This window comes from Tiliqua scincoides, chromosome 1 (assembly GCF_035046505.1).
Source record: "Tiliqua scincoides isolate rTilSci1 chromosome 1, rTilSci1.hap2, whole genome shotgun sequence".
Taxonomy (NCBI): Eukaryota; Metazoa; Chordata; class Lepidosauria; order Squamata; family Scincidae; genus Tiliqua; species Tiliqua scincoides.
The window spans coordinates 298877879-299121671 of NC_089821.1; the positions used below are offsets into that span (position 1 = coordinate 298877879).

Consider the following 243793-nt stretch of genomic DNA (forward strand, 5'->3'; position numbering starts at 1 on the left):
AGGTTTGGGTATTGGTGATCACACACCCATCCGAAGGGTGCAGCCAAGCCTCAGTGTATGGAGTCTATCAAAATGAAATTGGGGGAGTGCAGTTGGGGAAAGGACTCTGTCTCTGTGGTAAGGCACATGTGGATGGTTTCAGGTTCAATCTCTGCAAGAGTAGAGAAGAATTCCTATCCATACCAAAACTGGTGTTGACAGTACCGTACTGACCCAGGTGGACCAATGGTCCGATTGAGGTTATCCATACTTTGATTCTTGCAAATATGATGAGCTGACTGATCCTTTTGGTGAATGTTGCTAGTCCAAGTCAGCACTGATGCCATCACACCCTATACTACCTGGTACCTCTTTGGTAAGACTTTCCCTCTACTGTATTGGTTCCCCAACTATGGGTGGTTCGCGACCTGATTTTTGGTGGGTGCCTAAAAGGGTAGTGGAAAGATCAGATCACTAATTGCCTCAAGCCATGAGGCTGTTCAAAAATTAGATTCTGTGGCTGCTAATTACCCTGCAAAGAGCTCGGCTCCTACAGTTTGCAAGATAGCTGCTTGCCTTGCAAAGAGCTCAGCTTCTGCAGTTTGCAAGCATGTGTACATACATGGATAAATACACGGAGACAAATGTTTGAGGGTCTTTTTTCTGGTTATTATTATTATTTATGAATATTTGTTTCTAGAGCTCCTTTTAAAAAAAAAAATCTGGTAAACCTAGGTGGGTCCTGCTAGAGTGTTGTTTTAGAAAGTGGGTCCTGGTGCTAAAAAGTTTGGGAACCGCTGTTCTACTGTACTTCCTATCAGGGAAGCAGTGGCTTGGCTGTGTCCTTACAGTAAGCACCCTGGGGGCCTGATTTAAACATTAGACAAACATAAAGAAATTATCCATGCACACCTGGAGTCTTGTTTAAACCAAAGTGCCTTCCCTCTGCAATTTTAGCACTCCAAATATCTTAAGCCTGTGGTGGGCTGATGTTGCAGACTGAGAGGCAGCTGAAACAAAATATTGGGTCCATGGTATGTGTAACATCTTCCCAGTCCACATGTTGAAATCAAACCAGGGAATGAAACACATATGTAAGTGTAACTGCTTTAAATAGTAAAATCTTTATACTAGTCTGTAATTCCTCCTTGTAGAACTATATGCTCCAGTAAGTGCAGATAAATGCAGCCTCTACTAGTTTATTTGACTAATTGGCTTCAATGGATAACTCAAAGTTTCATTTTTAATTCTTGGGGCTGCAAATCAAGGGCACACATTTTTATTTATAAGACTTTTCTTGGTTCTGGAGTGTTAGTTTAATTGGGTACGAAACAGAAAACAGTCAGATTGCCTTTCTGTGTTGCAATGAGTGCTAGCTTTCATGTATTTAATTTTATCTCTCACATATTTCCTTAAATATGTTCACAAAGTTGTGTTTATATTATGATTTTTTTTCCTAGGGTTTGATCTGTTTGTTTTAAATTTTATTAGTTACAAATCAGATCTTTAATCCATTGAAGATTCTAAAATCTGTTGCCAGCCCTAACTGAGGCTGCAGTCCTAAATGCACACTTTCCTAGGAGCAAGTCTCATTGAACACAATTGGACTTACATCTGAGTAGACATGCATAGGCTTGTGCTGTGAGCCTACTCAATACAATGCAATCATGGGATTAAAATGTTGGATGACTGTCACAGTGTGCCCTGTGTTTTGCTTTTGAACCTAATACGTATTTACATTTTAAAAAGGAAGGGGGCGTACCATGCTAGCCCACAGCTGGAGACAGGGAAGGCTTTGCAGCCCTAAGTTAATTCTAATTGAAGAATGTTTAATCAAAAACATCAAGTGCAGATAGACCACTCATAGAAAAAGGCTTTATCTGCATCCTGTAAACTAAATCTGAAGTCTCTTTTTTTTTCTCCCCTCTTGTTAATTGTTGTTAATGATCTCATAAGGAGATGGGGAGGGGGGAGGCCACAGAAAGCTGATTGCCATACCTTTTAGCAGAAAAATTATTCTTGTCTGAGTTAATGGTAAATAAAGACCAATAGAAAAGCATTATCTGGGAGGTATAAACACTCAACTTCAAAATCCAAAGTAATTAACTTTATGGTTTATCCAGTGTCAGCACGCCTGGAACCAAAACATCTTGGAATTTTCTTACTGTAGTGAAGTCCCAGAAGACCAGCTGAGTTCTGTGTAAATTTATATTTGCCCTTTCTGTCCTGTTCTTACTTAACTATACCTTCTAGAAATGCAGAAATTCCTGCATTTTCATCTTTATTAATCTGGCAATTTTCTTTTGACAGTTGCATGGTCAATGTTACAATAGGAGCTTAGATCCTGAAATGAAGGTCACCACTATCCTGGAGTTGGGAACCCCCTTGGAGATGATTCAGCTTCTGCAGACCCCCTGGGAAGAGAGATTTAAAGTAAGAAAACAAAACCACTCTGTTCCTTTTATCGGTTGCATTTAGACCTCAGGCTGAGCCCAGTGCAAAGATCCCATGATGGCTGCTGGGGCAAATGGGATTTTCTTGTTGGTGTTTTCTGTTTGCTTATGGCAAGGCTCTTAAACAAAATCGTTTTGGTTTCTTTGAGATTGCACTTTAAAAAAAAAAGGATCCCCCTCACTGCTAGCAGTTAAAAGTCAGAAATGATGTGAAAGAGGGAAGAGCTGTTTGATCTTTAACAAACAAATGACCTGTACCAAATGTAATTGTAGAATCAGCATATGTCCTTCATCCAGAGTACAAATATTCATAGGGAATTTACTCCCATGCGATAATAGATTGGGTTCAGGATAATAGAAACAGAGCAATTCTTAGAGGTTCAGACCCCAGTTGCATGCATGCTTACCTGGGAGTAAGCCCTACAGAATTCTGTGGTATTTAATTCTCTTAATTACTTACTCCTAATTAAGTAAACCTGCTTAGGAGCAGTAATACAGCGGTGCTCGCTGTGCATGGGGAATGAGGTCCCAGGTGCGACTGGCACTTTTAGTTCTGGAGCACTGCGGAACTTCATGACCCCAGATGGGATAAGTCTGCATTGCGCCCGGATTTCAATTGAAGACACGACTGGCTGGAATGTCCCAGCCAATCTCCGTCCCCCAGTCTGGGGACATGAAGTCTCGCAGCACTCCAGAACTAAAAGTTCCAGTCACGGGAGGGGAAGGAGTCGGCTGAAACCCAGATTTGGTCCCCAGGACGGGGTTCGACCAGCCCTGCTGCTGTAAGAGAACTAAAGATTATATGTTTTAAGTCACACCTGTGGCAATGAGCACAATCTTCTTCTGCGTAAACCTCATGGAAATGAATGGTTGCAACACAGGAGTAATGTGATAAAGCAGACTTGTAACTAGCATAGTCGTGTCTAGACTGTTGGATTTGGAAGTGAGAAATTCAGGTTCCGCTTCTTCCTTAGCTATGAATGTCCTTGGGCCACTCAGCATCTCTTTCCACCCTACCCCACAGGATTCTTTCGAGAACAAGATGGGAGATTCCCATGCATGATGTTTTGAGTTTCATCAGAAAGAAGGGCAGGATGCAAATAAATAAAATGAAGGGCAAAATCATTGGGTGTTTCCGCAGGGAGCTGTTTAGGAGGAAGTTGCTCATTTAGTGCTAACAGTGAGTAACGGGAAGTGTTACTATCCACCAAGGCTACAATCCTGTACATACTTTCCGGGAAATAGTCCACATCGAATGCCATGAGAGCAACTTCTGAGTAGACATGCATAAGATTGTGCTGGTAAGATAAGATCAGTCAGGTGCAACCAGAGCAGTGTTTCTCAACCAGTGGTACTTGAGGTGGTGTCTGGTGGTACACATGGGACCCCAGGCCCCTGCTGCCTAGCAGCAAGACCAACAATGCAACATGACAAGCAGTAGTAGGAGGCTCGACTCAGACGGCAGAGCTCCAGCATGCATGTTTTTGCAAGCTCAAAAAACCCTCCCCTCTGCTCTGAGCCTCACACTGGTGTGGGTTGCGTTGCATCTGGCCTCCCAATCCAAAATTAACTGGCAGTGACATCAGCAGTTACTTCCAGTGTTACGACCATGCAAAGTGGTAGAGTGGGGGACAAACGTTGAACTAGAGCAGGGGTGCCCAAACCCAGGCCCTGGGGCCACTTGCAGCCCTCAAGGACTCCCAATGCGGCCCTCAGAGAGCCCCCAGTCTCCAATGAGCCTCTGGCCCTCTGGAGATTTGCTGGAGCCCACACTGGCCCCACGCAACTGCTCTCAGCGTGAGGGCGACTGCTTGACCTCTTGTGTGAGCAGTGGGTTGAGGGCTCCCTTCGCTGCTTGCTGTTTCACATCTGTGATTCAGTAGTGGCAGCAAAGGAAAGGCCAGCCTTGCTTTGTGTAAGGCCTTTTATAGGCCTTGAACTATTGCAAGACATTCATTCATTCATTCATTCATTCATTCATTCATTCATATAAGTTCATCTCCAAACAACACAGTCCTGGAACGTGCTGGAATCCCTAGCATGTATTCACTGCTGAAACAGAGACGCCTGCGTTGGCTTGGTCATGTCGTGAGAATGGATGATGGCCGGATCCCAAAGGATCTCCTCTATGGAGAACTCGTGCAAGGAAAGCGCCCTACAGGTAGACCACAGCTGCGATACAAGGACATCTGCAAGAGGGATCTGAAGGCCTTAGGAGTGGACCTCAACAAGTGGGAAACCCTGGCCTCTGAGCGGCCCGCTTGGAGGCAGGCTGTGCAGCATGGCCTTTCCCAGTTTGAAGAGACACTTTGCCAACAGTCTGAGGCTAAGAGGCAAAGAAGGAAGGCCCATAGCCAGGGAGACAGACCAGGGACAGACTGCACTTGCTCCCGGTGTGGAAGGGATTGTCACTCCCGGATTGGCCTTTTCAGCCACACTAGACGCTGTGCCAGAACCACCTTTCAGAGCGCAATACCATAGTCTTTCGAGACTGAAGGTTGCCAATACAAAATAAGTTCATCTTTAATATATACATTTATGTAAGCGTATGTAGATTTATTCAAATTTTAAATGTAAATTAATTCTCCCCCCCCAGCCCCCGACACAGTGTCAAAAGATGATGTGGCCCTCCTGCCAAAAACTTTGGACACCCCTGAACTAGAGCAACTACCACCCTGAGGGCTGAATTGATAGGAAGTGTCAGGGTACACTCCCTCTTTTCCTGTAAACAAATCTCCCCCTCTTTTTTACCCTGGTTGTTGTGCATGTGATGGGAATTGGGGGTAGGGTGATTAAGATAATTACTGGGCTGGGACACCTTCCTTATGAGGAAAGGTTACAGCATTTGTGCCTCTTCAGCCTAGAAAAGAGGAGCCTGAGGTGTGACATGATTGAGACATACAAAATTATGCACAGGAAGGACAGAGTGGATAGAGAGATGCTCTTTATACTCTCCCATAACACCAGAACCAGTGGACGTCCACTAAAATTGAGTGTTGGGAGAGTTAGGACAGACAAAAGAAAATATTTCTTCACTCAGCATGTGGTTGGTCTGTCAAACTCCTTGCCACAGGATGTGGTGATGGCATCTGGCCTGGATGCCTTTAAGAGGGGATTGGACAAGTTTCTGGAGGAAAAATCCATTAAGGGTTACAAACCATGATGTGTATGTGCAACTTCCTGATTTTACGAATGGCCTATGTCAGATGCAAGGGAGGTCCCCAGGATGCAGGTCTCTTGTAATCTGGTGTGCTCTCTGGAGCATTTGGTGGGCTGCTGTGAGGTACAGGAAGCTGGACTAGATGGGCCTATGGCCTGATGTTCTTATGTTCTTAATAATAATAATTATATTGAAAGACTGACTGTGGTCCTATAATATAATTGAAAAAGACGGGGCACTGCAAACAAACAGTCATAATTGTTCTCCAGTGTTCTTATGTTCTCAGTCACTCTATACTCCTCTGTTTCAGATTTGCCTGGATCTGATACAACTGCTCCACTACTTGGCTCATTCTCCACTGGGTTCCATTGCCCTTCTGGATTTCCAGCCCAGGCAGTTTGTTTTGGTGGATGGGGTTCTGAAAGTCACAGACCTGGATGATGCAAGCATCGAAGAATTGCCATGCCAGGTGGATGATGACTGCAAGCTGGAATTCCCCACTAAAAGCTTTTCCCTCAAGTGTACTGCATATGGGAAGTGTGAAGGCATAAACGAGAAGATGAATCTCTTCAATGCATACCGGTGTGTTAGAAAGCAAGCATACAAATCATAGCATATTGTGATTAAAGTCATATCCAGATCATATCCAGATATAGGAAATTTCCCTTCTAGAATTTGCTGTCCATGCAACTGTTTTATGTTGCTTCCTAGTCAAACTGGATCTGGGTGAAGGAGGTGCAGAAGATCTCCTGGCCGAGCTGGGAACCATCAAGTGCAATGGTGTCAAGAATGGCAAGGCCCATCTTGGTCAGAAATGGGAAGCTGTAGAGGCCACAGGGCATCCTCTCAGTTAGAGCTGGGGAGAGCACCTGAAAGTCAGAAGCTTAACCTCACTGTTCTTTTGATTCAAGCCATTTGAGGAGCAGTATAGATCAGAGAAGTTATTTTCAGAGTCGGGTGTTGGGTGGAAGTCAGTAGGGTGGAGAGTGGGTTGAGGTAGGGGCCATACACGAGGGTCTGCAGGCTACAGTTTGCCTCTCTGGGAAGCAATGGAGGAAGGGCTGAGTTCTTCCTGGCAGGGCCTATTTTTGCCTCTGGACTGATGGAGTGTCTTGACATAGCATATTCAGAGGACCCTTCTGGGGGAAAACTGACAACCGTGTTGGTTTTTGTGCTATCCCCTTTGTCCACAAGGCATAGTGAAAAACATCTTGTAACTGTCAACTCTTGCTACTGTCAAAACCATCAAATGCTAAGGCCCCACCCCCAAACTCTTTGAGAATTCTATACCCTTGAAATTCTTAAACATCCTCCAGTTTTCACTGTCTGCTGTTGGTGGGGGAATCTATTGGATATTTTAGGAATCATTTAATAGTATACCTGATTTTAACAATATTTGCCTTTTAAGCTATACTAGTTCAGAACACCATTAACACAGGTCTTACAATATTCTAGGTATTTTTTCACATATCTCTTGCCCCACACTGCACCCCTTGCTTTGCAACCCTTTCTGAAGGATATTCTGAATGCCACAGGTATGTGCTAACATAAAATTTTAAAAGTTTATTTCAACAAAAGCTGCTTTTGATGAGCTGCTCTTTTTCCTTAAACTGCTTTCTCCCTCTGTAAATGTAGGTGAATTACGATATGGAGTAAATGAAACCCTGAAAGCTTTTCAGAAAGTTTTGCATTTATACAAGTCTGGACTTTATCTGCAGAAAAAGCCTTCTCATTTAAAAGGTACAGGTTTCACATGTGCTCCTATAACCATTTGTATTATATTAACTTCCTGCAATGATTTGATCTCAGCAAGGTACTCATTGCATTTCAAAGCATACAGTATGCTCAGGGAACCTAAATCAGACTCAGTTCAAAGTTAGTGGTGCTTTTTGTCCTGCTGAAATGAATGCAAGAAACTAACCATGGTTAACTGAACTCCCAATAATTTAATGGGACTTCAGCACAGTTAACTTTTTCTGCATTGAGGCCAGTGATGGCAATTAGTGATGAGTCTGGTTTGTATTAATTGATGGCTTGATCTCTCAGATCACTGCATATTTAAGTTTGAAAGTCAGGATGATTTATTATAAACCAGTTGTGTTGTATTTTTGTTAAAGTGGGAGTGGTATAGCTCCTGAGACTTTGTAGCTGGTCAAGGATAGTAATGGAATCCTTACTGTATATACATACAAATGAAGTAAAATTCCAGACCTGCCAGATTAGAAGGATAAACGTTTTTTAGACTTCTAGGCTAAATGCCAGATTTAGGATAAAAGTTTTCTGTGAAGAGAATAACGAAGTATTATAGTCTTTTAGGATACATCCAAAGTGTCCCAGCCAGTGTTCCCTCTGAGTTTTTGCACCGCTTGTGCAGACCCCTTCCATATTCATGGCAGGGCCTCTGGAGTGCTAGCAATGTTGTCATCACCCAGGAAGCCTAGTCTGAGTACACAGCACTCAGATGAGATCTGTACAGCTGCTCCAGCACCATTTAAGACATGACCAGGACTGGCCCCAGGACTGGCAGCCTAACACAGAGTGCTTGCACAGGGCCCTCTGCCCTTCCTGCAGGGCCCCCAACTTACCATGCAGCTATGGTGACTTCAGCTGCAGCCAGCCAAGCACCAAAGATGGCATGCACAAAGCGTGGCACCCAGAAACAGTTGGTGGTGGCATGATGACATCACCACCAACTGCTTCTGGGAGGCCCACCTTGAGCCATTTGGAGGTGAGGGCAGGTGGGAGATCTGAAACGGCATTTGGAGCAGTGGCAGCTCAGGGCACCTCTGAAACACGGGGGGCCCGATTCTGCCGAATTGGCCAAATTGCCCAAAGGCCGACCCTGGACATGACAAAACACTTGTGAGGGAAGGGGAAAGAGAAAGATCAGATGCGCAATCCCAGGCAGGGAGGCATTGATCCATTTTTAGATGAGGTGGCAAATAGGAAGCACAATCAACTTATTGTTTTCTTACTTATAGCCACACCTAAAACAGATTTTACGAGATTTTGCAACACTCGTAGTTGCAAACAGGTCAATGTTTGTCTCTTACCCCCAGAATATGTTGCCTTAAACGTGTTTCATATGGATTCAGAAGACTATAAATGCTGGCTGTCTTACAGCAATTTGGGATGTATGCTCTCTGTTCACAATGCAGAGGAAGCTGCTGCTATTTGCAATTCTCATCCGCACTGTCAACGTTTTATTGTCACTCCAAAGAAGACCTGGACAGGTGAGAGCAAATGACTGAATTCTGGTAACAGACTGCAACTCTGGTTGAGAACAGCTTTGCTTCTCTAGAATAGAGTCTGACAACCTGTGTTAGGTGACTCGCATCTTATACATACTCTCCTGGAAGTAATTGAACTCAGTGGAGCTTATTTCAGAGTAGGCATGTATAGGCTTGTGCTGACAGTTACTTAAAAAGCCAATGAGTTTCCTTTTAACACGTTTTTAGCTTCCTATCGTGTTCCACTCATCATTTTTGCAGCCGCCCAAATTAAGCTCATCTCCTGATGGTGAGTTAATATGGTTTAAAAGAAGCTGGTGCAATTGCTGCTTCCTTTTTTTCTCTCTTCTGAAATCTTTTGGTGTTCATCCTTGAAAGGTGAGACAGGGTAGGAATTTCAATCGGATAACTATTGCGCTTAACGGATGGAGTGGTTCAGTTATTAAGCCATGGGTTTGGCATTTTGTTAGTTGAACAAGCAGAGAAAAACCTCAGAATTGTTGAGCCTTTCTCATCCTCTGATCTTGATTTTTAGCAAACCATAGTTTGCCTGTTTGGACAAGCTGTGGTTGGCTGCAAAAGAGACTGAGAGTAGGGAACTACAGAGCAAGGAGGATCTCACTTTTCTTCTGGACTTCCTGTCAAGTGATTTGATCTCTTTTGTTTGCTGTACCAAATATTTTTTGTGCAGCTCTCTTCAGCATCATTTAAACAGCTTCTGCATCCTGCAACCCAAAAACAGCTTCAGTTTGTGCTGTATATGGTAACTGATGTGGTATGCATAGGTTTGTCTAAAGCAGGGGTGTCCAAAGTTTTTGGCAGGAGGGCCACATCAGCTCTCTGACACTGTGTTGGGGGCCAGGGAAAAAAAGAATTAATTTACATTCCAAATTGGAATAAATTTACATAAATGAATATTTTTGAGATGGAACTTATATGAATGAATGAAGGTCTTGCAATAACTCAAGGCCTATAAAAGGCCTTGCACAAAGCAAGGCTGGCCTTTCCTTTGCTGCCGCTACTGCATCACAGACGTGAAACAGCAAGCAGTAGAGGTAACCCTCATCCCGCAGCTCACGTGAGAGGTCAAACAGTCGCCCTCACACTGAGATCAGTTGCTTCAGGCCAGAGCAGGCTCCAACAAATCTTCAGAGGGCCAGAGGCTCGTTGGAGACTGGGGGCTCCCTGAGGGCAGCATTGAGAGGCCTCGAGGGCCACAAGTGGCCCCAGGGCTCTGGTTTGGGCACCCCTGGTCTAAAGCAATGTTTCTCAACTAGTGGTACAGGTACCACCAGTAGTACTGGAGGTGGTGTCTGGTGGAACTCACGGGACCCCTCTCACCCAACACTGAGACCAAGAACATGACTCAACAAACAGAGGTAGGAGGCTCCAAAGAATGCTTTTTCACACTCGAAAAAGCCCTCCTGTCCACCCTGAGCCTCTTACTGGTGTGTATTGTGTTACATCTGGCCTCTCAACCCAGAAGTAACTGGCAATGGTGTCATCACCAGTTACTTCCAGTACTAGTCGTTTGAGTTATTAGCCCTAGTGTTAATAATGAGAGGGTGCAGATTAATGCTAACCATCTACTGCTGTTAAAAATAATTTGCTGTGCATCTAATCTTCAAGCTGAACTAATGTCTTTTTTCCTTCTCCTAAATATATATATTCATACCAAGATTTTTTTAAAAATTGCAATCTCGCATGAAAATGCCACAGCAATCATTTTGCTAGCACAGAAAAATAATTTGATGTTAGAAAAGCAATAAATAACAATAACAGTATTTATATACCGCTTTTCAACTAAATGTTCACAAAGCGGTTTACAGAGAAAAATCAAATAACTAAATGGCTCCCTGTCCCAAAAGGGCTCACAATCTAAAAAGATGCAAAAAGAATACTAGCAGACAGCCACTAGAACAGACAGTGCTGGGGTGAGGTGGGCCAGTTACTCTCCCCATGCTAAAAAAAAAAAAGCAGATTTGATTTATGTATTGAATTTGTAGTTAGGTGCTATCGCTTGATTAAAGAAATGTTAGTTGATTCATCATATGAATCTACTAATTTGCGTATATTTGCATATAAAAACAATATTTCCAACAACATACTTGTTTTGAAATTATGCATCCTTGTTGCCGTAAGGCAAGTTTAGAGGTGTTCCCTCTTCTCTTACATAAAGGAGAAAATGCCTTTTTCAAGATTTTGAGTACTATCTGCTGTTTTAATTAATTTGGAAACAGATTTTTAAAAATAAGAATACTGATGATTAAAAACCCAGTTGATCCCATTCATCCAATTGATTAGTCAACCAAAGAGGCAATCCTATGCATGGTTACCTGGATATAGATCCCACTGAACACAACAGGACTTACTTCTGAATAAACATTCATGGGATTGCTCTATACAAGTGTACCCTGGTGTCTGCAGGGGTTCCATTCTGGAAGCCCCCATGGTTAAGCAAAACCACAGATGCCAGAGAATATCCCCCACGCTTCGGAGGCGAGGGGAGCAGAGTTCTTCTGAGCTCAGCAGAGAGTGTGCATGTCCACCCTTGACCTCTTGTGGGCTCAGAATGAAGCTTAGAGCAAAACAAAAAAAGCAACTTCCGACTTTTTTGAATAATCAGAAGCCACGTTTTTAATGTCTTAAAAAGCATTAGGAGGCCCAGGGAAGCCCTGGGGGGGGGGGGGGAAGCACAGATCAGGTCAGTGAATAAGAAAATCTGCTGATACAGGAACTGCAGATATGGCCCCCCCCTGTACATATTGCAGCCTTGATTATATACATATACTTGTAAACTGTTGTTCTTATATATGATCATATTGGTTTCTCTGTGAATGTGAGCAAAATAGACTATTAAGTTGAGTGGTGGAGCACATGGAAGGCTGGTTTTAATGGCAACCTATAGTGGCTATAACTTGCTTTAGCCCTTATTATCAGTGCCACAACAGAGAAACTTGACTTTGTGCACAAGATGTTCTGTCATAAGAGCCTTCCAGAAAATGACATTTTCCAGGTCTCCTTTAATTGCAGCCTGTCTTGCAAAGATAGTCTTAGCTACTCTTACTAATCTTCTTTCTCCCCTCCCTGCCCCAATTGCCTTTTCCTCCAGGGCGTCCACTTGCTTTGTTTCAAAGCAACTTGACAGACTTAATTCTAGGTGGCAACATGGTGGCTTACGTTAAAGGATCAGCAGCCCAGAGGGAAAGCCTCTAACAGGAGCCATCAGAGAAGGAATTGCCACCAGGCTAAACTTCACCCATCAATGAGATGACACACTTTCCTTCTGCTTCAGGATGTTTTTCGGTGCCAGTATCATCCAAGTCAAACTATGCAATTTCCTGGATCAAAGCAAACTTTTACCATGTAAAATACCACCCCTCCCAGAATACCCTGCCAAATTGTTCATCTGTTCCTAGGCTCTGTGGTTTCTCAGCAATGTGCACTGTTTGGTTTCAAAGAACTGTAAGAATCTGATAATGGATTGACACCTGCTGCATCAAGAAATGAACTCTCCAGCCAAGGAATGGAAGTAACTATGAGGGCACACAGTTGTGGGAGCTCTAGAGAGTTGCCCCAGCCCAGCTAGGCTTCAACATGTACTTCTTCAACTGGTTGAAGAGCTATGCACGCAAACCAATACTGCATACACAATTCCTATTCCACTTTTACTTCTGTGGCTGCTTTGATCAGGTAATCAGAAATTGGTTTAAAACAGCTCTTCAGGAAAGGGAGAGCATGAAGATAGACTGAGCTTCCCTGCTTCCTCTTATCTCCTCCCCTTGAAAAAATGTAGCTGACTGGCTCTGTGACCAGTTTTCTGACTGGAGCTACAGGCAGTACAGTACAGTCTTGGCTTTTTATGTGTAGCTGGATCAAGACTTGTCTTTGCATGTTGGAAAAGAACTGGGTTGAGACTGTGTAACCCTACCAGAATAGAGTTTGCAGATAGAAACAGTTCACTATGAAAACCCAGGATACAATCTAGCCAGATTCCCAACACAGTTGAACCAGAGTGGATCCCAGGACATAGTCTGAAGGCGCATGATGCATATAAAAACATAAGAATAGGCCCACTGGATCAGGCCAAAGATCCCCTGCATCTGGCATTCTCGGGTATCCTACCTTTATAAACAGGAGGTTGCACGTACCCATCACAGCTTGTAACCTGTGATGAACTTTTCCTCCAGAAATTTGTCCAGTCCCCTTTTAAAGGCATCCAGGCCAGATGCCATCACCACATCCTGTGGCAGAGTTCTACAGATTGATTACACACTGGGTAAAGAAATATTTTCTTTTGTCTGTCCTACGCTTCAGCTGTGCTGAAGGTAAGCAGGCCTAGGTCTGATCGGTTCCTGGATGGAAGCCAGCCTGGGAAAGACCATATATACACATCCTTGAGTTCCATGAAAAAAGGCAGAGTTAATGAGGAAATAGTTAAGCCCTTTTAAAGCCTCATGTATTTCAGTGGATATGCTAAGGCATGTTTTTAACAGCCCAATTCTATGCAGGCATACTCAAAAGTAAGTCCCGCCATGTTGAGTGGGTCTACTCCCAAGAAAGTTTGCATAGAGTTGTAGCCTATATCTCTCCCACTGAAATCACGGGGAGTTAACAGTGCTTGAATTTAGCTGGATGGTGCCCATACCTCCCAATCTTTTTTGATTGCTGGAAAATATAAGAACATAAGAAGAGCCCAGCTGGATCAGGCCATAGGCCCATTTAGTCCAGCTTCCTGTATCTCACAGCGGCCCACCAAATGCCCCAGGGAGCACACTAGATAACAAGAGACCTCATCCTGGTGCCCTCCCTTGCATCTGGCATTCTGACATATCCCATTTCTAAAATCAGGAGGTTGCACATACACATCATGGTTTGTAACCTGTAATGGATTTTTTCGTCCAGAAACTTGTCCAATCCCCTTTTACAGGCATCTAGGCCAGATGCCATCACCACATCCTGTGGCAAGGAGTTCCACAGACTGACCACATGCTGAGATCAGGCACAACTTCTTCCTTTCTCAATAGAAATATAAGTTGGTCTCATTGCATTCATTGGGACTTACTCCCAAGTAAATATATAGGATCACAGTCCTAATGTGAATATGGACAAACCTGCTATAGAGAAGGCTGTTGGGACTTGCTGACTTTCAGCTTTCCAGGTTCTATGATTTATGCTACACCTGCAAAAATAACCTCAGGAAAAACAGAGCTGCAACTGCATGCTAATTTGCTTGAGAATAAATCCTATTGAGCACAGTGAGGCATCTGAGAAAAATAGGTTTAGAATAGAGCTGTGGGTAATGGGGGTGCCCATGCAAATGATTCAGGAACCAAGAACATGGAAGAGAGACTGACAGCCCAATCCTATCCTGCACTGGAACAGGCAGGCCAGCTGACCTGCACTGTATCGAGCGCAGGGTTGGGGGTGGCAGTGGTGCAACCTTGGGCAAGGGGAATCGACTCCCCCTGGGTGACACAGCAGTGGCCCAAATGGGGCTACTTGGATCTGCACCACCTAAAGAGGTGGCGCAGATCCAAGCAGCCTGGTACAAGGCTGGGCCGCCTCAGAGGGGTTTAGGATCCAGAGTGCCAAATTCTGGCTCCACCCTCCCAGGCCCAGTCAGACCTTGGGTCTGCCTGCCACCCACCCTCCTCTGCCCTTCACAACACTTCCTCCCTGTCCTCCCCAGGCCCCTGCATTGGTGGCCTGCCGGCAGTGCAAACTCACCCTCCACCGGCACTGCTGGGGGTGCATTTGGCCTCCAGAGGCCAGCACAAGTCTCCTGTGCTGGCCTCCTGACTCACCCAGTGGCACAGAAGTGTCTTTTTGCAACACCAGGAGGCCAGCGCAGAGGATTTCTGCCAGTCTAGGGTGCACTTTGGATTGCGCCCTGAGTTAAGCCTGCCTCTTTGGAAACATTAGTGATGCATCTCTTGAGAAATCTTGACTGGTGGCCTCTTTATTTTGCGGCTGCTGGGAAGATCAATAGTGCTGTTGTACAAGATAATATCTATTGTATGAAGAATCTTTAGGATGATAATATACTTTAGAGGTAGATCATATCACCTCAAGGATCCTGTAGATATTTTCAAAACCTGATCATTGCCATGCAGGCTGTAAAAGAGGGGATACCAATTTAGTGACATTAGGATCATCAACCCTCCAGGATTGACCCAGAGTCTCCAAGAATCAAAACCAACTTCCCAGGTGATTTCTAAAGATCCTAAAGATTTTAACAGGACTTCCACCATTGCGTCGTATTGGGGGAGGGGGGGAAGCGAGAACCTCCAGCAATATCTTCAGTCAAAGTTGGCAACCCTATGTCCTATTGACTTCTGGATTTGACAAATGGCTTTTTGAAAGTCTTGTATCAACCTTGGGGTTTTTTTAGTGTTACTTTCAATGAAAGAGATTCTGCTGAGCAAAATGTTCAAACTATTTATATGTGAAACCTTGTTCAAATAAACATTGTTCCACTCTGAAAATGGATTGTAGTTTTTTTAAATGTTATCTCATACAGTAAACTTAAAACTACTATAAACTATTAGCCAAAAGATCTATCTTTCTGCTTAGGCACTAACTTGCTGCGAAGTTGTGAACATTCCAATGCCTTATGAAGATGTTGGAGCTAATTTATGCATTTCCTTCTTGATCTAGGGGTTTTATGTGTTCTGGAGATGTTTCAACTCTGGTGGCTTCAGAGCAGAAATCATTACAGCTCCATATCCTTGGGTTGGGGAGAGGCTATGAACTCTAGTGAGTAGAGGGAAGGATGTGGGAGGGCAGATCCCCTAGTGATAAGCAGACAGTTGGAAAGCTGACTAGGTGGGCAAAGATGATGGGAGTGCCAATGTGCACTGTCTCGGGACGTCAGTTCCTCCTAATTATTCTGTTTACAAAATGAAACTCAAACCAGTAAACTGGAGTTCTGTAACCCCCCATAGCATGGTTTGCCCCCTCTGCAATTCCAGCTGCCGAAGAATATATAAGGCTTTTACCCCCTGCAATGGACTGTAAACATCGACAATATTTGTGTGTTTTGAAGAAGACAGGATGCCTTCTACCATAAAAGATAGATGAACTGCAATCTGAAGGCCACAACCCTCTCTACGCTTACCTGATAGTAAGCCCTATTGGACACAATGTAACTTGCTTCTGAGTAGCCAGGCCTAGAATTGGGCTAATAGTGGAGCCTGGAGAGTTCAAGAGGCTAGATAATATTTCCCAATTTAGCTTCTATTGACACTACCGGATGTGCTACCTAAAATTATTCTCCAGCTTAGCTAATATTAAGAACTACAGCACCCCGTTTCTTTTCTGTTCTCTGCCTCACAAGGAACTGGTTTGTTCTGCAAGTGCTAAAGACAAGTCTGAATACATAAATAATATTTACCAAAAGTGGGGAACTACCATGGTTGTTTGTACCAGTAGCCCCTACTGCAACCTGTAAAACAGTGGTTTCCAACCTTTAGGAGCCCACAGACCAATGAGGCAAAAATTGGAATTGTCATGGACCTCACATGGCTGTGGAGAGTCTGGTTTTCACCCTCTCTGGTGGTCCGTCTCCCAAATGGACTGTTTGACACCAATGGTTGTGGCTGTGGACAGTTCATTCGCTGCCCTCTTGGGTGGTGCATGGGAGATTGCTTGCACAAGGAGACACTGGAAGTGATTAAAGGTAACTTTTTTTCCTGAGGCCTCACATATCACTCCTCAGGATCTCACAGATCACCTATGGTCCATGGACCACAGGTTCGGAATCAGTACTGTAAAACAATCTTCTGCATCCAATGAAACAGTCCAATGAACTGAGGCCAATGAAACAGATAGATTCTGGTGGGGAAAACAGCCAAAAGGGACTGATAGAAGCACCCTTCCCTTTACTGCTCTTCCTGTGTGCATGTGTGTTTTTAAATGGGATGATTTGCTAGTGCTGCTGTTTGATTTCTAATTTGATTTTAAGACTACCCAGTGGGAGCCCTTGGCTGAGGTGAAATTTGAGTCCCTTCCAATTCACACTAGTGCTGCATTGTCCTGTTAGCATGAGGACAGTGGTTTCATCTATCATGTGGAAAGGTTTTAAGTTGGCATCCTGTAGGGTAGTAGAGGTTACCTGTAGGTAGCTGTGAGGCTTTCAACAATGCCTTGTTTGGGCAGAGGACTTCAGAGATTTGTCCCTGTGCTGACTAATGCAAATAGCCCTATCTTCCCTGAGGAGACTGTATTAACAGGCAGCCACACAATTATCCCTTGCCATTGTCATGCAGTGGGTGTTGTTAGAGAATAGTCAGTTAATGAATATGTCTTATTTAGCACCACAGTGTGGCCCTAATGACAGACCATTCCTTATAATGGTGACCTTCCACTGGGTTTTGTGATGGAATCTTTTTTCCTTAATGCAGCAAAAGATTCTTCTTTCAGTGTGATGGCCTTCTCAGAAGGGAGAAAAGACCCCAACAAGGTTCTCCACTGTTTTCTGCTTTTGCCCCTTTGAGGAGTGGTTTCAGGCTGTCTGTGCCTCCAGTTTTGTCAGAGATAACAAGTTAGCTGCCTCCCCACCCCCACCCGAGAGATAAAAAGAAGCACAAAATACTCCCAAAACAAGGAAGGAGACAAGATGGGAGGTCGGTTTCTTATCAGTCAAACTGAAGGGATGAAGCCCAGCACTGGATACAACCTGAAGTTAACATTTAGGAGATTACAGATCCCGCCAATCTCAGTGACTTTACCTGCATGTGAGCATATCTTGTGGACATGAGCTGAAACAGCTTTTTAGTCTTCCGCTATAATTCTATACATACTTTCTTGAGCCCCATTGAAAACAGTGGGATTTACTTCTGAGTAGACATGAACAGGCTTGAACTGATAGAAGCTTAAAAATTGAACAGCATTTAACTGGTACAGGGTGACCCCAAAAAAACAGAACCCACAAATCTTTGAATAAAACTGTCAGTTTCAATTTTTCATCTTTTTTCTTTCAGGGTATACAAGTCAACTTTGTGCATGAAATACTGGAACAATAATCTTCCCCAATATGTCTTGGTTTGAGTCCAGTAAGTTTCTTGAAATTTACTGGACCTTTGTAGGATTTAATAAAATTTTTATGGGTTCTGTTTTTTGGGGGTCACCCTGTATTTTAGACAGCTATGTCTATGGGTAGTATTTTTTCCCTGATGTTTTCTTGTTTGTGTCCCAAAGAATGTTATCTTATTCATAAAAATGTCTTGTTTTGTCATTATTACCTGTGAGCAAGAATCTGCACCACTATGGAATCATATTCCTGTTCCCAACTGTGGAACAGTTATGGGCCACTGGGATTAAGGCCACTAGGCCTTGCAAAGTGTGAGCAGAGGTCTCCTATATTCTCATTGACTCATTCACTTTAAAAGGACTCCTTCTCTAGCTAGCATCCCAAAGTCATGCTAGGTTGGGGGAAGACACCCCAAAGGACCACAGCAACTCAGCAGGTTATTAAAGCCCAACATGTTTTGAATTAAAGATACTTTCTTCAAAGGTATGGTTGCCATATCCCAGTTCCTCAAATTTGAGCAATTTGTATACTGTATTATGCAATTTCTTTCTATAATTTCCCCCCAATATAAGTGAATTTAACACTAATGGTATCTGAAAACTCTCAGGCTTAAGCCTAAAATAAGCCTGCACTCTGTTGAGAAACTACATCTTATTATTAATTATTATTATTATTATTACCCCGCCTTTCTCCCCGAAGGGACTCAAGGTGGCTATATAAAGATATATATATCTTTATAACACTTATCAGCAATGTTTTGTGCAGTGCAAACTTTCAGTGACCCCAAAGAAATAGCTTTTGAATTAAAAAGACAGTAATCTATTTTATAACAAGACTCTGGAACGTATCACATGCTCCAGTATCGTAAACCTTCCTTGTGAACCAAAGCTCCATGCTGCAAAATTTCTCAAATCTGGTGCCCAGTGAGGTCTAGTGAAGTTTATGGATATTCCCACCTTCTGCCAGGTATACTCTGAAACTTTTGGAACACTAGAACACCAGAGGCTGGGGCATCAAGAAAGAAAGAGAAAAAGAAAGTGGGTGGCCTCTGTGGCCACTCTGGGACCCTGACTAGTGTACTGGGTGGCAGTGTGGAGGGGTGACAGCAATAAATGATATCCTTCCTGCTACAACTCTTAACTACAGTATACAGGTAGTGATGGTGGTGAAGGAGGGCTGTTGTTTGTGTACTGCCTGTACTTGGCGGGGCAGGGGACAGTTGGCATGACATGTGCTTCCCAAAGCATGGGTAAGTCACCAAGGCCCCTTTCAAATTTGGAGCTGCTACCAATCAGGAAATCTCAAGTTCAAATACATCATACATCAGCCAGTCTCTAACTGCATGATGTGGCAGACAAGACACTATTTTTAGACTGAAGTCCCCTCCACCTGCCCTTCTTGCATCTTTAATATGAAGATAATAGTACTGACCTACTTTAAAGGGATATTGTAAAGGTTACTGGCTATACAATGTTTCAAATACTCTATGGTTACAATCCTATCCTCACTTACCTGGAAGTAAGTCCCATTGACTGTAATAGGACTTACTTCTGAGTAGACAGAGTGGACTTCTGATACGTTTGGGCCGTAAAGTACTATATAAATGTGAATTTGATAGATTTCATGATTTCATGTGATCTCATGTCACATGATTCAGCAACCCTGCTGAAGTCAAGCATATCTGGGTGGGTTTATTCAGTGTTTGAATGGGAAACTCCTGAGGACCAGTTCCTTGAGTTCCTCAAAGTAAGGCAGGATGCACATGAACTATTTTTTTTCTCAGAGCCAGGAACTGCCCTTAGTCTATCCACAAGGGACCAACTTTTATATGGTCTTTCATATAACCATCTTGCAAAGCTTTCTATCCATTTTTCTCCTTCTTGAGCTCCACCCTCCCCCTTCAACTCACCACTCTAGCCCACCACTTTTCTCTTTTCTCCACTCTGTTCTCCTCCTCTTTGGTAAAGTATGAGATGAGCTATACAAAGGGGCAAAGGCAGTAGCCCCTGTTAATCCACCACTGAAGCAACAGCCTCAGGGACAAGCTTGCCTTGTTTCTCCTTATCTCTGCCTGTCTCTCACCTGTCGTCCTCTACTTTTCTGCCTCTTTTCCCCCAGTCTCTTTTTCCTCTTAAGACAAATCCTTCAAAAAGATAACATGTATGGTAGTAGTGCCACTTGTGTGATGTGTTGCAACTTAGGTTAGAATGTGACCCAGTTGTGGATCCAAAGCCACCAGGTGAAAATTAACAGCGCAGAGAACATGGTCAGTCTATGTGCCACAAAAACAGAAATTAGTGGCAGAGGCTTTATCTTTCAGATAACTGATTTGCTGCATCTAAACTGCCAAAATCACTGCAGTTCATTTATCTCTGTGATTTCAACAATCAGATTTCAACCCTCTCTACCTTTGGAGATGCATCTAGCATGGAAAGGGTATTTGGAAACCCACAGGAGAACAGCTGTAATGGAAACCATGTGTGCTGGCAGAACAGTGTTTCTTTGCAAAATGTTTATCACGTCCTTTGGAAAGATACTGCAAATGAGACAAGCCCTTTGTGAAGAAAGTGATGGGTTAGAGATGTGGGAGGCAAAACATACTTTTAAAATCATTTTTTAAAATTAATCCCAGATTTCAAGCAACTGAGATAAAGCAACACTAAGAGACAGAATAATGTGTACTGTACTTCAAAACCCACAGAACCCATTTCCAAAAAGGAACAGATGGAAAATGACTCACTGCAAAGGATAGTGTGTGGTAGAATTAATAAAGCAGTTTGGGAGAGAGGGGGGAATCTGTAGTGTTGTTGTATTTACAGTCCTAGTCAGCAACTAGTAGTGGGGGAGGGATGGAGGGTCAAGTTCCCCATTACCCAAAGTAGGCTGTTGGCAAAACCCACGGACACACATGTAACTTTGTTGCACAAGTCACAACATTGCTCTGGAATTTGCTCTGGTAGGTAATGGAAGAAGGTGGCTTGATGGTGTTATGGGTACTGGCCAATCAGTACCAACCAGTCAGCACAATCTGCAGCTTTTGGGGGTGTTCTGAAGACCCACAGCACTCTGAGGACTCTGTATCAGGAATTTGGGAGTGGCTGCCTTCTTTGGGTGATAGAAAAGAAGATTTGAATGACAGGAATGTTATTTATGATGATGTTATCCTGCACACTTCCTCAAAGGAGCTCAGAACTCCTTACTTAGTGTGTGTTCCTTTTATTCTTAGGACTTTAAGAGTTTACATAAAGAGATGGTCATGGGTCCAGGATCACCCAGTGCCATTGTGGCTGGGTACAGATTTGAAGCTGGGTCTTTCTAGTCTAAGAAGCCAATCCTATCCAATTTTACAGCACTGATGCAGCTATGCCAATAGGGCATGCACTGCATTCTGTGCATTGCAGCTCCTTCAGCACAGGAAAGTTGGATAGGATTGGACCCAACAATCTGAAAACTAAATCTAAATCTAAAACTAAATTCAACAATCTAAAAACTTGCCACTTTAGCTCTCCAGTAGCAACGTGAGGCAGAGCAACTGCTTTGGCATGAGATAAGATTTCGGAGGGCCATCAAGGAATATGATACGAGGTCTTAAATGGAGAGGAATATAGAGTGGAAGGACAGTGCTCAGGCATGCAAGAGACTGAATGGGGGGGGGTAGCTGAAGATTGTATTGTGAAGGAATTTTGAGAGACAAAAGACAGAAAGATGAAATATTGAAGCAGCATGTCTCAACCAGTGGTACTCATACCACTGGTGGGACTAGAGGTGGTGTCTGGTGGTATGTGCCACCACCTGGCAGCAAGACTAACAACACAATGCAACAAGCAGCAGTAGGAGGCTCATCTTGGTGGTCAGAGCTCTGATGTGTGCTTCAAAAGGCTCTTCTGTCCACCTTGAGCCCCTTACCAGTCGTGTCTGGCTTCCCTGTCTGGTAGTATTTTGCAGTAACATCATCAGCAGATACCTCTGGTGATACTTCGAAAGGTAGACCATGTGAAGTGGTATGGTGGGACGGTGACAGACAAACATTGAGAAACTCTGGGTTAGATAGTTTAATGTCTTTCTAGAAGCTAAACATTTGGCTTCTCCATTGGTTTCTTCCTGTATTGGCTTCTTCCTTTTTCAAAACTAGTCAACTGGGAGCGTGTGCCAACCTGTGGGTGTGGCCCCTTCACTTTTGATGGGTGGTGAATTTGTGTTGCCAACTCATTCGAGTTTGATGTTGCTGGCAGAAAGAATTATTGCTGTGTTGATTCAAGGGAATAGAATACACTTTCAAGTTTACAAGGCTAGTTCCTTGGGAAGAACAACAATCTGAAATATACCAGTTGAACAAAAGTATCTAATATATTAAATAAGCAGCTTGTTGTGAGTGATTATGCTCTTACGTAATTACTATTCCTTTCTTTTTAAACCAGTGCCAACTTATCTTTGATGTTATTTCTGGTTTCTGCTAAGGCTTCAGCTTGTGATGCTATTTCATTTGCATTGCTAATTACTGTAACAGGTGTGGGAGACCCATAAGCATCTTGTTAAATCACCCAAACTGTCATCACTTGGAGAGAATTTCTGCTTGACATTATTCCCAGGTAGACTGACCAGAACTTTGGGAATCCCTTGGGGTATTTCAGAACACAGATAATGGAATTAAGCAGTGGACAGAAATGGGGAAGACAGATTGAGCGTTTTAAACAAAGACATAAGGGCTGCAACCCTATACACATTTTCCTGGGAATAGGACCCATTGAACACCATGGGACTTACTTTTGAGTAGACATGCATAGGATTGTTCTGTAAGGAATCCCCATGAAAAATACATTAGATTAGCATTGCCGAACTCCTCAAAATGTAATACTGTCTCTGAAAAAAAAAGAAAGCAAATCATGTCAAACTGGCCAGTATAAAACTGCCATAGCTACAGTGCAATTCCACCCAGGTTTACTCAGAAGTAAGTCCTATTATGTTCCCTGGGATTTGTCCAAGAAAAGTGTATACTGTATAGAATTGTAGCCCTAGTTCATTATAGCTAGGTTCAAAGACTCATACTTAACCTTGGAATGCCTGAATTTTTGTACATTTTCCAAAATTATTTCCCACCTTTCCACTAAAATAAATGTTCCAACGAGGCCTACATCAAAATATAAAGATGATTCAGATCAAATCAGAATGTTCAAACCACCAAACAAAAACCCAGAAAGCAGTAAGTAGTTCCTTGCATAATAAAAGGTCTTGATAAAAAGAATGAGTTCGCCTTTCACCTAAAATATGTTAATGAAGCTGTCTGGTTAGCCTCCCTTGAGTTTGCATTGAACAAAAGAGGGGCCACAGCAAAGTTAGCCCTGGCCTATCCCAATAGAAAGATGGAACAGGTAAATTCACAAGTGCCTGAAACAGATTATTTTGCTCTTCTTTTGTACCTGAAGGAGACTCTGCATGATAGTCTATTCACATTTGATGCAACTTTTACTGCTCCCAGTTCCATCCGATATAATTCTGGTACCCCTTGTAGTTTCACAGCATGCAAACAGAACAGTAACAAAGTTAACACTAGAAGTAAGTGCCACAAATCTTAAGAAGTTTCTCCCCACACCTCATTCTATTAATTCTATTCACCCTTCGGGTCTGCATTTGATGTTGCATTTACTAGCTATCTTTACTGAATCTTATCTTTGCTGAAAGATGCTAGCCCACTCATCTTCACCTTTTCAGGCTTCACCTTGAACTGTAACCTGGGCATCCCCCCATTAAGTATTTCTCATATTCCACCTCTCTTTCTCCATTGCTTTAAAAATGATCTAAAGAAAAAGAAAATGGTGGTGGTACCAGTGGTGTGACCACCTTAGATAATCATGACCCAATAGTTCACTTGCTCTAGTCCAGTTGCTCCAACCTAGTAGACCAGCCATTTTCAACCACTGTGCCGTGGCACATCGGTGTGCCGAGAGTGGTCCACAGGTGTGCCACAGGAATTTGGGGGAAGGTCATTTATTAATAGGGCCAATGGGAGATGTGAGCCCCCACTGGCAACATGCTGTGCCTTGTCAATTGTCAAAAATCTGCTGTTGTGCCTTGATCATTTTAGTGCCTTGTCAGTGTGCCATGAGATGGAAAAAGGTTGAAAATCACTGCAGTAGACCCTTGCTCTAGCCCAGTGGTTCCCAAGCTGGGGTACCGCAGAGGTACATGAGAGGATGTTTACGGGTAAGCAAAACAATTGAATAATGGAAAAGGTACATATGTCAAAAGTGTAAGACAAGATACAAGTTAAAAGTTATGAAATTAATTCAGTGTTATGAGTGGTGGAGTAAGTTTTCATAGGGTGCAATCCTAATCAACTTTCCAGCACTGAGGTAAGGGCAATGCAGCTCCTAGGGAAGGGAACAAACATTCCCTTACCTTGAGGTGGCCTCTGTGACTGCCACCCAACTGCAGGATGCAGCTCATGCCCAATTGGTACAGCTGGAATGTTGGTTAGGATTTAGGCCTAGTTATTTAATCTTGAGAAAAGTCTATGTTCCCTCACTTTGGTATTTTGCCAAATAGTAGGGAGTCCCTCCCTAAACAGTGTGCTGCGAACATGGCACTGCAGTGCGCCTGCTCTCGCTCTCCTCTGCTTCGTGGAACATTTGAGTGCCATAACGCCACTACTGGTTGATATAAAAGCAGACACCTCAGTCAGTCATAAGAACATAAGAACAGCCCCACTGGATCAGGCCATAGGCCCATCTAGTCCAGCTTCCTGTATCTCACAGCGGCCCACCAAATGCCCCAGGGAGCACACCAGATAACAAGAGACCTCATCCTGGTGCCCTCCCTTGCATCTGGCATTCTGACATAACCCATTTCTAAAATCAGGAGGTTGCGCATACACATCATGGCTTGTACCCCATAATGGATTTTTCCTCCAGAAACTTGTCCAATCCCCTTTTAAAGGCATCCAGGCTAGACGCCAGCACCACATCCTGTGGCAAGGAGTTCCACAGACCGACCACACGCTGAATAAAGAAATATTTTCTTTTGTCTGTCCTAACCCGCCCAACACTCAATTTTAGTGGATGTCCCCTGGTTCTGGTATTATGTGAGAGTGTAAAGAGCATCTCTCTATCCACTCTGTCCATTCTCTGCATAATTTTGTATGTCTCAATCATGTCCCCCCTCAAGCGTCTCTTTTCTAGGCTGAAGAGGCCCAAACGCCGTAGCCTTTCCTCATAAGGAAGGTGCCCCAGCCCCGTAATCATCTTAGTCGCTCTCTTTTGCACCTTTTCCATTTCCACTATGTCTTTTCTAAGATGTGGCGACCAGAACTGGACACAGTACTCCAGGTGTGGCCTTACCATAGATTTGTACAACGGCATTATAATACTAGCCGTTTTGTTCTCAATACCCTTCCTAATGATCCCAAGCATAGAATTGGCCTTCTTCACTGCCGCCGCACATTGGGTCGACACTTTCATCGACCTGTCCACCACCACCCCAAGATCTCTCTCCTGATCTGTCACAGACAGCTCAGAACCCATCAGCCTATATCTAAAGTTTTGATTTTTTGCCCCAATGTGCATGACTTTACACTTACTGACATTGAAGCGCATCTGCCATTTTGCTGCCCATTCTGCCAGTCTGGAGAGATCTTTCACAATCACTTCTGGTCTTCACCACTCGGAAAAGTTTGGTGTCGTCTGCAAACTTAGTCACCTCACTGCTCAACCCTGTCTCCAGGTCATTTATGAAGAGGTTGAAAAGCACCGGTCCCAGGACAGATCCTTGGGGCACACCGCTTTTCACCTCTCTCCATTGTGAAAATTGCCCATTGACACCCACTCTCTGCTTCCTGGCCTCCAACCAGTTCTCAATCCACGAGAGGACCTGTCCTCTAATTCCCTGACTGTGGAGTTTTTTCAGTAGCCTGTGGTGAGGGACCGTGTCAAATGCCTTCTGAAAGTCCAGATATATAATGTCCACGGGTTCTCCCGCATCCACATGCCTGTTGACCTTTTCAAAGAATTCTATAAGGTTCGTGAGGCAAGACTTACCCTTACAGAAGCCATGCTGACTCTCCCTCAGCAAGGCCTGTTCGTCTATGTGTTTTGAGATCCTATCTTTGATGAGGCATTCCACCATCTTACCCGGTATGGATGTTAGGCTGACCGGCCTATAGTTTCCCGGGTCCCCCCTCTTTCCCTTTTTAAAAATAGGCATGACATTTGCTATCCTCCAATCTTCTGGCACCATGGTCATTTTGAGGGACAAGTTGCATACCTTAGTCAAGAGATCTGCAACTTCATTCTTCAATTCCTTAATAACTCTTGGGTGGATGCCATCAGGGCCCGGTGACTTATTGATCTTTAATTTATCAATGAGGTCTGAAACATCTTCTCTTTTAACTTCTATCTGACTTAACTCCTTGGTCAGGAGGGGCCGTTTGGGCAGCGGTATCTGCCCGAGGTCTTCTGCTGTGAAGACAGATGCAAAGAACTCATTTAATTTCTCTGCCATCTCTAAGTCTCCTTTTATCTCCCCTTTCCCTCTCTCACCATCCAGAGGGCCAACCGCTTCTCTGGCAGGTTTCCTGCTTCTAACATATTTGAAGAAGCTTTTATTATTCCCCTTAATGTTGCTGGCCATGCATTCCTCATAGTCTCGCTTGGCCTCCAGTATCACCTTCTTACATTTCTTTTGCCACAGTTTATGTTCCTTTTTATTCTCTTCATTAGGGCAAGACTTCCATTTATGGAAGGAAGCTTCCTTGCCCTTCACAGCCTCTCTAACTTGGCTGGTTAGCCATGCGGGCACCCTCCTGGATTTAGTGGAACCCTTCTTTCTTTGCGGTATACACCTCTGCTGGGCCTCTATTACTGTTGTTTTAAGCAGCCTCCATGCACTCTGGAGAGATTGGACTCTTTTTACCCTCCCTTTCAACCTCCTTCTAACCAGCCTCCTCATTTGAGGGAAGTCCGCCCGTCGGAAGTCAAGGGTTATTGTTAGAGATTTGCCTGGTATTCTTCCCCCCACGTGCACGTCAAAACGGATCGCAGCATGATCACTGTTCCCCAATGGTTCAGTAACGTTTACATCTCTAACCAGGTCCTGCGTACCGCATAATATTAAATCCAGAGTCACCTGTCCTCTGGTGGACTCCATGACTAGCTGATCTAAGCCACAGTCATTTAGCATGTCAAATCCGGTTTCCTTATCGTGACCAGAACACAAATTGACCCAGTCAATATGAGGATAATTGAAGTCCCCCATGATTACAACCCTGTCCCTCCTTGTCACCTCCCTGATCTGTTTCCTCATTTCAAGGTCCCCATCAGATTTCTGATCTGGAGGACGATAGCACACCCCCAGTATTACATCGCTGCACAAGCCTGGTAATTTAACCCACACAGATTCTACGGTGGAGTCGGACCCACCTGCAATCTCTACTTTGCTGGATTCTATCCCTTCCTTAACATAAAGGGCCACCCCACCTCCAACACGCCCCTGCCTGTCCCTCCTGTAGAGTTTATAGCCCGGGATTGCGGTATCCCACTGATTCTCCGCATTCCACCAGGTTTCCGTTATGCCCACTATGTCAATATTTTCCCTTGTCACCAGACATTCCAGTTCTCCCACCTTTGCTCGTAGACTTCGGGCATTCGCATAAAAGCATTTGTACACGGAATGCCCCAGGATGCGCTGCTTATTCGCTCCTTTGTCCCCGCATTCTCTCATTGTGCCAAACCGTCTATCACATCCCATCACCCTACCTTTCCCAATTCTTCTCCTACTCTGCCTTTGTCTTCTTGTTCTCTAACCTCCCCATCCTCATCCCATAGGGATGAGGAGTCCTGAACCGGATGCCCCTCGGCTCCTGTCGGCCTTCCCCCAGGGATCAGTTTAAAAGCTGCTCTGCCACCTTTTTAATGTTATGCGCCAGCAGTCTGGTTCCATTCTGGTTCAAGTGGAGCCCATCCCTCTTGTACAGGCCCCGCTTGTCCCAAAAAGTTCCCCAGTGCCTAACGAATCTAAACCTCTCCTCCCTACACCACCATCTCATCCACGCATTGAGACCCCTGATCTCCGCCTGCCTAGCTGGCCCTGCGCGTGGAACAGGTAGCACTTCAGAGAACACTACCTTTGAGGTCCTGGCTTTCAGCTTCCTGCCTAAAGCCTAAATTTGGCCTCCAGGACCTCCCAGCTACACTTGCCCACGTCGTTGGTGCCGACATGCACCACAGCCGCTACCTCTCCCCCAGCACTGTCTACTAGCCTGTCTAGACGAGAAGTGATGTCCGCAACCTTCGCACCAGGCAGGCAAGTCACCATGCGGTCCTCACATCCGTCGCAAACCCCCCTCTCTATGTTTCTAATAATCAAATCCCCCACTACAAGAAGCCCCCGACCCCCCTCCCGCCGAGGAGTATTCCGAGTGCGCTCGGATATGGGCCCATCCCCTGGAAAAGGGGTCCCCCCTAGGGGATTGTTTCCCTCCTCTCCAGGATGACATCCTCCAGTCCCAAGACTTCCCACCTGGGCAGCTGAGGAGCTGCACGCCTGAGGTTGGGACGAAGCCTGATCGTCCCCGGAAGCCTCCCCACAGTCCTCCTCTGCCTGCCTGCGCTTCTCCAGGTCGGCCACCAAGGGTTCAAGGGAGCGGACGTGTTCCCTGAGACCCTGGAGCTCCTTGCACCGAGGACGCACCCATGACTTATGCCCCAGAGGCATATAATCATACAAGTGGCACTAGATGCAGAACACTGGATAACCCCCACCCTGCTGCTGGCTGTCTGACTACATAGCTTTTTTGTTGTTGTTGTTGTTTTATTTAGGGTCCTTTTATAAACCCTACACTGGATAGCAGCCCTCTTCTCAAGGGAAGAGGAAGGGCAGTGTATGGGGCCTTGGCCTCCTCGCCCTGCTGCTGAACTCGCCCAGATGCTAAACTCTCGTGACTTACCTGGCACTTAGTTCCCAAGGCACTGGGTTCCCAGAGGCCACACGAGTCTGCAGAGAGCCTCAGGCAATGGCCGGTCTAGCTTTATACTCCTGGCTGGCTCCTCCTCCCTCCTTCCTTCCTGATTGAAAGGGGGCTGGCCTTCCCAGGTGAGTTTACAAAAGCTCAGGAAGGCAAATGGCTGCTGATGGGCATAACCTACTCTGCAGGCTCCTGAATGGACTGCTTGGATTAGCCTTATGGGGCTCTTAATGGGTTGGGAATTGGCCCTTCCTAGGTTCTTTCCCTCCTAGTTCTGTTCTCTTAGGCTGGACTGTTTTTGTAACCTCAAGCTAGTTTTTATTTGGGTTTGTTTAATTATTTATTGCTCTCTAGATCCTGTGTCCTGTGTCCCAATTTACTGACCTGTTTAGGTTATGTTCTAACTTAGATTAAGTTTAACCTGGGTTAAGTATAGGTTTAATTTAAACAAGTAGAAAAACCTGCTTTCCACTTATCCTCCTCCCTCCCTTCGATTAGGTGCTACCTTAGGTGCAGCTAACTTTCAACTTTGATTTAAATGCCTGACCCTTGGGCTCTTACTCATGAGTAGGACTCTGCTCTTACTCATGAGTAGAACTCTGCTCTTACTCACGAGTAGACCTATGTACCTCCCTTAGGTGCTAACTTTCAATTTTGATTTAAGGTTGATTTAAAGGTAAGGTTAAGGTTAGAAGACAGGGAGTTAGAAAGACAAAGTGTTAGAATGAGTACATTTTCTTCCTCCTCCTCCCCAAGTCCTGTGTCACAAGTCACTCAGTCCTGTGAGCAGTGTTCAATCAGTGAGTTCTTCTGGGTCTTCTCTACATAGGGTAGTTTTTTGGCATCATTTTAAGTTATCTTTAAAATTGTGCTAACATTAAACGTACAGTTTATGGAAATGGGCTGCCAAGTGGTACACAAGTGAAAAAAGGTAGGGAACCTTGGCCAGCTGCACATGCCCAATCTCGTCTGATCTTGGAAGCTAAGCAGGGTCAGGCCTGGTTAGTACTTGGATGGGAGACCGCCTGGAAATACTGGGTGGTGTAGGCTTATACCATAGTCTTTCGAGACTGAAGGTTGCCAACCATTGGCCAGCAATTGCTATTTGGAAGGACAGACATTGTTATTCTGAGCTGGTGAATAACATCCACATTCCCTTTAATAATATCTTTGGGATGTTCTATTCCAGCACTGTCACCTCTTTCTACAGAAGCACCATTTTGGGGAGGGGATGCAGCAGTTCCCCTCCCCTGTGTTTGTACATCCACGCAAGATCTTCAAATCATCCATCTTTGGCAGCCTGCCTTGTGACAAAATTTGACTATTGGGCTACATGAGAAACTCTAGTATTCCTGAAGTCACAATGCAACAACGCACCAAAAGGGAAGCAACACTCGCTCTTGTTCCTCTTTGAAGATCAGAGAGAAAGTTTAGGAGCAGCCTGCAGAACTAGATTTATAGAGTTCAAAGTAACTAGTTATTAAAATGTGATTAAAGATTTCTATCCCTTTAAATGCATAAATATGCAGATGAAAGGGGCCACGTGATTTGGCAGGTGGCCAGCCATGCTCCAGGCCCCCTACCCTAATTATACATTGCCAGATCTGCTGCTTTTATAGTGGTGAGAGTGATTTAAGATGTGGGGTCAACATCTTTCAAGGGCTTTCTGTTGTTTTACAACAGCTTGTCTGCTTGGCTGGGCTTAGCTGTGTATCTGCCTGTACAAGCCAGGGAGGAAGGTATTTTTGGCAGCTTGACTTATTTTTCAGCCATGCGGCTTGTGCTCATTATGAGCGAGGTTTCTTTTTAATTCCTGCAAGATGCCCTCCAGCAAACCCTTTTCAAGGAAAAGCTCGTCCTCTTCCTAGAACAGACTGGACCGATGCTGGGAAATGCATGCCTCCAAATGGATTTAATATTCTGTGTTCCTTATTTCCCATGAGCTGATACGTCCCACATATGTATGGCATATAATGCGGGAGCTGACATAGTGCCAGTACAACTTCTTATACAACTCCATCATATGGAAAGCCCATTGATACTTGATGCAGATGTAAAAAACAAATTTCTGTTTCTTTCTTAACAATGGTTAAGATATCAGAAGATTCTCCCCAGGTGTATCCTTGGTCCTGCAGGGCACTCACCTGCAATTTCCCCTCTTCTATTTTCAGCACTGACTTTGGTAACAAACTTTGAACTCTGTACCATATTAAAAATGTCAGGTTCCCTGCAGTAACTGCAGAAGGAAGAGAAAGAAAATCTTTTCTGCTTCAAAGATCAGAGGAAAAGACTGGAAGCAGTTTACAGAACAAGATTTTTGGAAGGGTTTGGGGGGGCTTTTGTTTTTTCCCAAGGTCTTCAATGCAAACTGAAGTTCATTTGAAAATCAGGAAATCATTGTTAGAAGAGGGTTTCAAACTTGGGTTTGAAGCTAACTGCTGGCGGCATTAAACTTGGTGCAGAGGAACCAGGACCCATAATTAGCACTGAAAAGAGAAGTTGAATTGGGGGGGGGGGGGGGGGAGAGAGAGAGAGAGAGAGAGAGAGAGAGAAGGCTTGCACAATTCTGAGGGTTACTTTCAACCTCCAGGGGATGTCATGCCTGCACCAAAGCTCAATCAGAAATTCTCCTAATAGAAGCTCATCTTCCACTTGTGCCTATGAGGCTGGTGGAATTGGGAGCAAAATGAAGAACGTGCTATATATTCAGCAGATGTGGAATTCGAAACGTGAGAGTATTCATTCAGATACTATATTTGGGAGCAGAGCTCCATGACACTCTTATGGTCCAGTAGTACCTTGTGCCATGAGTGGAAAACAGCTTGCTTAGCCCTTTTTGACCCCCCCCCTTCTGTGGACCTCCCCAGTTCCACCAAGTAGAGTCCCTGTTATGGCCACCTTCACAAAAGCAACCTTCCAGCTTGGGAACTTTCTTGCTTGTGATCCAGCGACTGTACCATTACTGACAAAATCAAGATTGGATATTGGGCAGGCATAGGGTGGGGACATCTGAAAACTCACAAAACCAAGATAAACAAAAAGTAGTAGTATTTATTGGAGAGTCTGAAAAACAAAGTTGCAGTAACTTCAATACACACAAAAAAAAACAGCTTTAAAAAAGTTTTGAAAAACCAGAATCGCATGTGGCAGTAAAAAATAAACAGGGAAAATCTTTATCCCTCTAATAATTATAACATTCTTTGTTCCCTATTGTGGCCAGTTTCCAAATTATTAAAACATTTTTGATCTTGCAGCCCAGTTTCTTATACAATGTTCCAGCCAACAACTGACCACATACGCTACAGTAGTCACACCAAACTCACTAAGGAAGCTTCTTTATCTCTTTTTTTGCCAGTTCAACTGGTGACCCAGCCTCTCATGCACTTTCCATTTGTGCTTTCACCAGCTAGCTGCCTTCTTTCTTGCCTTCCAGCCTTGCAAGGCATTCTGGGGCACTATCCAGTCCAGACAAGGATGAATGCATATAATAGCAGGATTCTTCTGTAAATGAAACTTGAATTCTGCATACAATACTATTAGCTGCTGTTGAAATATTTTCCTCCCCCATATCAAAGCCTAAGTGTGTGAAGAAGCTCAAAGTTTTCGCAGTCCAATGTTCCGTGTCATGGACAGTTTACTTCGATCAGTACTAGAATGCTGTCTTCTGACCTGTGTTTTTTGACCATGATATATATATTTTTTTTTTAAATTGCAGCTTACTAAATAATAGCCCTATAATCTCAGGCATATCCAATTTCAGATTTTGGAATGATCTGGAAGTACCTTCACTAGCTGGGGGATGCTCCAAGTCTTCATTTTGAGGGATAAATATACAAACATTCCCTTTTCAGACTTTTACAGATTGTATCCAATAATGTGGATACCAAATTTCTGCTTTCTAAGATTTCTAAATAATGGCTTGCCTAGGGCCGTCTAATGAGTTTATGGCCAAGGAAAGATTTGAGCTAGAGTCCTTATTGTCCACAGCAAAGGACCAGCCCTGCTGGATTATAGGAAAGGTCAGGGATGTGCAAGTCAGGCATGGCTTGGCTCGAGTCGAGTCACAAGTCTCTTGTCCCTCATGACTTGACTCAAAAACGAATCATAATGGGCACTTTCTGAGTCACCCTGATGATTTTCACAACTTGAACTCGAGTCATGAATCTTTTTGATACACATGTCAGGTACAGAAAAAAAACAGAGCTGCTGCCGGAGTGTGTGCATGACGGAGTTCTCTTTAAACGGGAGTTCACAGGAGCCATGTGATTGGAAAGTGAACCTCCCCCCTTCCCCCCACCTTTTTCCCTGGGCTTCTCCAGCTAATTCTATGGCAAGAACCCTCTTGGCTCCTCCTCCTGCCCTCCCTCATCTAAAGAAACAAATAAGACCATACATCCTTTGTCCAATGATCATCGGTTCCTTCCTTCCTATCAGGAACAGGCAAGAGAGCCCGCTCCCACCTTCCCCCTCTTGCCTGATACAAAAGCAAACATTAACCCTTCCCTGCTGCCTGGCTGGAACTTCTCTGCTGCTTGCAGAGTCTGAATGATGGCTCCGCAAGGTCTTTCACGCTGTAAAAAAAGTAAGCAAGCATCCTGACACAGAAACATTCCAGTCTGCATGCATGGGGACCAAGTGCTGAGCCAGTGGCCTCCAACTCAAGTCAATTCCCAAGTCATCGCAGCCGACTCCGGGCTCTATGAGTCAGCAAAAAATGCTGATTGTTGCGACTCGAACTCAAGTCATCTGACTCGAGTTCCCATCCCTGCTGAAGGTCCATCTAATCCAACATCCTGTTTCCTATAGTGGTCCACTGGATGCCTTTGGAGAGCTCATGAACTGTAAAGGAAAGATCCCTCCCTTATTGCTGATACCAGCATCTAGCATTTAGTATCATACTGCCTCAGAACCTGGAGATAACAATCATGCATAGTTACTACTTCTTGATTAGGAAAAAATAAATCACAGTAGCTTGACATTCATCAGGAACACCCCACCAGGATGGTAATTAATACCAGGACCTCCCTTCCCTGGCATACTCACAGTTGGTTGCTCAGGAGTTTTACTTTGATTTGGATTGTGTTCCCCTCCCCCCCAGCAGTGTCACACTTCTCTGTGCAATGAGGAACCCATTTCATGTAGCATCAGATGCATGTATTTTATTTGTTTATTATGTTTCTAGGCTGCCCTTCCTCTGGGTACACAGAGTTGTCAGACACTCTCCCATCCAGGCACTACCAGAACCAGACCTGATTAGTTTAAACAAGCCCTTCAAGCATGCCCTGCATCTTCGACCAATGTCCTGTACTTTTATAGCCACTTGAGCAAGTTTCCATTGCCACATCTTCAACAGTTTACAAGGCTGCAGTCCTGCTGCACTGCTGTTAAACTAGTATTTCCTGGACCCAATGTTTAAAATGTAGATGGCAGAGACACCTGTCTTTATACATATAAACATGCATCTGGGAATGCTGAACAAGGTAGGGTCACCCAATTATGTACAAAGGTGTTTAAAGAGCATACAGGCATGCATGTCATCCACACTGTACCCATTTGCTACAGGGAACACTGGTGGAACACAGATTTACACATCAGCAAACATGAGGTGTGGTTTGCAAACAGCCAACTACTGGATTACATACCTTTCCCCAGTAGTCTGGAAAAGGGAAAAGGTGTACCAGAAGGAGGAGCAGGACATTTCATGGTTGCAGCCTTCAACATGCAAGGAGAGACCAGTTTGCTAAGTACTAAGCAACCTGGGCCCGTGTAAAGCATAGAGTTATTCTTAGTTGGGGTGTGGAGAATGGTGCTTGATTTGTTCAATGCAAGTGACAAAGGTTTGGAATTTCTCTCTGAGACAACATATTTTCTTGGAAATACATTTGAATGAGGGTGTTTTCTCCTTAGAAGTGGCTGGACTTCTGTGCTCTACTGGACTTTTAGGGAAACAAATTGTTCCAACTTGGTGTGAGTTTGAGACATACAAAATTATGCTTGAGACATACAAAATTTAAGAATAGAAGTAGAAGAATAGAATAGAAATAGAAATAGGCTCTCTAGGAAGGCCAGATGCAAGGGAGGGCACTACGCTGGTCTCTTGTTGTGTTTTGTGTTCCCTGAGGCCACTGTGATATATACATAGGAAGGTGGACTAGATGGGCTTTTGGCCTGATCCAGTGGGGCTCTTCTTATGTTCTTATGAGTTAGTGGGAAAGAGTCTCTGGTTCGGATTCCATATTCAAATAAATTTCAGAGCACTGCTTTCTGAGAGAGCTAGCAAGAAGAGTAAACTCAGTCCTCTTAAGCCCCCTAACCCAGTCTCTCTTTCTAACCAGGACTGGCCCAACACCAATTGTAAACCTATAATCTTTTTTTTTGGCTAGAAAGTTATTTGCTAGAAACAAAAGAGTACTGTTTTTGATGTAGATATGATTGATGTTCATGATAAAAGTTGGCACATTCATTCTTATACATATAAATAGATGGGTTTTCCCCTATGAGATATTTCACATTTGAATTTAAGTATTTTCGTTTTTCCACTGTTGTAATTTTAAATGATTTTTTTGAAGTGGCAATGTCAAATAGATTCCAATTTACATCTTTATTTTCAATTATCGTTATGCAATTGCTGTGGTAGAATGTTGCAGTGGAGGTAGTGAGGCTTATCAGTCCAAGGAGATGAATTAATCATGAAAACCAGACAGCCTCAAAAAAACTGTAAATTGGTCATTTTCTGAGTGACAGAAAGCTGGATGGATAGCCTTCCTGTTCAGCATCACTATTGACAATTACTCTGCAGGCTGCTGTCAGATACTCACATTCATTTTCCACCACCCATTATTTACAGAGCATTCCTAGGCAGTAGCCAATCAATGCTATTTTCAATTAAGATAATTGAGCACTGAGTTGCATCAGTTCCCTCTGAAGACACACAATGCTGCAACAGCACTCCTGTTGCAACAAAACAGTTCTGGGAAAATATGGAATGATCTAGAAAAAAAAAATCAAACTGCCTTGTCAAAGGGTGACATTGTACCATGTTATACATGAAATGGTGTGCAAATGAGGCACACGTATTTACTAACAAGTGAGACCTGCAATAAAATCAGCCTTGCAAGAGGAGTGCTGTTGTTGAGGCATCCCACTAGTTTGGAAGATGAGCTATGTTGTAGTGGTCAAGCTTTGTACGGGGTTAGAGAGCGGCTGGATGTGGGTTGGAGGGGGTTGGGCGTGGGGTTTGAAGTGGTGGGCAAAAGCACAGCAGGGGAGGCCCTGAGGATGTGGGAAAGAAAAAAATGTAAACGTTTATCCCTTTCTGAGACTTCCAACTCACCCATGAGACCCAAACAATGCTATAAAGCTCCTATTATTGAGACAGAAGCAGTCCTTTTACAGGCTGAGGTTGTTCTTGTCACATCTTGTTGCCAATCCCTCTTGTTACCTCTTACAAGTAAACATCTAGTAGGGTTGCAACATGCAGTTGATCAATCATACTCTGCATATGTTTTAAACAGACAGTTGATGGGTGAGTATGGGTAGGACTGCAGCCTTTGGGATGTTTGGGAGATTTTTTTAAAAAACAAATCTGCAACTGCTTGGGAGGGAGGCTTCTTCTTTACTTTAAATACATTTTAAAACTTATTGTAAACTTTTAATTTACTTACTTAATTGATTTGATTTGCTAAAAGTGCTAAAACTTTTCCTGCCTGATGATGTCACTTCCAGCCATGACATCACTTCCAGATTAATGACATCCCTTCCGGTGGGTCCTGACAGATTGTCAGTCTAAAAAGTGGGTCCCGATGCGAAAAAGTTGGAGAACCACTGCTTTAGCATGTAACAGCATGATCCCAGGTATGTTTACTCAGAAATAAGTCCCACTGCGTTCAATGATGCAAGTTCCCAGAATTGCAGCCCAAGTGAAGAAAATTAAAAAGTGGCTACATACTGTAAATAAAGGAAGTTGGGGGAGCCAGATGTTTCCAGGGAGGGGGGTTCTGTTTGGCCTCCTGTTGAGGCCAAGGCACCCATAACCATGTGTTTGTAAGCTACTTTTTCCTTTGCAAATCACTTTGAGAACTTTTTGATGAAAAGTGGTATACTATAAATATTTTATATAAATAAATAGGTGGCCCCAGAATGGACCATCCAAAACCAGTCTTCTTTGAGAAGTGAGCAATATTATTATGTGCAACTGAGAGCACAAACCTATGCATGTCTTCTCAAAAGTAAGTCGCACTGAGTTCAATGGAACTTACTCCCAAGTACTGTATGCGTGTAAAGGATTGCAGCCTTAGTCCTACTTATTTATGTTTCATTTAGGTCTGCTAGTTTTCACATGCATGGAAACCGCTTCCCAAGGTTCGATTCCAAATACCTGAACTGTGTGTTCATGTATAACCATACGGGGAGAGCTGCGGCGCTGATCGCATGTCATCTTTCCACTCAGCACTCTCGATTCCAGCAGGACAATGATCACATAATAAAAACTCGTGCAATTGGCTGCTCCCATCTGGTTGCTCTGGTTGCCCAAACTTTTAGAGCTGTGCAAGACAGAAAGGCAAGTGGCCCTTGCATAGTTTTGAATGCATGTGTGAGGGGGCCCGAGTGACAATGAAACTGCTGGATTGTAAACAGTCTACGTGGGATCAGAGTAGTAGAGAGAGCATACATGTGTCCCTTCTAAAAGTAATGTGGGAAAAGGGGGCGAGGCCTGAGGTGGCTGTCGTGTTTTTCTGAGCTCCTGGAAAGCTCTTGGAAAGCACACTATTTCTTGCCAAAATCGCGGGTCTGATGAGATCAGTGGACAGAAGAGGCCTTGATCCTACAGATGGTGTACGGTTTCAGAGAAGAAGGGTCCAGCCAGGGACTGTTTTTTCTCCAAGGGAACCCAGCCATCAATGTTGGTGACGGTGAGGATTCAATGTTGACATTAAGCCAAAGGCTCCAAGCAGGGAAGGAAGTTGAAAGAAGCAAGTGAGTGTTGTTGTGTGTGTCTGGCATTAATTGACTAATTGACTGCCTGATTAAGCTTTTGCCCAAAGAGAAGGAGGGGCAGGCTTTCCCCCTCCTGGGAGAAGAGGAAGGAGGGAGAGGCTTTCTCTGATTTGTTTGTTGATGTGAGAAGAAGCTTTGGAGGAGATCTGCCGAGCTTGTTATGGAAATATGAGTGCATAACTCTAACTTTATAAATCTAAAATTTGTTGGATTACAAATTAACCATCTTGGAAAACAATTATTGTTGTGGAGTGTTCAGTTTCGTTTTCCTGTGGAGAGCTGGTGGAGTGCCTGTGGAGAGCACAACTGGAGACCTGCTTTCTTTTTGTTTTGCAAAAGTGCTTGATGGTTTACATTCCTTTGATTATCTCCTGGAAAGGAATGTGGTTGACTTAGAAACATATATAAATAACAGAAATAAGATATAAACAACAGAAATAAGAACATTAGGGACATCTAGTGGACTAAAAAAGGACAAGAACAGGACTTGACAAGTGAAGTAAGAAGAAGCTATAAGAAGGAAGAAAAAGGATGACAGGAAAAGGAGCAAAAGTTAGGAGCTCTCCTGCCCCGGGGTCCAGCTTGGGAAAACTAACACAAGAGGAAAGTGAAAGAATGGAAGCAGACAATACAAGACAATATAGAGAAATTAGTGGCGATGGGACAGCAACAAACAAATCAATATCTGCGGGTTCACGCTAGTTTGGGTACATTAACTACACAACTAGATGATCTTAGTGTGCCACTCAAAGATGTTATATCTGAATCACATGAGAAAAAGCAAAGGATTGTGGAAAAAGTACTGGAAATGGGAAAGCAACAAGCAAATCGATATTTACAAATCCAGATTAGCCTGGAAATCTTAACTCAACAGACAAATGAGTCTAATAAGCAACAAACAGGAGAGAATCAACAAAAGAGCAAAGAAATGGAAGATAAATCCAAAACACTGGAGACAGGAAAAAACAACAAATTGGAAGAGACAGTGTTAATGGAGATAGCTTGGAAGATAAAGACTCAAAAGTCACCAGACCAGAAAGGAGAAGAAATACTTTGACTAATTGATGCAGATTGGCTTGATCAAGTGAAGGAAGAAGAAATACTTCAACCAACTGACACAGATTGGAATGATCAAGTGAAGGAGATGATTCATCAAGATGTTGATTTATCAAGAAGAGCAAGTACATTAAATCGTGATCTGTTAAGAGGAATTCATGTGAAATTTATTAGAAAAAAAAGATGGAGAGTTAAAGTATAGAGAAGAGAAGAGATTTGGCAGACCAGTGGATATTTAGGTTAGAGACAAGGGAATAGATAAAAAGAAAGACAGCAATGTGCTAATTTTGTATGTTAGAAATTAAAGCTTATTAGATGTCATTGAGAATTTATATAAGTTTTATAGGTGATATGTAATATGTATAAAAGTTTTAGCTAGCTTGATATTAATAGATGTTAGAATTTTAGAGGATAATTTTAATGAGTTAGAATGAATTTTAGGTGATATTGTTTTGGATGTTTACGTATATGTTTATGTATTTAGTCATGAGGATATATTAATTTTGGATGTTATAGATAGAGAAATGATATATGTAATTATTAGGATATTAAAAGTTGTTAGAATTTAGTATGTTAGATATTGGATTATGATATTAATTGTTGTGAGGAATTTATAAGCTAGATACTGGAAAGGCACGAAGATCCCAATGAAAGATGAATTAATAGAGAAAATAATGACTGTGGCTGAAATGGACAGATTTTTAGATCAACAGTGAAACCAATATAATGAAATTATATATATTATTATAAAATAATATAATGAGTAATGAAAATTATTTTATGGTTGGTTGAAAGTAAAGTTGTAGAAGTATAAGAGGGTATTTAGATGAATGTATTATATATATGATATATATGATATGATATGATAGATAAATGATAAATGATATTAAGAGGCTAACGCAGAAGAGGAATTGGATTAGGAAATATGTAATGATTTATTAGTTATAGTGAGGTATGATGTCTTGCACCCTTTAATACTGTGTTTATATATTGTATGTTTTGTATTATGTGTTATGTGTGTTTGCTATTTTTGTTTTTGGAAAAAATTAAAAATTTTTTTTAAAAAAGTAATGTGGGAAGTAGCCCCACAGTTCTCTAAGGGCACAGTCCTAACCCCTTATGTCAGCACTGACATAAGGGCAATACAGCTCTGAGGTAAGGGAACAAACACGAGGAGGCCTCCGTGAGTGACACCCAACTGCAGGATGCAGCACATGTCCCACTGGCACCGCTATGCCAGTGCTGGAAAGCACTGACATAAGAGATTAGGATTGTGCCCTAAGAGTCCTTTCCAAGTCAGTTTTTGCCCTTCCTAAGAAAAGCAGCCATTTCCTCTACTGCCACCTGGTGCATTTAAATGGAACTTCCCCAGCGGAAGGAAAAAAAGGCTTTGTATGAGGCTGGCTGCTACATTCATATTACAGTGATGCCTTGCAAGACGAATACCTCGCGCAATGAAAAACTCACAAGACGAAAGCGTTTTGCGATTTTTTTGGTAACTCGCAAGACCGAATTTTTCTATGGCCGTGCTTCGCAAGACGAATTTTTTTGCATTTTTTTTTTGGTTTGTTTTAAATCGCACAACCTTTAATATCCAGGATGCATTGAAGTTTTGTGCTTGAAATTTTTGAAATCCTCTGTACAGTATGTATGCCTTTAAAGAGCACTTAATAAACACTTTGTAAACCAAATTTGACTTTGTTCTGACTTTTTTGCCCATAGGAACGCATTAATTAAATTTCAATGCATTCCTATGGGAAACCGCGCTTCGCAAGACGAAATTTTCACAATACGAAACGACTGGTGGAACGAATTAATTTCGTCTTGCGAGGCATCACTGTATTACATTAAGATGAAAACATTTGGCACAGTCCGTGCCGCGTTCCATGATCTGTTCCTTTTTAGTGCTTCATTTCCGGGTATTCACACAGGAGAATTTGTTCCTCATTAGAGAGGTACAACTTTCCCACATTTCATCTCAGCTGAAGGTCTTTGTCTTGCACACTCTTCCTTTTCCTGGCTGTCTCTCTGTTCTTTCTCCTCTTTTATTATTGAAACCCTTAAAAAAAAAAATTAAATGGTCATTTTGTTCTCATTCAGCTATGCACCCACTCATTCATCCAATGGCGTAGCTGACGATCCTGCTGCCCAGAGCAGAGCTGAAGATGTTGCCCTGGAAGTTATGTCATATCCGGAAGTGACATCACTCCCGGGTTTTGATTTCAGACCCACTTTTTTAAAAAGTGAAAAATAAAATTCTGCCACGTCCCCCAAGCTGCCTCCCCCCAGCATCAGCTCCCTCCTACTCACCTCCATTCCCTCTGAGGTCTTACACTGGGCTGCTCCTGCAGCCCTGTCAGGCTCATGGGGGGGGGAGAAGCAGTTGCCACCACTGGCACGCGCCCCACCAGCTAGGCACATTGGGCCACAGGGGGTAATGGACTATATTGAGGAGAGCCCTGTGCATGTGAGGGGAGGTGGGGCAACCCCCACCCCACTGTCCGCTGGCTGGTTCACATTGATTGTGGGGGAAGGAGAACTCAGGGCAGGCAGGGGGGAGGAAGTTGCGCCTGACTGAGGCTCCAATCCTATCTGCACTTACCTGGGAGTAGACATGCCTGAGCTGGGCTGGGGTCTCAGGCTTCTGTCCCAGCCCCACTTTCCTGGGAGTAAGCCCCTTTGACTATAATAGGACTTACTTCTGAGTAGACGTGCCTGAGCTGGGCTGGGCTCTCAGGCTCCTGTCCCAGCCCCACTTTCCTGGGAGTATGTCCCATTGGCTATAATGGGACTTACTTCTGAGTAGACCAGCACAGGCTTGGGCTCTGAGTTGCAATCCTCTCCACACCTTCTGGGAGTAAGCCCCATTGGTTACACTGGGACTTACCTCTGAGTAGATGTGCCAAGGATTGGCTCTGATTGGGTGAGTGAAAGGAAGGCTTTCCTGCTGCAGTTGGGGGAGGAGGACCTGGGTCTTGGGGCGGGCAGGCAGGTGGGAGGAAGTTGTGCCTGACTGACTGAGGCTCCAATCCTGTCCACACTTTCCTGGGAGTAAGTCCCATTGGACACAATGGGACTTACTTCTAAGTAGACATGCAAGTGCATAGGATTGTACTCTGAGGCCGTGCAGGAGGTGGTGGTGGTGGTGGAGGTGGAGGAGCCTGCGGTGGCTGTGATGTCCCTCATCCTCCCTCCCTCCCGCTGCTGGCTCTGGTGGGATAGGGGTAAAACAAAGCCTTCAGCACCTGCAGCTGTTGGCTCTCAGCAGAGTGAGGGAGGAGGAGGAGGCCCCTTCGCTGCCCTGCCACCTCCTCGTCCTGCACTTCCTCTCCCCACATTGAAGTGCTCCACGAAAGCCTCCCAAAGCCCTGCTCAGGCACAGCAGAGCTGCAAACTTTCTCCGCTCATTGCCTACTGCCAGCTCCTCAACCCCTGTCTAGGCTCCACCAGCAACAGACACGCGGCACATCTCCACGCCTCCTTTTTGCCCAAACGAAGACGAGGGCTCCTAGTGGGGCTGCAGCAGCCCAAGACAAATTGCATGCAGGCGGAGTTGCCCCGATGTTGCCCCCAGCCCCTGATGTTGCCCCTCTCAGCAGCTGTAGCTGCATTTGCTGCCCCCTGCACTTATATAGCGACGCTACTGCATTCATCTCTTTCAGCTAAAGCTAAACCTATTTCACAATCCCCAGCAGGCATTTATACAGTAGGATGCAGGTGAATGCCTGTTTAGCACCTATCCCCCTCCATATCTGCAATGCCCCCCTGTGCTCTATTCAGGCACAGTGAATTAATTGTGTTCTGTCTCCTTCCTTAAATACAGCCAGCCTCTGGACTCTCCCTCCTTCTCAACAGGAGAAAACCTGCATAGTCCTATGTTAGGAGCCCTTCCTGGAAGCTGTACATACCCTTGTAAAAAAACTTTAGTGACACCTTTGTGAAGCCTGAATTCAATTGTCAAGTTTCAATGGACAACACACCCACCAAGACCTTGTGCAGTGGTGCAATAACAAGAGGATAGTGTAGGAGCTGGAGAGGCTGCAATTTAATTCTCCCACGGTTATCTAATCACCAATCAATGTAAGATCCAACCCTAAGTGATTAATGGGTTGTTTTATTATTCGCGTCTGTGTTGACTCATTCAGTGTCTTGGAGAAAGTCCCTCCAGAATTACTCATTGGCAAACTTCTGCCAATGGGATGTTTCTCAGTGGTGGGGCAGCTGTTTAGGCCTTTCCCTTTAAGAGAGATATAGTGATACTATGCCAACTGCATGTTTGATGCCAAGGGCCCTCCCCCACCCCAAGGCACCATCAGATTATTTCTTTCACCCTGCAGATTGATCAAAGAGTTTCTGCAATTCATATGAAGTTGTCCTATGTTGTTGAGTCAACCACACTGGTCTATCTACCCCAGTGATGGCGCACCATGCAGTAGTGGAGTCAGGGGGCAGAGCTGTAAGTGTCACGTGGCTCCAAAACTCGCCATGTAAGCTGCCCCTCCAACTCACTCTCAGTGCCTGTCCAGGGGCGAAAGCAACATGGAGGAGACACTGCTATGTTGCTTTCACTCTTTGGAATGGCCTCAAGAACAAGAGGGAAGGGCAGCTGATTCAGGACTTGGGGGTTTTACCCTAAAATGAAAATACTCAAACAGGCGAGTCAAGCCTTGTTTTTCTGTGTGCTTGCGACTCTCAGCGTGCTTTCTTGCTTGTTCTTATTTATTTATTTATTTATTTATTTATTTATTTATTTATTTATTTATTTATTGTTGGAGTTGGTGCAACTCTGTCTGCTGTCCAGAGGGGGCAGGATGCTGTCCAGAAGGGGTCAAGCTATGGCCCAGTGACTCTGACCTTTCTACCTGTTCTCTCTGTGATCCTGGTGGGGTGTGGCCCTAACCCTTTATCCTTCCCTTCTCCTCTGATCACTTCCTCTTGTCCTCTGACCACCAATGTGTTAAGATGGTGCAAACCAGGGCTCTGATGCCCAGGCCATCTTGAGCACAAGGCATGCAGGGCAAGGCAGCTCCAGGTCCTTGCTATTTCTAAGTAATAGCTGACCCTCTGATCCTAATCAGATGCTGTAAATATACACTCAATGGAACTGTAAGTAAATAACTTCTTTTTTTGCAACTTTAACAAGCCATTGTGCCTCTGTCTTTTTATTGAATAGCAGTCAGCCGGGTGAGGGAGGTTTCCTGGGGTAATACCCAAAGGGGGGGTCTGCTGCTTAAGCTACTCTGCTTCCCCCCAAAGAGGAAACTATTTTTACTTTCCTCCAACATTTATCACATTTTTATACTGCCCTTCCTCCAAAGAGCTCAGGCCGCTGTTCACAACTGCTCCCTCCTTTTGTCCTCACAACAACCCTGTGAGGTAGGTGAGGCTTAGAGAAAGTGACTGGCCCAAGGTCACCCAGGAAGCTTCATGGCTGAGGGGGGATTCAAACCTGCATCTTCCAGGTCTAAGTCCACCTCCCAAACCATTACCCCACTCTGGCTTGCCCACCACTTCCACAGTTTGACTCACTTTTCAAAAAGACTCGGACTCAGGTCAAAATCACTCAAAAAATGGCTCTGACTAAGTCAAGACAGCAGTCGTTATGACTTGTGGGCAACTCAGGTCAAAGGGAACAGAGACTCAGGACTTGACTTGAGTCTTGGGACTTGATTTTAGACTCTGCACTGTGGCTCCAGCACATCCCTTTTGTCTTCCTTTGCCCCATCCCATCCCACCATAATTTTATTGCCTTCCCAGTTCCCTCCCCCCCATGTGAAAATTTAGATGTATGCTGACGGAATAAATGAACAAACGATCGAACAACAGCGATAACCTATTTGGAAGTTTTGGAAAGGAAAGTTGGAGAGCTAAACAAAATAAATTCAAATGAAATGTATCCTTTTTTGGAGCATCTTGTGTTATAAAATATTCATGTTTTTGCTGCCGCATATGCAAATGTTTGCCTGGAGGGAACACTGGAGCCCCTTCAATACCGAATGTCACAAGTGGCATTTAAGTAAATGTGGCATTAAAAGATGGGTTTTAATCAACTGTTGTCTGCTTTGATGATGCTTTCCCTTGTATGCAGTTTTAGATTATTTTTTTATTGTAAAGCACTGTGGGTACATGATATCCAAGAATGTCAAATATAAATGATAGAATAATAATACTAATATAATGCATAAATATAATAATAAATATAAACCCCCTAAATCTTTTTTATTTCTTTTTTCTGATGCAATTTTGTTTCATAGCCTTTCATGATGTTCTGTATACCTGCACTTGGAGGGGGGAAATGACTTGTGTATCCTGAAGCATGATCTTTAATTATTCATATCATTTTGCTATCCTGCAGTGCTGGAAATGTTCAGCGTGAGGCAAATGAAGGCAAGGTCTCTCTAGGAACATTCATTTCATTGTAGGACAGTGTAATTATTCTTGCCATCAAAGAACGCAAGACTAATAAGAAGCTTGGGGATGTTTCATCTCTCCTCCATTCCAGGGCTTCAAAGGCAACTTTTAAAAAGCATAATTAAGCAGCTTGAGTGCTAAACCCGCCTTTGGTTTTTTTTTTTTTTTTCCCCCCTAGCTAATTTCTTCCTAATAGGAAGACATAAAGTGGACAATAATCTCCCAGCAGCCATACACAGTTTCTCGTAATGAGCCAATACAAGAGAACTTCTGTCTCCCCTTAAACAGCTTTCAAACTTTTTATTTACCTTATGGCAAAGCAATTACCTTGTGGTTAACGATGCATTCTCTTTAATTATGGCTGCTGTGCAAACGACAGCTTGATGGGGGACTGATTATGGCCAATGGAGAGTTCAGTCTGGGTTCACCCTGAGAGGTGCCGTTCTAAACAAGTGAGCTGAGATGAAAACTTGCACAAATAAAAATTGGACAAATATTAAATTCTCAAAATATTTGAAAGTAACAAGCAACTATTGTGTTTCACAGTTGCTTTTGCAAGTACACAGAGGGCACCAGTGTAGGAAAACACTATGTGACAATAAAAGTACCTTTCATGTGTGGTATGTCTTGAGTAGCCATAGCCAGCTTGCTAGAAGTTGGTCCACTGGTTCATCTATCTTGGTATTCTTAACTCTGCACTGATTGTTGCAGCTCTCCAGGGCTTCAGACAGTCATCTTTCCCAGCCACCCCACCTGGGGATGCCACACACAGAGTTGGGGATTGAGCTGGAGACCCTTCCCCTAATAGAGGGCATCTCTTCCCCCTAAGGAGGAAATTCTGCTCATTGAAGAGGACATTGAGGACTCTTCCTCCTCTGACATTAGACTGCTCACAGATGTAACTGCTTGCATGAGCAGATTATTGCCTAGGACAGCTGGTTCAAATAGCATTTCAGGATCCAAAGTTTTGGGGTGGCCTTGGTAGGTAGACCTTGGATCTGCCTCCTCATCTGCCTCTTCCCTGCCCCTAGTTCCTCCCTCCCCCTCCCCACCTACCCCTACCCTCACCACTGACTTACCAGGCCCGGTGGGCAATGGTGAAGTCCAGCAATGGTGGTTCACAGCCTTTTGCAGAATTGGCAGACAATTTACAACAGAGGAAGTGATTTTTGCTGTTGTAACCCTCTCTCCCCAACAGCTCAATCCTGAACAGGACTGGGCTATGAGTTACCTTGATTTTAGACCAGCCACATCCACATTGGATGGATTAATTTTTTTGCTGTTGATACAAAGCATGGCCTCTTTGTAGCTCAACCCACATTATGAGTCTGTGCTGCTAAGAGTTTAAGAAATGCAATGCACAAAACTAGTCCTCAGTATTAAATCAATATCAATCAACATTATCCCCAAGGCTCCCTGAGCATTCTTCTGAGCTCCCTGTAGCTGCTCCTTTTCCAAGGGGGTTCTCAAACCAATGGCACAACTAGAGGGAGTGCAAAGCACTAAGTTTTGCAGGGAGTCTCATTGCAGCCTACAACCTCCCCTTTGGAGCCATTGGGGGGGAGCAAACCTGGGGTGCACACCTCTGTTTTGCTCCCACTGCCTGGAATGGCTCCGAGGAGGAGGGGCACCCTGTGGTGAGGCTCACCGCAAAACTTAGTGCCTTATACCCTCTCTAGCTATGCCACTGTCTCAAACCGGCATGCATAGGATTCTCAAGTGACTTCCAGTCTTGGTCATCACAAAGCCCTGACTTGCTCAGGGATGGAACTGATCCAGCATCTTCCGTTCATTCTGGGGCTGAACAGCTGCACACTAATGCAACATTGACCCCACCCAATGCTGTTCCTTGCCAGCAACCCTTTATTAGCACCTCGGTTGTAATAAAACACTTGCCAGGTGCTTCTTAGCTGAGATTGTACTGGGAAGATGGGAACTGTCAGAAGAACACTAATCAAAACCTAAACATTTGAACCAATTATGGTTGACGTCATTTTCTGTCCGCATTGAAATTATTAAATTCTCAGTCAAGAGTTTCTGTACTTAATGATTTCATCAATCAAGTCAGAAAAACCGAATGAGGAACTAACGCTCCTCATCCTACCTTCAGGGCAGGAACTTCTTGGAATGCTTTCTGAATGGAAAAAGCCCTCTCTGACTGCAAGCCATTTTCACAGGTGTAGATAGGTAGGGGAACTAAAGCCTTTTAAAAGTTAATGTGGAGCTCAAGCAAAGCCTTGCTTTCTCCATGAGGAATACAGAATATCCCCCATGCAGGCAGAATTTGAGAGATGGCCTGTGTAAAAAAAATCAAATGAAATTAAGGACAGATTTGCATCTGGTAGCAGATGGTTCCTGCCATTTTTTTTAAATGGGAACACCATTACTACATCGCAATTAACTGAAAGTTATTTAGGACCTTGCTGCAATGATGTAATTCTTTATAACTCCTGCAGAAATGGTTAAGGTGGCTCCAGAGTTCTTATGGTTATCTAAGATACTGTCAGCCCCATCCTAATGGTGCCCTGCGCTGCCTATTGGAACGAGAGTTCTGGCAGCACAAGGTCTTTTATAGCAGTCACAAAAGGCGACAAACCATTTCAAGCAGCAGGGTAGTGAGCAGCAGTTGTGGACCCCCCCCCCTTTATATGGGGCAAATGCCCTGGGCATGAGGCTATAGGACCCCATCTCTGAGGCTCCTGACAGGGTTGGAAACAGCTTCTGGTTTCCTGGAAGCATAGTTTATAGCATATAGTTCTCTATGGAGAACTCATGCAAGGAAAGCGCCCTACAGGTAGACCACAGCTACATACAAGGACATCTGCAAGTAAGGCCTTCACTTAGGAGTGGACCTCAACAAGTGGGAAACCCTGGCCTCTGAGCGGTCTGCTTGGAGGCAGGCTGTGCAGCATGGCCTTTCCCAGTTTGAAGAGACACTTGGCCAACAGTCTGAGGCAAAGAGGCAAAGAAGGAAGGCCCGTGGTCAGGGAGACAGACCAGGGACAGACTGCACTTGCTCCCAGTGTGGAAGGGATTGGCACTCCCGAATCGGCCTTTTCAGCCACACTAGACGCTGTTCCAGAACCGCCTTTCAGAGCGTGATACCAGAGTCTTTCGAGACTGAAGGTTGCCAACCACATAGTTTATAGCATGAGAGACTCAGAGAGACTTCCCCAATGCAGCTGTGGATTGCACAAGGTTCCGTGAGCCTCAGGTGAGGGGGAAGGATTTGCACGCAGGGGCGGCGAGTGTTCGCAGGGGGTACCATCACAGACATTTGTCCCGGGGTGCAGGGCTGGGGTGGACTGCCACTGGTGAGAAGCTGCAGTGATGTGCCAGCATTCTGTTCACTGCCCTTGCTGCCATTAAGTCAACATGGATACAGGAGGGTACAGGGGTGGGCAGGGACAGGTAGCAAGGAGGAGGAATGGGGTAGAGATTGGGGCAGGGAGGGGGTTTATCAAGACCAGGAAGGGGACAGTATTGGTGACACCAATATCATACTTCTCTTCCTGGCCTAGATTTGCCTTCCTCACTTGGACTTGTGCCAGTTTTATAGGGAACAAATGTTCTTTTACCAGGAGGAGATCTTGGGGATGGCCCCCAGTGTATTGGAATCGAGGAAGATCTGGCAAGGAGGTAGATGTGGTATCAGCAGTGGCCCCTTTAAGGGTAAGGCCTGGGCATCCAGCAGAGAGTGTGCTGCACAGCTGCAGCCACTGGAAGGCAATGGGGCCCTCAAGCATACAAGCACCTGATGAAGGGAGAGTTTGGTGTGGGTAGCAGAAGGAGGACAACTTGAGGATTAATGGACTGAAGAACTGATGGCTAATGGACTGCTGGAGGACTGATGTGTGAATGGACTTTGGAAGCTGCTGGAGCAGAAACTACTGGAGACACTAAGACTGGTGTTTGGTTGCTGTGCCCAGGACCTGCTGAGGACCAAGGGGCTGCTGTAGTGGCGGAAGGCTGCTGGCAGGAAGGAGGACCTCTGTAGGTTAAACAGGTGAGCTACTCTGGTGGTGGGGTCCAGCAGTACAGCAGGGCAGAACCAGGGTCATTTTTTGAAGAAAGAAGGGGAGCTAATTAGCTAAAAGTGGGCATAAATTCTCCAGGCAGAGCTTGGACTGGAATCTGGCAGAACACCCTGGAAGGATGCAGCATGCAGTATGGTGGCATGGCTGCATCAGTGGGGGATTTAAGGTCCAATCCTATTGTGAGCTCCAGCACCTGCACACCATGACACTCAGGAAGGATTCAGCACTGGGTCTCTTCTAGTCCAAGAGAGGGAGAGGAGGAGTCTGGAGCTTGGTCTGTACTTAAGGGGGCAGTCCACAGTCAATTTACTGTGCTGGAATAGAATAAACTGAAGTTGAAGAAGGTTTAGGGAGAGATATGACTGTCTGGGGAGAGAAGGCCTTTCTTGCATGTAGCATTAGGATCTTTTGAACTGCAGGCTGCCCTGATCCTAGGGAACAGTGTGGCATTTCTGTGAAATACATTCCTATCTGTGGCCAGTGAAACCTGACTGCTTCTCCCCCTCCCGGAACATCAGTTCTTCATGCTGTATCACAAAACTGCTTTTGAAGATCCCTGCTTCAAATGGGTTTTCAAATGCGGTTTGCCATGCAACAGGGGTGGGCTTGGGGGGGGGATTCTTATAATAATAATAATAATAATAATAATAAATAGAAGTACCATCCTCACTGGGCACTGAGACTTATTCACACACTTCTCTGAACAGTGGTATATATCTGCAAATAATGAATGGGGATAAATCAGTTGAGTTTCCTTATGATTAAGTACATGTCTTTGTCACTTTCCTTACACAAGAGACTCATTATCCTGGTTAGATATTTTTGTTCTGTAGTCAGAACTAGGCCAGCCATTTTTGATCAAGCTGCCTGTGGATATAACTGAAGAAGCAGAGGAATTCTCCAAGCCTTGGCCTCAGTTGGCACTCTGAAGCTTCAGGGCTTCCAAACATCACTGTAATATACATGAGAGTCTTAAAGCTTGGTACTTCAGAGACAGAGAAGGCAAACCTGCAGCAAGTCAAATAAAAGCTAGATTGTGATACTGCTTCAGTCATGTCTTTCAGTGAAATTGGATGGATGAAGAAAAGAGAACAGGGGGTAGATCGGTTTATTTCCAAGTTGCATAATTAGTTCATTCCCATAGCAGGACTAAAAATGCAATTGATGTTCATAAGGGTTAGATAAATTAATTGTGGTGCTGTTACCATGCGCTGGGATGCTCAGGAGAAACGAAATCTTAAGACTCACTGAGGGTGATTCAAAAGTGTTGCATGTACAGGCAGAAGCGTAGCATTAGAACATAAGAACAGCTCCACTGGATCAGGCCATAGGCCCATCTAGTCCAGCTTCCTGTATCTCACAGCGGCCCACCAAATGCCCCAGGGAGCACACCAGATAACAAGAGACCTCATCCTGGTGCCCTCCCTTGCATCTGGCCTTCTGACATGGCCCATTTCTAAAATCAGGAAGTTGCACATACACATACACATACACATCATGGCTTGTACCCCATAATGGATTTTTCCTCCAGAAACTTGTCCAATCCCTTTTTAAAGGCGTCCAGGCCAGATGCCGTCACCACATCCTGTGGCAAGGAGTTCCACAGACCAACCACACGCTGTGTAAAGAAATATTTTGTCTGTTCTGACTCTCTGGGGGCTACACAGAAGTGTAGTGGGGGGTAGTGCGGTAAGTAAGTGGGGGGGCAGATGCTGCAACACACTAAGTGGCCCTTCCCCCTTGCTGTCAGAGCCATTCTGGGCAGCAACCTCAAATGGCTCTGAAGGTGAGGGGGAGGGGCCACTTACATGGCATGTTATGGCTCCTGCTGTACTTACTGCACCAATCCCCCCTCTGGCTACACTTCTGAACATTTTTTGTAAAACCGAAATGCTATCCATATGCACGAGGATAAGAATGGAAGTTTTCTGCTGCATTTGATCAGAGATTAATCAAATGCAGTAGCCGGTTTCCTGCACTTAGCCAACCAGTTGCTTGAGAGAATCCCACAAGTAGGATAAAAATAGAATATCCCTTCCGTCCAGTACCCTGCTCCCAACACAGCTATTATAACTAACAGCCAGCAATAGCTGCCCCTTCTGTGACTATAGTGCATGCCAGCATTTCTCAGTTTGTCCTTTGCTGTACCACTTCACATCATCCACCTATTGGAGGTACCACCCAATGTAATTGGTGATGATGTCATTACCAGTTACATCCAGATGGGGAGCCCAGATGCAACATGACAAATGCTGGTAAGAGGCTCAGGGCGAGTGGGAAGGCTTTTCCAAGCATGCAAAAAGTGCATGCTGGAGCTCTGCTTGTCACATTGTGTTGCTGGTCTCACTGGTGGGCAGCAAGGGTCTCGGGGTCCCTTAAGTACCACTTGAGTCCCTTGAGTACTACTGGACACCATCTCAAGTACCACCAGTGGTATGACTACCACCGGCTGAGAAACACTGCTGTATTCTAATCCTTTTAAAGCCACTTGGGCTTGTGGCCATGATCACATCCTGTGGCAGAAAAAAGCACCTTCCCTGTCTGTCCCAAGTCTCCTGTGGTTCAATTTTAGTACGTGGTCCTGAATTCTAGTACTATGAGAAGGGGAGAAAAAGTCTGTGGGATGCCGTTGCCCACCCACGTGCAAATTCACCCCCCCTCCGCCACTTACCTGGAGCGCATGGTGCCTTGTGCGACTCCAGAATGGCCCCCATTTTAACTGGGCTCTCCCAGTGTGATAATTGGGTTCTCTCATATCTTGAAAATATGAACAAGACTTGCACATTTTCTCTTCTGTTGTTTGCAACTAATGAATTTCTATATGAGAACAAAGTGCTTTTTTCTGGCCATCACCTGCTTAATGATGTCATTCCCAGCCCTTAGTAGGTACCATGAATGTTAACTTTGGTCCTCTGTATGAAATGAGTTTGACACCCCTGCTTTAAACTGTGCTTCTGGTTTTCCAAGCCCGTTGGGAGCCTCAGAAAGGCTTCCACGGGTCCTAATGGAGGCTCTGCACCTGGGACATTTGCCCCATCAAATGAATGGAAGGTCTGCCACTGAGCTCAATATTTACTGCATTTCTCTGTTCATAGAAAAGAACAGGGAAATCCCTTGGCATGCTGTGTGTAGGGATGCATGCAGTTTGAAACCATATCTCATCTCCTTTGAACTGCAAAAGCCCCCTCCCCCCCACAGAGTTTATGCAACTATTCATTAATTAATATAGCTCATTGTATCTCAGGGGCTACAGATTGTCAACCAAGAGGTGAGGTGCAGTGAATTGCATCAGCAGCAGATTTTGAAGGTTTCAAAGGGACTGCAGATTCAGGGTGTGCTTCACCCTGAATCTGGTGCTGTTTTGGTCCAGCCTGTTGCTGACACAAGCTGCAGTGAAATGCTTCCCACTCCCCTGAACAAGAAGGTCACAGACTGCCTTCCTCTTTTTACCCTTTCCTTAAATCTGGAAAGGAACAGGGCCTTCTCAGCTTTGGCACCACTTCTATGGAACTCACTGCTAGAACATTTAAAACTGGCCACTTCAACAGAGGGATTCTGGCAAGCCTAAAAACATTTTTATTTCTACTAGCTTTGAAGGTGGATAAGGAGGATAATCTTGTTTGTTTTTATTTGCCTGTTGTATCTGAATGTTGGCTGCCTTTTAACTTGCTGTGTATCACTTTTTATTTATTACCACCTTTGTGTTTTTAGAACTGCCATATCATTTGCTTTGCTGGCTTTTACATTATGAGCTAGATTTTAAATTTAAATGTTTTTCTTTTATTGGAATTTTATTCTGTATTTTTTTACCCTTTTGGCTCTGGATGCTTCCTTGGGCTTCTGGAGATGTGGAATATAAATGTCTTAAGTCAGGGGTGCTCACACTTTTTTTGGCTCGAGAGCTACTTTGAAACCCAGCAAGGCCCGGAGATCTACCAGAGTTTTTTTACAATGTGCGTGCCATCATAACATATAACATTTATGTGTACAATGTATGTTGGTGTACCTTGCATAACCGCATGAGCCAATATTGCACAACATAATTAACTATAAACATTTTTTGTAATTACTTGAGTTTACTTTGATGACTTGCACTGAAGTGAATCAGCCAAGGATGCATAGTCGGACAGTAGCTGCTGACAGCCAGCCTCAAGCACACTTCCAAATGTTCATCAGTCCTGGTACTTGGACTTGATGATCTTCATGTAGGAAAAGGCTGACTCACATAAATAAGTGGAGCCCTTCCTGCCTCAGGTGCTCTTATATCCCTGAGGGCCCTATTGCCTTCAAGTGGCTGCAGATGTGCAGCACACTCTGCTGGATGCCCAGGCCTTACCCTTAAAGGGGCCACTGCTGACACCACATCTACCTCCTCACCAGATCTTCCTCGATTCCAATACAAGTGGGGGCAGGGGGAGCAGATCTCCATGCATACCAGTGCAAAAGCAGGGGAAAGGTGTGGGGGAGGGAAGATCTCTGTATAGACATCACAGCAAGACCAGTACAAAACCCCTTGCACACAGAACCAACAGGTGGAAGTTGGGGGGGGGGGGGCAGATCTCCATGCATACCAGTGCAAAAGCAGGGGAAAGGTGTGGGGAAGGGAAGATCTCTGTATAGACATCACAGCAAGACCAGTCCAAAACCCCTTGCACACAGAACCAACAGATGGAAGTTTGGGGGGGGGTAGATCTCCATACATACCAGTGCAAAAACAGGGGAAAGGTAAGTCAGCCCCAGTAGAGTCAATGGGGCTCACTCCCAGGGATGCGTGGACGGGAGAGAAGCCTGCCAGCGGCTCCTCTCCCAGGGAGGAGCCTGCCAGGTGCTCACTCCCTGGGCTCCCTCCCTAGGCTCACACCCTAGGCTCCCTGGACTCACTCCCTGGGCTCCCTCCCTAGGCTCACACCCTAGGCTCCCTGGACTCACTCTCTGGGCTCACTCTCCTGCCAGGGGCTCACTCCTAGGGATGCGTGGATGGGAGAGAAGCATGCGATCGACTCATTTCGCCTCGAGATCGACTGGTAGCTTGCGATCGACATATTGGGCACCCCTGAAATAAATAAATCTGGAAGTACAGAACTTCCAGCTTTATTTACAGGGACAGCACCCAATCCACAAACTGGGGGCGGGGGGCGGTTCACCCTTAGAGCATACTGTAAGGCCAACATTCCTGTTCTTTCAAATGCCAGGTAGACCTGGGCTCCTCTGCGGGGAATCTCAAGGTGAAGGCAGTGGTGTAGCTAGAGGGGGTGCAAAGCACTAAGTTTTGCAGGGAGCCTGATCACAGCATGCAAACAGCCCCTTCCCCCCCTTCGGTGCCATTTGGGGGGGAATGCATATGCCTCTGTTTTGCTCCCCCCACCTGGAATGGCTCTGAAGGGGGGGGAAGGTGCCACTTGCATGCTGTGGTGAGGCTCCATGCAAAACTTAGTGCATTGACCTCCTTAGTTATGCCACTGGGCAAAGGCCCAGTGTAATTCAAATGCCAGGTAGACCTTTTGAGATTTTGAGGCACAGGCCAGCTCTATTCACTGTTTCAAATTCTGGGTAGATCTGGTCTCCCCTGGGTGGATCTCATGGTATATGACACAGAAAGAAGAGCAAGTATGTGATTCTATTGTTCTTGCTCAGCTGTCTTGGAACAATAAACTCTTGGCAGTTCCCGCATATTCCAACAGAGGGCACTAACATATATGCATCTGATACTTAACCCAAACGTTGGATGTTTAAATCATAACCGGCAAGAAAAGGGTAGGGGAAATGATAGTTGCAAAGAATTTACAACGTTAAAGATTTACCTTACAGTTCTCCTGATGGTTTAAGGATTGATGAATGCTTCAGTTAGGGAAGAATATGCTCCCAATGCCTCTGTTTTCTGGTGCCTATCCCAAGTAACACACCATTGCTATTTTGCTCCTGTTATTCCTATTGGGAATATGCCTTTGAAATTTGTTCTTAAGCTCTGTTGAACAAGATACTGTGCTTCAGAGGCTAGTGCAGAGGCTGATGCAGAACAAATGAAGAGAACATACACCACAAAGGGAAAGGTGCTTTGATTGTGAGTCCTTGCTGTGGGCATGGGGTGGATATCACAAATCTACAAGAGTTCCATTGTCTTCTATGAAATGTCAAAAAGTTTCTGAGTGCATTAGCAAAACCACTTGGCATGCATTCATTGCCACATATCACCTTTTAATTACCCTCTCCTTTTCAAAACTGAAGATTTTGCCAGCCTTCCAGTTGATGTGTGCACATACAATGGGAACCATAATGTGTGTTAGTGATTGCCACACTAAGTGGAACCCTTCTTAACCATGGGTTAGCATAGGGGTGTCCAAACTTTTTGGCAGGAGGGCCACATCATCTCTCTGACACTGTGTCAGGGCAGGGGAAAAAAAGAATTAATTTACAGTTCAAATTTACATAAATGAATATATTAGAGATGGAACTTATATGAATGAATGAAGGTCTTGCAATAGCTCAGGGCGTATAAAAGGCCTCGCACAAAGTAAGGCCTCGCCTTTCCTTTGCTGCCGCTGCTGCATCACAGATGTGAAACAGCAAGCAGTGGAGGGAGCCCTCATCAAACAGCTGACATGAGAGGTTGAACAGTTGGCCATCATGCTAAGAGCAGTTGCATCAGGCCAGCATGGGCTCCAGCAAGTCTCCAGAGGGCCAGAAGCTCATTGGAGACAGGGGGCTCCCTGAGGGCCGGATTGGGAGTCCTCGAAGGCTGCAAGTGGCCCCAGGGCCGGGGTTTGGGCACCCCTTAGCATTACACATTTATTTATTAGATTTGTATTCCGCCTTTCTCCCCGAAGGGCACCCAAGTCATACTGCTAACTGTGCTTCAGGTTCACCAGCTTTTCTCTTGACCACAGTTTACAACCCTGGTTGAGTGGAGAGCAATGGCTAGTGTTAACCACAGTGGACAGGAACACACATCAAATGCTCAGCAATTAGAGTAGACTGTACTAAAGTGGGAAAAGCAGGTTGAGCGGTTTCGTTTCCAAGAGAAGAGGAAGGAGGGTAGAGTGCATGTGCTCCCCTTATAAATCCTATCCAGCCCAGCACCCAGGGCTCCAGCAGCACTGGAAGAAGGGAGTGTTTGCGCTCTTTCCCTTGGTAATGCTGCCATGGCACCAATAGGTCTCCTTGGCTCTGCACCTACCTTTAAGAGTCAAGGAGGCCCATGCCGAGCTGCCCAACCCAGGACAGAAGACAGGATATGGTAGCAAAGGCTGCCACTGTATCCACTTCCTTCCTATGCCCAATCCACCCGCCCTCTGCCCAGTTCCATCCTCCCTCTGCCCCAAATTGCCCCTGGCTGCTCCTGTGGCATCCTCTTTCAATTCTGAGGCCCAGCACCAACTGGCGTGGGCCCAGCACTGGCAGCCCCACCTTGCCAGGTGCCACAGATGTGCCTTACAGCATGTTTGCAACACCTGGAGCAAGCAGCACAGTTGTACCACCAGCACCAGGCCTGATAGGATCAAGTTTGTGATGACAGAATGTACTACTGTCACATGTATGATTAGGTTGGCACTTGCATTCTTTAATGTGTATTCATTTGATTTTGACATGTATTTTGTGTGTGCATAATTTTAAAACATGATTGGCCATGAATGAGTTTCTTGAAGTTTGTTTCATTTTAGGCATTCCTTTCTGTGGTTTAGAATAGTGTTCTGCCAGATTCCCACTCCAAGCCTCACTTAGGCAGCAAAATGGCAGATGCGCTTCAATGTCAGTAGGTGTAAAGTCATGCACATTGGGGTAAAAAATCAAAACTTCACATATAGGCTAATAGGTTCTGAGCTGTCTGTGACAGATCAGGAGAGAGATCTTGGGGTGGTGGTGGACAGGTTGATGAAAGTGTCGACTCAATGTGCAGCGGCAATAAAGAAGGCCAATTCTGTGCTTGGGATCATTAGAAAAGGTATTGAGAACAAAACGGCTAATATTATAATGCCGTTGTACAAATTATGGTAAGGCCACACTTGGAGTATTGTGTCCAGTTCTGGTCGCCGCATCTCAAAAAAGACATAGTGGAAATGGAAAAGGTGCAAAAGAGAGCAACTAAGATGATTACTGGGCTGGGGCACCTTCCTTACGAGGAAAGGCTACGGCGTTTGGGCCTCTTCAGCCTAGAAAAGAGACACCTGAGGGGGGACATGATTGAGACATACAAAATTATGCAGGGGATGGACAGAGTGGATAGAGTGATGCTCTTTACACTCTCACATAACACCAGAACCAGGGGACATCCACTAAAATTGAGTGTTGGGAGAGTTAGAGCAGACAAGAGAAAATATTTCTTTACTCAGCATGTGGTTGGTCTGTGGAACTCCTTGCCACAGGATGTGGTGCTGGCGTCTAGCCTGGATGCCTTTAAAAGGGGATTGGACAAGTTTCTGGAGGAAAAATCCATTATGGGGTACAAGCCATGATGTGTATGCGCAACCTCCTGATTTTAGAAATGGGTTATGTCAGAATGCCAGATGCAAGGGAGGGCACCAGGATGAGGTCTCTTGTTATCTGGTGTGCTCCCTGGGGCATTTGGTGGGCCACTGTGAGATACAGGAAGCTGGACTAGATGGGCCTGTGGTCTGATCCAGTGGGGCTGTTCTTATGTTCTTAGGGAACTTATGCCCATTCTAAGCTAATTAGCTCCCCTTTAGTTCCCCAAGAATGGCCCCAGTTCTCTACAGCAGCACCACTAGATTCCACCACCAGGGTAGCTTGCCTGTTTAAACTGCAGGGACCCAGTTCCTAAGGCAGCAGTATAGCAGCACACCTCAGCTCTCCAGCTCTCCACAGCCTGTTCCAGTAGTCCTTTAATCAAAAAGTCAGTCAGAGTATCCAAGTCACAGTCCAAGGTCAGATTCCAAAGTCACTAAGCCAAGTCAGTCTCCTCTCCAACCTGCACTCCTTCTACAACCCACACCCCCTTCCTGCCTCAGGTGCTCCTTATATCCCTGAGGGCCCTATTGCCTTCAAGTGGCTGCAGCTGTGCAGCAAACTCTGCTGGATGCCCAGGCCTTACCCTTAAAGGGCCCACTGCTGACACCACATCTACCTCCTCGCCAGCTCTTCCGCGATTCCAATACAAATAGATGATAAATATTCTTAAAAATTACCTTTCTATTGTGATTGTGAAATATTCCTTGATTTCCTGAATACTGATATGGAGCTGATACTGGGGCCATTCTTAGGGAACTAAAAGGGAGCTAATACAACTGAATACAACTATTGCTATTGCTTTCCAGCGCTTCTGAAGAAGACCAAAATGTGTTGGGTATCTGGATTTATTCATCACATCTTCTTGAAGCTTTGCTTCCTCTTGTTTCAAAACCAGTGATACAGCTACATCAGATGTATCACTTGACATAAATTTGTCCTGGTTGCATAGGTGTCATTTTCATGGCGCACGTCCTGTTTCTGCTACATAAAGCCTCTTAGCAGCACCTGTGTTTCAGCTTCTCACAACCGCATCTGCATCACTTACAATAATTTGAAAGATGTTTATTAGTCTCTTTTGTTATGTTAATATCAGGTGAAAGTCCATGCAAATAATTGCAGACCCATTTAGCAGATTTGCATTGAGCCAAGCAGTCATCCAGTTTAATCTTTCAAAGGAAAAAAAAATTTAATTAACGCAACAAGAAAGGCAATTTGAATGAGATGTTTTCAATCTTTGTTCCCAAGGATAATCAGCAACTCATTATCTTCAATTACACTGCCACTGTTATTTTTTTCCTCCTTTATTTTTTCCTCCAGTGATATAAGCTCATGAAGCAAGGTGGAGCACCCTTATAACAGCCCAATCCTATTCTGACACTGTGTCAATGGTGCATGGACTTTGGCTTGATTTCTGCCATATCCTAACTCTGTCCTGGCAATGTCAACAGCATATTGGTGCAACAAGGGCCGTATGCCAAGCCTGTCCTGGAAAAGCATCAGCCCTCCCAGCACTGGTGTACCTAGAAGGTTACACACAGGGCAAAAGCCCCAGGAACTGACCCTCCAGGGGCGGCTCTCCGAGCCTGGCTCCCCTGCTGGAGGAGGAGCACACAGGAGTGCTATGGAGAGGCAGCAAGAAGCTGGCTCTCCGTCAGCACCTCAGCACCGACTGAGCAATCGCCCTCCCCTCCTCCTTTATAGGAGGATGGGAGACGGGCGCCCTAGAGAGGCAGCGTGTCAGGATATGCGACTCCTGTTGCGCTGACTCTCTAGGGTGCCCATCTCGTATCCTCTGGAGCAGGGGGGAGTGCATCCTAGAGAAGCAGTGTGACAGGAGATGCAACTCCTGTCGTGATGATACTCTAGTGCAGGGGTGTCCAAAGCTTTTGGCAGGAGGGCCACATTGTCTCTCTGACACTGTGAGACTATGCAGTCAGACAGCCAGCAGCAAGGTGGGGGCTATCCAGTGTTCTGCATCGAGTGCCACATGTATGATTATATGCCTCTGGGGCATAAGTCATGGGTGTGTCCTCGGTGCAAGGAGCTCCAGGCTCTCAGGGAACGCGTCCGCTCCCTTGAAGCCTTGGTGGCCGACCTGGAGAAGCGCAGGCAGCCAGAGGAGGACTGTGGGGAGACTTCCGGGGACGATCAGGCTTCGTCTCAACCTCAGGTGTGCAGCTCCTCGGCTGCCCGGGTGGGAAGTCTTGGGACTGGAGGACGTCATCCTGGAGAGGAGGGAAACAATCCCCTAGGGGGGACCCCTTCTCCAGGGGATGGGCCCGTATCCGAGCGCACTCGGGGTACTCCTCAGCGGGAGGGGGGTCGGGGGCTTCTTGTAGTGGGGGATTTGATTATTAGAAACATAGAGAGGGGGGTTTGCGACGGATGTGAGGACCGCATGGTGACTTGCCTGCCTGGTGCGAAGGTTGCGGACATCACTTCTCGTCTAGACAGGCTAGTAGACAGTGCTGGGGGAGAGGTAGCGGCTGTGGTGCATGTCGGCACCAACGACGTGGGCAAGTGTAGCTGGGAGGTCCTGGAGGCCAAATTTAGGCTTTAGGCAGGAAGCTGAAAGCCAGGACCTCAAAGGTAGCGTTCTCTGAAGTGCTACCTGTTCCACGCGCAGGGCCAGCTAGGCAGGCAGAGATCAGGGGTCTCAATGCGTGGATGAGACGGTGATGTAGGGAGGAGGGGTTTAGATTCGTTAGGCACCGGGGAACGTTTTGGGACAAGCGGGGCCTGTACAAGAGGGACTGGCTCCATTTGAACCAGAATGGAACCAGACTGCTGGCGCATAACATTAAAAAGGTGGCAGAACAGCTTTTAAACTGATCCCTGGGGGAAGGCCGACAGGAGCCGAGGGGCATCCGGTTCGGGACTCCTCATCCCTATGGGATGAGGATGGGGAGGTTAGAGAACAACAAGACAAAGGCAGAGTAGGAGAAGAAACTGGGAAAGTTAGGGTGATGGGATGTGATAGACGGTTTGGCACAATGAGAGGATGCGGGGACAAAGGAGCAAATAAGCAGCCCATCCTGGGGCATTCCTTGTATAAATGCTTTTATGCGAATGCCCGAAGTCTATGAGCAAAGGTGGGAGAACTGGAATGTCTGGTGACAAGGGAAAATATTGACATAGTGGGCATAACGGAAACCTGGTGGAATGCGGAGAATCAGTGGGATACCGCAATCCCGGGCTATAAACTCTACAGGAGGGACAGGCAGGGGTGTGTTGGAGGTGGGGTGGCCCTTTATGTTAAGGAAGTGATAGAATCCAGCAAAGTAGAGATTGAAGGTGGGTCCGACTCCACCGTAGAATCTCTGTGGGTTAAATTACCAGGCTTGTGCAGCGTTGTAATACTGGGGGCGTGCTATCGTCCTCCAGACCAGAAATCTGATGGGGACCTTGAAATGAGGAAACAGATCAGGGAGGTGACAAGGAGGGACAGGGTTGTAATCATGCGGGACTTCAATTATCCTCATATTGACTGGGTCAATTTGTGTTCTGGTCACGATAAGGAAACCGGATTTCTTGACGTGCTAAATGACTGTGGCTTAGATCAGTTAGTCACGGAGCCCACCAGAGGACAGGTGACTCTGGATTTAATATTGTGCGGTACGCAGGACCTGGTTAGAGATGTAAACGTTACTGAGCCATTGGGGAACAGTGATCATGCTGCGATCCGTTTTGACGTGCACGTTGGGGGAAGAATACCAGGCAAATCTCTAACAAAAACCCTTGACTTCCGACGGGCAGACTTCCCTCAAATGAGGAGGCTGGTTAGAAGGAGGTTGAAAGGGAGGGTAAAAAGAGTCCAATCTCTCCAGAGTGCATGCAGGCTGCTTAAAACAACAGTAATAGAGGCCAGCAGAGGTGTATACCGCAAAGAAAGAAGGGTTCCACTAAATCCAGGAGGGTGCCTGCATGGCTAACCAGCCAAGTTAGAGAGGCTGTGAAGGGCAAGGAAGCTTCCTTCCGTAAATGGAAGTCTTGCCCTAATGAGGAGAATAAAAAGGAACATAAACTGTGGCAAAAGAAATGTAAGAAGGTGATACTGGAGGCCAAGCAAGACTATGAGGAACGCATGGCCAGCAACATTAAGGGGAATAATAAAAGCTTCTTCAAATATGTTAGAAGCAGGAAACCCGCCAGAGAAGCGGTTGGCCCTCTGGATGGTGAGGGAGGGAAAGGGGAGATAAAAGGAGACTTAGAGATGGCAGAGAAATTAAATGAGTTCTTTGCATCTGTCTTCACGGCAGACGACCTCGGGCAGATACCGCTGCCCGAACGGCCCCTCCTAACCGAGGAGTTAAGTCAGATAGAGGTTAAAAGAGAAGATGTTTCAGACCTCATTGATAAATTAAAGATCAATAATGTCACCGGGCCCTGATGGCATCCACACAAGGGTTATTAAGGAATTGAAGAATGAAGTTGCAGATCTCTTGACTAAGGTATGCAACTTGTCCCTCAAAACGGCCACGGTGCCAGAAGATTGGAGGATAGCAAATGTCACGCCTATTTTTAAAAAGGGAAAGAGGGGGGACCCGGGAAACTATAGGCCGGTCAGCCTAACATCCATACCGGGTAAGATGGTGGAATGCCTCATCAAAGATAGGATCTCAAAACACATAGACGAACAGGCCTTGCTGAGGGAGAATCAGCATGGCTTCTGTAAGGGTAAGTCTTGCCTCACGAACCTTATAGAATTCTTTGAAAAGGTCAACAGGCATGTGGATGCGGGAGAACCCGTGGACATTATATATCTGGACTTTCAGAAGGCGTTTGACATGGTCCCTCACCAAAGGCTACTGAAAAAACTCCACAGTCAGGGAATTAGAGGACAGGTCCTCTCCTGGATTGAGAACTGGTTGGAGGCCAGGAAGCAGAGAGTGGGTGTCAATGGGCAATTTTCACAATGGAGAGAGGTGAAAAGCGGTGTGCCCCAAGGATCTGTCCTGGGACCGGTGCTTTTCAACCTCTTCATAAATGACCTGGAGACAGGGTTGAGCAGTGAAGTGGCTAAGTTTGCAGACGACACCAAACTTTTCCGAGTGGTGAAGACCAGAAGTGATTGTGAGGAGCTCCAGAAGGATCTCTCCAGACTGGCAGAATGGGCAGCAAAATGGCAGATGCGCTTCAATGTCAGTAAGTGTAAAGTCATGCACATTGGGGCAAAAAATCAAAACTTTAGATATAGACTGATGGGTTCTGAGCTGTCTGTGACAGATCAGGAGAGAGATCTTGGGGTGGTGGTGGACAGGTCGATGAAAGTGTCGACCCAATGTGCGGCGGCAGTGAAGAAGGCCAATTCTATGCTTGGGATCATTAGGAAGAGTATTGAGAACAAAACAGCTAGTATTATAATGCCGTTGTACAAATCGATGGTAAGGCCACACCTGGAGTACTGTGTCCAGTTCTGGTCGCCGCATCTCAAAAAAGACATAGTGGAAATGGAAAAGGTACAAAAGAGAGCGACTAAAATGATTACGGGGCTGGGGCACCTTCCTTATGAGGAAAGGCTACGGCGTTTGGGCCTCTTCAGCCTAGAAAAGAGACGCTTGAGGGGGGACATGATTGAGACATACAAAATTATGCAGGGAATGGACAGAGTGGATAGGGAGATGCTCTTTACACTCTCACATAATACCAGAACCAGGGGACATCCACTAAAATTGAGTGTTGGGCGGGTTAGGACAGACAAAAGAAAATATTTCTTTACTCAGCGTGTGGTCGGTCTGTGGAACTCCTTGCCACAGAATGTGGTGCTGGCGTCTAGCCTAGATGCCTTTAAAAGGGGATTGGACGAGTTTCTGGAGGAAAAATCCATTATGAGGTACAAGCCATGATGTGTATGCGCAACCTCCTGATTTTAGAAATGGCCGCTTGTAAGTGGCATGGTGGTCTCCATTGCTGTGGTCTAGGGCTGCTTCCAGTGGTCCCAAACCGCTTCAGTGGAGACCTCCATGCCGCTTACAAGCCGTCAGGGCCTTGGCGGCCTCTTCCATTCGCCCTTCTTTTCAAATGGGGAATGGAGGAGGTAGCTACAAGGAAGTAATTGCTGTGACGATGAGGAGATCTGGCCTAGAGGGTAGAGCCTCCATCTGCCTGAAGATAACATCCACAAGGTCGCCAGTTTGAGGCCACTGGTACCGTGCGACCTTGAAGCAGCTGACAAGCTGAAGCCGACCTATTCCATCTGCTCTGAGCGTGGGAGGATGGAGGCCAGAATGTGAAGCCTGAATGTAGTGGTTCTTGAAAGAAAGAACCTTCTTTGAAATTGTAAAAATCCCTATTTAATAAGGGATTTAAATAAAGCCTGCCTAAGTAAACCGCCTTGAATAAAGTCTTGAATAAAGACCAAGAAAGGCGGTATATAAATACCTGTTGTTGTTGTTGTTGTTATTAATTACTTCCGGTTTAGGTGCAGGGGGATGAAGAAGAGGGGGGGTCGAAAACAGGGTGTGGGGGCGGAAAACGGGGGGTTGTCCTGGGCGCTGGGACCCCCAGGAACGCCACTGCCTCCCAGTAACACCCCCCAGCATCCATGGAAATATTGACACAGTCCTTTAGTCACAGAACAGCATCCTGATGTCCACCTGTTATTGCTGTGCTTTCAGCACATCTCTGCTGTGACCTTAGCCCCTCATTGGAATCATGTCCATGTGTCATTGGTGTGATGTCCAAGGAGCCAATCAACACATCTAATCATCACTAAAGCTGGCAGCCAGAAAATTCCACCAGGGTGAACTGAGCTGTGGGTGGGGTAGGTGCATGGCCAATGAGCAGCCAATACTATGGGGACGTGGCCCTCCCAACCACTATGAATAAGCAACACAGCAACAGGTACCACCCCCTGTTTCAGGGAGATACCCCAAGGACACACACACAAGCACACACAATGCCAGGATGCCACAGCACCCCCACTTCCTACAAGGGTTACAGTGGCATCAGCAGCAAACAGGCAAAAGCAAAGAACCACTAGGAACTTCTACACCCTGAGGCACTGTTTCTTAGACTGAGTTGGGACCCACTAGGTGGGTTGTGAGCCCATTTCAGGTGGGTCCCCATTCATTTCAATATTTTATTTTTAGTATATTAGACTTGATGCCAACATGGTATGTGACTATTTGGGGAGCTGTACTTTTTTTTTTAACAGGCTACAATGTATATGCTTTTAACAATGATAGTCAATGGAGCTTACTCCTGGGTAAGTGTGGATAGGATTGTAGCCAAGGATTGTTAAAAATTTTTTCCTGCTTGATGATGTCACTTCTGGCTATGACATCACTTCCAGGTTAGTGACATCACTTCCGGTGGGTCCCAGACAGATTGTCATTCTAAAAAGTGGGTCCTGGGCTAAAAGGTTTGAGAACCACTGCCCTGTGGTCATGTCCCTCCTCTCTCTCTCTCTCTCTCTCTGTCACTCTGTTTTCTCTAGCCTAAGCTACCTCACAAAATTGTTGTGAGATAAAAAGGGGAAGAGTTGTATACACTGCCCTGAAATCCTTGTAGGCAGGTCAGTATAAGAAATGTGAGTTATCTTTAAATACTCCCCTGCTGTCCCCATCCCATCTGTAAATAAGGCAGGAGGGGGTGGGAGGGACTGCAGGCAGAGCTTGGAGGTTTACCAGTATGACCCAATCCTTTGTAGCTCTACTCAGAAGTAGTTCCATTTACACCCATTATTCAGTGAGGCTTCCTCCTTCCAAGTAACAACAGAGCCCAAAGGAGCCATGCAGGTGGAAAGTGTGATAGCTACAAACCATCTCTTCCACCCCTTCCCCACCCCATTGCTCCCCTCCCTGGTTCTCCAGCCAATTCTAAGGCAAGAACCCCCTTGGGCTCCTCCTCCTGACCCCTCATCCAAAGAAAAAATTCAGACTGCCCATCCTTCATCCAATGATCATTGGTTCCTTCAGAGACAGACAAGAGAACCTGCTCCTGCCTCCCCCCTGCTCAGTGCAAAAGCAAAACATTAACCCTTCCCTGCCTCCTGGCTGGAACTCCCTGCTGCTCACCTGGTCTGAATGATGTCCCATCAAGGTCTTACAAAAAAAGTAAGCAAACACAACCAGACACAGACAGACTTGAGTCTGCATACTTGGGGAATGAGTGCCGAGTCGGTGGACTCAGACTCGAGTCAGTGCCCAAGTCATCAACACAGGTGACTCGAGTCAGCAAAAAACATGTGTTTTTGCAACTCAGACTTGAGTCACCTGACTCAAGGTCCTATCCCTGCAATTTGGCCAAATTCGTCAAATTGCTGCAAGGTTGGCCCTGGCTTCATACATTTGCAGGCTTTTCTTTGCCACTGGGCAAAGTGCCTTGTAAAAGTTAACCCGGAGATTCTTGCAAGACTCCCGAGGACACACAGAGACTGCTTTGGAGGGCTGCAAATGACTTGTAGGCAGCACCTTCCCATCCTAGGTGTGTTTGCAGAGTGAAGTGCTGCTTTATAGAAGGACAAATTGATGGAAGGAAATGGTAACAATAGGAAGGAAATGGCAGTCTCCACAAAAGAAGAGCAGCAATGTGTATGCTTTTATTAACAGGATGCCCTGCCACTGAAGCCCTCTTATTGTTTGCTTTCCTTCTTAACCAGACATCCTTCATTCTACATTAACCCTGCGTGGAAATGTGATTGACTCATTACCCATTACTGATGCTGGAGAACAACCCTGGTTTTTCACTCTAGCAGGGATTCCTTGCTGCATGGATTCTACAGTACTAAGGCTACAGTCCTATGCACACTTACCTGGGAGTAAGTCCCACTGAACTCAGTGAATAGGCTTCTGCTCTAAGTCATGGCATCCTTCAGAATGTTGATGCTGACTTACTTTCCCTTTGCACTCTTGTGCAAATAAAAACAACTTTGCTTAGATTTTTCTCTTGCTAAAACACCAGTGTTTCTAGTTCCGACCTAGGCAGAAAGCAAAAGCCATGGCATGCTAACTGCCATCTTTCTGGTTGGGGTAGCAAGGTAATCCTTTGCTTGCTCCTGATTCCCACTGATCCCCTAGATTTAACAAAGGCAGAGACAGGCCCTTTGCAAAATGAGAAATAATGAGATTCACTGGTGCCAGTGGAAGAATGCAGCATAATTAGGAGTTACAGTGGGTCTCCTGGAAGCATCAGGGCCCAATCCTATCCAACTTTCCAGCACCGGTGCGACTGCAATGCAGCCCCAAGGTAGGGGAACAAATGTTCCCCTACCTTGAGGAGGCCTGTGTGACGGCCTACCCACCATAGGATGCAGTGCACAACCCATTGGCACAGCTGCACCAGCATTGGAAAATTGGATATCTTTAAAAAGGGAAAGAGGGGGGACCCGGGAAACTATAGGCCGGTCAGCCTAACATCCATACCGGGTAAGATGGTGGAATGCCTCATCAAAGATAGGATCTCAAAACACATAGACGAACAGGCCTTGCTGAGGGAGAATCAGCATGGCTTCTGTAAGGGTAAGTCTTGCCTCACGAACCTTATAGAATTCTTTGAAAAGGTCAACAGGCATGTGGATGTGGGAGAACCCGTGGACATTATATATCTGGACTTTCAGAAGGCGTTCGACACAGTCCCTCACCAAAGGCTACTGAAAAAACTCCACAGTCAGGGAATTAGAGGACAGGTCCTCTCATGGATTGAGAACTGGTTGGAGGCCAGGAAGCAGAGAGTGGGTGTCAATGGGCAATTTTCACAATGGAGAGAGGTGAAAAGCGGTGTGCCCCAAGGATCTGTCCTGGGACCGGTGCTTTTCAACCTCTTCATAAATGACCTGGAGACAGGGTTGAGCAGTGAGGTGGCTAAGTTTGCAGACGACACCAAACTTTTTCGAGTGGTGAAGACCAGAAGTGATTGTGAAAGATCTCTCCAGACTGGCAGAATGGGCAGCAAAATGGCAGATGCGCTTCAATGTCAGTAAGTGTAAAGTCATGCACATTGGGGCAAAAAATCAAAACTTTAGATATAGACTGATGGGTTCTGCGCTGTCTGTGACAGATCAGGAGAGAGATCTTAGGGTGACGGTGGACAGGTCGATGAAAGTGTCGACCCAATGTGTGGCAGCAGTGAAGAAGGCCAGTTCTATGCTTGGGATCATTAGGAAGGGTATTGAGAATAAAACAGCTAATATTATAATGCCGTTGTACAAATCGATGGTAAGGCCACACCTGGAGTATTGTGTCCAGTTCTGGTCGCCGCATCTCAAAAAAGACATAGTGGAAATGGAAAAGGTGCAAAAGAGAGCGACTAAGATGATTACTAGGCTGGGGCACCTTCCTTATGAGGAAAGGCTACGGCGTTTGGGCCTCTTCGGCCTAGAAAAGAGACGCCTGAGGGGGGACATGATTGAGACATACAAAATTATGCAGGGGATGGACAGAGTGGATAGAGAGATGCTCTTTGCACTCTCACATAACACCAGAACCAGGGGACATCTGCTAAAATTGAGTGTTGGGAGGGTTAGGACAGACAAAAGAAAATATTTCTTTACTCAGCATGTGGTTGGTCTGTGGAACTCCTTGCCACAGGATGTGGTGCTGGTGTCTAGCCTAGATGCCTTTAAAAGGGGATTGGACAAGTTTCTGGAGGAAAAATCCATTACAGAGTACAAGCCATGATGTGTATGCGCAACCTCCTGATTTTAGAAATGGGTTATGTCAGAATGCCAGATGCAAGGGAGGGCACCAGGATGAGGTCTCTTGTTATCTGGTGTGCTCCCTGGGGCATTTGGTGGGCCGCTGTGAGATACAGGAAGCTGGACTAGATGGGCCTATGGCCTGATCCAGTGGTGCTATTCTTATGTTCTTATGATAGGATTGGACCCTACACCTGTTGTTGAGAGAGGGGTAGCTGCTTCACAACAGCTTGGGCACAGGGCCTGGATTAATAATGCTTTTTTGACCTTTTCCATTGTAGGGTTGCTGCTGTTACAGTCAGTGTAATCATACTGAATGCACACCAACAGGACCCAGTAGAAAGCACTCTGAACCTCAGTTCATTGCACTAAGACAGGGGTGTCCAAAGTTTTTGGCAGGAGGGCCACATAAGCTCTCTGACACTGTGTCGGGGGCTTGGGAAAAAAAGAATTAATTTACATTTAAAATTTGAATAAATTTACATAAATGAATATATTAAAGATGAACTTATATGAATGAATGAAGGTCTTGCAATAGCTCAAGGCCTATAAAAGGCCTTGCACAAAGCAAGGCTGGCTTTCCGTTGCTGCTGCTACTGCATCACAGACATGAAACAGCAAGCATTGGATGGAGCTCTCATCCCACAGCTCACACAAGAGGTCAAACAGTCTCCCTAACGCTGAGAGCAGTTGCATCGGGCCAGTGTGGGCTCCAACAAATCTCCAGAGGGCTAGAGGCTCATTGGAGACTGGGGGCTGCCTAAGGGCCGCATTGAGAGGCTTCAAGGGCCGCAAGTGGCTCCAGGGCCGGGGTTTGGGCACCCCTGCACTAAGAGACACATTTGCTCAGTTACTGCAGCAGCCATAACGCATGGAATTGGAAAGCAGCAGAGGTGAATTGGGCTCATATCCATGCTCCTTAAAAGACAGAATTTTGTTTGAAAATATTTATTATTCAGTCTGGGCAGAATCACAGTTTGATTGCTCAAAGAGATATGTCCTGAATGTGAAAGGGGGATGCAACATTGTTGCCCCAAAGGGTCAAGGGCATCTTGGTGTCCCCGGCAATGGGAACTGCAATTCGCACCAAGCTTATGCACCCGAGCTCCAACTCCTTACAACATTGTCCACCCAGCAAGCCACCAAGCGTACCAACCTCTCTGTGTCTGCCTGCGCATCTCTGCTCCAAGGCTCTGGCAGAAGGAGAAGAATCTCCAAGTTATCAGGTATTTTACCCAAACCTTTCAATGGTTCCTCAGGGTAGCCCGATTCCCTCTGCTCAGCCAATAAGCATGTGCTCCAGCAATTTACTTTAAAAGTGTATTAAAGCTTTTCCACTATAGTAAGTAAGAGGAAATTGCTCCACCTTGCATGCTGGGGCTGGGGGAGGATGGGACAACAACTTCAAACATTGAGTGAGATACATACATTTTAAAGGCCAAAGAAAACAACAAACTACTTATTACATGACTACATTCTCAGAGTCCTGCCATGCAGGGTTGGTGTTCAAATGGAGAGTGTATCCTACTGCACCCCAGGATGAACCACACAAAATGCTCACTTCTCCAACTTATATATAGCTAATGCCCTTTTTGGTCCAGTCCATTGAACAGCCTTAATTCTGTCAAGTCGTGATCTGCTCCTCTGTTGCAACCCTACATAGAATCTACTCCTCAGGTATCTAGCAAAGCTCCAAATTGACAGCACCTGGCCTCTTTTACTTTTATTGCAATTGTTGTTATTGTCATTTTGCTTAGTTATGAACATGCGGAAAAACATATGTTTTCTTTCGGTGGGTCATAAAGACTAACGGCCATCTTGCTGAATAAAATTGCTTTAAAAAATGACAACAATATGCAGTTTTGCTAACATTTAGGGACTTATATTGTCCTGTTTGGTACCACTGAGAATTATTCTAATTCAGTGGGTAACAGCAGCCTTCACTGTTAGGAATTATGCTTGGCAATAATCCACTTCAAGGACAGAAGTGTGATATTGCTGCCCGTTAACACATGTTTTAATTTCTCCTGTTCAAGCCCATAATTCCTGGATGCTGCATCTCATTTTTGGTACTGCACTGAAATCCTCAACCAAAGTCCTCTGCAATTAGCCTCTGAAGCACTTATAGTCCATATCCAAAGCAGTGGCTTAGGGCTGCTGAAAGCATGGCCTTGCCTTTTTATAATTCCTCTAGGGAATCTTTTGCTCTTGAGCTCTTCATCAGTTAACCTTACAGATTCAAGCTGTCTGGTTATTGATTCTTGTTCTGGCCTCCACCTCTCTGTCCACTCAAGGCTGATATACAGAATTTTTGGCAAGGGTCAGTGAAAAACCTTGCAGAACCCATTCACTTTTGAATCTACCCTGCTGCTAAACATTTGACTGATGTAGTCTTGTGTTTTCTAGGAACCTACCAGGGCTGCCAATGTTGTTACTGTGTCCTGTGCCTTAACAACAGCTTGATCTGCTGACATCCACAGGTGAGGTTAATCTATATCCACAGGTTCATCTACATGCCATGCACAACTTCACCAGCTCCTGAAGGTGTAGGAATAGGCCGGCCAAACTAGTATTTTTCTCATCAGCCGGTTAGCCAACTGCCAATTCTTGTGGGTCTGCAGGACTCTCATGTGTGCCTCATGCCCCCTCCCAAGTCCAGCTATTGAGGAGGGAATTGCATATGCAAGTGACCCACCACAGAACCTTCATATCTTCTTAAACAGAGTGCATTTCAGTGGGCTACAGATAATCAAGAAGCAGGAAATTGAATGAAGCATATGGATATGGTTCAAAAGTATCCTTCTACATATCTGAGTTGGACGGCCAGTCAACATGACCATTTGGCTCGTGGTTCTTTGTTATTTTTTTTCTGAAAATAGCTAAGGCAGTGGTTCCCAAACTGTAAGCTGTGGCTCCCCAGAGAGCCATGGAAACCAGCCAGGGGAGCTGTGGAATCCTTACAAAAAAAGCCTCACCACCCTATACAGTGTGTGTAAAGGATTGTGGCCCTAATGGGAAGCCAGGACCAATGACCCAGTAGGTCAAGGGAGTCACCAGCCCAAAAAAATTGGGAGCCACTGAGCTAAGGGTTTTCAAACATCAAGCTAATGAACAAACCAGTAGGTCAAATATGAAAGGGTAGCATCCCATCTTCCCAGAGGAAGATAGCAACAGCTGAAGCACTAGACAGGATGCTACTCAGAAATATAGAACTGTTGGGATCAAGGAGATACTTACTGAAACACGGCTTTGTGGTATAGAAAGGTGTATAAAATGTCTATGCAAGAAGATCCTTCCAAAAATTACTGTATTTTGCATCACAATCAGCTACTTCTTCTTTCCCAGCTCCAGCCATGATTCTGGGGAGCAAACATGGAAGAAGGCAGGCAGGAAAGAACAAAAACAAAAACAGCCAGCTATGAGTTGCTGCAGTTGTTTGGAGAATATATGGCATGCTAATTTGGCAAACTCTTGCTAATTGGTATGAATGAGTATGGTGGGACAGGTCCATATTCCTTTTGTGGAAGTCATATAGACAGCTGTTTCCTACTTGGCATGCAGATGAGTTTCACTGAATTCAAATATGGGAATTACAGCTGAAATTGCAAACAAAGAAACAATCCAGCTTCTGCTAGAAACCCAGCTCACCTTTTGAAGGACTGCTTTTGTTGATGCTTCGTTTCAGCGGACAATGTCTCCACATCTCTCAGCTGATCCACTTCCAAGCATTAGATCTTATTTTCTAGGCAGTTCATCAACTCACTGTTTGCATGAAATATTTTGTGATCCAGCCATATCATTGGCAAGATAAACTGTTCCTCAGGGTGGCTGAAATTTCTCTTGTTTCTTTCTTTGAATTGGCAAAGTTAAATCCTCTTCTACTGTATTGTTGTCATCTATTAAAAAAAAAAAAAAGATAATCTTCCCTTAAGCAGAGAACATCAGAGGAATGGAGGCAGGGTAGTTCCCTGTCTTATTCTTAAGCTATGAGCTTGGTTCTGAAAAGCAAAACTAATGTGTGCTTCCCATCCACCTCCCTCCCAGCAAGCCTAATGCCCTGATTTTGCAGTAAAAAAAAACTGCAGTCACTTTTCCATTTTGTATCCAGTAGCATATTTGTTATACTTTAGCTCCAAAATAAAGTGAGGGCATGATCCCCTAAGCATTGCCCCTGAGCAACCTACATGGAGCCCTATTCAGCTGGTCGTTTTATTTTCATTTTTACAGTCTGCCTGGCTTTTAGCTGGGTTACAGAATTTGTTGTGTATACTTTTTGGACTGCTAACCACCTCAACTGTGACAGGAGTTTTCATTAGTTTCACTTACATTAGCTTTCGTTAGTTTTCATTTTCATTAAGTTTTTGTTACGTGTCAGCCCAATCCTCCTCTTTCCCCCCCACTGCCAATCCAGTAACACCAAAATGGCTACTGCAGCATCCAATGGTGGGAGGGGGGGCAGTTGAGGAGGTCTTCTCTGGGTAAGGTAATATTTATTCCCTTACCTGGGGGTAAACCTCCACAGCACTGAGGGGTCTACTCCAGACCCATGTTAACGAATTCTCTGGCGCAGGTCCATGTAGTCCTGTGCTGCAGGATTAGGTCAGGAAAGGGGACTAGGATTTGGCAGCTGCTGAGGCCAACACCATACCCTCACCCTTCCCGGAGCCTATCTGTCCCTCCCCCCTCCCCATTGCTGCCCTGTTCTGCCCTCCCCTGCCCCATTCCACCCCACCTCCCTCAACACCCCATCTTCCTCAGCAGGTCTGGAGCAATCCTCCAGTGGGCCCAGGAAGGCTCCAGCCTTCCCACTGGTGTGCTGGCAGTGCTCAGGCCTACGTGCCACCAGAGTGTATTTTATGGCAGAATGCTAGTTCTGTCAGTGCTAAGAACCCATAGGACTGGGCCGAAAAATCCATATCTCAACTAATAGGCTGGTCCACAACCTCCTAGTGCTGCCCCATCACCTGCTGATGTGCCAGCCTCTGCTCCTCTGATAAGGAAGAGGGAGATGGAGTGAAAGAGTCAGAGTGGAGGAAATGATTGTGGTGGGCTAGGGCTTCTCTAACTTTCTAGCCCACCTCTCTTTCACACTGTCCCTGCCATGCTGCCCACCTTTCTTCTCTAGGAAGTGGAAGAAGGATAAAGAGCAGCAGTGGAGGGTAGTGCGTGTACAGAGGTGAGCTCTCCCCATCAAGCTGCTGCCTGAGGAGACCCCTTCAGTCAACCTCATGGATAGGCTGACTCTGCAAACTAAGGGCATAAGAAGAAGCCTTCTGGATCAAAGGTGCATCCAATCCAGCATCTTTATTCTCACAATGGTCTTTCTCAAGGAAACTCCCAAGCAGTGCATGAAGGCAAATACTACACAGGGAAGGAAGAAAAGAGGGTGTGACAAGGGAGACCAGTTCTCAAGTGGGCCCAGGCCTGGTTTGCCTTACAGCCTAGTTTGTACATCCTGAGTGTCAGCCACCAACTAGCTTGTACCTCTGGTTTTCCACCCCAATACAAAAGAATCTAAGCCCTGTGAAGTCCACCTAGTCCACTATTGCCTTACTCTGACTGGCAGTGGTTCTCCAGGGTCTCAAGGAGACGCCTTGCTCATCACCTGTGAAGTCCACCTAGTCCACTATTGCCTTACTCTGACTAGCAGTGGTTCTCCAGGGTTTCAAGGAGACATCTTGCAGCCCAATCCTATCCAACTTTCCAGCACTGGTGCAACCACAATGCAGCCCCGGGGTAAGGGAACAAATGTTCCCAAACCTTAAGTAGGCCCCTGTGACTGCACCCCCAACACAGGAAGCAGTGCTTACCCCATAGGCACAGCAGCACCGGCACTGGAACATTGAATAGGATTGGGCTGTTGCTCATCACCTACAATCTGGTCCTTTTAACTCAAGATAATAGGGACTTAGGGCCATCTGCATGCAAGGAATGTGCAATCCCACCAAGCTATGACCCCTATGTCTCTGACATGTGAGCATGAAAGAACTTCCATGTTGACCAGTGTCAAGGAAGTGTATACTTTGCAGGTCAGCAGAACTATTGGCTGCACCAATTCTTAATAAAGTGCCCAGGCATGGTATGAACTACTTTTTTCCCTTTATAGCTCTGCTTATAAACTCATGTAAATGGGTAATTTCAAGCAGTTCCCACCTCTCCTTTCCCCTCTTCATTTCCTTTTTTTATTTACTATCTGGTTTGGGATGTCTAGCAGCTAACTTCTTATCACTTAGCCTGGGGAAGAAGAAGAAGGGGAGGAAAGCAACCAAATTTGCATAAAATCAGAAAGGAAAAATATATTTCATTTATACAGTGGCTTTTCTGATTAGGTGCGATAGCGACTCCTGTCAAACTGGACTGTTGAGCACTCTCGTGAATCAAATAGAAAATTACACACTTAATAATCAGGCCCAACTTGATTAACAAAGGCAATCAGTCTGGGTGCCCTCTGTTGCAGAAGATAAATGAAGGCTGAATGAGAACAATTCAGCTGTACTATTAGGTCAGTGATGGTTGCATTCTGGAGCTAATCTCACCCCAGCATTCTAATCAGAGCCCAGAAAATGGTCGGTTCCATCCAAGAAAAATCTTGCATCAGCCTTGTGTTAACATAATTAGTTTGTTCAGCTCTGTATCTTTAGGCGAAGGACAGGGAGTGGATTCCTTATTTCCTTTAGTTATGATACTTCTGGGGGGCTCACCATGGAATCTTTGAACAGCCAGAGCAGCAGCAGCAAGCCCCCTCCCCCGTCACATCTAAGGCCTAGAAAGTGAACATGTTACATTATCATATTCCAGAGAGCTTTAATCAATCACAGTTGCCCTGCAAAAAAAAAAAAACCCCAACCATATTATGTATGAATTTTCTCTCATTGTCAACCCCCTTTGACGACTGCTGTGAGACAAAAAAGCAAGACCTAATTTTTTAAAAATAAATTAGTAATTTTGCTTTTACATCCCCTGTGTTATCATTGTTTGTTGGGAGAGATGTTTAGGGAGGAAATGCCAGGTAAAAATGTCTCAGCTAGGTTCTAAAAGAGACAAATCCACGACTATTTTTTTAAGATAACCTTGTCAAGTCTTTTAAAGACAGCCCCTTAAATAGCAAGAAACAGCTGTTAGTTCCCCCTTGATCAATTCATCTATTCTAAAGCTTTTAACACCGGCCACTGTCAGAGCTACGGGAAATGTGACATGGCAGCTCTGTGATCCTCCAAAATTCTTTGTTTTCCAAATGCAGCCTTCGGTGGAAGCACTTCAGGATCTTAGGGCACAATCCTATTCTGTGCTGGAACAGGCAAGCTAAGAGGCTTGCACTGTATCCAGCGCAGGATTCTTTCCACAAGCGGCTCAGCCAGAGGCAAGGAGAAACATTTCCCCTTACCTCTGGGTAAGGGCCGCTGGTGCCTATGGGTCTCCTCGGACTTGCGCTATCTCTTGAGGTGGCGCAAGTCCGAGGAGAGTGGAATGGCTTGAAGCTGCTCCCTGGGAACGGGAGTTGGGATCTGGCATACCTGCTGGATCCCAGCCCCACCTCCCGCTCCCTACCCGCCCTCCCCTGCGGCTGCCCACCACCTACCCTCAAGGGACTTGATCAAGGGCAGGATTGTGCCCGCAAGGGGTGTTACAGCACAATCCTATGCATGTATATACAGAAGTAAGTTCCATTGTGCTCAACAGGACTTACTTCCAGGAAAGTGTGCATAGGATTGCAGCCTGAACCCCCCACACTGCTAATTTCCAGATTCACATCAACCTGTGAACTTGCTGTTAACCACAGGGGTATGTATGTTTTCCCCTCCACAACTAGGACACCAATGCCTGGCGTTTATTCAATGTGTCTAATAGCAGCATTGAGTTGGGAGGAATTTGGGTAAGGGCTGTAGCATGGGGGAAAGGTATAGATGCACCTATCCAGCACTATGGCCATGCTCCAAACCACAGCCTCCTGGAGCCTCCTTGCTGCCAGCCTGGGCTGTTTCCTAAACAAATAAACCCAAAAAAGGAGAAGGGGGCTGGCCTGGCATCAAACCACGCCAATCTGAGGCCCACTCCCTTCACTCTCAGGTCAGTGTGGTCCAGAACTGTGTCAATCTGTGGCCCACCCCCTTCTCCCCTCCTTTTTTAAAGGGGGAGAAGGAGTGGACCTCAGACCGGCACAGAATATTGCTTTTTTGAGAGAGAGAAAAAAACAGCGTCCAAATGCTTGCCATGGGAGGGGCACTGCGGGGGGGGGGAGGAGTGGATGGTGGCACAGCACCCCCCCCCAAGCATATCACCTTAGGGGATTTGCCTCCTTGACCCCTCCTGGTCACCAGTGACCTCCTCCTAATGCTGCTTTGATCATGTAAGTATGTCCCAGACACGGTGTGTCTGGTTTGGCCCTTAGAGTCAAGAATTGCTGAGTTGATCGGACTAGCTTCTTACAGCCCAAGCCTATGCATGTCTACTCAGAAGTAATTCCCATTTTAGTCAATGTTTAGCACTTACTCCCAAGTAAGTGTGCATAGGATTGCAGCCTTATTTCCTTAAGGTCTGCATATACCACCAGTGACAGGCAGTTAACAAAGTCCTGTAAACATCTGAGGTGAAGAGAACAGCTTCACCCTAATAGTAAAGCCCCAATATGTTATGTAACCAGATGCTGATTTGCCTTAGTCAGCTGTTACAGCAGCCATGATAAACCTCAGGAACCTACATATCCACAAGAAAGGCTTAACAACTGGAGTGTATTGGGTGTACCAGTGCAGCTAGCACTTGGCTCTATTAGAACAAAGGACCAGACGGAAAACCCAGCATCTCACTGGCTTTTGCTCACATCTATGCATTGATCAGATCTATCCACCTGACCATGGCTGAAGGGAGGTCCCAGGGACTGGGCTAAGCTTCCTGCCACTAGCAAGCCAGTATGAAAATGGAGAATCTTGATCCCCTTGAACCCCATAAAAGGAGAGGCCTGAGCAACAGGCCAGTGATCTGATTCTGGAGCAGGCAGATGCCATGGTCATGAATAAAGCTGAAGGCCATGTTCAGGCACAGGCATACCATGATCCAAGGGTCAGAGGAAGAAAGTATAGTTGCAGCCAGGTTAGATTCAAGTACTGAGTAATCAGTCTCTGTTAAGGGAAAAGCTCAGATCAGGAGGAGCCAAGTCCAAAGCCAAGAGCAGCAGAGACCCAGTTGTGTCTCTACGATACCTGATTTCCCTTGGCTGGCTAGAGTAGTTTCCCTCCTAGGCACTATTGTTATGTAGTAGCAGGGTGCAGGTCAAGCAGGGCTCTCCCTGCAAGCTGCCACTATGGCACCAAGAGTAAGTCTCCTGAGCCTTGCTGATAGAGCTGCTGGTCCAAGACACCAGGTGGCTAACAGTGTGCCACCCTTTGTTCACTGAAGGAAGGACAGGATTCAAATGTCATACCATAAGTATGTGCAGGCTAGCTTGGGAAAGCCCACTGAAATTGAGTGTTGGGAGAGTCAGAACAGATAAAATAAAATATTTATTTACCCAGTGTGTGATTAGGCTGTGGAACTCCTTGCCACATGATATGGTGATACGGTCTGGCCTTTAAGAGGGGATTGGACAAATTTCTGGAGGAAAAGCCCATCACGGGTTACAAGTCATGATGGGTATGTGCAAGCTCCTGATTTTAGAAGTAGGCTACCTCAGAATGCCAGGTGCAAGGGAGGGCACCAGGATGCAGGTCTCTTGTTGTCTTGTGGGCTCCCAGAGGCATCTGCTGGGTTACTGTGAGCTACAGGAAGCTGGACTAGATGGCCCTTTGGCCTGATCAGCAGGGATCTCGTTAAGGTATCAGCCCCAGGCCTGCTGGTAATTTGCAGGCTGGATAGAACCAGGCCCTGATGTCTTGGGCTGACTGAGCATAGCATCATGGGAGTGGCTGATGCAACACCAAGGCAGCAGGGACTGTCACCTGGTATATCACCCCACAGTGACTCAGCACATCAGCAGAAAATGGCTCGCTCTGATTGGTTGAAGTGAGTATATACTCCAGCCAGGGCAAGCTCCTGCGTGGGAGATGCAGAGTGGATTTTGTGCCGAAGGCTACGTCAGTGTGTTTTGTGACTCGTGTGCTACTGGACTGTTTGCTTATCAAGTCTGCCTTGATCTGTATATACTGTACATAGTAAAGGACATTTGGTGGAGGACATCTGCCTTGTGTCGTCTTCATTCCCGGGAGTAATGCGGTCTGGCCTTGGGAAATAGTCATGCTGAGCATTGGGCTGCTAGCTCACTGCAACAGATCTTCTTATGCACTGTGAGAGGCAACATTCTCCCCTTTTTTATTTAAAAGAGTCAATAAATATTCTTAATAATAAAGATAGTATGATAAGGAGACCCTCTTTCCCAGCAGGTGTGCTTGTGTTTGCCTCCATACTGCAGTGATAGCAGAGAAGTAACACACTGCCCCAACACCCAGGGCAGTGATGCCACTTCCAAGTTCTTCCCAAAGGAGGGGGTGCTTGCTATGGCTTTATGCACCCCATGCCTTCCCCTGTGGTGGCTCCCCTTGAAGGGTGGTTGCCACAGGAGAAGGAACGGGGAGCTCATAAGAACATAAGAACATAAGAACAGCCCCACTGGATCAGGCCATAGGCCCATCTACTCTAGCTTCCTGTATCTCACAGCGGCCCACCAAATGCCCCGGGGAGCACACCAGATAACAAGAGACCTCATCCTGGTGCCCTCCCCTACATCTGGCATTCTGACTTAACCCATTCCTAAAATGGATTAAGCCACAAATGAGCTCAAAGCCACCAGCACCTCCTCTGTAACTGGAGAGGAGCCTGGGGGCTGTCATGTGCCCAGGACACGAGCCCCTCAGGCACCGATCTAGTTATAGCTCTGAGTGGCAGTTTTCTAGCATCTGCTGAGGGAAAATGGGTGCGCAGAAAGATTTGAATGCAAAGCAAGGAAAGGCTTTGCTTCCCTTCCCATTGCCACAATAACAAGTCCCAGACAGAGCATGACCAAGATGGGTTTTTAATATATATGCATCAGTGACAAGAAAAAATAGGTTCTGGCCCTTTGGTAAATTAATCTGCTGGAAAGCAACTTTTATTCCAGAAAGTTTCTCCCTATCTGCTCCAGGCATCTCAAGCCAAAAACAGCTTCATCTCTCTCAACTGCAGAGACGCCAGCCACATGGTCTTGTTACATAACCATGAGTGCCCTGGAAAGAAGCCCCTGTGACCAGCTTCCCATCGTAATTATTTCAGTGGGCATCTGAGTACAGATTCCCAGCGCACTTCTTAAAAGCATTTTCATAAATATTCCATGGCCTTTCCCAGCCTGTAATGTGCCAGGGTGACATTAAGAGAGGAAGCTGTTTAAAGGGGAGGGATGTCAACAAATTTATCCACCAATAGCGGGCTCTTTTGGCACAAAAGCACATTCTTATCTTTACATCCCATAATGAGAAGGCAGAGCCAGAATTTGTTGCTGGAACTCCCTGGGTGGGTAGATGTACAGCTGAAGAAGAACCAGGAACGACTGTTCATGTTTTGCTCATATTCCTCCTGCTTTCCCTAACAGAGGAAGGAGTTCTGTATAATTTTTCTTTCCTGTGGTTTTCCGACGCAGCGTCAAAGGAAACTTCTTTTTGAATGATGTCAGACTGCGAGGGAATGACTGTGGGTAAGTGCCAGGTTTATATTTACCACACTGTCCTGAAGTGTAGTTCATGTTCTCAAATTGCAAAGCAATGCGCTAGAAACCCGCATAGTTTCAAAACAAATGCTCAGTCCTGTCACTTGGGGCAGAGTGAGAAATGGTCATCATTTCAGCAGAATTTTCCCCCCCCCGAAGCAGTTCAGTTCTTGTCATATTCATGCATAGCCATTGTTAGACATAAACTATTGGGGCTACATGTCTCTATTTTTTCTATGTATTTAAAGCAATAATGTATGTATCTGATGGGTTTTTGAAAAAATCTAACCTGACCTATTTTGAGGGTTTGAAACAAGACTGATAATAATAAGATGTAAAAAAAAAAAAAAGGATGTAAAATGAAAGGTATGATGAAATGGCTGAAGTTTACAATGTGACTAATTCTTTAGAAATGGTCGTACCCAAATTTGTCCATCAGAGCACTTAGGGAAGAGTGTCTTGGAATGGGACCAGAATTGAGCCATATCCTGTAATCTGCTCGCCTAATTTCTTAACTACATAAGGGCTGACAAAAAAGGTGGAAGATATTAATGAACACATTGTGCAGAACTAGGCAGGTTTAAGTTCCACTGTGTTCGGTGGGGCTTACACCCAGGGAAGTTTGCATAAGATTGCAGTGGCAGAGAGGCTGCTGAAGGGCAGAAGTACTAGCAGTGCAATCCTATGCATGTTTACTCAGGAGTAAGTCCCATTTTGTCCAATGGAGCTTACTCCCAGGTAAGTGTGCACAGGATTGCACTGTTGGTGTACTTCAGTTTGAAAACAAGCTTCTAGCGTAGAATACCAGTAAGCAAATTCCTGTGCTACAGAAAAGGATTTGCAGCTTCAAAACAGCTGAAGAGGTTTGGCATTACATGTCCTTCTGAACCCCTTGCTGAATGCATAGCACTGCATCTGCAGCAGAAAAGGAATTCTCTTGGACGAATCCAGTCCAATTCGATATCAAGCTATTTATTTCAAAACATTACTAGAACAGCTCATTTAAAAGTACTGAATGTCTGACAGTACTAATGATTGTCCTTTCTCATACAGAAGAGTTACAGAGTAATTGTAACACTTTTGCTTCATGGGCATACAATGGGACTGTTTGCCTGGATGGTGCAGTGGTTCTGGAGACCTGGAAGAACCAGGTTCAAATTCCGCCATGAAGCTTTCTGGGTGACCTTGGGTCAGTCACTCTCTCTCAGCCTTCCCTACCTCACAGGGTTGCTGTGAGGACAAAAGGAAAGGAGGAACTATATATACTACCTGAACTCTGGATATGAATAGCAACAACAGCAACAACCAGCCCAGTATAGGCTGTACTGAAGTAGAATAACAATCATCATCATCATCATCCCAGTAAAGATTGACATTCTTGGTGCAATTCCAGTACATCCTGAAGAGCACCTTAATAGTATCGGGGCCACAGAATGTTACTCCAGAACTGAAACTCATTAGGCAGGGCTGAGAAACTTGCTGACTTGCTCTCAGCCATTGAATTTGCTTAATGACTCAGTGGGGATTTCAGTAATGGTCTTCCCAACAATCTGTCCGCTATACTAGGCTCCATCTCTTTTGTCGTCCAAGCCCTGGCTAAAGATTTCTGTATCTTTTGGAAAGCCATATCCAGGAGCAGAATAAGGGCGCAATCCTAACCCCTTATGTCAGTGCTTTCCAGCATTGACATAAGGGCAATGCAGCTCCGAGGTAAGGGAACAAACATTCCTTTACTTTGAGGAGGCCTCTGTGAGTAACACCCAAGTGCAGGAAGCTGCACATGTCCCATTGGCTGGAAAGCACTGACATAAGGGGTTAGGATTACGCCCTAAATTAATACACCAGCAGAAGTAAAAACTCTAGACACGTGCATAAGTTCACAGATGTGTAGAATTCATATGCAGAATTCACAGTGCCTATTTCCCCTTCACTGTTTCATATAATCCTCTGCAGCTGAGCAAATAGTTGAAGAAGATGCATTTCAGTGAGTTCTTACAGACATTGGCGTGGTAGTTTCAAAAACTGCAACATGTGTTTAACTCAGAGTTTTGCTATGTTTTTAATTTTGCTGAGTACTCTTATTTGTGGGACTAAACTGGAAATTTCTGCAAATATTATGTGCTCTGTGCTTTGCCATGATATTCATCTCTCTGCAAATACCGTGAGTGGCCTAGATTATAAAGAGCTGTCTCTTTTTGCAAATTAATGAATTTACACAATGTGTTCTGAGATCAGAATTAGCATTAATGGGAGAAGAAAACACCTGGTTCTATATTCTGTTTGTCAGCAATCCTTTGAGTTAGAAAGGAAGAAGAAAATAGAGACTGGAGGTATTTTTGCTTACCATATCAAAAATATGCTGTGTAACCAGAGCAGATTGCCTTGCCAGCAGAATTGATCTCAGTTTAGAAGTTGGAACCGTGTTTGCTTGTTAAGCATAGTGAGTGATATCAGGGAAGTGGAAGGGGACAGGAAGGTAGAATTCATATGATAGAGACAATGTGTCAAGTACCTCTGATACGATACCTCTTATTTTTAACATATTAGACTTAGATGTTACCACGGTGTGTTCCTGCATTTGAAGAAATATTACTGATCTGTTCTTTTAACAGGCATGATAGTCAATGGGGCTTACTTCTGGGTAAGTGTGGATAGGATTGCAACCTTTTGGATGTTTGGGGAATTTTTTTAAACAGATGAACAACTGCTTGGGAGGTTTAGGAGGGTTCTTCTTTATTTTAAATAAATTTTTAAACTTATGCTTATGGTAAACATTAAAGCCATTTCTGCCCAACACTGCATATACGCGACAAGGATCAAATGTGTACACCTGTGGGCTGGGCACTTGATTGATTTGCTCATATGGGGATGTTAAAATTTTCATGCTTAATGATATTACTTCCAGCCATGACATCACTTCCAGGTTAATGAAATCACTTCTGATGGGTCCCGACAGATTGTCTTTCTAAAAAGTGGGTCCTGGTGCAAAATAGTTTGAGAACCCCTAATTTACAATAATGGTCTATAGCAATAATGGTCTATAGCATATGGGGTCAAACCCCAGCCCTGGGGCCACATGCGGCCCTCGAGGCCTCTCAATGTGGCCCTCAGGAAGCCCCTAGTCTCCAATGAGCCTCTGGCCCTCCAGAGATTTGTTGGAGCCCGCACTGGCCCCACGCAACTGCTCACAGTGTGAGGGCGACTGTTTGACCTCTCACATGAGCTGTGGGATGAGGGCTCCCTCCACTTCTTGCTGTTTCACGTTTGTGATGCAGTAGCAGCAGCAAAGGAAAGGGCCAGCCTTGCTTTGTGCAAGGCCTTTTATAGGCCTTGAGCTATTGCAAGACCTTCATTCATTCATATAAGTTCGTCTTTAATATATTTATTTATGTAAACTTATGCAAATTATTCAAATTTTAAATGTAAATTAATTCTTTTTTTCCCCGGCCCCCGACACAGTGTCAGAGAGCTTATGTGGCCCTCCTGCCAAAAACTTTGGACACCCCTGGTCTATAGCACCCTCATAATAGTTGTGCAAGACTCCCTTTTAAAAATATGTGTCATACAGGATTATACAGCTTCCTTTTGAAGGGAGAGAACAGACTCAGTTTGCTTAACCATTCATGCACATCATTTTGGCCTGCGCAGATGTAAACATTAACTAGGGTTTAGAGATCAGGAGCTGACCATAGATTTGCATGAACCTTCCTATTCTTGTGTGCAAATGACCTAATTTCACTATTCACTCTCTGTGTTCATTGTTTACACCAATCTGGATTGAAATTAATGTGGGGGTGCTCCTCCACTCCCTCTGAGATCTCTGATGAAACCTGGGCTTCAAGGGGAGTAAAGGAGCATCCCTAGTTTCATTTTGACCTTTTTGGATTGGTGAACTACTCAGACCACCAATCCAGGATGAATATTTGAGGGAGAATTTAGATGTGTGAGAGGCAGAGGTAGGGGTGCAAATGATCCCACAGTCTGATGCTGATCCTTTAACCCTGCTTAACTATTGTGTTTGTCCTGGACCTTTATCTCTCCTTACTTGATTAATGAGCATTTGATGATTCTCAGTCAAATGTGTGAACTGCCTTTACTGAAAAGAACTGTGTTTCAGAGGACATTGGGTGACTCAAAAGCTGATTAGGTGATTAATCAGCTCTGGTTCATTCTTATACAAGTGAATAATCAGTCTTCAATCAACAACTGGTGAAGCTGAGTAGTCCCATTTCCAACTATGACTAGTGTCCATCTCCAAGATCTTGCCAAAGCCCTTGTCTTTCTCTCTGAACAACTTACCATAGTCCTTCAGCACCTTCCCTACATACCACCACGGATTCCATGCCACAAATATTTTTCCTTCCATCCAGAATTGAAGAAATAAAGTAAATGAATGTGATTTCCATGTACTGTTGTATCAAATACAAAAAAATATGCCTGTTCAGAACGTTGTAGCCACGTTGGACGTGCAACCTGGATAAGATCAAAGGCTGTACCTTATATTCAAAGTCCTGCTGTCCTTTTTTTCCTGACTCTGTATTGTGACAATGCATTTATATTCTCTATCTTTGCCTTTTACTACATTTGAACTTTTCTGAAAAGTAATCCATCTGAAACCTTGCCTAATTTTGCTAATAATATTCTTAACATGTCACTTCCCTTTCATAGGTGCACCCCCCCCCCCGCTAGGTGTTTAAGTTATAATGGATAGTTTCTTTTCTGATGAGGTGTTGTGATATTGGTCTGTTAGAAGAGTTCAGAATCAGATTATGGGATCTACCATCACCTTGATAGATCAGTTGGCATTTTCTCTGGAATTGCCATTCTTTGTTCACCATTTTTTAAAGGAAAGTTGAAATGGTGTCATTGTTGGCCCATTGCATCCCATTGTTTTCAGTACTGTCCTTCCATTTTTTTTTTCTTGTTTTTTTGTTCAGACTTAATTTGTGGCAGTTCTTTAATAAAATACATCTGCAACACCATCCTGTCCATTGTGACAGGCAACATGCTATTAAGGTTCGTAGAGTTCCTGTAATAAAAGACTTCCTGACCATAAGAACATAAGAAGAGCCCTGCTGGATCAGGCCAAAGGCCCATCTAGTCCAGATTCCTTTATCTCACAGTGGCCCACCAAATGCCCCAGGGAGCACACAGGACAACAGACACAACCTGCGTCCTGGTGCCCTTCCCTGCATCTGGCAATCAGAGGCAGCCTGCTTCTAAAACCAAGAGCTTGCGCATATGACTTGTAACCCATAATGAACTTTTCCTCCAGAAATTTGTCCAATCCCCTCTAAAAGGCATATTTGCAGGTTCAGCCTATTTGCAGGTTCAACCTATTTGCAGGTTCAGCCTACTTTATTGCTATATTCTGAGCATGGCTGGAGGTTTGTTAATTTTAGCCTCTTAGGGCCCAATCCTATCCAGCTTTCCAGTGCTGGTGCAGCTGCAATGTATGCCTCCAAGACTGTCCCCCTATTGCAGGATGCCGCACATGCTGTGTTGGCACGGCTGTACCAGCACTCGAAAATTGGATAGGAGTTGGCCCTTAGTTACCTCTTGACTAGGTTTTTTTTTAAAGCTCTCTGTTGTCAGTTTCTATTTCCATGAGATGAAGGCTTTAATTGATTTCTTGCTATTTCTCTTTTCTTGTTTAAAAAATAACAAAGTATTTGCTATTAATAAAAAAGAAAAATAGTGAGTGGCAATAAATAATTTAGGCCACAATCTTACCTACCAATGGTATCCTACCGTTATTGATGATGCAGCTGTACTGATTTCCCCTGGAGGCTGGGGATAAGAATAGGCCCTCAGTTTGGCTGTACTTGTTTAGAGGCGACTAAACAGCCACCGGGTAGATGGGACTCGTTAGCCTGGGAAGGCAGCTCATCTGAAAGAAGGAAAACTCTGATCCCAAACCTCCACTGCCTTGTGGCTACATCCAGTTATGGAAAAGGCTTCAGGGGTCAACCTCGAGGCAAAATCTGGAGCCGGAGTCCCTGAGGCAGTTCATGGCTGAACACAGTCATGTTCTGTCAACTCCTGCGACGCCGCTAGAACCAACCGTATTGGCCTCTGCCTTTCCATTGGACCATTTCAGCGACATGGAGAGGGGGGATTTGCTGCATGGGTAACAGTCTATCCTCCATATCTACCTTACCCAGGCTTCGCGCACTGGAGAGGACACTGTTCCGGAACCACTATTCAGAGCGCAATACCATAGTCTTCTGAGACTGAAGGATGCCAACAACTGTACTGATGAAGTGCGCATTACATCCAATAGGGGTGGGGTGGAGTAAGTCTCAGGATAGAAAAGGGGTGGGACAGGTTGGAAAAAAGGGGAGAGAATCCTAGCAAATGCTGGTGCCTCCCACCATAGGATGCGCAAGCCATTGGTGCAGCTGCATTGTTAGGGGAGTTTAGTTAATCTTAGACTGTGAATGTCATGTCATTCTGCAGACCTGCTCAGTGCCACTGATCCTGCCCCGTCTCACAGAGCTTACCAGCTCCAGCACGTCGAGGCCTGCACTGGTGTCAGTGGGACAATGCAGGTCTTCTTATTGGGGCAGCTATCTTTGCGCTGTTGCAACATGCTTTACAGCACATTTGCAAAAGTGTGCGCCGGCAGAGCAGCTGCTCCACTGGCATAAGGTGAATATAGGATCAAACTGTTAATCTGTCTTGCAGAATGTAGCAATGTTAGGTTGCACAATTAGGGGGTTTGTGTGTGCTGGAGCTTTTGAGTGGACTTCTCGGGGTCCTGAACAATTTGGATCGACACTGCTTTGCACTGTAACTTTCAACATTTTTGTAACAAACTTCCTAAGAGTTTAGTTACAGCAAACAACCACTATAATTTTTCTACCATTTACAGCCTACACAAGAATGCAGCATGAACAGCTGCATAATTGTCCTTGTCAGTTGTGGTAGGAGGGGGATGAAGGCAGGCTAGAAGAATTACTCTTGTCTGTGACCTCCTCTTGATTATCAGTAGCTAGACACGAATTGACTAATATTCCTTTTCTGCCAGAAACTTTAATTATACACAGCGTCTTAGATCTTAGCAGGAAACTTCACTGGTTGGAAACACTGACACCTTCCTTCATTTGAATAGGAAATTAAATATGATGGAGATAAGAGAACAAGAGCATAAAAGGAGATTTGGAGAAGTATACCCTGGGATGCAAAAAAAATGCACCGCCAGAAGAGTACGCATTAGGAGAAAAAAATGATACTAAGGGCGCAATCCTAACCAGGTCTACTTTGTTCAATGTATTTTGTTCAGGCCTATTTTGTTCAATGGGACTTACTCTCAGGAAAGTGTGGTTAGGACTGCAGCCTAAATATACTACAAAGCACATGTACATACATTAAAAATATACAAATTATAATTAGGTTATTATTCATATAAATGTACTAAATCACTGCACAAATACTAAATTGTAATGTACACTGTACCATAAAACATAACATTGAGCCATATAATGTCAAAGGCACTTTGAACTAATGCCAGTTATGTAAAATCCCTGTTAACTTATCCGGACCTGGTGGAGTCAGATCCTAATGGCCATGATGAACGTACCTTACCCTACCCCATCCAAAGTTGAAATATCTCATTTGGAGGAGGCAGAAGCAGTGGCTACAGGGTCTCTGTTGTCTCCCTTAATCCAGTGGCATAACTAAGGGCAGCAGGGGGTACATTGCCCTACGTACCAGGCCTTGAGGGGATGTCAAGGAAACTCAACACTAGTGGCCAAAATTATGGGAATCTTGGCATCTGTGAGTAATACCATCATGTTATATATAAATCAATAGGTAATTTAATGCAGAATGCAATGAAACAAGCTGCTTTGAATTATCTGTATTCTATCAAAAGTTATATCCAAATAACCGGAAAAGGAAAACACAACTGCCTTATGTAAGAAAAAGTGGATTTTCATATCTCTAGTGACTGCTGGTGTTCTTCTGCATCATTTTAGATTGTGAACCCTGTTGGGACAGGGAGCCATTTAGTTATTTGATTTTGCTTGTAAACTGCTTTGTGAAGTTTTTTTGTGTGTTGAAAAGCACTATGTAATTATTCTTAATAATAATAACCAGAGCTAATACTAGGGCTCCTATTCAGTTATGTGAGTGTCATCAAGTTGGCTACTGGTTTTTTGTTAGTTTCTGATTTGTTGGGAGACCTGTGTTTCTTTTGCTTCCCCCTCCTGCTTTTTGAGACAAAAAAAGGCAAAAAGAAAAGCTGTTGCCACTCCAAGCAGCACACAACCATGCACACTGTAACCCGAAAGTAATTGGTGTTGATGTCATCACATCACCACAGTTACTTCTAGATTTTGTTGTATGGGGGAGTGTAAAAAATTTTTGTGGCCCCAGGTGCCAGATGCCTTCGCTACAGCACTGCCTGGATCTCTGGGTCCTGCTGGACTGACAGGCTGCAGTATATCTTCTAGCCATTATTAGGGGGTGCTGCCAAGCAGCCAGGAACAAGCCAGTGTTGCCTTCTCTCTGTAGGCTTCCTCCACGCTGCAGAGAATAAGGTGCAGCCTTGATTCTGCAGCCAGGGTCCTCTGTCGGAGCCCACTGACCCCCTTTCAGAGCCCACAGGCACAGACAGCATGTAGAATTCAAGGATGGTGACAGCCACATGATAACTTCAAATATAACTTTGATTCCTCCAAACAAAGGTCAAGGAGTTTTCACTTCCAATGACTCTCTGCCTCCAAGGACTCTGCAAAATTCATCAGCCCCCAGACTCAATCAACATTCAAATATAGATGCTACCTGAGATCCTTTGAACTCGAGTTGCTAGGACTGAATGTAGTATCCTTGGTATATGCTTTACAGCAAGGGTACCCAAACCCCGGCCCAGGGGCTGTTTGTGGCCCTTGGGGACCCCCAGTTTGGCCTGCAGAAAACTTTCAGTCTCCAACAAGCCTCTGGGTCTCCAAAGACTTGCTGGAGCCAATGCTGGAACTGCTCTTAGCGTGAGGGTGACTGTTCAGCCTCTTGTGTGAGCTGTGGGCCAAGAGCTCTCTCCACTGCTTGCTGCTTCATGTCTGTGAAGCAGCAGTGGCAGCTAAGGAAAGGCTGGCCTTGGTTTGTGCAAGACCTTTTATAGACCTTGAGCTATTTCAAGATCTTCATTCATTCATAAAAGTTCCACCTCTAATAGAGTCATTTATGTAAATTTATGTAAATTTATTCAAATTTGAAATGTAAATTAATTCTTTTTTCCCACCCCCCCACCCCCCAGGGTCAGAGAGATGATGTGGCCCTACTGCCAAAAAGTTTGGACACCCCTGTTTTACAGGATCTCTCCTAGCCATCATGAAGGGGCTTCTGCTGTACAAGCCTTAAAGATAACAGGAATATAACAAGTTTTCAAAACTGCAATCAATACACAGCCCTTCACTTTACAGGCAGCCAAGTTAAAGAAAGCAGGCTGGATGCAACATGATCCCAATAGTAGAAAACAGCCAGTGTGCAGACATGCTGTAGCAGTCTGAATAAATGGCAAGCAAAGGGAAATATTGTGTTGCTGGAGTAAGTCAAGCAGCAAGGCTCACTGCCACCAAGGAATGAGACACTGTGGCAAGGTCAGTCTGAAACAGACATGCATGTCATAAGAACAGCACTGCTGGATCAGGCCATAGGCCCATCTAGTCTAGCTTCCTGTATCTCACAGTGGCCCACCAAATGTTCCATGTCGCTTACCCCCATTTAGCCCCAAGTCAGTGATTTCAGTAATGACATGAATTACATGTGCATGGGGTTCTTGGGAAGGGGGAATGCTTTTTTTTGCTGCAGCTTCTGTGATTTTATTGTTGTATTCAATTTTATTGCTTTTATTGTAGTTATTGTTAAGAGTATTTTATATATCAAAGTTCACAAGGCAGTTTACGGAGAAAATCAAATAACTAAATGGCCTGTGTCCCAAAAGAGCTCACAATCAAAAATCTAAAAAGATGTAGAAGTACACCAGCAAACAGCCACTAGAAAAGACACTGTGCTGGGGTGAAAAGGGACAATTGCTCTTCCCCTGCTAAATATAAGAGGGCACCACTGGAAAAAGTGCCTCTTTGCCCAGAAGCAGGGATTTTACTGCACATATGTTTGTTTAATTCGTATGCTATCCTCATAGTCTAGTGGTTCCCAAACATTTTAGCACCGGGACCCACTTTTTAAAAATGACATTCCATCAGGACCCACCTAAGGTTTACCAGACTTTTAAAAAAGGAGATCTAGAAAGATATATTTTGTTTGTTTGTTTGTTTGTTTGTTTGTTTATAATAACCAGAAAAAAGACCCTCAGACATTTATCTCCATATAAACTGCAGGAGCTGAGCTTCTTGCAGGGTAATTAGCAGCAACAGAATCTGATTTTTGAACAGCCTCAGGGCTTTAGGCAATTAGTTATCTGAGCTTTCCATCACCTTTTGGAGACCCACCAAAAATCAGGTTGCGATCCACCAGTGGGTCCTGGTGGATCACTGTGATAGGGCCACTCACAAATCCAAAATAAATACATAAATGAATATTTTGGGAGGACATTCATAGTGTCATCCCAAAACTCTAAGCATGCTGATGCAGGTGGGTGAAATGTTTTGCTAGAAATCTAATCGGGTTGGTGTTTTTTTTTTTAGAATTTTGCTGTTCTCCACTCCAGACCATTTTCACAACTGTTTGGTTCAGATGTGATCAAGATGCAGGCTAGTGGTTCCCTTGTAAGCTGAGATAGGGAGGGAGTACAGAAGGCAGTTTCCTTCCCTATGACTCAGCTTGGTGCCGGAATTCAAAAGCTTCCAGCTTCTGTAGGCGCCTTGTGACCCAGAAGGTGGTCATTTCAACATTCACATGCTTTCATACCAAGAGCTAGTGCTGTGAAAGAAATGTGGACTCATTTCTCTCTCTGAAGTCCAGATAACTATGTGTAAAGAGCATTAAAAAAATTCCTGATGTTCCTCCTCCAAGACACCTGTGACACTAGTCAGAAGAAATATCAGTCTCTTTGGGAGATGGGAGCTGCCTTAGCTTTCTTCCTCAGTAGCAATTATATTGACATTCTTGCGCTACCCATTAGCTGTAAGTACATAGATGTTCCCTCATCCCTACATGTAGATAAAAGCAAAACACATCAATTATTTAAGTGCTTCCCCTAGTGTGTATTATTTTTCTTTTGTAAAGCACTGCCATTCAGACCCTACAGGGCCGAGCTGCCTTTCATGTACTCCATTAGAAATGTGCGCAATGTAATGGTTCTGATTCTTATTCCAGTAACTTTGACAGGATAAACCTGTGAAGCTTCAGCAAAGGGCCTTAAATGTGTTTTATCCCCTGTTTTTTCCCCCCATCAGGAAGCTTTTGAATATTATGCTGCTTAATATTGGTGAACAGCACCAGTTTTGATTAATTCGTATGTTGATGCTGATTATATTGCTGGAGAGGGCACTGGAGTTCAGCTATTGCCACTGCTATCTGTAGGCCCTTTCTCATTCATTTAGGGAAATGCACTTGGAAATTGAATGCAGAATAGTTTCTTTTCTAGTTCTGGTGCAGGTGGGACGTGTAACACTGGTATGTCTTTGAAACTTTTGATTTAAAGATATGACACAGTAGCGCATTAACCACCATTATAACAATGCATAACAATGCATTTGCAAAGACAATGCAAGAAAAATGCTTTTTCTTGAATGCCTAACCACTAGGCTGTCCTACCAGTTACAGATTTTTATCTGTATTTTTAAATTACAGATTTTGCATTGTCTCTTAATCAAATAAGGGCCCAATCCTGTGCTTGGCGGCACGGAACACTGTTGCAAATGTGCTGTAAGGCATGTTTGCAAGCCTCACTGCCAGGCTCCCGCCGGTGCTAGCCCAGTGCCAGCTGGTGCTGGGCTAGCGCAGGCCAGTCGCCCAGCTTCCGCAGTTCGGCGGTCTCCCAGACCGCAGAGATGCGGAATGGAAGGCGGGGCCAGGGGCGGGGAGGAGGCGTTCTGGGAAGGGATTGGGCTGCCCTTCATTGATTAAATAGGAATAGACTTGAAGCCATTTCATTTTCCTTCTCCCCTGTTACCCTTCTCGTTAGCCTTTTCTCTCTGTCTCTCTTTTTTTTTTTATAAATGAGCAATTCATTTTTCAATGATTGGCCAAGATAGCCTTTCCTGCCTGCCAAGCACAATACTAGAGATGCACCAGCTCCAGCCGTCGTGCTATGCAGAGGTGTTTCGAGGGTATAGCAAATAGGGCATGTGCCTTGGCTGCCACTTGAAGGGGGGGACCGCCGAGCTTCCCAGCTGACTCTTGGCTTTTGCCAAGCTGCTGCAAACCTCCAAACACAGCACTGTGCCCCGGGGCCTGCAGTGGCTCAGCAGAAACCGAAAGTCGGCCAGGAAGCTGCTGGAGAAGGAATGAGGTGAGATAGCCGTATTGCAAAGCAGCTGCTGCAGTTGTGACATCATGTCACAACATCGCATGAGGCCGAGATGTCATTGCCCCGGGTGGTACTCTCTCTGGGTACACCTCTGGCATTATGCCCTTGCCCACCACAACCAACAGAAGCCTCTTGAGCTCCTTCTGAGTGGTCCTGCATTGGAGAAGATGGCATTCCATTGTCACACCAGTGGGGATGCTCAGCAGCCCTGAGAGGTGGACAGAGACAAAGGAGGGCACCTCGTACATGGAGTGAAGCTGAGGCTTTAAAACTCCAGCTGCCACTAGTGATGAGGAAGGAGGGGCCTTAGGCTGAGGATTGACATCCGGCCTCTTGACAAGAGCGAAGGCAGGATGATGATGGTCTTCCCTTTGAATAGGAAGAAGAGCCAACTCCCTCCACAACTCCTCCTGCAGGATGTGGAGAGAGCTCTGAAGCACCATTGTGAGACTGCTGGCTCCTCCCTCAGAAGCTTGCCACTATCCCCCCTCCCACAGGGAATCTTGGGCTTACTGATGGGTCAGGCACCAGGGGGCCCCAATGAACACAGCAGATGGAGCACATTACAATGTTGATACCCCATTTGGTATCTGATAGGGATAACATAAACATAAGAACATAAGAACAGTCTTGCTGGATCAGGCCATAGGCCCATCTAGTCCAGCTTCCTGTATCTCACAGCGGCCCACCAAATGCCCCAGGGAGCACACCAGATAACAAGAGACCTCATCCTGGTGCCCTCCCTTGCATCTGGCATTCTGACATAACCCATTTCTAAAATCAGGAGGTTGCGCATACGCATCATGGCTTGTATCCCGTAATGGATTTTTCCTCCAGAAACTTGTCCAATCCCCTTTTAAAGGCGTCTAGGCTAGACGCCAGCACCACATCCTGTGGCAAGGAGTTCCACAGACCGACCACACGCTGAGTAAAGAAATATTTTCTTTTGTCTGTCCTAACCCGCCCAACACTCAATTTTAGTGGATGTCCCCTGGTTCTGGTGTTATGTGAGAGTGTAAAGAGCATCTCTTTACACTCTAAAGAGAGTGTAAAGAGAGTGTAAAGAGTGTGGATTCCGAGCCAACAGGTCCACCACTGATATGGTATTCTCCCTTAGACAACTGCAGGAGAAATGCAGGGAACAACGACAGCCACTATTTATAGCCTTCATAGATCTCACAAAGGCTTTCGACCTGGTCAGCAGATACGGCCTCTTCAAGATTCTCCCCAAGATTGGATGTCCACCCAGGCTCCTCAGCATCATCAGATCTTTCCACAAGGACATGAAGGGCACTGTTGTCTTCGATGGCTCCACATCAGACCCTTTTGACATCCGAAGCGGAGTGAAGCAGGGCTGTGTTCTTGCACCAACCTTGTTTGGGATTTTCTTCGCTGTCCTGCTGAAGCAGGCCTTTGGAACTGCAACAGAAGGCATCTATCTCCGGACCAGATCAGACGGAAAGCTCTTCAACCTCTCCAGACTGAGAGCAAAATCCAAAGTCCAGCTGAAATGTCTGCGTGACTTCCTCTTTGCCGACGATGCAGCTGTCACTACCCACTCTGCCAAAGATCTCCAGCAGCTCATGGATCGTTTTAGCAAGGCCTGCCAAGATTTTGGACTGACAATCAGCCTGAAGAAAACACAGGTCATGGTTCAGGATGTGGACTCACCTCCCTGCATTACAATCTCTGAGCATGAACTGGAGGTTGTCCATGACTTTGTGTACCTTGGCTCAACGATCTCCGACACTCATTCTCTCGATACCGAGCTAAACAAGCGCATCGGTAAAGCAGCTACCACGTTTTCCAGACTCACAAAGAGAGTCTGGTCCAACAAGAAGCTGATGGAACATACCAAGATCCAGGTCTACAGAGCTTGCGTCCTGAGTACACTTCTGTACTGCAGCGAGTCATGGACTCTTCCCTCACAACAGGAGAGGAAACTGAGCGCTTTCCACATGCGCTGCCTCCGACGCATCCTCGGCATCACCTGGCAGGACAAAGTTCCAAACAACACAGTCCTGGAACGTGCTGGAATCCCTAGCATGTATTCACTGCTGAAACAGAGACGCCTGCGTTGGCTTGGTCATGTCGTGAGAATGGATGATGGCCGGATCCCAAAGGATCTCCTCTATGGAGAACTCGTGCAAGGAAAGCGCCCTACAGGTAGACCACAGCTACGATACAAGGACATCTGCAAGAGGGATCTGAAGGCCTTAGGGATGGACCTCAACAAGTGGGAAACCCTGGCCTCTGAGCGGCCCGCTTGGAAGCAGGCTGTGCAGCATGGCCTTTCCCAGTTTGAAGAGACACTTTGCCAACAGTCTGAGGCAAAGAGGCAAAGAAGGAAGGCCCATAGTCAGGGAGACAGACCAGGGACAGACTGCACTTGCTCCCGGTGTGGAAGGGATTGTCACTCCCGGATTGGCCTTTTCAGCCACACTAGACGCTGTGCCAGAACCACCTTTCAGAGCGCGATACCATAGTCTTTCGAGACTGAAGGTTGCCAATACAAAGAGCATCTCCCTATCCACTTTACATTTAATGTGTATGAAAGGATAGGAGAAACTGATTTTCCACTTTTAAAATTTACCATCTGAGACCTAGGAGCAAGAGCAAATCTCCTACAATATCCCAGGAATGCTAGTATTTATTCAGAGCAGCTTTACAAGCGTCCCTTTTCTAAAGAGGATGTTTCTACTCATAAGTCAATTTCTCAGTTCACTGGATATTAAACCATCTCTGAAAAAGGAAAAAAAAAAGCACACACCTGACAATCACGAAGATGCTAGTCTTATTAATGTCTGAGGTTCAAAACAAGGCTACAGGGTCTGTAACTTGCAACTGCTTAATTGCCCAGTAAACGCGAGTGTTACAGATTATTTATCAGCTGGGATAAATGACAGCTGCACAGAACAGCCTGTCCAAAGTGCCATGTATTCTGCAGCACAGCCTAGTGTGTCTGGATGTCTCAGGCTGGAAATCCAGTCACCGGGGTCAGGAGAGGACATGGACAACCCAGGCTTAGGTTTCTGATGACCCAACTCATGCAAAGCCTTAGACAGATACAGTGAATGCAACGTACCTGTGAACAGCTGAGTAAAAGAAAAGGAATATTTATTTATAAGATTACAGAATTCTCAGCACTGTCACTAAGCTACACTTTCTAGGATTCTTTTGGGGTAGGCATGCTAGCGAAGCTGTATAAAATTAATATGTGTTTGTAGTGCAGTTTGTCATCACGATAAAGATTTTTAAAATTACTAACCTCCACCCATTGCTCATCAGTAGATTTATCTTTTCTTTTTCTTTTTTAAGAGTTAAATGATTTTGCAAATCCATGTTAAAATTACGGGTGACGGGTTTTGCTTTTGCTTTTTTGATTTGGTTTGGAAATCACTTCTCTCCCTTGCCATGCCTTCACAAATTCTGTAAATCAAAGACAGCCTAAAGCTGCCTTTTACTTTGTCTGGAATGTAGAGTGACAGGCCACCCTCTAAGCAGGAACCCTCTGGATGATGATGAAAAGCAGGTATGAATCCCCATACAAAGGAATGTGTGTGTAGCAATATTATCCAAATGGGTTTGCAACAATGTGAGAGTGGTCCTGCCAAGACACAGGGAGGAGAGCTTGTCAGAAACACACCCTTGCTGTGCACAAAGAGTTTTCAATGGAACCCCTGTGGTCTAGGAATGTTGCGAGCCACAAGAAGATCACAATGAGTTCCTTTTGATAGTATGTAGCCTACATCTGCTGCAAGAAGCCTTTAGAGTTGTTTTTTTTTTAAAGTCTTCCCCAACACACAAGTAAAACAGCTCTATGGTACAGACTGACTGAAGATTTTCAAACCCTGACTGTTCACAGAGATTAAACTGCAGGAGTTTCTTATCTTTCCTCTGTCACAGATCTTATGATAGGAAAAAAGGTGGTTTTGAATAACATGGATATCGGATATCTGCTTGATCAACTGAAGAAATTGTCCTGTCTTGAGAAAGGAAAGGGGATACAGGTTGATATGCAAATCTCTTCCAGAATGTTGTCACATACTTTCATAGAGACATATTAGCAGATACTGGATTAGGTGCTATGGTAGGAAAAAAGCATCTGTGCTAGTCTATTGGAACAAAATCCAGAAGATAAGTAAAATAATGCCTTTCTTAAAACCAACCAATATACACAGGCCCAAATCCTAGCCAACTTTCCCACACTGACACAGCTGTCCAATGGGGCATGAGCTGCATCCAGCAGTTGGGTGGCAGTCACGTTTTTTAACCCTTACCTCAGAGCTGCATTGCCCTTACCTTGGTGCTGGAAAGTTGGTTAGGGTTGTGCCCACAATTATATTTTTATGCCAACTTTTGCCCTCCAAGGTGGCTCTTAATATTTGCCCTTCCAACTCTGTTAAAACTTCACCAGCCCACTGAAATTTGCTAATTAAACAAACAGCAAAGGGCAAGATTTCAGATTGGACCAAAAGCTACTGGGACAAAGATCTGAGTAACTGAGAAATTTTATTGTTTCTTGGGAGCTGAAATTGCAAATTTGGGAATTTTTCATCATGCCCATCTTTGGCTCTCTTCTTCCCAGTGGTGTAGCTACTAGGGGGGGCATGATAAATACTGCAGGTGCTGCAGCGCACCGTATAAGCACCTCATTTGCTGTCAGAGCCATTGTGGGCAGTGATGGCAGTGCACAGGATTACAGCGGCATATTGCAATCACTGCCCAGAATGGCTCTGACTATGAGTGGAGAGACTGTTACATGGTGTATTGTGGCACCTGCAGAACTCACTGCACCACCCCCTGTAGCTACGCCACTGCTTCTTCCCACCCCGTTATGTTGTGCTTAACATCTAGTCTCAAGGAGAATTCTGGAGAATGTAAAAGCTTGCTCACCACTCTTGTTATCTTTTAGTTGGTCCTAATGAATAATTATCCTTACACCCCCCAACAACGAAGACATGAGACAGAAGTTTGAGATTAAACTTGGGCCACTTTATTAAAAACAATACAAGGACATCTGCAAGAGGGATCTGAAGGCCTTAGGAGTAGACCTCAACAGGTGGGAAACCCTGGCCTCTGGGCGTCCTGCTTGGAGGCAGGCTGTGCAGCATGGCCTTTCCCAGTTTGAAGAGACACTTGACCAACAGTCTGAGGCTAAGAGGCAAAGAAGGAAGGCCCATAGCCAGGGAGACAGACCAGGGACAGACTGCACTTGCTCCCAGTGTGGAAGGGATTGTCACTCCTGAATCGGCCTTTTCAGCCACACTAGACGCTGTTCCAGAACTACCATTCAGAGCGCGATACCATAGTCTTTCGAGACTGAAGGTTGCCTACTACTACTACTTTATTAAAAACAATAACACTGGCAAAGCTGCAGCAGGGCCTAACTCAAACCCCCCAAGCCATGTGGGTTCTAATGTGGGGGAAATGGACTCCACCGTCTGCCTCCCTCTTGGCTATCCCCAGGCTTGCCACCGCCTAAAAGCCCTGGCACTACCTTGCCCACGTCTAGCTTTTCATTGCTGACCCATGCAAACCATGCAGCTTTCTGGGGCAAAACGCCACAGGGTGGACCTTGTGACATTGATCTCCTCAGCTGGCCAAGGGCTTGACAGTTCACCTCCCTGAGCTGGGCAAGCAAAGTGTAAGCAAATCTGACTCACCCCTTGACCCTGCTGCCTGAGGGTGGACGCCAAGGTTTACACTGCCTCCCAACTCGCACCTGCCTAAAGTGACTGAACCTACCAGCCCTAGTTAACCCGCCCTGCTGGCCACATCCTGGGGTAGGCAAAGAAACCACCAGCCGCACAGCCAATTCTCTCTGCCAGCAAAAAATTCCTAACGAGTCCCCAAAAGGGGAGCCAACTAGTCTCAGGATGTAGACAGGGAGGATGCGAGGGTCGAAGCCATGAGGAGCGACTGAGAGTCCCCTCAGTCAGCTCCTTGACCCTTACCCAGCGACAGCCCGGCAGTCAATCAGCTACCTGAAATATCCCACCTCTGCTCCATGACTTAGGTGGGGGGCAGGGCAATTGACTGTGGCATGGTAACCATGCCACAGGCTTTATTTTAATTATTTTATCTTAACAGTTATCTTAGCTTTTAGATTTTTTTTTCTAATGGACCAACACAGTAGCCGCAGCTTATTTATTTAAAATATTTGTTTACCAACTTTCCATCCCACTAAAGGGATAATCAAGGTGGTTCATACAATTAAGAAATGTGTAAATGTGTAAGATGTGTCCATGCTGAAAAGAGTATACATACATATTTTATTCAGGTTTGTGGCCATCAAATTCTCATCGGTCTGACATCTCAAGCCTAAGCATGCCTACTCAGAAGTAAGCACCATTGAATTCAATGGAACTTACTTCCAGGTAAGTGTGTATAGGACTGCAACCTGAATCTGAACAAGGTCATTCTCCTGTGGGTTGGTTTTTTGTTTTAAGGGTGTTTGCTTTTTTTTTCTTTTGAAAGATTTTTTTAGGTTGAAAACCTCAGCAGTATCTGTCATAGGCAGTGGCTGGATAAAATGAATAGAGGCCAGATCAGCGCAAATATCAAATTCAAAAGTTCCCAAAGTAAGCTCTTTTGGCTATAAATAACAGGACAGCAAATGCATGTGTGTTGATGCAACTTTAATACTTAAGTTAGGAAAGAATCTTTGGGAGTGCTCAGCAATATAAGGGCCTGACCACATGTCCCATTAAATGTGTAGCTTGGCTCTTCATATTTGATTCCTTTTGCTTTTGAGTTAAATAGCAGATGAGGAATTAAATAGCAGGTGATGGCCCACAGGAGGGGGTGTTTAACGCTTTCCCTCCTCACTACAGTCTGAATGAAAATCATACTCCTAGAGCTGCTGTTAGCCCCAGGAGATAAGCTTCCATCAGTGCCAATTAAACTTGGGAATTTCTATTCTGCCCTTCAGTCTCAGAAGACTATGGTATCGTGCTCTGAATGGTGGTTCTGGAACAGCATCTAGTGTGGCTGAAAAGGCCAATTCGGGAGTGACAATCCCTTCCACACCGGGAGCAAGTGCAGTCTGTCCCTGGTGTGTTTCCCTGGCTATGGGCCTTCCTTCTTTGCCTCTTTGCCTCAGTCTGTTGGCCAAGTGTCTCTTCAAACTGGGAAAGGCCATGCTGCACAGCCTGCCTCCAAGCGGGCCGCTCAGAGGCCAAGGTTTCCCACTTGTTGAGGTCCATCCCTAAGGCCTTCAGATCCCTCTTGCAGATGTCCTTGTATCGCAGCTGTGGTCTACCTGGAGGGCGCTTTCCTTGCACGAGTTCTCCATAGAGGAGATCCTTTGGGATCCGGCCATCATCCATTCTCACGACATGACCCAGCCAACGCAGGCGTCTCTGTTTCAGCAGTGCATACATGCTAGGGATTCCAGCTCATTCCAGGACTGTGTTGTTTGGAATTTTGTCCTGCCAGGTGATGCCAAGGATGAACCGGAGGCGGCGCATGTGGAAAGCGTTCAGTTTCCTCTCCTGTTGTGAGTGAAGAGTCCATGACTCGCTGCAGTACAGAAGTGCAGAAGATATGTCAGAGGCAGTGCATGTGGCATATTACTCTGCCATATTACAAGATATGATGACAGGGAGGCAGGCATACACCCAATGGATCATGCTTCTTATGGTCTCTTGAGGTACTAGAAGGAAAGACTAAGAATGCCACAATAAGCTGTCCTGGCTCTTATGTCCTAGTGCGTCCATTCTCTAGAGCAGCGATTTTCAACCAGTGTGCCATGAATGGTCTGCAGGGGTGCCTTGGGAGTTTGGAGAAAAGTCATTTATTAGTAGGGCCAGTGGGGATATGAGCCCCCCACCAGCAGCGTGGTGGGCCTTGTCAATTGTAAAAAAACAAAAACACCCAAAAGCTTTTAGTGTGCCTTGACCATTTTAGCACCTTGTCAGCATGCTGTGAGATGAAAAAAAGTTGAAAATCCCTGCTCTAGAGTAATGAATTAGGTAAATAATTGCAACTAGTCTCCATAACTTTTTATCAGGTAGGCCACTTATTCCCATTTTGCAGATGGATTGTGCCTTGCCCAGTTGCAGTACGCACAAGGGTACATCATCAGATACAGGAACAAAGAACAACCAAAGAAGTGACAACAACTTAATTTACATGGTGGTGATAATGTCAATCTCCATGGAGGTCTCTAATGACTTGTGCAAATCAGCGACCCGATTGGCCAACAAGTACCATTAGAGGTATGTAATATGTGGTGCTCCCTCCTTGGGTCTAGTGATAGCGGACAATGAAAAAATCTTAATGTTTCCTAATGTAGTACAATTTATGAATGAAGAATAGATGCAGTGGTGAATATTGGAAGCCTAGTAGTAATTTTGCTGATTGTGGCAGCCAGATTGTGATGCTGAAGTATGCATGCGGAGTGAGCATAAAAATAGCTTTCAGCTTTGAATGAACACCAGGAGAAAAGATTTCCATCCATTATAGTCTTTCCCGACTATTAACTCAGCTACTAAAGGAGCTAATGTTTCTCAAACAGTATATTATAAACTTATAATCCCATCAAGAGATCGGGTGACAATGCACCATCCCACACTAGTAAAGTGAAAGTAGGTTCTTTATTTCACTTGTACTTCCCAAGGGGACTATAAGAGCCCTCTAATTATGCTCATTTAAGGTATATTATTTAATGTTTTGGGGAGGAGAACTCTCATTAGGTTTGATTTCCAAGCTCTCTCAAATGTAGGTTCAAAAGTCCACCTGGAACTGTATAATTTAGAATAGAGTCTGTGGGAAAAGGAGAAAGTGGAAAAAAAACAAAACCAGTGTATAATCTGCACACATTTGGATCAGCTTGCCTTGAGAGAGAGGAAGAGAACGAAAGTAATGGAACAGATTTTTATCTCCGGTATGTTTGTATATTCAGTGAGTCACCCTGCAAAGCATCTGCTTCTCTGTTGCCCCCACTTACTTTACTGTAGAAGTCACTACAGATGTGGCCTTCTGATCCCATTTGTTTCAATTAATGAAGACATATCTCTCCATCCAAAAATGCTGGCAGCCAGAGTTTCAAACTCAAAATGCAAACTGAGGCGGAGGTTTGAAAAGGGTTCAGTCTCCATGGAGGTTGTCCATACGATACTCCGCCCTCTCCCATGGGTTCAGTTTCTATGTAACAGTTTAGGAACATAGGAGACTGCCATATACCGTGTTAGACCCTTTGGTAATCTAGCTGAGTATTGCTGGCACTGACTGGCAGCCGTTCTCCAGGCAGGAATTTTTCTCTGCCCCTCCTTGAAGTGCCAAGGTTTGAATCTGGAATGTTCAGCACACAAACCGTGTGCTTTTCCACTGTTATGACCCCCGCCTTAAGTCAAATTATTATTATTATGTATTTATCTATTATTGTTTATCAATTAGATGTTTTTGTTGGCATGGGATGCGGCTCAGTATAAAGCTCCTGTTTTACATCCAGAATGGACGCAAGCAATTTGGTAAGCAAAGGGACTTGCAAACTGGCCACAATGGGCTACTGAGATATATATGTATCTCCCTGGGGAGCTGCAGAAACCGGCCAGGGGAGCCGCAGAATCCTTGTGAAAAACCCACTACTGTATGCAATGTACAGGATTGTAGCCCTAGTGGGGAGTCACAGCCAAATGGTCTGGTAGCCAGCAACTGAAAAATTTTGGGAACCACTGGTGTAGTGGCTGGAGAGTTAACCTTAGACCTGGAAGATCCAACTTCAAATCCCTGCTTAGCTATGAAGCTTCCTAGGTGATTGTGGACCAGTCACTATCTCCTAGCCTAACCTACCTCACAGGGTTGTTGTGAGGACAAAAGGAGGGGAGGAACCACGCACACTGCCCAGAGCTTTATTTTTTATGTGAAAAGTAAAAATGAAAACACTGCATGTCATATCAATGTAAAACTGATTGCAGAGTGGTTTGGTCCGTGTAGCTTTCCAAGGAACTGTGGGAGTCATCCTATTGCCAGGCTGCTGAAAATACACAGGTTGAGATCATCTCGTAGAATGCCTGGGATTAAAGCATTTAATTAAAACAGTTGAGGTCTGACATAGAGATGTGCCCTAAAATGGCTTTAACAGAGGGTGCTAAATGGCTCACAAGCATCAATCATGAAAATTCTTACTGGGTTTTATAAGGATTTCTATTGTGCTGTGATTTTATTCAGGAAAGTCATTTGGATAAGTTCTCTTCTTATAGCCTGACAGTGTCCTTGTAATCCCCTCATTATAAGCCTGTTACAAGCTTCTGAGTATTACCAGACTGATTACAATTAACAAATTGTAGTGGATCTAAGACATTCATCTTGTTCTTCTTTTCTGCCCCTCTGAAAGGCACCTGCTGTGCCTCTTCCAGAACAGGTGTGGGCTTCAGAGAAGGGAAGGAAGTGGTAGTTGTCATGTGTTGTCTCCTTAAGAGACAAGCATAGAAAGCCTTTGGATGAAACAGGCCCTATGAAAGGATGGGGGGGGGGAGCAGTGTTTGAATGTTGTTGCAGAAGCTTGTATAAGTGGTCGAAACTATGGGACCTCCTCAGGGGTCTGAACAGTCCTACCTCTCAGCTTAGAGCAGTGGTTCTCAAACTTTTAGCACTGGGATTCACTTTTTAGAATGAGAATCTGTCAGGACCCACTAGAAGTGATGTCATGTCTGGAAGTGACATCATCAAGCAGGAAAATTTTTAACAGTCCTAGGCTGTAGTCTTACCCACACTTACCCAGGAGTAAATCCCATTTACTATCATTGTTAAAAGATATCCATAGTAGCCTGTTAAAAGTACAGATTTGCCACATTTCCCCAAATGCAGTCATATACAATGGTAGCATCAAGTCTAATATATAAAAAACAAAATATTGAAATGAATGGGGACCAACCTGAAATTGTCTCATGACCCACCTAGTGGGTCCCAACCCACAGTTTGAGAAACACTGGGTTAGAGAATATTCAGATAAGTTGTTTAATTTCTTTTTACTGATCTAAGTTTTATCCACTGGATTCCTCCAGTGAGTTGTAAGTAGTAAACGGGAATTACTCAATCTGGTTGTTCTTTGTGTGTTCACTGCTCCGAATAGTATTGTGACTTTGTATGTCAATATTTTTGTTGAAGAATGGTTTATAAATAAATAACTCATTAATTTTTTAAAATGTCATTTAGAAATCCTTAGTGTCTTTTCTGCCATGCCGTGGCCTAATCAGGCCAATTAGTTCTTAACAAGTACAAGAAGTTGTTTTGAATGGGCTTTGTGGAAAAAATGACACCACAGGGTTGATTCACAGAGCTGTTTTTCCCCACTGTAAGATTGACTAGCGTGCTCAGGGCCAATGATGGCGGAGGGGAAGAAGCTTGCGATTCTCTGTTTCTTTTTCTCTTCTTTCTCAAACTTATTTATTTTATTTATTTTTCACATTTTTATACCGCCCTTCCTCCAAAGTTTACACAGCTGCTCCTCCCCTCTTTCTTGTCCTCACAACAACCCTGTGAGGTAGGTGAGGCTGAGAGAAAGTGACTGGCCCAAGGTCACCCAGGAAGCTTTGTGGCTGAGGGGGGATTTGAACCTGGATCATCCAGGTCTAAGTCCACCTCCCAAACCACTACACCACCCTGGCTCTCCTCTTAGCAGCATTCTGTGCAAGGGCTTCTCCGCAATCTTTTCTTCCCTTGGCCAGGCATTCGGTTCCTATTTATCATGTTTACAATAAGATTAGAACCAACCTTGGGCAAGAGCTGCCGGCAGGGAGGGTTACTTAGCCGCCATCCGAGCCCAAGCAATTGACAGCAACCAATACAATACAGGTGAGCCCCGGTATCTACAAATCCAGTGTCCACTGTTTCAATTATCCGCAGATGCCAGGGACACTGGAACCCAGAGGTATAGCTAAGGGGGTGCAGGGTTAGCAGTTGCACCAGGCACCAAGCTTTAGGGGGGCAACAAGCTGAGCTTGACAGTAGTGAGCAAAATTGTAAAAATCTTGGTATGTATGAATAACAGCATCATGTTATATATCATTGGAAAGGTAATTTAATGCAGAGTGCAATGAAACAAACTGCACTGGAATATCTGTATTCTATCAAAAGTTATGGCCAATTAACCAGAAAATGAAAACACAACTCGCTTGTGGAACAAAAAGTGGATTTTCTTAACTCCAATCTGACCTATAAGACTGATTGTTCTGAGTGCCAATGAGATGTTATTATGATACAGCATGGAACCAATAACTTTTTATTTATTTCCTAAATTAAATTTGATTTTATCATGCAGGGGGGTTACAAAATCTTCTTTGACCCCGGGTAGCTGATAGATGCCTTAGCTATGCATCTGACTGGGGGAAGGCAGCAGAGCAAGTGGGTGGTGAGCTGCTGGGGGGAGGAGGTGGGTTCCTCCCAATTTTCACTTTTTAAAAAGCCCGGGTGTGATGTCACGTTCAGCTGTGACATCACTTCCGGGGCAACATTTTGAACTTGGCATTGGGCTACACAATCATTAGCTATGCCACTGCTGGAACCCACTCCAAACATGTTCAGAAAGTTGTTTTTTTTTTAAAGTTCCCAGTAACTTGCCCTTCTAGCAGTGCTTTCACTGTGTTTGCAGGGCATGAGGCAGCCTCTTTGGCTTCTTCCAGCCTCCTCCAGGTCATCAGGAGGCCCTTGTCTCTGTCCAGCTTTGGCCCAGAATGCATTTAACTTTTTGAACATATTTTAAGTGAGTCCCCTATTTGTGTGGTTTCTGGTATCAATGGAGGGTGGGTGGGTCCAGAAGAGAAGGAGGTCACTGGTAGATTTACTCCATTCCCCAGTCTCAACTTTGATACTCTAACCCAGCTTTTCCTCAAACGTTTTAGAACCAGGACCCACATTTTAGAATAACAATCTGTCAGGACACACTGGAAGTGATGTCATTAACCTGGAAGTGACATCATCAAGCAGGGAAATTTTCAACACCCCCGTCAAATTAAATTAAGTAAATTAAAAGTTTACAATAAATACAAGCTTAAAAATGTATTTTAAATAAAGAAGAACATTCCTAACCCCCCCCCCCCAAGCAGTTGCTGATCTGTTTAAAAAACATTCCCAAAACATCCCAAAGGCTGCAATTCTATTCACCCTTACCCAGGAGTAAGCCCCATTGACTATCATTGCTAAAAGTATACATAGTAGCCTGTTAAAAGTACGGGTCTGTAATATTTCCCCAAATGCAGTTACATATCATGCTAGCATCAAGTCTAATAGAGTAAAAATAAAATATATATTGAAATGAATGGAGACCCACCTGAAATTGGCTCATGACCTACTTAGTGGGTCATGACCCACAATTTGAGAAACACTGCTCTAACCACTATACTGCACGTTGGCTCTCTTACTCTTTAGCAGAAATAAAAGAGGGAATTAAACTGCAGGATGGCTGCTCTGCTTGGCCAGAGCAATACCCCTCCTTTTAGTGTTCCCTTTTGTTCTTTGTGAGCATGACTACAATAGGGATTGTAAAAGTGATATCCCAGCACTGATGTACTTTGTTGATGCCACCGGTTTTTGCATAGGGGTGCCGGGATACATCATTACTGTGAGCAGGTATGTACTATGAAATAAAAGATTCCTTTGTGAAATTTCCGTCAGCATTGCTGAACATGATATGGCTCATTCAAATAACCACGCTTAGCCAGCCCTACTATTATAGGTTGTAGGGGATTAATCATTCGCCTTAACAGAAAGAGAAGACAGAGGGAACAAAGCTCCTTTTCTTAAAGCTTTTTATCCACATGGAATGTTCTGACTCACATCACGTCACGAGGAACTGATTGCTTAGGAAAACCAACCTACTGTCTTTCTCACTGCTACCACCACCCCATGTTCTCATGTTCAAGCTGTAGAACATGCAAAGCATGACTCATTCTAGCTGACTTCATTTCAGGCCAAATCATACTGGCTTAGTCAGTGCTAACTGTGCAAAGTAGGTCCTCGCTAACAGATTGTAGATATTACTCTGATCTTCAGAATTACCAGTAGAAATCCTCCAACAAGGATTTGCAGGACTTGCTGGAATGTTTGCTGCAGAAGCTGCTTGGTCTTTTTTTTTTTTTTTTAATCTTGTGTTTTAGCCAAGTTTTCAGGTGATATTTTTTTACCCACCTTGATGGCTTAGCATCAAGGGCATCCACACCTGCTACCCTAAACACAGCCCCCTTCCCAGGGTCCCTTGCCTTCCCTTCTTTTTTTTTTCTTTTGTGAGCCCTTTTCAGACAGAGCTGTCCCCAAACAGCAAAGATCCCTATCCCTGATAAATAGTATTGTTACCTTTCCTTCTGTGTGGAGAATCATGCACTCACTCAGAATCTGTACCCCCCCCCCGCAACAAACCCCAGAAGGAGAGCACAGTTGATAAAACAAAACAAAATGCAAAACAAAACAGAACAAATGCTCCACAAAACTCTTATTCTTTAAATGTACCTGAAGGTGTTAAGTTTTCTTTAAGCCACTTCTGTCCAATGTTGCATATACACAATAGGGACCAAATGTGTACACCTGTGGGCAGGGCAAAAGTGGGTTAAGTGTAAATGGAAGCAAAGACATAGCCTGAAATATTCAAATTTCCATGAAACTTTTGATCAGACTAGATCAGTAGTTCCCAAGCTGTGAGCCATGGTTCCCTGGGGAGCCTCCGAAATCAAGCAGAAGAGCCACGGAATCCTTGTGACAAAACCTGCTGTCCTATACAGTGTATAGCAGTGTTGCTCAAACTGTGGGTCGGGACCCATTAGGTGGGTTGCAAGCCAATTTCAGGTGGGCCCCCATTCATTTTAATATTTTATTTTTAATATATTAGACTTGTTGCTACCCTGGTAAGTGACTGCATTTGGGGAAATGTCACAGATCTGTACATTTAACAGGCTACTATGTAGATGCTTTTAACGAGGATAGTCAATGGAACTTACTCCTGGGTAAGTGTGGTTAGGATTGTAGCCTAGGATTGTTAAAAATTTTCCTGCTTGATGATATCACTTCTGGTCATGACATCACTTCCAGTGGGTCCTGACAGATTCTCATTGTAAAAGGTGGGTACCAGTGCTAAAGGAGTAAGAACCACTGATGTAGAGGATTGTAGCCCTAATGGAGAGCCACAGCCAATGGCCCAGTAGGTCAAGGGAACCTCCAGTAAAAAAGTTTGGGAACCATTGCACTAAATAATTTTAGAAATGAGTTATGTCAGAATGCCAATGCAAGGGAGGGCACCAGGATGCAGGTCTCTTGTTATCTGGTGTGCTCCCTGGGGCATTTGGTGGGCCGCTGTGAGATACAGGAAGCTGGACTAGATGGGCCTATGGCCTGATCCAGTGGGGCTGTTCTCATGTTCTTATGTGCTTAAATTATTCATAACTTTCTGAAATATAATTATATGTATTCTACCTGTCCTCCAGTGTTCATATGAGCATGTTCCAGTGAGCATCCCATGTGAACTTGAACCTGGGTGCCTCCTGTTCTGTTGTGGACCTCTAACCACTACTCCATACTGTCCTTGAACCTTGTGAACAAATCTCTCTGGGAAATCAACTTCTGCTCATGTGATCACATCTGAGCATGTTCTAGTTTTCCTAAAGCTTCTCTCAGAATGCATTCAGCTGCATTTGGCTGAACCCAAAAAGATGATATCATTCCACTTACATTGTAAACACTACTGACAGCTCCTCACGCTGGACAGAATGCAGCTTCCTCTAGTCATAGAGGGCAATGACTAAGGTCTGACTCATCCATTACAACTGGTAAAATGTGTGTGTGTGTGTGTATTTAAGAGCTCACATTAACACTCCATAGAAAATAATTCTAATCCTCTGCAGCTGCTTTTAAGAAAAAATAGAATATCGAGGGAATGTCTCAGAAACTGATCTTTGAATCACGACTTGCCTGGTTTGGATTTTACCTCTGCCATGAACTGACTAGATGGCCTTAGGCAAGTCACTTTCTCTCAGTCTCAGCTCTTCCATATGCAATACATTGACAATAATACTTACACACATTACAGGGTTGTTGTAAGGTGTAACAAGAAGATAATACATGTACTTTGCACACTGAATGTGCTGAATGTGGGCAGGAGGTCTGGTCTAGAGGGTAGAGCCTCCGTCTGCCTGAAGATAACATCCACAAGGTCGCCAGTTCGAGGCCACCGGCACCATGCGACCTTGGAGCAGCTGACAAGCTGAAGCCAAGCAATTCCATCTGCTCTGAGCGTGGAGGATGGAGGCCAGAATGTGAAGCCAGATCGGAATGAAACACCTTGAATGTAGTCGTTCTTGAAAGAAAGAACCTTCTTTGAAATTGTAAAAATCCCTATTTAATAAGGATTTAATAAAGCCTGCCTATGTAAACCACCTTGAATAAAGTCTTGAATAAAGACCAAGAAAGGCGGTATATAAATACCTGTTGTTGTTGTTGTTGTTGTTGTTGTTGTTGTTATTATTATTATACAAAACCTAATTTAGCTTTTAGTGCCTAGCTATGTAACCAGTACTGTTCATTACCATGGTCAAAGTAAATGGTGTTTGAAATTAGCCTCCCTAAGGTTGTGTGAATTGGCTATCACTTGGGCAAACAGGATAACTTTTTATGCATTCAGAGCATTAGATACCACTTCCTCTTACTTCTATGAGCCACCTGGATGATCTAGAGTTGCAGTTTTTTTTTGGGGGGGGGGGGGGAGGGACGGAATGAAGAACCTTGCCTTCCTCATTTGGTTTTGTGTATCCAGTCATCTAAAAATATATGCAAAGTCAAAACTGCTGTTACCTAAAATTACGGCCAAGCTAAAAATAAAATCTATGTGGGATAACCCAGTCAGGCTGTACTAAAATGAGCCAGGATTCAGTCTTCAGGTGGATCTTGTTGAATACAGGACAGAGCCCAACTATGGTTCAGGAGCATCAAAAGCTTGCCACCGAAAGTTCTTTTTAGTAGAACCTTCTGCCCCCTTATTCCATTTTGCAAATGTTTGGCAGAGGTCTGCTTTTTTAAACACCAGGATGTAATCCTTGTTCCCATTTGAAACAAAGTCCAAGGCTACAGTTCAGTGCACCGTTACTTAATAACAACACCCATGGAAAGCAATGGGGTCTACCTCTGAGTAAATAGGGTTGCAACTATGTGTAGCTACACTTGCTCATGCTCATTCCTTATTGCTTCTCTGTCCACTGTGAATTAAATTGCACACTCCCAGTTAGGTGTTATATGTTGTATGTTATATGTAGAGCCTCTGGCTTAACTCACCAGGCACTTTAAAAAAGATTTATGGTATGTTGTTTACAGTGCACTCATTCTGACATAAAACTGTTATGAAGGCCAGAATTAAAAAAGTTAATGAATAAAAATGTATCTTATGATCTTTTACTATATTTTTAATAAGTTAGAGACTGTACAGTTCTTAGGTAACAATTAGCAGTAGGTTATTTTTTAAGATCAGGCCTCTGGTAAAATCAGACAAAACTATAAGACCCCCGACTTATCTGAGGGTCATAGAAAATTCCATGATTTTGGCTCAAAATCTGCCCTTGACTTGTGAGATCGGCTTATACTTGGGTATCTGCTGTGGATCTGAGCATGGGAATGGTTGTTGCTGTATCACAGTGGTTCTCAAACGTTTTAGAGGCTCTAGAGCAGATGTTTTCAACCACTCTGCCATGGCACATTGGCATGCTGTGAGTGGCCCACAGCTGTGCCACAAGAAATTGGGGAAAGGTCATTTATTATTAGGGCCAATGGGGGATTTAAGCAGCCCACTGGCAGCATGATGTGCCTTGTCAATTGTCAAAAACCTGATGGTGTGACTTGGCAATTTTAGTGTCAGTGTACCATGAGATGAAAAAGGTTGAAAATCACTGCCCTAGAGGCTGCTGTCTGATTTATAAATGCCAAGGGGTATGGCTATAATGGTGATTCGGCAGCAGTGCTCCCCTGCCCCGGAGCAGCTTGTTTAACTCTTGATGCACATAGCCTAATCTGCCATGTCAGTTTCACAAATCAACAAAAATTGGGTTACAACCCACTGGTAGGTCCTGGACCCACAGTTTGGGAGCTGCCGTTTTACAGTATTCAACTAAACAAATATTTCAAATGTTAGCCTGTATTAATTTATTATAATTATTTTTATTATTTATTAACTTTTTTCCACCAATGAACTAAATCCAATATTGACCAGGGACAATCCTTATTTTCCGTGATACTGTTGGTATGTCACTTGTTCCTAGTTTTGCTTTGGGCGATGCCCCACTGAAATTTTGTTTGTTCGTGTTATTATAGGTATCATTCTGCAGGTTTAACCTGTCTCAAATAGTTGAAATCTACAAGCGAGTGTATAGGTGCAAATACATCTTGTGTCTAGTGCACATGCAATGCTCATGCCTGAATGTGAAAGCCTTGGGTGATGCCTGCCATATCTCATGAAACAGTGGTTGGCAACCTTCAGTTCTGAAAGACTATGGTATAAGCCTACAGCACCCGGTATTCCCAGGCGGTCTCCCATCCAAGTACTAACCAGGCCTGACCCTGCTTAGCTTCCAAGATCAGACAAGATCAGGCATCTGCAGGGTAACAGTGGGTGAGGTTTATTTTGAACTGTTCAGTAATTCAGATCTTAGGACAATTATGTTTTCTTGCATGACTTTAACCTAGAGATCAAACCACACTCTCAAACCACCCTTCTAAAGCAATGAAGGACAGTCTCCTGAAGATTTTAAAAAACACAGTAGAGAATAGACAGAGTGGTGCGTAATGGGGTGGGGGCGAGATAGGGTTCAGGAAGTAACTCTTGGTATGAGAGTGGGGTATTACATACATGCCTCTATTTCTACTGCTGTAGTGGTGGAGTGTCAACATGAAGCCACTTACATGATGATGTTTTATTGGTTGGTTGATAAAGCAAAACTGTGTTTCTGGTTGGCATCTTGGCACTTTTCAGAGTTTTTGTAGGTAGAACAACCAACTTAATGCCCTTCAATTTGCAAACTGGTTCACTGCAGGACTGATGGTGTGAATACAAGTACTCTCCCTTTCCAGTGACCTTGGCATCCTAAGCAGCTTCTTACGACATCACCTTAATGCTGTGGCTTAAAAGAGGCTCAATTAATTTAGAGCATGTGTGTGTGAGTGTGTGTTTTCAGCCCACTACCAGTGCTACCTTTACATACACATACAGAAGAGAAAGAAGCCAGCCGTCTCTCATGCACAGTTCTTTGAATCCTGGGCATTGCCCACCTCCAGATTCCACAGCCCTGGGCACAAATATGAAATCTATTCCTGAAGAGCCAGTCCAGGTGGATCATGTTGGAGCTCTTGAATTCTGTGCAGGTCTCTTTTTGTTCCTGTTAATTTTGCTGTAGTCCATATGCTCATAGGTGTCTCATTGATTCTGTACTAATTTAACTGTGATGCATTTAACTCATATTCTCTGATGATAGGAGTATTTGATAGAAGTATTTGAGATTGACCGATTATGAGATGGTTTCCATTTGCATGTTTGGATGTAGGGTGAATGAGAGAGAGGGTCTGTTCCCGTGGAATATTATGCATTGATACAATGCATTTGAGAATTGTTTCCATGTATAACAATCTGCATGAAAACGTATTGCCGGAACAGGGCACCCATGGAACTTGTTCAAGGACAATCCTGTGAACTGGAATGGTCTAGGAATCCAGCCATAGCTCATAGGACCGTCCTTGAGCAAATGGCATGGATGAAATTTGATTAAAAATGGTATTACATGCATGCATCCAAGGAAATCTCTCCAAAGTCCACCCCGACTGCAAACCATTACATCAGAAATGGTACGCAGAGGAAGGCTGAAAGGGAGAGAGCCAGAAAGGGGGTGAGAAAGTATTTAATAACAATTGTTTAATCCTGGCCATTATATCATGGCCTGACAGCCATTTCTCTTAAAGTATTATTATTTCAGAAGAAGGAATCTTTTTTTAGCTTGAACTGAAGGCGAGAAGTAGGTTTTCTGCTTCTTTGGTATAATTAGAAAAGCTGGACAGGTGGCTATGGAAAAAAAAAGGGTTGTAAATCCAAGCCAAGCTGTAATGCCATTAATGGCTTAATTCTATTTAATAAGAAGGGCTTGTTTCAGCGATTTGCAGGATTGTAAACAGCTGCTCCTTTAAACAATCATGAGAAAAAACAAAGCAGCAGTTGTGGTCTCTTTTTTTTTTAATGTGTCATTTCTATTTAGTGTGTAGAGAAAGAAGTGTGTGTGTGTCTGTGTGTGTGTATTTTAGCAGCTAGTTAAGGACATCTAATCTAGAGTCTTGAAAGGCCATAAAGGCCGAGTTTCATGCTGTGACTAATTTGTGCAAATTAAATAACTTCATTTTGCTTTCCTATAAACTGATGTTTGGAAATGTAAAGCTTGACTGCAAGTTCTATATATATAGAAGCAGATTTAAACAGAGCAGCAAGCACACCACATTTGTTACCACCTTGCTGTTGATATTTGGGAAATATTAGACTTTAATTTTCAGATAGGATCCTTTTCTTTCATCTCCTACTTGAGGGCTTCCTAGAGGCAACTGGTGGGTAACAAGATGCTGTATTAGATGGGCTTGTGGCCTGATCCAGCTGGGCTCTTTTGTAAATCCTCAGATCAGACTCAAACATGGAAATCTCTTATGAATTGAGATCAATTAATACCACCCAAGGGACAGAGTAGGTAACAGTTCTTTATCTCATTCACTTTCACAACAACCCTGTGACGTATGCCTATTCTGTAAGAGAGAATCATTGCCTGAACACAGTTAGCTTTGTCACTAAGTCCATGTTGTAGCTGGGTATTTGAACCAGGTGTTTCTGGTCCTCTGCCCAAAATTTAGATCAGTGGACCAAAATGCGACTTCATTCTCTTCATGTTGAATACATCTTCTTTAATTTTAATTTAGGCTGCAATCCTATACACTCTTTCCTGGGAGTAAGCCACAGAGAGAAAGAAATTAGATATCAGTAACTGGAAACCCCTGGGCCAAGTCTGACACTGCTTGCACCCTAAGTTGCCAATTTCTAGGCAAAACAACTCTGGAGAGAGGGAGGCTTGTAGTTACAGAAATTGCTAACACACTTTGGAGTGTGAACTTCCAGTTGCTGGCTCTCCCAGATTGCTGACTCCCAGTTTAGAGATATTGCATTATATTCTGAAGATAATGGAGCTGGGACGGGTTAGTGAGTGGGGCCTGCAGAGATGTCACTAGGGTTTGCATCACCCAGTGCAAGAGCTCATTGTGTGACCCACATGATGGACCTCCTCCCATATCAGACTGTAAAGAATAAATTACAATGTCATACGCACAACCTAAATGGAGTGGCATCATTAGGGTTGCTGTCATCTCCATTAACTTTATTTATTTGTACCAATAACAGTACAGCTCACCCAACAAATTGGTAACCAATAAAAGACCCGTGGCCAACTTGATGACACTCATGCAACCGAATAAGAGTTCTAGTATTAGCTCTGTGTCGAGGAGGGAGTAGCTCCTTATTCGGTTGTCCAGCGGAATGCAGCTTCAAGGACACAGCCCGCAACGTAGAGAGTACACAGACACGAGGAAATCCATCACCATTTCAGTCTGTATTTACAAATGTACAACAATAGCAACAGCATAGCAAAGCAGAGAGGAGAGGAGACAGCAATTTCGCAACACACATGACCACCAACGACCCACAAATGAGGGCTTTCACAGTCTCTTATAAAGCTCTGTGCACTAACCAGGATGTGTGGTGCCTCCTCCTCCTACCACACCCTGTCTCATGATGCATGACTCATCAGCTAGCTCACTTTACACCTGAGACCTGGTGACTCAGCACTTCACATACATTAGGCCCTATCTGATTCAGGCCTGCAGATTTCACCTGGGTTACGTTCTAACCCTGACACTCTGATACATGGAAATGAGAGCTGACTCATACTAACACCTCATTGGTTCCCTGCTGTGTCATAAAAGTACATCATTGGCTCTCAGTACTATCAGTCTCATTGGTCAGTTTGAGTTAAGAAAATTCACCTTTTATTACATTAAGCAGTTCTGTTTTCCATTTCTGGTTATTTGGCCATAACATTTGATAGAATACAGATATTTTAACGAGGCTTGTTTCATTGCATTCTACCTTAAAATACACATTGAATAACACACACACACACACACACACACACACACACACACACACACACACACACACATATATATATATATATATATATATATATATATATATATATATATATATATATATATATATATATATATATATATATATATATATATAGTATTATTTGAAAATACCAAGATTTTTACAATTTTGGTACTAGTGGTGTCACCGCCTCTGAATGGGTCACTCGGTGCAGTCCACTCCCCTAGCAATGCCACTGGGGCCTGGGGAAAAAAGGAGATGGAGCATCCCAGAAAACACTATGGGAGCAAGAGGAGATGGGAGATGGAGCAGCCCAAGATTAAGGACACAATCCTAACCCCTTATGTCAGTGCTTTAAAACACAGGCATAGTGGTGCCAATGGGACGTGTGCTGCATCCTGCAGTTGGATGGCACTCACAGAGGCTTCCTCAAAGCAAGGGAATGTTTGCTCCCTTACCTCAGAGCTGCACTGCCCTTATGTCAGTGCTGGAAAACACTGACATAAGGGGTTGGTATTGTGCCCTAAATCTAATGGGAGGCCATGTGAAAAGAAGAGATAGGTTGGAGGAACCACACTACAGCAAACCCTTGAACTTATATAGAATATAAGTAATAGAATGTGACTGGAATGTGGTAAGCATGGCAAGCAATATGTGGGGCTGACTGTGATCAGCAACAAATGTTTAATTAGGGCAATTTTTTCTAACAAATAAAGGCTGAAGAGTCTGCAGGATTCATTCTGCCCATGGAACACGCACCACTAGGCTCCTTTCACCCTCTCTTCCAGTGAACAAAGTGAACAGCCATACTGGTTTTGGCAAAGTTACCACCACTTTATGTAATCTAGCAGCTCACTCACTCCCATTTCCAGTGTCTTGGCTTGCAACATATATAAAGTGTATCTACTTTATATTTGTAAGATGCTTTCTCCTACACGAGAAGCAGGATATACATTTAGGAAATAAATATAAGATACATAAGAGAAGAAGTCTGGCAGAGGATCTGTTGCTGTTTACATTGGAGAGGAGGAAGTTTAAGAGATCTTTGTAGGCCTCCTGGCTCAGGGAAAAGCAAATCACATTAATGCAGTGATTCCCAAACTTTTTAGCACCGGGACCCACTTTTTAAAACAACACTGTACCAGGACCCACCTAGCTTTACAAGACTAAAAAAAGGTCTCACTTTACTAGTGGCTCAAGCCTCTGTTTTTATTATTTTTACTATGGTGGGAGGGGTCTGCCTTCTGGAGCATTTGTTGAGCTCCAGGTTCATCCAATCATGACCATTCTGGTGTTCTTGCATTCCCCTTTGCCTGGTCTTTGATAGGAACCAAGGCACTAGTAAACACACATGTGTGGATCATTTTCACTTTCCATAGGGCTTAATACATTTCCTTGTCAGCTTGGAGCGGCAACCTCCTTGAGTATTTTTGGGGGCCTGCATTCATTAGATCGGGACCATTCGGGTGACATTGCGTTTCACTTTCCATAGGGCTCAATACATTTTCCTTATCAGCTAATCAGCTTGTATGTTTTCAGGACCCGCCAGCAATCAGGTCGACACCTACTGGTGGGTCGCAACCCACAGTTTGGGAAACACTGCATTAATGGATAGAAGAATCTTTGGGGTGCGGGAAGCCCCAGCAGATCAAATTAAGTCTCCTGTTGCTGATTCCTAATGCAAACTCCAGAACTACAGGTGTGTCCTAAGTATCTATTGATTTGGTATCCACTGATTTGACGTACCACTGATACTGAGGTCCACCTTTAAATGCTTTTTAACAAGGAAAAAAGCACCAAAACCCAATTTCCTACCTTCACGCTAATAAATAATGATAATTTCAATCCATTAGATTCCATTTATCTCTCCATCTAGTGGCTGAATGCAGTGTAGTGTCTATACCAATGTGTTCTGGGGTGACAATGGAGGAGCAAGAAACCTGGAAGTGGGTCATTAAAGCTATTTTTCATCTGATTTGGTGTCCACTGATCTTTTTTATCCACTAGGGGTTCTGGAACAGAACCCAGTGGATAACGAGGCATGATCTGTATTTTGCAGGCAGATTTATCCATGGTTATGCTGATTGGAAAGGTGAGATCAGTGAAACTTTTCTTCTGTTTACACCATGAACTAAACATGTACAAGACTAGAATCCTGCAAAAAATTCCATAGGATCCTATGAGAGTGACTCGGATACTGCTGATTCAAATCTATAAATTGGCTGAGGTTTCTTATACTGTAATTCATTTCTCAGTGACTCCTGTATAAGTGTGGAGTCCCAAACCAAAGGAGTTCTGCTGTGTTTATTGACTTTGGCTGTGTTGCAAATCGCTTCACCAATGACCTTTGAGTATAAATTTGGACCTGCGTGAGAGGATTACATCTTCCAAATATCCAGTCATGCTTTGCATCAAAAAGTATCACTTGGGTGGCCCTTTATAATAAAGTAGTCTGGCTCATTCTTGCCACTGGCTGGTGAATTAGTTGTGGTTTTGGAAAGAACAACAGTCAGTGACAAAAGTATCCACTTTAAAATCAGTCTGCAAAGACAGTGACTATTTTACTGCAGATTAAATATTTTATTGGCAGTTCATAGCCAAGTACATGTTCGGACTCTGTAGCACTAGTGGGGGTGGGGGAGATGAATATGGCCCACTGAATTGTCATTCCATAAGTGCAATATTTTATGGCTAGCATTTGAATCTAAATTTCAGTAGTGACCATTTGTTCACAGAAGACTATTGGCTAGTGTCTCATCCATCCACTCAGAAAAATGAAACAGTACAGTCTCCCTAGGACTGTGCCTTTTCAAACTTCAGTGGGAGAATCACGTGTCTGATTAGTCCCCGATGAAAACAAAAGTGAAGAAGGTTTGTTCTTACCATATAGAAGTGTTTGTGGAAACTCAGTGCTCATTTCTTGATGGCACATTTAGGTTCGGGCTAATCTGCAGTCAGATCTTGCAACATTGGATATGCTGTCATAAGCTTGAGGTTTGATAGCTACGATGATTTCACTGTGGGACTGGCCTTAAAGACTATTGCTTGGTAAATTAGTGTAGAGTTTGAACTCTATAACGCTATTCCCTGATTATCTAATTTTCTATGTATTTTTAGACCTCCTTCACACATCCAGTGATTTATGGGGAGGGGAAGCAGGATCATAACCATACAAAGTTGCTCCCTGAAGCATTTGGTGGGCCACTGTGAGATACACGAAGCTGGACGAGATGGGCCTTTGGCCTGATCCAGCGGGGCTCTTCTTATGTTCTTAAAGTTGCCCTGTACTGAGTCCGTCCATTGGTCCAGCTAAGGGCCCAATCCTATGCTTCCCTAGTGCCCAGGACTATAGCAGCACTGAAATGACTATCGTTGTAACTTATGGGGCCAGGGAAGTGGCAAGAGTTCTCCTCAGGGTAAGGAAACAAAATGTTCCCTTACGTCATGTCGAGCAACAGAGGCTCCAATGGGTCTCCTTGGATCTATGCCCGCTATTGAGCAGACACAGAACCGAGGAGAACCATTTCGGGTTTTTTGGCTCAGGAAAGAGCATTGGATTTGATGGCAGAGTCTGCTGCCATCTCTACCCTCTTTCTGGGCCCAGTCTACCCCATGGCCTGCCCTCCCTCTGCCCTGTTCCGCTCCCTCCTCATTTTCCCCCACCCCTAAAAGCTTCTCCAGCTGCCAGCAGGAAACTTACCACTGAGCACTCCGGCAATGCATCATTCTGCTGCTGAAACCCAGCCGAGACTGGCACTGGCCTCGGCGCTGGCCCAGCATCCTTACTGCTGGAGTGCCTTACCACACATTTTGTGACACCTGGAGCCAGCTGTAAGTCTGGAGCTTGCCAGAGTAGCCCAATAGGATCGGACTGCCCATCAGTTTTATCCACACTGTCTAGCAGCAGCTCTCCTGGGTTCAGGCAGTCCTATCCGGAATGGAATTGAGCCTATCTGGGCTCTTTTGCAAGCAAAGCATATGCTGGGTCACTGAGCAATAGATAGCCCTGCATCTCCTGACCTCAACTTCCGTGTGGTTAGTGGAAGGTCTGGAAGGGGCCCCCTCACACACAGATGTCTGAAAAACAGATGTAGAAATATACATTTAATGTTTTCTTTTCATTTATCAGCTCTGGTCCTTTATTTTTCCTGGAAAGATGTGATTTATGAACTGTAAACATAAACTGAGGATACAATGATTTTGATCCACCCCCCTTTAAGGCCTGACTAGATGATATGAGGTCTGCTTGTATTGCTGCTGCAAAACCATGTCGCCCCCATGTGTGTCCTCAGTGGTGTCTAGAAAAAGCAATATATGCCATGATATTGTCGTATTCAGTGTTTCCCCACCCCCTGTAGGAAGCAGCCAAGGACTTGGAGTGGGGCCATGGAAAATGATGACATCCCATCATATGTTTCTTTTACAAGGCACTGCTGTGGAGACACTGGCAGGAGCCATGGGTTACCAGTAGCCATAACATCCACCGTAACATCCAGCTGGGTCTTTAGATCAGTGTGAAATTGGCACAGGGGATCTGAGTTACACATGAAAATAAAAATAGTCACTGATTACAACTTTGCATTGTTCTGTATTTACTGAGGCGAGAGGAAAAAGTTGGAAATGTTTTAATAACATGCAATGTGTCCAAAACCAGTCTGTAATGGCATTTTCCAGAAAATCATGATTCTCAAAGGGCTTTAGCTCTGTTTTTCAACATATGGCCACGGCTAATTTTTAATAGCAGTCACAACTGTAAGGAGATCCTTAGCAAGCGGCTCAGACGGGGGGGGAATGCAAATCTACACTCATCTCAATGCTATAATAATCTCTCATGTTTTGCCATCCATAGTTCTCCATGTAAGCCCAGGACAGTGCTGTCTGTGGACTTCTTTGCCAAGCATAATTTATGAATATTCATAAATCTCTCACCTCATGTATTATTCACAACACATTCAAATATTTTAAGAAGTAGGCCATTCACGCTGCCAACGTGAAATGCAGAAGGAGGGTAGCAGATCTGGAAAATCAGCTTTTCAGAAGGGAGTTTATCTAAATCTGCCCCCCTTCAGTGCAGCAAACGCCTACATAGCATTACCTAGTTTTGTTTCTGATTTCTTGGATGCATTCTCCCAGTACATACAGCTTTTTTTTTCAGACACTGTTCTTTGGCTCCTTCAGCATCAGTTGCTATGTGTTTCTACAACAAACCATAATTGCAAAGGATGAGATAAGTTACGTGTGTGTGGCTGCTGCCATTGGTTGTAACGTAACTGTGAACCTGAACTACCTTATGTTAATTGGTACCTTTGGGCCTAGAGCATTAGCTCCAGGTACAAGGAGCCCCCACTAGCAAGGATGCACTTGAACCTGACTGCTGCTGCAATCCAGTTTCCGATAGCAATGCAAAACCTGACAGGGAACCAATTTTTCTTTGCAGTCAAAAATGTTCACGGGCGAAACAGCCATGGGCTGACCCTGAATTGCACCAGAACTTTATTTTCCATGAATATGGTAATTCAGATTAATGAAAATGAGTGTTCTTGGGACAATTACATTCTCCAGCTAATTGACTCCAGAAGATTGCCTGGGAAAAAAAAGTAATGAGAAATGACAAGCTGTTTTGCATTTTTTTCATTGTGAGATTATCCAGATCCTAAAACAGTTTGGGGGCATTTGTAGAAATATGATTCATTGGGTGTTGCAATCAAAGTGAGGTATCTCTTTTAAATGAGGGAACCCTCATTTTGAAAAATGAAGTTCTAATAAATATTAACATTTGTTTTGAGGAGGTAGAGGGTGGTGTAGAGGTGGCCTGAATTATCTGAAGGTTTTTTCTGAGGTACAACTACTTCTCTGAATGTATTATACCAGTTGTTGTTGTTGTTCAGTCGTTAAGTCGTGTCTGCCCCCATGAACCACAGCGCACCAGGCCCCCCCTCCCCCGTCTACCACTAACTTCCGGAGTTTGTCCAAATTCATGTTCATTGCCTCCATGACACTGTCTAACCATCTCATCCTCTGCCGTCCCCTTCTCCATTCGCCTTCAATTTTCCCCAGCATCAGGATCTTTTCTAAAGAATCTTTTCTCATGAGATGACCAAAGTATTTCAGCTTCAGCATTTTCAGTGTCTGTCCTTCCAATGAACAGTCAGGGTTGATTTCCTGTAGGACTGACTGATTTGATTTCCTTGCAGTCCAGGGGACTCTCTGAAGTCTTCTCCAACACCATAATTCGAATTATGGTATTATAGCAGACAAGGTGTCAAACCACTGATGACAAATATAAGGTCTGTGGGCTGGATATGGTTCATGGAAGCTCTTTATCTGGCCCAAGTGATAATTGGGCTCTCCCATCATTGCCCTTTCAGTGGCACTGCTTCTCCTGAGGATCTGGGAAGGAGAGACAGAAGGATGCCTCAGAAGGCAAGGAATGTTATGGGGAAAGGGCAAACCAAGAGACATTCCAAGGTGGTGGATGATCCCAGTCAGCATGTGGACTGCCTTTTCAGCAGTGTCCCTTATGCCAAGGTGTCAATTCGCAAAGCACCTCTCAGCTGCTGAGCTGCAAAGCAATGTCTTGGCAGAAGTAGTGTGGCTGAAAGAGCAGCTCACATGATTATTGGACTCTCCCATATCTTGAAAATATGACAATGGGAGTTACTTCTGAGTGAACATGCAGAGGCTACCACTCTAAGATACCTGTTACATTTCTCTAAAGCATTTTTAAATTCCATTTTTCAATTTTTATATACCTGATACTATTTTATACTATTGTGACACTTTGCAATTGGAAAATTTGCAACCAATTGCAGTCTAGGATAAAAAAACAAACTATATCGTGAAATGAAGTATATAATATGTTTCAGAGTAGGAATAAATGGCAGAAGAAACTATGAAAGAATTCAAAGTTGATTTTTTAAAAAGTTGTATAGTATTAGTAGGGCATGGCCATGGTGGGGTGTCACAACTCCTTCACATCAAAACATAGCACTACACAACTACCCAAGATTCAGTGTCCTCAATACCGCAAACACAGGCCAAATTAACAGCTAACTAAGAGCAGGATCCTATCAATGTCTCCTCAGAAATAAGTTACTTGTGTCTAGTGGGGGTTATTCACAGGAAGTAAGTTCCATTGACTATAATGGGAGTTTCTGAATAGATATTACACTCTCACTCTCCCTTTTCCACTCTTGCATAACACCAGAACCAGGGGACATCTACTAAAATTGAGTGTTGGGAGAGTTAGGACAGACAAAAGAAAATATTTCTTTATTCAGCTTGTGGTTGGTCTGTGGAACTCCTTGCCACAGAATGTGGTGACGGATCTGGCCTAGATGCCTTTAAAAGGGGATTGGACAAGTTTCTGGAGGAAAAATCCACTACGGGCTACAAGCCATGATGTGTATGTGCAACCTCCTGATTTTAGAAATGGGCCATGTCAGAATGCCAGATGCAAGGAAGGGCACCAGGATGCAGGTCTCTTGTTATCTGGTGTGCTCCCTGGGGCATTTGGTGGGCCGCTGTGAGATACAGGAAGCTGGACTAGATGGGCCTATGGCCTGATCCAGTGGAGCTGTTCTTATGTTCTTATATGCACAGAGTTGAGCTTTTGGTAGGCCACAGAATTGGTCCCAGGAAACTGAGGTTATAGCAACATGTATCGATGAGAAAGTATCTCTATCATTCTTTTCTTTTGAATTATTTTAAAATTTCCTATAGCTCAGTACGGGTCAGTATTCCAGTATCAAATGACTAGCTGGTTGTGTTTGAGATAAATTTTAAATGTTTGAGATAAATTTTAAATGTTTGAGATAAATTTTAAATGCTTGAAACCTGAAGACATATGTGTTTTATGTTCTGCTGGATGGTGTCCAGCATGTCCGAAATCAATTTTTTTGACACTGAGTGATTTGTCTGCATTATTTAGTTAAGAATGAATGTTTAGTTTTAATATTTAACCTGAATTCATTTGTGTCCTGAGTAAGGGATTGAAAGGAAGATACTGAACGAAACCAACTGGAATGAGTCAAAAGTTGAGGCTTGTTTAATCGACGTGCTGTCCAAATGCCAGTGGACGTTTTTACGTGTGCGCCAAATTGGCATCAATCATTTATGAGTTAGCTGGGCAAAATATTTTAAAAGATTAATGAAGATACCAGTTTGCAGTAGAGTTTCATGTTGCTAGGCAACAGCCCTGACGGCTGGTCAGTTCTCAAGCAAAAGAATACTGTATAATCATGTTGATGCCAAAGGGCTGTGTTGTACCTTCTGCCACCAAGCCCCCTTGGGAGAGGGAATCAGAGACTTCAGAAGGTTTCCCTTAGTGACTTTTATATAAAAGGCCTCTCCAGGGAGAAAGGAACTTAGGCTAATATACATATCAGTGAAGAGACGGGGTAGAAAGCTCCCAGATTCAACGCAGAGTATGTGAGCAAATGAAAGTTCCCCCATTCCATTAATTTCTGGTGTATGAGGACCGACTAGAAAAAACATAAGAATTGTTTTGATTAGAGAGGGGGATTAAATAAGGGAATAAGCACTAAAAACAGGTGTGCCCTCGTATCCACGGGGGTTCTGTTCTGGACCCCCTCGCAGATACCTGCAACTGTGGATACAAGGGACCCACTTCAAACACATTAAGGAAGTTTAAAACAAAGCCCCCAGTAACTTGCCCAATCGCTCCACAGCAATTTCGCTGCATTTTCAGAGCTCCAGGCAGTCTCTTTGGCTTCTTCCACCCTCTTCTGGGTAATGCCAAGGCCCCTGTCTCAGCCCAGGCTCACACCAGAACGCATCGTGATTCTTCTGTTGTAGATCATGTACTTTACATGTAGAAGGTCCCAGATTCAATCTCTAGGAAGGATAGAGAAAAATTCCTCTGTTCCTAATGAACATTACTTCCAGAAAAGTTTATCAGTACCCATTTTATTTTCATCTTGGTATTTTGCCATTAAGCTCTTTTTCAGTTTTGTTACCTATCTGTACAGTCACAAAATGAATGTCTTTTCATGTTTAGTGTTTATACCCTGCCTTTCTCCTTCAAGGCACACTGAAAACAGCTTATTACAGAATACAAAGATAATAATTAAATAAGCTAAAATACTTATTTTGTGAGGATGGTGAGGGAGGGAAAGGGGAGATAAAAGGAGACTTAGAGATGGCAGAGAAATTAAATGAGTTCTTTGCATCTGTCTTCACGGCAAAAGACCTCGGGCAGATACCGCTGCCCGAACGGCCCCTCCTAACCGAGGAGTTAAGTCAGATAGAGGTTAAAAGAGAAGATGTTTCAGACCTCATTGATAAATTAAAGATCAATAAGTCACCGGGCCCTGATGGCATCCACCCAAGGGTTATTAAGGAATTGAAGAATGAAGTTGCAGATCTCTTGACTAAGGTATGCAACTTGTCCCTCAAAACGGCCACGGTGCCAGAAGATTGGAGGATAGCAAATGTCACGCCTATTTTTAAAAAGGGAAAGAGGGGGGACCCGGGAAACTATAGGCCGGTCAGCCTAACATCCATACCGGGTAAGATGGTGGAATGCCTCATCAAAGATAGGATCTCAAAACACATAGACGAACAGGCCTTGCTGAGGGAGAGTCAGCATGGCTTCTGTAAGGGTAAGTCTTGCCTCACAAACCTTATAGAATTCTTTGAAAAGGTCAACAGGCATGTGGATGCGGGAGAACCCGTGGACATTATATATCTGGACTTTCAGAAGGCGTTTGACACGGTCCCTCACCAAAGGCTACTGAAAAAACTCCACAGTCAGGGAATTAGAGGACAGGTCCTCTCGTGGATTGAGAACTGGTTGGAGGCCAGGAAGCAGAGAGTGGGTGTCAATGGGCAATTTTCACAATGGAGAGAGGTGAAAAGCGGTGTGCCCCAAGGATCTGTCCTGGGACCGGTGCTTTTCAACCTCTTCATAAATGACCTGGAGACAGGGTTGAGCAGTGAAGTGGCAAAGTTTGCAGACGACACCAAACTTTTCCGAGTGGTAAAGACCAGAAGTGATTGTGAGGAGCTCCAGAAGGATCTCTCCAGACTGGCAGAATGGGCAGCAAAATGGCAGATGCGCTTCAATGTCAGTAAGTGTAAAGTCATGCACATTGGGGCAAAAAATCAAAACTTTAGATATAGGCTGATGGGTTCTGAGCTGTCTGTGACAGATCAGGAGAGAGATCTTGGGGTGGTGGTGGACAGGTCGATGAAAGTGTCGACCCAATGTGCGGCGGCAGTGAAGAAGGCCAATTCTATGCTTGGGATCATTAGGAAGGGTATTGAGAACAAAACGGCTAGTATCATAATGCCGTTGTACAAATCTATGGTAAGGCCACACCTGGAGTATTGTGTCCAGTTCTGGTCGCCGCATCTCAAAAAAGACATAGTGGAAATGGAAAAGGTGCAAAAGAGAGCGACTAAGATGATTACGGGGCTGGGGCACCTTCCTTATGAGGAAAGGCTACGGCGTTTGGGCCTCTTCAGCCTAGAAAAGAGACGCTTGAGGGGGGACATGATTGAGACATACAAAATTATGCAGGGGATGGATAGAGTGGATAGGGAGATGCTCTTTACACTCTCACATAATACCAGAACCAGGGGACATCCACTAAAATTGAGTGTTGGGCGGGTTAGGACAGACAAAAGAAAATATTTCTTTACTCAGCGTGTGGTCGGTCTGTGGAACTCCTTGCCACAGGATGTGGTGCTGGCGTCTAGCCTAGACGCCTTTAAAAGGGGATTGGACGAGTTTCTGGAGGAAAAATCCATTATGGGGTACAAGCCATGATGTGTATGCGCAACCTCCTGATTTTAGGAATGGGTTAAGTCAGAATGCCAGATGTAGGGGAGAGCACCAGGATGAGGTCTCTTGTTATCTGGTGTGCTCCCTGGGGCATTTGGTGGGCCGCTGTGAGATACAGGAAGCTGGACTAGATGGGCCTATGGCCTGATCCAGTGGGGCTGTTCTTATGTTCTTATGTTATGTACTATACTTAAAAATAATAATTTCAAATAGCAGCAATGTAAGAGCACCAAAAAGCAGATAAAACACATCACCTGAGTCTAGAAACACACTGGTGAGCAGGATTGTGTTTGTCGGTTCTTGAGAACACCTTGTCTCCATGGTTGTACAAAACTGTGTTTTATGCTGAAAACCACAGAAAACACCATGTTTCCAAATGTAAATTTTATATCCTGTTTACATAGCAAAATGGAGATGGATTTTTTGTGTTCTAGAATGTTTGTTGTCTTTAGGTCCTTATGTGACTTGGGGTGCAGTTCTAATCATGTCTAGTCCACTCAGAAATAAACCCCACTGAATTTAATGGGACTTACTCCTAGGTAACTGTGTATAGCACTGCAGCCCAATTTTCCCAACTAACAAATATGACAAAATATGAATTATTTGAAGACAGAGCTATATTGCATCTGAGTCTTAGAAAACCTGTGGGCAGCTATAAAATTTTATTACATCCTCTGTTTTTCTTCCGGAACTCGCGGGGCCGTCTCTCTGTGGCAAAGCACATTTTTTGCATACAGACAGGCCCAGGTTCAGACTCTAGCATTTCCACTTAAAAAAAAAAAAAATCTCCAATCCCAAATCCCTGCTTGAGATTGTTTACAGTCAATGCTAGTCAAAGGAGGCAGTGCTAATCTAAATTGACCAAAGGGCTGGCTCTGAATAAGATCGTTTCATGTGGGGATAAGTCACAGCTGAGTTTTTGAGACCCCTTTCATTGCCCCTTTCATTTCAGAAGAAGTGAGCTAGTGCATGTTTGTTTAAAAAGTGTATTATTTGCCCAAAGAGAAGTAGAACTTTGAACACTCTCTGTTTTTTTCTGAGTCATAGTCCCATAATTCCTAAACAGCACAATATTTTTCCATTGCCATAGTGACTGCTTGGTAAAAAGACAAAGCTGAGTTGGGACATGGTTACAGTGAATGTAGCTCACCCAAAGCCTAGAACTAGGCTCATATCATTTATATCAAGCTATGAATCCTATCCATGTTGCTTGTTACTACTTCTGCAACTTTCCTTAATGAGACTAATGGCCCAATCTTATTGCTAATCCTATTGCTGTGCCAATGACACACAGATGCTGGCTGTATCCTAAGCCCATCCAGGCAGTGCTACGCTGGCACAGTCCTGTGCAGTTACACTGACAGTGTCCATGGAAACCTCTGAACAGTCAGTCATTCATGGAGCAGTGTCCTGATGTTGCTGCATCCTTGGTGTGATGTCTGTACATTATTGGTGCAATGGTCCAGAGCCAACCAACTGCATCCACCCAGCCCCAGAGCAGTGCCAGCAGGGTGAACCAAAAAGGTGATGAGGCAGGCACAGGGCCAATGAGCAGCCATCAGTGGATGGGGAGGGGGCACAAAACAGGAATAAGCAACACAGCAGCCATCACCACTGCCAACCATGGAGAGCCCACAACATCTACTCCACAAAGATGCTCTTTAACGCTCAGCCACAGCAATAAACTGGCAAGGAGCATCTCATCCAGAATTTAACACCTTGCTTCATAGTAAACAGGCACACCTGGCTGAGAGGCTGCAGCAGATGGACTGATCAGAGGGAGCATTGCCAATCATTGGGCTAACATGTGACACAGGGCACCTATTGCAGTAGCCCATCATCCAGACACACACACACACAATGTTTAATCATTGACACTTGCCAGATTGGCTGTCAACAAGCTGCCCTTCCTTACAACTGTCCCCCAGCAACTCTTAGCCATATACCATGGCAACAGAGAACACGGGGCTCATGACCACAAAGGAGCACTTCCCTTGTAGCCCAAGAGCTCATGGGTGCTGCAGGACCCTGAGAACAGAGAGGGCCCTGATGCATCCCCCACAGAGTCTCACCCTAGGCATAGCTGAGATGAGAAACAACTAGGGTGGGAAAAAGAGGTCCCTATCTGTTAACAATGAGAAAACAAGTGTGGCCAAGTCAGAGTTTTTATTGAAGAGTATCAGTGATAGAGCAGAATCCGAAAGAGAAACACACAAGTGGGGTTGCCAACCATCTCCTTCCAGGAGGGCTGCTGTGCCATTGCCAGTTTGTTTATTTAACTCTTGACTGCTGCACACCAGTCCCCATTAGGACTGGAGCTTACCATTCCGCCTCCACACTGCGTGACTGCCATGTGGGTCTGGGCACAAGGATGCTCTGGGCAGTTGCATCTGTTGCCCGGCATCCCAGAAGGCTGTGCAACAGATGCAACTGCTCAGGATGTCCCTGTGCCCAAATCTACATGGCAGTCATGCGGCACAGAGGCAGAACGGTAAGCTCCACTTACGGAGCAGAGGTCTTTCCCCAAAACTCAGATCCGACCCCTGGCCAGGGTTTGGAAAGCCCTGATTTAAATGATTTATATCCTGCTTTTCCCTCTGAATAAATGGAGCACATTCCTCTGAATAAAGGCAGCGCTCAAATTATCCTGAACACAGTCACGCTCTGGCAACTCCTGCGACGCCGCTGGAACCAACCGTATTGGTTTCTGCCTTTCCATTGGATCATTCCAGCGACGTGGAGAGGGGGGATTCGCTGCTTGGGTAACAGCCTATCCTCCATACCTTCTTTTACCCAGGCTTCGCGCACTGGAGAGGACACTCCAACTTCGCCATACGGCGTCGGCACAACACGGGAAGCAGCAGTTACCGGTTATAAGTGTTCGCTCGATTGGCGTAGGGCGTGACGCCAGGGGCTGCTTCCGACGGTGGGAGAGATCATTGCAAGGGATTGTCACTCCCGAATTGGCCTTTTCAGCCACACTAGACGCTGTTCCAGAACCACCTTTCAGAGCGCGATACCATAGTCTTTCGAGACTGAAGGTTGCCAACTACTACCAGGTACAACTGAGTTTTGACTGCACAGTTGGTTTACTATCTACCATGGAGTTTGAAAAGCCACAGGGGTCTATCACTAATCACTGTAGGCAGACAGGCTATACGTGTTCCGTGGGGTTTGCATGGTGTCTTCACCTTTGGAACAGCTGCCAGTGTGGAGCAATGAGGAACACAGAGTGGATAACAAGGACTTGACAACACTATCAGTCGTTCCTTTCCTCTGGATTGAAATGTGTTAAATGGGAGAGAATTGTGCCACCAGAATGCACATGCATCGGTACCCTATTGGGGATGAGTACATTGTGACTTGGAACATTACCTTTGCCTCTCCTGGGGAAGGAGCTTTAGTGGAACTCTGTGGAACATGAGTTCCACCTTATGTGGCAAAGAGTCATCAGTAGAGTTGCCTTTTCTTGAAAACCTTCCCAATCATGACATTGGTCAAGGATTTTATCACTGCTTTCCAAAGTTAGAGTGTTGCTGGGTCAGTAATACCATAAGCCCATGCAGGTCTACTCAGGAGTAGTGTTCAGTGGGGTTTACTCCCAGGAAAGTGTTATAGAATTGCAGCTGAACAGGACTGCAGCTATTATAGGATTGCAGCCAATCCTCATCAGATTTCCAGCACCAATGCAGCTGTGCCAATAGAGTGTGTGCTGCATTCTGTGGTGGTGGTGAGCAGTCACAGAGACCTCCTCGATGCAATGTGGCTGCATTGGTGCTGGAAAGTTGATTAGGACTGGCCTGTAAGTCACCAACACTTTCAAGCTGGAGACTCTGACATCAGGAGCCAGGCATCTTCTTTCTGTGCCACTCTTGCCAGAGGAGGGAGCTGGGTGCTTCAATGCCACCCACTGCAGCTGGCCAATGGATGGTACCACAGTTACCAGCTCAGCAGGGTGTCAGTTGATACAAGGCACTAATAGGGCTGCACATGGACTAAAAACCTGCTGTCTCTCCTCCTCAGTCTGAGCAGCTTATCATTCGGGCACAGCCTGAGCCGCTCTCAAAGCTTCCACCTGCTCTGACATGATGTATTGTGCACTTTATATTGCTGTAAGTCATGTGGAGTAACAGGTTTGCCTAGAAAAGTGATGAATATGTTTAATAAATCACTATTCGTAAAGTAGCTTTTTGGATTCTGGCCTTGATCTTTGGCTTTATCTACTTAAGAAAGGAAGGGAGAATAGAGGGGGGGGGAATAGTTTTCATGTTAGCTTCTTATTAAGTTTGCATTTAGTCTTTTGCTATAGCGGCTGATTTACATGTTCTTCCCTGTTCCTGCCATTTCTATTACTAGGACTTCAATGCATAATCTTCCTTCCTTGTGTTTATCTAGTTTGCTTGCCAATTTGTATTTATAATGCTTGTACACCATTCATACCCGTTTTGAAATCAATTTCTGGGAATCACAGGGGTTCTTACCAACACCTGTTTGCAAATGATTATTGTACTTCATGAAACATTAATGAGCAGGATATATTTTCAGTAAACTTCCTAATTTGTTGTGGCAGCATCTAGGCGAAAGTAGCTACACTTGTCTGGCTGCTCAGCTCCACCTAATAGTATCATTTTCTACAAGGTCACACACTGTGACAATTGCAAATTGTGAGTCACATTGGTCCTTTGTAATCATAAGACTTTACTTTATTTCGCATGCTTGGATGGCGGCCAAGTGAAATGTAAAGCAGCACAACTGTGAAAAATGCCATTCGCTGGAGGCTTCTGATGGATGACCTCTGATGCCCAGTGGTTGGGGAGAAGGATGGGAAGCAAATTGGTATCATCTCCTTGGCTCAAAAAAGGGTTGACGCTTATTAAGCTGGTGTTGTATGCTTCTGTTCTGTATGCTTCTGTTCTGTTCTGATGCATTGTTTGTTTTTTTTGTTAAATGCATTAGGAATAAGCAAACAAGAGAGAGACAAGAAAACTTTATTGGCATATTTAAAATACAAACAGTGTAAAACAGAAGACTGGATGGAGGGATGCATGAATCAGACAGTCCACCTCCAGCCGTGACCAACCAGACCTTACTACATAGGCTAAATCATGTGAATAAGCAAACAAAATGCACTGTTCTGTATTGAGATAACACATTAAGAAATGTGGGATGCTGTAGAGGGTGTCAGGGCAAAGCTGAATAGCTGAGATTGAAATAATTGTGTACTTCCAACTTGCCTTCACATCAGGTTGACATTGGCAATTTGATTTACACCTGCATGTGGTAACTGCTAACATGCCAGAACATTATAGTAACCTTGTGTACATATAACATGGGAAGAACCAGGGTGAGCGTAAAGCCTTTCATCTGCTTATTAAAGTTTTGGTGGAGCAATTATTTGTTTCTGGACTTGCTAAAACTCTGGCTTGTGGAATTCACTCCAGGACATGTGCTGAGAAATCTAACACAAACATGTGGAAAGAGGTCTAGTGCCTCTCTCCTCCACATCTCAGGCAGGGGTTTTAGGGTACAGGGATAGAAGAAAAGAGAACAGGGGGATTAGTAGAAATATAAGCGGAAAGGGTGTGTGCTGTTTGAGCCATGGCTGGAGGGCTGCTTTCTGTAGCCTGCACTGAGGGCTACAGGGAAGGCCTGAGCCTAGAGGCAGGCTGTGATATCACCAGGGATGGGAACTCGAGTCAGGTGACTCAGCATAAGCCGCAAAAAAAAATGTTTTTGCTGACTCATGCAGACTCGAGTCACCTGCATCAAAGATTTAGGCATTGAGTCTGTCTGGGTGTGTTTGCTTACTTTTTTTACAATGTGAAAGACCTTGTGGAGCCATCATTCAGACATGTCAAAGAGCAGGAAAGTTCCAGCCAGGACAACTTGGAAAGTCCGCCTGTTAGGTCTCGTTTTCGTGTCAAGTCACGGGGGTGGAGACTCATGACTCGACTCGTCAAGTCATGCTGGACTTGCCCATCCCTGGAAACCACGTTATCCACTTGTGGTGGTGGAGCTGGTCTTTTATACCAGACAAACTCCCTTTATCAATGCCCCAAGCCTCCAGTAGGAACTAACAGGAAAACCTTCATAGATTGGTTATGGGGATTGAAACTGAAGCTGATCTCAGGCCTCCCATAAAATATTCTAAAAATAGAACCAAATCACAAACAGAGAGAGCATTTATTGTTAATAATATTTATATACTGCTTTGCAACAAACGTTGTTCTCAAAGTGGTTTACTTAGCAAAATAAATCAATAAATGGTTCCCTATCCCCAAAGGATTCACAGTCTAAAAAGAGGTGCAGAAGAGGGACCAGCAACAGCCACTAGAGAAGGTGCCATGGTGGAGTGAAGAGGGACAGTTGCTCTCCCCTGATAAATATAAGTGGACACCACTTTAAAAGGTGCCTCTTTACCCAGTTAGCAGGCAATTACAGCAAGAGAAGGGCAGAAAGATTTATGCACAGAGTGAGTGTCACAGACAAATATGTCTTCATTTTGAGTGTGTATGAGAGGGAGGAGGAAGATAGAAGGGAATTTGTGGGTCAGAGGTAAGGCTGCATCTATAACCATTCAATTCCTGCAAGGCTTCATGGGGAAAATTTTTAAATTTCAAAATTGGTATGCCTGCAATTTGCTGTAGTTTTCAGTTTGTGTCTTGTCATTTCCCTTCCAGGTTTCCACTGCAAATATGCATTTGGGCCTGTTAATTAAAACAGCGTGCAAAACTAATCTTGGTGTAATTGCAGAATTTTCTGTGCTGTGCTTTGACTGCACGTTGCAGTCATGCACATTGGAAGCTCCTAAGGATGAAAAAAGAGGAAAACTGGAAACTACAGCAGACTGACTGTGCTGCATCCTAAACTAAGATTGGAAATAAAATAGATGGAGCAATGGTGGACCTTTAATGCATTGGTAATGCACCTACCTACCATAAGGTCTGATGGGGCAAAAGCCCCATGCGCGAGTACCAGGACCCCATGGAAGCCTCTCTGAGACTCCCGATGGGGGCGGAAACTGTGCTTCCGGTTTTCCGGAAGCACATTTAAAGTGTCGGGGAACCTCACAGAAGTTTTTCCGACACGTTTCTGGGTTGCATGAGGCTCCATGAGCCTCAGGTGAGGGGGGGAAATTTCTACACAGGGGGGCAGCGGTAGCCCGCGTGGGGCGCCATCATGGACCTCTGCCCTGGGTGCGGGGGTGGGGAGCTCTGCTGCTACTCAGAGGTAAGGAAACAAACATTCCCTTACTTTAAGGAGGCCTCCATGGGTGCCACCCAACTGCAGGATGCAGCACACATCCCATTGGCACCGCTATGCCAGTACTGGAAAGTGGGTTAGAATTTGGGCCTAAATGTGATAACCAATACTCTGAATAATTCCATGAAAGGGTCCAGTAGCCAGCAATGTTGTTACATTAGGGAATTAATTACATGCTCCCCAAACCTGGCTTCAGTCAAATCTCAAGCAATAGCATTTTGTGCTTGCAGAAGTTTCTGAACAGTCTCCAAGGCAGCCTCACACAGAATGCATTATAGTAATCTCATCTAGATAAAACTCAAGCATGCACCAGGTCTGCACTCTTTCGAACCGGCACAGTTGGTGCACCTGCCTAAGATGGGTAAAAATGTTCCTGACCCCAACTGCAAAGGTCTGGGCCTAAGGGTTCACCTCCTAAACTGTGGACCTGATCATTCAAAGGGAGAACCAGGAGAGAAATTTGAATTGGGAGGGGGCTAATTTCATTAGCATCTGGGATGTTTGTAATTCTCTTGAATTATAGCACTACGAAAGGGAAGCCATGTATTTCATACAGAAGCTGAAGAAGAAATTATTGTACCAAAGAAGAAATATGTGCCCTTCAATTTTTTTTTAAAGCTTACAACTGGTGGACAACTTCACAGTCCCTATTGCTGAAGCAAACTACAACTCAATGCACAAGCACCTTCTTGGCAGCAACAACCCTGTGAGACAAACAGCAAATGAAGCTCTCCTTTGCATGGGCATGTTGCGTTTTTTGGTGTTTTTTTTGGACCTCGGCCAAAGCATGATGAAAGTCCAAACCTTACTACGTATTAACCATCCTGATTGTGTGAACAAAAGAGTGACTGAAGTACATGAAAGGGTTAACTCAAACACATTAATTCATCTTGCAAATGCATCTTAATGTGTGGAGGGCTGATTCTAATCCTTGTTTATAATTGCAAAAGGGGTAACAGGGAGGAAGATGGCATGCTTTATGGAATAATTAATTGTGATACATAAATCCTCAACATGGTGGACTTCCACAGCTATTCCAGCACAAGATCATACAACATGGCATTATACCACATGCAGGCATCTTGTTCCAATTTTTGTAAGCAGATGCAAGCAGCATAAACAGGTTTCAGATACCAGTAGGGAGAGGAAACTCAGTGAAAGTCTGTGGTACGAGTTACTGAAATAATATGAAATGTTGTTTCATGTTTTCCACTTCTTCAAATTCTAGTTAGTTTCAGAGGAATCTCCATTACAGTATATTGGATTTTTTCTTAGAAGTAATGGAGTCTTTTGGTGTTTTGGGGATATACTGATTAACAGACCTACAAGGTTAACATGTGAGGGCAGGCACTCTCTCAGACACTATTGCAATGTAAAACATCAGTTCTCCCCCATGGCTAATAGTATGCTCTTGGAGTTGGGCCCTCCTGCCCCAGTTGCAAAAATTCCAACTTCTATGTCCTTTGCTAGGTGTACCCAACTGCAGATGTAGAATGGGAGAACATCAGTAGCAGACCTCACCAGCCTCACATCCTGGGGCAGAGGTCCACAATGGCGTCCCCTGTGGGATGCCGCTGTTCCCCCACATGCAAATTCCGCCCCCCCCCCACAGTGGAGCGCAGAGTGCCTCTTGTGACTCCAGAACACATCTGGGAAGCTTCCCGATGCTTTAAACTGTGGTTCTGGCAAACTGGAAGCACAGTTTCCAACCCTGTTGGGAGCCTCAGAGAGGCTACCGCAGGGTCCTAAAGGTGCGTGAGGCTCTGCACCTAGGGCATGTGCTCAATCAGGTGAATGGGAAGTCTGCCACTGGAAAACATTGGTCTCATCTTCCACCCTGCAGTAGCTGTGACCTGCATTCATAGAAAGTACTGTCTCAAGCTTTATTCTTCCACCAGAGCTACCAAAGCTATCTCAGTTTCACAGCTGGGCTAGAAGCTAAACTGAAAAGGGTCAAGACAATCACTTTCCTCCAGGAATCCCTGGAATTGGGCCACCACCACATGCTTGAGTGCTTCCTGGCCCAAGAACAGCATACTGGAGACTAGCCCAGGAGTTATTCAACATGATGGGAACATGGGAAGGCTTCTTCAACGAGGGGCAAACAACTGCCAGCTTGAGGCAAGATGGAACCATGCCCTTTTTGAAGCATTTATCACCCTCCCTGGCCACTTGGCTGGTCCTCCTCTGGCAGCTTTTATCAGCCAGGAAGGGCAAGAGCCAACCCAAACCCAAACACACACACACACACACACACACACACACACACACAGAAGACCTTATGCTTCAAAGAATCCAGATTGCATCAGTAGGCAATACAAGCTGACAAACAACTGTAAACACAGGATCAGGGTGCCAAAGTTACCTCATTAAGACTTGTCAGAGCAGAGTCCAAGTCATGGCAGTTGCAAGTGATTTAATCTACAATATACTGAGTAAATTGGTCACAGAAGGCCACCAAGGTGTTCTCTATCACCTTCTGCAGGCCATGATGCAATGGGCCACACTCCAGGCAGAACAGCTGCACTGGACAGCTTTCTGCAGATGTAGTGATGGCAGAGAAGCAAGCCTTTTTTGCTGCCATCATCACCATAAGCACAAAAATAAGCTCTCGCCCACATTCAGCCACATTTGGCATGATTCTTTCTCCACTGTTACTCTCAGGCTGCAATCCTATCCACACTTACCTAGGAGTAAGTCCTACCAACTATAATGGGACTTACTTCTGAGTAGACATGCAAAGGATTGGGCTCCTCCACTACCAGATCTCCTCTGCTACTAGATCACTGTCTTTGTCATACCCTAGCTGTTTTATTTCCTGCAATTCCACATAAGACCTTGGAGCCATCTAGTTGTGTGATTCGAAAGAGGAGTGATTATGTTGATCTTAATCCTGTCTGTTTCCCTGTTCCACAGATCAGGGAAGGCCTCAGCAGAATTACCAGCCCTACTGGCAGGAAACTTCCCCCGTTGCCATCAGGAAACCATTTAGAGATCCATGAGCTTCTGAAGGCACACAATTCTAATAGTCCCCATTCCTGCAAAGGTTAGGAGCTGCAACAAGCCTGAACCCTATCAGGTAGTGATCTGACCATGATAAGGAAGTGATGTTAATATCTTCCAGTACCAGATCATTATTCACCTGCCCGAAGAAAATGCAAGGTTCAGAGTATGCCCTGCTCTGTTTCTAAGCTGAAGAACTAGTGTTTGTCTGTAGACAGTTTCTGTGGTCATATGGCTGGTATGACTAGACTCCCAAGCACATGGAATGCCATTACCTTTCCACTGAGGTGGTACCTATTTATCTGTTCACATTCTTTACATGCTTTCGAACTGCTAGGTTGGCAGGAGCCGGGACAAGCAATGGGAGCTCATCCCATTGCGCAGATTCGAACTGCCAACCTTGCAGTCAATAGGGTCATCAGCTCAGCGGTTTAACCCAGTGTAAATATCAGTTGAGACAGGCCCAGAGTGGCAAATACACAAGAAAAGCAACTTAAAAATGTAGACAGCCATAACTCATAAGGAAGAAAGTTCATTGAGAATTTGCATCTCAGTTAAAATTACAATCTCAATTATATTTATCTGAATGATAATAGATCTACTGCCAAGATGGAAGTTGCCACACTGGTACCTGCGGGAAAGCTGTCTTGCAAGCAAGAAGTGGTACAGTTAGTGATACAAAGACAAGTTCCTGCAGACACCAAAGGTTCAATTACCTTGTTGTGTTTTCTAACCAAGACAATAGCAGTGATGCATCTTGTGGTACATGAGTAACATCATCCATTTTTTCTTGTGGTGGAGACATTCCTTACTCCAGTGATAGTGTTGTGAGTTGCCTCCATGGTTACTTCTGCCTGTGGAAGAAGTCTCAGATGAACTCCTAATGTCTTGAATTTTGTTGAGAACAGTTAAAAAAAACAGCTAATACATTAGTAGTCCTCACTAATTTTATACAGAATTAATGATCAGTGGTTCCATGGGAACTTCAGAAATCATAGTAGTTAGTAGTTGGCAACCTTCAGTCTCAAAAGACTATGGTATCGCGCTCTGAAAGGTGGTTCTGGAACAGCGTCTAGTGTGGCTGAAAAGGCCGATTCGGGAGTGACAATCCCTTCCACACTGGGAGCAAGTGCAATCTGTCCCTGGCCTGTCTCCCTGGCTATGGGCCTTCCTTCTTTGCCTCTTAGCCTCAGACTGTTGGCCAAGTGTCTCTTCAAACTGCGAAAGGCCATGTTGCACAGCCTGCCTCCAAGCGGGCCGCTCAGAGGCCAGGGTTTCCCACTTGTTGAAGTCCACTCCTAAGGCCTTCAGATCCCTCTTGCAGATGTCCTTGTATTGCAGCTGTGGTCTACTTGTAGGGCACTTTCCTTGCATGAGTTCTCCATAGAGGAGATCCTTTGGGATCCGGCCATCATCCATTCTCACGACATGACCGAGCCAATGCAGGCGTCTCTATTTCAGTAGAGCATACATGCTAGGGATTCCAGCACGTTCCAGGACTGTGTTGTTTGGAACTTTGGAACAGAAATCATAGGTACTGTATATTGTGACAGAAGCTTGCATGAACTGGTGCTCACTTTGACAAATGTATGTAGTGGACTTCTAAGTAGGTGAGTATTGTAGGAACATGAATAAAGAAAGAAGGGCAAGATGTCACTGAGAGATCCTGGTCTGATCTCTAATAGAAGGTGGCTGGAATAGAACCTCCCCAATGTTCTCAGGAAGTCACAGATGAGATAAGGTGTTTCCAAAAGCATTTAGGACTAAGGCCACTTAGGACATAGAAGGTCATCACCAGCACCTGGAACTATGGCCAAACTAGTCAGTAGACCATATAATGTCAGATAAATATTTCCTGGCATTTAGCAATACTGCTGACCCCATACTGATTCTTGTTTGATGGTTTATTATGAGTGTGGATTTTTGTTCTGTTCTCTTGTTGTTGTTTTTAATGTTTTGATTCATCCAGCTTGAGTACCTTATGGTTTCAAGGCAGGGCAAAATGACATCAGTCGGTCAAATCAAGCAATGGATGGTGATGGGTGAAGGTCTCAGCCACATATATAGTCTGTAGACCCCTCATTTGAATAGTACAGTAAAGGATTTTCTAACAGCAACAACAACATATGGCAAGCAAAAAGAAAATGCTTTTGGTTTCCTAGCTGATGGTCATAGATCATTACTAATTCTAGTCCTTTGTAAGTAAACAGAATTCAAAGCTCTGCATTTCCAAGGGCAAACAATGCTATATATTGAATTCCCCATGTCACACAACCTGATACATGCTGCCAGTTTAGACCATCACAATATGAACAGATCAGATAAAAAGATTGACTTGGTCTTCAATACAAATGATAGCCTGCTCTCACAGGGTGGTTAATTTACAGCCAACATGTATTCATGTTGTATTATTTATGGTACTGATTGCTAATTTAACCAAATGTGCAGCTGCTCCCTAGAGATGGCCCTATTTGCCTTAATTGCATTGTGTCGTGATGAGAAAAATTATTTTGCAATAATTCAGGGAGAGGAAACATTATATGCATCAGCTAGTATAAGCTTTAATATTGAGCTGGTGAGTCCTGCTTGTCAGGTTAATCACTGGGCAGAAGACATGTCATTCTCATATTAAAGAGTGTCATCTATTTCAGGGTTTATCCACATAAATGTTTTCATAAGGTTATGGCCACAGCCATACAGTTACAATGGTCTTAAGAAATCCAAGCACACAACCAAGTTAGCCATATGGCAAAGGTAATTTCATTAATGGGTCAACCACAGTCACATAAGTTAATAATGTGATATATTTGGTGAGTAGCGAACAAAATGAGAGGAGGAGAAAGCTGCTTAGGAATAAGACAATCTACAATATCTGCTTTTAATACAGATATTTAGAAATATAATCAGAATGAATGCGAATGTTAAAATATGACTTTTAAATCTAACGTAGGGTGGTGATTTCTAGATTAGAGGGAGGAAACTTTTCTTTATAAAAATGTTAGGCTGATGTTCTATTAAAATCCTAAAAGTGGGAGCAGTAGTTAAAAACAAAACAATTAAAAAGACAACCAAATAAATCAGTCTGCAATAAAATTTATGTTCCCCATATTTATTTATTGATTTAAACAATTTCTATACCACTTTTCTAATCTTCAAAGTGATGTGCAACAATAAAATATGCAGAAGATAAAAACCATCAGAATTTAAAAAACATTAAAATAAAACCATTCGAACAGTTAAAATGACCACAATACAAGGGCAGATTAAAACGTAACATAGCTGTATTGGCAACCTTCAGTCTCGAAAGACTATGGTATCGCGCTCTGAAAGGTGGTTCTGGCACAGTGTGGCTGAAAAGGCCAATCCGGGAGTGACAATCCCTTCCACACCGGGAGCAAGTGCAGTCTGTCCCTGGTCTGTCTCCCTGGCTATGGGCCTTCCTTCTTTGCCTCTTAGCCTCAGACTGTTGGCAAAGTGTCTCTTCAAACTGGGAAAGGCCATGCTGCACAGCCTGCCTCCAAGCGGGCCGCTCAGAGGCCAGGGTTTCCCACTTGTTGAGGTCCATCCCTAAGGCCTTCAGATCCCTCTTGCAGATGTCCTTGTATCGCAGCTGTGGTCTACCTGTAGGGCGCTTTCCTTGCACGAGTTCTCCATAGAGGAGATCCTTTGGGATCCGGCCATCATCCATTCTCACGACATGACCAAGCCAACGCAGGCATCTCTGTTTCAGCAGTGAATACATGCTAGGGATTCCAGCACGTTCCAGGACTGTGTTGTTTGGAACTTTGTCCTGCCAGGTGATGCCGAGTATGCGTCGGAGGCAGCGCATGTGGAACGCGCTCAGTTTCCTCTCCTGTTGTGAGCGAAGAGTCCATGACTCGCTGCAGTACAGAAGTGTACTCAGGACGCAAGCTCTGTAGACCTGGATCTTGGTATGTTCCGTCAGCTTCTTGTTGGACCAGACTCTCTTTGTGAGTCTGGAAAACGTGGTAGCTGCTTTACCGATGCGCTTGTTTAGCTCGGTATCGAGAGAATGAGTGTCGGAGATCGTTGAGCCAAGGTACACAAAGTCATGGACAACCTCCAGTTCATGCTCAGAGATTGTAATGCAGGGAGGTGAGTCCACATCCTGAACCATGACCTGTGTTTTCTTCAGGCTGATTGTCAGTCCAAAATCTTGGCAGGCCTTGCTAAAACGATCCATGAGCTGCTGGAGATCTTTGGCAGAGTGGGTAGTGACAGCTGCATCGTCGGCAAAGAGGAAGTCACGCAGACATTTCAGCTGGACTTTGGATTTTGCTCTCAGTCTGGAGAGGTTGAAGAGCTTTCCGTCTGATCTGGTCCGGAGATAGATGCCTTCTGTTGCAGTTCCAAAGGCCTGCTTCAGCAGGACAGCGAAGAAAATCCCAAACAAGGTTGGTGCAAGAACACAGCCCTGCTTCACTCCGCTTCGGATGTCAAAAGGGTCTGATGTGGAGCCATCGAAGACAACAGTGCCCTTCATGTCCTTGTGGAAAGATCTGATGATGCTGAGGAGCCTGGGTGGACATCCAATCTTGGGGAGAATCTTGAAGAGGCCGTCTCTGCTGACCAGGTCGAAAGCCTTTGTGAGATCTATGAAGGCTATAAAGAGTGGCTGTTGTTGTTCCCTGCATTTCTCCTGCAGTTGTCTAAGGGAGAATACCATATCAGTGGTGGACCTGTTGGCTCGGAATCCACACTGCGATTCTGGATAGACGCTCTCTGCAAGTACCTGGAGCCTCTTTAGTACAACTCGGGCAAACAGCTTTCCTACAACGCTAAGGAGAGAGATGCCGCGGTAGTTGTTGCAGTCACCCCTGTCACCTTTGTTCTTGTACAGCGTGATGATGTTTGCATCCCTCATGTCTTGAGGTACTCCACCTTCTCTCCAGCAGAGACAGAGGATTTCATGCAGCTCAGTGACGATGATCTCTTTGCAGCATTTTAGGACTTCAGCAGGGATGCTGTCTTTTCCAGGTGCCTTGCCAAAGGCAAGGGAGTCCAGGGCCACGTGAAGTTCTTCTAGGGTTGGTTCACTGTCAAGCTCTTCCAGCACAGGCAGGCACTCAATGTTGTTCAGTGCTTCTTCATGTAACATAACATAAAAGCAGCAACGGGTCCCTAAAAGGTCCCTAGAAAGTTCCTCCCTCTTGAAAAGCCAGGCGAAACAGATAGGCCTTTAAATTCCAATGGAAGTCATCTAACAAGTCCTCAAGTCTTCTGCCACTTGATTCCAGAGACGTGGAGCCACAACAGAGAAGGCCCTGCATTTTGCCACCATCCCCTTGGCTTCAGCTGGCAGTGATATCCTAAAGAAGGGCCCTCTCTGATGATAGTAGGGAACATGCCAAATCATATGGGGGAATGCAGTCCTTAAGATATCCCGGTCCTATGCCATAAAAGTCTTTAAAGATAATCACCAATATCTTGTACTGAACCTGGAAAGAATGGGCAGCCTTAAAAGATCCATTATATTCTTATTTGACAAATCTTAATTGGGCACTAAACATATACTGGATTATCCCAGGTGAGTCACCCTTGTGGTGCCAACACAAGGAGAGACCTTCCATGAGTGGCTGCAGAACTGTAATCAATGATGCTGAGAGCAAGACAACCTTGCCTGATTTCAGGAAATAGATAGGAACATTTTGTTTTCAAATGACAGCGTTAGTGGCTTTAAGCTAGCTTGCCACCCAAGTGCATGCAATATACTAGATACACTAAAAAATACTATTTGTGATTCCCTTAGGTCCTCCCTTGTTTGTTTTTACAGTGTGTGTTGGATTTTATCAGATTAGTGACAGAGTTGTCAGGTATGTAGCTATATTGCTAAATATGTTTGCATCTCATTTGTTTCAGTGTCACTGTGGAAATAAGGAAAGATAGGAATCTTACTAGTACAATGCGTCACCTTGAAAACACTGAATAAACTGAACAGCCCATCTGAGGAAAGACTGGTTTTTAGAGGTGTGATTGGGAAAACCAACCCTAATCCAAAGCATTTTTATTCAGAGACAAGTCCCACAGAGTTCAAGAACATCTGGATAACATTTCATTCTATGCAGGTCTACTCAGAAGTAAGCCCCATTGGGTTAAATAGAACTGACTCCCAGGAAAGTATGTATAGGATTTCAGCACTAGTCAGCAGCTGTAAGTAAGTTTGAACTCTTTGAGACTTAGGGCACAAACCTAACCCACTTTCCAGCACTGACATAAGGGCAATGCAGCTCCAAGTTAAGGGAACAAACATTCCCTTCCTTTGAGGAGGCCTCCATGACTGGGTCCCGTTAGGGAGAAGGGCGGGATAAAAATAAAGTTTTATTATTATTATTATTATGACTGCCCCCCAACTGCAAGATGCAGTGCACACCCCACTGCAACAGCTATGCCAGTACTGGAAAGTTGGTTAGGATTGTGCCCTTAGGATCTAGATGTGTGTTTAACCCTTGGTTCTCAAACCTTTTAGCACCAGGGCTCACATCTTAGAATGACAATCTGTCGAGACCCATCGGAAGTGATGTCATTAACCTTGAAGTGATGTCATTGCCGGAAGTGACATCATCAAACAGGAAAGTTTTTAATACCTCCATATGACAAAATCAAATCAATTAAGTAAGTAAATTAAAAGTTTACAATAAGTTTAAAAATGTATTTAAAATAAAGAACCCTCCTAACCCTTCCAAGCAGTTGCTGATCTGTTTTAAAAAATTCCCCAAACATCTCAAAGACTGCAATCCTATCCACGCTTACCCAGAAGTAAACCCCGTTGACTATCATTGTTAAAAGCATATACATAGTAGCCTGTCAAAAGTACAGATCTGTGACATTTCCCCAAAAACAGTCACATACCATGGTAGCATCTAGTCTAATAGATTAAAAATAAAATACACATTGAAATGAATGGGGACTCACCTGAAATTGGCTCACAAACCACCTTGTGGGTCCTGACCCACAGTTTGAGAAACACTGATTTAGACCATATTGGGAGAGTGTCTTAAATAGGAAGTAGGGGCATTCCGTGTGCTTAGGTGTCTAGTCATGCTGACCACATGATCACAGAAACTCTCTACAGACAAACACCAGCTATTTGGCTTAGAAATGGAGATGATTACTACCCCTAGAGCTGGACACGACGAGGCTTAATGCCAGGGAGAACGTTTTTAGGAAGTAAGAGAGCCAAGACATTGGAAGAAACAGTGGTGGTTAAGGGAGACTTCAGTGGTTTTCGTCTGGTATGGTTTGGAGCTTCATCATACCTGCACAGACTATTTTTAAACCAAGAAAAGGGGGAAAAAAGCTAATGGAAGCTTCTCATTCCATTTAAAAATAGCATGAAGGGATACAATTGACCCTTAAGCCATTTCTGCCCAATGTTGCATATACACAACAGGGACCAAATGTGTACACCAGTGGGCCAGGCAAGAATGGGTTAAAATGGGTTTTTTGCAGGGAAAAACTACAAACACCTTCCTTCTGCCACTGCAGTTTACCCCTTCGCCACATACACTTGCTGTTTAAAACTAGCCCTTGCATCTGACTAGTTGAGTAATTATCCGCTCAATCCTCTGTGCCTTTCAGGACATTGTGACTGCACTCCTATACACGTTTTCCTTGGAGTAAGTCTCATTGAGCATGGTGGTGCTTACTTCTGAGTAGACATGCATAGGCTTGTGCTGTAAATCTCCCACTACGCTGTCGCAAACATCCCGGTGATGGCACAAAAATTGTGCCACAAAGTGGTGGCAGCTCTGCACTCCTGCCACTGCACTGACTCTGGTAAGTCAGCAGTTGGGGCATGTCAGGGACAGGGAGGGTGAGGGTAGGAGGAATTTTGGGGTGGAAAGGTTGTGGATCCTGATGGCAGTGACTTGAACTAGGTTCCAGTTCTCTCTTTCCTAGTCCATTCTGCCTCTTTTCTATTCTCAGACGCTTGCCAGTTCCACAGCTGGGTCTAGGGAGACCCACTGACAGCCAGAAGGCCTACAGTAAAGTAAGTAAATTAAAAAAAGAATTTTTTTTTTTTTACTTACATCCATTTTGCCTTCTGGTTGCCCCCCATAAGCATGCATCACAGCCTCTGTTGGTGAAGCTGCAAGCTATGGACTGATGCGGAATAGGTTAGGACTGTAAGACTGCAATCCTAGGCACACTTATCTGGGAGTAAGTACCCTTGAACTCAATGGGACTTACTTCTCAGTAAGATTGTGCTGTTAGCTCAACTCTGATTCGGCAATGGTTAAATGCATAGGATCTAGCTAAGCCTGTTTAGCAGCAACATAGGCTTGGAAGTTCCTCACACTGAAGATGACATTCCCATATTCATCCAACTTGAAAGTCTAATCTGAGCCTTAACTTGTTTGAGCTATAAATTTCAAAGTATTTCCTACAGCATCATTCCATGTGAATCCCTATGTCTTTCCCCACTGGGCAAATAGCTTCAGAAATGATTTAAAGTGGGGAAATTCAACCCCTCCTTCCCAGCCCAAAGGCTCTGATTCCACACTCTGCCAACTGTTTTTATTGTTTAGTCTTGAATAAGACACCTTTTCATGATATTTCAGTCTGACTTCCATCCAGCCTAGATATGGGACTGAGACCAATTTAGTGCTGTCAGAAATTCATTTTCTAGAGGTCAACAGGGGTTTCCCCCCTGTTGATCTCTCTAAGGGCGCAATCCTAACCGGCGGTTATGCCAGTATAGGTGGCCCTGGAGAGTTGCAAACGTGCCATAAAGCGGGGCAGGGCCTGCGGGCGTGGGCGCGCGGGGAGCCGGGGCGGGACTGGGACCCGGCAGTTATGCCAGATCCCAACCCCCGTCCCCGGGGTGAGCGGAGCGGCTCTGCTCTCCTCGGACTTGTGCCATTTCCGGAGGTGGCACAGGTCTGAGGAGACCCATAGAGGTGCGCAGCCCTTACCCACATGACTGAGCCGCTGCTCGCTGCAATCCCGTGTTGGATGCAGCGCAAGCCTCCTGGCTTGCCTGCTCCAGCACGGGTTAGGATTGCGCCCTAAGTCTCTCAGTGATTTTTAACACCTTTGATTATAATATCATGCTGCAACATTTCCCAGGGATTTACTCTGGAATGGGTCTGCTCTATTTTACTTCAGTGGGTGCAAAGAACACCCTGTGGGATGTTTCCTAAGGAAGTCTAAGGAATTCCATGCAGTCAGTTCATTCACCAATGTTGTTTGAATATGTATTTGTACATATACCAGCAGTAACTATGTAACTTGAAAGTAGTGCCATCAATATGCTGATAAGATCCAATGCCTTATTTCAGTGGCCAGAAGCAATGAGCCAGGGTCGAGAGCAGTGGATCCCAAACTTTTTAGTACCGGGACTCCTTTTTTCAGTATGACAACCTGTTGAGACTCCCTAACACTTAGGGTCAGAGGTGATGTCATTAAGCAGGAAATGACATCATTGTGCTGGCAGGGCTGGAAGTGATGACATTAAAGCAGGAAGTGATGTCTTTGTGCTGGCAGGGCTGGATGTGATGGCATTAAAGCAAGAAGTGAAGTCATTGTTTTTAATAAATTACACTTTCAAAAGAATCATATTTTTAAAGTTGTACTCATAAACAACCCCACTCATAAACAGTTCTATTTGTAGAAATGGATGACTGGAAAATGGTTGCCTTTCAATATGGTGTCAGATTTTATTTAAAGAGGTTTGCAAGATGGCAGCGCCCAGATTTTCAAGCTTTCCAGGATGATGGCACCCAGCTCTCTGCAATCCCTTCAAAATCGGCTTGTGACCCCCTTGGGGGTTGCAACCCTCAAGTTGGGAACCAGTGGTCTAGAGACCGATCAGTGGATGTAAAGTTATCATACAGAAGGGTGGTCCAGAGAAAGTGGAACATATGATTGTGGGGAGGCTAAATTCTGTGGAAGAAAGAATTTCTTTGTTGTCAATTGTTTGTTGTCAATTGTAGTCAATAGCAGAGGTGTAACCTTACCAAAGCTTTTGTGTAGCCTGGTTTTAGACCAGTCTACTATTGCTTCTTGAAACAAGCTTGCAATTGTAGCAAATGTAGACATCTCTCTATTCCATTTGATATGCCAGCTGCATCTTCTCCTCTTCTTATGCATGCTTTTGTAACCTCTAAGAGTGTGCAAGGTAATACACGTCATAGTGTTGCCCTTGAAGACTGTCTAGAAACTCCAGCCAGTTCAAAATGACATGGCACACCTCCTGATTTATGGAGGTATGATTTTATCAGCTGTTTCATGTGGAGGAAGAGCTGAGATGAAATCCTCTCAGTGCAGAAACATGACCCATCCAGACTGCCTTTACTTTTTTACAACAGATTTTGATGCTGTTAGTTATGAGAGATATGATGAAGATGTTTACTGCATGCACTTTCAAGTATTTCAGCATTTTTAAAGATGTAATTTGCACTTACAAACATCTTACGTTGGATATAGTGCTCTTGAACTAAAATTACATATTTGTCACAATTTCACATTACAATGCCTATAGGGGGTTCCACAAATACAAAATTACCATGCTTTTGATGTGGAAATGCTAAAGTGCATCTTTTGATATGCAGTACATAATGGTTTTGATAATCAGTCATCTTGCAACAAGGTTAGGGATAATGAGGGAAAATGGGAAGCTATACATTCACTATCCAAATGCTCTTAATACTGAATTATGAAGGGGATAGCGGGAGCAAAATCCCTTTGCCTTAAAATCAGTATCAATTATGCACTTGTATTAAACCATGGAGACAATTCTTAATCATTCAGCTACATTTGCATTCCAATACTTTTGCACTCAAGATAGTCAACGTTTTAAGCTACAATACATCAGCTTCTCAGTAGATCTGAGAAGTTTCAATATGGCCATAAGGCTTTTGCATAAGGAGCAAACATGTTTTTGGCTTTGGGATATACCTTAGCTGCAAGGCAGAGTTTCTAAAAAAAAAAAGTGTTATCTCTCGGAGATAATACCTTCACATTTTATATTGTTCTAAGCTATATGTTTCCACTCGGATGGATTCTGATTTTTCAGATTAATTCATATAGATTTGTCCAGATCTATCAACTTTTACTGAACAATGTTAACTGAACAATGGTTTACTGGTTTACTGAACAATGGGGTTATTTAAAGGTGTTTTAGTGGTACTTTCCTAGTTCTGAGAGATCCATTACAGAAGCTTTCAGATCTATTATTCTGCCGTGCACACTTGCAAGCATATAATTTCTTTTTCATTTTGTGCTTCAGTAGTCTAACAAGATTGTAAATGCATCAAGCAATCCATGCAATGAAATTATGAAATTGTTTCCCCTTTTCCTAACCTTTAGTCCCAGAATAATAGCATCATGGACCAGCATTCAGAGGCTTAAACCTAAATCATGCTGTCCTGAACTATGGGAGTACTTTATGCAACACAGCCGATAAGTCTGATTGAAGTTTCCTTTGCACGAAATTTCCAAGGTAATTGGTTAATTTTCTTTTTCAAATGGTTCTCATTCAATAGTACAGCCTTGACTTGAAAGTGACTACTTAATTTTCTAAAGTAGGAATCGCCAACTGGCAGCCCACATACCAGTCCCAGTCCCCTGAGACAATTCCAGTCTCTGTTGATCCTACCATATCTGAATCATGTTGGAGAAAATGGTTCATAAGGAAAAAGGAAACATTTTCAAGTGGTAAAGATCTCATTTAACATTACATCTCTTTTTAATTTTGATTTAACATCTGTGTAACAGTACACATGACAATATGCATAACATCTGTGTGACAATATAACCATAATAATTCATCTTTAAAACCTTACAGAGCAGGCTGATTCTGCCATGCCGTTGCATCAGCAGCTATGCTGGCTGCCCATTCCATTCTGAGCCCAATTCAAGGGGTTGGTGATGGACCTTTAAAGCCATGCATGGCATAGGACCAAGATACCACAAGGAGCGCCTTCTCCCATATAATCTTGCACATCCCTACAATCATCAGATAGGACCTACTTAAGATACCACTGCAATTTGAAACCAATGGTGGCAAGATACAGGGCCTTCTCTGCTGTGGCACTATGTTTTTTGAACCAGCTTCCAGTGAACTTGAGGACAGCCCACCCTCTATATAGCTTTTTCGTGGGGTTTAAAAACATTTTTATTTCACTTGGCTCTCAAGGATGGAGGAGCCTCTTAGGGATGTCTCTTTAATTTAACACCTGTAGGTCTTGATTGCTGTTTTATACTAGTTTAATTATATGTATTGCTGTTTTTGCACCTTTTAATCTCCCCCAGTATCAGTTTGTTTTAGCTGGTTTTATTTAATGTTCTTCTAATTTGTTTTAGTTAATATTTTTATTAATTATGTGGTTTTGCAATTTTATTGTTGTACACTGCTTTGAGCATTGAAAAAAGTGGTATAAAAATCTTTTAAATACATTTATTAAACTCTATATCCTGACTTTCAGGAGCTCAGAGTGGTATACATCAGATGACCAAATGGTCTCCTATCTGGATACTAACCAGATCCAGATTTGCTCAGCTATGGCAGGATACCTGCATTACCTGTATTCAGATAATCCAGAGTCCACATGAGCATCATCATTGTGAAACACTCATTGCTGCACCATACTGATTTTATTATGTTCCCAAACACTTGTGCGACGTCTGTGCAGCAAAACTCTAGGTCTGCCTTTTGAACTAGTTATGGAGCATGGAGCAGCTCCTGAGAATACATCTGTTGCCCCCCCCCTTTTCTAATGGGTGTCTAATTCGCCCATACTGAGATAGAGCAAAGCTGTGCCATATTTCCTCTTCTGCTTCTTCAAGTTATTATTGTGGAAGGCATTGTCATCTTATTAACAAACTTCTGCTATCTCTTGAGATTTTATTGTGGGTTATCTTGCTAAGAGGGCATCACTTACCCAAAAGGTAATGTTTTAGACGTAATGATTCATTAACCTCATACTTGTAGTAGGCTCTCCATTGGCACATACAGAAATTGTTTTGGCATCAAAATCAGACATGATAATGAGATTTGCATGGATTTATACAGAAAGTGTTTGACATCTTAATGAAGTATAGATTACACTTGCACTGACGTCTCACTGAGAGTGCTGTAATTATATTAAATCTTGCTGTATTTAGGAAATTAAGAACATAAGAACAGCCCCACTGGATCAGGCCATAGGCCCATCTAGTCCAGCTTCCTGTATCTCACAGCGGCCCACCAAATGCCCCAGGGAGCACACCAGATAACAAGAGACCTGCATCCTGGTGCCCTCCCTTGCATCTGGCATTCTGACATAGCCCATTTCTAAAATCAGGAGGTTGCACATTCACATCATGGCGTGTAACCAATAATGGATTTTTCCTCCAGAAACTTGTCCAATCCCTTTTAAAGGCATCCAGGCCACATGCCGTCACCACATCCTGTGGCAAGGAGTTCCAAAGTCCGACCACACGCCGAGTAAAGAAATACTTTCTTTTGTCTGTCCTAACTCTCCTAACACTCAATTTTAGTGGCTGTCCCCTGGTTCTGGTGTTATGCGAGAGTGTAAAGAGCATCTCTCTATCCACTTTATCCTTCCCATGCATAATTTTGTATGTCTCAGTCGTGTCCCCCCTCAGGCGTCTCTTTTCTAGGCTGAAGAGGCCCAAACGCCATAGCCTTTCCTCATAAGGAAGGTGCCCCAGCCCAGTAATCATCTTAGTCGCTCTCTTTTGCACCTTTTCCATTTCCACTATGTTCTTTTTGAGATGTGGCGACCAGAACTGGACACAATACTCCAGGTGTGGCTTTACCATCTATTTGTACAACAGCATTATAATATTATCCTACTTAACCATTTTGAAAGCGATAGAAAATTATCACTCTGATCCAGTTCTACTTATGTTTTTAGAGATGCTTTTATGTGTCTAGTTGCACCAGAATGTGAATGGAAATGCACACTCAGATATCCCTCCCACTGAAACCATTGTAGTACAGTATAGAGATGGCTTTTCAATTCAGATGCCCATCCAATCAGCACCCCTGTTTCTTAATCCAGCAGGTGTATAGTACCTACTTCACACATGGATCTCCTTTCCTGGATGGAAGCATATGGATTTTTAAAAGGGATGCCTTACAAAGAACTCAGTTATTAAGGTTTTGTGTACATGGTGAAATCCTGCCAAAATTAAACACTTCTAAATTCCATTAATTGAAACAGGAAAATTAAACATATATTTAAATATTTTCAGCTAAAACTAATGAGATAGACATATGCTCAATCCTCCCAGTTCAATCAATGGGACTAAAATTACTTAACTTGCACTGGATCATGCTCATGGTCTCTAATGCTTAGGTATGACCATAGATGGATTGATGGACATGGTTGTCTGTTGAAAATAGCGATTTAAAGCGTAAACCACTAACAGAAATCCTCTACCTGCTTACGGATGTAACATCTCTTTGAGGCCAATGAGACTACTTAAAAATTGCAGATCTGCTGTAGTGTGAGATGGAGCCTTCATCCAACGCATTCCAGCCAGAACTTATGTAGCAGGCTTGTTTATAGGAAGCTGCCTTATTACTGATGGGCAGCTTAATCCTGAACTGCCCAGCACGAAGGGCTGCAGCAGTGCCGAAAACGGCTACTGCCACATCCAGCGTGCTCCAGGCAGCCACCGCCTCATCCTCGGGAGAAGGGAAGTCTTGTCCCCTTCCCCTGGGTAAAGCAAGTAGCCCTGCAATGGGGCTACTCGACTCTACATTGACCTAAAGGTCAGTGTCGAATGAAGAGCAGTTGTCATCCTGGTTCCCAGCTCTTGTGCTTTCCAAGCTTTTGCAGGCAGCTGTAAACCACACCTCAAACTGGTTCTCAAGATGCTCTCTTGCCCACTGACTCCTCCATAGTTCAGTGCAGAGATCCATCAGCATCTTCAGTCTCCCATCCAAGGCAAATGATCTTGCTTAGCGTATTCAGGCAAGGTGACAGCTCAACTTCCAGACCATACCTCCTACCCTACTCCTTCACCTAAGTAGTTGATGGAAATGTTGAAGAGAAATGGGCCCAAGGCAGAACCCTGGGGTATTTAAAACTGTCCTTCAGGTTTACTATGATGACCCATAGATGAGCACTCTGCATAGTCCAACCAATTATAAGTGATTTTATAATTATAGATTTAAATTATAAATTAAATATATTTTAAATATAAATATAAATTTATATTTATATAAATTTCTAAATATAAATTTAGATTATCATTCTAACCCATATTTTACTAGTTTTCTGTAAAATGTCATTGGGAATTTGGCTGAATGTTTTACTGAAATAAAGATAAATCACAACCACAACATTTCCACCATCCACTAAGCTAGTAACCCAATTTAAAAAAAAAAAAAAAAAAGATGACATTTGTCTGGCAAGATTTATTTTTGACAAATCCATGTTGGCTTCTGGTAATCAATGCATATTATAGATTGCTAGCATCCTTGAGATACATACCATTTTATAATGGCCTTTTTGTCTTTTGGCCATCCTCCAAAATACAATTAGGCCCTTACTAAGCATATATTACCTTGTTTGCAAGTTCAGAAAGCCATAGACTAAACAAATATAGCAAATGAGTAATTCTTTTTTTTCAACTGATATTCCATTCACTAATGTATTTTCTATTCTAATCCCAAACATTGGGATCATCATATGTTCCAGTACCTCCAGTGTAATGTCCTTGTGATGCCACTCTTCTGATGTAGTACTCTCTATCTACCCTGTTTCCCTGAAAATAAGACCTACCCCGAAAATAAGACCTAGTTGTGATCAGGGCCAGGGCGGGGGGGAGGGGCGGAAGGGGTCCTCGGGCAGGGGTGGGTGGACAACGTGACTCCTGTGCACGCCACCTAGAAAGTGCCTGCTGTGCTACCTTGGGCAGAGGACACTGAGGAGGAGCTGAGGTGGGAAGCAGCAAGCGAGGCAACCCTGCCTACTGAGCTCTGAGGCGCTCCACACTTTCCAGGGAATAACAGCCCAACCCTGAGCTGCCCGGAGCTCCCAGACCCGGCGGCTCCACAAAGGGCTCCCGCTGGATCCTGCGCCTCTTGCGCTACCATGGGAGGCTCCTTGGGAGAAGGGGACGTTTGTCCCCTTCCCCCAGTAAGGGAAGCAGCCCCACAATGGGGATACTCACTTTATCGGCGACCAAAAGGTCGGTGCTAAAGTAAAGGCGCTCGTGTAGGGCGAGCAGCCCTGCACAAGTGCCTTGGATCCTGCAGAGATCAGCTCCGCGGATCTGCCTCTCTCCCTCCCCGACACGCCTCCCCTACACCCCTGGCCACACCTCCCTCTTCCCTAGAACGCCTCTTGCAGGCCCCCGGCCACCCCTCCGCCTCCTGTTCTGCAGCTTGGCGGTCCGGGGGACCAAGAGCTGCAGAACCTGGGCAACTGCTGCGCGCTAGCCCAGAGCTGGCCAGCGCTGGGCTAGCTCCAGCGGGAGTCTGGTGGTGAGCCCTGCAAATGTACCTTATGACACGTCTGTGACTGAGGTCCGCGGCGCAGAGCTGTGCTGCGGACCTCAGGATTGGGCTCTAAGTCCCATTAACTATAAAGGAACTGATTTCTGAGTAGACAGGCAGGCAGGCAGGCATCCTCCTGGGTGCTGAGGGGTCACTCCACACCTTCCAGGGAGTAAGTCCCATTAACTATAAAGGGACTGCCTTCTGAGTAGACAGATAGGCAAGCATCTTCCTGGGCATTCCTAAGCAGTTTTATAAGAGGGAGGCCTCAAGCTTACCTGAATGCTGAGCCTGCCCTTTAAGAAGTACTGGAGCCCATTGGGAGTAGAGGAAAACACTTAGCATATGCTCAGAGGCATTTGCTTCATTGTTATGCCAGCATCCCAGGCCCAAGGCTTAGTATTCAAAACAGGTTCTGGGGGATTCAGTGCACAGGCTCAAATGAAGACTGGGTAAGGCTGAGGTCTAAAACACAAAGCCTCATATACCTGTCCCTAATGTTCCACTTTACAACCACCACCCTGTAAATCCCAGTGCAGTAATGGACATGAATTCAAATGAATCTCCACTCATAATGTAAACCGTCATCACCGGATGACACAAGAGAACCTAAAACTAGTCCACTCTGCAAGCAGAAAAACACAGCCAAAGTGTACTGTAGTATAACACATACACTTTGAGGCCAGAATCCCATGCACAAAGTGGAATTTACTTTTGAGTAAGCATGCAGAGAAAGGATCAGGCTGCAGTGACTTTTCTATTTGCAGTTTGGGCAGCCAAAACCCTTGCACGTTACTCAGGAGGATTCCTCTGTATCCTTCTTGACTTTGCAAACTCCAGGCAGTAGTAGCAGCCTCTCCTCTGATGATGGTGATTCTGAGACATCTCCTACACTTAACTCTTTCCTCTGTGAAGCGGGCTAGGCTAGAGCCTATCTCCTGTCCTCCACCCTTCCTCTTCATCATCCTCTTCCTTTTACAATCCAGGGAGTGGGAGGAGCAGAGTCTGGTACATCACCAGGTAAGGGGGGCAGCATTTGGCATGCCACTCCACTGCCGGGAGGTCTTTGGCCAGTCCTGGGTCCTGATCCTATTTACTCTGCTCCTACTGCACAAGCAACTGGAGGCAAGCTCTGATCTACACCAGAGTCAGAAATGGCTACTTCCTTTCCTTCTGCCTAGGTTTAGTTTGCATTCCTCTATGTGCTGTTATCCTGCCCTTTCCATACAGTAATCAAAATTCAGCAGCCCTCCTTCCCCCTCCCTATTTTTCCTTTCACTTTCTCTACTCCTGGGTTGCTCAGCTCTTCAGCGCCTCCCCAAAGAGCCAGAGGAACCCTTCTCTCTCCCCTGCTCCTATTTTGAAAGGGGGGTTGGATGCAAGTCCAGCCCCTGGGCTTGCAGGGTGGCTGGGAGGAGCATCAACGCAGCTAAACTGGGACTAGGGAGTGCATAGTAACTCAATGTTGCAAGCCAGAAGACTCGCTTCCTCCTGTTTCCTAGGAAGCTGCCAGTATTTTGGGAAAGGAAAGATGCAGAGAGAATCACGCCTGTTGGAATTTATGGTCTCTCTGCCGTGGAAGCATCCTAATGCAGGGGTGGGGTGGGGGTTATAGGTACCAGTGGAGAGGCGAAAAGAAGGCACTCTGTCCATGCACAGCTTGCATTTTGATTTTGCACATTCCTCCTTCCAAGACACTGAGTAACTGGGCGATTGCAGAGTTGAGTTGAAAGTAAGCCAATTTAGATCTAGGCGTTGCACCCTAATGTACACGTAGCAGCTACAAGGAGCAAATCCGGATCTCAGTGTCAGCCCTGGGAATCAGATTCATTTCCAATTCCCAATTCATTCCCTTTTTATTTTTATTTTTTTTTTTTTTTTTTTGCGGTGGATCTGCAAAGGGATCTCCCAGCAACATCCTCCTGTTTTTGTGGAACAAGCCACATCCTTTTTGCCTCCCCCCCTCCAAATAACAACACAGTGGCTGCATGCTTTGGTCCCCTTGCCCCATGCAGTGTCAGTGGTTGGGAGGGTGATTAACAGCCCAGTCCTATGCATGTCTACTCAGAAGTAAGTCCCATTAGAGTCAATGGGGCTTACTCCCAGGTACATGTGCATAGGATTGTAGCCTAATAATGCTGGAGTGTGGGCAAGGAACATAAGAAGAGCTCTGAAGGATCATGCCAAATGCCCATCTAGTCCAATTTCCTGTATCTCACAGTGGCCCACCCAGATGCCTCTGGGACAACACAAGACAACAAGAGACCTGCAGTCTGGTGCCTTCCCTTGCACCTGGCATTCTGACATAACCCATTTCTAAAATCAGGAGGTTGCACATATCCACCATGGCTTGTAACCTGTGATGGAATTTTCCTCCAGAAATCTGTCCAATCCCCTTTTAAAGGCATGTAGGCCAGATGCCATCACCACATCCTATGGCAAGGAGTTCCACAGACTAATTTCACACTGGATAAAGAAATATTTTCTTTTGTCTGCTCTCACTCTTGACACTCAATTTGAGTGGATGTCCCCTGGTTCAGGTGTTGTATGAGAGGGAAAAGAACACCCCTCCGTCCCAAGGCATGTAGGTCAGACGGCATCACCACATCCTGTGGCAAGGAGTTCCACAGACTAACCACATGCCGGGTAAAGAAATGTTTTTCTTTTGTCTGTTCAAAACTCCCCCCCCCCCCACACACACACTCAGCTTGCCCAATCCTATGTATGTCTAAGTCCCATTATAGTCATTGGGGATTACTCCCAGGTCAGTGTGGATAGGATTTGCAGGCCATTTGCACAGTGGATGTCCCCAACTCCTTAGCACTTCCACCCAGCTCCATTCAGAGCAGAGAGAAAGAGAGAGAGACTTTTGCCATTGCCTTTAATGGGGAATGGGTTGCATCCTAAACTGGAAGGGGGACAAAAGTGCCATCGCTGCCTGGCTTCCAAGTCCCAGGATGAATAGCATCCTCACCTCCCCACACACCCCACCACCACTCTCCTCCAGGAAGAGGTGGTGGGAAACCCTCCTCCTCACTCCCCCCTTTCAGAAGGAAGCAGCCCCATTCTTTTAGTGGGGGGGGGGGAGAAGAGGAGGAGAAGCATCAGCCCAAGCCACGGTGGAGTGAATGCGTTGTCATGGCAACTGGCAGAGGCAGGCAGGGAGGCAGGCTGGCCCCAGCCGCCTTGGCTTCCCAGTGAGTGTGTGTGGGTGAGAGGAGTGAGCAGGCAGAGCAGCAGAGGGAGAGGAGAAGCCGCCCGAGCCGGTGGGGAGAAGGGCTGGAGAGGGGCCGTGGGGCGGAAAAGGCACCCCACAGGGGAGGAGGAGGAAGAGGAAGAGGAGAGAGCCGCCTTCAGGATGATGGAGGACGGGTTCTCCAGTTACAGCAGCCTCTATGACACCTCCTCGCTCCTGCAGTTCTGCAACGGTAAGGAGGGGAAAGTAGGGTGTCCCCCCAGCACCCAGGGAGTGTGGGGCTGCCTTGGCTGGCTCTGGTGGGGTGGGGGGAAAGTCCTGGTGGTGCCCAGCATGAGTGGGTGCTCTGGTGAGGTGGGGTGGGAAAGCCCTGGTGCCCAGCATGAGTGGGTGCTTGCCTGCTTGGCTGGGCTCCGGTGGGGTGGGGTGAGAAAGCCCTGGTGCCCAGCATGAGTGGGTGTCTTCCCTGGGCTCTGATGGGAAAGCCCTGGTGCCCAGCATGAGTGGGTGGGTGCCTGCCTGACCAGCACTGGCTGCTGCTGACTGTCTTGCTTAGTTGTTGCTGGCAAGTGACATGGATACATAGAGCAAGCTGGCCAGGGCAATCCAGAGCCCCCCCCCCTTCCCTTCCCAATTATCCTGCTTGGATGAAGCACAGGGGTTTATCCAGACAGGCTCCCCCTTTTTTTCCTAGGCTCTCCCTCTCTGTAATCTTCCTTCTTGCTCTTTAAACGATGAAGCCAAGGAAAAGAAGAAGGAGGGGAGGAAATAAAACTTCACTCCAACACCCTGTTTGGTCTGACAGCAAGGCAGGAAAAAAGTGTGTGTGTGTGTGTGTGTGTGTGTGTAAAAGCTTGGGAGAGAGCTGATGACTGCTCTAAAGAGAACTTTTTTTCCCCTGGCTTTGCAGGAATGCATGGATGTAGGAAGCGTCTGTGTGTGTGCGCAATAAAATTCACTCTGCTCCTAGAGAGAGGGGGTGGAAAAGAAAAGTGAGAACTCACCATCTTGTGTCTTGAGAGGGACCTGTTCCTCATTCTTGGGTCAAGAGGAGGAGACCACCAGGGTCCTGACTTGTTCAGTTGACATGTTTTTTTTCTGTTTCCCAGCCTCTCCAGTTTTGAATGAGCAAGGCAAGCCTTCAGGCTTCCAAGGAATGCACATTTGTGAACAATATTTTTTAATACCGACACTTTGTGTGTGTGTGTGTGTGTGTGTGTGTGTGTGTGTGGGTGGGTGGGTGGGTGTACGTCTAGTGATGTGTTCAGTTTGTTTCAATTAGAGCACACAGTGTGGGAGATTTATGGTCCCTAGTGAGACTATTTTTTAAAGTAAACAAAAATCTGTTTTGAGATGGGAGAAAAATTTCCTCTTTCTATTACTTCTGTAGTTTCTGGCGATGTTTCTTCAGGCTTATGTTAAATCACATGATGTGTTTGGATGGCAGTGTGACAAAATGCAGCTTAATTTACAGTAAAGTTGGACTACAAAAGATAAAAGACAGGGAGAGGCGCTTCTATAAGAGGGATTAGTGTTGGGTAAGGGTCTGTATTGTTATATAGAGTGGGGGTGTTTATTGTCAGTTGGGCTAAAGTTTAAAGCTCATACCAAAAAAGGGAACTTTTAGGAACTGATTCCATCTTAAAATACGCTTAATTAGTGTATATAATTATGACTTCTGAGTATTGTGATGTTTATGTCTGTTGAAATATTTACATCTGTAAAATTGTAGCAGAACCTTAAAATTTTTAGTACTCTGTAGGCAAATTTTTTTCTTAGATATACTTGACCGTATCAGTCGAAGAGCAGGAAAATACATGGAGTGTTGCATTAGTGTTGTACGTAATTAGATGTCTTAAAGTTTGAAATAGAAAAGTAGAAGCTCTTCTACATCAGAGACAAAGGATGGAGCTCCATAATTCAGAGTTTATATTATGAATAAGACAACTCAGAGTGCAATAATATAGAATGTTTGTTGCTGAATAAAAAGACTAGAATACAGAATAATATTTTTATTATTATTAATGGTGATATATTATGAGAAATAACGGTTGAGGATTAGTCTGCATTGCTAACAAGTCCTGTACACATTTTAAAATGACAACAGCAGACTCCATGAAGCACATTAGCTAATTAGTGTTTTTGATGGATTATTCTTTATGCATATTGCTTTCTTTTCTCACAGAGAGTGCAAGTGGCTCATTTCATGCATGCCTTCCTCTTCTGTGTTTGGTTTCAACAGGATTAACTTGCATGATAAGAAGATGTTGTAGAACTGGACCAGCAGTCACTGCCTTGTGGAGATCAGATGATAGAAATGTACAAATTTTGGCTCACAGGGAAACATATTAGAGAGAACATGTTACAGAGCTGGTTTTGAAGGAGAGTCAATTGCTTCACAATCATTTGGGAACTTTGGAAAGGTGTTCTAAGCCTTGGAAAGGGTGTGAAAGAAGGTGAAAAGGTGTGAAGGGAAACCAGTTTAGAAGACTGAAGAGAAAATAAATTTGAATGAGGCCTTTGCAGAGGATGACTTAGAAGCTAGTAGAGAAACAAGAGAAAATGAAGTTAAAGGATGAGCAGTAGGTAAACAAGGTTGTAGATACAGTTTTCTGTTGTGAATAAAAAAAGAACTTACTTCATTGTTATTTGGAGTGCTGGTGTAAGAAAAGAGAGTAATATATATTAAGTGATAGTATTTTAATAGCAAGGATTTTGGATTCTGGAATTTTCTGAATAACAAGAAAAGAGTTGAACGGTCTTTTGAACTCCCTCTATCTTGGATATTCACCTGTTGTTTTCTTGCTCTAAAATGATGCACACTTGCATTCCTTCAGATGCCTTTTCCTCATGAGGTGCCTTTCTCAATTTCTCAGACTTGTCTGGCAGGTTTTCAAAATACTTCAGTAAATTTTCGAGGGTGGGTGAGTGTTGGTAAAGGATTGTTGTATGGGGAATGAATCAGGAGTTGAAGGTTTCTTTCCCCAGCTCTTTTGTTTAACCTTTACAGGTCTGCATTTGTCACGTAAATGTTCATTGTTCACTGTCCTTTTTGCATCACTTTGAATCTCAGCAGCTGACAGGTGCTCTGCAAAGTGACACCTAGGAAGAAGCAGTGCTGCTGAAAGGGTAACCTGCATAATAACAGAGCTCTCCCAGAACCTCAACAGCATCTCCCTTTCTCACCTTCTTTGTCTGCCTCCTCCCCCTTACTGTTCCTCACCTTCTGAGGTCACCTTCTATCTCTCCTTCCCAGCGCCTCTGCAAAAGCTGCTTCTGAAATGGCGACACTGGGAGAGCTCAATTACCACATGGGCCGCCTTTTCAGCAGTGACACCTCAGCAAAAGTGGTCACTGCTGAAAGGGTGGCCAGCATGATCATTGAACCTATGTTTATTTTTCTTTTATTTCTTGTTTATTTAGATTATGCATGCATTTACATGTGTTATATAGATCTTTGCAATTTTTGCTTGCCAAAATAAATTTGCAAGCTAAATAAGGCTATACTTTGACATTCATCCATTTTTTTAAACTTTCATCCATGCTCTGGTCCATAACCAGATGAAAATGCAAGATACTGCTGTATATATTTTCCTTGCTTGCCCATAGAACCTCCTGATAGTCTGACATATCCAACAATCTGGCACCATCCTGGTTCTGAAGTTACTACACCATTGGCATTTTACTATACTGAGACTTTTCCATTTGATCCAGCACTTTGATTGGCAGTAGTTCTCTAAGAACTCAGGCTGGGGTTCTTTAGTAGCTTTGCTACTTGAGACCTTTTGACTTGATACTTATTTAAAAAATTTATATCCTGCCTTCCCTTCCTCAGTCAGGATGTTCAAGGCAGTTTACAACATACAATGGGCCCTCTGTATCTGCGGGGAATCGGTTCCACAAATCCCTTAGATTCTAAAATCTGCAGATGCTGAAGTCCATGAGGGAACAGGTTTGTGGTGCTGCAATAACTTACCTGGAGGCTGCGCCAGGCTCTCCAGAGGGCATGCTGTCGTCCTAGTCTCCTCAGAAGGCCTCCCAGACACAACTGAAAACCACATCCTGTTCGTGGTGGCAACATCTAGTCGAATCCGGGAGGCCCTCTGAAGCACAGGCTCAGCATCCATGGATGCTCAAATCTGCAGGTGCTCCAGGTCTACAGAGCTTGCGTCCTGAGTACACTTCTGTACTGCAGTGAGTCATGGACTCTTCGCTCACAACAGGAGAGGAAACTGAACACTTTCCACATGCGCTGCCTCCAATGCATCCTCGGCATCGCCTGGCAGGACAAAGTTCCAAACAGCAGTCCTGGAACGTGCTGGAATCCCTAGCATGTATGCACTGCTGAAAAAGAGACGTCTGCGTTGGCTCGGTCATGTCGTGAGAATGGATGATGGCCGGATCCCAAAGGATCTCCTCTATGGAGAACTCATGCAGGGAAAGCGCCCTACAGGCAGACCACAGCTGTGATACAAGGACATCTACAAGAGGAATCTGAAGGCCTTAGGAGTGGACCTCAACAAGTGGGAAACCTTGGCCTCTGAGCGGCCCGCTTGGAGGCAGGCTTGCAGCATGGCCTTTCCCAGTTTGAAGAGACACTTGGCCAACAGTCTGAGGCAAAGAGGCAAAGAAGGAAGGCCCATAGCCAGGGAGACAGATCAGGGACAAAATGATTAAAAGGCGGCCATAAATATATACTGCGTATATAGGGGGCCCGCATTATCCACAGGTCTGTTATCCACTTGATCCGTGGATGCCGAACTGGCCTCCCCCCACAGCCATCTGAGCCTGACTGGAGCACACCTTTCTTGGGCCTCATGATGCCTTATAAGGCAATAAAAAGTCACTTCCAGTTTGATGGTAAAACTGGAAGCCCTATTTTGGGCATTCTGAGGCCCACAGCTGCCATGGGCGATCACGTGTGGTCTCTGTGGGCTTCAGAAACCCTCCAGGTCTGACCTGAACCCAACTCCAGTTGGGTTCAGAGGGCAAAGCTTCCCCCAAGACCACGGGTTTCAATATCCTCAGTTTTCCATATCCAAGGGGGTTCTGGGAACGGAACCCCTGTGGATAATGAAGGCCCAATGTATATGCCTGTTTGCTATTTTTCTTTTCCACCTCTGTTATTTTCCTCTGACTGCCCACTACACTCTTTCCTGCTTTAACTCTTCACCTACCTGTTATCTGTTCAACTCAGCTTGTAGCTGTTCAACTGGCTACATGCTATTGTACAGCCTTTTGTGTATTCTCCATGCTTGTGGGAAGAAGGGTTTTGAAGATTATCTCTCTAAGATTGACTGTTGTCTTCATGGTGGCAGCGCAGTCTAGTGTTTTCACCCTGGGCAAGGGCAAATATTGGGAAGGCAGGAGACACCGGCATCTGTGTACCCCCTGCCCCTATTCTCAAAGATCCATTGTTTTAACAGAGCCAGGCATCAGCCACACCGATGTGACCAATACATATCTGAGGTTTACATGCAAGTTATCGAGGTCAGAGTGAGGGGTGTATTAACTGACTGGCGCAGTCCTAACTAACTTTCTAAAACTGACCTAGCCTCAGTGCACACCCAAAGTGAGGTAACAAACATGCCTTTACCTTGAGGAGCCCTCCTTGACTTCCTCCCCACTGCAGGATGCAGTGCATGCCACATTGGCACAGCTATGTCAGTGCTGGAAAGTTGATTAGGATTGTGCCTAAAGCAAGTTGGAGCCATGTTACATACAAGCAGGCATTTCCCAGTTAGGCTAAAGCAGTTCTATTCACCACACAAGCATAAAGCAAATATTTTTCTTTTATCAAAATGACAGTGTGTCACTGGTATCCTAGGCTGGTCAGGAAGAGAAACTAACATAAGAACATAAGAACAGCCCCACTGGATCAGGCCATAGGCCCATCTAGTCCAGCTTCCTGTATCTCACAGCGGCCCACCAAATGCCCCAGGGAGCACACCAGATAACAAGAGACCTCATCCTGGTGCCCTCCCTTGCATCTGGCATTCTGACATAACCCATTTCTAAAATCAGGAGGTTGCGCATACACATCATGGCTTGTACCCCATAATGGATTTTTCCTCCAGAAACTCGTCCAATCCCCTTTTAAAGGCGTCTAGGCTAGACACCAGCACCACATCCTGTGGCAAGAAGTTCCACAGACCAACCACACGCTGAGTAAAGAAATATTTTCTTTTGTCTGTCCTAACCCGCCCAACACTCAATTTTAGTGGATGTCCCCTGGTTCTGGTATTATGTGAGAGTGTAAAGAGCATCTCCCTATCCACTCTGTCCATCCCCTGCATAATTTTGTATGTCTCAATCATGTCCCCCCTCAAGCGTCTCTTTTCTAGGCTGAAGAGGCCCAAACGCCGTAGCCTTTCCTCATAAGGAAGGTGCCCCAGCCCCATAATCATCTTAGTCGCTCTCTTTTGCACCTTTTCCATTTCCACTATGTCTTTTTTGAGATGCGGCGACCAGAACTGGACACAATACTCCAGGTGTGGCCTTACCATCGATTTGTACAACGGCATTATAATACTAACCGTTTTGTTCTCAATACCCTTCCTAATGATCCCAAGCATAGAATTGGCCTTCTTCACTGCCGCCGCACATTGGGTCGACACTTTCATCGACCTGTCCACCACCACCCCAAGATCTCTCTCCTGATCTGTCACAGACAGCTCAGAACCCATCAGCCTATATCTAAAGTTTTGATTTTTTGCCCCAATGTGCATGACTTTACACTTACTGACATTGAAGCGCATCTGCCATTTTGCTGCCCATTCTGCCAGTCTGGAGAGATCCTTCTGGAGCTCCTCACAATCACTTCTGGTCTTTACCACTCGGAAAAGTTTGGTGTCATCTGCAAACTTAGCCACTTCACTGCTCAACCCTGTCTCCAGGTCATTTATGAAGAGGTTGAAAAGCACCGGTCCCAGGACAGATCCTTGGGGGACACCGCTTTTCACCTCTCTCCATTGTGAAAATTGCCCATTGACACCCACTCTCTGCTTCCTGGCCTCCAACCAGTTCTCAATCCAGGAGAGGACCTGTCCTCTAATTCCCTGACTGTGGAGTTTTTTCAGTAGCCTTTGGTGAGGGACCGTGTCAAACGCCTTCTGAAAGTCCAGATATATAATGTCCACGGGTTCTCCCGCATCCACATGCCTGTTGACCTTTTCAAAGAATTCTATAAGGTTTGTGAGGCAAGACTTACCCTTACAGAAGCCATGCTGACTCTCCCTCAGCAAGGCCTGTTCGTCTATGTGTTTTGAGATCCTATCTTTGATGAGGCATTCCACCATCTTACCCGGTATAGATGTTAGGCTGACCGGCCTATAGTTTCCCGGGTCCCCCCTCTTTCCCTTTTTAAAAATAGGCGTGACATTTGCTATCCTCCAATCTTCTGGTACCGTGGCCGTTTTGAGGGACAAGTTGCATACCTTAGTCAAGAGATCTGCAACTTCATTCTTCAATTCCTTAATAAGCCTTGGGTGTATGCCATCAGGGCCCGGTGACTTATTGATCTTTAATTTATCAATGAGGTCTGAAACATCTTCTCTTTTAACCTCTATCTGACTTAACTCCTCGGTTAGGAGGGGCCGTTCGGGCAGCGGTATCTGCCCGAGGTCTTCTGCCGTGAAGACAGATGCAAAGAACTCATTTAATTTCTCTGCCATCTCTAAGTCTCCTTTTATCTCCCCTTTCCCTCCCTCACCATCCAGAGGGCCAACCGCTTCTCTGGCGGGTTTCCTGCTTCTAACATATTTGAAGAAGCTTTTATTATTCCCCTTAATGTTGCTGGCCATGCGTTCCTCATAGTCTCGCTTGGCCTTCCCTATCACCTTCTTACATTTCTTTTGCCACAGTTTATGTTCCTTTTTATTCTCTTCATTAGGGCAAGACTTCCATTTACGGAAGGAAGCTTCCTTGCCCTTCACAGCCTCTCTAACTTGGCTGGTTAGCCATGCGGGCACTCTCCTGGATTTAGTGGAACCCTTCTTTCTTTGCGGTATACACCTCTGCTGGGCCTCTATTACTGTTGTTTTGAGCAGCCTCCATGCACTCTGGAGAGATTGGACTCTTTTTACCCTCCCTTTCAACCTCCTTCTAACCAGCCTCCTCATTTGAGGGAAGTCCGCCCGTCGGAAGTCAAGGGTTTTTGTTAGAGATTTGCCTGGTATTCTTCCCCCAACGTGCACGTCAAAACGGATCGCAGCATGATCACTGTTCCCCAATGGCTCAGTAACGTTTACATCTCTAACCAGGTCCTGCGTACCGCACAAAATTAAATCCAGAGTCACCTGTCCTCTGGTGGGCTCCGTGACTAGCTGATCTAAGCCACAGTCATTTAGCACGTCAAGAAATCCGGTTTCTTTATCGTGACCAGAACACAAATTGACCCAGTCAATATGAGGATAATTGAAGTCCCCCATGATTACAACCCTGTCCCTCCTTGTCACCTCCCTGATCTGTTTCCTCATTTCAAGGTCCCCATCAGATTTCTGGTCTGGAGGACGATAGCACACCCCCAGTATTACATTGCTTTATATAGCAACATTTTTATATAGCTTAATTTGTGGTATCCAAGCTTCTGTTTTGGTCTTGTTGGGAGAGGACAAAGTTGGTTCAAGTGAATTACTAGGTCTTGAATCAAAAGTCATTGTACAGTAGCCCGTCCTTTATCAGTGGTTCCTGTTACCCGCAGATCGGATATGTTTTCTCAAAATTATAGAAAGGAGTTCTTCCTTCCTCCCTCCACTGGCCCACTGCCTCTTGCAAGTGCCTCACCTGATGGCTCCCTCCAGACCAGAGATGTGTATTGACAGCTACCAACCTGCCACTCAGCCAGGATGCCTCTTGGTCTTAAAACCCACCCTCTGCAAATACTGTACTGCAGTGGTTTTCAAACTGGGGTGTCGCGACACCCCAGCCTGAGAGCCCTGGGCAATTCTCCCTTAAGGGGCAGGGAGGAGGGGAAGGCAGAGATGCGATGCCCAGCATGGTGCTTGGCAACTACTAAAGCCATCATCTGAAAGGCCCCTAAGTACAGTACCCTCCCCACTATCCATGGGGCATATGTTCCAAGACCTACCATAGATGTCCAGAACTACAGCCAGTAGTTAACCCTATTCAGTACAGCAGTGGTTCTCAAACTCTCAGGAAGAGTTTCTCGATCGCGAAACCGGAAGTGGTTGCTATCACCTTATGGAGGACTTTGCGGTGCATGGGGAGCCCTGCTGAGCCTGGCGCCGGGCTCTTCCAACCCCCGGGAGGCTCCCGCAGGCAGCAATGAGTGGCAGCATTCCCCTGCACCCAGATCAGAGGCAAGATGCTGGGCATCGTGTCTCTTGTCTTCCCTCTTGCCCCCGCTGCTTGCAGTAAAGATTTAGTGGCTCTCAAACTCTTCCTGCTATGGTTCTAAGTAAAAAGGGTTTTCTGGACTTAACTGTGTTCAGTGGCAGCAAGAACCTGGGTTTTGCAGCATCTCCAGCCACCACCGCCACAGACAGGTATTCCAAGAAAACCCTTTTTTATTTAGGCAGCGGCGTGAACCCAGCAGTGATATCACCTCCATCCTGCTGTTACCACTGGGTCACCACTCCCCTTAAGAGGAAATACATTGTTTCCCGCAGCCCCCAGGTTAGGAAAGACTGTTTTAATATGTGTTCAACCACAATACATGCAACAACTGTACATGTATTAAAACCTGTTCGGGATCTGAGGATCAGGTTTTCAGCAATCCAGGAAGTAAACACAACTTTGAAAATTTGATTTGGTAGCAACAGAATAATTTCTTGGAAATGTTTGTCTGAAATGTCTACAGACATTTCATACAAGTGGAATGAGCAACACTTTTACTTCTGCCTTTAGTGAAGAATGTCTGACTAGAAGTGTTGATTGCCCTATCTGAATCTTGGCGGGGAGTGTGGAGAAGCTGGAAGTAGCTGGAAATTGGAAGTGACTGAAGAGTAGCAGGCATTCTGTGTTGTCTAAGCAAGGACAGAAGGCCAGGCTCTAGTACTATCCAAGATTTTGCCAATCTAGAGGTTTTACACTGCTTACCTATTGCAATGGCTAGTGTTGCGCGTTCCTGTCTTTTTCTCAACTCAAAGAGGCTTGTAGACTTGAGCAGCAGTCTCATCCTCCAACCATGAGATTTTTTATTTGGAGTTCCTAGCAGCCCATAGCGAATGGCTGAGCACTTTGTTTCTTTAGCAAGTAAAAAAACAATTTTGGAAGACCCCAAGAAATGAGTCTTGGGCATGTATAGGCAGAGCATTCCACATAGTCCATGGCAGGGATCATGAATGACAAGACTTGAATCAGTTGTTTGAAGTGGAATAATGTACTTTACTGTTTGGAAAACTGTAGTCATTACCATGTAATGCTCTAAGCAATTGGCCTGTGGGAAACATTCAAATATCTCATCATACAGTGGCCAAGTTTTATATTGTTCTTTTGGTGTCAGTATCCTAGTTCCAAACAGGAGCATAGTCATGGCATATTGTTGGGCAAGGAAATAAAACTGTTGGTTTGACTTGTAACATATTAGATCTTAGATAACTTTGAGATTTCTGCAGACATTTCTTAAGACTAGTATAACTAAAAATTATTTTTGATTGCAAGGTCATAAACTTTGTGTAGCGTACTGTACATTCAATTCAACTAAATACCAGCGTTGTTGAATTATTTAGCGTAATAAGGATCAGCAGCTTTCTCAAATAGTAGATTATGGAATGACGTGTGCTTCTACAAAACATACATTTCACTTTCAACAGTGACTGGTGATTTTGGTAGGAAGCGCCTTCTTGAAAAGGGATATTCATTTTCTGGGTTGATTAAACATGACTAGAGTCTTTTGTCATTGCTTGATAAAAATTTGTCAGGTGTTTTCATGTTTATCTTGCTTCGGATGAGAAGACTATATTAGTAAGACCCCTAAACTGTGCATGTTCTAGAAACGTTTGCATCCAAGAATGAGATATCATATGTGTGATCAAACCAAAGTCAAGAACCACACTTAAGTTCTGTTGCTTCCAATGGGAGGGTTTTTAAAAAGTGTGCTCTGCTTTCCTAGTTCTAAAATGATTCCCTTTGGCTACATTCTGCTTCATGCAGTTAGGTGACCTTTCAGAACTATGGAATTTGTTGTGTATCTAAGGCTGCAATCCTATCCAGACTTACCTGGGAGTAAGCCCCATTGACTACAATGAGACCTTAGTTGTTGGCAACCTTCAGTCTCGAAAGACTATGGTATCGCGCTCTGAAAGGTGGCTCTGGAACACTGTCTAGTGTGACTGAAAAGGCCAATTTGGGAGTGACATAAGAACATAAGAACAGCCCCACTGGATCAGGCCATAGGCCCATCTAGTCCAGCTTCCTGTATCTCACAGCGGCCCACCAAATGCCCCAGGGAGCACACCAGATAACAAGAGACCTCATCCTGGTGCCCTCCATTGCATCTGGCATTCTGACATAACCCATTTCTAAAATCAGGAGGTTGTGCATACACATCATGGCTTGTACACCGTAATGGATTTTTCTTTTCTTGTCCAATCCCCTTTTAAAGGCATCCAGGCTGGACACCATCACCACATCCTGTGGCAAGGAGTTCCACAGACCAACCACACGCTGAGTAAAGAAATATTTTCTTTTGTTTGTTCTAACTCTCCCAACACTCAATTTTAGTGGATGTCCCCTGGTTCTGGTGTTATGTGAGAGTGTAAAGAGCATCTCCCTATCCACTCTGTCCATCCCCTGCATAATTTTGTATGTCTCAATCATGTCCCCCCTCAGGCATCTCCTTTCTAGACTGAAGAGGCCCAAACACCGTAGCCTTTCCTCATAAGGAAGGTGCCCCAGCCCCATAATCATCTTAGTCGCTCTCTTTTGCACCTTTTCCATTTCCACTATGTCTTTTTTGAGATGCGGCAACCAGAACTGGACACAATACTCCAGGTGTGGCCTTACCATAGATTTGTACAACAGCATTATAATATTAGCCGTTTTGTTCTCAATAATCCCTTCCACACTGGGAGCAAGTGTGGAATAATCCCTTCCACACTGGGAGCAAGTGCAGTCTGTCCCTGGTCTGTCTTCCTGGCTATGGGCCTTCCTTCTTTGCCTCTTAGCTTCAGACTGTTGGCCAAGTGTCTCTTCAAACTGGGAAAGGCCATGCTGCATAGCCTGCCTCCAAGCAGGCCGCTCAGAGGCCAGGGTTTCCCACCTGTTGAGGTCCACTCCTAAGGCCTTCAGATTCCTCTTGCAGATGTCCTTGTATCACAGCTGTGGTCTACCTGTAGGGCACTTTCCTTGCATGAGTTCTCCATAGAGGAGATCCTTTGGGATCCAGCCGTCATCCATTCTCATGACATGACCGAGCCAACGCAGGCGTCTCTGTTTCAGCAGTGCATACATGCTAGGGATTCCAGCACGCTCCAGGACTGTGGTGTTTGGAACTTTGTCCTGCCAGGTGATGCCGAGAATGTGTCGGAGGCAGCGCATGTGGAAAGCGTTTAGTTTCCTCTCCTGTTACATGCATAGAATTGGACTCTAAATCCGTTACACAAAACAAGCTCATCTTGAGGGGTCTTTATCAAAATGAATTTGATACCATATGAATTAATAGGTGAATTTTGGTGGAATAAGCAATACTTTTTCTTTCACCATTAGTGAAATCAATTTCTTCTTATAAGACACTGCAGAAGTAATGTGTGTAACACACCAAGCTCATTCGTACCTGCTGACTGCATTACGTCCAGAATTCATTGTAGCTTTCTAAAAACAAATAGGCTCTGTTGTGTCACTGCTGCAGGCTAATATTAGACAGATCTGCGTGTGTGGGAATTTACTATAGAATCATTCTTCACTAGGGAACCTTGTGTTGAAGCTGCTTTCATGTAGAGAAAATAAGCATTTCCGTCATATATAAAACAACATTGGGAATTGTAAATTAAAGCATTGGTTCATCACTAGGAAATCACACTTTTGTCTGAAATCATGCATCAGTTTAAATATTAATAACACTTTATTATGCTGATAAGGTATATTTTAATGTTTGCTTATGCACACCGCTTCCCCCAAATGTAAACAGATTTTATACAAACAATGAAGCTGCACAGTTTACCTTTTCTATAGTTTTAGATTTCATCCCATTTAGCCATTTTCTGATGTAGTTAGTATTTCTCAAGTGTGTGGTGAAATACTTACAAGAATAGTAATAAAGAATCTTGCGTGTCTTATTGTTACAGATCCAGAACTCTTTTTATAGGTTAGTGATGCCACATATTTGCAGAATGATGACTTTTGTGGGATTCTGCAGGGTATTCAATAGTGATAAGGACAGATGAAAGTCTTGAAGATTTGGCAGGAAGAAGGGAGGGAAATTTGAACCACGAAAGCTTGATCTCAACAGGAGAATGTTCCTCTATGACAGGAGTGTCCAAACTTTTTGGCAGGAGGGCCACATCATCTCTCTGACACTGTGTTGGGTGCCGGGAAAAAATTAATTTACATTTCAAATTCAAATAAATTTACATAAATGAATATATTAGAGATGGGACTTGTATGAATGAATGCTTGCAATAACTCAAGGCCTACAAAAAAGCCGTGCACAAAGCAAGGTCAGCCTTTCCTTTGCTGCCACTGCTGCATCACAGACGTGAAACAGCAAGCAGTGGAGGGAGCCCTTGTCCCACAGCTCACACAAGAGGTGGAACAGTCTGTTTTTGCCCCCATATATACAGGGGCCAGCCAATCAGAATGGGGCGACCTCATCGTCACAAGACAGTCTTGTGACCCATTCTGATTGGCTGTCCAGTGGTACAATAGCCTATGTGACTCTGCACACAGCTCTCCCCAAGTCATGTGACTCCCACCTGCAACAGGTGCAGCTGATTGCATCAGCATACATATACAGTGCCTCTGTTCCTTTATTTGCCTTTCACACCAGGCCTGGACATCAAGGCCCCTTCTGCCACATCCTGGCTTACAACAATTCAGGGCCTGGGATGCCAAAGGCCTGACACCTATGTTGGAACCTACGTTGGAAAGTTTGCCAGTGCAAGTCGGAGGAGAGAAACAGGGCAGGGAGTCTGCTACCAGAAGGGATAAGATCCATTGCGGGCCACCTGCAACAGATCCTCCCCATCCCATGGCCTCCCCACCCTGTTACACCTTCCTCCCAGCCTGGTTTTGCCCCCTCTCCACCTTGTTCTGCCCTCCCACCTTCCCCCATCACCGTACATGCGTCCAGCAAGTGGTGATTCCCTCACTGGTGGGGATGGAAAGGCGCAGGCCTTCTTGCCAGCAGTCCCAACAACGTGTTGACACCCTTGGTGTGACAGAAACTGGCTGCTTTATGGCAGTCTGCCATCAGGGAAGCTTTGCTACCATTGGGAGGTGAGGGAAGGCTTGGGCCATTGGTCATAGGACTAAAGGCCCTTCCTGGGACTTCCATTTTTTTGAGGGAAGCTGCCTTGTGTTATAGCTTCCTTGACTCTATTTGTGAGCCATACTGGTCTCCTGGACTTAGTGGTGCCTTTCATAAGTAATGCACTCTCTTTTGTGTCTGCCTGCCTGCTTTGTGGGGTCTGTTTGGGCCACAAAGCCTTGGCTATCAGTTAATATGTTTGAAATCTAGGACATTTTTAACCGCTTTAACCATTCATCAGGTACAACCAGGCACACACAAATGCTTCCTATGTCCTGAAATTAAAAAAACTTACCCAATCATATGGTTGTTTAGAAGGTTGCTTGCTTGTGTGTTCTTTCTGCACATACTTTGAGACATGTTCTGCCATTAAAATTAATTTGCTTTGTTGAAAAATATTGGTACATGTTCCATCTTAAGGTATTTCTGCCCAATACACAATAGAGATCAAATGTGTACACCTGTGGGCTAGGCAGAAATGGGTTATACACCTTTCTCTGGAAGCATTGATCTTTATCTTTGCTGGAAATTGAGGGAATTTCCAGCATAATTTCCAGATAAATTTATCTTTACCTCATTGTATGTTGTCTGTACATGTATAGTTCTTTGTATTTATGTTCCATGTATCTTTAATCAGTCTTTTATTTCTGGTACATCTTCATGTCTTCAAGTAAGAAGCCACTTTAAAGTGGAAGGTACTGCAGGGATGTATTGATTGCCCTGTTTTGTCCTTGAAACTGCCACAAGAAAACTTTCCTCTGTATGAGAAAATAGATTAATTAGTGGGAAGAGAAAATGGCCAGCAGCAGAAAGCATTCCTCTTTATACTGGGCACTTTTGGGGCACATATGGGCCTCAGAGATGAGCCAAATGTTGAGAATTTGTACTTCTGGCTTCTAACACAAAAACTAGGAAATATCTATTTTAATTTGTCCAAGATGTTTCTGAATCACAAAATATTTTAATGAGAACACTTCAAGGGCATTGAGAATTTTTAGGTTGTAGTCAGAGACATTTGGCATGATGCCAAAGCAGATTTTATTTTCCTAACTAAAGCAGTGGATGCACTTGTATGCTTTTCAAAATTACTTGGTGTCATTTCTCATGGCCCTATATTATTTAAAATGAAAAGGAAAAATGGGCCAAATAGACATGTTAAAAGTAATGTTTGTAAAGTTAGGAGTAGTTTGGCCCAACTTGTTGGGGTGGGCAACACACAGGTGAATGAATCTAAAAGATGCTTTTGTTGTGTGGAGAGAGGAGGACTTCGTGAAAGATACAATAGAGCAAGTTCAAAGTGGTCAAATAGGTGACAGTGTAGCTTTTGTCCTGCCTACTGGGAACTGTGTTTGCAAATGTAATTCTAAGAATATTTTAAAAAATATTACTCGATTTAAAAGCAAATGAAACTTGGCAAAATGCGTGCACAGTTGAGTTTGTTTTACGATGTTTTAAATCAAATCTTTGATGGGATTATCTGTGCAATATGCTAATTCATTTTACTTCCAGCTGAGTTAAAGTACAAAATGATTAAAGCAGCTCCTTGTGTCTGTACAAGGATCGCTTTATGACTGCAGGCATCTGATACAGATGCCAAAGTGCCTGTTAATTTTAATGTTAAGATTAATATCTCATATAGCTACGCTACAGAAGGATCTACTGCTGAGTACAATAACTGTTTCAGAAATGTGATTATTTCAGGCAGCAAAAAATGTTCACATCTCATTTCAGGAAAGAGGGCATGTTTCAGTATCAGATCCTGACAACTAATTGCGTCTTTTGTATTTGAAGTAATTGAGTTTACTTCAAATACCGTAACTAGCAAAGTTTGTTTGCTGCCATTAAATGATTAAATATTTTTGTTTTAGAAGCCAAGATAGCAAAGCTGTGGGTAGCTTACTGGAAGTAGTGCCCACTGGCCAGCTACTGATAATAGTTTCTCAACAGTAAACTTGCTATAATAACTCCCATATCAAAATATTCTCATTTATTGCTTTGGTACTTAGGGTCTTTGCTCTTAAACGTGTTCTTAGGGCCCAATCCTATCCAATTTTCCATCTCCAGTGCAGCTGCAATGCAGCCCCGAGGTAAGGGAACAAACATTCCCTTACCTTGAAGAGGACTTCATGACTGTCTCCCTACCACAGGATGCAATACATGTACCGCTGACATGGCTGCATTGGTGCTGGAAAGTTGGATAGAATTGGACCCCCTTAATCTCTGATAAAAGTGAAACTTCTACTGCTGTAAAATCATTTATTTAGTACGTATTGTCATGCCACAGAAAGCAGGATTCCTCTTGTTAAGTCTTGGGATAAGAGAGGCAACGCTATCACCACAAAAAGTACAAGAAAGTGAGGGTCAGGAACAAAACTGCCTTTTGGGACCAATTGTGTGATTACGATTTGACTGCAATCATTTTCACCACTGTTATTTTTTAAAGTACTATACATGGAAACTTGATGCAGGATCAGCTGACACAATATTATAATGCGGTGTTTGCTCATACTGTGGATCAGGACCCACTAGGTGGGTCGTGAGCCCATTTCAGGTGGGTCCCCATTCAATATTTTATTTTTAATATTTTAGACTTGATGCTACCATGGCATGTGACTGCATTGGGGAAAATATTACAGATTTGTACTTTTAACAGGCTACTCTGTCTACACTTTTAACAATGATAGTTAATGGGACTCAGTCCTGGGTAAGCGTGGATAGAATTGCAGCCTAGGATTGTTAAAAATTTTCGTTCCAGTGGGTCCTGATAGATCCTCATTTTAAAAAGTGGGTCCCAGTGCTAAAAGTTTGAGAACCACTGTATAATGCATGAAGATCTGAGTAGGTTTTTTGTTGCCCAAATTGTAATGATCAGAAGGGAAATGATCTCCTAAATTTTCCATTTTTATATATTGTAGGATGAAAAATTATTCTTTATGGTTAATAAAAGTACTTGGATGATGATGTTTCTTTATGCTTCTTTACACATTTCCAGTCTAAAATCTCATCTTCTCCCCCGCCCCCAATTTTTTTAGATGACAGTGCCTCTGCTGCAAGCAGCATGGAGGTGACAGATCGCATTGCTTCGCTGGAGCAACGTGTTCAGATGCAGGAAGATGACATCCAGCTGCTCAAGTCAGCTCTGGCTGATGTAGTTAGGCGCTTGAATATTACTGAGGAGCAACAGGCCATGCAGAACAAGAAAGGACCTACCAAAGGTATAGATTTCAATTTTTTTGCTGTTCAGTCGTTAAGTCATGTCCGACTCTTTGTGACCCAATGGACCCTAGCACGCCAGGCCCCCCGTCTACCACTAACTTCCGGAGTTGTCCAAATTCATGTTCATTGCCTCCGCGAAACTATCTCATCCTCTGCTGCCCCGTTCTCTTTTTGCCTTCAATTTACCCAGCATCAGGGTCTTTTCTAAAGAGTCCTCTCTTCTCACAAGATGACCAAAGTATTTAAGCTTCAGCTTCAGCACCTGTCCTTCCAATGAACAGTCAGAGTTGATTTCCTGTAGGATTGACTGATTTGATCTCTTTGCAGTCCAGGGGACTCTCAAAAGTCTTCTCTAACACCATAATTCAAAAGCGTCTATTCTTCGGCGCTTCATGCGGCGACTATTCTTCGGCGTCTTCGAAAGCATCTGTTCTTCGGCCCTTTGTCTATTCTTGGATTTCAAATACACCCACTCAAATGTCCATTTGTTGGCAGTTGTTAGACTTGAGCAAATGTTACAATTACATTGGTAGTTCTTCAGATCAGTCAACCCTAGTCTGACCAGTAGGAAGGGTGAAATAGAGAACAAAGGAGAGAAGGCTGGTGATAGGTTCTGTGTCTGTTTTGCCTGCTTTACTTTTGTGTGGACAAGTACTGCTATGTTTGGCAGGGTTTTGAAAAGAATATCTCCAACCAAAGTTTTTTTTCCTTTTCTGAGAAACACATACTCTCTCTCTCTCTCTCTCTCTCTCTCTCTTTGGGACAATTCAGCTAAAGTTATGTGTAAATTCTCTTGAGGATAATGGAACTTTTGCAGTTAATGTATATTGTTTCAGTGAGACATGGTCATAACTGACTTGAGCAGAACTGTGTCATTGTTGGAAAAGATGGCTGGTTCACACATCATGGCCAAATGGTGGTTTAGCTGTGAGGACTTGTATCATCCAGTTCCCTTCTTCACTCCTCTGTTTGATCATGGGCAAACTGTGGTTTGTGCAAACTGTTGTTTGCCTCTGAACCAGAATTGGAAACCACATTTTACTACAGAGCATACTAGCCTGAGGCGTGATGGCATGAGGCATGATGGCAATCATGCCAACTAATCTTTCGGCAATTATTTGGGAACCTAACCTTTATCTGAGATGAGAAAGTACAAGCTTGAACAATTGCGCAATAACATTATAGCTAGTGACATCTTATGGCCCAATCCTATCCAGGATTGGGTCGGCACTTGCAGTGGAAGAATTCTGCTGTTGTAAAATGGTTTTTGGCACACAGTGCGCTGGCAGCACCCATTTTGCATGTTCTGCTGTAACCAGCAGCAGTGTAGGAAGCTTGCTAGATCAGTAAAGTTAGGTCCGATGTTGGCAGGGACAGAATGGGTTAAGGAAGGGAGAGAAACGAGGGGGTTTCTGGTGAGGAAGGAGGCAGATCAGGACCATGTTCAACAGCACTTGCATGCACCAATATCCTAACCCCTTTGTCCGCAGCTGTTACATGCCTCAGACACCTGCTAAATATCAGGTGTAGATCTGAGGAGTCCCATAGCTGTGGTGGAGGATTTCCCCGGGGTAAGTGAACAATTCACTTATCCTGAGGAGACCTTCCCAACTGCCCCCCTTCCTGTAGATGCAATGCACACTCCATTGGTGTGGCTGCATGGGGGGGTTGGTTGATAGGATTGAGTTGTTAATCTCTCTGGCTTTTTAAAAACATAATGTCTCGTATTTGGATTTGCTCCTTCAAATTTCACTTAGTTTTCTACTAACTACTCCATTAGTGGATGAGCTTTTTCCTTAGAACTGAAAGAAAGGTGACCTGCAGACACCAGTATCTCTTCCCATTTGCTTTTGGTTCAGATATGTAATATAGTTGATCTTGATGACAAATCAGTGACAGATCAGGAGAGAGATCTTGGGGTGGTGGTGGACAGGTCGATGAAAGTGTCGACTCAATGTGCGGCAGCAATAAAGAAGGCCAATTCTATGCTTGGGATCATTAGAAAAGGTATTGAGAACAAAACAGCTAATATTATAATGCCGCTGTACAAATCGATGGTAAGGCCACACCTGGAGTATTGTGTCCAGTTCTGGTCGCCACATCTCAAAAAGGACATAGTGGAAATGGAAAAGGTGCAAAAGAGAGCGACTAAGATGATTACTGGGCCGGGGCACCTCCCTTATGAGGAAAAGCTATGGAGTTTGGGCCTCTTCACCCTAGAAAGGAGACGCCTGAGGGGGGACATGATTGAGACATACAAAATTATGCATGGGAAGGATAAAGTGGATAGAGAGATGCTCTTTACACTCTCGCATAACACCAGAACCAGGGGACATCCACTAAAATTGAGTGTTGGGAGAGTTAGGACAGACAAAAGAAAATATTTCTTTACTCAGCGTGTGGTTGGTCTGTGGAACTCCTTGCTACAGGATGTGGTGATGGCATGTAGCCTGGACGCCTTTAAAAGGGGGTTGGACAAGTTTCTGGAGGAAAAATCCATTATGGGTTACAAGCCATGATGTGCATGTACAACCTCCTGATTTTAGAAATGGGCTATGTCAGAATGCCAGATGCAAGGGAGGACACCAAAATGAGGTCTCTTGTTATCTGGTGTGCTCCCTGGGGCATTTGGTGGGCCGCTGTGAGATACAGGAAGCTGGACTAGATGGGCCTATGGCCTGATCCTGTGGGGCTGTTCTTATGTTCTTATGATGTTCTTTGGGACAACCATCTGTGAAGTTATTTGAGGTTACAGTGATACAGGTCCAGTCTATTTATACACGGATTTGACTCAACACAAATGGTCCCTGCAAATGAGAAGGAATGTGCTGATCCCTGGAGAAGGGGAAAAATGCACCCCTTTAAATCAGTTTTAAAACCTGAACAGTCCTTTAACAACAGCCTCCTTAATGAGAGAGAGAGAGAGAGGGCAGCAGGCTAACAATCCATCAATCCTTCTCTCTCCTTTGGACCCCTCCCTTCCCCCAGCAAGAAACTTGATTATTTTGCATTGGTGAAGGTAGGGGCTGAGTGAAGTGCTGATGGATTGTCTTCTTAATGACTCTTATCTTAGAGTCAGAAGGTCAGCAAGGCTGTTTTTCAATCACTGGAGCAAAGAAACTTTGTTTTTTAAATTGATTTGCTATAGTGCATTTTTTTTAATCCACGTGAGTGCTTGGAACCCACCCGAATAATTTGTCTCAACCTTTACTTTTAAAAAAGATCTCAAATGATCATTTAAAAAATGATCTCATTTTCCATGACTATTTATATACCTCATTTATTTAAGATCACTTAATTTAGGCTTTCAGATTTATAATGTAATTTATTATTTAGGTTCAGTTTTTCCCCTTCCTGCAGTTTTTGCTTCATTTGTAATCTCAGTAGATAGTAAGACATAAATCGGTATACAACTTTAAAAAAAACCCAGCTACCGCTGAGCTTGATAACCATGTCAGTGCTGCCACCATGGGTAAGGCCCTGGAGCCAAAAAGATACCCCCCCCCTCTGAGCCTGAATGTCTGACGCGTGTCAAAATGACAGTACAGTTGGTTTTGAGCTGCTGCCTTCCTGAGAGTTTGACAACACTGATAAATTTAGGATTTGCCTTGGCTGTTGGCACTGATATTTTTATTTGTTTCTAGAGGTCCGTATTCTGATGTTTGGACCCCAAGGCAGCTAACAATAAAACTGTTTACATAACAGATCATGTAATCAACAACACATTAGGACAGATTAAAACTGGCCACAAAATTAAAAACCAGACAATAAAGCCAAATGGCAGAATGTGAAGAGCATTACAGTCCTATGCGTATCTGCTCAGAAGTATGCCCAGTTTGGTCTCGGGTGTGCATAAGACTGCTGCCTTAATTTATTTCAGTAATGGCCCAATCCTAGCTAATCAGAGTGCCTGTGACACTGGGGGTGCAAGCTGCACAGGAGGGTGACACCACTACTGGCCAAAATTTTTATAACATTTTAATAACATAATATAACAATATTAATATAACATGCCATCATGTTATATATCATTTGGTGCATAATTTCATGCAGAATGCAATGAAACAAACTGCGTTGAAATATCTCTCTTCTATGAAAAGTTATAGCCAAAAAAATCAGTGGGGCGGGGCACTGGTGCATCATCACACCCACTGGCCGGGGTGTTGCCCTGCTCACTGCATGGGAGGAGACCCATCATGGGGGTGACGGGCTGGCCTCTGGCACCAGGTGATGCAAACCCTAGTGATGCCACTGGCCAGTGAAACAGATGTTCTGCTAGCGCAGGCTGCAGCAAAGCAGCCATTAAGTGCTTTGCAGCATCACAAACAGCCAGTGTGCTAGTGGGAAGGCCAGAGCCTTCCCGCACACACCATTGAACGTCAGAAGGCACAATGGGGCAGGTAAGCCTGGTGGACCAGTGGCAGGATGGAGTGGGGGGAGATGGGATGGGCAGATCATGCCTGAGAGGGGACTGAATCCAAACCCCTTTGTGGGCCTGATTTGCCTGCATGGGTTAATGTGGACTTGCACCCAGCAATATCACTAGTGCAAGACCAGGTTAACCCATAGCAGCTGCTGGGACTTACCCCAGGACAAGGGGACAAATGTCCCCTTACCCTGAGGAGACTTCCAGCAGCCACCACAACCCTTGCGGAATGCTGCGGAGGTCTCGCTGGCCCCTGCTGTATCACCATGCAGGGACTTAGGTAGAATCGGGCTGATTTTTGTGAAATACTAAACCATTAAGTTTGTACAGCTCTATGTATTTGCTGTGGCTTAGATAAGTAGAGTTGAATTTAAAAAAAAAAAAACATTTCTGGCTAGAGCCACAACCTGGAATCTTTTCTTGTTGATGTAATGGAAGAAAAGTGTGTGAGTTGTGAAAAATATTTTAGTGTAGAACCAATATAAGGTGCAAAGTATCTTGTACATGCTGAGGAGGTGGACAGACTCCTTTGGAGTGTGAGGCCGCCTGCCTGCCTGCTTGACCCTTGCCCAGCTTGGCTAATTAGAGCTGCCTGGAGGGGCTGGCTGAGTGGACAGGGAGGGTGGTCAACTCCTCTTTGATGGAGGGGGTGCTACCGCTTCCTTTGAAGTGGGCAGTGGTTTGTCCCCTTCTGAAAAAACCCTCCCTGGACTCCATTGTATTAGACAATTACTGGCCAGTCCCCAACATCTGGGCAAGGTGATTGAGCGAGTGGTGGTGCCTCAACTCCAGAGGGTCTTGGATGAAGCAGATTATCTGGATCCTTTTCAGTCTGGTTTCAGGCTGGGTTTTGGGACAGAAACCACCTTGGTCGCCTTGGTGGATGACCGACACCAGGGACTGAACAGGGGGAGTGTGTCCCTGTTTGTCCTGCTGGACGCTCAGCGGCTTTCAATACCATTGACCATGGTGTCCTTCTGGGTCAATTGGCCGAGTTGGGAGTTGGGGGCACCGTTTTGCAGTGGTTCCACTCCTACTTGGAGGATTGGTCCCAGATGGTGGTGCTGGGGAATGCTTGTTAGACACCCTGGCCCTTGAGATGTGGGGTGCCAACAGGGTTCAATTCTACCCCCATGCTATTTCACATATAGCTGAAACCACTGGGAGAGGTCATCCGGGGATTTGGAGTGGGGTACTATCAATATGCTGATGACACCCAGCTCTGTATCTCCTTTCCTCCAGATTCCAGGGTGGCAGTTGGGGTCCTGGAGTGCTGTCTGGAGGTGGTGGGGATCTGGATGAGGGTTAACAAGTTGAAATTGGATAAAACAGAAGTTCTCCTGGTTTGCAAATCCTCAATACAGGTGCTGGAATATTGTCCTGCATTGAATGGGGTTGCACTCCGCCTGTAGGAGCAGATCTGCAGCTTTGGGGTCCACCTGAACTCACAGCTACTCCTGGATTTCCAGGTGGCAGCTGTGGCCAGGGGGGCCTTTGCTCAGCTTCAGCTGGTATGCCAGCTCTGGCCGTACTTGGATTGTGCAGACCTGGCCACGGTGATTCATGCCACAGTGACGTAAGATGGGTCGGACACTGCAGCTAGTGCAGAATGTGGCGTCCCATGTAGTTACTGGAGGTAGGCGGTTCAGCTTGGTCGGACCCCTTCTCCAGCGGCTGTACTGGTTATTCATTCGTTTCCAGGCCCAATTCAAGGTGCTGGTTTTTACCTTTAAAGCCCTATATGGCTTGGGATCAGGGTATCTAAGAGACCACCTGCTTCCATACAGTCTGGCTCGTCCCCTTAGGCCAACAGAGTAGGCCCTCTTACAAGTGCTGCCACCCAGGGAGGTACGTAGGGCAGTGGCAAGGCCTTCTCAGTAGTGGCACCAACACTATGGAATTCCCTCCCCCTTGATTTACGGACTGCTCCCTCTTGAAACTTTCCGGCAGGGCCTGAAAACATTTCTTTTTAGACAAGTCTTCTGAGTTCTTGGCCTTTTTAAACATCTGGTTTACAGGTGTGGGGCTTTTATAAAATTGCTGTGGTTGCCCTTTTTATTTTTTTAATGTCTGAATGCTGTTTTAAAGATATTTTGCAGAGTGTTTTTAATTGTGTTTTTAAATTATGTTTATGTTTTTTGTATTCTTTTATTTAAGTTGTAAGCCATCTTGGATCCCTTTGGGGAGGATGGCAGGCTATAGAAGCAGTAAATAAATAAAATATGTAACCATCTCCCACCTGGAGCTTAGATAATGCTGGCTCCTTTCCTTAATTTCAGATCCCTCCAACCCTGAATTCAGTTGGGATGTCTGTAATTCGATTCAGATGTATCCTCTGCTATCTCTGTGCTACTGAAGTGGTTCCATTTGGAAATGTTCCTTAGTGTCTACCTGCCAAGGGATTTCCACGTTTTCTGTATTCTGACAAGGGGCAGACACATTTTATTAATGCACAGAGGGAATAATATGCTCACCTGGTTCAATGTTCTGTTGTCAGAGCAACTAGGCAGCTGGGTATGTGGAGAAAGGGCTGTGAAAATATGAATCTGATAAAGTTCTGCTAGATTAGTGGCATCTTTGCATGGGGGGAGATTGATATTTTTTCTGAGTGAGAAAAACTCCTCAAGATTGTTTCAGTTGTTACAAATGTTATAGACACAGAATTGAATGCCCACATGTGATAACTGATGTATGAAATTGGGGAAGGGTGGAAATCCCTGCTCTCAAATAGTCAGTCTGATTCTTACATATTCCATTCCTTGCTATGAGTTTTTCAACTGACTAGTTCATAAACAGTGATTGAAGTGCCATATATTTCCCCTAATCCAAAGCTTTGCAGGTTTGGATGAGCACATACTGCCTCAAGGAGACAGAGAAAACTCTATCTAGCTGCTATTTAGTGAGCACATCATTGTTAAGCACATGTCAGCATTAACTATGTGCTTAACCTAGTGTGTGCTTTGACCCATAGTGCTCACCCCTTCTGGTGTTGATTAGGGCTCCAGTGCGCATATTATATTTTGGCAGTTTTTGTTCTCTCTTTTGTACTCAAAAGGAATGCTTTACAATGGTGTTTTTGTGCTTCAGAGTTGTGATGGATGGCATTGTCTTAGTTTTTTACCATGCATTTTTGATTTGCTTAATTTTTCTGGGTGTCATGAGGAAAGATTTCAAAAATTGTTTTTGTTTGATGATAGCTACATGATAGCTCTCATGTAGTCAATCAGTGCAATCAATCAATGCAAAATACTGGCTTTCCGCCAAACAATTTAAATTTTAAAACTGGGGCGGGGGGGGGGGCAGGAAAAGCACTTTTGTTTGCATTTTCCTTCCAGTTGACTAACTGCAAAGAATAGTAGTGGGGCAGTCCTAAAGTGTACATATGGGTGACCACTGGGCCTATTCAGAGAGAGTCTGGTGAAGACTGGAGTTGGAATCGTCTGGGAGTAATTTTGAGAGCTTATCACTGAGTCACCTAAACTAGATTGTGAAACTGAAACTTGTGAAGATGAAGGCTGAATCTGTTAATACAACTTGTAAATCAACCTGTTCCTTTGGAAAAGCTGTGTTGTCTCACTTGGCTCAGTCCTCAGTGGCAGAATTAGTGCTGGGCAAACGGGACAGATGCCTCAGGTGCTGAATCCGTGCAACTCCAGGACTGTGTGGGAATTCTCACTGAGGCTCCTGATGGGGTCGTAAACTGTACTTCTGCTTTTCCGGAAGTAGAGTTTAAGACCTCGGGGAAGCCTCAGAAGGCTTACCCAGTCGGTTTTGACATTGCGCAAGGCTCCATAGCGCTGAAAAGGTAGAGTGGTGGCTTCGTGGACCTTTGCCCCAGGAATGGGGAGGGTTAAGTCCGCCACTGCCAATTCTGTCCAACTTTCCAGCACCGATACAACTGCAGTGTAGCCCCAAGTTAACAGGGCTTGAGAAGGCTTCTTTGACTGAACTTCTGCAGCATTGGCCTACTAGGAGTGTGGAGAGCCCTGCAGAACCCTCCACAGGGCTCCTGAAGTATTGGCCTCCTGGGAGTGCAGGGAGCCCCACAGAGCCTTCTGTTTGAGGCATGGGATACCTTCACCTTGAAATAGATGCTTTTTCAGAAGTGTAGCATGTAGAAAGCAGTAGCTAAGCACTGAAGGACAAGAACTGCACACGATGTCAAATGTATATTTGCATATCCTTCAATTACTTTTTTTCAAATAGCAACTGCGGGAAGCCCTGATCTAAATCAAGACTGCAGTGGGGAGGGGAGTGATTTTAACCCCTACCCCAAAGTATCATCAAAATTCCCCCTTCCTATGCTGCTCCTTGTCCTGGGAAGGTATTTGCCAGGAGTGCATGATATGGAAGGAAATTCTATACCAGCATCCAGTGGAGAGTCACTCTATGTGCCACTTTCAGTACAGAACAAATGGCATTGCAACTTACATGTTGTCTTTTACTATTGTTTAGGGAGCCACTTCTAAACATACTAACTTCTTTTGGTGGTTGGAGATTCAAGTCCTTGTTTATTGTAATGTGATGAACACATACCAGGTACATATAAATGTGCAAGCCATGTGGTGTTCTCTTGCTATCAGATGTGATACATGCATTTTATCATTGTTTGATTCTCATTTTATCTTTTCTTTGTTCAACAGCAAGACCTCTAGTACAAACACTGCCTTTAAAGACTACTGTTAATAATGGAACTGTTTTACCAAAGAAACCCAGTGGCTCTCTACCCTCCCCATCAGGAACCAGAAAGGAAATTGTATCACCAGCAAATAAAAGGTAAATAATTGTGTGTGTGTGTGTGTTTGTGTAGCCTTTCCTCAGCTTCTAAAACTGCTCTTCTGCATTTTTTTTGCTTTCTGGGCAGTTCTTTAAAGATAAATTTCTAGATAATTAAGCCAAATAACAGCTGGAAGCTATGTAGACATATCTTCAACTTTATTTTATTCATATTGCATTAATTAATCAGAATTGATGTTGTTGGAATAAATTGTAAAGGATTACATAATTAGGCTGTTATTTTCTTGCTTCTGTAATTTGAGGTTAAGAACTGGCAATGTGTACTTTGAGATTTTGTAACCTGTTCTAAAACTGAGGGCCTTTGCTGCTTTTCAAATATAAAAAAGATGCTTGAAAGGTATTGCAGCACAACCATGTAGCCCGTAGAGTCATTCTCCATTGCCAGAATGTTTAAAAGTAAGACTTGTGTTCTTCCTGTTACTATAACTTTGTGGAATTTGCTTATTTTCAGACAGGAGAAGCACTCAATGAAACTGAAAAACATCCTTAGCCTGCACCCATTGTTTAAGAGGCCTTTTTGGAGACACCTTGTTTTTCTTTTGTTATTGTTTTATTTTTAAAATATTTGGTCTGTACTCTTTGCTTGTATAACCTGTTCTGGATGTATTAGTTGTATTCAGCAATGATCAGTCATAACCCTTTAGTGACTAATTTTTCTTTCAGTATCCCCCAGCCAAGTTTACTCTGTGATTGACAACAAAATGTTTAGAAATTTTGCAAGCTTTTTTTTTTAGGGGGGGGGGGAGAGTTTGCAAATATCAAAGCATAAATTAGAAAGCAACACCTGTGATGCGCTGCAGCTAATGCCCTAATGAAAAGAAAAACGCTAGTTTCCCTTCTAGGTTCAAAATTCTTGCCAATGTGAAGGAATACAATGCTTTCCATGGGGTCTCTGTTACTGCTACAGCCACTCCAATGTGGTAGGAACTGAGATGGAGCTGTGAGGTACCTTGTATCTAGGGATGCTTATGGAAGCTGATTCTACCTCCTGCCTTTTCTCCTCCTGCCATAGCTTCTACTACCTCCTGCCTTTTCTGGCATGGAACTCAAACTTTCTGACTTTACCAGTATATCTCTAGAATTTTGAAAGCTGACAGGGGAAAGTGTTGCCTTACTTTCCTTTCCCTCTTCTTGCCAGTGTTGTGGCTTCTAGCACAACACATGCTGGAAGAGAGAGAGGAGCATAGATGAGGCTTCATTCTCTTCTGGAGTTTGGTTCTATCATCTGAATTAGCATTGCTGTTAAGAAAAACCAGTCTTGTACAAGACACGTGGGGACAAGAAAAATTCATTTTTACAGAATTGGAAAACTTTTGAAATTGCAATTCTATTAAAAAAACAAACATTTCTGTGCTTTGAAAAATTAGGAATGTTGTGTTTTCCCCTCAAGACTCTTTTTTTAGTTGTGTTGTAAGTAGAAGCAGCATTAGCGCTGGGCCTTCTCAGACTTTGCTCCTGTTCCTCCAAGTAGTGAGATCACGTTAGCTGCAATTCTGAGTTCTCGATCTCCTAGCTCTACTGTGCACATCTGATGTGCATTCATGAGCCACATTGCACAGCTCTGCTCACGGTCAGTCTACCAGTGTTTAACCAATCTTGGTAGCAAATGGAGGTGCACAAATGGAGGTGCACTATGTGCTAAAATTCCCCTGTGCACAAAGGTAAGTATACAATTGGGTCTTATCTTCCATAAGGGTTCTGTTCTGGAGTCAGCATGTACAGGGAAAATCACATACAGTCAAAACTATCTGTGATCTGAAAAATACATACTGGCTCTTTAAAAACTGCATGGAGGAACTGAGGGAACAGCAGCATTTTCATGCTCAGTGAGTGGAGTGGTGGGTCACTATTAAAACTGTGGTTTCTTCTCTCTTTGTTGCTGTTACTAAGTGCTTCTACTTGAATTTGTACAAGTTTAGCATATGTATGTTGAGACCTGGCTGTATAGAAGTCTGAACAAAGATTCTGCTTCAGCTAATCACGTAAAAAAGGACAAAACTATTCAGAGCAGTGACACACATTATTGACTCAATGATGGAAATTCTGCTCACCTCCACCCTGTTGTTGGGCTTTTGATATTTCACCAGATATTGCCCACAAACATTCAGGTCTGTTGCCGAAGCCTTCACGATGCAGGAGTTTATGCCCACTACCAAAGTATGTGCCAAGTTGGGCAGTCATGGAATGCACACTGCTTTGATTATACGTTGTTCAGATTCCCTTTACATGTTTTCCCTTTACATGTTACATGCCATTTCCATGTGGTATGATTGCTGCATGGTGTCATTCAGGTGGAGGTCTAGTGATTGATCCTACCCACATAGTTCCAGTATTCATGCATATGCACCTTAAGCGACATGTGATCAAACTGTGGTAACGCAGGCCCCATGCTGCCAAGTGTGAGATATGGGTGCCAGTTTGGATGATTGTCACCCTTACTGGGTGCCTGGTGGAGCACCCTTACTCTTTGCCTGGTGGAGCAGGAACATGCCTTTCTGTCTTTTTCACTGGAAGTGCCTGTCTTACATCTGAAATCCCACACATCATCTGTTTGTATGTAGATTTGAAGATGCATACAAAATCCAAATCAGACCCAAAATATGCAGTGTATCCTGTCCTCCTGCTCCTGAATCTAGGAGCATACTGCAAAATTTGACCTATATACATTATAGATTGTAGGGAGTAGAGACTATAAAAGAGAATATTATCTGAAGTAGGCATTAGAGAAAGAGGGCCACAGTTCAGCACTGATGCATGGTTGTCAAATGTTTCAGATAAGGTCTGGGAGTAAACTTGATTAAGTAATATAGCTAAAGCTTTGTGGAATTCTAGTTCAAAATAAATATGAAATAAATATGTGTTAAAAAGGAGAAACTGTAAAGTAAAAATAGATGCTTATGTATGTATTGAAAACAAAATTATATTGCTGTCTACATGAGCCAAAATGAATCCAGTAAGTCATATGAATACAACAATGACATGTGTCCTGTTTAGATCAACCTCCACTGTTCTGGTTTTTTTTAAATAATGTTGATTACCAGAGGAGAAGTCTGGTGGCTTAAGACCAGCATGGGCTGCTGGCCTGACTGTCACAAAAATGCCATAAGGCACTTCTGCACTGGAGGTACAGGCATTCCTCCGGTGCTGGGCTGCAGCGCCGAAGGACGTGCAATGAGGGCTCCTGGCAGTAAGTTGTACCGCTGGCTGTCGGCAGGGCTTTTTGAGTTGGGAGAGGAGGCAGAACTGGGTGAGGGAGGAAAGGAGCGGGTCTGAGAGGGGGGTAGAGATGGCGGCAGGCTCTTCTGCCATAGCCTAACCCCCCTCTTGGGCTGGGAAACCTGACTTGGGTCTCCTTGAATCTGTGGCTGCTCAATAAAGGTCACAGATCTGTGAAGAAGTTTTGGGGCCTCCCGGCTGCTACACAGAGTAAAGGAACATAAGTTCCCTTACCCTTAGGAGACTTGGCGGTGCTTCCCTGGTCCCATTGGTTGCAACGGTTGCCATTTTGGCACCGCTGCATCCCTGGATGCTAGGGAAGCTTTGGATTGGGCTGCCCCTAGAAAACAGCTATCCGTGATATATATAAGTACCTATTCTGTGATGCAAGCATTCAAAGTAGGGCAAATACTGTATGGCTTATGAAATAGTTAGGCCCATCCCTGTGTGATGTTGAAATATAAAAAGTAAAAAATCTTCCCAAACCCAAAATTCCTCTTACTCTTGAATATGGTTATCCCTCTTTTTTGTCTCATTTTCTCTTTCAAGAATGACTTGAGAGTTTTGGCTTCATTTCTTATCTGACATTCTGGGAAGATATTTTTGGTATCTGGTGTTTCAAATGATTCATAATTCATTATTTGTGTGTCTGTGTGTGTATAACTCATCTTTTTTTTTTTTCCTTGCTACTCTGGTATTGTTTCCTGTCTGTCCCTTATTGATTACTACTCTGATTTTTTTCATTAACTTTTTGCTTTAAAGCAAAAAGATCCTGAGATGTCTGCATACCGAAGGCATTTCTTAAAGCTGATTGTGTTCTAAAGTGCTTTGAAAACTCTTCTTAGAGCTCTCAGCATCTTTTGTGTAAAGTGCTTTAAGTGGATAGCTTGAATTTGTCAAAGTGGCTGATCTAGGAACCTGGTAAATGGTATGGTTCCTTAATCCTGTTGCGCACAATGTACAGGATTGTATGCTGATTGCATGGAATTATATGTCTTGTATTGTAACTGTTTTAAATAAATGTTCCTTGTTCTTACATTCTTATTTTACTGCATTCACTTTTATTCTGCTTTGTTTATGCACTTCTCATTCATGGATTAAGCAGGTCTGTGAGTCTTCTCAATGCATGCAAACTGAAAAAAACTGCTCTAAGGTGAGGGATTCTTACTAGTATTGTAATGCCATATCTATTCATGTCTCTCTCTTCTTAGGTCATGATTAAATAACATCCTGCATTATTAGTAGTAGATATTTGTAGTAATTATTAAAAACTTCTATAGTTAAAAAAAACACAAAAAACTATTGAAGGAAATTCTCATAACCAGCACTTTAAAACTGACACTGCATTTTAGGACATATTAACTTGTTCCCCTCTATTTTGGTACTAGCCTTGACTTCTGCTAAGTCTCATTAATTCAAATACTTTTGAATATACCTTGTAATTGTTTCATATTATACATAAGTTGTAGCCTGCATACTTGTGATCAGGTCAAGTTTTATTTAGTAGCCCATAGGCAATACATAATAATTTAGGAATTCAAAAACACATTGTGACAGAAGTTGGCCACATCTACAATATAGCTTTTTACAGACTACTTAATAGTAATTTTAATTTTGCCGCATTAGAGAGGGTTGAATATTTCAACAGCCATTTATTTACAAATCTTTCTCTTGCCATTTTGTGTTTCGGAGAGTAGAAGAAAATATGAGGTGGTGTGTCAAGTTCTGACAAGAGGCGGTTAGAGTAGTGTTCATTTGAGAATATCTTAAGGAAGTGCTTTCTCATCTGGGCTGTTAGAAGCGTGTTAGCGGTAGCATAGCTGGAGGGGGTGGAAAGCACAAAGTTTTGCAGCGAGCCTCACCAGAATGTGCAGGCGGCCCCTCCCCTGCGCAGCCATTCTGGGCAGTGAGAGCAAAATGGTGGCAGATGCCTCCCTTTTTCTCTCACTGTCCTGAATGGTTCCATAGGGGAGGGGCCACTTGCATGCTTCAGTGAGGCTCCCTGCAAAACTTTGTGCTTTCCACCCCCTCCAGCTATGCTACTGCAAACACGCTTCTGCTGTTATGACTGCTACAGCATGCAGTCATACAGAAACATCTTAGCTTTGGAACCACCAAGATGTTAAACTAAAGAGGCAGATGAAATATAGTGGAATATTTGATTCCCAGATGGAAAGGGGAGCGTTTACATCCTCTTGAAGAGCATTTAAAGAGGAGCATGGCATCCTCTTGAAGAGAAACCTTTCCATGAGAGGCTTTTGCCTTCTATCTTTTAGATTTTCTATTTCCCATAGGCCCAGTTTGCTTATTTTTGTTTCTACTGCATCATTCCACTGCATCCAGCAGTGCTCTTGTGTTGCCTCGTACTTGTGATGAAACTTTGTTATTGTGCCTTTGCAGCATTCTTATGAATACTAACTAAAGAGACAACAATATGGTCTCAGTTGTTTTAACAGCACACTTTCAGTGCTCTGTGACTTGTAATTCTTTTTGTAGTTTCTTTTTCTTTATCTGTTCTATCTACATTTATTTTGTTTATGTTTTCTGTTTGAGAACCCCTTTGAGGTGTGTGCTATTTTTTTCACCCTTGTCCTAAATGCAGGGTTATATTGTCCTATGGAAGCTTCTGAGTGTGCAGCTTGGGGAAGCATTCCAACTGAACAAAAGCCAACTTCTCTCTTATATACTGTTTATAATGATCCCTGCCTAGGCAACGGACTGGACAGGTCGTGTGCACTCAGTGTAAATTTTGGCTGCTACTATTTGTAGAACAGCAAACCCTTAGGCCAGTGGTTCTCAAACTTTTTAGCACTGGGACCCACTTTTTAGAATGACAATCTGTTGGGACCCACTAGAAGTGACATCATTAACCTGGAAGTGATGTCACGGCCAGAAGTTACATCATCAAGTAGGAAAATTTTTAACACCCTCATATGACAAAATCAAATCAAATCAAGTAGGTAAATTAAAAGTTCACAATAAGTTTTAAAATGTATTCAAAATAAAGAACCACCCTCCTAATTCTCCCAAGCAGTTGCTGATCCGTATTTTAAAAATCTCCAAACGTCTCAAAGGCTGCAATCCTATCCTCACTTACCCAGGAGTAAATCCCATTGACTGTTATTAAAAGCATATACATAGCAGCCTGGTAAAAGTACACATCTGTCACATTTCCCCAAATGCAGTCATATTTGGTAGCATCAAGTTTAATATATCAAAAATAAGATACACCTTGAAATGAATGGGGACTTCTCTGAAATCAACTCACAACCCCCTAGTGAGGCCTAACCCACAGTTTGAGAAAATTATTTTTCAAATTTGTCCCCCATTTTTGCTGCGGAGAAGAGGCTGTTGTTCAAGTAACAGACGTCTAAAGTCCTTATGGGTATACAAAGCCAGTTGCATGGTCTCTGCACTGTGGCCTAAACCAGCCTAATGAGAACAATTCATAAGTGTTGATATCCTTAAGTCAAAATGACAGTGTTTTGGAACAGTTCTTTTCACCATAAATATTACTATGTTCAGTTTAAGGTCGCACATACTTAGAAGAATAGAAATATGTATTCATATAGTCCAGGGGTGTCCAAACTTTTTGACAGGCGGGCCACATCATCTCTCTGACACTGTGTCGGGGGCCAGAAATAAAATTTGAATAATTTACATAAATGAATATATTAGAGATGGAACTTATATGAATGAATGAAGGCCTTGCAATAACTCAAGGCCTATAAAAGTCTTGCACAAAGTAAGCCTCGTGTTTCCTTTGCTGCCACTGCTGCATCACAGATGTCAAACAGCAAGCAGTCCTTGTCCCACAGCTCATGTGAGAGGCTGAACAGTCACCCTCATGCTGAGAACAGTTGCATTGGTCCAGTTCAGGCTCCAGCAAGTCTCCGGAGGGCCAGAGGCTCATTGAAGACTGGGGACTCCCTGTGGGCCGGATTGGGAGTCCCCGAGAGCCGCAGGTGGCCCCCGGGCTGGGGTTTGGGCACCCCTGATATAGTCCTATGTGAGGTTCTTCATTATATTGAAATTGTGCAGCAATGACTGACACTTACAAAACATAGTCCTAAGTGTAAGTTTAGACCTAGGCCGCAATCCTGTACACCAGTGGTTTTCAGACTGGGGCATCACAACCCCTTAAGGGGCAAGGGGGGAGACAGGGGGGAGGCAGTGACACTTCCACAAAACCGGAAGTGGAGTGTGATCGCTCCACTTTCACTTCTAACTAGCTGGGGAGTCCTGCAGACGATCGCGCAAGGCTCCCCCCACCTCCAATAGGCTGCTGCAGGGACTGGTGAGTGCATCCCAGTGCCTGCAAACCTCCTGAGTGGCAGAATCCTGGGGATCACATTGCTGCCTTGCCCCTCACCCCCCACTGCCTTCCCCCTGCCTCTGCAAGGACTTACAGCTGTGCAAACTCTCCTAGAGAGTTTGAAAACCGTTGCAGTACACTCCTACGGGTGAGGTGGACTTGCTTCTTAGTAGACAAGTGCAGGATTGTAGTTGCAATTCTGTGCGGACCTATTGAGGATTAAGTCCGACTGAACACAAGGGATCTATTTTCAAATGAATATTCATAGGATTACACTGCTAGTTAAGGATATGTTTGTGTTGCAGATACCACCATTTTCTTGGTATATTCTTTTTACTCCTGCTAGAAGTTACACATTTTAAAATACTTCCTTATGTACGTATTTCTGCATGTTTCCAAAAGTCGGGTTAGTCATTCTCATTCAAGATTGTGTATTTTTAGAGCTTTAAATGCACGGTCAGGATAACACTCATAAATGGATATTCCTTTTCCCATTAGCACTGTCAAAAGAACCAACTCAGCTGAACGTGTGTCCCCTGGCAGTCGAAGGGAAAGCTATGGGGATTCCAAAGGTAGCCGCAATAGAGCAGGATCCACAAGCAGTTCATCTAGCGGTAAAAAGAACAGTGAAAGGTATGGAAAGTTCTTATACTCCTGTCATTCTGCCTGAGATTTGTAGCCAGAAGTTTTGTGGTTAGAGAATCATTGTAGAGCAGCCAGAGCATAATACTTGTTGACTTATTATATATTTGGTATACTGACCAATGACTGGAACAAGTTTGCTTCTTAGAAAGCATTTCGGTAGAATTCAGTCTGCATGCTTTGTCACTGAAGGTTAAAGGGCTAGATCAGTGATTCTCAAAATGGTGGGTCACGTCCCACCAGTTTGTGTAAAGGGTCCCCTGTCCCTTTAAGGGGGGCAGAGGGCAGCGACGTGATCCCCAGGATCATGTTGCTATCAGAGGTGGAATGGGGATGCTTTAGTTACAGATGTCAAACTGCCACTGTCTCCGCCTCACTCCTGGGCCCAATTCTCACCTCCCTCCACCCTCCCTCTGCCCTGTTCTGCCCATTCCCTGCTTCCCCACCCCAACTTGAGAAGATTCACCACCAGCCAGTGCTGGAGTAGTGCCACCCAGCTGTCGACGCAGCGCTAAGGCTCAGCGCTGGTGGCCCCTCCTCCTCAGCTGCTGTGGATATGGCTTACGGCATGTTGTGACACGTAGCACCAGTGCTGAAGCTCAGCACCAGCACTAAGAGGGGTTAGGACTGGGCCCCGTGGATGGCCTGACCCTGATAACAATGGTATCAAACAAGGGAGAATGGGGAGGAATAGGAGAAGTAAGGGTCACTTGTGATAAATCTGAGTAAATACAGTCATAAATACTTGAGCAGCAATCTGCTGTGCATTTTCTTAAGAGGAAGACTCATTTGAATCTATGGTAAGCATACATAGAATAGAGAACCTAGACTTCATTTCCGTGTGGGTGAAGACTAACAAATTAAGTGAAATGCCTGGTAACAATAGTGGGCTTTGAAGAAAGAGAAATGGTAGTAAGATATAGTGTTCTGGAAGAGAGTTCTATGTGAATGTGAGGGTAGATGCTGTTAAGGGCCATGTTATGTGTCTAAATATATGTTATTGATCCTGACATGCTTACCTTTTGTTTACGGAACAACAGGTGTGCAATGAGGGGAGGATATGGATTGAGAATGCAGTGGGGGCAGCAGGTTAAAACTCCCCTGTGCCATGCTGAACTGGAATTGTCCCTTGTGGCTATTTAGTGAATAGAAGTTAAATGCAAAAGGGCCAATGATGCATTTAATGTAATTTATAGTTTGGCTCTGGTCATCTGGTTAGATAGTAATGCTGTTGATATGGAGGTAAATTTAGTGAGGAGTACTTGAGAAGAATGATGAGAAATCCTGTTGCTAAAAGGAATTTTCTTATTTTCACAGCAAGCCCAAGGAACCAATGTTCAGTGCAGGTAATTGCTTTATTTTCTCTTTTCTCACTATACTGTTACTTTTGTCTAAGATTGGGTTTGAACGTTTGAAGCAATATAGACTTTCTATAGAGATACACCAGTCATCAGAACTACTATTGTATAATTTCTAAATCCTGGCTAGTCTACTTTACAGTCATGAACAAAACAGCAGTAATGGTAATAGCAGTAATAATTTGTTGAACTTGGGCTAGCACATCAGTTTTACCAGGCTATGATTTTACTTTTTAAAAAACTGTTTATTTAAAAGGCATGTACGGGATATTTAATACAAGTCATTTTGAGATCTATACACTAATAGCAAATGTAGATGAGCGCTTGTCACTTTGTAGACAAAACGGGACCACACAATGACAAAGTAGTGTCTGCCTACTGATGTAGAAGTAGATATTATAAATTAAGAGAAAGTGTAAATGTGACTTCCTACAAAACAGTCTTCTGTGGGCTGAGCAAGCTTAGCGGCCCTTGGAGACTATGAAATGCTGGAAAAAGTCAACAGCAGAACACAGGGCAGGCAGGGCATGTACAATACATGTCAAGGGAAGGAACAGGCTTAAGATGTCATATAGGGAGATGTCATATAAGGAACAGGGAGATGTCATATATTGTTGCAGGCACCCTGCCCCCCTGAATTTTAGGAGAAATTCAGATACTCACTGGAGTTGCCCAGATAATGACTGGTGGTGTTTGATGTAATTCTATTTGAAGCTATGCTGCATGAGACTACTGGGAACCTCATCTGAGGGTCTCTAAGCTTCTTGACAGGAAGGTTCGATATGTATAAATGTGGCCTGTAAATGTAAATAAAATCTACACTTTTTCCTAGGCAAGTTAGGCCAAAATCCTAACCAACTTTCCAGCACTGACGTAAGGGCAATGCAACTCTGCGGTAAGGGAACAAACATTGCCTTACCTTGAGGAGGCCTCCATGACTCCCCTCAACTGCAGGATGCAGCACATGCCCCATTGGCACGGCTATGCCAGTGATGGAAAGTTGGTTAGGATTGCACCCTTAATCTCATTAGTACAGGCGCACAGGGAGGAGGGTTGTTTTCAGGTATGCACTTCAACACATACTGATGACAAAAAAGTAGTCCACAGTTTAGGCCTACCTAGTCAAAATCATGGTGAGTGAATGTGCCTAGGAGAAATGGCAAAAAGTGTGGACTTAAAACATATGTACAGGTATGTTGGGGGTTGGACTAAATGAGCTATTAGATCCCTTCCAACTCTATGATTCTATGTTCAAATCCATCCATCAGGCATGTTATGTTAAATCGTTATTTGAGTGTCAGTAGTTATAATTTTCTTCATGAAAGAATGAAATTGTGAAAGAATTTACATAATTATTACTTAATTTTTGCACAATTAGCATTTTACAGACCACTGGTATTTATTGATAATTGGTACTGATTTGATGAATAATGTATGGGCCAAACCGGAGATCTTGCAGGAGTGTGCTAAACTTCACCGTACACAGAGCACTTCATTTTTCTGTTTGTGAAGCTGTCACTCTCAGGGGGATCACGTAAGGGATAAAGATAATGGAATGTGGTAGTATTCAACTTTTATAATGCTGTTTTACTTGTTGAACAGTTAAACCTGGTTTTCAGAAAACATGAACAAGAGAAGAAGGCTACCTTCTAGGGTTCTATTTTTTTTTGCTTGCTAAGCAAGATCTTAAGTTGTAAATACATCATTCCATCTCATTTGTTAGTGATATCACAATTCATTAAAGTTTTTGAGAACCAGTAGCTTTTGGATAAGAAATATTGGATGGAAATCAGTTATCTGAAGAAAGCATCAGTCATTCAGCCTATACAGATGACCATGTTACCACACTTAAATGTTTCAGCTAGCAGTGCTATCCTAAGCATATTTATTCACAAGTTCCACTGTATTCAGTGGAACTTATTCCCAGTTAAATGTGTTTAGGATTGCAGCTTAAAGTGTGATCAAGTGTCTAAGGGCCAGTTCTCACAATGTATTTGTGTCTGTGCAAGCAGTCCCAACTGTGCACATCATATAAGCAATTCGGATAAAATAGGCCATACTAGCAATCTTCCATTTTCTGTCTTTGCAATAGTGGGAATTGCTGCTGCGTACCCATAATTATCCTGTTCACACAGTGTTTGTCCACTGGAGGGCATGTCAGGGGAAAATTGAGATTGCTTGTATGAACAAACAAAGTATTGCTTCAATGGGATGTGAGAGAATACATCTGGGGGATCCATAGAGCAGGGATTTAGGTGAGCCTGACTGTTCTTGAATACGTCTTTATCTAGCACTTCTATCTCTGTCTCTGTAACCACAAGGAAAGCGCCGTGTGACACATTGCAAAGGTAGGTAGGTCTCCGTTCTGAAACCTCATAGCTCTCTAAGCAAGCCTATTAACAGGGTCAAAGGAGCTTGTATCTATACAGGCAGCTTATTCCTTGCACTGTAACAAGAGCCTCTCACAGAGCATCTACTAAGTTCTAAGCCTTGTAGAATTTAGTAGTCATGGATTGTCATTTAGATTTTCTGTGGACTGAATCTGGTCAAATAAATGACAAAGAAAAAGACTTGAATGTTAAGAGAGCTATATGGCAACATGACTATCCCACTGTGTGATAATAGTTGCTTGGCACTTTGGCTGAGAAGCCCTGTGATAGCCCTGCTCTGTAGATTGTCAGGTTACTATCCTAATGTGTGCCTAAAAAAAGCATTTTGTTTTAGAATGGTATTGCGGTGCTTGTTCGCTTCTTGAATAATTCCTGATAGATTTTAGACTTAACCTGAGTTATCAACATATGAACTGCAATGGCTTATAGATTTTCCAGGTGTTTTATATTAACCTATATCCAAGTTGTAATGTATGCATGTGTGATTTTTTTTTTTTTAGCCTGTGTGGATTAAACAGATTTTGAGTTGCATTTATACAGAATTTATTCCTAACAAATTTCTCATTAATCTGCATTATCGTCATCTCAGCTTTGTATCAATCAGTGCTAAGTTCTGAGTTTTCATGGAACTTGTTTAACAAATTGTTAAACAAACTCCATGTAATTTGACTTCTGCAGTCTCTCATGGAAGTAACTTGAAGGTGCTTCCTGCCATCCTAATCGCATTTGAGTTGATCTTTTCAACACTTTTTGCAAGCAATATTGGTGCAGTATTTTAAGAATACTGTGGGAACATTAACTAAGGCTACATTCCTATGCGCACTTTCCTATGAATAAGCCTGTTGAGCATGTTAGGACTGGCTTCTGAATAAACATGCCCAGAATTGGGCTTCATGGTTTCTTTTAACAATTGGTTTTTCCTTTTTGCATCCAGAGACTTCACTCCCTTAAACCTGTATCTGTTATCTCAATAAGTTTGTCTAAGACCCTTGCCATATTTTATTTTAAGGGCCAGCTTTATGTTACATTAAACTCATAGAGAGACCTTGATCCAGGATAGGACTGAAAGGGTATTTAACTCTTTTCTGCTCTGGACAGAATTGCAACCCTGAAACTGCTGTTATCCTCAGAAGGGAGGCTTCTTGGGAAGCAATTGGCAGCAGTGGAAGCTTTCTTCCAAGGCTAACGGCAGCTTCAGAGATGTGGTTTTGGTCGGGATTCTGATAGGAACAGAAAGGGTTAAATATCCCCTTCCTGCATACTGCAGTTCCAATCATTATTCCTCCTCCAGCTGCTGCTTAATAAAACCAAAAATGTAGACCAAACTATTTGCTGCTAAAGTGTAGTTTGCTCCTAAAGCTTGGTAAAATTACCTATAGCCTTTCTGCTTTGATATTCAAAGAGATATTGATTGTACACATCAGTGCGACAGTATTTTCTAATCTGCTCTCACTTATATGAACAATGAGTCTGACAAGCTGTTTATCCTGGAAGAGATTATTATTTATTTCTCACATTTTTATACCGCCCTTCCTCCAAAGAGCTCAGGGCAGTGTGCACAGCTGCTCCTCTCCTTTTGTCCTCACAACAACCCTGTGAGGCTGAGAGAAAGTGACTGACCCAAGGTCACCCAGAAAGCTTCATGGCTGAGGGAGGATTCGAACCTGGATCTTCCAGGTCTAAGTCCACCTCCCAAACCACTACACCACCCTGGTAGTGTATCCATTTGGTGCATGTAGCTGATCATTGGTTTAGGTTAATTATAAGTTCTTCGTACTAAGCATAGCTCACCACCTTGTTCCTGAAATTTTGTGCTAGAGTAATGCCCCAGCAATGCAGGTCATGATATGTCATGATATGTATTGATATGCTGGTTCTGCAGTTGCTACTACCCACCAAAGCATTTGTTTGCTTGTGTGACTGACTTTAGGAAAGGGGCAAAAATCTGGCAACTTTCCAGTGGTGACTACTTTACAGATGCAGTAGATATTTCAGCCTAAATGTTGTGCAAATAATACACCAGTGGTTCCCAAACTGTGGCTCTCCAGTGAGCTGTGGAAATCAATCAGCCACATAATCCTTGTGAGAAATCCACCACCCTATACAATATATAGAATTGTCGCCCTAATGGGAAACCATAGCCAATGGCCTGTAGGTCAAGGGAGCCACTAATCAAAAACGTTTGGGAACCACTGCAATACATCAAGAAAAATATTTTCAATAGTAAAAATTAGCCTTAAAGTTCACACTGCAGATTGTATAGGCACTGCGCAGCTGTAATGCTCCCAATTTCTTCACTGTGATTAAGAAATCAGAAGAGGTCTATATGCTTCTTCTCATTCCCTTGCCCTGTTTAGAACCAATTCTCCCTCCTTTCCTTGTTGTCTTTTTTCATGGTTTATGGTTCATGGTTCACGGTTCCATTGGCAGATGGAATTTAAAACTTTGGTAAAAAAAAAAAAATCAGCATGCGATAGCAGAGGAGACTTCTCACCAGGGAAAGGGAGTCTGAACTTGCAACCTGCTCCCAGGTAACTTTGGCAGGAAGCCACCAACATTGTGTCATCAGTGGGTCTTAACACTAAGTGTTCCCATGGATATTGATAAACAGACAGTTTGAAAATTTCAAGCCTGGTAACTTGAGTCCTTCAAAATGTGTTACATTGTCCATCAGTTTTAAGTGCAGCAGTGAGTGTCGTTCTTTGATAGAGGACTAGAAATGTAGCCACTTGCAACTGTCCATAGAGCTCTGCATATTGTCAAGTGTTCAGTTCCTTGTTGCATAGTGCATGCTTATTTTAGTCACTTTTCCTGCTTTCAAATTACGACAGTATGTATCAAGTATTAGGTATGTGTAGGCCAAATTACATATTACCTTAATCATGTGTTTGGAACGTATGTGCTTGTTTTTTTTACTCTCTAAGTAGCAATCTGGATCAGGACCATCACAGGACAAAGGTGTTTTTTGCCGTTTCCCCACACCATGGTCCACAATCATATTGGGCCCTATACAGTTGCTATTTAGGACCCAATCCTATCCAACTTTCCAGCACCCGTGCAGCCGCAATGCAGCCTTGAGGTAAGGGAACAAATGTTTCCATACCTTGAGGAGGCCTCTGACTGCCCCACTACCACAGGAAGTAGCGCACAGCCCATTGGCATGGCTGCACTGGCACTGGAAAATTGAATAGGATTGCCACAAGCATGTTGGCTTCAAGTAGATACTTAAACCATTTTTGACCAACGTTGCGTACATGCAACAGGGATCAAACGTGTACACCTGTGGGCTGGGCAGAAATGGGTTAAGATGATGTGTAGTCTGGCTCTGAGATACAGCTGGTAAGCTTTTAGTTGTATGTCAGAATGAAACGCAGTCTAATAAATTTCTGGTATCTTTCCTTGCAAAGCTTCATTGCTTTTTAAAACCAAAGAAATAGCGCTCATGACTGCAGCAACTTATAAGTTATTAATACCACTTCACTGCATTCGGATTAAAGCTGCATGGACAACCTATATGTTCCTTCTCTTTTCCCATTAAAATAAATCCCTACCCTTGAAATTTCAAAACAGTGAATTTTTTGTAATGGTGTTTTTGCGAATCCATAGCAGTACTTAAGAAGACGTAGATTCTGTCACTGATTTACATAATTTTGTTACTTTTGCCCTTCCATTTTCTCTGCGCCTATGATTATTCCATCTAGTAACGCTACTGATGTCATTGACTCCAAAACTGCCTAATTCGGATGAGAGCAAGGCTGGAACCCTTGATCTGCTGATGGAGCAGCAAAAGGCAACAAGTTTTGAATCTCGAAAAACTTCATCTGCTGTTCGCAAGAAACCTCCTTTGGCTTTGCCAGTTCTTAAAAGTCCTAGTCAGACAATCATGCCATTTCCTAGATCACCCAGTTTTTTAAGCCCCATGAAGTCCCCTAGTCAGTACTTTCAGATCTGTTACTAAAATATTGTTTCTCTCCCTGGGTATCTTTCTTATACTACCACTAACTAGAGCAGGGGTGCTCACACTTTTTTGGCTCGAGAGCTACTTTGAAACCCAGCAAGGCCCGGAGATCTACCAGAGTTTTTTTTACAATGTTCGCGCCATCATAACATATAACATTTATGTGTACAATGTATGTTGGTGTACCTTGAGCCCCACTGAGTATAACAGGACTTACTCCTGAGTAGACATGCCTAGAATTAGGCTGTGAGGCTGCAATCCTAGCCACACTTACCTGGGAGTAAGCCCCATTGAGTACAATGGGCCTTACTCCCGGCGTTTCCTCCCAGAGACACCTGAAGGGGGGGGTTGGCACTCCGCGATCTACTCATTTTGCCTCGCGATCTACCAGTAGATCGCGATCCACCTATTGAGCACCCCTGAACTAGAGTGTTTCTGATCTTAAGCATGTTACTTTACTGTCAGCACCATTTTGATCTGTAGCTCTTTCATATATTTTATGTTTCTGTGTTGTCATTGTTGCAGTATTTATTTGAAAACCTAACTCTTTTCTGCATGTATATAGCTTTTACTAACTGCTTGTCTTCATCGTGTTTTCAGTGTATCTCTAACAATATATATCAAGTGTGTAAAGTTTACCTTTACACTTAGATGCAATGAATGTTACAAATTACAGATGCTAATACTTTGATATGTAAATATTTGATCAAATTAAATAAAATAATTTTAAGTGGCATTTCTGTGTTAATCTTTACTTTGGGGTTTCTTCCTCATTTGGGTACCAAAAATAAGACCTATGTTTTCAGACAGTTACACCTTCTTCTTTTTTCCAGTGCATAGAATTAATTTTGTACAATCTGACTGAGAAGTTGTTCTAAAGAGCTTCAAAACAGAAAGACACTTCATGTACATGATTTATTATATCAAGTTTTGATTTCTGGAAGAAGTATTTCTGTCCAAGTTATTAATTTTAAGATATCATTAGGCAGTTTATTTTTACAAAATTTAAAATATTAGTGGGCTGGGATAGAAATATTACAAAATACATGACTTTGTATATAATTCTTTATTTCTGACCTTTTTAATAGATGAAGGATATGTTAAAATGTTTCTGCGTGGACGTCCTGTTACAATGTACATGCCCAAAGATCAAGTGGAATCTTACAATTTGGAAGCAAAAGCAGAACTACCGGCCAAGAGACTTAAACTGGAATGGGTGTATCCTTTTTTTTTTAACAGTTAAACTGGAAGCTTCTTTTTTCTTGACACTTTTTTTAATCTATTATTTGGAAGGTTATTAAATAAAATAGGCATCTTGTTCTGGGAAATGACTACCATGTCACCAACAAAACAATCAAATGAGAATTAGTGATATGAAACTTCTGCTCCACATCTTTATGCAAAGCAGTTAATCAGCGCCAGGAAGGTTTCACTTGAATGTAGCCTGAAGGTTATGCTTAAAACAATTATGATAGGATTAAATTAGGCACGTTACAGAAAAGTAGGGCGCTATGATTACTAATTATGAGCGCTTAAACAGGTTGTTCAAAGCATATTTATAGCATTTCTGGACAGTTTAAAAAAAAGAGCACAGCAATTTGCAATACAGCCTTTTAGATAATTTTTATATAAATACAACTTTGGCACATTCTAGCCTGTCAGGTTTTAGTGGGCATTGTTTTTAGTAGATCTTGTGAAATTTGCTTGGAGTTCCTAGTTTCCAATATACTGCTTACTCTCTTCCATAAGTTGGCCATGGGCAAAACTGTTCTCAGACTGCTTTGAATATGGGGTACCTGCACCTGCTTATACTGTACGTTTGTTGAATAACAATATGACCAAAGCACACTATACAGGCAAGAGCTTTGGGGGAGTAGATCAGGGGTGTCTAAACCCAGGCCCGGGGGCCACTTGAGGCCCTCGGGGGCTCCCAATCCGACCCATGGGGAGCCCACAGTCTCCAATGAGCCTCTGGCGCTCTGGAGACTTGCTGGAGCCCATGCTGGCTCTCAGTGTAAGTACACTGCTCTCAGTGTAAGGACGACTGTTTGACCTCTCACCTGATCTATGGGACAAGAGCTCCCCCTTCTGCTTGCTGTTTCACGTCTGTGATGCAGCAGTGGCAGCGAAGGAAAGGCTGGCCTTGCTTTGTGCAAGGCCTTTTATAGGCCTTGAGCTACTGCAAGACCTTCATTCATTCATATAAGTTCCATCTCTAATATATTCATTTATGTAAATTTGTTCAAATTTGAAATATAAATTCTTTTTTCCCCTGGCCTCTGACACAGTGTCAGAGAGATGATGTGACCCTCCTGCCAAAATGTTTGGACACTCCTGCTTTAGATCATAATTAAGTGCCCATGAGCTGTTTTCTATTATCGTATTTCCTGCTTACGTTCCTTAAAAGTGTGTAGGGAAGTGGATTGGAACTGGCCAAGGACAAATGTATTATCAGGACTGCATCTGATTATTCATAGTGTTAACAAAGATTAAGGTCTCCAACCATCTTCTAGTTGTTTTCTTGTACCCATTTTGATAGTGTGACATTATAAAAATGCAATGTGGAAATGAGTTGTGGGTATAATTAAGGCACCTTGCATTTTAATGGTTTTAGTCTTATTTAATAAGTCATGCTAATTAGAGTAAAATATGAGCAGATTTAGGTCCGTTCATCTTTGTCAGCAATAAATGAGAGGCTCATATATCACAGGAAAGGGCTGTCTCATGTTAGACAATATTGTAGGGCAAATAATACCAGCTTAGGTATAGATTAACTCCCATGATTTGATAAGATGTGCACTGGTGGTGACCGAGTAATATTCTGGCTCATTGCTTTAAAAAAAAATACACAGTGCAACCATTCTGCAGTCTTGTTTCCATCTGGCTAGTTAACATAAGGATAATGAAAGCAATCATCCTGAATGAGGGATAATGAAATCAATCCTAGTAATATGAGGCAGAGGGATATATTGGCTGACCTACTGGAGATCTCCTCCAGCCAGATAATACTACTTTTTGTTTAAATCACAAAAGTAGGTAGGGAAGTGGAATTGGCCAAGGACAAACATTCTCAGGAGTGCATCTGATTATTCATACGGCCGAATCCTATACAGTTTTCCAGCCTCAGTGCAGCTATGCCAATGGGGCGTGCACTGCATCCTGTGGTGGTGGTGGTGGGAGTCAGGGAGGCCTCCTCAACATAAGGCAACATTTGTTCCCTTACATCGGAGCAGTGTGCCTGCATCAGTGCTGGAAAATTGGGTCGAATTGGGCCCTTAGTGTTAACAAAGATTAGGGTCTACAACTTTCTTCTAGTTCAGCAGTTCCCAAACTGGTGGGCTGCGACCCACAAAGGGAACTGGAAATATGCCATTCCCCCTTAAGGAAAGTGGCCCAGAAATGGGTCCCCGACAGTGCCACAGTGATCGCAGTGCCACAGGGACCCAGGAACATCACCGCATACCTAGGGAATCCTGGAGGGTCCTGGAGGCCTACACCCATCTCTGTAACCCTCCACATGGCTACAATGAGCTCTGATCTGCTATCGGAGCTCACTTCTGGTTTGTGCAATCGCAAATTGGAAGTGAGCTCCAATAGTAGAACGGAGCTCATTGCAACTGCTCAGAGGGTCACAGAGGTGGCTGCAAACCTCCAAAAGGCTGCAGGAAGCCCCCAGTTATGTGGTGATGTCCCTGGGTTTCTGCAGTGCTTTTGGGGCCACCACCACCCGCACTTCCACCCTGCCCCTGCAACAACTTACTGTGGTTCCAAAGTCCAAGTAGGAATTTGGAAACCACTGTTCTAGTTGTTTTCTTTCACCTGTTTTGAAAGTGTGTCGGCATGAAAAATGGAAATCAGCTGACGGAATAATTTTGGCACCTTACTTTTTAATTGAACAAAATATGAGCAGAGTTAGGTGTGTTCATCTTTGTCAGCGTTAAACGAGAGGTTCGTATATCACAAATAGGGGCTGTCTCATGTTAGACAACAGTGTAGGGCAATCACTACATATGAGAAACAGGAGCCAGGATGATGTCGTGGTTCTGGTACTGGACTTAAACCTGGAAGATCCAGATTCAAATCCACACTAAGCCATGAAGTTTCACTAACTCTCCGTCTCACTGCCTACATAGGGTTGTGAGGACTAAAGGAGGGGAGGAACTCTGTGTGTCACCCTGAGCTCCTTAGTATGGGCAGTACAAAAAATGTGAAAAATAAATCATGGGAATTAATATGCATTCAATAAGATTTGCACTAGTGGTGACTCAATGAGATTCTGACTCATTGCTAAAACAATACACAGTGCAACCCTGCTACAGTCTTGTTTCCATCTGGCTAGTTAACACAAGGATAATGAAAGCAATCATCCTGAATGAGGAATAATGAAATCAGTTCTACTAGTATGAGGCAGAGGGATTCATTGGCTGACCTACTGGAGATCTCCTCTGTACAATAGGTAGAACACAGCGAAATAAGGGTGAACGAAAGCACTAAAAGGAATGTATACTCACTAGTAGCTGAGATTGGGTATGCATGCCGTATTGATCTTTTCCAAGTAGTTTCTCATCCCTCTTCATGGACCAGAGAAAAAGAATTGCAGCTCTTTGTGGCAATGAAGCAAGCTCTACCCACAGAGAACAGTAGCAGAATATTCAAGGGTTATGCTACTGACTTACGAGTAGATCTGTTGACCAGAGACTGAAATGGTTTCCATTTTTTTGCTTAAAACATAGCCCTTTTAAAGAGCTTGGCTTGGCTTGATGGGAGGGGATCTATTTCAAGTTGTCTGCTTTCCTTCCACCATTACAAAGGAAACTCACCCTAGCCAAAGTGAAGAAGATATTTAGTGGAAGGTTGAGTCTCACCTGCCTATAAAACGCGCAGAGCAAATTTATTCTTTGAAAGACGACTATGACTCAAACCACACATGCAAAATTCCACATGGTAATGGTAATTTTCTACAGAATAAGCACACATTAGGATGCAAAACCAATGTGTGTTTCCTTATCTTCCATTTCTGTCTTACAACAGTGAGTGTGGGGGGATGGGAAGGTGCCTGCTTTGGAGCCTATTCCCGTGTACTCAAGTGTCATGGACAGGAGCCTTTTCCCAATTGGGCAGATTAGTCCTGTGCTTTTAGACACAGAAAACACAGTATGTGAATCCTGCTGTCACTGGCAGCAGGACATTTACTGCCCTCAGAACAGCAAACCCTTGGGGAAGCTTCCACTTTTGGCTGGCAAGTGCTGCTGGGATTTCACGAAGACACAGGTAGCCTGCCCAAGGTTGATTGGAAGTACCGGAGGAGGGACTAGCACAATTTTTGCTTCAAGCGAAAGCCCTGGATTGAAGTGAACATGTGGTTGCAAATTCTACCTGAACTGAAACTCATGGAAGTGACTCAAAGGTGTATTTCCCAAAGAACAGTTGCATGTTTGGTTTGAGCCTATGTCTTCCCACAATCAAACTATAGAGTGTTTCATTCAGTGTCTGGAACAAGTACCAGCTGTTCCTGAGAAGCAAACATCTCAAACGTTGCCACATCTTGAAATGGAAAAGGTGCAGAATAGAGTGACCAAAAAGATTACTGGAATGGGGCGGCTCCCTTATGAGGAAAGCTACAGCATTTGGGGGTCTTCAGTCTAGAAAAAAAGGTGCTTGAGAGGAGACATGATTGAGACATACAAAATGATGCTGGGGATGGATAGAGTGAATAGAGGGATGCTCTTTACACTCTCACATAACACCAGAACCAGGGGACATCTGTTAAAATTGAGTGTTGGGAGAGTTAGGGCAGAAAAAAGAAAGTATTTTTTGACCCAGTGTGTAATTAGTCTGTGGAACCCCTTGCCACAGGATGTGGTGCTGGCATCTGGCCTGGATTGGGAAAGGGGGTTGGATAGATTTCTAGAGGAAAAGTCCATCTCAGATTACAAGCTGTGATGGATATGTGTAACTTCCTGATTTTAGAAGTAGGCTACCTCAGAAGGCCAGATGCAAGGGAGGGCATCAGGATGCAGGTCTCTAATTGTGTGCTCCCTGAAGCATTTGGTGGGCCACTGTGAGATACAGGAAGCTGAACTATTTTATTTATTTATTTGATTTGTAATCCGCCTTTCTCCCTGAAGGCACCCAAGGCTAGATAGGCACCCTGAACTAGATGGGCCTTTGGCAGCAGCAGGGCTGCCCAGCCCAGCAGGACTCTTCTTATGTTCTCAAACTGGTGAACACTAGTCTTGGAGCCCTAAATGCTCCTTTCACTGACCAAAGCAATCACACTTTAAATCACTTTTAATTTCTGAACTGTTGTATCTTAACGAACATGCCAGCTATGGCTATAGGGGTCGGGACTGTCGCAGTAACCTGTACCTCCTTCCAACGGGTGAAACTGTGTATTTCATTGCATCGGTTGTTGTATTATACAACGTTGAAGAACAACTGCAAAGACATTATACTGGTCACAATGATGACGTGAAGTGGTAAGTCATAGCACGTTGGTAGCCTCCAAAGCATTGAAAAGAATTTGAAAACAGTGCTGGGTCTACGTCTGCACAGGTGCACATTCACCACTGGCGACAGACAATTCTGCCATCCTTAGACTTCTGTGCAGTAGTTCAGTTGTATATAATCATCATGTTGAGCATTTATACAAGGTGTTGAAGAGTAAATGTACTTAGCATGCATTATTTTTGTTTACAGGTGTTCGTCACTTAATGACAGGGATACATACTCTGATCCCTCGCAACCTATTAGGTTGTTCAGCGAACATTCAGCCCAGTCTAGTGCCTTTGTTGTGAAAACAGATACTCCCTGCCAGACACTAGCTGGCTGCACAGGCTACTGGAGATAGATTGCCTTTTCTTTGCATTGAGAGCCTCTTTGTTATGTAAACAGACACTCTGCTACAGGCTATGGGAGACCTGACTGCCTCATTAAGAGCCTCTTTGTTGTGCTTTGCCCATGGTCTTATATGCAGTCTGTCATTAAGTGGAAGGTTGTATAGTGATGAATTATGTTTTATTTACTACTTAATAATGGGAATGGTGGCTTCCCTAAGGCTACCTAGTGAATTTACCTGGTGAATTTGAACCAGGGTGTTCCTGGCTGGCAACTCACATAGACATTGTTGGTTCTCTCTACCATAACGCAAGATTATGAGTAAGAAGAGTACTGAAGCAGACATATATCTGGTTCTTGAAAGTTTATGCTATTGAGTGTTAAGATTTACCTGACTATTTGGTTGGCATTTGGTGGGCCGTTGTGAGATACAGGAAGCTGGACTAGATGGGCCTATGGCCTGATCCAGTGGGGCTGTTCTTATGTTCTTATGACCCTGGAAAATGTCCTGAATTGGGATGCTGTAAATTTTTTCATGGCAAATGATTTGGATTGTGATGATTAGTAGGTTTTTATTTTCCCAAATACAGAAAAGACAATGTTACTACAAGCTGGAGCAAAACCAGCCTTTCAAAATTAGTTATGGAGAAGAAGAATAAATGTAATTAGAGTGTTTCTGGGTGCATGCCATGTTTCAGAAAATCTTGTCCAAAGATTTCCGAGTTCTTTTAGCTCCCTTTGTTAACAGTGCTTGTAAACATGACATTTGACAAAGGTTTATTTTGCAGCCTAGCTGTCCATCCTGATAGAATCACCATAGCAACTGGTCAGGTTGCAGGAACATCTAAGGATGGAAAAGTAAGCCTGCCTGTTTTCTATAATTATAATTTTGTTTTATAGAAGTGTGTGTGTGTGTGTGTTTCACCAGATGGTTACGTTGTTATGTAATTCTAAGAAGCACCTGCTACTGCTGTAACAATCCCCATTTGATTTCAATTGACTTTCAGCCTAACACCTTAAATTTGTCTCCTGCTTTCAGAATATAAAGTTGCTTTGCATTTTTTCCTAATCCCTGTCTGGGTAGGAACCTGTGTATTCTAAGTTAGCGTTGCGGACTGGAATGAAATAACTGCAGAATTTATATTTTCAAAATATTGAGAGTGTGGAGTTCAACCATTTTTTGCTTCCTTTGTCTGAGTAGCTCTGTGTGTGTGTCTTGAAACCGCCTTATAACTTTCAGAGATTGATTCAAGTCTGCATGAAAACCTACCAAGCTCCATCTGTTGCTTTTGCAGGCTTCAGACTATTGGAAAATCTATAATATGTCTGCTCTATCCCTTCATTCTTTTTGTTTATCTCCTAGTCTATTAAAGAATCCTATAGGATGTGAAAACTTATTTTGTTCCTTTCAGTTGGTCCTAATTACCCAACTTCAGATTGTGGATTTTTCTTCTAATGGACCAACATGATCTCATACAAATTTACTGCTGCCATTGTAATACTAATAAGCAGCTACTAGTATTTTAGAAGTAACTGTGTTGTTAACATAACTACTGTAGTTGGCAGTAGCAAAATTCAGCATTTCATTCAGCTCAGTCCTATGCATGTCTGTTTAGGAGTAAGCCCCATCGAGTTCATTGGGCCTTACTCCCAGGTAAATTTGTATAGACTGCACAGGCAAATACTGCAAGTTTGATGAAAATGAAAAAAGAACTTGGAGAGTTCATAAAAACTATGAACTTGAACAACTTTTATAAACAAAACAACCCTATGCATGTTTACTCAGAAGTAAGTCCAATTGTGTTCTGTGGGGCTTACTCCCAGGAACGTATGCATAGTATTTCAAAGAATATCCAGTTCTTTGCTTGGGATACTGAAATACGCATGTAGCCCTCTTTTATATTATTTTAATTACTCATTTTCTGCTGTTGGGGTTCTGGAATTCTTGTTTTCTTATTTTTTTCCCCAGCAAATCCTGAAGCCTTGACTATAGATTAGCTTGTTAATACTTCGAAGGGATACCTGCAGTGCCCTGAGCCAGGGCATTTATATGTACTGCTATTAATAAAAAGATCATGTCTTTTTATTAATAGCTTTGTCTTTCTTTCAAGAATTTGGTACTCATGAGTACTTTGTATAACTAGAGCTGTGATTGACAAATTGCCCTCTGCACTTACTATTTTCTGTCAGGCCCTTGTACAGCTTGCTATTACAATACAGCTTGTTTTCAAAGACTGCCCTCTAGTGTGTCTAAAAATACATTGTAGTCCTGATGATCAAAAATATGTTTTAGGGAGAGAAGGGCTTGGTTTAATGAAGTACTTTTGAACTGCAAGCTGACCTGAGCCTTGGGAATAGAGTGGAATTTTTGTGAAATGATTGCATTCTTATCTGTATCCAGTGAAACTTTATTGCTTTTCCCCCTTCGACCAGCATTTCTTCATGCTATATCACAAAAGTGCTGATACATACCAGCAGCAGGGTTTTGCCTAGTCATATTTGCAGACGATACTACAGTGGTGGGGCTTGTTAGCGGGAATGATGAGTCTGCTTATAGGAAGGAGGTACAGGAGTTGTTATTGTGGTGCAAAGAATATAATCTCTCACTTAACATCAAAAAAACTAAAGAACTTATAATTGACTTCCGAAAAAAGAGGGATGTACACACACCGTTATACAAAAATGGTGAGGAGGTGGAGAGGGTTGCTAGTTTCAAATTCCTAGGTATTTACATCACAGAGGACCTCTCATGGACTATTAACACCAGCATGTTGATAGAAAAGGCACAAAAGCGGTTATATTTTCTGAGGAAGCTTGGGAGGTTAAATTTGTCACAGCAGCTGCTTGTGTCTTACTATCGTTGCACCATTGAGAGTGTCCTAACCTATGATATCTTGGTGTGGTACGGAAATTGCTCTGCAGGGGACAAAAAAGCTCTGCAGAGAATTATTAAGATCGCGCAGCACATCATCAACCTTCATCTACCAGCTTTGGAGGACATCTACACATCTCGCTGTCTGCAGAAGTCACATAGTATTCTGAGAGACCCCTTCCATCCTGCACATAAGTTCTTTGAACTGTTGCCTTCGGGTAGACGATACAGAACTATTAGAACAGCAGCACACGATTCCTGAACAGTTTTTATCCCACAGCCATAATTACGCTGAACAAGGCGATATAGTTGTTACCATGCTCCTGGGCATTATGGTCTGTTATACTGTTTTTATATTATGATGCATGTTGTATAGAATGTGTGGGTGGGTGTGTAGAGTGTGACTGTTGGAATTGTAGTATATATTTATGCTTGTATCTCAAAGTAGTATATATTTATGCTTGTATCTTGTATGCGTAAATTTCGTTGTGCTGTAGCACAATGACAATAAAGTTACCACTACTACTACTACTACTACTACAAAGAGGAGAAAGGATGGGGGAATCTGGAGCTTGGGCTGTACTTCAGAGTAAACAGGTAAAAGATTGCACCATAAAGCCGCAATCCTATCCACACTTACTTGGGAGTAAGCCCCATTGACTGTAATGGGACTTACTTCTGAGTAGACTTGACTAGGCTTGGGCTCTAAGGGTGTAATCCTAACTTGCACTGGAAATAGGCAGACCAGTGGGCCTGTGCTGCATCCAGCACAAGTTTGGGACTAAAAGCAGTGCAGCTCTAGGCAAGGGGAAGCCTTTCCCCTTTCCATGTGTTACGCTGCAGTGGACCCAATGGATCTACTCAGATCTGCACCACCTATTTCCTATATTCATTTGATGGTATGGAAAATAATTCGGCTGTGTCCCATGTGCTTCATCTTCATGAGCCGGGGGCGTTGTACATCCCATCGGTACCACATATTTCCAAAATGTGTTTTCGGTTATTTTCACATTCTTTGATGATATTAAGATTTTCCCCAGCCTAACCACAGCTGCTGCTTTGTTCACTTTCTACAGCAACTTCTGCCCCACGTACGTGTTTGGGACTCTGTGACTTTGAATACGCTGCACGTCATTGGAATGGGGTTCTTTGACCGGGCAGTCACTTGCATTGCATTTTCCAAATCGGTAAGTAGTATTTTAATGTACTGTCCATGTGCTGCATGTACTCCCGCAAGCCAGACGTATGCATTTAAAAACGAAGACTAGTGAGCACAGTTTGTTGTGAAATCTTCTTCTGCAAGCAAATGCAGTCTTGTGCAGCTTCTACGCAGTGTAGGTTTTGCAAGAGATGTTTCTAGTTGCTTGTGCCAAGTTTTATTTTACGTGAATCTGGAAAAACGCTCTGATCAACTGGAATTTGTTTTGCTTCAGTGGTAACAACTTCCTGAGGGATATCTGTGTTTGTAGCAGCAAAAACAACAGAGTCCTGTGGCGCCTTAAAGGCTGACAAATATGTTTCAGTATAGTTTTCTTTTGATGCATGACATGCATACATTTCCCTTTTCAGATACAGTACATTTGTTAATCCTTATGGTGCTACAGGACTCTTAGGGTTTTGTTTTGTAAGCGAACACTTACTCTTTATTATGAAGGGTTTGCGCAAGACCATAGCTCAGTAGTTACCAAATTGGATAGGTACTTTATAAAGCCTTACTTAGTATATAGAATCTTTCTGTTCTAACATGTGACCAAGAGGTCTACCAATTCCTGCTATTCCCCTTTACATCTGCAAATATAAAATATGCTTTGCTTTTCAGTTAGAATTGCTCCTTGTGGCTCACATTTAAAATAAACATAAAGATATATATATATAGGCATGTGTCACTTAACAACTTTCCGCTTAACGACGAACCACATATATGAAGGTGGTCAAAGCACAACAAAGAGGCTCTTAATGAGGCAGTCAGGTCTTCCATAGCCTGTAGCAGAATGTCTGTTTACACGGAAAAGATGTTCTTAATGCAAATGATCTGTTTCAGAATGGAGGGAGCAACCTTTGTTCAGTGGACGACTCCAATGACCATGTGCTTTCAGTGTGGGACTGGCAGAGAGAAGAAAAGCTTGCAGATGTCAAGGTATTTTGTGATAAGATATTTTGCGTGACATTTGGCCTGTGAGAGTTTGTTCTCATAAATCACGTTTATTCTTCAGTCAGATATCTTGTAAGCAGCACTGCTGATCTACAGTCCTTCTAGGACAACCTTTCCTTAATGGAGGCCTAAACTCAGGGGTGTCAAACAGTAAGGCCTGTGGGCTGGATACAGCCCCAGAAACTCATTATCCAGCCCTCAGGATAATTGGGCTCTTTCAGCACCACCACCAGTTGTTCTCAACTGCTGAGCTGCAGAGTAACACATTGGCAGAAGTGGCACAGCTGAAAGAGTGCCATTGGGAGAATCCAATTACTGTGTGAGCCACACAGCTTTCAGCAGCACTGCTTCTGCCAAGGCACTGGGAAGGAGAGATGCGAGGCTGCCTCAGAAGACGAGGAATGGAGGAAGAGGCAGACCAAGAGGGGAGAAAAGAGAAGAAAGGGAGAAGCTGCCAAGGCCCCAGGAGAGCCCAGTCATCATGTGGACTGCACTTTCAGCAATGCCACTTCTGCCAAGGTATCACTTTGCAGACCACCTCTCAGCTGCAAAGTGACATCTCAGTCGAAACAGCACTGCTGAAAGCCCTATGATAATTGTGCTCTCCCATATCTTGAAACAGTCAGGGTCTTCATAATGTTGGCAACCTTCAGTCTCGAAAGACTATGGTATCGCGCTCTGAAAGGTTCTGGAACAGCGTCTAGTGTGGCTGAAAAGGCCGATTCGGGAGTGACAATCCCTTCCACACTGGGAGCAAGTGCAGTCTGTCCCTGGTCTGTCTCCCTGGCTGTGGGCCTTCCTTCTTTGCCTCTTAGCCTCAGACTGTTGGCCAAGTGTCTCTTCAAACTGGGAAAGGCCATGTTGCACAGCCTGCCTCCAAGCGGGCCGCTCAGAGGCCAGGGTTTCCCACTTGTTGAGGTCCATTCCTAAGGCCTTCAGATCCCTCTTGCAGATGTCCTTGTATCGCAGCTGTGGTCTACCTGTAGGGCGCTTTCCTTGCAGGAGTTCTCCATAGAGGAGATCCTTTGGGATCCGGCCATCATCCATTCTCACGACATGACCGAGCCAACGCAGGCGTCTCTGTTTCAGTAGTGCATACATGCTAGGGATTCCAGCACGTTCCAGGACTGTGTTGTTTGGAACTTTGTCCTGCCAGGTGATGCCGAGAATACATCGGCTAATGAGTTTCTAAGTGAGAAAAAAGTGCTTATTTTTGGTCATAATCTGCTTAATGACATCACTTCCTGCTTTTGGTGGGCTACTGTGAGATACAGGAAGCTGGACTAGATGGGCCTTTGGCCTGATCCAGCGGGGCTGTTCTTATGTTCTTAATGATATCACTTCCAGCCCTCAGCAGGCAGTGTCAGCCCACTGTATGAAACGTGTTTGACACCCCTGCCTTAACTCGAGAGGGTAGGAAATGATTCATAATATCATCTTTTCTTTTAATTCCTTCATTTTCATTGTTCAATTATTAATTACTCCCTGACTTGGTAATATGGTTTGCTGTTGCTGCTTTTGTTGTTTGTTGTGTAGTGTGCTTATTGTTACCATTTTCTGAATTTTGTAAACCACCCTGAAGGAAGGTTTGGTAAAAGGAAGGAGTAAAAGTATTTAAAATAACAAGCAAACAAACAAATGAGAGAATTTGTTTTTACGGACAAGTAAGAGGTTGGGTCACAATTTCTATTTGTTCACTAACAGAGCTCTCAGTACAATCCAGAGCACTTGGCTACTCAAACAGTCATAAGAACATAAGAAGAGCTCTACTGGATTATGTGAAATGTCAGTGTAGAATCACTACAGTCTTTTGATCAGAATAAAATATAAATAAATCTTTGCATGATCTGTTGTTTTTTTAAATAGCCAAAAATAATTTATTTTTCTTCTTGGGCAGAACTTGTTAGGAAAATTTGGGAAACTATTGCATAAATATAGAGTTACAGCCTAATAAGGCATCAAGCTTTGTCCTTTTGCATCAAGTAACTGGCATATATGTGTGTCTTTTAAAAAAAAATGCATAATGCACTTAAGCCACTTCTGAAGCATGCAAGCCTATTTTTGAACCTCCAAATTGTCCATGAGCATTTTGTCACGTGTATGATGATGTTTGTCAATTCCAACATTTTTTTTCTCTTCTTCTAGTGCTCTAATGAAGCAGTATTTGCAGCTGATTTTCACCCTACGGACACAAATATAATAGTTACATGTGGAAAATCACATCTTTATTTTTGGACGCTTGAAGGAAGTTCTCTTATTAAAAAGCAGGGTTTATTTGAGGTAAGAAAAATAAAAGCTAATTTTATGTTCTTACTGGCTTTATAGCAGCAATATATGAGTGCTAGAGGGCAGGGCGGAGGCGTGTTGCAGGGTGAGAGTGGGGCAGGAGGAGGGTGGGACCAGTGGAGCTCAGTTTCACCGGATCCTGAGCACCATGTCCGGCCCTGCGGCCAGACACAGAGCTTTCTGATTCTGCGGCAGCTCCAGAGCAGGACTGTATTGCGGGACTACTTTCTTTACTCGGGGGAAGGGGACAAACATCCCCGTCTCCCAAGGAGGCAGTGGCGGCTACCCAGGGCACGCTGGATGCAGCAGCAGCTGTTTTTGCTGGCGCGGCAGCCCCACACTCTAGCCAGCTCAGGATTGGGCTGTAAGTTCTTCTTGCCTTGTTTCCCAATCTTCTTCCGTTTTCCCAGGGCCAGGCCATCCATGATGTGGTGGGCAGCAGGGAGGAGCCCCTTCACCCCAAGTCTGCTTCTGCCTCCCTCTAGCTTGCTGCTGATAGAGCCCTTCAGTCTGCGTCCTTTTCTACTTACCTCGCTGCTTCCTCACACAGTCCTTAAAGGTAGAGAACTGGATCGCCTCTGCCTGCGTCTGAAATGAAGAATACATGGGCGGAGGCAATCCACTTCATTCACCATGCTTCTTCCTCATGTGTCTCCTTTCAACTTAAAGGGAACATGTAAGGGGGGAACAAGGTGAGGGGATAGGAAACAATTGTTTACCTTGCTTTTTCTTTGTGGTTCCTTTAAATGAAACAGAAAGTGTGGGACATGCTAGAAGTTGCCAGCATGACCTGCATTTCCTGCATTACAGAAAAGGATCATGCAGGAAAGAGCAAGGAAGGTGGTTTTTTTTTTTTTTTTTTTAACCTGTTTCTGGGGAGCAGCACACATGGAGTCAGTGATGAGTCAGTGTGGCTCCAGGCAGTGGATCTGGTTGAGCTGTTCCTGTGTTTTCCTCAAGTCCCTTGCACTGGCCCACAGGGTTGCAAATGTGCCGTAAGCACATTTGCACCTCCTCTGAAGTCAGCTGGGCCAGCGAACAGAGGTGCGCTGGCCTGTGGAGGCCAGATCCAGTCTCCTCAGGAACAGACTGAGGTAGGTCCACGCCGGCCAAGCTCAGCCAGTGAGGGGGGTGGCAGAGCAGGGGGTAGGGCCAGGACCCAGCACTTGTTCCAGATGCTGCTCCTGTTACCGGGCAGCCCAGGACAGCTCTAGGTTGATCAGATCTGCGCCACCCCTTTAGGTGGCAGATTCGAGTAGAACCATTGGGGCTGAGCCATTTTCAGCTCCAAAGTTGCACTGGATACGAGGCAGACCTGTCAGTCTCCTCATTCCAGCGCAAGTTACGACTGCGCTGCTGGTCTCTTTTCAGGATCCTCTTTCTTTGTCTGTTTTGGTTCTCTCCATCCTTCCTTCACCTGCCTTATCTTTGGACATGATCCTTACCTTTCTTTTTTGATCTTCTCCATCTCCTGTGGATGGCACTGATCAATTCTAATCTGCTCATACTTGAGTTCAGGCTAAATGTTACCTGGAATTGATAATGTGAGCATCTGTTTTCTTTTTGGAGACAGGGTGGCAAAGGCCCTAAACAGGGGGGAAACTGTGGCAGAAGGGGAGAGGGGCTTTAGGGTTTGAGCTCATTGCACCCCACCCACACTGTTTTCATTGGGGGGAAAGTTCCATTGACTTTCAGTGAGAGATTTCTCCCTAATCAGTAGTGATTGTGGTTGTGAACAGGATTGGAACCATGGTGAGAAAAAGAGACCTAAAGCCACCTCACACCCCATCGCCTGCTGTGGTTTTGCCTATATCAGCCCCCCAAAGCATATTGTTGTTTATACATTGCTAAAGTTTTTATCGAGTAAATAAAAATATGCCACTAAGATACATGAACTCTGCAGTGTTTATAAATATACTAAATGCTTTACTATGCAGAAACAAGAAAAGCCAAAGTTTGTCCTTTGTGTGACTTTTTCTGAAAACGGTGACACAATCACAGGAGACTCAAGTGGAAATATCTTAGTTTGGGGAAAAGGTAAGAGGAGAATTAATTTGTAAAACAGTAAATTACCACGTATTGAATGTAATAGGAAAACTCTTTTGTTTCATGTTGTAGAAAATATAAAAATTGGAGACAATAGCAATTTAATTGTAATGACAATAAGCCTAGTATCTCCTGAGAATCACTGACTGTGTAACCTTATGCATTTGTACTCAGAAGTAAGCCCTGTTGAGTTTAATGGAACTTATTCCCAGGTAAGTGTTCATAAGAGTTGAAGGCTAGAAACACAAGGACCAAACTAGATGTGCATTAAATTGCGTACATTAGAAGCACCTCTTTTTTTGTCATAAGAACATAAGAACAGCCCCACTGGATCAGGCCATAGGCCCATCTAGTCCAGCTTCTTGTATCTCACAGAGGTCTACCAAATGCCCCAGGGAGCACACCAGATAACAAGAGACCTCATCCTGGTGCCCTCCCTTGCATCTGGCATTCTGACATAGCCCATTTCTAAAATCAGGAGGTTGCGCGTACACATCATGGCTTGTAACCCATAATGGATTTTTCCTCCAGAAACTTGTCCAATCCCCTTTTAAAGGCATCCAGGCCAGATGCCGTCACCACATCCTGCGGCAAGGAGTTCCACAGACTGACCACACGCTGAGTAAAGAAATATTTTCTTTTGTCTGTCCTAACTCTCCCAACACTTAATTTTAGTGGATGTCCCCTGGTTCTGGTGTAATGTGAGAGTGTAAAGAGCATCTCTCTATCCACTCTGTCCATCCCCTGCATAATTTTGTATGTCTCAATCATGTCCCCCCTCAGGCACCTTTTTTCTAGGCTGAAGAGGCCCAAATGCCGTAGCCTTTCCTCATAAGGAAGGTGCCCCAGCCCAGTAATCATCTTAGTCGCTCTCTTTTGCACCTTTTCCATTTCCACTATGTCCTTTTTGAGTTGTGGCGACCAGAACTGGACACAGTACTCCAGGTATGGCCTTACCATTGATTTGTACAACAGCATTATAATATTAGCTGCTTTGTTCTCAGTACCTTTTCTAATGATCCCAAGCATAGAATTGGCCTTCCTTACTGCCGCCGCACATTGGATCGACACTTTCATCGACCTGTCCACCACCACCCCAAGATCTCTCTTCCTAGGTTCTTACCCTCCTAATTCATTTCTCTTAAGCTGGGCTGTTTTTTTTAACCTCAAGGTAGTTTTTATTTGAGTTTGTTTATTTATTTATTTATTGCTCTCACCCAGATCCTTTGTCCCAATTTACTGAACTGCTTAGATTATGTTCTAACTTAAATTAAGTTTAACTTGGGTTAAGTATAGGGTTAATTTAAACAAAGTAGAAAAACGTGCTTTCCACTTTATGTCCCTATGTTTTATTTATTTTTCCAAGTGCCTGACCTTTGGGCTCTTACTCACAAGTAGGACTCTGCTCCTGCTCAGAGTAGACCTAGGTACTCACCTATGTATTTATTTTTATTGCTCTCACCTAGGTCCTGTGCCCCAACTCGCTGGACCTTAGATTTGCTCCCTTAGGTGCTAACTTAGGTAAAGCTTAGGTAAAGCTAAATTTCAATGTTGATTTAAGGTTGATTTAAAGTTAGAAGACAAGGAGTTAGAAAGACAAAGAGTTAGAAAGAGTACACTTACCTTCTCCTTCTTGTCCTCCTCCTTCTCGTCCTCCTCCTCTCCTTCTCCAAAACTCAGAGGTCCACTTGCCTTCTCCTTGCCCAGATGCTAAACTCGCATTGCCTTACCAGGCACTTGGTTCCCGAGGCACTTGGTTCCCCAGACTGTAACCCAAAAGAGGCACTTCCAGTTTAAAGCATGTCACTATTCCATTTACTTATATGAACATTCAGTTTGACCTTAAGGTATCAAAGATAATATTTTCAAAAATCTTATCACTTATCACTTGCTCTTATTCTTATCAGTTTCACTTGTCCATGATTCTCAAATCCCCACCCCCAGTTACACTCATGACTCCCCTGTCTTTGTTTGCAAACACTTTGCAAGCAGAAGCTTTTTGGAAAAGAAAGCAGGCAACAGAACACTAGACTCATAGCTACTAGAAGAATGCTACGCAATGGTGAGAACGTGAACAGGAAACAGTCAAGCATTCTCACTGTCCGCCTGCTTTCTCTGCTGCCCAGTGACCTCGAATATCTGATTTGCTATAGTAAAAAAAAAAAATTGTCAGATCAATAAAATAAAAATGCTTTATCATGAGTTCTTTCCTCATATCTAGGTACCAACAGAATAAGCTCTGCAGTTCAAGGAGCCCATGAGGGTGGCATTTTTGCACTTTGTATGTTGAGAGATGGTACGCTTGTGTCAGGAGGTGGAAAAGACAGGAAGCTAATATCTTGGAATGGGAATTACCAAAAACTTCACAAAACGGAGGTAATGTCATTAGCCTTTTAAAACTAATTTCTTAATTTTTCTCTTTTGAAAGAAATGGATTTTTTGGGGGGTGCAACTTGAGCCCTGTAAGGACTGCGTCTTGCATGACTTCTAAAAGACATGACTGGGTTGTATCCTGACCTTGCACAAGCAGAAGGAAATTTGTGCAAGGTCAATTTTACTGGCATTCCTCCCCCCCCCCCCCCCCACACACACACACTCTCCCACCTGCCCATCTTGGGAATAAAGTGGGATGGGACACAGGGAAGGGGGAATTGCTGAAAACTGGGAGAGCACAGCTGTGGATGATTTTAAAACAAAGCTGTGTGTTCTCACTAAAAGAAAATGATCTTGCCGAAAGAAGGAGACTGCACTTTTCATTTACAAAGAAGCTCAGGTGATTATCCTCAAGACTTCTATTCAAAATCACCAAGACAAGGAAGAAATCTTTGCCCTTCATGCAGCAGATTACAAGAGGTAGCAATGTAGTGCAGATGGGTTTGTCTCTTCGAATTGGTTGCTGTCCATAAAGGACAGCAGTGCTCAACTACTGCTAAGCAGGGAGTGCAGGATATCTTTTAACATTTCGAATTGGCATTGCTAGAGGAGCTGTTGGGTCAGGAAAATGAGGCAGCTGTTTATTTTGAAACCTTTCTCACACTGTATAATTGGATCAAGGCACAGCACCTAAAGAAATCTGACGTCACTCCGCAAATCTCTGTTGTAGCAGCTAAGTCCTTGGTTGCTGCAGGAGTGCCTCCTGGAGTCCCAAGAGCTACACCAGTCACCTGAGTATTGCCCTTTCTCTATCCTGGCTTCACAAGACACACGAGAGCTTTATCCGATTTCTTAATATTATCATTTTTCTGTTCTGCATTTAGTGCCTGTTCTGTGGTTTGTCTTTATGTTCAGACTTCATTGTAACTACATTTGTATTCCTTTTGTTTGCTGTACCTTAGGGCAGAAGCGGAGCTAGAGGGGGTGGAGTGATAAGTATGGCACGCTCCACAACATGTATAAGCGCCCCTCACCTTGGCATCGGAGCCATTCAGGGCAGTGATGATACCGTTGCTGCCCCCAAATGGCTCTGACACCAAGGGAGAAGGGGCACTTACACTGTGGAGTGTGCCGGTCTTACCACTCTGCTCCCCTCAAGTTCGACGTTTGCCTTAGTGTTGGCAGAAGCTAGTGCCTATTTCCTAAATGTCTGGTGTAAAGTATGTTTGGGCATAGTTGTTTGTTCGTTAAATTTATAAAAAAAACCTTTCCAGCATGGTGCTCAAGTTACAGGAGTGTGTGTACAGTACAGTGCTTAAGTAGTTCATTACTACCCTCTTCAGTGACTCACCAGAGTCCGCTGGGCTTTTCCATGATGGGTTTATATTATTTTACAGTGGTTATTGTTTGTTGTTCAGTATTTACTGTGTTCAATCATGTAAATGTAAATCTTTTTAAAAAACAGACTTGTATCTTTTTACCAGCACTGAGGAAAACATGAGGTTTGAGAAATCACCCTGTGTTGCTTGTTCAGTAATCAGTATCACTTGTTAATGTTGAAAATAGATTCCGGAGCCATTTGGGCCAATAAGAACAATAGCGGAGGGCAAAGGTGATACCGTGTTGATAGGCACCACTCGAAACTTTGTTCTACAAGGGTCCCTCTCAGGAGACTTTTGTCCAATTACCCAGGTAATTACATTTTCTTCGTACATTTCAGTCTGAGACCAACACCTTTAAAACACCAGCTATAGCATTAATGTCACATTTTTAAAAATGTGTCTGGATTGTAAGAGTGCTGAGAGAGCAATAATTATTATTTAAGTACAGTAATTATATATAACTTAAATATAAGTAATTGCTTTGCAGTGATAGGGAGAGAAGGGGGCTGCTGCTGCCACAATGCTCTTCCAACTTGTTCTCAGTAAGCTGGAAGAGGATTTGAGTGTCCACCAGAGTGGCAGATGGACGGGCTAGGGATTGTCAGGAAACCAAGCCCACTCCCTTCTTGCCTTACTATGCTAAGTTGCTTTAAGCAAAATGGCAGATGCGTTTCAATGCCAGTAAGTGTAAAGTCATGCACATTGGGGCAAAAAAATCAAAACTTCACATATAGGCTAATGGGTTCTGAGCTGTCTGCGACAGATCAGGAGAGAGATCTTGGGGTGGTGGTGGACAGGTCGATGAAAGTGTCGGCCCAGTGTGTGGCAGCAGTGAAGAAGGCCAATTCTATGCTTGGGATCATTAGAAAAGGTCTTGAGAACAAAACAGCTAATATTGTAATGCTGTTGTACAAATAGATGGTAAGGCCACACCTGGAGTATTGTGTCCAGTTCTGGTCGCCACATCTCAAAAAAGACATAGTGGAAATGGAAAAGGTGCAAAAGAGAGAGACTAAGATGATTACTGGGCTGGGGCACCTTCCTTATGAGGAAAGGCTACGGCGTTTGGGCCTCTTCAGCCTAGAAAAGAGACGCTCAAGGGGGGACATGATTGAGACATACAAAATTATGCATGGGAAGGATAAAGTGGATAGAGAGATGCTCTTTACACTCTCACATTACACCAGAACCAGGGGACATCCACTAAAATTGAGTGTTGGGAGGGTTAGAACGGACAAAAGAAAATATTTCTTTACTCAGTGTGTGATTGGTTTGTAGAACTCCTAGCCTTGCAGGATGTGGTGATGGCATCTGGCCTGGATGCCTTTAAAAGAGGATTGGACAAGTTTCTGGAGGAAAAATCCATTACGGGTTACCAGCTGTGATGTGTACGTGCAACCTCCTGATTTTAGAAATGGGCTATGTCAGAATGCCAGATGCAAGGGAGAGCACCAGGATGCAGGTTTCTTGTTATCTGGTGTGCTCCCTTGGGCATTTGGTGGACCGCTGTGTGATACAGGAAGCTGGAGTAGATGGGCCTATGGCCTGATCCAGTGGGGCTGTTCGTATGTTCTTAAGCAATGTGTCCCAATACAACTATGGAACAAGGCTGGATGAACGTTGCTTATAGCAATGGAGTACAATGAGGTAAGGCTGAATGCTTGGATAAACTGACATATTCATTTGCTGAACAAATGTCACTGAATTTATTTAGGGTCATACGGATGAGCTTTGGGGTTTAGCGGCCCACCCCTCCAAGCCTCAGTTCTTCACCTGTGGACAAGACAAACACATTACACTCTGGGACGCCATCAGCCATCGTCCAATCTGGAACAAAATTATAGAGGTAGGTGTTCTTGTTTGGGTTTTTTTAAAAGTACTTTTTGGACACAATTTTAGACACAATTTTTACTGGCCCTTCCAATGGCAGCAAACTGGACAAAATGAAGGTATTGATACAGACGTGTAGAAAGTTTAAGATTCTCCGATTTGAATCTTAAAGGGGGAGAAAACATTAAACTAAAAAATGGAAACCAACATTGCTGTTAACCCATTTCTATCTAGTCCACAGGTGTATACATTTGATCCCTGTTGCGTATATGCAACGTTGGGCAGAAATGGTTTAATCAGCAGGCCTATGGTTCCTAAGACCTGAACTAGAAACCAATCTCTATTTAACAACTTGCATTAAAGGGCTGACTTTCAGAGTAACGTCCATCCACATAGGTGAGGCACATTTCATTGAAGTGGGTCATGAAAGCAGTTTGTTCAGAGATTATGATATGAATTGCAACTGATTTAAAAAAAGTTGACTTTCTTGAGAATGTCTCTGGTTCTTCCATAATGTTAGCCTATTCTAGCAAAGTTTTGTGTGTGCTTCTACAAATTAAGCTCCGAATGATGCTCTTATTGCTTTTCGAGTGTATATTTTGTGGTTTTGTGCCTTTTATACATACGTGTAAAATCATTTATGTATTATAACTCTTTCACAAACAGTTGAAATCTGGGAGTTAAAACTTAACTGTGTGGCCTGTGAGCCATTATTTTTTTCAGTCTGCTCTTCTTAGAGTCTATACTGCAGACATATTATACTATATATATATAGTCTACCAACTTTTATTGATTTTTCTTCAGTGGGATCTCCATGTTCGGGTTAGTCCTCTTTTGGGGTAGCTCCTCCCTCTCAGGATAGGCAGGCCAGAAGAAAACAGAGTTCCTGAGGGGAAGGGGCTGCCTGGACTTCCCCAGTCTGGCCTAGCCTCTCGACCAAGCAGGACCAGAGTTGGGTCAGCTCCTGCTGACCTCCCCAGTGGAGAACACAGGGGACCTTCCCTGTGCCCATCTCTAGCCTCAAGCTGCAGCTACCTTACCTGCCTTTTGCATCCAGCAGAGGCATGTGCTGCTGCCTTCTCCAGGCTGCCTTCCTGCTCAGGCAGGGCAGCCCCTTTCGGAATTTCATGCACCTCGCGCACTGGAGCCGCTCGCCCCCCTCATGGGGCTGGGGAGCTGCAGGTGGGCCCGCGAGCGCTTCAGATGCCCCAAGCCTCTGGAGCTGCATCCCCCACTCAAACAGGGCACAGCGCCAGGACCTCCTGCCCAGCCTGGACCTCCAGCTTCCTCCTCGCGGCCGTAGCTGCCACTTTGGATAGCATGCAGGATGCGCGAAGAACCAAGCCTTCCCCCGCCGACGGGGGCCTCCCAGAGGCAGACCTGCAGCTGCAGCAGAGGCTGCAGAGCCTCTGGAGCCGCCTCCTCACCAACAGAGGGGGCAGGAGGAGCATCAGGACGCTCAGCCCTACTTGCAGCCTCGTCCTCATCACTGCCAGCACCATTTTGGAGGCGCACGTGGCCGCCCAGGCCCAGGCAGACACAGGCCTAGCCTGCTCCGGAGCCTTGGTGAGTCACCCATCACCATGGCTTCTTTCAGTCCAACCTGGGAACTGTGGTTTGCTGAGAATTATGTTAGAGATGTATGTTCACAGTTCACTAAGGATAGGTAGCCTCACTGGCGGACCTAGAGGGGGGCAAATAAAGCAAATGCCCCGAGCGCCAACCCTCCAGGGGCACCTTTCGGACCCTCGCCCCGCCCCCCAGGAGGCGTGCCCAGGAGTGCTGTGGAGAGGCAGCTTGCTGCCTCTCTGTCAGCGCCTCGGCACTGGCTGAGCCGCCCCCTCCCCTCCTCCTTTATAGGAGGATAGGACACAGGCACCCTAGAGAGGCACTGACGCTCTAGGGCACCCATCTCGTCTCCTATGAAAGAGGAGGGGAGGGGGACGGCCCAGTTGTCGCTGAGATGCTACCTAAGAGGCAGCTTCCCGCTGCCTTGCAGGAGCACTCCTGGGCACTCCCTCTCTACTTCTGAGGGCATTCCTCGGAGGCGGAGAGGAAGCAGCACGCACCTCCTCCAATTTTGGAGGAGACGTGTGCCACTTCCTGGGCTCCAGCGGAGCCTTCCGCACCGCTTGTAAGTGGCGTGGAGGTCTCCTTTGCAGCAGTCTGGGGCTGCTGGAAGCCCGCCTGTCTGGGGCGCTGCTTTCAGCAGCCCCTCACCGCTCCAGAGGAGAGCTCCGTACCGCTTACAAGTGGCATGGAACACTCCGCCGGGCCGCTCCTTCTCCGCCTCTGAGGTCATCCCTCAGAGATGGAGGGGAAGCGGCACACGCCCTCTCCAACTTCAGAGGAGACGCATGCTGCTTCCTAGGCCCCCAAGGAGCCTTCCACGCCGCTTACAAGCGGTGCGGAGGTCTCCACTGGAGCGTTTTGGGGCCTCTGGAAGCAGCTCCAGATCACTGCCATGGAGACCTCCGCGCCACTTACAAGCAACGCGGAAGCCTCCATGGGGGCCTCGGCTGCCTGCTCCATTCCCCCTTGTTTTCAGAGGGGGAACAGAGAAGGTAACTGCGTGGAAGTAATTGCGGTAATGATGATGTTACCACAATTACTTCCAGGTCAGCGGGGGCAAGAAAAGGGGGGGAACGGGGGTGAGTGGCGGTAAACGGGGTTGCCTCGGGCACGGGGACCTCCAGGAATGCCTCTGGGTAGTCTCTTATAGTCATTCCTGTAGATGCACTCTCTGAAAGATTGCTTGGAGAGACAGACAGTTCATTCAGTCCTTGCAGCAATGAGGGCTTAACTTCTGTAGCCTACTTGACCCTCTTTGTACAACGTAAGCCAGCCCTGGTATGAGCAGAGGTCATATTACACACAGTGAGTGTGATGCCATCAAGCGTATTTCAAGAATGGTATGCTTCAACTTGAGATACTCTTAACATTTGAAATCCCATCCAGAGCAATACTTGCAGGCATTCATCCAAGCTGCATGTACAGTACATGATGAGTCCCGGCCACTTCTGAAATAACTGTTCAGTCCAGCGATCATAAATTTCAGTGTAGCATATCTCTGTTTATGCTGATAAGAGTGACCTTCCAGATTATATGAGGAGTCAGATGTGCTTACAGTTAAGAAAACTGCAGAAAATTTACAGTCCAGTGCCTGAATAATCATTACAGATTAGTCTACATTGCATTGAGAGGAAGATGAAAATTCAGTTTCTGCTTTGAAATAATACTAGGACTTGCCCTACCTGAAAGACTACATTCTTCCTAGCTTTGTAGATTTATTATACATTGATCACTTTGTAGAATTAACCATATATTGGTCCCCCATTCCCCCTGTAGCAGTAGTTGGGGAAACAGAACAAAATAAATGGATCCAGCCCATTCTCTGTAATTCAAGCATTGATTCTTTAGGAATCTTCATGTACATTTCTTTTATATACTGTATCTCAAATATTTATATGATTTTCATTTCTGAGTGTTTGATAGACTAATATTGAAATACTATGTTTCTTTCACTACCATATTTCAATACTTTATTTTAAATACAGCTTTCTAGATGTTTTTGTTCTCAAAATAACCACATCCCAGAGGAAAAATGGACTTTAATGACTGATTTGATGGCATCAAGATACAAACCACCACTACTCTCTCACACGCACCCTCTTTCTGGGTACATTTCATTCTTGTCCTGGCCTAAATGCATTGCTTCCTAAGAGGGATTTCCAGCAAATTGCCTGGGAGATTGAGCCCTTCAAGCAGAGATTTTGAACCATTTTGCCATCACAGCTCTGCAGGTGTGCTGTAGTAATTTGGAGCTCAGCGGTTGAGAACAGATGAAATTTTTCTCCAGGTTCTGTGTCACTGTTTCTAGGGCAACTATCTGTAGTAATGAATTGTCTGTCCTTCGACCTCTGCCTGGCAGAGGAAGGACAATTTGTTACTCTTCTTCATCCTCTTTATCTTCTTCTTCTTCAATCCTTTGCTGGCCCTTGGGGAGCAGGTTGTCCTCTCAACCAATACACTGCTGTAGGTGTTGTTGGAATCTGTGTGTCACTCATGACAGGCTTCCACCCTTTGTGATTGTTGGCTCTATTTCTCGCCTCATTGATGGTCAATTACTGGTTCCTTAGGTCTTCCTCAATGTGTTTGAGTCACTTTTTCTTAGGTACTGCCTGTTGAACCCTTCAGTGGGGAGGTCGCTCTTGCCAGAGGAGCTTGTATGGCAGGTAGAATTCATTACTATAGACCAGGGGTCTCCAAACTTTTTGACCAGAGGGCCGCATGAAATATCTGGTGCAGTGCTAAGGGCCGGAAAAAAATTTAAATATAAAATTTAAATAAAAAAATTAGAGATGGAACTTAGATGAATGAATAAATGAATGAGTGGGCTCATGAATGAATGAGAGGGCCCTCTGGCCCTCAGAACACCCTTCAGATGCAATCAGAGCACAGCTCTGGTCATGTTCAGTCAGGTGAACCAGAAGCTTTCAGGGGACAAGAGGTTGGCCGCGGGCCGAATAGAGGCTCGCTGCGGGCCGCATCTGGCCCCCGGGCCAGGGTTTGGAGACCCCTGCTATAGACAGTTGCTCTAGAAACAGAGCTGCAGAACCCAGTAGAGTCTCCCAGAAGCCAGAAGTATCATTGCAAGATGTGAAGACCATAGAGAAAGCCATAGAGGTCAGTGTACTGTGAGAAGAAAAACATTGAAAATAGCTGCTTTAATACTTCACAAAAGCTCTTTAAAACATGCTGTGTAGGGAATTAGGTTGCATAGGCTGCATTGAGGAATTATTTTAGTTATACATTTATCGTTATAAATTGCTATGACGCTTCCTATTAATGTTTAATTTCTTTGAATAGGATCCAGCACAATCTTCTGGTTTTCATCCTTCAGGGTCTGTGGTTGCAGTAGGAACACTAACTGGAAGGTAAGGAAGAAAACCTACTTTGTGCAGTGAGTATTCATATACACTGATTGTTTATTTCACTTATGGACAAACATTTCTTAGGTATTCGTACAGTGCAATCTTGTACATGGCTATGCAGAAGTAAGACCCACTGTGTTCAGTGGGACTTCTGGGAAATTGCATACAGGTGGGGCCTTCATATTTGCAAGGGATCTGTTCCCAGACCCCCCCCCCCCCCCGAAAATCATGAACAATCAAATTTGTGATTTCTTCCCCCCCCTTCTGATTTTTGACTCCAAACGTGACTGGAGGCCTTCTGAACCTTGGAGGGGCCGTGTGCCATTGCTCATGACCTCTCCAAGGCTCAGAATGTCACCTGGACCCTTTAGAACACCTCTTCCGGTTTTTGCCAAAAACCAGAAATTGCATTCTAAAGGCTCTGGGTGGCGTTCTGAGTCTTGGAGGGGTTGCATGCGGTGGCGCATAGCTTCTCCAAGGCTCAGAAAATCTCCCAGAGGTGGCTGGAACGAGCTTTTGCGGGGAGGAGCATCCAGGGGATCCATCAATTACAGAAAGGCAAATCCACGGATGCTGGATCCACTGATAGAGGCTCTACCTGTATAGGATTGCAGGCTTAAAAGCAGAAGTTTAAAATGTCATTAGATTAACTGGCCCTCCTCACCCTAGCAGTGTCTTTTCTAGTGGCTGCCTGCTGCTGTTCTTTTGCATCTTTTTAGATTGTGAGCCCTATTGGGACAGGGAGCCGTTATTATTTGATTTGATTTGTTCACTTGGTGAACTTTTTGTTGAAAAGGAGTATATAAATACTATTATTATTATTATTATTATTATTATTATTATTATTATTATTATTATTATTATTATTATTATATAACAATTTAATAATAATAATAATTTAATAATAATTAATTAGATTACCACAACCACTTTAGATATTACATGGAGAATAATCTACAGCAGAGGTTTCCAAACTCTCATGGAAAGTTTGGGCCTCTGTAAGTCCTTGCAGGGGAGGGGAGGGTGCAGTAACATGATTGCCAAGATCAGATTGTTGCTGGGGACAAGAGTGGTTTTGTTAGACTTACTGGGGAGAGTGGTCGCTATTGCTCTCTGGAGAGTCTGGAGAGTCCACTGCCCCCTCTACTTCCGATTTTCATCGCAAAACTGGAAGTGGATCAGTAGCACAGTTTAGAGGAGTTGGGGAGACCTGCAGAGGGAGCTACAGGCTTCATGGACCCTCTGGAATTTGATTAATTGATTGGATTTTTATCCCACCTTTTTCCCACACCAAAGGGGACTCAAGGCAGCTAACAATCTTGTTCACTTTTTGTTTCTCTGGCTGCCTCACCTCCTTGCTGTGCAGGCCTCTGCTGCCAAAAGGACCTAATAAGACCTCAGGGCCTTATATTTGATACCACTGTTCTAGGGGACACCCTCAGGAATTTTAAGCATTTGAAACTTCAGGAATGAACTTGGTCAAACAGCAGCTTGTGATAGAGTGGTATCCCACTTGTGCAAAAATGGTAGAGAGATCCTCACAGGCAGTAATTTGGTATGCCGTTTCTGAGAGTTGTGATCAGAGGGATCAAGTGATAAATGTCTTGTAGGGCAGAAGTATAATCCAGCACTGTCAATGGATGTGACACTTTATAATACTCACCTCTTATTTGAGTGTATGCAGCTTTATTTATTTTTTCATTAATTATATAGACAGAAGAAAAATAAATATATGTAACTGGGTAATTTTTGTGTTACAATATCTGTGTAAAATATTTACTCTTAACTTAAAATGTAATGCATATGTTCCCTTAACTCGGGGCTACATTGTGGCTGGACCAGTGCTGAAAAGTTGGATAGAATTTGGCCCTAAGTTTCTCTAAACTACCTGTCTCTTTGAACTGTAATATACAGTAATAATATTCGATTGGAGAGTTTGATGTTTGGGTGCTGATAACCCTTTTTATTTTTTGTTCAACATTTTGTTGCCACAAAACCAGTCTTATCTTTGTTGTTCACAGCACTGAATGTCAACTTGAGGTGGCGGTTCTGACACAAAGAACACCGGGGGGGGGGGGAGGATTTTGTTTTTAATTGTCCTTCCATATCAAACAACTTGTTGACTTTTCCTCCCACTGTTTTCAACAGGTGGTTTGTGTTTGACACCGAAACAAAAGATTTGGTCACTGTTCACACAGATGGAAATGAACAGCTGTCTACAATGCGTTACTCACCAGGTTTGACATTGCCTATTCAGTTGTTTAAACAAAAAAGAAGGGACTGAATGTGGTATAGACTGTACTTGTTAATCCTCATGTATTATAGTCTTCCACTTTATACTAATGTTATTCAGCATATTTAATATCTGGAGATGGAACGGTGCATAACTTAACAATGAATTTATATTTTAATTTTTTATTAGAAACCTTGACCCCTAAGCTATCACATCACAGGACCACCTAACTGAGCCCTGGCTTCCTTTAGTTTTTTCTATTGATATCTCTTCTGGCTGGTTCACACAACCACTTTTTAATGTGGTGATGCTGCCAAATATTGACCTTTATGATAAGTTATTTTTATTTTAGTGTGGTATCTGGCCTTTTGAAAGTCACTAAACATTGGGAACATAGCTCACATGCCATGTTCAGGAATAACTTTGGAAAAGCAGGTTCGACAGTGTCACAGTGGCAACACACGTGGGTTGTCCACAAGGCTGATCACCATGCCAAAATTCCCTGCTAAAACAATCAGGCAAACAGCATGACTGGATCAGATAAAATATGGCCTTGATTTTTATTTGTTTTGCACTGGTGATGTCAAAGCATTATTTGATTTCCCAACTATGATAACAAGGCTTAGTTTCTTTGTGGACCCTCTTCAGGTAGAAGATGTGGGGTGCAAATATGTGGGGTGCTGCCCTTTCTCCTCTGCCAGTGTAGAGAGCTGAGGGCCCAGTTCTAAGCTTCGCGCAGTGGCTCACTGCCTGCGCACACTGTTTCAAACGTGCCATCAGGCATATTTACGGGCCCTAGCACCAGTGCTCTGTCAGGCATGGGGGGGCAGGGAGGAGGTGTTCCGGGGCAGAGGGAGAGCAGGGAGAGGGTAAGAATGAGGTATTCCAGGGGGAGGGAGTGGGGCAGGAGGGAGGCGGGACCAGTGAAGCTTTGTTCTACCGGATCCAGAAATTCTGTGTTGGGCTGGCTGCCCGACACACACTCTTCATTCTATGCCGACCTTCGGGTCGATGTAGAATCAAGTAGCTCCATTGCAGGGCTACCCGCTTTACATGGGGGAAGGGGACAAAAGTCACCTTCTCCCAAGGAGGAGGCAGCGGCTGCCTGGAGCATGCTGGATGCGGTGGCAACCATTTTCAGCACTGCTGCAGCCCCATAAGCTGGGCAGCTCAGGATTGTGCTGCATGTCCTTGCAAACCCCAGGCACTGGCAGCAAGGCTGCGCCGCATCCTATCAGTACTACTGTGGCTGCCTCGCCCTGCCATTCTCTCACTAGCTGCAGCAGCATTAAACATTGTCACAAGAACGCTGGGCCATGCTGACTCTATGGCTGATATAGCTGGAGTGCACCAATGTAGTGCCCAGCAGTGCAGTAGTGTCACATTCTGGTCACACAAGAGACAATCTACCAAGTGCTGTTTCTTTGCAGCTTTCATTGATTTGAAGGCAGCAGGAGCAGTGCCTTAACTACCCATAATGCTACAACTGGTTAAAAAAAAAATTGAAGCACTTTGGTACTACCTATATCCTGTCACTTTCATGGAAGGTTTCAAAGAAGCATATCTTCTGGTGTTGATTATGATGATGGTTTTAGAATTTTCACTCCGTGTAATCAGGGCTCTCAAAGCATCATACTAGCAACAATATTATACCCAAAGCAGATGATGCCCCAGGGTACAATTATACCCCACAATTTAATAAAGTGGCTGCTTACAGCAATAATCACAGCCTGCTACTCCAAAGGTTGTCTTAAATAGTCTACAGACAGACTGGTGCAGTAGGGGGCCATCCTAAAAAGTCCCTGCTCTTCATATCTGCCACCCTGTACATTGCCGCTTCATAAATTTGTTTGATGGCAAAATAATTAATACTACTGTCTTGTTTTCTCTTGCAGATGGCAACTACTTGGCAATAGGTTCTCATGACAATTGTATTTATATATATAGTGTAAATGAAAATGGGAGGAAGTACAGTAGAATTGGCAAATGCTCAGTAAGTCACCGCCTTATTACTGATAGTGAACCAGTATGTGTTTAGAGATGCAGCTGAATCTCTGTGCCTATGATTAAAGATGTTTAACATTCCCCGTGGTTAATTTATTTAGGATGCAATCCTATGCACGCTTTTCTGGGAGTGAACCTCCTTAAACACAATGGAGCTTACTTCTGACTCTGATGCGTAGGATTGTGTAGTTAATATCCCAGAAGGTTCAGGACAACAAACAAAATTGTAAAATAATGTACAGTCATGCCTTGACATCTGCAGAGGTTTGGTTGTGGAAATCCACTCCCCCACTGATACCAATTATTATTTATAAACAGTATTTATATACCGCTTTTCAACGAAAAGTTCACAAAGCGGTTTACAGAGAAAATCAAACAACTAATGGCAACTAATAGCTCAACTAATACCAAAGAACATGTTAAATAAAAGCAGTTAAAAAAGTAAAAAAGCATCCATTTACAATCATGGTTTAAAAGCAGCTTTCCTTATTGTTGTAGAGAGGCAGCAATTAGAAGTGCAAGTGACCCCCCCCCCCGCCTTTGCTGACCCTCTGCCTTTGTTTGGCTCACTGAAGAATGGAATGTGAAAGAGTTTAATTACTTCCACATTCCATTCTTCAGTGAGAGCATGAGAGGTCACTTGCATTTCTAATTGCCGAATGCCTCTCTACAACAATAAGAAAAGTAGTTTTTAAAACTGCAGTTTTTTAAAGGGATGCATTTTCCCCCCTTCTTCAGAGATAGGCACATTCCTTCTCATTTGCTTTGGCCATTCATGTTGAGTCAGATCCGTGTTTTAAAAATCTGTGTATAACAGGGTTGGCCCTGTATAATACAACATGGGGAAAACAGAATTATGTCAATAACACACTGTTCATTTCCCAGCTGCTGAAAGCTTGTACAAATGGGAAAGGTATTAATTTACTTCCAGAAGTTACTTAGGCTCTAGTTTTGGCAAACAACACACTTTTTCAGTTTTTTTGCAGACTTGAGGTTGTATCCTTATAGAGTGCACATGAAAGGAAGCTCCTACAGGCTTCCTTGTACTTCCCTATGTCCTTGTCCCCACAGCAGCCTCCTGCAGACCCTGCAAATCTGCTCCTGAGAATTGGGGAACAAAGAGGACTTTCAGGGGAAAATTGGCAGACCTTCCATTTACACAAAATCAACTTAGGATATAATCCTTGAATGCCCAACACATTCGTATCTCAAATAGCTTTTGCTTCTATGGAGAACAAATATCACCAGTATCTGTCAAAAACTTCAGTCTGAACAATTAGATCATACTTGACTTATATGGCAATGTGCTGTAGAAAAAAAACGGTTTGATTTTAGTGCATTAACATAAGCCAGGGTTACCTTCTGTTTAGCAAGAAGGCACAGTTTGGAATTCAAAGGCAGGCTAGTGAGCAGATGAGAACTATAGCCCAATCCTGTCACCAGCACTGATAACAGCTGTGCCAAAAAGGTATGTGTGCTATATCCTAAGGTGGTGGAGGTGGGGGGGACCCAAAGGCTAAGAGGAGGTAAGTAAAAATAGTTCTTGCCTGCCTTCACATAAGCCCTGGGACCACTATGGGTGTCCTTGGACATATGCCACCTATTTTGGTGGCGTGTGTCCAAGGAGTGAAAAATAAACAGAGAGATTTACAAAAGAGAGGTAAGATCTGGCATGCCACCAGATCCACTTCCCCCTGCTCTCTCCCCCACCCCAATTCCTCCCCACTCCCTCCCAGAAAACCTCCATTTCCTCCCATTGTTTATCCCTACCACCAACCCCCCAGCACTGGTAGACAGTAGCCGCTCTGCCAGCTTGTGTGCATGACTGCCAGCCTTTGCTCTGGCAGCTTTGTTGCACTCACCAGCAGAACGTCACCTCCACAAGCAACCTTGCGATTCCGCCATCAGATAAGATTGAGCCAAATTGAGGAATTGAGGAGACAGCAACTAAGAAGCTGGACCTAATTGACCCAGTTAGACTTTCTCAGTCAAAGTGGCCAAGATACACACAGAAAAGACAAATGCATCTTTGAGTTATGGGTCCCAAAATAAATGGAGCTCCCAGTTCCACTGATGTAAGGATAACATTGTTGGGTTGTAGACATTTTAGTTCCTGAATTACATTTTGGTGCTTGGGTTTAGCTCCAGACAACTCTGGATAACTGACCTGGAAACAGCCCTCTCCTCTGTTTTTAGTAAAAGTGCTCTGGAGTTAAGCCACTATTTTCTGCCTTCAGCAATGAGCACATGGAACTTTGGGTAGGAGATTTGCCTCCAGTGTAGTGACCTAAGTTACTACCTAGCACAGGTCACTCACTGATTTTTAATGTAAACAAGGCTTCAGTGTACCTTTCAGTGTAGCTTTTAATATGTACTAGTGTAACTCTGTTGGGGGGATGTTATGTTATTGGAATTAATATAATGCATCTCTCTTCACAGGGTCATTCCAGCTTCATTACTCACTTGGACTGGTCTGTTAACTCTCAGTACCTTGTGTCCAATTCAGGGGACTATGAAATTCTATACTGTGAGTAACAAATAGTCTTCTGTCCTTGGTACAGGGTTCATTTTTGGCTCCTAATGGATTTCTTGTATGAATTGCACACCGTAACAGAGCAGTGACATTTCTTTTAGTATTAATTCTTGTACAGCATTTATAAATTATCTTTCATCTTTCTCTCTCTCTCTCTGTCTCTCTTTTTGCAGGGGTTCCTTCAGCTTGTAAACAAGTAGTAAGTGTTGAAACCACTAGAGATATAGAATGGGTTACTTACACTTGTACTTTAGGATTCCATGTTTTTGGTAAGTATTTAATATCCTTAACAAAGACAAATCAGTCCTCTGAAACTATTCAGCAAATCTGCTTTCAGCAGTAATCCAGATTTTATACGTTTATGTATTCAAACTTTTCTGTCCTGCCTTTTCTTTTCAATGGAAATGCCCAAGGCAGCTTAAATCAAAAGTACACTTAATTTCCATCCACTTCATTGTTTCCTGCTGCCTCCTTGCCCCAATCTTTGATTAGAGGGCATGCTTTGTAATATTTATATTTAAACATTTATACCCTATCTTTTTCTTTAAAAAATAAAGAACAAAGTAAAGATCCATCTTCCACCACTGCTACAGAAATATTTTATGACTTGCCTTGTGGTTGGAGGGCAAGTAATGGTGGGAACCCTTAATGTAGGAAAGAGATCAGAAGAAGGCTGCAGGACTGCATACTCGCTGTCCCCTTCCTTTGGAGGGAATGTGTGAATTCTCCCTTTCAACTATGGTTAAGCTCTAAGTTGGCCAAGTCGACCCCCAGATAATATTGACTAAGACCTTCTTTGTCACAGTTTGAATCTTTGAGCTGAAGGACCCAGTCCTGTCCAGCTTTCCAACACTGATGCAACCATGCCAATGGGGCATGCCCTGCATCCAATAGTGGGGGGGTGGGGGGTAGTCATGGAGGTCACATCAAGGTACAGGAGTGTTTTTTCCCTTACCTCAGGGCTGTATTGGTACTGGAAAGTTGGATAGGATTGGGCCTGAAGTTTGGAACTAGAGACTGTGGCTTATATCCAGGGTAGCATGTTTTTCAAGTTCGTGTGCGTGTATAACTAGGCATTTCTGTGTGTGAAAAAATGGTGTGAACTGGTCATGTTGAATCATTGTTCAATATCCATAAACTGTGGAGTGAAGAAAATATTTAATAGGGCATATTGACACTACTAGTTTAGACTGATTTAAGTGAAAGCCTGCCCCTCAAGAATCCATAGAATCTTACTCCTGCAAAACTGCAGCTAGTTGATTGCTATCAGTCTGATAATTGATGGTCTGCTTTCATATTCTTTAACCCTTTATTTGAAGTATATTTGCCCCTCCAGCCTTCGGCCAGACTGTAGAACTAAGTGATGAGCCTTGTATGTCAGCAGATCTTCCAATGTACAAGGCCCAGCAACAGCCTAAATGTAGCTCTGCTATCATTTATGATGGAGCTGCTGGAAGAAATGGTGTGGATGGTTTGGGGGAAGTTCAGGACAAGGAGAGGGAGAAGCAGAAGATGTTTGGAGGGAGGGAGGGATCCAGATGGCAGCAACTTGCGTGGGATGCTATCTCCTCTTTCACTGCTTAGCATGCCACTTTCCTCTTCTCAGAATTATGCCCGCTACATAACTGGCATGGGTTCTAGGAGACCCACTGCCAACCAGGTGACCCACTAAGAGGTACGTTCTTGCCTCTTGTTGTCTGTCTTGTCATCCCCTCCCCTCACCACCATAGCATGCAGTATGCACTCCCTTGGCATGGCTGCAAGCTATGGAGTGGCCGTGGGTAAGATTGCGCGGTCTCTTTTAGTTATGCACTGAACTCCTGGGCCTGAGGAGGACTGTGCAAGTTTGAAAGCTTGCACCATTATGATCAATTTATTATACCATCTTTTCTTGCAGCAGCACACCTTGTTTTCTTAACTCCATTTGTTACTGATTACTTGGGTACTTCAAATCAACTTATCTAAGCATGTGTTTAATCCCCTTTTCATTCAGGGATTTCTTTTTCTTGCACGTGCCTAGAAACCGGACACGGGTGCGCTGAGTACCACACATTGAGAGAGTACACAGATTCATAGTAGATGGTGGATGAATTGTCTGTGGCTGTGTTTAGAAAATGGGGGCATTTTGAAGAGCGTAGTAAAGGAAAGCTGAAATGCTGCTTCTACTTCTCAGGTGTGTGGCCGGAAGGTTCAGATGGCACAGATATTAATGCTGTTTGCCGCTCGCAAGGGAGGAAATTGTTATCAACTGGTGATGACTTTGGAAAAGTACATCTCTTCTCTTATCCATGTTCACAATTTAGGGTAAGACACCAACAACTGTACTTTAAATTGTGGAGTTAAGTATATTTTAAGTAAATAGCCCTTACTCCCAAAGTGATGAGTCATGTGTCTGGGTCTTTTTGCTAATAGCAATGTGTGAGTCAGCACTTTGGCTGGGTGACTGTCCCTTGGGTCTGCCCCTCTCAGCTTTTCCTTGGGGAACCTCAAAATCTGGGTAGGGAGGGGGCTTCATCTTACTCTTCTCTTCCATCCACAAGTGGGGTGTTCTCAGAATTGGGGATGCTCCCTCCCCTCTGGGTCTGTCTCCTCCCATTTGTTCTTCCAAGGCCTCATCATGGGTTTCCCTTTTATCCTTTTCCTCCCAGACCTCATTAGGCCCCATAGACTGCGCTACCCACATTGCACCTCTCCCTCTCCCCTCTCAAATGTGCCCCAGGCATTCCTGCCTTGGCCAAAGACCAAGAGCCATCTCAGACTCACACCCCAGCATTCATGGGGAATCTGTGCTGAACAGGCTTGTTGGTGGGACCATTTCACTGGCTCACATTGTCATGTGGTCTTGGCGCTGCCCTGAGAGGGGTGATGTTGGCTTTATTGGGCTGTCACTTGCTGGGCCTGTGTTGCTACTGGTCAGGATGGAGGGGGCCCGCCACCCTGGGCCAAGGTGAGTCCACCCCTGGATACGAAGTTACTGGAGGTTTAAAGAAACAGTTTACAAACTATTATACCCAAAATAATAATTCATACCAGTTGATCAAGAATTTTCACACTTAAGTTTCTTTTTCAATTTTTTTTCTTCATTCTTATTTTAAGTTTAATAATTTAAAACTGTTGTAATATTTCATAACAACATAATAACTAGATCTAGAAAAAGCGCATTAAAATTATTAGTCATATAAGAAAAATGCCTGTATAGGTCCACGTACTGGAGTTTTAGGCATATTTTTTATGATGTAAAATATGATCATAGCAGAGCATTGCAGCGTATTTTGACATCGAATACTAAATTGCACAGTACGTCAAATGTAAAAGTGAGCATCGTTAGCATTTATATAGCACACTTCAAGAGTTCAAAATGCTTCCTGTGCATTGGCCTGATTCGGATGCAGCCCAGAGTCATGAACAGGCAGGAGCCTTGGACCTGAGCTCTCCCCCACCCCTTCCTCTCTCGAACCACAGTCATTAACAGATGAGGACATCAGATCAGAGTCAGGTTGTAGTTATCACAAACCAGTACTCAAATTACGCAGGCCTACAAAACTGAGGTCTGCGATACAAAGACATCTGCAAGAGGGATCTGAAGGCCTTAGGAATGGACCTCAACAAGTGGGAAACCCTGGCCTCTGAGCGGCCCGCTTGGAGGCAGGCTGTGCAGCATGGCCTTTCCCAGTTTGAAGAGACACTTGGCCAGCAGTCTGAGGCAAAGAGGCAAAGAAGGAAGGCCAATAGCCAGGGAGACAGGCCAGGGACAGACTGCACTTGCTCCCGGTGTGGAAGGGATTGTCACTCCCGAATCGGCCTTTTCAGCCACACTAGACGCTGTGCCAGAACCACCTTTCAGAGCGCAATACCAGAGTCTTTCGAGACTGAAGGTTGCCAATACAATATACAAAATTGAGGGTCAGAAAAGTTTTTCCCAAACTTTATGGTGGTTTGATATGAATTTGGGGTGCCGATTCCAAAAATGGCATCCGTTTTGACCCATCACGTCTAGTTTTTGGAGATATAGTATAGCCTCCTTAGTGAATGGTCCAAGCAGCTTCCTCACGAGGAAACTGCTTGAACCATTCACTAAAGAGGCTATGCCATGTCTCCAAAACTAGATGTGATGGGGCAAAATGGATGCCATTTTTGGAATTGGCACCCCAAATATGCCCAGGAATTGGTGTAACGTTTAAGGAAGCAAAATGTGTGTTGGCCTGTGTTATCAGAGGAGAGGGTCCTTCACAAACACACCAACTGAGTCCTCCTATTTTGGGCTCCCCTTGACAAGCTGCATGCAGCCTGGCATTCTGTGCCAGGCAGCGCAATCCTAACTTGTGCTGGAACTTTCCCCTTACCCCAGGGAGAACCGCCACTGCACCAATGGGTCTACTCAGATCTGCAACTCCTGATGAGATGGTGCAGATCCAAGTAGAACGGAGCAGCCAGGAGCTGCTCCACGCTGTGTGGGAACAGGGGCTAGGATCCAACATAACTGCTGAGGCCTGGTCCTGCCTCTCATTCCCATATGTGACAACAGCTGCTTATCACAGCTGCTTCTGCCCAACACTTTGGGTGCTTTTACTACCTACTCCAACCATTAGTTATACTATACACAGTGAGTTTTCCTTCGCATGTATATATTGGATAGTTCAGATAGAAAGCACAGGAGCAAGAGCTCTCTTGTTTTAGTAGCATGGCTTGATTGATTGAAGCAACATGACATTATTTCTTTGTAGTCTGGTACACGGCTATTGGTTACCGTAGCTGACAGCATTTGTTTTGGTAACAGCTCCTATTACAAATGTTTATCCTTCTGTTACTGATGATGTTTTCTCTGTTGATACCTTTCAGGCTCCAAGCCACGTGTATGGTGGACACAGTAGTCATGTAACCAATGTAGATTTTCTATATGAAGATACTCATCTCATCTCCACAGGTGGAAAAGATACCAGTATTATGCAGTGGCGAGTCATTTAGAAGAAACCTTGTGTGTGAACATATGTGTAACCAAGAGCTGGTCATGCACAGAAGTTCTGTATAAACTGTATATTTAAAGTTTAACAGTATGGTTGCTGTCTAGCCTAGTCACTGTGATTTTTTTTTTTTTAAGTTTAAAAATCCTTACAAACCTCAGGAAAGTTATGTCCTTGGCAGGCTACCGTACTTATTTCAGTAATTCATTAAGCACCACTTTTTTAAAAAGCAAGCAAAACATTATATCTCTCTCTTTTTGTTGTACAACATATGATGAAGTACAAGTTTAAAATGAAGTAATGGCTTGGATGTTTATGCAATACGTATGAATGAGACTTCTCTATTAAATAGTCACGAAAAAGCATTTCCTAATATTACATATATATGCTTCACTGTTTTTTATTCTTTACACTTTGCACTGTCTAGCCACATAGAAAACCTATGATTGCAAAAAGTGATGATACTTCCTTTCTGATGGACAGTGAAGAATTGATACAGAAGGCTTAAACCAAGCTGGAAGATACCAAGAGAACAAGCCACAAAGCACTGTGGTTCTCTAATATTCATTTCAGTGGGGCTTCCAGGGTCTGCCATTTGAAATGAAAATGTTGCTTTACACAGTAGTTCTTGCTATGTTGCCCCTACAGCAAAGAACTCGGTTTAGATAAGAAAATGTGAATATTTGAGTATTCATTGACTTTCAATTTTTTTTCCAGCATAGCATGTTTTAAAGTGAGAGTACACGATTCAGCAAAAGTTAGTTGCAGCTAACTTCCATTGAAAATACCGGGGTTTATCTCATTGATTTCAGTAGGATTGCAGGATTGTGTTGCGAGAGAAACATTTATTCTCTTCGAAATTAGCAGATCCTGCCCCAGATTTAACTTGAATAACTCAGCATGGATTGCAGCTTCAGGTAATCTTGTTCAAGAGGAAAATTTTTTTTTTTTAACAAGTGTATCAGCAATTTCTTATTTAAAAATAAGGAACCATTGTTCAGTTTGATAGAATATACCAGTCTGTATATTGATCAGCATAAGTGCTACTACCTTATACATGTGCAAGAATTTTAGCAACTCATAAGAAATGGTAAGGCATTCTAAGCTTTACTTATCTTTTTTTTGTGGATATTGTATATTCAAATTTTAAGGCCAAGTATACAAAGAATAAAAATCTGTTTCAGTTTATCAAAATGTGCGAGGAAAACAGGGAACTAGACAAATATGAACTCTTAAGAGGGCTGGTTGAACAGCACAAGCTACCCAAGTGGAGCTGCAGTGGTTTTAGAGGTAGCAGTGAAGCGGCGCACACTGAGTAGTGTGCACTTCAGCATCTCTTGCAGTGTCAAAGAGGAATGCCTGAGTAAATCTTGGATCACACTGTGCAGCCACTTGGGGCAGCAAAATATCTTGGGGCTGCCTGTATGTTGATTAGTGACTTCCACCTCCCCTTCTCTGTGTGCTTTGCATGGACAGATATTTATAGTCCAAAATAAAGATTGTGGCTGGCAATGAAGCAAGAGCGGAGGTGGCATAAAATAGTTCAGAAGGCCTTACCAATTTTGATTGTGATGCGGACGGACTGAAAATTATAGTTTACATTTGGGGAATGTATCTAAAGATTTTAAATGAGCAGGCATAGTAAGCAGGCTCTGAAATGCTAAATAAGTACAGTTTTGTTCTTTGTTATGGATAGGAAATGTGAGCTCTGAAGCACAGGTTGTTTAGAGTATTTCAATGAAGATTTAATACCTTTCGAAGCTTTTTTTATTACATCTCCAACTTGCTACACTGAAAGTGCAGGGCACCAATAAACCTCATGTATCAAGGTGAATTGTTTTCATGTGCTTATGTTAGACCATCCAGTATGAATGAACTTCTGATTGAAATGTGATTCTGCTGTTCCACAACAGCACAAAAGTTGAACATCCCAAAAGAACTTGAGAACCCAGCGGTGTGCACAAATTTTTCCAGTTTTAAGCCTTCATTCTGAGGATATGAAGTCAAGCCTGCTGTGCCGGACACTTGTCAGTCTTTCTTTGTCCAATTTAACTCTCACATTCTCCACAGAGAGTCACAGTACAAATTTACATCAAAATACCAAGAGCCATTCAAAGTTTTAAAGTCTTGAGGAAAACCGAACACTCAGTGCCAGAAAATGATTCCAAATTACACTAACAGTTTTATAACAGTGACAGAGATCAGAAAGAAATCTAGCCATACTTTAAAAATGCCTTTTGAGCAACAATCAGAGAAGGTGCTCTCTTCACAACTTATTGCTACATTAGCTAAATGTAGAAGCCCAGAACCATGAAATTAAGGATAGCCAGCTTTCCAGTCTCAGCTTGCTTAGATTAGCATCAGAGGTCCTGGTCTCCCTGCTGTCTGAAGTTTGGTGATGTCTGAAGGTCACTTTTGGCATGCCTGATGTAGAATCCCCTCTCACTGGAGACTCCTAACTCTGTCATAATATAGTTTTCATCGCATAGTAAAGGCCTAGCTGTTTAGGAGGACCTTTGTGGACATGTTCATCTGATTGCTGATGAAGATCTCTAACTCTGTGGTTCTCAAACTTGTAGGAGGCCCTAGAGGCTGCTGCCTGATTTATAAATGCCAAGGGGTGTGGCTATAATCGTGCTTGGGCAGCAGTGCTCTTGCCCCCCCCCCCCCGTAGCAGCTTGTTTAACCTTGATACACATAACCTGCCAGTTTCACAAACCACCAAAACCTGAGTTACAGTGCATTGGTGGGTCCCTGACCCACAGTTTGGAAAATGCTAATTTAGCTGATTTTCCTGTATATAGGTGTGTGCCGCTTAATGATGGACCGCATATATGACGGTGGTGAAAGCACAATAAAGATGCTCTTAATGAGGCAATCGCGTCTCCCATAGCCTGCAACAGAGTGCCTGTTTACACAGCAGGGAGGCTCTTACTGCAAAGAAGAGGCAATCTATCTCCAGTAGCCTGTGTAGCCATCTAGTTTCTGCCAGGGAGTGTCTGTTTACACAACAAAGGCAATAGATTGGACTGAATGTTCACTTAATCGCATAACAACGGGCATAGGAGACCATATCCCCATTGTTAAGTGGCACAGACCTGTATAGTGTTCTGTGACAAGTTTTGCGATTTGTAATTTGTTTTAAATTTCATTATTTGCTTTAAAAGGTTGTGTTCAGTGGCATAGCTACTGAAAGTGTAGCCCTGTGCCAAGTGCCAAATGATACTCTGGAAGTGATGTCACACTCAGGCTTTTAAAAAAGAGAAAAATGCGGCAGTGGCATAACTAAGGCATCTGCTATCTGGGGCCGAAGAAGATTTTGTAGCCCCCCCATGATGAAATCAAATTAATTTATTAAGTAAATAAATAAAACGTTTTCTGATTAATTGGCCATAGTGTTTACTAGAATACAGATATTCCAGCAGTTTGTTTTATTGCATTCAGCACTAAATTACCTTTCCAGTGATACATAATATGATGGTATTATTCTTACCTACTAAGGTTCATACCAAGGTTTTCACGATTTTGGCCACCAGTGTCATGTTCAGCTTGTTTTCCCCTAAAGCTTGTTGCCCAAAGCAATTGCTACCCCTTGCATTCCCATAGCTATAACACTGGTTGTGTTCGGTTTGTTTTAATTCAGCTACCTTTGGTTTCTTAAGAGAGAAAGGTGAATACAAATATTTTAATCAATTGATAAAAGTGTGACCAGGCAGTGTTTACTGTGGGATTTAACCCCCCCCCCCCATATCCTGTCTATACTTGGCAATCCAAGTCCCAAAGTATTGATCTAACAGGCTGAGGGCAAGTGGTCCAGGCACTGTTCCTAGAGTGAATTGCCAAATGAGGGATTTTAATTAGCAGACTGTTGAGAGATCAAAGGAAGCTGGAAAAGGTGAGGGAGATCTATCCCTTTTAACTTGTCTTCCTTCAAGGTTGCTTAGATAAAAACAGTGCTGTCCTACAGGCAAGCATGAGAGTAGTCATAGATGTCTGTGCCATCAGTGAGGAGCCCTTTTTCAAAATGGAGAGCAGTTTCTGAATGATGTGATCAGGGTCAGAGAAATGGTGAGAAGCAAGGGATGTTCATTGGGATTCCCCACTTACGCTAAGAAAACTTTTCTTGGAAATGGAAAAGCATTGACAGTATACAGGCGTGTGCTGTTTAACAACCGCTCACTTAACAGACTGCGTATATGACGGTGGTCAAAGCATAATAAAGATGCTCTTCATGAGGCAATTGCATCTCCCATAGCCTGCAACAGAGTGTCTGCTTACACAACAGAGAGGCTCTTAACGCAAAGAAGAGGCAATCTCCCTCCAGTAGCCTGTGCAGCCAGCTAGTGTCTGACAGGGAGTGTCTGTTTACACAACAAAAGCAACAAATTGAACTGAATGTTCACTTAATGACCTAATTGCATAACAATGGGGATAGGGGAAGGTATCCCTGTCGTAAAGTGGCGCATACCTGTCGTCTGTTTCTTAAAAGAAGCTAGTAGCAACAGCAGCATGGAGACATTCAGTCCGGCAAAGCATTTCACAGGAGCTTTGCAATAACGTCAAAATCGGCTGAATGACCTTGCAGACTGGGAGGTTACCACGTGGTGCACAGCCCATGGACTCCTGCATGTGTTGACGTGGCTGCAAGGGTATGTGCTGAAACTTGTAATGTTTTGGCAAGCATTTTATCCCCATAGACGGTGCAACATGATCTTAATACTATTCCCTTTTTAAAAGGGCTGTAGGATTTTTTTTTAAATATGAACATGATAGCAATCGAATAATTTTTTTCCAGAAGAAGAAAGAACACCCTTCATTGCAAGATCCTTTTAAAGTGGAGGTGGCTAGTTCTTTGCCCCCACAGCTGAAAACAGTCTTGTTTTACATGCTCTGGGAGCAAAGGGATGCACATGTCTCAAAGCAGCAAAAGCACATTGTGGGGTATTCCTATGAATACAAAAGAGGGTGTTTCATTTTAAAGACATACCAATTCTGTACTGGAGCTAGGAAGTGGGCAGCCGCCATAAAATATCAAACAAGAATGAGTACATTCAGGACTTGGGGAGGGGCATCTACTGGAAGTGCAATCAAGTTACACGTAATTTGACAACTACTGAGGATTCTGGAAGGAGACACTTTGCCGATCAAATACCGGCCATTCACAACTTTTATTCATCCAGGCTTAAAAGCAGCCCAACAAATGGTGCATCAGTCTTAGCGAAGACTTTGAAGAGAAATGTCAAAGTCTTGCCTGGTAGCTTTCCATCGATCCTTTGACAGTTCTGGATGTTGAGTTAGCTTTTGGGTTTGAAAATCACATGGTGTGGCTCACATTCCCACAGTCCCTTCAAAGAGAAAGTAGGTGCCAAGCCACCGATCAGGGTGCCATTCAGTAAAACTGAACTGGATGTTCTATTGTGCCAGAAGATTTGCATGATGTGAATGCTACATTAGAAATAGTGGCCCAGTGTTCGAACACCACAGAAAGCAGAAAAGTGTTTGTTCTGCAACAGACTGCAGCTCTGAAGAGACAACACCATATGTTGAAGGTGGAAGAACGCTTGGAGAGAGAGAGATGAAACTCCATATAATTGCACAACCAAATCTCCTGCAGTGGGCTTAGGCAAGGAGAATTGCTGATGGAGGAATATTGTCTAAGCCAAGTGAAACTCCTTTGATACAGAGCAGTGTTTCTCAACCAGTGGTATGGGTACTACAAGTGCTGCTTGAGGTGTTGTCTGATGGTACATGTGGGGCACCTGCTGCCCAGCAATGACACCAGGGACGTGACACAACAAACAGCAGGAGGCTTGGCTTGGGGGGCAGAGCTCCAAAGCATGTGTTTCCACACTTGAAAAAGTCCACCCTGAACGTTTTACTAGTGTTTGTCATGTCGCATCTGGTCTCCCAATCCAGAAGTGAATGGCAATGATGTCATCACCAGGTACTTTCGATGGTACTTTAAATAGGTGAACCACGTGCAGTTGCGGACCTACCATTAGCTCTGATGGGGCAAATGCCCCAGGCGTGAGTCTCTAGGACCCCACGGAAACCCCTCTGAGGCTTCCAACAGGGTCAGAAACTGTACATCCAGTTTTCCAGATCAGGCCAAAGGCCCATCTAGTCCAGCTTTCTGTATCTCACAGTGACCCACCAGATGCCAGAAATGGAGGCACCCCTTAGCCAAAAGATAAGAAGTGGGGGGAGGGGTTACTGTTCCAGAAGAAGAAACCGAATCAAAAGAAATCCTGTTGCAAACTGAAGTACATTCCTACTCTGGCTATTTACCAGCTGTCCAATTCCAGACAGTTCCAAAGATGGGTTTTAAAGCTCTGTGCAAGTGTCCTTTCATTTCAGAAAATCAGGTCATTTTATGTTAGCATTACAGATGTATTCCCAACATCGATTTTTAATTTGTATTCACATTTCAGATTATACAGGTTGAGCCTCATTATTCGCGTGGGTTCCGTTCCAGGCACTCATGTGGATGGCAAAAAACGCACTACAGGTAGAGCCTATTTATCTGAGTTAGTTCTGTTCTGTGACTCAGTGCAATTAACAAAAAACGCGTTGTGCCAAATTCCATATAGTTAGCAAATACACTGCAGCCTGACACTTCCGGATAGAAGGAAACTAAGGCAGCTGTTATCAATCCCCTCCCCTCCGCTCCGCTCCATACTCAGCCCTCCCCGTTGCCAGCTGCCTGGCTTCTTTCACATGGGATGAGTCCAGCCCTATGTGTTTCTACTCATAAGTAAGCCCCATTGTAGTCAATGGGACTTACTCCCAGGAAAGTGTGGAGAGGATTGTAGGCTAAATCTCATGCTTTGCTTGGTGGGAAGGCTTGCTTGTGTCGTGATTGCCTGTACCATTGTGGGGGGGTTGCTCGTGTTGGTGATTGCCTGCACCATCTCAATGGGGGAGGGAATTTGGCAAACACTCTCTGGGTTTTTATAAAGCAATCCCCTCGGTTGCTATCACACCTGCCCCTGTGTGAGTGAGTGAGAGAGAGAGAGAGAGAGAGAGAGAGCTCCACTTTGCTGCACGTGTTCTGGCTACAGAGATTTTCGGGGCCCCCTTCCTCTCTTCAGCCTCTTTGCTGGCTCAGGGGCTCCAGGAGTGTTACTGTTCCTTTGCAAGGGGAATCTCTTCCAGGGCTATTTCCTTGCCTGGGTGAGGCAG

At 44.1% G+C, this 243793-nt stretch overlaps 2 protein-coding genes across 6 annotated transcripts in view; both read left to right on the top strand.

Moving 5' to 3' along the window:
- LOC136648104 (extracellular tyrosine-protein kinase PKDCC-like) overlaps positions 1-12038 on the top strand; it is a 13793-nt gene extending 1755 nt beyond the window's left edge. Inside the window, exons 2-7 of the mRNA XM_066624106.1 lie at positions 2290-2412; positions 5903-6174; positions 7048-7127; positions 7228-7332; positions 8652-8825; positions 11935-12038. Of these exons, the coding sequence (XP_066480203.1) occupies positions 2290-2412; positions 5903-6174; positions 7048-7127; positions 7228-7332; positions 8652-8825; positions 11935-12038 (858 nt within the window). The remainder of the gene's footprint in view (positions 1-2289; positions 2413-5902; positions 6175-7047; positions 7128-7227; positions 7333-8651; positions 8826-11934) is intronic.
- Positions 12039-80041: 68003 nt separating this feature from the next.
- EML1 (EMAP like 1) lies at positions 80042-238445 on the top strand. Of its 5 annotated transcripts, none has more exons than XM_066628955.1 (23): positions 80042-80066; positions 172883-173065; positions 182136-182268; positions 190319-190453; positions 191780-191808; positions 194142-194168; positions 199257-199386; positions 204498-204647; positions 205794-205863; positions 208954-209064; positions 209919-210014; positions 212175-212309; positions 214253-214352; positions 216583-216737; positions 218301-218426; positions 219831-219962; positions 224816-224883; positions 227029-227117; positions 229009-229106; positions 231557-231644; positions 231824-231919; positions 233824-233954; positions 236490-238445. In XM_066628955.1, the coding sequence occupies exons 1-23, from the start codon at positions 80057-80059 to the stop codon at positions 236613-236615; spliced, it is 2418 nt and encodes an 805-aa protein (XP_066485052.1). In that variant the 5' UTR covers positions 80042-80056; the 3' UTR covers positions 236616-238445. The 5 variants fall into 5 exon arrangements, with proteins under 5 accessions (XP_066485052.1, XP_066485036.1, XP_066485044.1 ...); XM_066628939.1 differs by lacking the exon at positions 80042-80066 and adding an exon at positions 155580-155654; XM_066628947.1 differs by lacking the exons at positions 80042-80066; positions 194142-194168 and adding an exon at positions 155580-155654.
- The last annotated feature ends 5348 nt before the right edge of the window (positions 238446-243793 follow it).

Bases quoted from the DNA above. Each gene is read 5' to 3' on its own strand.
- EML1 (XM_066628939.1), top strand. From the start codon at position 155,585: ATGATGGAGGACGGGTTCTCCAGTTACAGCAGCCTCTATGACACCTCC. The intron at 224,884-227,028 runs GTAAGGAAGAAA...TGTTTTCAACAG, and splicing joins GTAGGAACACTAACTGGAAG to GTGGTTTGTGTTTGACACCG. The intron at 231,645-231,823 runs GTGAGTAACAAA...CTCTTTTTGCAG, and splicing joins GGACTATGAAATTCTATACT to GGGTTCCTTCAGCTTGTAAA.